At 38.2% G+C, this 288,358-nt stretch overlaps 5 protein-coding genes and 1 non-coding gene across 12 annotated transcripts; 5 read left to right on the top strand and 1 right to left on the bottom strand.

Moving 5' to 3' along the window:
• Positions 1–15,577: 15,577 nt before the first annotated feature.
• TRNAC-ACA (transfer RNA cysteine (anticodon ACA)) lies at positions 15,578–15,650 on the top strand. The gene has a single exon. It is a non-coding gene; the product is annotated as a tRNA-Cys (tRNA).
• A 60,199-nt stretch (positions 15,651–75,849) lies between these two features.
• ALB (albumin) lies at positions 75,850–95,162 on the top strand. The gene is made up of 15 exons (XM_065914419.1): positions 75,850–75,928; positions 76,639–76,696; positions 78,992–79,124; positions 80,346–80,554; positions 81,158–81,290; positions 82,178–82,275; positions 83,749–83,878; positions 84,834–85,048; positions 86,160–86,292; positions 88,327–88,424; positions 89,875–90,013; positions 90,619–90,842; positions 92,095–92,227; positions 92,844–92,911; positions 95,025–95,162. Exons 1-14 carry the CDS (start codon positions 75,850–75,852, stop codon positions 92,883–92,885), a joined length of 1,824 nt encoding a protein of 607 aa, XP_065770491.1. The 3' UTR covers positions 92,886–92,911; positions 95,025–95,162.
• Positions 95,163–102,437: 7,275 nt separating this feature from the next.
• On the top strand, positions 102,438–123,337 carry LOC136152826 (alpha-fetoprotein). The gene is made up of 15 exons (XM_065914264.1): positions 102,438–102,558; positions 103,039–103,090; positions 104,033–104,165; positions 106,126–106,337; positions 107,550–107,682; positions 109,231–109,328; positions 112,098–112,227; positions 114,060–114,277; positions 115,857–115,989; positions 116,519–116,616; positions 117,396–117,534; positions 119,527–119,750; positions 120,934–121,066; positions 122,587–122,641; positions 123,207–123,337. Exons 1-14 carry the CDS (start codon positions 102,474–102,476, stop codon positions 122,629–122,631), a joined length of 1,833 nt encoding a protein of 610 aa, XP_065770336.1. The 5' UTR covers positions 102,438–102,473; the 3' UTR covers positions 122,632–122,641; positions 123,207–123,337.
• An 11,189-nt stretch (positions 123,338–134,526) lies between these two features.
• AFM (afamin) lies at positions 134,527–159,543 on the top strand. 2 transcript variants are annotated; one of them, XM_065914082.1, is made up of 16 exons: positions 134,527–134,659; positions 137,628–137,676; positions 137,978–138,110; positions 138,852–139,063; positions 139,853–139,985; positions 140,629–140,726; positions 141,517–141,646; positions 143,502–143,716; positions 147,283–147,415; positions 149,402–149,499; positions 150,516–150,648; positions 151,704–151,927; positions 152,702–152,834; positions 153,479–153,540; positions 154,311–156,170; positions 157,273–159,543. In XM_065914082.1, the coding sequence occupies exons 1-14, from the start codon at positions 134,572–134,574 to the stop codon at positions 153,512–153,514; spliced, it is 1,815 nt and encodes a 604-aa protein (XP_065770154.1). In that variant the 5' UTR covers positions 134,527–134,571; the 3' UTR covers positions 153,515–153,540; positions 154,311–156,170; positions 157,273–159,543. The 2 variants fall into 2 exon arrangements, with proteins under 2 accessions (XP_065770154.1, XP_065770155.1); XM_065914083.1 differs by lacking the exon at positions 137,978–138,110 and having other exon boundaries at positions 134,580–134,659.
• An 81-nt stretch (positions 159,544–159,624) lies between these two features.
• Positions 159,625–201,466, top strand: LOC136152709 (alpha-fetoprotein-like). Its single transcript, XM_065914084.1, has 12 exons — positions 159,625–159,683; positions 161,674–161,885; positions 165,797–165,929; positions 169,147–169,244; positions 170,421–170,550; positions 177,608–177,822; positions 179,234–179,366; positions 181,164–181,261; positions 183,369–183,507; positions 184,819–185,045; positions 191,728–191,860; positions 200,695–201,466. Exons 2-12 carry the CDS (start codon positions 161,674–161,676, stop codon positions 200,737–200,739), a joined length of 1,563 nt encoding a protein of 520 aa, XP_065770156.1. The 5' UTR covers positions 159,625–159,683; the 3' UTR covers positions 200,740–201,466.
• A 2,979-nt stretch (positions 201,467–204,445) lies between these two features.
• RASSF6 (Ras association domain family member 6) lies at positions 204,446–269,422 on the bottom strand. 6 transcript variants are annotated; one of them, XM_065914085.1, is made up of 12 exons: positions 269,174–269,421; positions 260,504–260,609; positions 256,908–257,006; positions 230,950–231,028; positions 226,422–226,561; positions 219,849–219,946; positions 218,263–218,447; positions 214,390–214,491; positions 213,715–213,766; positions 207,926–208,044; positions 207,736–207,833; positions 204,446–207,638 (listed from the first exon to the last, which is right to left on the bottom strand). In XM_065914085.1, the coding sequence occupies exons 3-12, from the start codon at positions 256,964–256,966 to the stop codon at positions 207,563–207,565; spliced, it is 1,008 nt and encodes a 335-aa protein (XP_065770157.1). In that variant the 5' UTR covers positions 256,967–257,006; positions 260,504–260,609; positions 269,174–269,421; the 3' UTR covers positions 204,446–207,562. The 6 variants fall into 6 exon arrangements, with proteins under 6 accessions (XP_065770157.1, XP_065770159.1, XP_065770160.1 ...); XM_065914087.1 differs by having other exon boundaries at positions 269,298–269,412; XM_065914088.1 differs by lacking the exon at positions 260,504–260,609 and having other exon boundaries at positions 269,298–269,422.
• Positions 269,423–288,358: the final 18,936 nt, after the last annotated feature.

Genomic DNA, 288,358 nt, shown 5'->3' with positions numbered 1-288,358 from the left:
GAACTTCTTAGTTGCACCATGCATGTGGGATCTAGTTCCCTCACCAGGAGTTGAACGTGGGCCCTCTGCTTTGGGAGTTTGGAGTCTTAGCAACAGGGAAATCCAAGGATTCTTTTTTTGTTTATCATCCATGCTAGTTGGACACACCTGAGCACACAGTCAGGCTACCTCCCTTACCATTAGACATCTCATGGAGTTTGCCAAGAATGTAATAGGCAGGTCAAAGCAAATACAGGAAGGAATGCTTGCACCTTCACTGCTTTATTTCTCATTATAAATTAATAACTTGCTGTTCTAGTTTCATCATACATCAGTCTCTTTAAGGTTTCTTAGAATAAGCGAGACCCAATACTCAATCAGTTCTAGGACAGGAAACAAATTGGGTGTCTCAGTCTGTAAAAGGAGAAGAGAGTGAAGAATTTACCAAGGTAAGCGGCACCTTGTAGACATGACTGATCACCTGGCCTTCCACAGGGGACACCCTATTTCATTTTATAAAGTCTTTGAGCATTAGCACATTAAGATGATCATTATGAACCCATGAAGCAACAAGAAAATGTTTTGCTATAATTTTAAATAAAAAGTTAAAGCATAACATTTTGTCTATCACAAAAACAATAATTTAAAATAAAGATGAATATGGGCACAATAATAAGGGAACAAGGAAAAAGAAACAGACTGTGTTAGTGGGACATACCAATAATATATATTTCTTTCTACTGCCATTTTGTTTGTTTACTTTAGAAAAATCAGGAGAAAAATGAAGTTCTGCATTATATATGAGTGAGTGAGAGAGTGATGGTTGCTCAGTCATGTCTGACTCTTTGCAACCTCATGGACCATAGCCTGCCAGGCCTTTTGCTCACAGAATTCTCCAAGCAAAAATACAGGAGTGGGTTGCCATTTCCGTCTCCACATATAAAAGAATAAAGTGTAATAATTGTATTAGTAATATAAATATTAGCATATTTAATATTAGTTAAATGATAAAATGTATATTAAGAAACACTAATTTTAGAGGCATTTTCATTTCTAATTGACCTGTGAATCTGTTAAGGCTAATACATGGTAACAGAGAAAAACTGCATTCAAAATAAAGGTACAATAGACATATAACTATATATATCTCATATCAAAAAGAGTATTTTCTGGAGATGTGACTTTCCTCTTCTCAGACAAGCAAAAACATATTGAGCAATAAAACTCACTTTGTATTAAAGTCTTCATATTAAAGACTTTGAATAATCTCTGGTAAATTGCTTGATAACTAATCTACAAATATAAAATCTGGTTATATATGCTTGTAATTTCCTTTTTAGCAAGCAAGTCAGTTTGCTGGTTTACTTCATTCTTGGTTTCCCTTTTTCCCAAGTTATTAAAAAAACTTAAAAGAATTTTTTAATCTCCTAGTTTCTCATAGTTAAAGTTTATAAGAAGTACATCTTTTTATGGAGACACTCATTATTAAGATGCTTAATATAATTATTTCCATCTACATCCTTAGCAGTTAAAGATTTTTATAGAATGTCATAATCTATGACTTAAATATTAAGAGAATATTAAGTTAAAACACCCTGATGCTGGGAAAGATTGAAGGCAGGAGGAGAAGGGGAAAACAGAGGATGACATGGTTGGATGGCATCACTGACTCAGTGGACATGAGTTTGAGCGACCTCCAGGAGTTGGTGATGGACAGGGAAGCCTGGAATGCTGCAGTCCAGGGGTTGCAGAGTTGGACATGACTGAGCGACTGAACTGACTGAAATTAAATATTAAGTTTATTGTGGAAAGTTACCAATAATGGGCTGGTAGAACAAAATAGAGTCCAATGTGACCGTTATCCAAATATAGGTTTGAGATTTAAATTTTAACCTTATATATTTAAGTTATTTAATTAAATAGTAATCTGGTATAGGCAGAAGTATTATTACTCCAATTCTCTCCTCTGTGTTTTCTTTCTTTTAATCTTTTCATCATTGAGTCAGTTTAGTGTAAGTCTGCACCTCCTTCTACACTATGAAAATAGCAGCCACTTGTTGCTCATTCTCAGGGAGAAATATTCTTGAGAGGAACTCTGTTAATTCCTCCACATTCTGCTTTTCAGAGTTCAGCATCAAAGTTTCTTTTTATCCCCCGTCTTCCTTGACTGTCTACCACTGGCTGGTGTGAAAGCTGAAGAAGCCACTGGGTCTGAGTTAGTGACTTCTTACTATGTTCAGAGCAATTTCTCAGGAATAAAAGGAAACAAGGAATTGTAGGCTGTGATGTTAAAATAAGCTACATCAGTAAAAAAAAAAAAAAAGCCAGGAGAGAGTAGATTTTACTGAAAAAAGGGAATAAGTGGAGTTAATTATGTCTTTGGGTGCATCATATTTTTAGTCAGTCTTCAAAACTCGTTGAATTCATATAAATTGAAACATTTTTGGTTAGTCTCTATGTTTCTTATTCATGACAAGTATAAATGTGAATTTAAAGTATTTAAAAGTAATGATCTTGCATTTCATTCTGCAGTAACTCTTACCTCAGAGCTCCAGGATACATTTCTGGGCACAGATGTATACAGGATATGAAAGCATGATAAAGAGAGATAGACCAATTTCAAGAGGTTATAGAAGATACATAGGACATAACACTCTTAAATACAACAATTCTCTCCCAGCTCCATAGTCAAACACAGGTATGTTGCTCTTGGTATAGAAGGTGAGAGATGGAGTATTTTCTGCTGTATCAGTAAACAAAGATGTCGCAGTCGTCAGGGATTCCGAATGTGAATTTCTGAGCCCTAAGAGCACTCAGGAAGGAGAAGAGTACTTGCATCTGGCAGCTATTAGGCTGCAGTCACTCCTTATGGTGAGCACTGAAAAACTCACCAAAATATTAGCCTCAGACAGCTGAGATACCTATGAAAGGAATGATTTCAGTGAGCCTAGACTCTTGCACCTTCTCATGCAGAAGTGGTAGTTTAGTCACTAAGTTGTGTCCAACTCTTGTTACCCTGTGCACTATAGCCCGCCAGGCTCCTCTGTCCATGGGATTTTCCAGGCAAGAATACTAGAATGGGTTGCCATTTCCTTCTCCCGGGGATCTTCTCAATCCAGGGACTGAACCCAAGTCTCCTCACACTTGGCAGGTAGATGCTTTACCACTGAGCCACCTAGGAAGCCCTCCTAAACAGAAAAGTGCTAAATCCCTTAACTTGGGATAACCTGGTTTTCTTTAATTCACAAAAATATTTTTGACGTTCAGACTACTTACTCTTCGTTGCAAATTTCTGTATAACCTGACTCCTTCCCACCTTTGCTCCTTCCTCAGAGCTGTTCTCTCTAGGTTACTTGAGATGCTACCTCTTAGGTTTGAAGTCCTAAAAATTCCCACTTAATAAAACATAACTCTCAACTTTTAGGTTGTGTGTATTTTCCCAATTGACTAGGAAGGGAAAGACACCCATGAAAAATATAAATGTTATAAAATACAAATAAACATTACAGGAAGATTCAAGTTAAAAATATGGAGAAAGATTAATATACATAAAATACGTAAATTTGGATGCCAGTAGTTCTGTTAGGGGAAGCACACTGATTGAAACCGCCCACCCTGGCCAGGCACCATAGCAACCATTTGCATGAGTTGTTTTATGACAGCAGATCCTGATAAGGAATATGGAACTAATAAGCCACCACCAACACGAAGAGTTTGGGAAAGGTGGAAAGGAGACACAGCGTGTCCGTCCACTTCCCAGAATCCCTCTCGCTAGCATCCACCTTGGCTGAGTGATGCGTGCGCCACCAGGAAAGACTGAATTAGAACGACTGGCCAAAGACCACCTGGAAACTAATCCCATCACCATAAAACCTGAGACTTTGAGTCACGTGGCAGAGCAGTTCTCCTGGGTTCCCTGACCCTCCTGCTCTCCACCCGGGTGCCCTTTCCCAATAAAATCTCTTGCTTTGTCAGCACATGTGTCTCCTCGGATAATTCATTTCCGAGTGTTAGACAAGAACCCAGTTTTGGGCCTTGGAAAGGGTCCCCCTTCCTGCAACAGTTCCACTTATTATGTTGATTTTTTTTAAAAAGTATCTTGCAGTTGTAAAATTAAAAACCTTTTCCACTAAAAAAAATACAAATGCCTCCTCCATTGTCTCTAAACAATTTTAAAATGATACATGTTAAAATAGACCACATGTGTTAAGTTGGGCAATCTTGAGGTTATATTTCTCTGTGAAGTAGATTTATATTTATGTTAATGCAATCTTGAATTATATTAACTTAAAGCATCCATTCTATATTTTAGCTTTTTGTGAGACTGGGATCCACTGAAATATTCTAATTCTGGTCACATGATCACTATCTTATATTTCTTTCTATTTTTTCAATCCTATATTTCTGAGATTGAGTTTTGAAAGTCAGGGCAGAACTTTTTACTAATGACTGCTAAATTTTATCTCATTTCCTTCATTTATTTTAGGGAGTGAAGGTAATCATTTTGAATCTTGATTCTGCTATTGGTTATATTTTTTACTATTGGCAAGCTTTTTCTGAAAAAACTAGTGAAATATTTCAGTCTTTGTGAGCCTTGGGTCTTTTTTACATATAAGTCTTCTTTCATTAACAAACAAACTCTTTTAAATGTAAAGACTATTCTTAGCTCAAGGGCCATACAATGGCAGACCTTAGACCAGATTTGGCCCCCACGCTGTGGTTTGCTGACCCCTGATCAGCAGATTTAATTATCCATTGCTTTATAACAAATTATCCCCCAAAATTAGTGGCTTACAATATGGGAAAATATTATCTCAAAGTTTCTGTGGGTCTAGAATCCATGGCATAGTTTATCTGGTTGCCTTTGCCTGAAAGCCCCTTATCAAGTTATAATGAAGGTGTCTGGAGTGCAGCCTCACGTAAAGCCTCAGCTAAGAGAGGATGTATTTCTGAGCTCACTTGTGTGGTTGTTGGTAGAATTTAGTTCCTTGGGTCTGTTGGTCAGAAGTATCCCTCAGTTTCTAGTCATGGAAGCCTTTCCATGGGGCAGCTGGGATCAATCACAGTGAGTTAGCAAGAGAGAGGAAGCAAAAAGCATGCAAAATGGAGACCAGAGTCTCTTTATAACCTAATTTCAGAGGTGTCTCTTGTCACTTCTGCTATATTACATTCATTAGAAGTGAGTCATTAGGACCAGTTCACACACAAGAGGAGGGGATCACACAAACATGTGAATACCAGGAGACAGGAATAATTAGGGTCATCTTAGAGGCTGCCTGACATATCTATTCACCCAGAATTTTCTACAACTTAAAGAAAGCATGCTTTATTCATGAAGTTTCTGATGAAAATAAAGAAGTGTTCATGACAGAGCCTTGTGGCATGATTTTTTCCTCTCAGGGTGACTCTAGTCCACTAATACTACGAATATTGCTGGTGGCATACCTTTAAATTCTCAATGGTGGTATGATGTAACATTTTGTCATCATATTCCTGGATATCTCAGGAAACATTTTCGTCAAATATATTTTAAAAGTTACACTGTTTACGCATCATTGGATAGGTGAAATCAAGTTAAAATAAACGGCAGAAACTGCTTTGAAGAATAAAGTAAGTCATTGCAATATTACAGCTCAAGGATATCATAAAGGAAGGACCAGTTCCATCAGCCTTGCCTTCATGACAGGCAGTTTTAGAGATGATTGCATCTTATATGAGCCTCAGTTTTTTTAACCAACTAGTGAAGCTGCCTTTCCTCCACTTCCGTTTGTGCTCTCATAGAAAGATTTACATTTTTAAAATAAAATAGCCAACTGACCAAATTAGGGATGAATTATCTTTCATAAATATTTTTACAGTAAATCACAATTATAGTTTGATTCAGTGACCTTTTATAGTTAGAGAATACCTGTCACTAATACCTGCCATGGAGATAGCAACCATATACCAATGTTTCTATTTTAAGAACGAAGTATAACACTCTAACCAGAATTGACAATATAAAGTACCCCAGTTTTAAGTGCTATATCACTCAAACTTCATTTTCACTGACAGCCCAATAGTTTGCAACTCTTTCCCCATCAAGTAACATACTCATTGCTACTTGTTGGGTGTATGTTGTGAGCTAAATGCAGTGCTAAACAAGTTAATGTGGATTTTCTTATTAATTTTCTTAACAACTCTGGGAGGTAGGTACTACTATTATATGCATTTTCCAGAGACATTAAGCATCTTGCCTGTGGCATTTATCATTCAGTTAGTAAGTGATGAAGCCACATTTTAAAGTCCAGTAGCTTGAGTCCAGAGTACTTTCTCTGAAGGTAGAGGCACAAGCGTAACATTTGTTTATGTGAAAACTGCTAAGGAAATTTTTCTGAGGAAACGTGGTAATGATTTACTAGTTATTAATTATTTCTTTTAAGTTTGAAACCACTAGATGGCAACATTTTCAAAAGCTTTTCTTGCTTAAGGTGAAAAAGTAAATCAACTTCATTATCATTGAAAAAAATCAGCTTTATTGAAGTATAAATTGACAAATAAAATTGTAAGACATCTAAATTGTATGCCATGATGATTTTGTATACAAATACAATGTGAAAGGATTCTTCCCATTTAATTAACCTAGCCCTCACCACACATGCTGCTGCTGCTGCTAAGTCGCTTCAGTCGTGTCAGACTCTGTGCGACCCCATAGACGGCAGCCCACCAGGCTCCCCCGTCCCTGGGATTCTCCAGGCAAGAACACTGGAGTGGGTTGCCATTTCCTTCTCCAATGCATGAAAGTGAAAAGTGAAAGTGAAGTCGCTCAGTCACGTCCGACTCTTGGCGACCGCATGGACTGCAGCCCACCAGGCTCCTCCGTCCGTGGGATTTTCCAGGCAAGAGTACTGGAGTGGGTTGCCATTGCCTTCTCCGCTCACCACACATAATTATTTTTAATTTTTTGAGAATATTTCAGTTCTATTCCCTTAGCGAATTTCAATTATAGAATCCGATGTTATCAACTATATAATCATCATTTTTATATTAGATACTCAGGCTTTACTTTTCAGTCTTATAACTGAAACTCCATGCACGCATGTTATGTCACTCTAGTTGTGTCCTATGGACTGTAGGCTGCCAGGCTTCCCTGTCTATGGGATTCTCCAAGCAAGACGGCTTGCCATGACCTCCTCTGGGGATCTTCCTGACCCAGGGATCGAACCCACATCTCTTATGTCTCCTGCACCGGCAGGTGGGTTCCTTACCACTAGTGCCACCTGGGAATCCCCAGCTGAAAGTTTGTACCCTTTACCAACTTCTCTCCATTTGCCTTACCCCACCCAGCTCCTGGCAACCAATTTTCTGCTTTTTGTTTCTCTGAATTTGATTTTTTTTTTTTAAAGATTCCACATGCAAGTGATGCTATGCAGGTATTTATCTGTCTTTGTATATCTAACTTTTTATTTTTTTTGGTAATTAAAAATTTTTTAGATTTATTTATTTTAATTGGAGGCTAATTTCTTTACAATGTTGAAGTGGTTTTGCCATACATTGACATGAATCAGCCATGGGTGTACATGAACCCCACTGAACCCCTCTCCAATCTCCCGCCCCATCCCATCCCTCTGGGTCATCCCAGTGCACCAGCCCTAAGCACCCTGCCTCATGCATCAAACCTGGACTGGCGATCTGTTTCACATATGATAATATACATGTTTCAATGCTATTCTCTCAAATTATCCCACCCTCACCTTCTCCCACAGAATCCAAAAGACTGTTCTATACATCTGTATCTCTTTTGCTGTCTTGCATATAGGGTTATCATTACCATCTTTCTAAATTCCATATATATGCATTAGTATACTGTATTGGTGTTTATCTTTCTGGCTTACTTTACTCTGTATAATGGACTCCAGTTTCATCCACCTCATTAGAACTGGTTCAAATGTATTCTTTTTAATGGCTGAGTAATATTCCATTGTGTATATATACCATAGCTTTCTTATCCATTCGTCTGCTGATGGGCATCGAGGTTGCTTCCATGTCCTGGCTATTATAAACAGTGGTGGGATGAACATTGGGGTGCACGTGTCTCTTTCAGTTCTGGTTTCCTCAGTATGTATGCCCAGAAGTGGGATTGCTGGGTCGTATGGCAGTTCTATTTCCAGTTTTTTTTAAGGAATCTCCACACTGTTCTCCATAGTGGCTGTACTAGTTTGCATTCCCACCAACGGTGTAAGAGGGTTCCCTTTTCTCCACACCCTCTCCAGCATTTATTGTTTGTAGACTTTTTGATGGTGGCCATTCTGACTGGCGTGAGATGGTACCTCTTTGTGGTTTTCATTTGCATTTCTCTGATAATGAGTGATGTCGAGCATCTTTTCATGTGTTTGTTAGCCATCTGTATGTCTTCTTTGGAGAAATGTCTGTTTAGTTCTTTGGCCCATTTTTTGATTGGGTCATTTATTTTTCTGGAATTGAGCTACAGGAGTTGCTTGTATATTTTTGAGATTAATTCTTTGTTAATTGCTTCATTTGCCATTATTTTCTCCCATTCCTGCAAAAGCTTTTAAGTTTAATTAGGTCCCATTTGTTTATTTTTGCTTTTATTTCAATTACTCTGGGAGTTGGGTCACAGAGGATCCTGATGTGATTTATGTCGGAGAGTATTTTGCCTATGTTTTCCTCTAGGAGTTTTATAGTTTCTGGTCTTACGTTTAGATCTTTAGTCCATTTTGAGTTTATTTTTGTGCTTGGTGTTAGAAAGTGTTCTAGTTTCATTCTTTTACAAGGGTTGACCAGTTTTCCCAGCACCATATCTAACTTATCTCACTTAGCATAAGGCCTTTAAATCCTATGTTATCACAAGTGGCAGGATTTCCTTTCTCATGAGTGACTAATATTCCATTGTTACATACACATATATGCATATATTCTATATGTCTTACATTTTCTTTATCTGTTTATTCATTGACAGACACAGGTTGTTTCTGTATTCTGGCTAATTGCAAATAATGCTAAAGTGAACATGTGGGTGCAGGCATTACTTCAATATTCTGTCTTCATTTCTTTTAGATGTATACCCCAAAGTGGAATTGCTGAATTATATGATAGTTATTTTTAATCTTTTAAGGAGCTTCTATACTGTTTTCCACAGTGGCTGCACCAATTTACATTCCCACAGTGTACAAGGTTCTCTTTTCTCCATACCATCACCAATGCTTTTTAATCTCTTGATTTTTTGATGATAGCCTTTTTAACAGCTGTGAGATGGTATTTCACTGTGACTTTGATTTACATTTTTCTGATAATTAGAGATATTGAGCACCTTTTCCTATGCCTGTTGGCCATTTGTATGCCTTCTTTGGAATAATGTCTACTCAGTTCCTCTGCTTGCTTTTCAATTGGATTGTTTAGTTTTAAGCTATTAAGTTGTATGACTTTATATATATATTGGACATTAATGCTTTATCAGATATATGATTTGCAATTATTTTCTCTCACTCCATAGGTTGTCTTTTTATGTTGTTTGCTTCTTTTGCTGTGCAGAAGTTTTTTAGTTTAATATATCTCATTATTTTTGCTATCATTATCTTTCCTTTTGATGTCAAATCTAAAAAAAATTATTACCTTAAAGTCTCCACCAAAAAGCTATTAGAACTAACAATTGAATTCAGTTAAGTTGCAGGATACCAGATTAACATACAGAAATCTATTGCTTTTCTGCACACTAATAAATGACTTGTCAGAAAGAGAAAGCAAGAAAACAATTCCATGAACATGTACACACTGATATATTTTAAATGGATAACCAACAAGGACCTCCTGTATGGCACCAGTAACTCTGCTCACTGTTATGTGGCAGCCTGAACACGAGGAGAGTTTGAGGGAGAATGGATACATGTGTAAGTATGGCTGAGTCCCTTTGTTCTCCACTTGAAACTATCACAACATTGTTAATTGGCTGTATGCCAATATGAAATAAAAAGTTTTTAAAAAATCCCCTTTACAATTGCATCAAAAAGAATAAAATAGGAATAAATTTAATCAAGGGGGTAAAGGTTAAATTATAAAAACTATAAAACATTGATGAAGGAAATTGAAGATGAAGCAAAGAACTTGAAAGATATTCCATGTTCATGGATTAGAAGCATTAATATTGTTAAAGTGTCTGTACCACCCAAAGCAATCTACAGATTTAATGCATCAAGATACCCAAGACATTTTTCACAGAACTAAGACATAATCTTAAATTTTTATAGAACCACAGAAGATCTCAAATAACCAAAACAATCTTGAGAAAGAAAAATAGAGCTGGAGGTATCCTGCTCCCTGACTTCAGACTGTACTACAAAACCACAGTAATCAAAATAACATGGTACTGGCACAAAAACAGACACATAGATCAACAGAACAGAATAGAGAGCCCAGAAATAAACCCACACATGTATGGCCAATTAATCTATGACAAAGGAGACAAAAATATAAAATGGAGAAAGAACAGTGTCTTCAATAAGTGGTATTGGTGAAACTGGACAGCTACATGTAAAAGAGTGAAATTAAAGTATTTTCTTGCACCATATAAAAAAATAAACTCAAAATGAATTAAAGACCTGAATTTAAAACTGGAAGCCACAAAACTCCTGGAAGAAAGCATAGGCAGTATATGCTTTGACATAAGTCTTAGCAATATTTTTTGGATCTTTCTCTGCAGGCAAAGGAAATAAAAGCAAAAATAAAGAAATGGGACCTAATTAAACTTAAAGGCTTTTGCACAGTGAAGGATACTGTCATCAAAATGAAAAGACAATTTACCAAATGGGAGAAGATAATTGCAAATGATTTATCTGATAAGGGGTAAGGGGTTAATATACAAAATATATAAAGAGCTCAAACAGCTCAATATCAAATAAACAAATGATTCCATTTTAAAATGATCCAAAGATCTGATTAGACATTTTCCCAAAGATACATACAGATGGCCAACAGGTACATAAGAAGATGCTCAATGTCACCAATCATCAGAGAAATGCAAACCAAAACCACAATGAGATATTGCTTCACATCTGTCAGAATGGTATCATCAAAAAGATAATGAATAATAATTGTTGGCCAGGATGTTGAGAAAAGGGAACACTAGTGCCCTGTTGGTGGGAATGTAAGTTGTTATGAACCATTATGGAAAACTGTGTAGAGGTTCCTCAAAAAACTGAAAATAGAACTACCGTTTGATCCACAGTTCCACTCTTATGTACATATCCCAAGAAAAAGAAAACACTAATTAGAAAATATATATGTTCATAGCAACATTATTTATAATAGTCAAAATATGGATGTGATCTCAATATCCAACAACAGATGAATGGATAAAGAAGCTGTGGTTATATGACAATGTAATATTACTCAGCCATAAAAAATAATGAAATTTTGCCTTTGACAACAACATGAATGGACATGGAGAGTATTATGCCTAATGAAGTCATACAGAGAAAGACAAATACTGTATGCCTTCATTTATATGTAAAATCTAAAAAAGTACAACAATCAAATAAATATAAAATAAATAGAAACAGACTCATAGATACAGAGGACAAACTAGTGATTATAAGTGGTTACTTATAAGGATGGGGGAGGGACAAAATAGGGAAAGGGGATTAAAAGGTACAAACTAATAGGTATAAATTAAGTAAGATACAAAGATAATGTACAGCACAAGGAGTATAACCAATGTTTTATAATTTCAAATGAAGTATAATCTATAAAAATATTAAATCACTATGTTGTACACCTGAAACCAATGTAACATTGTAAATCAGCTATACTTCAATTAAAAAAAGAATGATGTAGGAGAGTAAGTTAGTAATAAAATTTTTGAAAGATTAAGATGCTACCATCTCTGCCAAGGTTAGAAAGCCACTGAATCAGAAAGTTACCTGCCAGTCAGTATACAGAAGCTTCTGTATTGCCAGTTCAAAAATTATATCACCTCTACTAATCTGGAAGTCATCTGCAGCCAGGACATCCTCTGCAGTCAGAACATCACTGCTTGTTACTGGCTCAGGAACCACAGTGAGTTTGTCACAACCCACCACAGCGTAATGGATGCCTTGCAACCTGCCTCCTTCCCCATTTGATTCACTTTCAAATTACAGTTTCACAGGAGTAAAATTGCATAGCAGAGCCCAAATCACATCTGGAATCTGATCCAGAGCAATTCTGGGAAATGCAATATGTTATATGACTCCTGCTGCACTAAGGAGGTGGAATAGTACTGAATGAGCCAATCCACATTGATATCTGTGTAAAATCTTCGCCATTCTTAGTTATCTTAAACAGATTTTTTTTTTAAACAGCTTTTATAAAATAGGCATGATATACTTCTTGAAGGTTTTGGAAAATATACCTGTACATTTTTGTCATGAAGAATCTTTTAAACCTACCAGTTAAATTTATTTTACGCATGAGAAAAGTGGTCAGTTCAGTTCAGTGGCTCAGTCGTGTCCATCTCTGTGACCCTGTGGATTGCAGCACACCAGGTTTCCCTATCCATCAGCAACTCCCAGAGCTTGCATCCATAGAGTCAGTGATGCTATCCAACCATCTCATCCTCTGTCATCCCCTTCTCTTCCTGCCATCAGTCTTTCCAAGCATCAGGGTCTTTTCCAATGAGTCAGTTCCTCATATCAGGTGGCCAAAGTATTGGTGTTTCAGCCTCAGTACCAGTCCTTCTAATGAATATTCAGGACTGATTTCCTTTAGGGTTGACAAGTTTGATCTCCTTACTGTCCAAGGGCTTCTCAAGAGTCTTCTCCAACACACAGTTTAAAAGCATCAATTCTTCAGCACTCAGCTTTCTTTATGGCCCAACTCTCACATCCATACATGACTACTGGAAAATCATAGATTTGACTATATGGACCTTTGTCAGTAAAGTAATGTCTCTGCTTTTTAATATATTGTCAGGGTTTGTCATAGCTTTTATTCCAAGGAGCAAGCAAGAAAAGGGGTAAGAGAAGTCATATTTGTGTTAATTTATAAATGAATAAAGTATCTGGAAGCTTTTATAAGTAATTGACAAGACTTAGGGTGCTTTTAGGAGAGATAGTGGGTAGTTGGAGAATATGGAGGTAGGAGAATTTTTATCATATAGATGTGGAGCATTTTGAGTTTAAAACCACATGAATGTACTATCTATTGAAATATAAAATATAAAAAGCCAAAAAGTATTGACAAAACTTATATTATTATTTTATAATTTTAAGGATTTCCTCTTGATTCATTCCTGATATGCTGTTTTGTGTCTTTTCCCTTTGATTGCTAAAAACTTGTGTATTTTAATTCAGTTTTTTCAGATAACTACTTTTCAGATTTTCTATTCTTTTTTTTTTTTTTTTTCTTTGCCATTTCTTCAGTTTCTGAGTGTAGTTTTATTATTTCCTTTCTGGAGTTAGTTTGTTAGGTTTTCTCTCCTCTGTTTCTAAATACTTTCCTAACATATTTAATTCTCCCCTTTCCCCTTCCCCATCCCCCATAAATGCAGTTAAGACTTTAAATTTACCTCTAGATGCACTCTAGGTACCCTACACATTCTATCTATAGTACTTTACATGTTTGTTTTTTAAACTGTCAAGGCCATTTTTGTTGTTCATTTTATCAAGTTGAAAAATTCTGCTTATGTAAGTTAATCTTTTAAATGCAGTAGACTCTAGAGATTATGGCATCTGATTTCTTTGTACCACATTATGAAATAAAACAATGGGTATATCCTTCTGATATGCAAATCAAGGAAATGAAATTAACACACTCATTTTGACACCTCAGTTAGACATTCCCAGGGAGGTTTCTCACTTAAAAATAATTTAAAAGCAAAAAACCTTTATGAAACCTAAACTACAACTGCGATTGTGTCATGAAATATCTTAGTCCACAATTTTTGTTTCTGAGGTCAAAGATGTGAAAGTTCAGAGTTTTGTCTTATTCCTAAATTTTTCTTTTTGCAGTTTTTTCCCCTTCTTTAGACTTGTCTATTTATCATTTATCTATTTTGCCTTCTTGTCTTTATTCATCCCATCAAAACCAGGGAAAATCAGAGAATCTACCACTGATGTTTATTTGCTGTCTGATAACATTTAATCTGAAGCTAATTTGAATTTCAGTCTCTACCAGTATTTAACTTCTGTTCTCCATCTGTGGGTTTTAAAAGTATCTACAAGAGGTGAGACTGTATCTAATGAGAGAGTCAATGGGATGCTTGAAATATCATAAAGCATAAAAATTGAAAGCCCTGAAAAGAAGCCTGAAGTTTTTCTTTTAGATAACCCAAAATGAAAGACAGATAAATTGACATCTGTATCCATCTCCCCTCAATCCTGTTCCTTTGAGGATACTGTTCAAGGTGGAACCCAGTCCTTAGAACTTCTGAAGATGCCAATTACTTGTGCCCCCCCACCCCTGTATGAGTTGGTTCCACCATCTGTCTCACCACAGGTGTGACTGTTAGAATATCAACTTCCCTCTGTCGCTTGCCTTCCTAAAGGAAATCAACCCTGAATATTCGTTGGAAGGGCTGATGCTAAAGCTGAAGCTCCAATACTTTGGCCACCTAAGGTGAAGAGCTGACTCATGGGAAAAGACCCTGATGCTGGGAAAGATTGAGGGCAGGAGGAGAAGGGGTTGACAGAGGATGAGGTGGTTAGATAAGCATCACTGACTCAATGGACGTGAATCTGAGCAAACTCTGGGAGATAGTGAAAGACAGGGAAGCCTGATGTGCTGCAGCCCATGGAGTTGCAGAGTCGGATATGACTTAGTGACTACTCTGTCCCTTGCTACCTTTCTGCCTTATCATCAGTGAGACTCTTCTTAAGCTCAGTCCTTGCCAATTTTTCTCCCTCTACAGATTTTTCTTTCTGGCACATTCACCTTTAGTACAATTCAATATGTGTGTTGATCACTTACTATGACAAAACACTCTGATAAGCACTGATTCTAATTATGTTTGTAATAAAACTTTTCTAATTTCTGGGAACATGTGTAAACATCATTCCTATTCTTAGATTTGTAGTTTCTGATAAAGGTGCACTGGAAAATCATTGCTTCATTACTACCTTTCCTACTCTTTTTGGCTACTTGTTGCTTTGTATTATAGCTATGTTTGTGTGTGACGTTTTTTTTTTTTTTTTACTGAATCAGATAAAATTTTCAAATACTGAAAGAATTTCTCTAATATTTTCATGCTACTTACAATGTAGTATGACATGATACACTTTTAAGTTTAATTGGCATCATCAATATTTTCTCCATAACTTTATTAAATCTGTCCTTAAATCAACAAATCAAGAGCTTATTTGTACTGTTTCCAAGAAATAGAAATAATTTCTCTTCTTCTATGTAGGTGCTCTGTTGGATATAAATTATACAACTTCGAATTCAGTTTAGTTCAGTCACTTAGTAGTGTCCTTCTTTTTGTGACCCCCATGGACTACAGCACACCAGGGTTCTCCGCCCATCACAACTCCCAGAGCTGGTTGAAAATAGTTACTCTGGGCATATTTTTTTTCTGTGTAAATTTATAGCTAAGTTGACCCACCCAACTATTTATTTTTCATTTAGGGCTTCCCTGGTAGCTCAGATGGTAAAGCACCTGCCTACAATGCGGGAGACCCAGGTTCGATCCCTGGGTCAGGAAGATCTCCTGGAGAAGGAAATGGCAACCCACTCCAGTATTCTTGCCTGGAAAATCCCATGGACTGAGGATCCTGGTAGGCTACAGTCCATGGGGTTGCAAAGAGTCGGACACGACTGAGTGACTTCACTTCACTTCATAGATTATTCATGTAAACACAAAGGTGAATTCTGCTATGGGGAGAGAGAGTGGACTGTTTACCAGAGATTTGACTCTAAATTAGTTATATAACTCTAAGGAAATCATTTTTCCTTTCTAGCCTCTGACTCTTCATCCACAGATGAGATTGAATGAGATGAAATAGATGGTCGCTAAGATTTCCTTCAGATTGTATGGTTCGTGGTGATGGTAGATTATTGTTCTTAATGTATTTGTTGCTTTTTCCAGTGAAACTTTGATAATTTCCAATACTGTAATGTCAGACTTAGTCATGTACCCAGAATTGCCCTTCCCTGTGGGAAGATTACACTTCCCTGCCTAGTGATATCAGGCATCTCCAGGCAACACAAATTGGCCAATGGGAAATGAGCAGAATCTGTGTGTACCATTTCTGATCAGAAGCTCTGAGTCATCCTAGGTTCTGCTCTCTCTCTTTTCCACCTACCACAACTATGACAAAGTTCCACATGGAGGTTGCTTCTTTGTCTGGATGGAGAAGGGAAGAGAATGTGGAGTAAACAGCTAACCCCCAGCTGACAAGTGCAATAACATCTTTGTTGCTATAAACCCTTGAGAGACTAAGATTTCTGTTAATGCAGCCTCGTCTAGCAAAAGATGATTAGTACATTCATCAACGATTGGTTATTAGTTCAAAATTAAAACTTGAAAGCAATGCCCTCCAATGAAAATTTAATTTAAAAATCATAAAGGTAACGTGTATATATACACATGCTGCACTGTGCTAAGTTGCTTCAGTCATGTCTGACTCTTTGTGACCACCTGGACCAGAGCCCACCAGGCCCCTCCGTTCACGTGATTCTCCAGGCAAGGATACAGGAGTGGGTTGCCGTTTCTTCCTCCAGAGGATCTTCTTGACCCAGGGATTGAACTTGCATCTCTTGCATCTCCTGCATTGGCAGGTGGACTATTTACCACTACCACCTGGGAAGCCCATATATGTATATACATATCTTAATATACATATATATATTCATCCCTGATCATCACTCTTCAATCTCCTCATCTGCCCCAATTCCACTCTTCCCTTCCCTTCCCTTCATGAGCCCTTCTTTCTTTCATAATTTATTCCTTTCATGTTATGTATGAAATACATATTCTATTATATACTATATATAAAGCAATTAAAAAATAACATAAGTATAGAACTGACATTAAAGAAATTGCCCTATATTTCTACTCAGAATATTCCTTGAAACTTCTGCCTTGAGTCCTTGAATGGCTCTTCCAGGTAAAAATGAAAGTTTTTAAAAGCAGTTCTTCATTATTAAGGTATTACATGTGTGTGTGCGTGTGTGCTTGTTTGACTCTTTGTGACCCCATGGACTATAGCCTGCCAGGCTCCTCTCTCCATGGAATTTTCCAGACTGAAGTGGGTTGCCATTTCTTTCTCCAGGGGATCTTCCCGACCCGGGGTTCAAATGCAAATCTCTTGCGTCTTCTGCATTGGCAGGTAGGTTCTTTACCAGCTGAGTCACTGGGAAAACATGCCTACTTTGCAGTTCATGATTTTACAACTATTAGTTCAAGAACAGGACTTCTCCTGAAGTATTGATAATACCATTTGTTGTCATTTAAGATTTATTAAAGAAGTTGAGTAATCTCCAAGCTGACCAATATGTTATTTGTTGCACAAGAATATTGACTAATTTTTCTCTTTGCTTCAATAGCAAAGAAAACCTGAAAGTAAGCTCTGAATGTCTATGCTAATAATTTACCAATATGACTTTGTATCTTCAATATCATCAAGGTAAGCTTTACAGCAGTTTCACTACTTTAAGTACTTTTTCTTTGTCCATTAACCCTCTTGTTTTTGAAACCAGTAATATCTTTAATACATTTCTGAAGGGCAACTACGTGAGGCTTTGTGCTCAGTCATGTCTGATTCTTTGCAGCCCTTTGGACTGTAGCCCACCAGGCTCCTCTGTCCATGGAATTTTCCAGGCAAGCATACTTGAATGGGTTGCTATCCTCCCCCAGGGGATCCTCCTAACCCAGGGACTGAACACACATCTCCCACATTGGCAGGCGGATTCTTTATCACTGAGTCGCCTGAGGAGCCCACCTGAGGCTGAGAGGCTTGCAGTTTTTCGCATTCACATCTGAATTATGACTTCTCTCAGAATCAGCACATGATTCTCTGCTTCTGTGTTCAAGGCAAAATATTCCTGAATAACCAGCATGTACAACTAGCATTTTTATCGTCTTATTGAGATACAATTCACATGCTATACAATTCACCTATCCAAAGAGTACAATTCGGGAATTCCCTGGCTATCCAGTGGTTATGACTTGGTACTTTCACTGCCCAGGCCTGTGCAGCATGTAAAAAAAATAGTGTACAATTTAAGGGCTCAATGTTTTCAGAATTATGCATTCATCACTGCAATCAATTATTTAGAATATTTCCTTACCTGAAACTGGTGCCCCCCCAACATCCTGCAGCTGTCACCCCTTAATCTCATCTCTCCCAGTCCTAGCAATATACTTTCTGTCTCTATCAGTTTGCCCATTCTTGTAATTCGTATAAATGGAATCATACAATATGTGGTACTTTGTGACTGTTTTTCCACTTAGCATGTTTTCAAGGTTCACCCATGTCATAGCATGTATCATTACTTCATTTCTTTTTATTACTGTATAATAGTCCAAAACTGCAATGTGAAGGCCTATTTATTCATGGCTATACCACATTTTATTTATACATTCATCAATTGATGCACATTTGGGTTTCCACTTTTTGGCTGTTATGCATATTGTTGCTGTGAATATTTATGTGTACTTTTTTGTATATAAATTTCCTGTAAGTATATACTTAGGAATGGAATGACTGAATCACATAGGAACTCCATGTTTAACCATTTAAGGAACTTCCAGACTGTTAGTGACAACACCATTTTACAGTCCTACCAGCAATGTACAAGGGTTCTAATTTCTCCACATTCTTGCTAACACCTATTATTGTCTTTTTCTTTTATTATAATCATCCTAGTTGGTGTGAAATAGTATCTCATTATTGTTTTTATATGCATTTTCTTGATGGCTAATGATTTTGAGCAGCTTTTCAAATGCTTATTCACCATTTGTATATATTTTTTAAAGAACTATCTATTCAGATCCTTTGCTTATTTTAGAATTGGATTATTTATCTTTTTTACTATGTTGTAGTTCCTTTTATATCCTAGTATCAGTCAGATATGGGATTTACAAACATTTTATCTCATTCTATAGGTTGACTTTTTACTTTCTTGAGGGTGTTTGTTGGAGAACAAAAGTTTTTAATTTGATAAAGTCTAATTTTTTTTTCTTTTATTGCTAGTGCTTTTAGTGTCATATTGAAGAAATCACTGCCTAATCCAAGTTCATGAAGATTAGGTGTATTTTCTTCTAAAAGTTTAATCGTTTTTACTCTCACATTTAGGTCTTTGTCATATCTTGGGCTAATTTTTGTATTTGGTATGTGATAAGGGTCCAACCTCATTGTTTGTATGTGGTTATCAGTCACAGTACTATTTGTTAATAAGATTATTCTTTCCCTATAAGTGGTCTTGGCACCTTACTTAAAATCTGTTGATCATGGATACATGGGTTCATTTCTGGACTCTCGATTTTTTACATTAATGTATATTTTACCCTTGTGCCAATGTTACATTGTCTTGATACTAAATTTTACGGTAAGTTTTGAATGATCATCTTACTTCCAAATTTATATTTATTTTGACATTTACACATAATTTGTTTATCTTGGGTTTTACTTAAGAGATATGGGCACTAGTAAATCCTTATAATTATTGCATTTTACATGTGCAGTCGTTCAGTTGTGTCTCACTTTTGTGTCCCCATGGACTGTAGCCCGCCAGGCTCCTCTGTCCATGAGAGTTTCCTGGCAAGAATACTGGAGTGAGTTGTCATATTCTCCTCCTGGGGATTTTCCTGGCCCAGGGATCAAACCCAAATCTCTGTCTCCTGCATTGCAGGCAGATTCTTTATTGCTGAGCCACCGGGAAAGTCTTTGCATTTTATATTTAAAGGCAATAAAGTATAGTGGTTATGGGCACAGTGAGAGTATATTAGTTTATACTTTAACTAAGAAAGCATCAACAAGCTCCCAGGTATTGGGAGCTCATTTTTCAACAAATATAAGGAAAAAGTGGAAACTCATTTTTCTCCAGAAGAGCAGAAAAGTAAAGCAAAACTGTCTGTGGAAAACTGTGGGGAGGAAGAGGCAATAAGAGTCTATCATGGTCATTCTCCAGGAATTTAAGACAATTTTTTCCTCTAATAATTCTTTTAAAATAGTTTAAATAGTTGGTCTGCCTGCAAAGGCTTGTAGCCTCTTCTGCAGACACCAAGGAATGTACTTTCAAACAACCTCTTGGAATCTCTTCTCAGAACTTATTATTGAGTGTGGGCCTCTGTCAGAGATCAGGGTAGATTTCTACCAAACTTATTTCAGCTCTTAGATTATAATTTCAGTTGTAATTTAAAACATAATTTTAAAAGACCTATGAAAACAAATACAGCAAATATCCAAAGGACATAGATTAAGGATATGGGGACCAGCATGTAGGGACCAATCTACTAAGTTCAGGCATTAGCAGCATTACTGTATTGAAAAGGTCTTGGGCTCTTTTTCTGTTATTTTTGGGAAAATATTTGTTAGCAACTTTCGTGGCCAAATTACTCCCGTGAGGAAGCTTCAGGGGCCTCATCTGCAAGTAGTTCATGAAAAGAAATCATGTTGGGGATTGTGAACAGTCAGCGATGCAACACGAGGTGGCGCTCTCATCCCAGGGAGTGCTATAGAGCAGTGCTCAGATAAAGGATACGCAGCTTCGGGAGAGCGTGGTAGGTCTGATTGACGTTGGAAAGTCTGAACAGACTGAACAGCTAACCGGGTACAGAGCCATCGCGGGGGTTGAGAAAGTACGCTGGTACAGTAGGACCGAAGGCAGAAGTAGTATAGCAACAACCTGAGAAAGATAATTAGTGTCTGGACCCTGCTTTCCAGTATGCTGATTAGTCACCTTTATTACTTATTGGGGGCTTCCCTGGTGGCTCTGGTGTTGGAGAAGACTCTTGAGAGTCCCTTGGACTGCAGAGAGATCAAACCAGTCCATCTCAAAGGAAATTAATCCTGAATATTCATTGGAAGGACTGATACTGAAGCTGACTCCAATACTTTGGCCACGTGATGTGAAGAGCTGACTCATTAGAAAAGACTCTGATGCTGGGAAAGATTGAGGGCAGGAGGAGAAGGCGATGACAGAGGACGAGATGGTTGGATGGCATCACTGATTCAATGGACATGAGTTTGGGCAAGCTCTGGGAGATGGTGATGGACAGGGAAGCCTGGTGTGCTGCAGTCCATGGGGTCACAAAGAGTCGGACACGACTGAGTGACTGAACAAAATCAAAACAACTGATGGCTCAGATGGTGAAGAATTAATCTGCTGCAATGCAGGAGACCTGGGTTCGATCCCTGGATCAAGAAGATCCGCTGGAGAAGGGAATGGATACCCACTCTAGTATTCTTGCCTAGAGGACCCCATTCCCCTGGTGGGCTACAGTCTACAGGATCACAAAGAGTCAGACACGACTGAGTGGCTAAGCATTTATTATCTCCAACACCGCAGTTAAAAAGCTTCAGTTCTTTGGCGTAAAGCCTTCTTCAATTGGTCCAACTCTCACATCCATACATGGCTACTGGAAAAGCCATAGCTTTGACTATATGGATATGAATGCAGAGTTCCAAAGAATAGCAAAGAGAGATAAGAAAGCCTTCCTAAGTGATCAACGCAAAGAAATAGAGGAAAACAATAGTATGGGAAAGACTAGAGATCTCTTGAAGAAAATTAGAGATACCAAGGGAGCATTTCATGCAAATGAAGTGAAAGTCACTCAGTCATGTCTGACTCTTTGTGACCCCATAGACTATATGGTCTATGGAATTCTCCAGGCTAGAATACTGGAGTGGGTGGTAGCCTTTCCCTTCTCCAGGGGATCTTCCCAACCCAGGGATCAAACCCAGGTCTCTCACATTGCAGGCAGATTCTTTACCAGCTGAGCCACAGGGAACCCCCATATATATATACATGCAATATATATATACTCTCACTGTCTCTTTCACTCTTTAATTGAATATAATTGATATACAATATTATGTTAGCATAAAGTATGCTTCATAAGATTTTGCATTCTCTTTTTCTCAATCAGTTATGTCAGAGGTTTGGAAATTTTGTTAAAATCATTAAAGAACCATGTTTTGTGTTTACTAAATTTCTCTGTTGCATCTTTCCTATTCCAACAACTTCTGCTTTTCTCCACATTACATATCAGACCTCCTTCAGCCTTCTAATTTCCTTTTGATGCTACCTTTGGCAGATTTTAACAGGGATTAGCTGACAAAAGAGAAGTACAATTTTCAGAATCTCAATCCCAGCTTTACAGAATACAGAAAGGAAGAATAGCTTTGGAGTTGAGAGGCAATTGTTTAAGAATCAACTAATATGATCCAAATGATATATTTTTGGAATTTAACTTATATTTTACAGTGGAGAAAAATAAAAAATATTATTCACCCCTCACAAAATATTATTCACGTCTCTTCCTTTCTTTCTTGTAGCTTTAGGCACAGGTAAAATAATGATTATACACAGAGGAATTGGAAAGGTTGTACTACTTATGTCTTAGTATATATTATATTCCTTTTTTTTGCTCAGATTTTATTATAGAAAGATAACTCACTGGATCCTTATTTAAAGTTAATTAATATTAAAAATGCAACTATGAATACATTTTATTAATGTGATATTGAACTGGAGTTTTCTTTCAAAACATGTAATATTTCAATCTTGTCACTATTCTTTATTTCTATTGTGTAATATTTTTATTTTATTTATTTATTTTTTAAAATTTATTTATTTTAGTTGGAGGCTAATTACTTTACAATATCGTAGTGGTTTTTATCATACATTGATATGAATCAGCCATGGGTTTACCTCTTGTGTAATATTTTTAAAGCTATGACTATAATTTTATAGTTGGCTATATTTTTATAGTTGACTATAAATTTTATAATTGAATTTGCTTTCTTTTTAAAAATTAATTAATTTATTTTAATTGGAGGATAATTACCTTACATGTTGTGATACATTATATTCTTGAAACACCACATTTGCTGCAAGATTTAGTGAAGCGCTGTTGAACTAAGAGCATGGTGTGTGCTAGGAGACAGATGCTTAAGTCAGATCTGGGTTTGAATTCTGGCTAACTCACTAACTGGGTCTATGGCCTTTGGTAAATTACCTAGCTCCTCTAAGCATCCATTTCCTCTTCTTGCTGTGAGGGTTAAGTGAAATAATACCTGTAAAAGTCAGTGTTTGGCACATTATAAGTGCTCAGAAAGGGCTAGCTTTTTATTGTAATTACACATATCCAACTATTATAGAATATGGACTATTTTCCCCATGATATAAAACACTATGGAATATTTTTTTCCCTTCATAGAAAACACAGCAGAAATGACTAACATCTGTTAATGCCCTGAAGTCCAAAGGTAGAAGAACTTAATGTTTAAAAGCTACCATGGCCATGGAGTGAACATTACGTGAAAAAACAAATATTTGGATGAACATCAAGGAAGCCACAGGTGGTTAAAATATTAGCTGGCTGACAAAATAATTCAAGTTGCTTAATGGTGTACAAAGGCAATGCAAAATACTCTTTCTAGATGTGTAGTATCTCTACTGTTAAGTTCTTCCTAAGGTATCTAAGAATTAGGGAAGTAAGATATTTTTATATCATATGTGTATGAATTATACTCACTTTGAGAGATTTTTTATTCCTAGAAGTCAAAGAAAAATACTTTTACAGTGTTAGTTTTTCTTTTATATGAATGCATTACTTGTAAATGTCTTGCCTTAAAATAAATTTATGCATTTCTTGCCTTATATAATTTATGGACCATTTAAAGTGCATTAGACACTTAAACAGTTATGTGCAAGTAGCAATTCTCTTGGGCCTTTGGCCCCTGTTGAGACTGGGTAGCTTTCTTTGCACAATATCTAAGTGGCCTGTATAATTAATTCAATTCTGTTCCACAAACATGATCTGAGCACCTGAAATAGGCCAAAGAGGTTTACAAAAGGACTGCTATCCATGAACCAAAAGGCTATGTGTGCATGTATTGATGGAAAAAGATAGCAGGGAACATGAATTTACACCATCATTAGGGGTTTCAATTTAGTAAAGGGGCAGACATGTGGGCAAACATAATTTACTAATAGTAATTAATGTAAAGGTTTTTGGTTAATTAAAGATAATGTTTCTGAAAATTCCATGTCTTTCTTTTGAGTACTCTGGTATTTTCCAACTAAATTTCTTCTTGTCACTTTATTATTGTTTCTCAGTTGCTAAGTCGTGTCCAACTCTTTGTGACCCCGTGGACTACAGCATGCCAAGCTTCCCTGTCTTTCATTATCTCCGGGAGTTTGCTCAAACTCATGTCCTCACTTTCTTGCTAAACCTGTTTTTTCCTCCCAAACTCTGATTTGCGTTAAGGTTGAGGAATTGAATTAGGCCTGTTTAATATTGTTGCTAATTAGATGCTTGCCACAATTATCATTTCAGTTGCCTTTGGATTGTGACTCATAACCAATTAGTTAAAGTGACATTAATGTACTCTAACTTTATCTGCCAACCAGCACTGTGATGTGAGAGAAGCTGATAACCTTCAGGTTTTACAGATGATAACTAGGATCAAATAGGTTAGAAAACCATCAAATTGCAGGGCAATTTAAAGCAACCCGGAGATTAGAACTCCGGCTCCCTGACTCTCTGTTCAGTCCCCTTTGTATATGCAACATAATTCTGCCACCATCTGAGTAATGTTACAGTCTTCCCCACATACCCCAAAGAGCAAATAAGAGATTTAAGTATTCTAGTGTTTGGTTTCTCTGTCAAAATATATTTGCGTCATTTATCTCTTGAAAATTTTCATGGAGTGTGTTTAATAGAAACATGACTGTTTTCACTTTGTTGTAAGAAGCCATCTGGAGCTCTTGGTATACACTGTGTAACTGGGTAAACATTGGAAATAATTTGTACTTTGGCAAGACACCATATAAAAGGAAAAAAACAAGAAATTTTAGTGAGAAAATCCTTTAGAATATATATATTTCTATTTTAAAAATAATATTCTTCTATGGAAGTGCTGTAACTACATTATAGAATATCTGGAAACTTCAATGGGAGAAGATTTCTGGTTCAGTTCTAGAAAGGTAATTACATCACTATTCTGCTTTCTAGTTTATATTCCTTCCTTCCATGTATCTACTTAAAACACATAATTATACTCACAGTACACATAAAATTTCCATTCTGACTTTCCTTAATGTCATAACATAATGTGCATTACACTTTCAAATGAGAACATATAAAAGGAAAAGTTTAAATTTTCAGATACTTCTGTTTAAATGTGAGTCAATTATAAATTGGTCACTGAAAAGATGATTAAATTTTAAACATGAAGGACTTTTAAGTGAAAGTTGTTAAACTAAAGTGAGAAAATAATTATAGAATTAGAGCTTACTATTAAAAATGAAATGAAACGTATTTTAATGTAAAGCACTTACTATAAAACACATGTCTTTTAATTTGGCGATTCTCTAATATGCTAGGAAAGTTTTTTCTTATGCATTTTCATGCTCAAACATTTTTTTCCTAGTTAGCCTAAGGCACTTAGCTTCTATTTTTTGAGTGTTGGTAGAATTTGGACTTATGGAAAGAATGTAAAGGGGAAGAAAAAATGACGCGGTATGTAGAATTCCTTTTAAAATAATTCAGAAGAAAAAAGTGAGTTGTAGGTTAAACAATACCAAAAATGTTGATAATTTTTGAATGTGGGTGATGCATACCTCTTACTATGTCCTGTACTATTGTGTAAGTTTGCAAATTTTAAATAATACATAAAAACAAAATAGAGTGGTTCAACTCTTTTCTGCCAAGAAAATTTTTTAAAATACATTTGAAATCTAGATTTGGTTGAGAAAGAAGAAAGTTTTCCAAGTTCTTAGTCCACATGAATATCAAGAACCATCTCTGAGGGGTTCTGATCATGGAGTTTCTTGCCAGCTTTGAAATGATACTGGCTTTAAGGATGATGGCTGCACCATGAGGTTTACTATTCTAGAGTGGAAAAGGGATTTGAAGAAGAAAAGCCTGAATCTGCCTGTTTAGTCCCCAGGAGACTGTGAGAATTAGATACCAAGAGAGCCATGAGATACACATATCCTTACCTCCCCTCTCCAGGCTGAAATCCTAGAGGGGAGATGTGTTAGGTCAATTGATGGCATTGCTGTTGTTGCTGCTCAGTTGCGAAGTCATGTCCGACTCTTAGGTCTGTTGAGGGCATGGGTGCATTTATTCTGGTGGGTGGGTGTTGAGAGCATTGGGGTTTTTGCTCCCTGGTCAGCTGGGTGCCCACCAGTCTGCAGGGAGACCCTGCTCCACATGGGGCAGCCGTAACAGAGTAAATGGGTGGAAGAGTGTGGCGAGGCCAAGACACGGTATGCTTCACACTCATAGTCCTCCCTCTCCGTAACTGTAGACCCTGAAGCAGACAGTGAGGTGTCCAGTGATGGGTTCCTGCTGACCACACCTCAGGGGCAGTGCACGCTTGCAGTCTATGTGCAGGCCTCTAACTTTACCCAAGGCCACAAGGGCACATGGACTTCTTTGTTCATATAGCTTGATGCCATTTAGGGGTAATGCTGGGGAGAGCACAACTTGAAAGAATAGCCACTTAATCAAAACAAAATGAACTGAGTTATGAAGCAGACTATTTAAAGTAGGAGGGATGAAAATATTGCTATGGACTGAATTGTGTCTCCTCCCAAAATTCATTTGTTGAATGAATTTCTCCCCCCAACTGTCACTGTGCTTGTATTTGCAGATGGGAAGTTTAGGAAGTGATGTGGTTTAGATGAGGTCATGAAGGAGGGATCCTCATAATTGAATTAGTACAGTTAGTACCTCTCTTTCCATGCCATTGAGAATACAGAGAGGAGATGACTGCCCGCAAGCCACAAAGAGAGCTCTCACCAGATCCTGATCATGTTGGAATACTGATCTAGGACTTCCAGCCCCCTGAACTGTGAGAAAACAGATTTACTTGCTTTAAGCCTCCCAATCTATGGTATTTTGTTATGGCAGCCTGGTCTGACTGATACAGATACTGTAATTCATCTGGTCATTTTAATTTGTTTTGGCCATGTGGCCTGTGGGATCTTAGTTCCCTGACCAGGGATTGAACGTGAGCCCCCGGCCATGGAGGCACAGAGTCCCAACCACTGAACCACCAGGGAAGTCCAGATACTGTAATTGAAAATTAAAAATTTACCCCTTTCCCCCAATGGGGAAAGAACTCGTAATTACTTATGGAAAACAAAAAGCTATATATATTTTTTATCATACATCTGAGTGTAGTGAGAAAAAATTTTAATGCCACTACAGTTGTAGACATATCTGGTCATTATTTCAAATTGTGTAAAATGGTTTACCAAACAAGTAAACTAGTCTCTAGGCTTTCCAGTTGGCGCTAGTGATAAAGAACCCACCTGCCAGAGACATTAATTCTTAGTTCTGTCCCTGGGTGGGCTCCAGTCCACAGGATCTCAAAGAGTTGGACATCACTGAAGTGGCTTAGCACACATGCAAGCTAGTCTCTTACCTAGCTTCTAAAGTTCCGTTTCGCCACACCAGAAATCATTGTGTGTGTCTGTTAGTTGCTCAGTCATGTCCGACTTTTCATAACCCCATGAACTGTAGCCTGCCAGGCTCCTCTGTCCATGAGATTTTCTAGGGAAGAATACTGGAGTGGGTTGCCATTCCCTTCTCCAGGGGATCTTCCTGACCCAGGGATCAAACCAGGATCTCCTGTATTGCAGGCAGATTCTTTACCATCTGAGCCAGAAATATTGTTTATGTGTAAATGTATATTTATATTTGTACATATTTTGTGAGAAACTGCCTCCTCTACCAGAACTCATTTAATAATAGACTCCCAGGTTTATCTGGGCAAGCCTAGAAAATGACTGCATTTCCATCCTTCCATGGGATTAGGTTTGTCCATGTGACTATATGCCAACAGGATGTGAGTAAAAGGTAAGGTGTACCTTTTCTGGGTATGTCTTTCAAAGGGATGACAGCTCTTCCACCGGTTTCTACTTGCTAGAGGAGGCAGAGCATGGTACAGTTGTTTTGAGTCCAGAGATGTGTGACATCGGATTAAGGATGGTTAATATGTCAGCCCCAGACTGCTTATATCTGGCTGTTACTTTAGGGAAATGATCTTTCTATTTTACTGAGGCCGCTGTACTTTATTTTTAATTGAAGGATAATCGATTAATAATGTTGTGTTGGTTTCTGCTATACAATAATGTGAATCAGCTATGGGTATACATATATTCCTTCCCTGTTGAGTCTCCCCTCCCCCTGTAATCCTATACCTCTAGGCCATCACAGAGTACCAAGCTGAGCTCTCTGTGCCATATAGCTGCTTCCCATTAGCTATCTGTTTCACACAAAATAGATGTCAGTGCTATTCTCTCAGTTCACCCCGCCCTCTCCTTCCGCCTGTGTCCTCAGGCTTGTTCTCCACATCTGCATCTCTGTTCCTGCACTGCAAATAGGTTCATTAGTACCATCCTTCTAGACTCCACATGAGCTCAGTTGCTCACTCATGTCTGACTCTTTGTGACCCTGTGGACTGCAGCACACCCGGCTTCCCTGTCCATCACCAACTCCCAGAGCCTACTCAAACCCATGTCCATCACTCAGTGATGCCATCCAACCATCTCATCCTCTGCTGTCCCCTTCCCCTCCCACCCTCAGTCTTTCCCAGCATCAGGGTCTTTTCCAATGAGTTGGTTCTTCGCATCAGGTGGCCAAAGTATTGGAGTTTCAGCTTCAGCATCAGTCCTTCCAATGAATATTTAGGACTGACTTCCTTTAGGATGGACTGGTCGGATCTCCTTGCAGTCCAAGGGACTCTCAAGAGTCTCCTCCAACACCACAGTTCAAAAGCATCAATCCTTCGGTGCTCAGCTTTCTTTATAGTCCAACTCTCACATCCATACATGACTACTGGAAAAATCATGTGTTAATATATTTGTTTTTCTCTTTCTGACCCACCTCACTCTCTATAACAGGCTCTAGGTTCATCCACTTCACTACAACTGACTCAAATTTATTCCTCTTTATAAGCCACGGTATTTCGAGGTCTTTCTGTTATAGAAGATTAATGTACTAAATAACATTATACAGGAAGACAAACAGAAGCAAACTAACACGTTTGTTTATTGTTTTATTTTTAAAAATTGTTAATGTGCTTTAAAAATATTTTTAGATCTTTATTCTTATTCTATGCAGTGTCTCCAGAAATCTCTACATATCTTTTATTCATTCAATCAGTGTTTACTGGGAGCCTATAATGTGCTACCTTCTTAAATGTCTGCTATGAGACGACATGGAGGCATGCTGGAGGTTAAGTCCCCAGAAACACTCTTCATTTGATGAGGCATAGAGCTACTGACAGTTCTGAATTGTGCTCCACTCAGGCCCTCAAGGGGTCTCCAGTGGGACTGAGCCCCAAGTGCCCACAGTAGTAACTTACCCATCAACACAGGCTTCACCACCTTTTCTCTTTTTCTTGTCTTACTTTCTGATTTCCTCACTCTGCCTTCAGGAATCAAACTATAAATCTGCAATAAGGAGAAAGACTGAAGAGAGGAAATTGTCAGTGAAGCAATGCAAGGAAATTTCTTAGACCTGAAGGACATTATAACTGACCCTCAAACAATACAGGTTTGAACTGCACAGGTCCACTAACATATGGATTTTTTCCATAGTAATGGTACGTGACCCATAGTGGATTGAATGTGCAGATGAAGAACCATGGTTATAAAGAGCCAACTGTAAAGTTATACATATATTTTTGCAGATCCAGAGTGGATTGAATGTGCAGATGAGGAACCATGGTTATAAACAGCTGACTGTAAAGTTATACACAGATTTTTGCAGAGGGTTGACACCCCTGTCTCCCTATTGTTCAAAGGTCATCTGTAATGACGGTTTTGAAAAGAGGGAATTATCATTCAGTGCAATGACTGAAAAAACTCATACCAGATACTTTATGAAATTCTAGAACACTGGTAATGAAGGTTCAAAAGATTCCATCAGGGATAGCTATTTAACTTCTGTAGCTCAACAAGAAATCAAAAAACATATGGGGTTCCTTGTTAAAAAAAAAAAAAACTATTAAGAATTTCAAGACTGCAGCAGTAGAGAATTAAATCAAGTGGATCCCTTTTGGGTGCACAACATGCATATATGAAGTGGCCAAGGATTCCAGCCCAAAAAAGTATCAGGAAATCAGAAAAAACACATCTCTCTTCCCCATCATTCTAAGCTGTGACTGTGATTCCTTCTTAACTCAGGATACAGACACAATCATAAGACAGCTACCTCATCTTTCCAACCCTCAAATTACCATCTTGTCTTTACCTGTTCTTAAGCTTTGCGTTCTCTTGTTCAGTAGCTGAACTATCCTAGCTTCTGTCTAAAGGCCTATTCTTCAATGCATGTACTGGATCCCATAGCATCTGGCCTATTCAAGGATTTTCTCCTTCATTTGGCTTCTCTCTCCTTCATCATTAGTTTTTGCCTTTCTTTGGCATCATTCCCATAGGAATATAAATATCACCGCCATCTTGAAGAAGTCTCATTTGGCCCAAGACTTCTTCCATTACAGCCTCATTCTCTACTCCGCTATATAGCAAAATCAGGGGAAAAAAGAGCTGTTTTTACTTACTCTTCCACTTTCACTTCTTAACTCCCACCCCAATTCTCTCTTCAGTCAGGCTGATAGCCACATGACTCCACTGGAATTACTATTGTCAAAGTCAATAACGACCTCCTCATCTTTTTATAACTGATGGTAAAATCTCAGGTCTCATTTCCTCAAAATTTCAAGGGATTTTGAGATATTTCCTTATTATTTCCTGAATATTTCCTTATCCTTAATGATTTTTATTTTTAAATTAGGACATTTCACTTGTCTAGTTTTCCTCCTAATTCACGGACCACTTCTCTTTCCTCTGCTGACTCCTCCCCAGAGCTCAGTCCTTGGTCATCTTCTTTTACTCTATCTAAGCAATTAGTTTTATCTCATGGTATAATTGCCATCTGGTATATGCCATATTTAAATCTTCAGCCTTGGCTTCTCCTTTGAGGTTTAAATTTATATATCCAAATGCCTACTTGAAATCTTCTTGGATGCCTATCAGGTAACCAAGATGTAATATATCCAAAATAGAACTCAATTCCTTTTCCAAAATCAACCTCAACAACTCAATAAAATGGACCAATGATTTATTCAGTAACTTTGGCCAAAACTTAGCAATTATCCTTGATTCATCTCTTGCCCTACATGCCACATCAAATTCATCAATCATTACATCATATTGGCTTAAATTCCAAATTATATCCTGAATTTGGTGATTTTCTCTCCACTTTTGCCACTGCTCTGTACTCTCCTTTAAATAATTGCTATATCCCCTAATAACTCTCCCTATGTTTTCTCACTAATATCTATTCTCCATATAATAACCAGAATATCATTCACAAAACCTTATAGTGTAAGAAATCTATTTATTACTTTCTTTTACAGATGAGAAAACTGTGTCTAAAGATGGTTAAAGCACTTAATAAATATTTGTTGAATTAATTATAGTGACTACTCAATAATTTTCATAATAGGGTCTTAGAATAAAATCTCCCCAGAATGTAGGATTTTAGAAGAAGAATTTTATATATATATTATGGTGACTCAGTGGTAAAGAATCCTCCTGACAATGCAGGAGACACGGGTTCAGTTCCTGGGTTTGGAAGATCCCCTGTAGGAAGAAATGGCAACCTATTCCAATATTCTTGCCTGGAGAATTCCATGGATAAAGCAGCCTGGTGGGCTACAGCCACGGAGTCACAAGAGTTGCACATGACTGAGTGACAAAACACACACCTTCACACAGAACTCATAATATGCCATTATTTGGTAGTCTGCCTGCAAAGTTGGAGACACAGGAAATGAGGGTTCGATCCATGGGCTGGGAATATCCTCTGGAGAAGGAAATGACAACTTACTCCAGTATTCTTGCCAGGAAAATCTCATGGACAGAGGAGCATGGTGGGCTATAGTCCATGGGGTCAAAAAGAGTTGGACATGACTGAAGCTACTGAGCATGCATGCATACAGAGAGTGGCTCAGATGGTAAAGAATCTGTCCACAGTGCAGGAGACCTGGGTTTGATTCCTGGGTTGGGAAGATACCCTGGAGAAGAGAATGGCAACCCACTCCAGTATTCTTGCCTGTTGAATTCCATGGAGAGAGGTACAGTCCACTGGGTCGCAAAGAACTGGACACGACTGAGCAACTTTTACTTTCATGCTATTATACAATTCTTATTGTGCAAGAGTAATACTAAGTTTGCTATATTATATAGGCAAATCGTACATTGCCTTTCCATTTCACTCAGGGTGAAAGTTGAAATCCCTTCAATGGCCAATAGGATGCTCTGTGATCTGCTGTCTTTACCTCTCTGACTTCTTCTAGTCTCTGTCCATTTGGTCACTCTATTTCAGATACACTGTCAATATTCTTCCCGTACATCAGGGATGCTCCTGTCTCAGAGCCTTTGCACTAGTTCTTCCCTTTGTCTTGAACATTCTTTATCCTCACACATACGTGGCACCTACCCTACCTCACTCAAGTGTTTGCTCAGCTATCACACTCTCAGTGAGGTCTACTCTGACTGTCTTATTTAAAATTGCAATCAATCATATGTTGCATGCACTCCGAGTCTACCTTTATTTGCTCTAATTTTAGTTTTTCTGTAATACCATGCACCCTTTAAAATATAATTTACTTATTTATTATGCTAATATTGTTTGTCTCCCTGTGCTAGAAGGTAAATTTTATGACAATAGGATTTTTAAAATTAATATGCAGCATTAATATTTGTTAAATGAATGAATGAATCAATGACAGTTGTGAAATAACCTGAGAAAGTTATTTCCTGTATGAAATATTTAGAATTTATATTTATAAAGCCCAGTTTATTAAGACTATATGTGAACATTTTCTCACTTATAGATAAGTGCCATGTATTTTTAAAAGGTAAAATATATTCTACCAAATTTGAAAAAGCATTAAAAGCTATTGAAAATAAGACTATTATTTATGACTGACTTACCACAACTAACCCTATATGAATAAAGTAAGTTTGTTTTGTCCATCTATGGGTATTAAAATCAAGTTCTTGAAGTCAAATTACTTCACAATGACTCATAATTTTTATGTTATCTCCTTACTTCAAGGTTGAAGTAACAATATTTGCAAAACTACTTTTCAACCTATATGTTTCTCAAATTTTCCTTTTTAACTATGCTATATGACTCTTTGAATTTTGCTAAGGCTAAAATGGTCTTACTTGGATAAGAAGGGAATTTTAAATTTGCCTTCAACCTGCGTTTTGTCATGGTTATTGACCTGGAATAGTTTTTTTCAAATGTCTCTAACACCAAGGTTGCAAGATTTCAAGAAAAATAGTTCCAAGTGTCTAAAGTGACGTCAGCAAGATGGCAAGATCGACTTTCCCATGGATATACAGAATATGCACACAGGTATAAATTATACATGACTAAAGAAGAGGTAAGAGAAGGAATTTCATAATCCCCTCCCCTTCACTCCAACCATCCAGAGCAGGCCTCCCGCAGATGTTCTAGAACCAGGAAGCTTCATGGAACCTGGAAGAGTTCCATGTTGTTCTATCATTGTCACTGGTCAAAACCAGCCACAAAAACAGTCAGTTCGCCATCATTTATCCAGTTTGGAGTGACATCCTCTGTACTTTGAAGCTCTGCTCAGCCCCCTTTCAGATAATTTTCTGCTTGACAGTGACCTTGACAGTGGCCTAGGACGCTTGTAATGCACACACTCCCTAAAGGTTGGAGGCTTTAGCCATCTTAAGGAGTAAGATAACTTGAAGTCAGATATTTTCATCCAAGAGGGACTAGAAGGAATCAGTTTGAAATTGCCTATCCAGCTTGAAGAGCAGCAGAACAGAGTGAAACGTCTATAAAATTTTATATACATGGATGTGTCCAGTTCTGAATGTTAGAAAAATACCAGTTGCAAAGTTTCAACCTTCCTAAGCATCGACATGTTCAGAAGCTCTAATATATGCATAGAGAAGATTTTTCTTAGATTTCTTTAAAAGTAAGATTCCCTAGTCATGGAAGTTAATATTTTGCTCTCTCTCTCTCTCTTTTTTGGCTGCACCATGCAGCATGAGGGATCTTAATTCCCCAAAAAGGAATTGAACCTGTGTCCCCTACAGAGGAAGCATGGAGTCTTAAACCACTGGACTGCCAGGGGGAGCCCCAGAAATTAATATTTTTGTTGTTTCCAAAGTTTCCAATTTGGATATAAAATCTTAAATAAAATGTGTTTATATATAATATACATTTTATTAATATGTATGATGTAAATAACACATATAGATATATATGTGTATACACACATACATAGTTTAAACACTACATATAACTAAAAGAAGTAAATAAAATTAAATATTTGCAGAATTTCTGAAGCACTCCAGTGTTCCCAGAAACATAACTTAAAAATCTCTGCTCTAGATACTGGTTGTTACAAGGATCAGTAAGAGATGGTGTGTGCTTGAGAGACCCTGATAATCTTAGAGGGCTATTCAATAAAGTGTACATTTAATATAGCTTGTTGTCTAGTTTCCAACTTGTATGAAAATGATTGCATTTGCAAAAGGTAAATTTTCTGTTTTCCTTAATTTCCTTAAGATCAATTCTATTATTCTTCAGTGCAAAATACTATGTGCAATGATCAAGAGTTAATTGGATTTTAAAGCTTTAAAGCTAGATATAACTTCTGAATTATGCTTCTGCAGTTTCTCATCCTCCTTAGCGACTATAGCCAATTGTGGCAACTATATAAGAAGTGATATGAAATATGTGATTTCTGATGTCATCTATACTTTCCTAGGATTATTATGATGGTGCAAGAAAACAAACCTAGACAGTGTATTAAAAAGCAGAGACATCGGAAGTGCACTCAGCAGTCCAGAGCATCTGTCTCTGGCTTCAACAGTGCTTGGACGGAACAGACCCAGGGATGCCACTTGCTCCAGGCTCCGACCACTCTCCAACCTTTTTTTCAGTCACAGCCTTCAGAATCAGCTACTCAGCTGTCCGTGATCACTGGGACCAGCCACCATTTTTTTAATCCTAACTCCTTATTACCGATCAGCCATGAGCTCCCAGATTCATAAGAATTATTCGCCTGAGTTGGAGACTGCCCTCCACCTCCTGGTCAACATGCATCTGCGGGTCTCTGACACCTACCTCTTTCTTTGCTTCTATTTCGTCCAGGACGATGTGGTTCTGGAGGATGTGGGCCACTTTCTGGAGGTACAGAAGCATCTCAAGATGAGTGGGGTAAAACCTAGGATGCTATGGAAGCTGCCACTCTCAAGGAGAAGAATCTGAACCAGACCCTTTAGGGTCTGCATCGACTGGGTTCTGCCTGCATAGATGCCCACATCTGTGACTTCCTGGAGAACCACTTCCAAATGAGATGAAACTCGTCAAGAAGATGGGTGACCACCTGACCCACCTCTGCAGGCTGGCTGGTCCCCGGGCTGGGTTAAGTGAACATCTTTTTGAAAAGCTCATCCTCAAGCATGACTGGAATCTAGTGGCCTTTGAGGAGCTCCCTTAACATCAGGGTTGCCTGAAGCCACTCTCTGCATCCGCTAGGCAGTTTTTTAACACTCTGGAGCCCTCTCTCAAGCCTTGGACCAAATGGAAACAATAAAACTTTTCTCAGCAAAAAAAAGAAAAAAAAAAGAAGAAGAAGTAGAGACATCATTTTGCCACCAAAGGTCCATATAGTCAAAGCCATGGTTTTTTCAGTAGTCATGTACAGATGCGGATGCGAGATCTGGATAATAAACAAGAGTGAGTGTGGAAAAGTTGATGCTTTCGAACTGTGGTGCTGGAGAAGACCCTTGAGAGGCCCTTGGACAGCAAGGAGATCAAACCAGTCAATTTTAAAGGAATCAACCCTGAATATTCATTGAAAAGACTGATGCTGAAGCTGAAGCTCCAATACTTGGGTCACTTGATGCAAAGAGCACACTCAATAGAAATGAGGGCTTCCTTTATAGCTTAGTTGGTAAAGACTCCGCCTGCAATGCAGGAGACCCTGGTTCGATTCCTGGGTCAGAAAGATCTGCTGGAGACAGGATAGGCTACCCACTCCAATATTCTTGGGCTTCCCTTGTGGCTCAGCTGGTAAAGAATCCACCTGCAATGCAGGAGACCTAGGTTCCATCCCTGGCTTGGGAAGATCACCTGGAGAAGGGAAAGGCTACCCACTCCAATATTCTAGCCTGAAGAAATCCATGTACAGTCCATGGGGCTGCAAAGAGTCTGGACACGACTGAATGACTTTCACTTTCACTTTCAGACACTGAGAAAGATTGAAGGCAAAAGGAGATGGGGGTGGTAGAAGATGAGATGGCTAGATAGCATCTCTGACTCCATGATTTGAGAAAACTCTGGGAGATAGTGGAGGACAAAGGAGCCTGGTGTGCTATAGTTCATCGGGTTGTAGAGTCAGACACAACTGTGTGACTGAACAATGAGGACAGCAAAATTTACCAGTACTAAGATTCATAAGACTACTTCATGCCTTAAATATTTGCTTGGTTTTAGTTTCAATTATTTTTGAATAAATAATGCACTAAGATGATTCACATTTTTACAAAGGCATAAACAAATATTTAGGTGGAAAGTATCCATTCCATAACTGTTCCATGGTCATCCAGCTCCAGCACCCCAGGACTCAACAAGTGTTACCATCTTATTACACATTCTTCCAGATTGTTTGAGTCAAGCCAGATCTTTTTTGCCATGACGAGTCAATACCTGTATGTCCGTCCTGACACACTACTTTTTAAAACTCCTGTTCTCGGCTGATTCATGTCAATGTATGACAAAAACCACTACAGTATTGTAAAGTAATTAGCCTCCAACTAATAAAATAAATGAAAAAAAAAAAAAAAAAGACTCCTGTTCTTATTTTATTATACTTTGTTATTTTCCTAAGAAATACACCTTAGAGATAATTTCATATGCATTTATAAGAATTTTTCTTTATTTGTATGGGGCATCATATTCCATTGAATTGATGCAGTATTACATTTAGATGTGGACGATCATATTTTAAAAATGTTATTGAAGTATAGTTAATTTACAATGCTGTTTTGATTTCTGCTCTACAACAAAGGGGCTTCCCTGGTAGCTCAGCTGGTAAAGCATCTGCCTTCAATGTGGGAGACCTGGGTTCAATTCCTGGGTTGGGCAGATCCCCTGGAGGAGGGCATGGCAACCTACTCCAGTATTCTTGCCTGGAGAATCCTCATGGACAGAGGAGTCTGGCCAGCTCAACAAAGTGATTCAGTTGTACACATCCATGTTCTTTCATATTCTTTTCCATGATGGTTTGCCACAGGATATTGAACATACTTTCTTGTGTTACACAATGGTACCTTGTTGCTTATTCATCCTGTGTATGATAGTTTGCATCTGCTAATCCCCAAACTCCTGATACATCTCTCTGCCACACCTTCTCTCCCTTGGCAACCACAACCCTGTTCTCTGTGTCTGTGAGCCTGTTTCTGTTTCATAAATATGTTCATTTGTGTTGTATTTTAGATTCCACATATAAGTGATATCACATAGTATTTGTCTTTCTCGTTCTGATTTTACTTAGTATGATAATCTCTGGGTCCATCCATGTTGCTGCAAATGGCATTATTTCCTTCTTTTTTATGGCTAAATAATATTCTGTTTCATACACACATGCACACACACACATATGATATCATACATCATCTTGGCTATTGTAAATAATGGTACTGTGGACATAGAGGTGCATGAATCTTTTCAATTGATAGTTTTGTCTGGATATATGTCCAGGAGTGGGGTTAATAGATCATATGATAGCTCTATTTTTAGTTTTTTAAAGAACCTCTATAAGCGTTCTCCGTAATGACTGCACCAATTTACATTTCCACCAATAATGATAATTATATGGTGTCATGTCTTATATTTAAGTCTTTAAACCATTTTGAATCTATTTTAGTGTGTGCTGTGAGGGAGTTTTCTAACTTCATTGATTTGCACGCAGCTGTACAACTTCCCCAAAACCACTTTCTGAAAAGACCATCCTTTCCCCATTGTATATTCTTGGCTCCTTCTTTGAAGATTAATTGGCCATAGGTGTGTGGGTTTATTTCTGAGCTCTCTATTCTGTTCCATTGACCCATGTGTCTGTTTTTGTGTCAACACCAAGCTGTTTTGATTATTGTGACTTTGTAGTATTGTCTGAAGTCTAGAAGAATTAACCCTCCTGCTCTCTTCTTTTTTCTCAGGATTTCTTTGGCAATTCTGGGTCTTTTATGATTTCTTATAAATTTTAGGATCATTTGTTCTAGTTCTGTGAAAAATGTCATGGACGCTTTGATAGAGATTACTTTAAATATGTAGATCGCTTTGGGTAGTATGGACATTTTAACAATATTAATTCTTCCAATCCAAGAGCATGGGATATCATTCCATTTTTTGAATCATCTTGTTTCCTTTATTATTGTCTTGTAGTTCTCAGCATATAAGCTTTTCACTTCCTTGGTGAGATTTATTCCTAAGTACTTTTCTTGATGTGATTTTAAAGGGGATGTTGTTTATATTCTGTTTCTGATATTTCATTGTTAGTGTGAAGAAATGCAACTGACTTCTGTAGATTAATCTTGCATTCTACTACCTTGTTGCATTCATTTATCAGTTTTAATAGTTATGAGTCTTTAGGTTTTTCTATATATAGCATCATGTCATCTGCATATAATAACAATTTTACCTGTGCAAATTTTGTCATTTGAAATTTTGGATTAAATCATTCTTAGTGTGGAATGATGTTGAAAGAATATGGTTTAGTAAGAGATATCCTACTACTCCACTGCTGATTTTAAACACATGAACAACTGAGACCTATTCCGCTAGAATGGTAGTGGGATCTCACATGTATTTCTTGGGTTCACATTTACCTGGTCGCTTCAGAATGGCAAATAATACTGCTTTTTCCCATTTATACTCTCTCCTACAAGGCCAGATATCTTCAAATCCCATTGAACATCAAATTTAGAAGTAAATAAAGGACTAGAGAGGGGAAATTCTCTCCATGCAAGTGAGAAGGCCCATGTCAGAAAAAAAAGGAAGTTAGTGACTCTTGTATCTTGTCTGAAAGTAAATGCCAAAGGTTTGTTTGGTGTTTTGGAGATATGGTGTTTTGTTGAGAGTGGTGAGAAAACATTGGAATAAGAACGGAAAATTGTAGAAGGGAGGGATGTTTGTCCTCTGTTAGTTTTTGTTGGGGGAGTGAGTTCTATCTTGGTAATGTGTGACTTCTAATCCTGATCTTAGTACTTCATGGCTGGGTCAACAAGCAAGCTCTCAGTAGGAGCGGTAAAATTTTGTGTAGAGCACGTAGTAGACAAACATGTGTGGGTGGGCTCTCTGGGATAAGACACAGTGTGAATGTTCTAGATTACTTTTCCATGTGACATTGAACTTAGTGATTAAACTATTGCCAAAGGGACTGTTACCCCCTGACATTTTGGGCCACTCTGCTAGCGACCTGTCCAGAGTACCATGTTCTTATCACAAGACAGACCAAGAAGGTCAGTGTGATGATCACTATTCAGCACCTCATTTCTTTTCTGATTTAGAGTTAACCTGAAGAAATGATTAAGATTTAGCTTTCCAAATCTGCTGAATATATGTGTTTAACTTTCACTGATCTGAAGTATTGTGTAGTCTTCTCAGTATTCCTGCATTTAACTTTCTTATTCCACAAGATTCTACAACATACTCTCTACACAGGGGAGAAAATGCTAAAATTCAACTGTATGCACATAACTATGATAAAGCTCTGTGGCACCATATTGGCTACACTTGGAAGCAAAGCAGAATTCACCAAATAGGGTGGGCCTACCTTGACTTCACACCCGTCAGCTTAGTGTCCTACCTCTCCTTCATTTGTGTAACATATGATTATAAATTAGTAAGACACAATGTGGTAGATCATATTAAAGAACTCTATCTCATCATGCAATTCTGTTAATTTCTGCATATTTGAGATGGGGTGGAGTTGTGGCTGCATTGGCTGATGGCTCAATGGCCACAGCAGCCCTTGTTTACTGATATTGCAGGTGACATTCCTTGTCCCCAATTCCTATGTATACCAAGCACAGGGTCCAGCACATTATTAGTTTGGATTTAATTTTTTAAGCAATAGAGAATCATTACAAACTTTTGAGCAAAAGGAGAGTAATGATTGCATGTGATATTCTAGGAAGATATTTGTGGAAGTAATATTCAGGTCCTACTTGTGGTTTGAAGTATGCCTATAATACATTAACTGCAATGAAACTGAGAGAGGGAGTAAATAGAAAGACTCAAAGAAGAAAGAACTAACTGATTTTGACTAACTCAATAGAAGGTAAAGAAGCCCTTGGTTAGATGATAAAAAAAAAAAGTATTGTAAGCAAATGAAAAAGAAAACAATTGGTTCAAGGAAATGAGGAACTAGAATAATGTGATTTTATGGAATCAATGTAAAAGAGGCCAGTCAAATGCCACTGACGGAGTCTTCTCTTATGCATGAAACATGTAGCAAATATTTTCCTACTACGGTTGAATACTCTTCTTGAGAGGCAATTCAGAGCTGTGGTAGAGGTGGAAAGCATTTGAGGAAACCAAGGGGAATGAGTTGTTTCATTTAGGTGTCATTATCAGGGAATTGCATATGGGAGAACCATGGCTATGACACACCTTTCTTTAAGTTGGATCTCACTACAAGATGTGCTGAAAATTCCTGTTAAGAACTGAACTCTACATTCACAGGCCTTACAGGGGTGGGCTTCGCAGGTGGCTCATTGCTAAAGAATTCACCTGCACACACAGGAGACACAGAAGACGCAGGTTCAACCCCTGGGTTGGGAAGATTCCCTGAAGTAGGAAATGGCAACCCACTCCATTATTCTTTCCTGGAAGATTCCATGGACAGAGAAGCCTGGCGGGCTACAGTCCGTGGGGTTGCAAACAGCAGGACATGACTGAGCGTACAGAGTGCAGTGGTGGGAGGCCTCACGACTTTGCATTCTTTTATCTTTCTGGGAATCATAGGGAAGCCTGCCTCTGCTCCTGTCCAGGTACCCAGGACTATCAGGACTCCTTCGCCAGAGGAGAAACGAGGCTTGCAGAGCTCCAGGCTTCCTGACGCTCCCTGATGAGCTTGATTATACTTATTTTTTTACAGTTGGGGAAATTACAAAATTGTAAGTGTTCCTAGACTTTAAAACAATCATTTTCTCATTATTTGTCATGATAAAAAAGGACATTCCTGAAGTTCTCTTTGCTCTCATGGATACCCACCAGTGTAACACAGGGTTAGAAAATCAACTGTCAACCAAGACCAGACAAGTAGGACACAAACATATGAATGAGGCTAGGTATAAGACGATTGGAGTGATGTTCCTGTAGTAAACTGGATAGGGTGTGCTCCACCCAATGGTATGCAAATTGACAGGCTTTTAAAAAGCTCATTGCTGCAGGATAAGCTATGTGAGTTTAAATGCATTTGAACAACGTGTTTTGAGAATGCTCCTATTAAACTGAGGTATAAAAGGAAGGGTCTGTCATTGAGTTTCTGTTCCTGTCACATGGGCTAGTCATACAACTTTGCCCTGTGTCAAATGGATGCATAGGTTGAACTTCAGATTTCTTATATTATCTTTGCTCATGACTGACTTAAAAGTTTGGAAAGTGAAAAAACAATAGGAGTACTTCACTGAATTGTCACTATGATCAGCCTTCATTGTAGAACTTAGACTGGGCAATTTTTGCATTGTTAGCAAGTACTTGAATGTATTCTAACCTCCACCCACTTCCAGCCTAGTCTGAAGCAGTAGAAAAATCTAGTCAAAAAGTAAATACCAATGTATTTAAAACCTTAATAAAAGAAAAATAAATGAATACTCTCAGAGTTAACACAGTTGTTTATTTTCTGTTTGATATTTTTATTCTGAGATGTAGTAATTAGATACAATAAAATTATTAGTATTCAGAACATTTTTGTCAATGTTTGTGGGAAATTATTTTCATTTATTTAATTAAATGGTTTAAACTTTCTTTGCTATTGAATTAAATGTAGATTTGGTTTACCAAGGGGCTCTACTTTTTTCAATAAAATATGCTAATGATATTTTCATGAAATTTAGCAGAAAAATAGAATTTAACTATCAGAAATTTGCTTATAAGCATCTCTGTATTTGAATAAAGATATTGTAAAGCAAAAATGAAGTTTTATCATATCTAGGATATCGGAATAAGACATTTTAATGTTAAGTCCAAATAGCTATAGTTTTAGATTATAAAGGATCATTCTCTTGAATAATGAAACAAAAAGGCAAAGTTTTTTTAAAATATAAGTATATAATATATAGATGAGAGAAAAGATGGAAAATTTGAGCAGTTTTACAACTTGGGGACTCTTCAATTTGGTTTGTACTATTCCATTCAATTCTTTATCAGGAAAATTTTCCATTTGTGGGGGACCACACTCATTAAACAGCATGTGTGTATGTCCAAGGGTTTGTTTAACTTAAAGAGATACAATATCTTCAAGTTTTCCAAACAAAATGATCAGTTCAAAGTTCTATGACCAGTGGCAAGTAAACTGAAGCAATCAGTGCAAGTCTGGTGATGCTCTGTTAAAATTTCAAAGGTTACCATGCGTGGGTTTTAGAATTTGTTTAGAGAAAAGCAGTGATAACCTTGACACTCTTTCAGTGCAGGCAAAAGTTTATTATTTTGGGGACCCCTCATACATATTTTAAAAATTAATGTTTATCTCGAGGTTCAGGTAATCATATTCCACTATATGTTCTTTGATTCTACAGATGGGTGACTATATTTTTTGCTTGCTTTTTCCCATACACCATGATTTTAGATTATTCTTTTTGGAGTTTGACTTTAATTGTTTATTAATAAATGTCAGGTGGCCTAATACAGTTGTTAGGGGTCTTCAGCATTCTCTGTGCAAACAACAGGATTAAGCTCACAACTCGATAGCTAAACTCAAATTTAGGCTTTTTCTTGTTTAGTCTCTTAGCTGCTGAAACAAAGGTATCTATTGTCAACTATAAATTGGCACTTGCCATCTAACTCTACAAGGATTAAATCATGAGCTGCTGAGATGCTGACCTTCAACATCCCCTGAAAGGAGTTTAAGGTGGATAGCAGAAATGAGGCATTCTCAGCTTGGCAGACGGTGGCGGGGGGACTGGTAGGACAGATCTTCAGATAGTTAGATATTTTTAGGAGCCAATATGAGCCCAATTCTTGTATCTCCTCAGACCTCAGTTCAGTTCAGTGCAGTCACTCAGTCGTGTTCGACTCTTTGCAACCCCGTGGACTGCAGCACGCCAGGGCTCCCTGTCCATCACCAACTCCCAGAGTTTATTCAAACTCATGTCCGTTGAGTTGGTGATGCCATCCAACCATCTCATCCTCTGTTGTCCCCTTTTCCTCCCACCTTCAATCTTTCCCAGCATCAGGGTCTTTTCAAATGAGTCAGTTCCTTGCATCAGGTGGTCAAAGTATTGGATTTTCAGCTTCAATATCAGTCCTTCCAATGAATATTCAGGACTAATCTCCTTTAGGATGGATTGGTTGGATCCCCTTGCAGTCCAAGAGACTCTCAAGAGTCTTCTCCAACACCACAGTTCAAAAACATCAATTCTTCAGCACTCAGCTTTCTTTATAGTCCAACTCTCACATCCATAGATGACTACTGGGAAAACCATAGCCTTGACTAAACAGATCTTTGTTGACAAAGTAATGTCTCTGCTTTTTAATATGCTGCCTATGTTGGTCACAACTTTTCTTCCAAGGAGCAAGCATCTTTTAATTTCATGGCTGCAGTTACCATTTGCAGTGACTTTGGAGCCCTCCAAAATAAATTCCCCCACTGTTTCCATTGTGTCCCTATCTGTTTGCCATGAAGTGATGGAACTGGATGCCATGATCTTACTTTTCTGAATGTTGAACTTTAAGCCAACTTTTTCACTCTCCTCTTTCACTTTCATCAAGAGGCTCTTTTGTTCTTCTTCACTTTCTGCCATAAGGGTGGTGTCATCTGCATATCTAAGGTTATTGATATTTCTCCTGGCAATCTTGATTCCAGTTTGTGCTTCCTCCAGCCTAGCGTTTCTCATGATGTACTCTGCATGTAAGTTAAATAAGCAGAGTGACAATATACAGCCTTGATATACTCCTTTCCCTGTTTGGAACCAGTCTGTTCCATGTCCAGTTTGAACTGTTGCTTCTTGACCTGCATACAGATTTCTCAGGAGGCAGGTCAGGAGGTCTGTATTCCTATCTCTTTCAGAGTTTTCCACAGTTTGTTGTGATCCACACAGTCAAAGGCTTTGGTATAGTCAATAAAGCAGAAATAGATGTTTTTCTGGAATTCTCTAGCTTTTTTGATGATCCAGCAGATGTTGGCAATTTGATCTCTGGTTCCTCTACCTTTTCTAAAACCAGCTTGAACATCTGGCAGTTCATGGTTCATATACTATTGAAGCCTTTCTTGGAGAATTTTGAGCATTACTTTGCTAGTGTGTGAGATGAGTGCAATTGTGTGGTAGTTTGAGTATTCTTTGGCATTGCCTTTCTTTGGGATTGGAATGAAAACTGACCTTTTCCAGTCCTGTGGCCACTGCTGAGTTTTCCAAATTTGCTGGCATATTGAGTGCAGCACTTTCACAGCATCATCTTTTAGGATTTGAAATAGCTCAACTGGAATTTCATCATCTCCACTAGCTTTGTTCATAGTGATGCTTCCTAAGGCCCACGTGACTTCACATTCCAGGATGTCTGGCTCTAGGTGAGTGATCACACCATTGTGATTATCTGGGTCTTGAAGATCTTTTTTGTACAGTTCTTCTGTGTGTTCTTGCCATCTCTTAATATCTTCTGCTTCTGTTAGGCCCATACCATTTCTGTCCTTTATTGTGCTCATCTTTGCATGGAATGTTCCCTTGGTATCTATAATATTCTTGAGGAGATCTCGTCTTTCCCATTCTATTGTTTTCCTCTATTTCTTTGCGCTGATCACTGAGGAAGGCTTTCTTATCTCTCCTTGCTATTCTTTGGAGCTTTGCATTCAAATGGGTTTATCTTTCATTTTCTCCTTTGCATTTCATTAGAAAAGCACTAAAATCCTTCATGGTAATGACTGTTCCCCATGGATAGCATAAAGCTTCATCAGAGTAGCAGAAACTTTCTGGAAAAATATGTGTTGATTGCATGGATTACCCTTTCACCTTAATCACATGTATATGATCTCCCCCACTTCCTCTTTGGAGCCGTTTCTCAGAGCTATCTGAAATGCTGTCTCCTGGGCTGCAATCCTCATTTTATGCCCCAAAAAACTTAACTCACAACTCTCACATTGTGCACTTTTTTAAGTCAACAGTATAAATCAAATATCTTGTTTTTAATTGAAGAGATCTTTTGTGCAATGCAACAATGACTGCTTTTTCAATGAGGCAATATAAACCATAATTGGTTGAGACTGAATTTCATGAAAACTCATTTAATAGATGCTTAGTATGCAAGCACATTAACTCAGTAAGTACCTCCTAAAGCTCATTTGGTCCTTCTTTCCTACTTTTATTGTGATTGGTTCTCAGTTTTCTTTTAAAGTTCCTAAAGGACAAACTTGCCTTTCTACCTTACAATGCATAACCAAACCACAATTGTTATTGTTATTTCCCATTTTCATTCTTTCACCTGCCCAAAAATACAGAATAAATCATGTTTTGTTGTTGTTGTTGTTGTAGTTTTGTTTCTTTTGGGTAAATGTTGCTTTCAAAATGTTTTATTTGACATATGTATCTTTTGGATATTTGGATAGTAATTGCTAAATCTTTCTATTCTTTAACTGATTATCTACTTCAGGTATTTTAAATGAGGACTAGGATAATGAAAAGCTGCTAGACCGCAACTTAGAAGAACTAGGTTTTATGTCCTGCTACTACTTACCCAAATTTTAACCTTGGTTGTGTTTGTCCTTTTCTCTGGACTATTTTAATTGTCCCTAAGAGTCATTGAAATAATTATGTTTAACATTACATGAGAAATTGTGTTGCATTGATATACAGCATTATTACAACCATCACAAAGTCCTGGAATAAAAGACCAGGGCCTGTTCAATTAAATTATGTGGATCATACTTCAAACAAAAATACATGCTTAGTTTAAGAAGTTATTTTTTTTTTAATTTGTGAGTAAATGGCAAGACTTAACGTATAACATATAAAATTAAATCATATTCAGTTATGTTTCCAACTAAAGGTAATATTGAATGGAATTAAGAGCAAATATCATTATAATGTTGGGTGGAACTTCAGGGTTATCATAATTTTTTTTTTCCCCAAGGATAGGCTACTTTGGACCATTGTTAAATTTGCAACATCAGCAGTTTCAAGTCACATATCCTTCCAAAACTCCTACACACATCTAGTCAATCCTGTCCCTTGACCTTAGTTAATGTGTAGGGAATCTGGAAAAGTTCTGCAAGTCTGAAATAGCCAGTGTAAAGAGCACTGATTCTGAAGCCAAACAGCATGGGTTTGCATCCTGTTTCCAATATTTACTAACTATGTACTCTGGAACGAGCTGAACAGCTTAACCTGATGCTTCACGTTCCTTATCTGTTAACTGGACATAATAATGATACCTGTCTTGCTTGTGAGGATTAAAAGTGTGCTTATGGGTAAAGTGATTAGAGCAAGGTTCATCATAAATGCTATTTCATGTTTGAGGGAGTAAACATTTATTTCCTCTGACTGATTCTATACAACCTTACTCTTAGGGATTTAGTTTTTAGACATGGAACAAAAAATCTGCACTTTATAGTGGCTTCAGAGGAATCCAAATTGGAGAAAAAACTTTATGAATCATCCAGCCCTGTCCTTTCATTTTATAGGTGAGAAAATTGAGAGACTCAACGAAGTTGAATTGCTTATCCAGTTCAGTTCAGTTCATTTCAGTCGCTCAGTCATGTCTAACTCTTTGCGACCCCATGGACTGCAGCATGCCAGGCCTCCCTGTCCATCACCAACTCCCAGAGTTTACCCAAACTCATGTCCATTGAGTCAGTGGTGCCATCCAACCATCTCATTCTCTGTTGCCCCTTCTCCTCCCGCCTTCAATCTTTCCCAGCATCAGGGTCTTTTCTAGTGAGTCAGTTCTTCACATCAGGTGGCCATAGTATTGGAGTTTCAGCTTCAACTTCAGTCCTTCCGATGAATATTCAGGACTGATCTCCTTTAGGATGGACTGTTTGGATCTCCTTGCAGTCCAAGGGACTTTCAAGAGTCTTCTCCAACATCACAGTTCAAAAGCATCAATTCTTCAGCACTCAGCTTTCTTTATAGTCCAACTCTCACATCCATACATGACCACTGGAAAAACCATAGCCTTGACTAGACCGACATTTGTTGGCAAAGTAATGTCTCTGCTTTTTAATATGCCGCCTAGGTTTGTCATAACTTTTCTTCCAAGGAGCAAGCATCTTTTAATTTCATGGCTGCGGTCATCACCTGCAGTGACTTTGGAGCCCCCCAAAATAAAGTCTGTCACTGTTTCCCCGTCTATTTGCCATGAAGTGATGGGACAGCATGCCATGATCTTAGTTTTCTGAATGTTGAGCTTTAAGCTAGTTTTTTCACTCTTCTCTTTCACTTTCATCAAGAGGCTCTTTAGTTCTTCACTTTCTGCCATAAGGGTGGTGTCATCTGCATATCTGAGGTTATTGATATTTCTCCCGGCAATCTTGATTCCAGCTTGTGCTTCTTCCAGCCAGCGTTTCTCATGATGTACTCTGCATGTAAGTTAAATAAGCAGAGTGACAATATACAGCCTTGATGTACTCCTTTTCCTATTTGGAACCAGTCTGTTGTTCATGCCCAGTTCTAACTGTTGCTTCCTGACCTGCATACAGGTTTCTCAAAAGGCAGGTCAGGTGGTCTGGTATGCCCATCTCTTTCAGAATTTTCCACAGTTTAAATTTCCACACTTTATTCTGACATGTACACACTGATATATTTATGTATTTATTTATTTTTGGATGTGCTGGACCTTCGTTTCTCCATGCGGGCTATCTCTAGTTGCAGAGAGTGGGGGCTACTCTCTTGTTGTGGTGCACAGGCTCTAGGCATGTGAGCTTCAGTAGTTGCAACATGCAGGCTTAGTAGTTGCTACTTGCTATCTCTAGGGCACGCGACTTCAGTAGTTACAGCACAGGGCCTCATTAGTTATGGCTCGCGGTCCCTAGAACATGCAGGCTCAGTAGGTGTGGTACAATTAATTTGTTGCTCCACAGCATGTGGACTCCTCCCAGACCAGGAATCGAACCTACGTCCCCTGTGTTGGCAAGGGGATTCTTATCTTCTGTGCCACCAGGGAAGTCCTTTTCTCCCTGAGATTTTGATTTATGTTAGTTCTTTGTTGGAGCCAATTAAGTCACTTGTTGACCTTGTTGACATAACAGTTTACTGTTATGTCGACTTAAAAAATAGTGCAACCTAAAAGTTGAGAGTTATGTTTTATTCAGTGGACAAATCTGATAACTCAAGCCTGAGACACAGCATTTCAGGTAACTCTGAGAGACTGCTCCAAAGCAGCAAGGGAGGAGCCAGGATGTATAGGAGTTTTTGCAACAAAGATCAGGTAGGTGGAACATCAAAAAATTACAGTTCATAAAAGAAACCCTGATATCCCAAGTTGAAGAATTTAGTGCTTTTCTATGTATAAGAAGATGCATGAGTCTGGGCTTACCATGATCGTTCCTTTGATGATGTACCTCAGCTGTCTGGGCCAGTATCCTGTCTTCTCAGGCAGGCTGCTGCTGGTGGCTGCAGCAGCTGACTGCTAGATGGGCTTGGGAGTGAACAGCCCTTTTGTCTCTCCCCTGAGTTCCCTCAGGGCTCACCATCTGGAGGCTGTAATATTAAAGACTTGATGACTGCAGCATCTTTTGTCTACTGATACGGCAGGCGATATTTTAATTCTCAGTTTTGTCTTGCTCCTAAATTCAATACCTATCTGTAATGATAGATCTTTAGAAATTGCAGATTAACATTCACAGTTTCTGTTAACTTTCAAGCAACTCTGAAGGTCCTTTGTATGTACAAGTTGATACTTGTGCTGAGACCTATGTTTTAAATGAGGATGTTGGGATGTTGAGTGAGTCACTCACTTATTCTCTCCTTCACCAAATAAATGAAATATTTGTTGTGCATTTACTGTAAGCCAGGCTGTCACCTAAAAGGTCTAGCCAGCCCCATGGATATTTCAGTATTGCTTTTTAGGTTTCTAGTTACTTTGTCTAGTAACTCATTACTGTGGTATTAACAAATTCAGAGTTAAGACAATTTTAAGGACCTATTGTATTCCCCAAATAGATGGGCAAACAGTGGAAACAGTGGCTGACTTTGTTTTTTGGGGGCCTCAAAATCACTAAGATGGTGATTGCAGCCATGAAATTAAAAGACACTCCTTGGAAGGAAAGTTATGGCCAAATTAGACAGCATATTAAAAAGCAGAGACATTACTTTGTCAACAATGGTCCATCTAGTCACGGCTATGGTTTGTCCAGTAGTCATGTATGGATGTGAGAGTTGGACTGTAAAGAAAGCTGAGGGCCGAAGAATTGATGCTTTTGAACTGTGGTGTTGGAGAAGACTCTTTAGAGTCCCTTGGACTGCAAGAAGATTCAACCAGTCCATCCTAAAGGAGATCAGTCCTAAATATTCATTGGAAGGACTGAAATTGAAGCTGAAACTGCAATACTTTGGCCACCTGATGCGAAGAGCTGACTTATTTGAAAAGACCCTGATGCTGGGAAAGATTGAAGGCAGGAGGAGAAGGGGACAACGGAGGATGAGATGGTTGGATGGCATCACTGAGTTAATGGACATGAGTTTGGGTAAATTCTAGGAGTTGGTGATGGACAGGGAGGCCTGGCGTGCTGTAGTCCATGGGGTCGCAAAGAGTCGGACATGACTGAGCGACTAAACTGACTGACTGACTGATTGTATGTTCTCTCATATATTTCAACCTTTAAAACGATATATAACATGGAAGGGTCATTGAGACTAGGTGGATGAATTAGGTCTGATATACTTTTCTACTTTGATTGATTCTCTAATTGGACCAATATCACATACTTCTTAGTTTATTTTTCCCAGTACCCAGAATGCCATCTTTGGTGATAATTTGAATCAAATAAAATTAAATTCATTTAAAATACATCCTGAATTCATTGACTCTATAATTTCTCTGTTGGTATAGCAAACTTGCAGTGGTATATGGAAGTTTACTATAAATGTAAAATTTGTTGCAATTTATTATAAAATTTCTATATTTTTTGAATTTTTCAGATTGGGACATCAGATACTACAATGATCTATGAATTTGATGTGTATGCAGAATTGATAGAATGTATGAGAAGTTATGTGTGACATCTTCAGTATTAAAATTAGCTGAGAAATTCTGATTACAATTGATATGTTCAGATAGATTTGTTGTTTGAAGTAGTGATACTTAGATATTTCTTTGACAAAAGTTGTCTATTAATTTTCAAGGAGTAGTCCATTTAAATTTCTATTCTGCATTCTTAGTAGTATAAATCTGCTGAATGGAAATAAAATACTAACTTCAAAATGGTCTTTAAATATCTTAGTTTCCTAATCTAAAATGAATATTTATTTTATTATTGTAGCATTTCTAAAATTAGAAAGCATCTTGCAAGTGATATGTGTTTTTCAAGCTGCGGTTTTCTTTTTTCCTTCTTCTCCTCTGAAAATTTAGTACTAGATTGTCAAATTACATCTATAACTGATATATTACTATGGATGAATAATGTAAATCAAGTGGAATATGAGAGGATAAGTTTTTGTTTTATTTCAATTTCGTGTAAGATCTGTAATTGAAAAATAAATTAGCTATTCCTATGCATTTTTCATATTGATGAAGTTTTCTAATTTCCCAAGATTTTTGTAAACTACAGAATTCTAGCAGTGTAATCGCCTCACTATAATCTCCACTCATACATTGATTTTATGAAAATGTGTTAAAAGCTACATGTTGAAAATATTTATTATTGACTATTCAACAGTTGTGTATTGGTAAAAAGGTATTTTGCTTATACCTTAGCATAATTCTTAGTATTCTGTAGGCACTCAGTAAAAGTTTGTGGAATGACTGACTAAATGCTTAGTATGTTTCAAAGTTAGCTAAAGAGTTATCTGAAAATTCTTACTATGGTATATGATTAAATTCTGTGAATAAACAGTAATATAAAACGGAAAGAAATGTAGCAAATCCAGGTTGTCAGATTGAATCATAAATCTGACTTTCATTGTTTAAAGAAAATAACTAATAGAAGCTATCGAAAAATTGTATTTGAACTCAAGTCTCCTGCATTGCAGTCAGATGCTTTCTTTACCTACTAAGATACAAGGGAAGCTTCTGAATATGTGCAAATATATGAAATATTGTGACTATATATTGAAAAAACATGTATTTAGAGATATTGATAATTTAATCAAGATGAAGGACATTTTGAATATGGCTCTTATATCCAGTTTCTTCTGAAAAATCTTTGTACTAGAACTTATCTTCATAAAGTTATATGATTTATAAATAGTAGCAAAAACAAGTCTGAATAATTAATCTACTTAATTAATCTCCAAACATTTTGTTTACTTCAGGAATAGTTTCAGCTCCTCTCAGAGCTTAAGTTTTAGAAGCCAACATTAAAGAGAACTCTTTCTCCATCCTTTTATAGCCCTCCTTCAAAGCATTTAGCATGGAACACCTTAACTACTTTTGACAAAAATCAACATTTTATGTAGAAAGGAGAATTTACTAGATCAAATGTTATCCCACCACGTAGGTACTGATATTTTATTTTAAGGAGTCAGACCATCTTCAGTTAGTGAGTATTTAGTAAATATTCAGTGACGGTAGTGTCAACAACTACCTCCCTCCCACCCCCCCAAATTTTGGGAATTTTCATGTAAAACAAGGGCATCCTGGGGAATTTATTTTTGGTCAGATTAAGACAAAAGGTAAGAATCCTTAGAGAAATGTCTCTCCTGTGATGTTTTGGAGAATGATAAAGTAAGACTTTTCAATAATGAGACAATTCATTAAAAAAATTTTAAGTGCTGAACACCAGAGGACACTTAAGAATAAGAGGTAGTAACTATTATCCTTGCATTTGTAGCTGTAAAACTGAGACAGAAATGTAATTCACTTCAAGGTCACAGCCTGTTAGTGGCAGAGTTCAAAACTGACTCTTAACTCCTGTTTTAACATTCATATCAGGGTCCTGCTCAGTGCCTGGCACTATTCTAGGCATGTAACATGTATATCTAAAATGAAATTTAAAAAATTGCTAGTGGTTTTTAAAATGTTTTCCCCTTAGGGATCCCAGATTAATCTTGGCTGCTTTTAACTATATTAAGACTTTGAAACAGGGGGAATGTTAAAGTTATTTACAAAGATTGTGTAGGTTAACCTTGCGCACATTTCCTGGAGTCATCTGGGCACATATCAGTAATAAAAAATAAGCTATATGTGAGTTGCTGGGTGCATTTTTTATCACTCTACACCTAAAGCATATCCTGTTTACTAAACATCTTGGACTCTTCATTCCCATTTGTTTGCCTTTTTTTTTTGGACACCATAATTTCCACATATACATGTACTTGTGTGTTTATAACATACAATAGCAATAATAAAAGATATAGTAATAATAGTCAACATTTATTGAATTCTTATGGCTTCCCAGGTGGTGCTAGTGGTAAAGAACCTGCCTGCCAATGCGGTTAGACATAAGAGATGTGGGTTTGATCCTTGGGTGGGGAAGATTCTCTGGAGGAGGGCACAGCAACCCACTCCAGTGTTCTTGCCTGGAGAATACGATGGACAGAAGAGTCTAGAGGGCTAAGGTCCATAGAGTCACAAAGAGTCAGACATGACTGAAGCAACTTAGCATGAGTTCTTGCTGTGTGTCTGGTACTTCTATGTACATTACATGTCAGTGAATCCTTTAAAACAAACTCATGTCCCCAATTTATAGTTGAGGAAATTGAGGCATAAAGAAGTAACCTGTCCAATGGCAAAAAGTAGTCAATGGTGGAGGGAAGATCACACCGAGACTGTCTGTGCACTGAGCTGCTTCTATCTGAACATGAGAGTGTTGTTATCACAGCTCTGGTTTCTTATTTTATACATTATGAGGTTTTGACAGCAGGTCAGAGGGAAAAAGAACTTCTACAAACAAACTAAGTCTAATGTCCCTGGAATCATATCGCTAATTTGTGTGTAGGATGGCACCCACTCCGCTGGCATAGGAAATGCCACCCACTCCAGTATTCTTGCCTGGAAAATTCCATGAAAGGAGGAACTTGGAGGGCCACAGTCCATGGGCTTGCAAAAGAGTCAGACACAACTGAGCATGCTCACATGCATGGCACCCGCAGCCATACTTTTAAGACTTGTCATACTGGGAGAAGTAAAGTGATGTCAGGTATTATAGAAAACTGATACTAGAATCTCTAGTTTTACTTCACCAGGTTGTCACTTACAAATGCCTCTTCACCGATGTGTTAAGGGGACTCTGCAGAACATGTGAGACATAACAAATAGTTTAAACTATCTCTCCAAATTAGATCACTCTTATGTTTTAAGTTAGTGCTTGTTTTATTCTATTTACCATTGGAGCTCTTCACAATTGCTCATTGTCACCACATTATAGAATGATGAGACGTTTATTAAATATCTACCAGGTAAGGTCTCCCTGATTGATAACACAAATGTTGGACTCAGCATTTCTTCTTCTCCCCAAAGCTAGGCTACTCCCTGGAGGTCATTTCTTGTGTGGACTTTCTGTAATTCATTTGCCCAGAGTATACTTTTCAATGGACATAGTTCACTCTTTGTTGATCAGAGTTGTAAAGTATTTGCTGTCTGCCTGGGTTTTGCAAATTATCTGTGGTAAAGGATTAAAGTGTAAACATCAGGTTATTGCCCTTCAACGTGATGTGGCCTGATGTTATAGTTTAAAAAAAATCTTTAGATGATTTCATTCTTTAGTATATTGAAAGATTTCTACAGGATGCTTTGTGGTACGCAAAAGAAATTAACTATGGTCAGAGGTGATTCTAAAGTCTAAAGGATGAGATATTTCTATATATTAAAATGTGAAACCAAACTTTGAATGAACAGAAGTGCTTTTTGCCTGTATCTTTATTTAGCCCTCATGGCTAAATGTCTTGTATCATAGATTTTTTGGCTTTTCTCTGCTTTTTAATTTGTAAAATCCATGGGAGAAATTTCTGTGCATAGTCATATTTTTGTGCATATCATAAAAGTCCCAAATTGATTATAATACAACATATATTCTCAAGAAAGATTTTGAATTAACTATTCATCCAAATTAAATGCAACTATAAATCTATCCATTATTTGCTCAAGAATATTTAAAGTGAGGGTCAAGATATATGGGTGTGGTTGCTAAGATAGGTATTGTATCATTAAATCAGAGAGTGTATGTGACTAAGCAATGAATTGTTCATAAGGATAATCAAGCAATATTACACAAAAATACCCTTTGCAACTTAGTGGGACTGCAAATAAGTAAAAGTAAAAATTTATTATCTTTTTTATCAAGGTAAATCTGGTTTTGATTGTCACACATATGTGTAGGTGCATGCTCAGTCATGTCCTCTCTTTGTGACCCAGTGGACTTGTAGCTCACCAGTCTCCTTCTGTCCATGGAATTTTCCAGGCAAGAATACTGGAGTGGGTTGCCATTTCCTTCTCCAGGAGATCTTCCTCACTCAGGGATTGAACTCATGTCTCCTGCCTCTCCTGCATTGCTAGGAGGATTCTTTACCACTGAGCCACCTGAAAAGTGTGTATAATCTATCAACAGTTACTTAGTGAATTCTCACCATATATTCAGCTCTATTAAGTACTGTTGGTTATACTTCTACCAGAGTGTCTAAGAGATATCTCACTTAACAAGGCCAAACAGATCTGTCAATTACCTTCCTTAAACCTGAATATCGTCTCCCACCTTCCTCTCCCCCATTTGTTCCCCAAGCCTTCCCCATCTCCATAAACAGCTCCAGAATTCTTTCAGTTCTTTAGGTCAAAACCTAAGAGTCATCACTGAGTCTTTTTTTCCCCCTCGCACCTAACATCCAACTTATCAGTAACAGCTGATAGCTCTACTCCCCAAATGTATTCAGAATCTGACCACTGATCTACACTACCATCATCACTCGCTGGGCTACTGTCAAGCCTGTTGTCTTCTCTACCTGCACACTTGCCCAACATGATGGGTTACATTCAGACAGTGATCTTGCTAAAGCTTAGGTTAGAGCTTGTCATGCTGCGGCTTAAGAATTGATCTGTGACTCTGGACGATCACCAGAAGAACGTTCAAGTTACTTACTGAGGTCAAGAGAGTCAGCTTCTTCCTTCTCCACACCTCATCTCCTACTTGCCCCTTGTTTTCTGTGCTATAGTCGTTCTGACCTCTTCGAGCCTTTTCACTGACTGTGTCTTTTACTTTGGGTGCCCTGTGCCCCAGCCCCAATCTCACCATGCCTGTCTCTTTGTCATCAGAGATATCTCAGCTGAGGTCACCTCCTCAGACAGGTCTTCTCTGACATCCTTTTATAAAGCTATAGCCCTTCACAAGTCACACTCTCTCAGTACCTGACTTTATTATCTTCAACTGATCAGTACGTAATATTAACGATTTATCTATTTACTTGTCTATTTGCTGTCTTTTCTACTGGAATGTAAGTTCCTTGAAGCCAAGGAAGGTATATTTATGTTTTGCTTAATGCTGAATCTCCAGCACCTAGAAGAGAGGCTGGATGTAGTATATATTATATGCTCAGATGCTCAGCGGTGTCCTACTCTTTTGAGTATGTGTATCCTATGTCCAGCCTCCATTCTAGGTGCTGGGGATTCAGCATTAAGCAAAACATACATATACATTCCTTGGTCTCAAGGAGCCTATATTCCAGTAGAAAAGACAGCAAATAAACAAGTAAATAGATAAATCGCTAATATGTACTGATAAGTTGGAGATAATAAAGTCAGTTACTGAGAGAGAGTGTGACTAGTGAAGGGCTATAGCTTTATGAAAGGATGTCAGAGAAGACCTGTTGGAGTAATAGGTCATCAAAACAAACTGTTGATCAGCTGGCTCTGTGTGTGTGTGCTGAGTTGCTTCAGTCGTGTCTGACTCTTTGCAACCCTGTGGACTGTAGCCTGCCAGGCTCCTCTGTCCATAGGATTCTCCAGGCAAGAATACTGGGGTGGATTGCCATGCCTTCCTCTGGGGGATCTTCCTGACCCAGGGATCAAACCCGCGCCTCTTATGTCTCCTGCATTGGCAGGCAGGTTCTCTATGGCTAGCACCATTTGGGAAGCATGATGAGCTGGTTACCTGGCCTTTATACTCTTTCTTGTAAAATAAAAGACGTGGAACCAATTATCTATAAGGACTTTTCTAGTCCTAAGATTTTGCTTTTGTCCCTTAAAACTGTATGGTCAGATCAGAATAATGAGGATAGGAAAATGATGGAACCCATATTCTAAGACCCAGATTAAGTCACACCTCGATCACCCTGCTCTGAGGAGCTCTCTATGGCTTTTCCCGTCTGGATAACTTCAGAGTGTCTCAAGGCCTGTTTGCAGGCCCCTAGCCCTATGCTGCTTTGTCTTCTTAGTTAAAGTGCTCTTGCCTGTGTGTCTATAGGTTCAATTTCATTTGAACACACTCAAAAGTAAGAGCCTGTGCTAGTCCCAGCCTGCTTTTCCTAAAATTCGTTGTGTCAATATGTGTCAGGCCCTGTTTACTCTTGACATGAGTTAACTAATTTAACCCTCATAATGATCCCATGAATTAACTTTATCCCTAGTTTGGAGGAGAGAAAAATCAAGGCAGAGAAAGCAGAAGTAACTTGCCTAATTCCATATAACCGATTGTGGGACTGACATTTAAACTTGGGAAATCTGTTCCCAAGTCTGTGCTCAACACGTGATACTGACCCATATAGTACCTAACAGAGACTCTAGAAATATGTGGGGAATATAAGAGACATTAGATATTCATTTGAATGAGCTGAATGAATAAAAAACAAAGAGAAAAATGTACAGTAGCAGTTCTATGTCGTGGCTATATGATCTTGTCCAGAAATTTCCCAAATAATTATTACCGAGAGGATGCACATTACCACAAATACCTTGTTTTTTTCTGGTTGCCACCTTGGATTTCCCTGGTGGCTCAGACGGTAAAGCGTCTCCCTACAATGCAGGAGACTCAGGTTCGACCCCTGGATTGGGAGCCTCTGGAGAAGGAAATGACAACCCAATCCAGTACTTTTGCCTGGAAAATGCCATGGACAGAGGAGCATGGTAGGCTACAGCCCATGGGGTTGCAAAGAGTCGGATATGACTGAGCAATTTTACTTTCAAGAGTTGAAGTGCAAATATCAATTATATCACCTTCACATGGCTTGTATTTTTATTTATCATTCCAGTCCACTCTGCTTCTGCTTAACCCAGCAGCTTTATATCTGAGCATCCATTTGTCTTCAAACAAATTCCACAGATGTCTTATCTAACCCACTGAGCTTGAAAGGCAATTGTTAGTAAAACTAAATTGAAAACAACCTCAAACCCAATCTTCCTAGGATGAGTAGGACTTTGTGTGGCTTAGAAGGACTTTGGCTTTTAGAATTATGGAAGAGTATCCTTTCTATAGGTCTTCTAGAAGTGGAAGAGCAGTGATTGAAAATATTTTAAGATAAAGATTTGTGTGCTTGCTTTTGGAATAGTAAAATAAAATAAAACAGTAGATTCCAGCTTTAATTTATTGCTGGATCACTGAAATTTGAAACATTTATGGATACTTTAGTGTTTGATCCCCAGTGTGGTTGCCACTGTGTGTTCTCCTGTTTATCTTGCACTGTCACCTCTACCAGTCATCTGTCTTGCTGCTGCAGCCTCTGGGATTCCTGCAGGAAAGGTAAAAAGCCAGGCCCCTATGACAGAGACTTGATTTTAGGAGAACAAAGAATAAAGCATAAAATGTGAAGGGTAGATCCTTATGGGAGCTTCTGCAGCTCAAACTGAAGGAAAAATATTTCTGCTGCCAATGCCAGTGTGTGTGGCTTTGCAAGTATAATGCAAGTTTTTAAGGACTCTCAGTGGAGGACAACTGCCCTGATTTTTTGAATGACATTACCAATTAACTCTACATATCTTTGTTCACAATCTTTGCTCTGTTGCTCAGTAACTGTTGACCTTGGGCTAGTTACGTAACCTCAGGTACTTTACCTCTGTTTCTTCAGTTGTAAAATAAAGATAATAACAGTGTTGCCCTTGTAAGGTTCTTCTGAGGAGCAAAGGAGCTAATCTGAGCACTGCTAGGAACAGGAGTTGGCACACAGTAGGCATTTTATAAATGTTTGTTAAATAAACTGCTGCATTTTCCTCCTGACACACCCAGCAGTGCTTCAGTATAGTTGAACTAGCTCTAACCTAGTGTAAAGGCACTTGAGATCTTAATATTTGAAATTTCATCATGAGTGAATGTAAAATTCCTATTATTATTATTTGCAGTATTGACAATAAACCCATGGACTTTCATGATGCTTTTATGGATATCAAAGTGTTTATAAACCCTAGACTAGAAACTGTTTGTTTACTTATTCATTCACCCAGCAAACATTGTGAGTGAATACTCATAAATACTACATGGAAGAATGTATGCAATTACTTGTATGTCTCTTAAATTTGCTAGAGATGGATATTTAATAACATTTCCTATTTCTCACACTACAATCATTTCATACATTTTAAAAAATAAATTTAATTAATGGGTTTAACAGTTCTTTACTAGGTGTCTGTTGATGGGTAGGGCTATGTTCTCTCCCTGTTGTTCTGGTGAATTTAAATGGCATTTATAGGCAGGAGGCATCATTACTTTACCAACAATTACTTTGCTGACTCTTTGTGACCCAATGGACTGCCACCAGGCTGCTCTGTCTATGGGGATTCTTCAGGCAAGGATACTGGAGTGAGCTGCCATGCCCTCCTCCAGAGGATTTTCCCAATCCAGGGATCGGACCCAGGTCTCCTGCATTGCAGGCAGATTCTTTACCAACTGAGCCACCAGGGAACAAATCTTTACACTTTGCAAAAAATGAAAATTTATTCAAACCATAAAATTCAAGAGGTAGATTAAGAACTAATAAAAGTAGTAGAAACTATTAGAAGACAGTGATAAGACTATAAGACTGGGGGAGAGAAGGTTCTGAGGTATGTTCTGAAGAGGAGGAAGATTTATGTAAATAGAAAGCAGAGGAAAGTCATCATGGTGGGAGACTGTATAATAGACAGATGCTTTGGTCTGGACATGAACTTGGTAGGCTGGATAAGATGAAGATGACCTTGCAGCCGCTTGCAGTCTTCTCACACATTACAGTGTTATATACTTCATAGAGTTGTGAAAAATGTCACACTGAATATTCCTGACTCAGTAGGGGAACTCATATGTGAAAGAGAAGTAAAAGATTATGCTACAGAGACCATTCCTTCATTTATTTATTTGTTCATTTACTCACCCAGTCAACAAATATTATTGCAAATCTGTTATATGCCAATCATGTGTTATTCCCTGAGGATATTGAAGGAATGGAGAAAGATAAAGCCTCTGTTTTCATGGATATTATAAACTAGTAAATCAAGTTTCTGAACATTTTGTATACCAAGGTAAGGAGCCAGGAATTTGTTAAAATGTAACAGGAAAACATTAAAATATTTCAAGGAAAATATGTCTTAGGATTAATTAGAATATATAAAGATGAGATATGAACATTAATTAAGAATTTATTATAATAACTCAGGCATTATTTGGTGAGAGCCTGAACCAGAGTTATGTCAGTATTTTGGGGTTAAGGATAAATGTGAGATTTAAAGAATGAATCAAAACTACTTAGGGACAGATTGGATACTTGAGGTTAAGGAGAAAGAGATATTAAAATTACTACAAGCTTATAAAAATGAGTGACATGGAGAATTAAGAATAATAAGTCAAACTGGAAAAAATTCAAATTTTTTGGAATTTATTGGAAAAAAATCAAATTAGTGTTGTGGTGGGAAGATGACAAATGAGTTTTGAACATACTCACATACTGAGCTTATGTAACGGGAGGAATAGATCTTCAAGTGTTTTGACAGTGACCATAGTAAGAAATACATTTTATACAATGAGATAATATACACATATAAAGCAAACATTTCACAAAGTGATATTTTCCCTTCAGTATGTAATGCACTCTGTTCCGTTCTGCTCACTTCATTTTTCTAAAAAATACTGGTCACTACATGAAATTTATTTTGTGATCCTTTATGAAAAACTGTTCTAAAGATAGCTGAAAATCAGGATCTTGTTGTAGTTGGTGCATTGTAGAGATTTTTGGCAATAAGGAGCAAGCTAATACTGATTTTGGATTGTGCCATCAGATGTTAGGAAATAATTTCAAGTTCACAGGGTACAGAAATTCTTCCTAGATGATCATGGTTACAGACAGATCCCAACAAGTTAGTTAGACATACCCCAGGATCTGGATAGCAAAGAATACTAAAAATAGCATACAATCTAACAATATTTTTTTTTGCTATAAATTGTTTCAGTTTTTAAAAAAAGGGTATCTGTATTAATGTTTGACTATACCAGATTTTTCCTAGAGAGTAAAGGAATGCTACTCACACCTTCTCTCCTCACACTTGCAGACACATCACATATTTGATATTTCCCAGGAATATGCTCTCAATTTTAAGGTGAAGTCAGAATGAACCAAAGAAGCAACCTCTGAATGGACTGCTTTAGGTTATTGTAACTATCAGTCTGGTGTGGTTAATGAAGACGCAGTAGTACCAGGGTAGTAAGCGGCCTTGAACAAATCTCTCTACAGATGGCTTTGTGTCACAGGGTGATAGAGTCATTGGAAAGATTTTCATATTTGAACTTTTCTAGCACCCTGTTTGTTTACTCCCCTAAACTGCATGCAAAAGATTATGAATGGGAATCAGTGGTGACTTGGGGCTTGGGTTTGGATAGGGCGTACAAAGAAGTGTCGGACATACAGCAACAGGCTGAGAATTGAGCAACACTCCAGGCAATGAATTTGGCTGCAGGGTCAATGGGATATATCATTGGGCCATTTATTGATATGTATCTGCACATGCCTAATGGCAAGAGTGACTCAGCTTTTTCAGTTGGCCAGAATTGAAGTCCACTGCTAATATGTTCACCTCCATTTTATCCTTCCAGCCAAACTGATTCCCAGGTTACATTCCAATGAGAAACAAAAAAATGTGGGAGGACATACGGTATCAATATCAGGTTGCTCATGGCTTCTTATCACATGAGTGCACATGATTCTCTGTCAGTCAAGCTAAACTGACAGTGAGTGAAAGTTTTGAATTGCTTCCATACCCTAGGCATGCACTGAATCTGGTATTAGTGAACATAATACATGGGGTATGCCTTGAAGGACCTTATTATACTGAGCATGTAGGATACAAATTGCAGCATTTTAATTGTAAGGAAACATTGATCTAACAATCTTAATGATAAAAAAAATTTTTTTAAAAGAGAGAGGGAGAGAACAAAATAAACTTCTGAACAACCAAATAGAGATTTCAAAGTTTATGCACCAAAGTTCAGATATTACAGGCTATTTACAAGTCAGTTAACCTCTGTCCTAGTGGGATAGCACCTGCAGGGTGAGAGTTGAGAACTATTGAACCACTGTCTCAGGTTCTTCACTTGGTTACCTATCTGAGATTCCACTCAGAAATTCACAGACAGAACAACAGTCATCTAAAATGCCTCTGTTTCTAAGAAGGTTATGTACAGTTTTGTGGAGAAAATAAAGTCCTGAGGGTTTTAGGACCATGTGTGTGTCAGTCACTCAGTGGTGTCTGACACCTTGCCACCCCATGGATCGTACCCTCCAGGCTCCTCCGTCCATGGGATTCTCCAGGCAAGAATACTGGAGTGGGTTGCCATTTCCTTCTCCAAGGGATCTTCCCAACCCAGGGATTGAACCTGGGTCTCCTGCATTGCAGGCAGATTCTTTACCATCTGAACCACCAGGGAAGCCATGGGGTTGAGGTAAAGAGAGACACAGATTTTACAGAGTTAATTTTAACACTCACCTGAACTTGCCCACAAGTTCACAGATGACAGTTTCGGAAAATCACAGATGACACTTTCAGAACTTGCCCGTTCTGAAGGGAGGCACCCAGAGGGGAGGCACACAGAATGGAGGTGGGATGCCACTGGGGGTGATGAGCCTAACAAACTGCAACACTGAAGTGCCTCTAAGACACTCATTTGAGGTGTGCAGAAGAAAATGCAAAGAAATAGAGAAAAACAATAGAATGGGAAAGACTAGAGACCTCTTCAAGAAAATTAGAGATACCATGGGAATACTTCATGCAAAGATGGGCACAATAAAGGACAGAAATGGTATACACCTAACAGAAGAAGAAGATATTAAGAAGAGATGGCAAGAATACACAGAAAAACTGTACAAAAAAGATCTTCATGACCCAGATAACCATGATGGTGTGATCACTCACCTAGAGCCAGACATCCTAGAATGTGAAGTCAAGTGGGCCTTAGGAAGCATCACTATGAACAAAGCTAGTGGAGGTGATGTTATTCCAGTTGAGCTATTTCAAATCCTGAAAGATGATGCTGTGAAAGTGCTGTACTCAATATGCCAGCAAATTTGGAAAACTCAGCAGTGGCCACAGGACTGGAAAAGGTCAGTTTTCATTCCAATCCCAAAGAAAGGCAATGCCAAAGAATGCTCAAAGTACTGTACAATTGCACTCATCTCACACACTAGTAAAGTAATGCTCAAAATTCTCCAAGAAAGGCTTCAATAGTACATGAACCATGAACTGCCAGATGTTCAAGCTGGTTTTAGAAAAGGTAGAGGAACCAGAGATCAAATTGCCAACATCTGCTGGATCATCAAAAAAGCTAGAGAAATCCAGAAAAACATCTATTTCTGCTTTATTGACTATACCAAAGCCTTTGACTGTGTGGATCACAACAAACTGTGGAAAACTCTGAAAGAGATAGGAATACAGACCTCCTGACCTGCCTCCTGAGAAATCTGTATGCAGGTCAAGAAGCAACAGTTAGAACTGGACATGGAACAACAGACTGGTTCCAAACAGGGAAAGGAGTACATCAAGGCTACATATTGTCACCCTGCTTATTTAACTTACATGCAGAGTACATCATGAGAAACGCTGGGCTGGATGAAGCACAAGCTGGAATCAAGATTGCCAGGAGAAATATCAATAACCTCAGATATGCAGATGACACCACCCTTATGGCAGAAAGTGAAGTGGAACTTAAGAGCCTCTTGATGAAAGTGAAAGAGGAGAGTGAAAATGTTGGCTTAAAACTCAACATTCAGAAAACTAAGCTCATGGCATCTGGCCCCATCACTTCATGGGAAATAGATGGGAAAACAATGGAAACAATGACAGACTTTATCTTTTTGGGCTCTAAAGTCACTGTAGATGGTGACTGCAGTCATGAAATTGAAAGATGCTTACTCCTTGGAAGAAAAGTTATGATCAACCTAGATAGCACATTAAAAAGCAGAGACATTACTTTGCCAACAAAGGTCTGTCTAGTCAAGGCTATGGTTTTTCCAGTGGTCATGTATGGATGTGAGAGTTGGACTATAAAGAAAGCTGAGTACTGAAGAATTGATGCTTTTGAACTGTGGTGTTGGAGAAGACTCTTTAGAGTCCCTTGGACTGCAAGGAGATCCAACCAGTCCATCTTTTTTTTTTTTTTCCTCATCTATTTTATTTTATTTTATTTTTTTTTTTATTTTTCAGTGGGTTTTGTCATACATTGATGTGAATCAGCCATAGAGTTACACGAATTCCCCATCCCGGTCTCCCATCCCACCTCCCTCTCCACCCGATTCCTCTGGATCTTCCCAGCCCAACAGGCCCGAGCACTTGACTCATGCCTCCCACCTGGGCTGGTGGTCTGTTTCACCACAGATAATATACATGCTGTTCTTTCGAAACATCCCACCCTCCCCTTCTCCCACAGTGTTCAAAAGTCTGTTCTGTACTTCTGCATCTCTTCTTCTGCCCTGTATATAGGGCCATCGTTACCATCTTTCCAAATTCCGCATGTATGCGTTAGTATACTGTAATGTTCTTTCCAACCAGTCCATCTTAAAGGAGACCAGTCCTAGGTGTTCATTGTTAGGACTGATGTTGATGCTGAAACTGCATTACTTTGGCCACCTGATGCAAAGAGCTGACTCATTTGAAAAGACTCTGATGTTCGGAAAGACTGAAGGCAAGAGGAGAGGGGGAGGACAGAGGATGAGGTGGTTGGATGCTATCACTGACTCAATGGAGATGAATTTGAGTAAACTCTGGGAGTTGATGATGGAAAAGGAGGCCTGGTGTGCTGCAGTCCATGGGGTCTTGAAGAGACACGACTGAGCGACTGAACTGAACTGAACTGAGGACATTGTAAAGGGAGAGAGGATTTATCATGAGCTTTTGTGAGAGGATGAAGAGGGAGTGAATGCCAGAAATAGACTTTTCTTTCTTTTCAATTTAGCCCCAGGTAATAAGTCTCTCTGTTCAGTGCACGCCCTCGTTTTTTATGAGTACTTCAACATTCTCAATTTCCCTAAAATATTCAATTCCAAGCCTTTAATTTTCACTAATCCCTTCCTTATAGAGAAAAGCCACAATCAGTGGAGTCCTGGTTAGTTGTTCTAAATGCTCATCAGTGAAAATCTTCTTTGATCCTCAACCCTCTTCCATTGCTCCCCTTCACATCCAAGTTTCTTGGAAGAGTTATCTATACTGTGTTATTTATTCCTCTCCTCCCATGTACTTTTCCAGCCACTACAGTCTGATATTTGGTGTCATCATTCCAATAAACAGCCTACATTAAGAACATTAGTAAAGCCCTTGCAATAGGTATAATTTCAATTTTTGTCTACCATCCCTATTAGTAACATTTGGAACTCTACCTAATCCAACATAAACATTCTCTTCCCTTACATTCCCTGGTATAACCGTGCCTTGACTTGTTTCCTCTTCTCTGGCCACCTGTTATTTGAGCTCTGCTCTTTCCACTCCACAATGGGCCCCTCCTTGTCTTATGTTACTCTCTTACCAGACTGTCTCAATCTTGCACTGCTTTGTGACTCAGAAATAGTATTCCAAGCTCAGGCCTTGCCTCTGACCTCTAAACGCTGTCTCACTTGACATCTCCTTTTTACAGTGTTCCTTTAATTTTTCAAATCTATTTAGGTATAGTTGATTTAAAATATTATACAAATTTCAGATGTACAGCATATTGATTCACAATTAAAAACTGTACTCCATTTATAGTCATTAGAGAAAATGAATTATTATCATCATGCTGTACAATACACTCTTATAGCTTATTTACTTTATACAAAGTAGTCTCTACCTCTCAATCCCCTATACCTATTTTGTCCCTCTTCTCTTTCTTCCTCCCAGTGGTAACCACTAATTTGTCCTCTATATCTCTCAGTCTGTTTCTTTTTTTGTTATATTCACTAAGTTGTTTTATTTTTTTAGATTTCACATATAAGTGGTAGTGTACAGTGTTTGTTTTTCTCTGTCCGCCTTATTTCACTAAGCATAATCCCCTCCAGGTCTGTCCATATTCTTGCAAATGGCAAACTTTCATTCTTTTTTATGACTGAGTAGTATTTTATTGTATAATATATACCATTCCTCTTTATCTTTTTTATCTTTATCCATTCTTTATCTTTATCCATATCTTTATCCATTCCTCTGTGGATGAACACTTAGGTTACTACCATATCTTGGCAATTGTAAATAATGTTACTATAAACATTGGGATGCATATATCTTTTCACATTATTGTTTTTTGGATATACACCCAAGGGTGGAATTGCTGGATTATATAATAATCCTACAGTTTTTTGAAGACTTACATACTGTTATTCACAGTGGTTGCATTAACAGTGCAGTCAACAATGTATAATTATTCCCTTTTCTCATTGTCAACATTTGTTTTCTTTGCGGTATTCTTGATGACAGTCTATTCTCCACTATGTATTCTTGACTCCTTTGTCATGATTAATTGACCATGAGTATATGGGTTTATTTCTGGGCTCTCTACTCAATTTCATTGACCTGTGTGTCTATTTTTTGTGCCAGTACCATGCTGTTTTGATTACCTTGGCTTGGTAGTATAGTCTGAAGTCATTAAGTATGATTCCTCCAGCTTTTCTCATCTTTCTTAAGATTGTTTTGGCTAGTCAGGGCCTTCTGTGGTTCCATACAAATTTTAAAATTATTTGTTCTAGTTTTTTGAAAAATGCCATGGATATTTTGATAATAATTGCATTTAATCTATAGATTTTCTGGAGTAGTGTGATCATTTCAGTAGTATTGATTTTTCTAATCAATGAACACAGTATATCTTTCCATCTGTTTATGTCATCATATATATCTTATAGTTTTCTGGACACAGGTCTTTTACCTTCTTAGCTTTATTCCTAGGTATTTTATTCTTTTTGATGCTATTGTAAATGTGATTGTTACTTTAATTTCTCTTTCTGATAGTTCACTGTTATTATATAGAAATGCAACAAATTTATGTATATTAATCTTGTATCCTGCAACTTTATCAAATTCATTGTTGAGCTCTAGTCATTTTTTGGTAGCATTCTAGGGATTTTCTATGTTTAGTATCATATTGTCTGCAAACTAACAGTTTCACATTTTCTTTTCTAATTTGGATTCCTTATATTTATTTGTCTTTGACATCTCTTCTTAGATGTCTCAGAGATATCTGAAATCAAACATGTCCAAATCATATTAATTATACTCCTACATAGCTCTGGTGTTTGTCCAATGCTCCTTAGACCTGTGAGTCATGCCACAATCATTGGATTATATAAGACAGAAATCTAGAAGTTATCATGACATCTCTACTTTTCTCACTACCCATTTTCAATCCATCCAGTCCTGCTAATTTTATCTCTGTGGAGTTTTGTGCTGGAGAGAACTAGCCTCTATCCTGTTCTGTGAAGGGACCTTACTTATCGACATGTGGACAAGGCATTCATCATCATTCATTCAGCTTTGTCTGTACCACTTCAAAAAACTGCCTCTTGGCCACTTCTCAGGCCTTGGAGTAAATACATCAGTGATGTGGTCTGTCCAGGGGAAGAGGTACTCATGTAAGAGGCTCTATGGCTCTCAGTGAGGTTCAGAGCTGTTTGGACAAGTAGTTTTAGGGTCAGGTACCTGAATCATGGTCTAGAAAAAGAGGAAGACATACCCTTGATTTTGTGAGCAGAGCATAGCTAGAAGCAGAACATAGCTGAGGCAGATTATCACTGGAAGAAGCAAGAGGAGGCCTTCTAAAGCATGGATTTTAGAGAAGATGATCTCTTGCTTGGGTCCAAGACCAGTACTGCTGCTAAATATCTCTTCAATTTGTCCATCTCTCTCCATTTCTATACCATTGATATAGGTCAAGATCTCACCATCTGGTGCTGGGACTATTGCATCAGTTCCAAGACTAGTCTTCCTAAAAATACTCTTGCCTTCTCTAATCTCTTCCCGAGACTTCACCCAGAGTAATTTCCTGAAGCATAAATCAAATTTTATCATTGGGCTAATAAAATCATTCAATGTCTCATTGCTTTTAAACTGAAAACCAAAAGTACAGCTGTATCTAAGATGACATGCAAACCATCTACTCATGTATCTTATCTCACATTGTATCTTATATCACACTTGTCTCACATCTTATCTTCCGTAACCCTTTATCTATCCTTTCTCAGTTTCTTTCATGCCCTTTCTTTTCTCAAGCATTTGCACATTCTGTACCCTGTGCCTAGAAGGTTATTTTCTTTCATCTTTTTAAATGCTCATTTAAAAAATTCTCAGTTTAAAAGTCATATCCCTGGAAATCCCTTTCAGACTTCCAGACTCACAATATTGTTAAATAACTATGACTTGGATCAAGAGCACTGTTTTATCACTAAATCTTTGGGAGGTCTTCTAATTTTGTCAATTATCTTAGATGAACTATTTCCCCATAGAGGCTCTGTAGCTTTCTACAAGGACAGTACATTTCTCTGGGGCTTATACTACTAAAATGACCAATCTCATCCTTAGCTTTGCCTGTAATTCAAATAATTGCAAGTTCTGGCTTTTCTTTTCTGACTGCCAGCCTGCTTTTTCACTTCTACAGGGAATATCATTATTTTCTAAATTGAATCCTCTTTGCTTTCTGCAAAGAGGATTTTTATGAAGCATTTAGAAATTACACATATTTATACCTTCTTTCCTTCCCTCAATCCTATACCTACTCATTCCATTTCTTCAGGCAAATTTCCTTCATAAGCAAACATGAACAGAAAGAATGCAAACTTGAAGCTTTGCAGTCTGTTCAGTTGCATAGTTACCTGAAAAGGCTAGAGTCCACACATCTTATTTACCGATAAGATTGCCCTTGGATTTAGAGCTTCTCTGATACTTCTTTATCAGCTCAAGAGTACTTTCTGTTCTACATACACAGTACTTTACAAAGTTGCATTGTAATTATCTTTCATGTACCTATTTTCCCTATTAAATTGTGGCTTTTAAGACCTAGGGAAGTCTTCAAGAACTTCAAAAGTCAGGGACTATATCTTATTAATCTTTTGTATCCTAGTAACCTAGGAAATGCTTGGCATTTAGTGAGCATTCAGTACATTCTGAGCATAAATGAAAGACTAGGTGGTGCTGCTTAAAATAATAAGTAATAAAATAAGTCTGAAACATTGTTATCAGAATTGTGCCCTGTCAGCAAGAACACTGGTGTTCCTAAGTAAATAATGGGTTTGTTGATGCTAGGACAATGTTTGCTTTTAGATACCATGATTTTCCATGTGTATTTTTTTTGCCAATCTTCTATGTGATAACAAAGAGAAGTTTGAACTCATCAATAACAGTATTTGCCTTCAAGACAGTAAATGCTGAGACACCAATTTATGTAATTTTAATCAATGAATGAATATCTAATATAAAATTACAATCGAAATAGTAATTGTATATATTTCATATAATAAGCTATTGGTTTTAAATATACTGAATATCTCACATCTGTAAATGAAGAGCCAAGGGAGTGCCATTGTCAACGTCATATGTTACTGAAATTACTTCTTTACGCCATTTGAATGTATATTTTTATTGAAATATATTATTATCAAATAACTATTTTTGCAAACAGAAACTCCGAACCTATAAATATTATTCTAACAGAAGAGTTTTGTTCTATTCTGTATCTATATAATGAAAAACCAATTTTGAACAATTCAGTGCTTATATGTGCAATAATTGTATTTAAAATCATTTAAAATATTTACATTAGTTTGTTAGAATTAGGCTAGAGAAGAATTTCTATTTAAAAAGAGAAAATTAGGCCAATTATTTATGTGATATATTTCTTAATAGCTACAATGTTTTTAAGTCAAATTATTTATTTCTTGATGTTAACCCATACACAGATGGTTAAAAAGCTGACAAGAATTTCAAGACTGAAATTTCATGGCTCAGTTGGGTGGCATGCCAGAGAAGTTTCAGCTAAAGTCCAGCCCTACAATATTGCAAAACATCTGCTAAATTTTAAGCTTTAGAAGACAACAAGGAGAAAAAAAATTTTTATCTTCTAATAAAAACTTCCTAAATTGATCCACTGACCTTTTAATTTAGGAATATTTCAGCTACACAACCTTTGTGGTTTTACAGGAGGTTAAAAATAGTTCCATTTTGTAACTTTAATCTCCTTTTTAAGTATTGTCTCTTGAATTACTTTTGAAAAAAGTACAGAATATGGAGAGAGTGAGCACTGTTAAACTCTCAGCAGTGTATTAATTTCTGTTTGATTTCAATCTGTAGCTACTATTGTGAGAGAGGAGTTACTAGCATCAACCTCAATTTCTATATCTGTAGACTATTTGTTGCTAACTTATATGAAGAATGGATACATATGGATTTCAGGCATTAGCTATGTTTTTCTTGGTTTGGAAAAATGATGAAAAGATATGGGAAGATATGTCATTTTATAATCTAGACAAGCTAAATGATCTTTTCATTTCTTAAAAATGTTAACCTGAACTGATCTCACATGACCTCAGCTTACAGTGGCTTGAAGCAGGATTTTGGTTCCTCGGCCAGAGATTGAAGTCAGGCTGTGGCAAGCGAGAGTGCTGAATCCTAGCCGCTGGACCACCAGGACCAGTGGCCAGTGACAAGACCTGACCTGTCAGCTTTGCAGAATTGAATTCCTACAAACAGATGGAATGTAGTGAAACAAGTGAGGTGTTTATTTGGAGGGAGAGTGTACATGTGAATAGTGGAATATGAGTGGATTGGAGAGTGTCATACCCTTGGGAGTTTGAATCACATATCTGGGGCATTTCTTCTGGTTTCCTTTGGCCAATCATCTTGCTTTGCTTGGTTCTGAGTCTGTATTTGGTATATGTTAGCATCCTTTAATGTGTGCACTACATCACTTCGCCAAGATGGATTCTAGCAAAGAGGCCTATGGGTGGGTTGACATCACTTACTATGAAGTGATGGCCTCTCCATTTTGACCTCTGAGGAGCCTTTCTGTGCATCTATAGTTGGGAAGATTTCCTTGACCTCGAGAATGAGAAATATGTGGTCTCTCATCTGGGCAGGGTCCAGCTTCTCTCTTGCTCCTGCTATTATCTTCATCTTAGGAGTTATCGGTCCACAGGGAGCAAACTTCAGATGCTCAGCCTGGAGCCATCTAGAGAACTAGATAGAAAGTAATGTCTGAGGAGCCCCTGGGCAGCTTAGCAATGGACCAGTTCTCAGCTTTGTATCTCAATTCCCTAACTTGTTATATTCATTTTGTCAGGCCCTTTTCTCAGGCTATGACTCTTTCTTTCTTTCATATTTATTTATTCATTTTATCTTTCAGCTGTTCTTGGTCTTCATTGCTGCACAGGCTTTTCTCTCCTTGGTGGTGAGTGGGGGCTGCTCTCATTGTGGTGTGCAGGCCTCCACTGTGGTGGCTTCTCTTGGGCACCAGGGGCTGTAGAGCACCCAGGCTTCAGTCCTTGTTGGCTCATGGGCTGTAGAGCTCAGCCTCTGGAGTTGTGGTGCAGGTGGGATCTCCCCGGGTCAGGGATCGTACCTGTATCTCCTGCATTGGCAGGCAGATTCTTCACCACTGAGCCCCACGATGACTCTTTCACTGACTATATGGAATAACAGAAGGTTCAAGCTAGAAGGGTCCTTAACAATGAGTTAATCCAACTTAACCCCTATGGCATAAAGATATAAACAGATTTGTGTGTTCAAGCTTGGAGCTAGAAATGGACACTAACATGAATTAAACTGCATAGATAGTAAAGAGTTGAGGAACTTGAAGTAAAAACAATTAGGAAATCTGAAAGAAGGTATACTGAATTCTAGAGGCCCAAAGTAACATGAGGATAGGGAGACAAGGGACCCTCCTCCCATGGGAGCTTTGGAGAGAGAAGGTCTTGGGAGCTGGGACAAGCCAGCAATTGTGATCTAGTGTGGGTTTTATAACGTAAATTTTCTTTTCTTTATTCCCTACAAAATTTTCAGCAAAGAATTTTCTTACTAATCAAGTGTTTATGGAGAGAGATGAGGGGACAATTGAAATTTGGATTATATTACAACTTTTTGTTTGTACTCGAAATGCCTATATAAGTTCATGCAATCTGGGCAATTTATTTTCTTACTTTTTAATGGGAAATGTATCTTCACAAGTGAATAAGTTAAATTGCTTACCATGTTTCAGTTAGTTAGTTTGATGCTTAATGATCTTTCACTTTTCTACCCTTCTGTATTTTTTTGGAAAGCAGTCCAGGGCCTTCATGATGTAGGATCTACCCCACCTATCCATACATACAGACATCCAAGTCCACAGTATAGTAGGAATCATTCTAAGAAAAGATTTTCCTATTCTTAAATTTCTCTTCAAATAGATCCAAATTTCCCTTGTTTTGGAATGACTTTGAGTTAAGAGTTTCTAGAAAGTCTCTATTTAAATACTGAGGCTATTATCAGATATTGTTGTTGCATTTTAATGCACATGTTTCACTTTTTTTCTGAGAGAAGGCAACCAAGAGGTAGTAATCTATTACAAAAGGAAACAGCATAAGGGTTGGACCCAGAAAATGAACAGATGAAAGGAAACCTGGTTTGGATGACTTTGATGAGAAGCTTCAGGAATCCTGAGCTTAGTAGGAAGGTGTAAGTTTAAGGTTATGGTTAGCATGACAAACAAGTGGGGGACTGGTCTCAAGAGAGATGTCATTTGTTTCAAAACTGCTTTTTCTATCGTGTCGAAGTGAATGCAAAAACAAACAACAAAAGGGAAAAAAGGCTCAGGTTTAATTCCCCGTTATATTTCAAGTAAGGTATTTTTTCTCTTCTAAATGATCAGTACGTTATTAATATTTCCATATGAAGTAATCTTCTTTCTTTTTAAAAAAATTTAATTAATCCGTTTTTGGCTGCGCTGGGTCTTCCTTGCTGCACAGGCTTTTCTCTAGGTGTGGAGAGTCGGGCTACTCTCTAGTTGGAGCTTCGCATTGCAGTGGCTTCTCTTGTTGCAGCATAGACTCCAGGGTGCACGGGCTTCAGTAGTTGCGGCTCGTGCCTCCAGGGCCTTGTTGCTTTTGGGCGGGCTTTGTCTAGTTGCGGTGAGCAGGGGCTATTCTTCATTGCTGTGTGTGGGTTTCTTATTGCAGTGGCTTCCCTTGTTGCAGAGCCTGTGGGCTCAGTAATTGTGGCTGGTGGGCTCTAAAGCACCAGCTCAGTAGTTGTCATGCATGGGCTTGGTTGCTCGGCTAAATATGGGATCTTCCTGGACCAGGCGTCAAACCTGTGTCCTCTCCATTGGCAGATGGATTCTTATCCTCTGTCCTAGCAGGGAAGTCCAGAAGTCATCTTGACCACTCTCTCTTTAAACTTCTTCCTTAAAAATGGGAAAGCATTGAAAAATTATTGGAGCTAGTTTCCATATTGGAGTTAGTTTAAGCCATATTTATAACTCTTGGTTTAAATATTTGCATTTACTCCCATGCCAGATTCCTTTGATGATTAACTAAATATGAGTTTAAAAGCTTTGAAGAAGAGAATTTTTAGAAATAACCAACAAATATGTAGTTTTATTCCTCTCAGTTTAGAATGTACCTGCAGAATTAATCAAAGAAAACTATAGGTATCCTTATTTTGTGAATTGTTGCTTATTAATTAAGATTGATTAAGATAAATTTTAAGCAGATAATGTTGAAAATTAAATATTTAAATTTCTCATACATCTGCGAATTGTTCAAAAGGGTATACCCATGGAAAATGCATTATTGATACTATAAGGAAAGATTCAGGTGTTTTCAGTTTTTATTTGAAAACTATGAGATTTTCATTAAATATAAGAATATCAATTTTAAGTTTCCAGAATCATAATGAATTTAATTTTTTTTGTTTTCTATATTACCATTATATTTCAATATAGTATTACAGTGCAAAGTAGGTGAAGAAACTAATATTCTTTTCATTTTTTAAACAAAAAATATGCACAAAGTATATGTGTGAATGACAAAGGACTGATTTTGGGAATTAGTAACACAATTATGTCCAATGATAAGGACTGTGTATTTGATCAAATCTTCCCAGAAGATGCATTTTAAGGAAAAGGCCAGGGTTTAATACCACCTTCAAATAAAATATGCCATAATTTACCCCAATGGGCATTATATTTTTATTTAGAAAATTATCCTAGTTTCCTTCTTCCTTTTACAATATACATTTTCAGACTTTATTTATTTATTTATTTTCAGACTTTAAAGAAATGTTTTTCTCCAGTGGAAATAATTCCATAGGCAGATATTAATTTATTTCTGTTCAGTTATGGCCAGAAAGACATGTTTGGCTCCATTCGTCAGAACTCCCTTAAGCCATTAAAAAAAAACCTTTTATTAGCTCTAGCTAGCCAGCTATCATCTATATGTATATTATCCATCTCTGTCATGTATCTAAATATCTATCACTTGTTTTTCTGTTATCTCCTCTTCGGTGCTTGATTACTTAATCAGTTTCCTGAAAATAAAATAAGATCATAGAAAGTGTATTTCTTGCATCATATGACTGAACAGGAAAAATAATGCTTCTCTTAAGTATTTACTAGTCTCTGTGCTTATATGTGCCATAGGGCAACATGACTGACAGTTTTGATTGACTCAGTTATTTAATTAAGTGAAATATCTGGATTGATAATAATTGGAGCTAGAGAAAGTAGTATCAGAGAAAGTCAATTTTCCTACTGGTTGAAATCCATAGTTCTTCATCTTTAGAGCAAAAGGGCAGAGAAAATAAATTTTCAGAGGTAGAGATCAAATCTTGGGTGGGGAGAATAAGCAAGGAACTTGGAAAAAATATTTTTGAAAAATTATCTTTGTTTTGCTTTGTTTTTAGACCCCAAATTAAATTTATTCTGAAATTTAAAGTAACATTAAAGAGAAGCATGTGACTTTTTATTAAAAGAGAGAGAGGAAAAAAAGTGTGAAATAGGGATGGAAAGGATACAATGCCTGGTAAAGAAGATCTAGGATTCTTATAACCACTAAAGGCGTAATCAGGCTCAGCTTGTGTTGTGTATATTGTGATGGCTCCAGCCGCTGTGTCCATTTTCTTCCCCATGTCTGTTTAATGGAAAGCTTCATGGGCAATACCCACATTTCCTCTAAGTACTTTGCCCCAGGGACTGAATCACACATGGGCCAGAGTTGAGATGAAAATGTATATCCATTTTAGTTGTTATTGTTGCTATGGCTTTTTCTTAATTTGGAACCAAGACATCAGCTTTTTCAGACAGAACAGTTTCAGAAGAATGAAAAGACATTGGATCACTCAAGTGTGTGTGTGTGTGTACATTTTTCATTATTTGTTAGTTAAAGTATACTTTGAATTAGTAATAATACAATTAAGAGCTTAACTTTTAAAAATTACTTTATTTTTTAATTGAAGGATAATTGCTTTACAGAATTATGTTGTTTTCTGTCAAACATCAACATGAATCAGCCATAGGTGGCTCAGAGATTAACTCTTTTAATATATCTTATTTCCAAGCTAAGTTATTGGTTTGGTCAAATTTTGAAAATATTGAAAACTAAAATGTTCAAATAGTAAATCACAGATAGAGAACATGGTAGTGGCACAAATCATTTAAACTCTTATGTAAAATTTGATAAGGTGTTTTACACAACTACTGAATTGACAAAGTCTTGTGGAAAAACAAATTCCAGATGGCAAACATATGCAAGGGATTCAGTCAAACAATTTTTTTGGCAAGGATGCTATGAATTTTGTAATCACTTAGGAACCAATGAAATACAAAGATGAGTCTAGTTAATAATCTACAATTATTGGCTAAAGAAGTATATTAGTACTGATTCCCTCTATTCATACTATCTTTTCTATCAATCCCACAAAACTTTGGCACAATGAAGTGGGTGACTTTTCTTTCCCTTCTCCTTCTCTTCAGCTCTGCTTATTCCAGGGGTGTGTTTCGTCGAGATACACGTAAGAATTCTATTTTTCAGTTGTTCAACTTTTCTTTCCCAGACAAAAATGTTTCAGTAAACCTTGAATCTTTAATGAAGAAAGTTTTCCTTTAGCATTTATTTTTAGGCTGTAACTATATTTTGTATTTGTGAACCCTTAGGAAGATACCTTATCCTTATATTTCTAACATCCTAGGTGAAAAAAATAGTGAGAATTGTTTAGTAACTGTAATTTCCTATTGTACATGAAGGAATTTCTGCAGAGTGACTTAAACTTCACAAAATATAGTCGAAGATAGAATTTAAAAATCCAAGTTTCCAAAGGCCTATTTGTGGTACTTTAATTTATACAAAAAACACAAAACTTGTGATTTTAACCTTATAAATAGAACTTGTATTTATATTTTTCATTTCGAACTATCCTCTCAGTTAATAGATACTGCAAGAGCATTAGGTCTTATCCAAGTTTGAATATAAAGCTATAAATATGTAATGACTTCAATGATTTTTCAAGTAGTATCACTGGTGATTAAATAACTCTTCTGCTTAAATGCAGAAGAAATATTTCATCATCATCTTAAGATTTTCTGTAGGGAATCAGAGCTCAATATCTTGGAGCAAATGAATATCCAAGTCAAATGGAGAGAAACATAAAAAATAATATTGTAACCAGTTGTTTCTTCAGAATTTAAAGCAAATCTTTGTTTTTCCTCCCATTTCCCCCTCCAGACAAGAGTGAGATTGCTCATCGGTTTAAAGATTTGGGAGAAGACCATTTCCAAGGCCTGTAAGTTAAAATATTGAAGAGCTAAATTTAATGTTTCTAATAGTGTTGGTTACAATTTTGAAGTCCGTGTAGTCCCATCATCAAAGATTGTAGAACAGTACTCTCCGATAGGATTTTCTGCATCAATGGCAATAGTCTATATCAGTGTTGACCAATATAGTTGCCATTGGCCACTGTGGTTATTGAGGACTTTAAATATGGCAATTGCAACTGAGAATCAAAAATATAAATAGACAAAACCCACTGAAAAATAAAAAAAAAAAAAAAAGAAAAATTTTCCAAATACCCACACCAAAAAAATATATATATAAACAGTATTTAATTTTAATTTTTTTTAATATATATTGTCACTTGTGGCTAATGAAAACTGTTTGGACAGTGTAGATCTGGAACTCTCATATAAGCTACATGGTAGAAAACATTTTGCTATGTGACTCCTTTCACAACTTGTTTGCTAAATTCTTTACCCAGCAAATATTTCTGTGACTTTTTGAGACAATTTGAATATTTTTTAATCTAGTAAAAGGTGAGGAAATAGCTCATATTTCAAAGTCTGTCTCATCCTATTGCCTGATTAAATAAGATATTTGTGTATGTATGTATGCTTTTTGTTTTTTGTTTTAAATAGTTGAAGGACCTGTGTAATGCCCTGGTTAACAATAGGTCTATTTAGAATACATTTTGCTTGCTTGCTCACATAGATGATGTGATAGTATGCCTATACTGACCTGCACACACATATATTTAAACATGTTGGAAATATACATCTTTTTTGATTAGAAAGCCACATATACCTGGTTAGGCCTCAGATCACATCTGGCGTCAATAGGATCTCTGAATAATCGTGAGAAAGGTGTGTAAAATATATAACATATACAGACACACTATTTGTTTTCTAACATAGCACCCTCAGTTCAGTTCAGTTCAGTCACTCAGTCGTGTCTGACTCTTTGTGACCCCATGAATCGCAGCACGTTAGGCCTCCCTGTCCATCACCAACACCCAGAGTTCAAACTCATGTCCATCGAGTAGGTGATGCCATCCAGCCATCTCATTCTCTGTCGTCCCCTTCTCCTCCTGCCTCTCATCCCTCCCAATATCAGGGTCTTTTCCAATGAGTCAACTCTTCGCATGAGGTGGCCAAAGTACTGGAGTTTCAGCTTCAGCATCAGTCGTTCCAATGAACACCCAGGACTGATCTCCTTTAGGATGGACTGGTTGGATTTCCTTGCAGTCCAAGGGACTCTCAAGAGTCTTCTCCAACACCATAGTTCAAAAGCATCAATTTTTAGCCCTCAGCTTTCTTTATAGTCCAACTCTCACATCCATACATGACCACTGGAAAAACCATAGACTTGACTAGACGGACCTTTGTTGACAAAGTAATGTCTCTGCTTTTTAATATGCTGTCTAGGTTGGTCATAAATTTCCTTCCAAGGAGTAAGCGTCTTTTAATTTCATGGCTGCAATCACCATCTGCAGTGATTTTGGAGCCCCCCAAAATAAAGTCAGCCACTGTTTCCATTGTCTTCCCATCTATTTCCCATGAAGTGATGGGGCCAGATGCCATGATCTTAGTTTTCTGAATGTTGAGCTTTAAGCCAACTTTTTCACTCTCCTCTTTCACTTTCATCAAGAGGCTTTTTAGTTCCTCTTCACTTTCTGCCATAAGGGTGGTGTCATCTGCATATCTGAAGTTATTGATATTTCTCCCAGCAATCTTGATTCCAGCTTGTGCTTCTTCCAGCCCAGCATTTCTAATGATGTACTCTGCATATAAGTTAAATAAGCTGGGTGACAATATACAGCCTTGACATACTCCTTTTCCTATTTGGAACCAGTCTGTTGTTCATGTCCAGTTCTAACTGTTGTTTCCTGACCTGCATACAGATTTCTCAAGAGGCAGGTCTGGTGGTCTGGTATTACCATCTCTTTCAGAATTTTCCACAGTTTATTGTGATCCACACAGCCAAAGGCTTTGGCATAGTCAATAAAGCAAAAATAGATATTTTTCTGGAACTCTCTTGCTTTTTCGATGATCCACAGGATGTTTGCATTTTGATCTCTGGTTCCTCTGCCTTTTCTAAAACCAACTTGAACATCTGAAAGTTCTCGGTTCACGTATTGCTGAAGCCTGGCTTGGAGAATTTTGAGCATTACTTTACTAGAGTGTGAGATGAGTGCAATTGTGTGGTAGTTTGAGTATTCTTTGTCATTGCCTTTCTTTGGCACTGGAACCTAGGGTATATTAAAATTTTTTTATTATACTACACTTTTTTGTGTTCTTTATTTCAGGGTACTGATTGCCTTTTCTCAGTATCTCCAGCAGTGTCCATTTGATGAACATATAAAATTAGTGAAGGAATTAACTGATTTTGCAAAAGAATGTGTTGCTGACGAGTCACATGCAGGTTGTGAAAAGTCACTTGTAAGTATATTCTGATTTTGAATAGTATTTCTTCTTCTGTAACATAATCTTAAATGTTTAAAAAGAAAAATATCTCATTTTAGTTTTCTCAATTATTATCAAAGACTGTACTTGTAAGCAAAACTCAAAAGTGATAGAATTTCTTTGATGATAGAGATGTTCTAGTTTACTCACAGTTTTAAAAAAACGTTTCTTTACTGAAACCACACGCAAAAGTCATAGTGTTTTTGGAAATTTTTTATTTTTAGAAGTTTCATTTTTTAAATTTACAGTTTAATTTCTTTTCATAGGCACTAATAGTGATAGGATAGTTTTTACCTTGTTATCTAGGTAAAAACAACAGTATGGCTATGTATTCCTTGTTTTAGGGATATTCATATTTTTACATACAATAAAAAATCAGGACTTTGAACTTGTGATATTTTCAGATAGATCCTTAATGCAAAGATAAGTCTGTATTTCTCTTACCACTTTATATATACCTTTCTTGGGACAAGGCAATTTTTTGTTTATCACAGAAAACTTCCTCCTTTTGTTTTTCTGTATATGTACTTCTGCCTCAAGGCAGAATCAGTTCTTTAACTACCCACAATAATATTACTCTAAATATGAATTTTTAAAAATATATTTTAGAAGAAATTAATAAATTTTGTCTTGAGTCTATTTCCCATGAAGTTATAATTACCTTCATAATCAAAATTAATTGATACAGAAAAGATTCACTTAATGGACTGTGCATTGAGGCAAATATTTCTAGAACAAAAAATTATATTCTAATACAGTAGCAACTAATATATAGTAGATTGTGTTACTCCTCAGTTTCGAATGGTTTCTACTAAAAATTTGGACCTCTCGAAAAGGAGTAAATCAAATGAGAAACTATCTGAACACTGTCCTCCCTAATGTGAATTCATTGCTACTTAGAGGATAATTTCCCTTGAGTTTTTATTATAATGATTTCTCTCCTGGCCTTTAGCCTCAGGTGGAAACAGGAGTTCTGTTCATTCCTTAAAGGCATTCTTTTTGCCCTTCTGTTTTATCCACTTTAAGTAAAAGTGTGACACTTAATTCTTATGGTAATCACCCATAGATGGTCAAATCAAGGGAAACTCTCTAAATCTGAGGGGGGAAAAAAGTGGATTTTTATATGACATACATGCTAACCAAGGTTTACCAAGATATTAATTTCTTGTACTATTCTTTGGGCTCTCTCCCATGTAGCACACTCTCTTTGGAGATGAACTGTGTAAAGTCGCATCCCTTCGTGAAACCTATGGTGACATGGCCGACTGCTGTGAGAAGCAAGAGCCCGAAAGAAATGAATGCTTCCTGAAACACAAAGATGACAACCCAGACCTCCCCAAGTTGAAGCCAGACCCCAACACTTTGTGTACCGAGTTTAAGGCAGATGAAAAGAAGTTCTGGGGAAAGTAAATAATCTGATTTTTTAAAACTTCAAAATTAAAAATCATGAAATAAGTCAAGACTCACTATAACAATCACTATTATGGAAATTATTATCATCATTAAGACTTGAAGCTTTTATCCTAATGACAATTTTCAAAGAAATATCGTTATTTATTATGTAATAAGTAATTTATGTAGCAAATAACATACTACAATATTCTGCATGATGAAAAAGTTGATCAAAGATCTTTTGTAGAACAGGATATGATCTGTATGAAAATAATTGAAGTTGACAGTTGACATGTATTAAGATATTATAAAGATATATGTATATACTTAGCATTCTCAGAATTTACTTCAAATTAGTCATAACATATCACTGAAATTAAACTATTTTATGCATGCGTGTATATTTATATGTATATATATGTATGAGTTTAGCCTTTTCACTGACTTAAAGAATGACAAAGGCAAGTTCATCATTTGCAAATTGAGCTTAATTGGCTAATTAGAAGTCTTTGAATTTTGAAGGCTCTGGGGAGAAGGTAGATTACAAATGTTCCGGCCATGCATTTGTTCCTGCTATAGAAAAGTGGCTGTTTTTTTTTTTTTGTTTAAAAATTTAGATACCTATACGAAGTTGCCAGAAGACATCCCTACTTTTATGCACCAGAACTCCTTTACTATGCTAATAAATATAATGGAGTTTTACAAGAATGCTGCCAAGCTGATGATAAACCTGCCTGCCTCCTACCAAAGGTATTCTTCAGAAAGAATAGAAGAACCAATTCATAATCAAACCTCAGTTTGGGGACATCTTATGGCTAAATTTAGGAAACTGAAGCCTCCAGTAGAAACTTCTTTACATGGTTTAATCTCCTCCCACTTTCCCCCAAACAAAGATCTTTTCACCTTTTTTGAAGGGCTACGTCTTTTTCACTAAGGGCTATGTCTTTTCACCTTTTTTGAAAAGCTATATCTTCCACTTTCCTTCTTCTAATAAGATTTACAAAGTGGATCTGGTAGAGGGAGCCACTGTGTATGTGTCTAAATATCCTGCCTCTTTCTGTAGTGCTAGTTGCTATAGTGAAATGCAGAAACTCATTTTTCAAATTGCACAGTAAGAGGACATCATTTTTGTTTTTCTTTTCATGAGACTTTTTTTTTTTTTTTAATTGGGGGAGTAGAATTCAAAGTGGGGGAGAATTTAACTGCATCTAGAAGCCTAGGTTTATTGATTCATCCCATAAATATTTACACTGCATTCTCTTTTCTAGGGAGTTTATTGATGTCATGGGAGTTGTGGAGGAAGGATTAAAATGCATTACGTGCAAAATTAAGAAGTCAGCAAAGTTCTATTCCCTTGGATATTTGTGTACACTGTTCTACTTTTCCTTTTCATTCCCTTTTCCCTGACAATACCTCCACGCTGGTTCTTAACCACCTGGAGTTTCCACTATGACCAGACTGACTTTTCTTCTTTCTATAGAACAAAATACTCACTTGCCAATAATGAATACTTGGGAATAGAGGTTTAAATTTTCTCTTTAAGATTTAATTTGGCATAGTCTCATCTGAGCTCAAGAAGTGGTAGTCTGCACATAAATTTTCTTTTCTAATGTTCCTCAAATTATTTCTTTTTGCAGATTGAAACTATGAGAGAAAAAGTACTGGGTTCATCTGCCAGACAGAGATTCAGGTGTGCCAGTATTCAAAAATTCGGAGAAAGAGCTTTAAAAGCATGGTATGTTGATTTAGTTTGCATCTTTTTCATGATGTAAATGATGGTTCAGTTGACAAAATTGTACATCATATGTCATTTTACACAGTGCTTTCACATTCATCCTTTTGGTTGTCTGAAAGGTAGACATTTGACAGAGATGAAAACCAGAGCATCACAGACAATTTGTCATTATTTTTAACCTTTTTTTCCCTAAGTAGTCAGAGAATTTAGAGGACAACTTTTTTGTTCTTCCAGGACAGGTGTTTAAACTCCCATGTTTTTTTAATGATTGCGATCTTAGTATAATAATCCACTGTTTTTATAGATCTATAGTCAGGGTCTTTTATCTAATTTTATCTCTCCTCCATCCCTCCAACCGATTATCTGAAGGTGTCTGCTTGTCTTTTTATGTTCTGATAACTAATTTCAGTCATCAAAGTTTCTTCTCGTTTTCTGGTAGCACCAGTTCTGCTCTTAATCTCTTGTTTTTGCCCGGGCCTCTGTTTTGATATTATTAGCTAGCTCTAGAAGCATCCTTCAATATTTGAAACAAGGATCCCTTTTGCAACCCGTGCCATCCCACCACCAATCCCTTACTTTCTAGTCAATAATAAATCAACATTGGGCAGAAAATCAATTGAAAACAGACATTTTGGAAACGCTCAAGAAACTGTCACTTGAACTATCTTGCCTGTCATCCCTACCATCAACAAAATCACTAAACAAAACAACCCTAACATCACATGATACATAGTTAAACAGGGTATGATTGGTTTTGGGGAGGAAGTGTCTTTTATCTGATTTCAATGACTCTGAAATGATTTGAGAAAGCTGTGGATATTAGGTTTTACATCTTATCAATGAGTTTAGAGATTATGCTGAATCAATTTCTTGGTAAAAGTTTGCTGAATCAAAACTCTTTAATTTTTGTAGAAGCTAACAAAATTTGTTTTCTCAGAGACTTTTAGAAGTCAGGAAGAATGTGCTTTGCTTAATAAGTTAAAAAAGGGGTAGCTGGAATTTGTATGGCATTTCTCAGTTCATAAAATGCTTTCATAAAGATTATCTCATTTAATCCTCACAACAATGCTTTGACTTAGCGTGTTGTTGTGACTCTGTGGGGACTGAAGCTCACAGAGGCTAAGTAACTGGCTTAGGGTCACACGATTATTAAGCTATGAAGCCAGATCTGGAAGTCATTCCTGGGCTCTAAACCTGGGGCCTCTCAGCATGTTGCCTTTTTTAGAATCCCTCTTTGATTTCTGTTTTTATGAATTGCTGGACTTTTAACCTCCATATGTGCTGCCCTCAGGAAACATTTTGCTCTAACATTTGGTTCAGAATTAGCATTAAAATAAGAGCTAATGTATCTTACAAATTATTTCTGTATGCTATTTGAGCCTAAATTTTCTAGTTATATGTAGTACTTTCCTAGTGCTTTCACGTAAAATGTTGCCTGTTAATAATATTTTGATGGGCGAATTTTCTTTTTAGGGCAGTAGCTCGCCTGAGCCAGAAATTTCCCAAGGCTGACTTTGCCGAGGTTACCAAGATAGTGACAGATCTCACAAAAGTCCACAAAGAATGCTGTCATGGGGACCTTCTTGAATGTGCAGATGACAGGGTAAGGAATCCTCAGTATGCTTTATGGTAACACACTTGCTTAACTTGGTAGAATCAGTTTGTTTAGCATCAGAACAACTGAGAGTGGTTTGAGATTGATTTCTCTGATCGGTCTACTCAATCCTGCCCGTTTTCCGTCCTTCTGCCCTCCCTCCCTCTTTCTTTCTCTCTGATATCTTATTCACTAAATGACCTAATAAACTCATTTATAATTTATAATCCCTTTCATTCAAATTCTGAGATCAAATTGCTAAAGCTGAAGTAGGACAGTCACAAAGGTAGATCTCTAAGAGGACTTTTGAGGAGGTGGGAGGAGTTGGAGAAAGGCTGGAACCTTAAGAGAGCTTTGGAAATCATGCAATTTTCCCCTGTATGTTCTCTCTTAATTAACTCCCTATGTTAAAAAATACAAATATTTGGAACGACATCTTTTTCTCTCAAACTGACAAAATGCAAGAATCCTAAGCTCGCAGGACACTTTCTGAAAACGTTAAGGCAGATATTTTACATGTATAAGTGGGGTCTGTGACCATGATCTTGACTAAATTTTCAAAAATCTCTAGCGCTTTATTCGGTTATTTGGTTTCAAGATGCCTGCACTTAATTTAAGGGGATATTTGGAAAGACCCTATTGAGTTTTAATTTAAAAATTTAAGTGTTTAAAAATAAATAAGTAAAATAAAAACTTAAGTGTTTTAAAAGTAGGAATATAAAGTTAATAAATAACTGACATGAGCCTCTATTAAGACTAGTTTTTTCCAATCATGTTTTAGTAGTTAGTTTTATCTGTGCCTCTAGGCTTAGCAGCAACAGACTGAAAATGTTCACAGAAGGCATGCTGGTATAAGTGTGGTCTTAGAACACAATGAATGTGTTCTGTCAACATAGTAGAAGTCTGGGGAGGAAGCACAGGAATGTCAATTTACACTGAACATTTTTCACCAACTTGCTTGTAGGCAGATCTTGCCAAGTACATATGTGATAATCAAGATACACTCTCTAGTAAACTGAAGGAATGCTGTGATAAGCCTCTGTTGGAAAAATCCCACTGCATTGCTGAGATAGAAAGAGATGCTGTACCTGAAAACCTGCCCCCAATAACTGCTGACTTTGCTGAAGATAAGGAGGTTTGCAAAAACTATCAGGAAGCAAAAGATGTCTTCCTGGGCACGTAAGTGGATAAGAAATGATTCTTTCATAGTTTTATATGATCTTGGAATTTAGGAAATTATTCTGGGCTTTTCTTTGGAATTGCTACAATTTTCATGTTGCCTGCAATGTTTTTTATTCTTTCCTCTCCCAGCCTTTAAGCTTTTTTTGGAAAAATTGACTTTAAAAATTGTCATAAAATAATACATGCTTATGGCAGATGCTCTATCAATAGAGTACAATGGAATAATAAAAATTTACTTTTACTCCCATTCCTGACTCCTTAGGAATATTTCTGGAAATACATATAGAAATATTTTGCTTACATTTAAATTATATATATTATTCATTCATGCATTCATTCAAAGTGTATTTCTAGGACTTATATATGTGTGAATATATGTAATACATCTTTATGTCTCTAAATCTGTCTATCTATCTATCTATCTATCTGATGCCAGCAAAGAACTTAAAGTATGGAATCTGTCACCAGGTGCTTTAAGATGAAAATGAGTCAGGTTTGGTTGAAAAGACCAGAGTCCAGTAGCATGCAAGGCAGCATACAATTAAATGACAAAATCAATGATCATATAAAATCAGTAAGTGTGCTGATAAACTTTAAATTTTTATTGCTCAATTATAGTATCCTGTGCACTAAATCTTCCATAAAATTACATACCCATAAAGAATTTATTCATACAGAGAAGAGAAAAATTGAGAATATATCTCTAGTTATCTATCAGAACATTTTTGAAGTGTAGTCCACATCAGACAAGATGTACCTAATAGTAACAAGTGTCATTCATTAAACAATACGTGCCCAACAGCATGTGTTTTGCATAGATTACATCGTGTATTTCTCACAGTTCACCTTCTGAGACATACTGTTATCATCCCCATTCCATAGAGGAGGAAACCAAGGCTCAATAATTGTAATAAGTCACCTAAGGAGATATAATAAAACAAGTGGTGGAGTCAGGATTTGATAGCTGAACCTTCAAGCCCTTAGTCCTTAACTGCACAGGGTTCAGTCCAATTCAGACCTTTAGGATATGATTTACATTTGTGGTTAATTATGTGGTTTTTCTTGCTCATTTGTCCAACAAAATCTATTTTATTGTCATCTTAATTAGGTTTTTGTATGAGTATTCAAGAAGGCATCCTGAGTACGCTGTCTCAGTGCTATTGAGAGTTGCTAAGGAATATGAAGCCACACTGGAGGACTGCTGTGCCAAAGCTGACCCACATGCATGCTATGCCACAGTGGTAAGTTTCTGGAAGGAAAATATGTAGCTCTTTGATTGATGGTTCCAATAACAGGAAAGAAAAGTGATGCCGGATTGTCATATTGTGCAATGTAGATCTCTCCTTAAGACGATTTCAGTTCTGTGCCTGTAAACATTATAGGAATAATAACCTTCAATGAAAAAGAAAGGTCAAAGAGAGCACTCTCTTAATTTTACAAAATCTTGACCATGCATTTTTTTCCTTTTTAGACTCCTGAGAACAAAATAAGGTAAACTTAGATGTTAATTAAAAGGAATTTAACTTAGATATAAAGAAGGTTAACCTGTTTTCAAGTTTTATTAAATAATCAAGAATTAATATCTTAGGGAAGATGGTGAAATCTATTGATGTAGAATATTTTCAAATCTCTTTTGAAACAGTTTAGGAATGGTTTTAAAAGAAATTGAATAAGGGGAAGAAATCTGCTTCAAGAATTTTTAGCATATTTAGCTATGCTAAGATAAGATTTTAGCATATTGGAAGAGACCCTGATGCTGGGAAAGACTGAGGGCAAAGGGGGGAGGGGGTGACAGAAGATGAGGTGGTTGGATGGCATCATTGACTCAGTGAACATGAGTTTGAGCAACCTCTGGGAGATAGTGAAGGACAGGGAAGCCTGGTGTGCTGCAGTCCACGGGGTTGCAAAGAGTCAGAGATGACTGAGCGACTAAACAACAGCAACAGCAAATATTTAGCAAATAGCTCGTATTTGAGATATTTAGCACTCCTAGTACATGGAGTTGGAGAAGGCAATGGCACCCCACTCCAGTACTCTCGCCTGGAAAATCCCATGGACAGAGGAGCCTGATAGGCTGTAGTCTATGGGGTCACTGAGTCAGACATGACTAAGCGCTTAACTTTCACTTTTCCTTTCATGCATTGAAGAAGGAAATGGCAACCCACTCCAGTGTTCTTGCCTGGAGAATCCCAGGGACGGGGAAGCCTGATGGGCTGCCGTCTATGGGGTCGCACAGAGTTGGACACAGCTGAGGCGACTTAGCAGCAGCAGCAGCAGCAGTACATAGAGTGGTTTTCAAATTTAAGAATCAGAGGTTTTCAAATTTAAGAATTTTTTCCTCAATCTAGAAACTGGCTATATGCCAAGTGCCACACAAGAACTGCAGAGGAGGCAATGGCAACCCACTCCAGTACTCTTGCCTGGAAAATCCCATGGATGGAGGAACCTGGTAGGCTACAGTCCATGGGGTCGCCTAAGAGTCGGACGTGACTGAGCGACTTCACTTTCACTTTTCACTTTCATGCACTGGAGAAGGAAATGGCAGCCCACTCCAGTGTCCTTGCCTGGAGAATCCCAGGGACGGGGAAGCCTGATGGGCTGCCGTCTATGGGGTCGCACAGAGTCGGACACGACTGAAGTGACTTAACAGCACACAAGAATTGATGACCAAGACAAAATCTCTTACCTCAGAGAGCTCGGGATCCAACTGCAGAGATGGCTGAATAATGATGAGTATTTATAATTACGTGGTGGTTTGATGCCTTAGTTGCTAAATCATGTCCGACTCTTGCAACCCTATGGACTGTAGTCCACCAAGCTCCTCTGTTCATAGGATTTTCCAGGCAAGAATACTGGAGTGAATTGCTATTTCCTTCTCCAGGGGATCTTCCTGATCCAGGGATTGAACCCAGGTCTCCAGCACTGCAGGCAAATTCTTTATTGACTGAGTACCAGGGAAGCCCGTAGCCACCATTTATTAGGTTTTTACCATATCCCAGACTCTGTTTTAATTTCATGAGCTCAGGAGGTTTACAGAGCAATTCTCTGGCTTAAACACTAGGAGTTGCACTCCAGAGTTTGAATGTTCTTAATCACTCATACAGTCTTACCAAATAAGCAGTTTGGACATATAATAGGTTTGACATCAAAAAGCTATTATATGCATGACTTTGGGCAGAGAAGAGGAAGGATCTCATTCTACCTAGAAGGATGAAAAACGACCTGCATCTCTTCCTAATATAGAATGTTGTAAGCACAATTCTTTTCTTTTTCAGTTTGACAAACTTAACCATCTTGTGGATGAGCCTCAGAATTTAATCAAACAAAACTGTGACCTATTCGAAAAAGTTGGAGAGTATGGATTCCAAAATGCGTAAGTATATTTGCTTATTGGCTAATTTTTCCTGTTCATTTAGTAAATATTTAAGATGATATTCCATAAAGCATCTATCATAGAACTTTTAGTTTTGAAAGTAAAGTCTTATTTCTAATCATTCTCCATCAAGAAAGACCAGAGAAAATGAGATAAAATAGTTGATGGGGTGAAGAGCCTATATTTGAGTGCAGTTTAAAAAATTGGGCTCAAATCTTGGAGGAAAAATATCAAATATTGGGTTATAGGAACTGAGGATGCTGTTTGACAATTAAGAAATAGTTTATGAGTGAACAAAATACAAACAATGCTTTACAGAGCAGAAAATAAGTCTTCAGTGGCTGTAGCTCAATAAGGTGATAGACTAATGTTCTGATTAAATAGAGTCTTATCTGTGGAAGTTAAGATAGGAAGGGGCACACCATTTAGTTGATATTTATTTTTCAACTTACACCTGTTACCACTGTCTCATCCCTTGAGTAGCTTATGGTCATACACTGACTTTCAATAGTGATTAGCATTCTTCAGTCAGTCAGTCAGTCAGTTGTTCAGTTGTGTCTGACTCTTTGCGACCCCATGAATCGCAGCACTCCAGGCCTACCTGTCCATCACCAACTCCCGGAGTTAACTCAAACTCATGCCCATCGAGTTGGTGATGCCATCCAGCCATCTCATCCTCTGTCGTCTCCTTCTCCTCCCCTCAATCCCTCCCAGCATCAGGGTCTTTTCCGATGAGTCAACTCTTCGCATGAGATGGCCAAAGTATTGGAGTTTCAGCTTCAGCATCAGTCCTTCCAATGAACACCCAGGACTGATCTCCTTTAGGATGGACTGGCTGGATCTCCTTGCAGTCCAAGGGACTCTCAAGAGTCTTCTCCAACACCACAGTTCAAAAGCATCAATTTTTCGGCACTTAGCTTTCTTCACAGTCCGACTCTCACATCCATACATGACCTCGCATTCTTAGTAAGTGATTATTACATGCTAGATACCATGTCAGGCTGATTGCATGCTTTGTTTCTTTTCATGTAGTCCTTGCACCATCCTTTTTGAGACAGGTGTATTTCCTTCTGTTTTATAGGTGAGAAAAATTCATCCATATCTTTCAAATTTAGGACAGTACTGATGTGTATTAAGCTCTTAGTAGGTTTTATTGAAAGAAAGAAGCAATTATAAAGTATTTTCATGTCACTGAATTATAATAAAGTAAGCCACTTTCCTAAGATTGTATAGCACAGGTGGAATCCAAAGCTAGGTTACTTATTGGCTCAGGACAAGGTCTTCACCCACATTATTCCGCCCATGTGAAGATGAAGACAATTTATGAATGGAATAGGTCTTCCCTGGAAACCTTCTTGGTGGATTTTGGCTAAGTGTTCTCTGCTTGACCTCATGTGTTAGAAAAAGAGTTTCTTGTCTGACTGAAAACACATGGATTATGTTGTTACAGGCTCATAGTTCGTTACACCAAGAAAGTACCCCAAGTGTCAACTCCAACTCTCGTGGAGGTCTCAAGAAGCCTAGGAAGAGTGGGCACCAAATGTTGTACAAAGCCTGAATCAGAAAGAATGTCCTGTACTGAAGACTATGTGAGTCTTTTAGAATAGAACTGTCAATAGGGACGAAGTTTTGCCTTTAAATGTTGACAAAACTTTCGGAAGCAAGTGAAAGTGCTGGCTTTTACTTGTGCATGTATGTGTGTGTGTGTGTGTGTGTTGTGTATCTGGTAGTAGCAACCAGGATTTGGTTGCCTGTATTATCTTGACCATCAGAGGATTTAAGTAAGATTCCAAAAGTGATAAATTGTTTTGAAAAAATGTCATGAATTTTTAATGTTCCATCCCGGCATTTTCTAAATTTTTATTTACTTTTTTGGTTTTTTTTTCTTTAATGGATCAGTATAAGACTATTTCTTCCCTACTCCAAAACATATCTCAGGACTCATCTTAAATTATGTACTCAATTATTTTCTCAAATACATTATTCCTAAAATGTAGACATATTTAGCTGAGAAGATTTTTCAAAGTCCCTTTTTACCTGTGGTTTTAAAGTAAATCGTTGCCTCAAATCAACCTTGGATTCAATGCTGTGAGTTAGAAGATAGCATCTGTTTCGGTCCAGGGGAAGGGAGGAGTTCGTGGAAAACCTTTCATTAATGCTTTCTTTGAGCTTCTGTGTTCATGCCTGTTTTTAGCTGAGCTTGGTCCTGAACCGGTTGTGCGTGTTGCATGAGAAGACACCAGTGAGCGAAAAAGTCACCAAATGCTGCACGGAGTCGCTGGTGAACAGACGACCATGTTTCTCTGCTCTGACACTTGACGAAACATATGTACCCAAAGCCTTTGATGAGAAATTGTTCACCTTCCATGCAGACATATGCACCGTTACCGATGCGGAGAAACAAATCAAGAAACAAACGTGAGGAGTATTTCACTACTCTTTGTGTTGGGAGTCTTGATAGTGAGAACTGTAAAGGAGCAGCTTTCTCTGAAATAGTGATTATGCACCTGAAATACAAAAGTATTGACCATGTTAAGCAGATAAAAGTGTCAAGAATAAAATGGATAGCCTTTTGTTTTCTTAGCAAAAGAAAAAAAAAAAAACCTCACCATCTTGCCACAGACCATTCAGAATAATGGATAAAAGCTGCAGCAGAATTATATCTTAGGCTAGTCCAGTAGAATAAGCTGAACAATTAACTGATGCAATTTTGTAGATAGCAAATTAGTCAGTAGAAATTATATGAGAATTTAATTCTGGGCATGAATAGTTATTTTCAGTTTGTTCTGTATCAACTTCCCCTTAAGATCTAACTTTGAGAATGGAACTTGGATTAAAAACATTGGGCATTTCAAGTTCAGAGGCTTGATTCCCTTGATTCTTTACTGTGGTCACAAGGGGTTATAATTGCAAGAAATTTAGCAGCATGCAGTTGCTATTACCTCTGGTGGCTTCTGATCATGGATCTAGACTTTAAAGAAATATTGTAAAACCTACTATGCTCATATGACTCTTTCTCTAGCACTACTGTCTCTGCAGATGTCAAAGAAAGAGAACCACCAGCTCCCTTGAATTGGATAGTTTCATTTCCTATGACTTCTATATTATTAGGGCTTCCCTGGTGGTTCAGGAGTTAAAAACTCTGCCTGCAATGCAGGAGACCTGGGTTCAATCCCTGGGTCAGGATTGTTATTAACTTTGAATGGGGCGAATTGCAAAATACCAAGAGAAAGATTCTCAGATCAGAAACTTTTAAAATGGAGTCCAGGATAAGTACATTTTTAAGAATTATTTTTAGCTCTGAAATTTATACAATTCCATATGGCATAACTCCCCAAATCAGATAACATATGCATGCAATGACATCATCCTTTCCAGTGATTTACTGAAGAACCATTTGTTGAGATATATTGACACTACAAATGTTGAGCAATTTACATTGATTACTTAATTTGATCCTTCCACCCACCCTGTGAAGGTGGATTTTATTCTCATTATGCAAGTGAGAATACTGAAGCTTATAATGGTACGCCTGGGCCTCGAATCCAGAGCTGTCTGGCTCTGAGACTTAGAATATTAAGCAGCATCGCTCCCATTCTTACCGTCTCCATTTTCCTTCAGTGAGTGCATTTCTTTCTGGTTTTTGTTGTTTGTTTTTATTCAAATGCAGTGCGCTTGTTGAGCTGTTGAAACACAAGCCCAAGGCCACGGATGAACAACTGAAGACCGTTATGGAGAATTTCGTGGCTTTTGTAGACAAGTGCTGTGCAGCTGTTGACAAAGATGCCTGCTTTGCTGTGGAGGTACTGGTGTTGTCTTCACTTTAATATGTCTAATTTCCTTTGCTGTTGCATTTGGTCAAGCCAGGGGTTAGTCTTTTAAGTACCCGAAAGAGATTATGTGTGTGTGGAACAGGAATCTTATTCTTCATACAATTGTCTTACCAAATGACTGAAATATTTTTTTTTTAATTTCTTGCTGCACTGTAGTTGTGTTTTAATATTTGTTCTGTGTCCAAAGTTGTCTGTTTATGAATTTAGACAGAAATATTTCTAAAGCCTGAAATCTTTTGGTAGAGACATCATCAAACCAAAACTTAATTTAGTTTAACATTTTCTTGAGAATGGCAATTTGTGATTTGGTTGAATTTGAATAGTTGATTTTACAGGTTACAGGGGAAATTTCTATTTAAATGTGTGAGTCATTTAATATTTCCCCCGAGGACTTGACAATATTTTATTCCTTTGGGGGCATATCAGGGAGCCTCCTTCTGGAGAGTCTAGTACTGAACTGTTATTAAAGGATGTGATGTATGAAAAATTACTTTGTAATCACCAATGGCTGTATAAATGTTACTTTTAAAAAATCCTAACAGTGATGCTAATATTTCTCCCATATCTGTCATTTCTTTGTATTTAGGGTCCAAAACTTGTTGCTTCAACTCAAACATCCTTAGCCTAAACATGACACAACCACAAGCATCTCAGGTAACTATACTTTTCTCTAGTTAATCACTCAGTCGTGTCCGACTCTTTGCGACCCCGTGGACTGTGGTCCACGAGGTTTCTCTGTCCATGGGGATTCTCCAGGCAAGGATACTGGAGTGGGTTGCCATGCCCTCCTCCAGGAACTATACGTTAGATTTTTTTAAACAAGTAATTATATAGGGCTTCCCTGGTGGCTCAGGGGTGAAGAATTTGCCTGCCAATGCAGAAAACGTGGGTTCAGTCTCTGATCCAGGGAGATCCCCCGTGCTGCGGAAACTAAGCCCGTGCACCACAGCTATTGAGCCTGTTCTCTAAAGCCTGGGAGCCGCAACTACCGGAGCCTGTGCACCCGAGAGCCTGTGCTCCAGTGCAAGAGAAGCCACGGCAATGAGGGGCCTGCAGGTTGCAACTAGAGAGCTGCCCCGCCTCTCTGCTGGGGTAAAGCCTGAGCGGCAGAGACCCAGCACAGCCAAACATAAATAAGTAAATGGAATTATTAAAAAAAAAAAGTAATTAATATGCAGGCATGCATGCTAAGTCACTTTAGTTGTGTCTGACTCTTTGCGACCCTATGGACTGAAGCCCATCAGACTCCTCTGTCCGAGGGATTCTCCGGGCAAGAATACTGGAGTGGGTTGCTGTTTCCTCCTGCAGGGAATCTTCCCGGGCCAGGGATTGGATCAGCGTCTGTTTATGTCTTCTGTATTGGCAGGAGGATTCTTTACCCCTAGTACTACCTGGGAAGCCCCTAGTTATTCAAATAGCAAAGATCAACTGATTAATGCCAGCCACTATTCTAAACTCATTATATATATATATATAATATATATATACACTTTAATTCTCAAAATAGTTGCCTGAGTTATATAATATATAATATTATATATTAGTAATATAACAGTTATTCCCATTTTGCAGATGAGAAAAGAAAAGTATAGATCAAGGCATAGGTTAAGTAATTTACCCAAAGACCATCCAATCAGTGAGGTGGAGCCAAAATTAAAAATCCACACCAGAGCTTGAGAATTAACCACTATCTTGTTCTTCCCTAATATGACACGGAAGACAGAGTCATTCTACTAAGTACTGGCTCAGCAGTGGGACCCTGTGGGTAACAGGCTGAATTGTATGAAAGTGCATTTTCATGTGCACAAAAACAGTTGCATATCAATGATTTCACATGGCTCAACCAAATAGCTCAAAAGCAAATTCATTTCATTGGCAAATATGAGAGGTCTACCTTGTGTGAACTTCTACTACAAGTAAATAATTTGCTATGAAGTTTCCAGTGTGTCAAGATGCTAAGTCTTAAGAGAATTTCTCTTATGACAAAAAGGCTCACTATAAAACTCGTATGTTTGAACATAAATGTGTTTAACCCATTTTAGTATGGTGGGGGAAGTTAAAAAATAGAATGGAACTTCATTTATGAAACAGGTTGCTCAACTGTTCTTTAGCATGAATTATTTTTATATTTTTCAAACTGACTGTGATGTTTATCTTGTTTTAACTTGTTCTTTGCCTATATGCTAATACCTATATTTTGTGCATTCAGGACAGGAAATAGCTTCATATCTTTGCAAATGGGGGCATTTCAAAATGTGATTTGTTTCAGTCCTAAATGGCAAGATTTTCTTCCTAGAGGTCTAACTTTGAGAAGGCAACTTTTTTGTTTGTAATTAACTTAGGTAAGAAGTAGGTGTCAGGTATTCCCTGGTGATCCAATACTTATGACTCCACAATTCCACTGCAGGGGACACAGGTTCGATCCCTGGTTAGGGAACTAAGATCACGCAAGCTGTGATGCATGGTGTGGCCAAAAAAGAGTAGTTGTTAAGTAAATGACTCTGGGAATTAATGATGAAAAGCTGATGTTACAATGTTCAACCCTGATGACATCATGACGAAGAGAGAGCTTTACAAACCTTATTGCTCTGTCCTTTCCCCTTGCCTAGCAGAAGAATTCAACTGCTATGAGTCTAGGACAGGCTTGAATTGTTTTCATTGGTGGAAATAGAAAGACAATCTAAGCAATCTGGTGTTCATTTGAATATATTTGAAAAAGCATATGCCATTTTGTAAATAGTAATTATATTTATCTTCTGTTTTTCAGCCTACCCTGAGAGTAAGAGGAAAAAAAGAGAAATGAAAACTCAGAACTTATCCATCTGTTTTTCTTTTCTGTTGGTGTTAAACCAACACCCTTTCTAAAGAACATAAATTTCTTTAAATATTTTGCTTCTTTTGTTTGTGCTGCAATTAATAAAAAATGAAAAGAATCTAACATAACTGTCCATGACTGTTATTTTTCAAAGATGTATTGCCATCTGAGAATTGTGTAGGTGTGTAAAAGTCCCACTGTTCTCTCTTCCCCATTTCAGTGCAGGACTTCTAGTTCCTTATGGGTTAATTACGTAAAAGAAGCATTAATACTGTTCTGAGTTGTGGATTATAAGCATTCAAAGTAATATTTTAATATTATGATAATTCTGGATAAAAGAATAGGAACTGTGGTATAGGTAAGGCATATAAAGCATGGCTTTTGCCTATATACTAGGGCTGAATAATAAATGTGGAGACCAAGAAGATAGAGATGATTGTAAGGATACAATAAGTCCCCTTGTATCTGCAGGGTATAGATCCCATGACTCCCAGTGGATGACTTAACTGCAGATATATCTTATATATACTAATATTTCTTATATATACTAGGTTTTTTCTTGTACTTACATACTTATAAGAAAGATCAATTTATAAATTAGGCACAGTAGGGGATTAACAGTAATAAGAAAAATTATTACAATATACTGTAATGTGGTCTTACCCTCTCAAAGTACTTTATTGTACTACTTTTATGCCTTTTCCATCTGTGGCCACAACTTTTGCACTTCGAGATGTGACAGCAAACCCAGCATGAATTTCTTTTTCCTTCTCAATTTCACAGATGAAAGATATATCCCTAACATAGATCTTAACACCCTCAGCATACGATTGTTTTTCTTACCTTGAGAACTTTTACCTTTTCACTTTCAGGAATCATTAATGGCTTTTCTTTGATGGATCCCAATTGTCAGCATCACTACTCTTGCACTGTAGGGTGATAGTTAAGCAAAATAAGAGTGACTTGAACTCAAGCACTGTGACCCCAGGATAGTTGACCTGATAACTGAGAGGGTTACTAGATGTGACGGGTGGGATATGCTGGACAAGGAGATAATTCATGTCTGGGGCAGGATGGCATGAGACCCTGTCATGATACTGGGAGCAGTGTACAATTTAAAACATATGATTATTTATTTCTGGAATTTTCCATTTAATATTTTTGGACCATAGTTGATCTGAGTAACTGAAACCTCAGAAAGTGAAGCCATGGATGAGGGACTAGGGTAATTAACTGAATTAGAAAAGGAAAAACCTGATCCTGTAGAAATTTAATGACAGTTTAGGAAGACAATGCAAGAAGTGTGTAAGAAGTTTAACAAGTGTGGAGAAGCATTTTTGGAAGAGAAGATAGGAAGTCTATACAAAAGTCAAGTAGTAAATGAGATATATTGGATTGAGGAAGTGCAAGAGTTAGAAGGTGAAATTTTCTGGTAAAAAATTAAGATGTTATACACAGTACTGAACCTTCATTCATTGACTTAGTCAGTTGATTTCTGGACCCTAGGAACTAGTTCCTTAAAAAATCTGGCCTTAAGACTCTCAAGAGAAGTGAATTTAGGAGCAGCATTAAGTGGGGCCCCAGGGGGTGTTGTAAGTGACAGAGAGAAGTCCATCCTGTTTGGATGGGCTGAACCTTCACCCCCTTCAGGTGGAATAACGTGGCACTTTTTTCCCAGATGTGCAGAAAACCACTTGTTGAAATACACACTTTCCGTACAACACATACTTTAAATTACAAACACTGATGCGGTTATAAAAATAACGGCAAAAAAACAAACAAAAAAAATGGCAAAAAAAAAAAAAAAATTAATGGCACAGCACGCTTTATTTTCTTTAACCAGTAAAGTGAGCCCCATGTTGCTGAGAGGAAGACCACGTGCCTGCAGGCCCTGCTCTGGGTGTCAGGACTCGGGAAGGGCCAGGATCCTCTCCTCCTCAGAGAGGAAGGCTTGGGTCTGGACACTGGGGGCAGCTCTGTGGCCTTCCTGAGTCGGGCTGGTGTCAGAGAAGACCGCCACAGCCGAGTGAGATGGTGCACAAAGCGAGTGCGAGCCTGGCCAGGGGACCCCTGGTGACCGACCCCGCGTTCCCACCTGGGGCCGGGGCCCCCAGGAGCACCAGGGTGGGACTCCCCTGAGCCTGAGGTCGGGGACAAGAGGTTGGTGGCGAGGTGGGGCCAGGCTGGGGTATGGCAGAGAACACCCTGTAGCGTCAAGTCTGTCCTGATGGGGGACAGCGTAGGCGGCCAGCAGCTGAAAAGCTGTAGGGGACGAGATGGAGCCTGGGAGGGGACATTCTGGAAATGGTCTCGGGCCCTGCTGGCTTCCTTGGTGCCAAGCTGGTGGGAGGGGGGGCAGAGACTCTGCCCTCAGCTTCAGTGCCCCGCCACTGGGGTGGAAGCAGGGTCCTGAGGGCGACCGTCCTTGTCAGCAGCAGGTCCTACTCAACACAGACGGCCCTCAGCATCTCTCATGCCCCCTCTCCACAGCCACAGGACCCTGGACAAATCTCACCCTTTGCCAGAGGGAAGGAAAGCAGGACCTTGGATGGAATCATAATCTGAAATGCCACATAGTCGAGTATTAGGAGTCACAGACATCTTCCAGGGATGAAGGGGACACCAATAAGGCAGATGAACACCCCGAAGTTTCTAATAGGGTTGGCCCATGTCACTGGGCTGAGAACGAGGCACTAGAGCAGAAGTTAAAAGGGAGCAGACTGCTGAGGTAGTGCTAGAGGCTGGCAGGAAGAATATGTGCCCAGACTAAGAATGCCTCTGCTATCGGAAAGATGTTCCCTTGGTTTCTTTTTTAAATTGCAACAAGGAAAAACATGTGGAACACCACAACCATATTCAGAGATTCACTCCACCGCTTCTTCCCAGTGCTGAGGGATCGGCTCTTCTACCATAGAACAGTCCTGGAAAAGAGAGCTGGGTTCCCTCACTTTGTGATGGGGTGGACAACAGACGCATGGCTTGAGGCAAAACTGATTCAGTGCAAGAACCATCATGAGGTATTGAGGATGGGAATGCAGAGGTGCTCTGGCCCATTTATTACCTTTCTCATGAGAGAAATTATGAGTCCACAGCACAATCCACTCACAAATGTCTTACTTCCTACAGAGTACTGGAGGGCACATATACTTTTCTTCTTTTTCAGGAACATCAAAAGCAAAGGCACAGTTCTCTAAAGAGAATCTGTTTAGAGAGAGGTAGTCTGTGTTCTGGGGTGCAGTGTGATTGGCTTAAGAACAATAGACAATAATTCTACTTTTATCCTATGCATGTCTTATGAGAAGAATGCATATTTACACGTGTGTGTCTGTGTGTATGTGTGTATATCTTAGTTTGAACTGCCATAACAAAATACCATAAACTAGGTGGCTTGAACCGCAGAAATTTATTCTCTTATAATTCTGACTGCTGGAAATTCCAAGATAGATATCTAACAGGCTTCAGTTTCAGGTGAGCGCTCACTAGTTGCCTTGCAGACGGTCACCTTCTCACTGCATGCTCACAAGCGGGAGAGAGAAATAGAGAAACAAATAGAATCAGATAGGGAGGGAGGGAGGGACCATAAACGCAAGAGCGCCCTCTGGTGTCATTTCTTATAAGGACACTAAACCCTCTCACTAGTGACCTCATCTAAACCTAATTAGTTGCCAAAGGCCGGGTCTCCAAATACTACCACAGTGGTGGGTTAGGGCGTCAACACATGAGCTTTGAGACGATAGAAAACTTCAGTCTACTAGAGTGCGTGAAACCTGTGGACCATGCAGGGGATTTTTCTGAAGCTCCTAAGACAATGAGCCATCACTCCACTTTGCTAAGGACAGGGAGTGTGCCGCAGTCAGGCTGATGATGGCATAAGGTCAGAGAGCCCCTTTGTCATTTCTCATATTCTGCCTTGGCTACAGCATCTGGGAAGAGATGGGTCATAAGCATTTCATCATCAGAGAAAGTATATGTCATCACAAAAGAGCTCCAGACTTATCAGCTTCCTCACCGGGATCTTTGGCACTGTCCTCTTCCCAAATCTGAGCCAGGGCCTCTGGACCCTGACCATCAGAGAACATATGAATGTAAACATTTCAGGAATGCTGTCTGGTTGAAAGGGTATGAGAGATGTGCCATTCATTTATGTCAAATGAGTGAGTGACTACAGTTAGTGCATAAACCCTGACTACGGATATCTGATTCCATGGCCCTCAGTTTCTACACGTGAAGATCTGCTTTGTGCCAGGCATTGTGCCAGGCATTGCAGGAGTTGTGAAGATGAGTCTTTGAATCCAAGAAGCCCACTCTTTAGGAAGAACTTTGTAAGCTTGCAAATGCCTGTGATGTAAGGTCAAATGAGAAGTACCAAGAGAAAACAACCTAAAAGGTGTTACAGGCTGCCCAAAGAGAGCGCATTCTTCTCTCCTTAGGGGGAAGATTATTTGATATACATTCATGGAAGGTTATTTGATACAGACCTTGTAAGTGTGTGTGTGCTAAATTGCTTCAGTCATGTCCAACTCTTTGCGACCCCATGGACTGAAGCCCACCAGGCTCCTCTGTCCATGAGGATTCTCCAGGCAAGAATATTGGAGTGGGTTGCCATGCCCTCCTCCAGGGGATCTTCCCAACTCAGTACTCGAACCCAGGTCTCTTACTTCTTCTGCATTGGCAAAGGGGTTCTTTACAACTAGCGCCACCTGAGAAGCCCAATACAGACCTTAAAGAAGAATAAATTTTTTTTAGAAGCATCAGTGAGGAAGAGGAAGAGAGGTTAAGCTCCCCCCTCAACTTTCAAATAACTAACCAGTCAAATCAACAAAGAGCAAAATAGAGCCCAGAAGGAGTAAGTAGCCAGTGTCATCTGAATAGAAGGCATTTTCTAGCAACCTCATGTACAGCTTAACTACTTTGAAGAAAAATGCTTCTAATATTTAACACTAATTATAATGTGAATCAATGGTGATAATTATTTTAAAAAATATCTGTTAGGTATACGACACTTTAAATACATTATTCCTTCTATACACAAAATAGTTTGAGGGGAAAATTATCATTTTCATTATATATGTGTGAAAATTAAGAATCAGAGGGATTAAATTATTTGCCCAAAGTCATATGGCTAATAAATGTTACAGCCAAGATCAGCATCTGCCTGATACAAAAGTCCAGTTTACCATCCTATGCTGTTTTGGGGCAATACTATAGATTTATTAAAAAGCAAATAGAGTCAAAATTAGAGCAATGGAAATATTTGACATGAACTGTGTACTTTGGATGACACTTTGAGCAATGACGCATATACATCAAAGGTTGTTTGCAGTTAGCAGAAAAACTGTGGTCCACAGCTCTTCTTTATGGCTTGTCTTTTAAAATTAGGTGTTCCTCAGGGTACCTCTTTACACCACAATCTGTCTTTTTCATCCCATCACATGGTTATGATAACCATCTATAAGCCGATGATTACTATTCAACTGCCCATCAACTCCTCTAGCATAAATCTTACTTCAAACTGGCAAACCAGGGTGTTCTGCTTAATAATTACTCTAAGTTAAGGTGGCACTAGTGCTAAAAATCCTGTCTGCTAATGCAGGAGACATAAAGAGATGTGGGTTCAATCCCTGGGTTGGGAAGATCGCCTGGAGGAGGGCATGGCAACCCACTCCAGTGTTCTTGCCTGGAGAATCCCATGGACAGAGGAGCCTGGGGAGCTGCAGTCCATGGGGTCACAAAGACTGAAACGGCTTAGCATGGCAACAGGCATAAACCGGAGTGAACTGGTCTCTCTGTCTTAACTTCAGTAGATGCAAAACTGAACGCACGTTCCTGAGTCAGTCCTTCTGATGTTAGCTCATTCATATCACCTGCTTTCATCCACAACAGTATTTCTAATTAGCACTACTCTCATCCAGGACACTTCTTGGGCTGAATTATTGTAAAAGTTTTCTAAGGGATCTCCCTATCACAATCTTGTCTCCTTTTGTAACAAAGAGACTGTTTCAAAACACAACTGTGATTTTTATTAGATCTCTTTTGCAGACTCTGTTATCTTGGGATGAGGTGCAAACTTGACTTAAAATGTCTTTGAGATGTGGTCCTGCTCACTTTGCCAGAAAGTCCCTTTATAGAGTATGTTCCCCCATCTTTTAACTTCGTATTCCATTGCAATTGCATTTCTTCCAGTTCCTTAAATATGCTGTGCTGGCCCTCACTTGCGGGCCTTTTCACTGCTTTCAACATTTGCCTGACTTCCTAACGGGTCTCCCAGTGTTACCTCCCTTTCTTTGGCTCACCTCCGGTTTTTTTACTGGTCCCTACTAAGAGATTGCTTTCTCCAGGGAGCCTTCCCTGATGCTCTCCAAACATGTCAGAGGTTTCTCTTCTCTTCTCATTCCGCTTACCACTGCATCCATTCTACTGTGTGGACTTCCCTGGGTTGGGAAGATCCCCTGGAGGAGGGCATGGCAAGCCTCTCCAGTATTCTTGCCTGGAGAATCCCCATGGACAGAGGAGCCTGGTGGGTTGCAGTCCATGGGGTCGCAAAAAGTTGGACACGACTGAGTGATGTAGCACAGTACATTGCACGATGTTGTGACTGCTGATGATAACTCTCTGTCTCTCCCGTTAGATGATAAATTCAGCGCGAACAGGGGTGATACATGTTACTTGTTGCTAATTATTCCCACCAAAGAACAGTGCCTGGTATGCCCACTTCATCTTTTTGTTGAATGAATAAATAAAACTCCCATCTATTAAGTGCCACTCTGTGCAAGGCTCTTTTCTTAGCTGTTTATGCTCCATAGTTTATTTAATCATGAAAGAATTCTATCAGTCTCCTTATATTGTAGATGATGAAAATAAAGCCCAGAAAAGTTAAACAACTTGTCCAAAGTTTTGTAGCTAAGTGGCAGGGCAAAAATTCAAACCTGGTCCCCAAGCCCTCCTGTTGAACCATGACATTGTACTGTCCTTCTGATTATAAGGCAGTAATGAATTTGTGCATTTAGTTGAATTACATACAAAGTCTGATGCCATTTTATCTATGGCCCTGTTAACCTCTGTTGTGCAATTTAGGGAAAAGTCACATTCTTGAATGCCTGTAGTTTGAGAAGAATATTTGTTATATTTGCAAAATGGGATGAGTTTGCAAGTTTCATCCCCCCCTCCCCTTTTTCCACCCAAAGAAGGTCTGTGTCCTTGAACATAAAACGCAAATAATCCTTGTGCTGTTAATTATTAGCAAGTCATCCTATTTGGAATGTAAGGAAATAAAGTAACCGATATACTGGCAACAGATTACTAGTTAACAGGCCTTGCTAGAGAAGACTATAAAAGAATTTCAGTTCAGTTTTCAATATTCTGCCCCAATCATCACCACTGAGGACGAAATAACTAGCAAGCATGAAGTGGGTGGTAGCATTCTTTTTACTTTTTCTACTAAATTTTAGTGATTCCAGAACAATGCATAAAAATGCATATGGAATAGGTAAGATATTTTGTGTTTTTCTTTTGTCTTTTTTCTACATGAAAATTCTTAAATCTGTATTTATTCAGTTGCTTTGAATTATTTATCATATTGCTCCACATAGAGGATACATATTTCATTGGTGAATAGCTTAAAATGAATGATAAATTTATATCTTTATAAGAATACAAGAGTTTTACAAAATCATGGCAGTGTTTAATATTATCTGTGACTAGTTCAATAAGTGTTAAAACATTGGAAGATATAAAATCTGAATTTTAGTGTTAAGTCTACTATAAATTATTCTGCTTAACTTTATTTCTAAGTTTCTTTGTTTTCCCAAGTACAAAATTAAGATATTTGGATAGATGATTCCTAATGTTTTCTCAGTTGTAAAATTGTATAATTTTAACTGAGACACAAACATTGTATCTAGCAATGATGCCTTTCCTGACTGCAGTTGAAAACACCATTTCTCATGAAATTTATCTTGCTTTCCAGATTCCATATTGGATTCTTCCCCATGTTCTTCAGGGACAAATTTAGTTAGCCTGTAAGTTTTGCTTGTATAAATGCACTTTAAATATGTACATCAATGAAAATTTAATTTAGATAATTGAATAAAATTGGATAGCTCTATGAGTTTTTAAAATGTTTTAGACAATGTTAGGAAAATTATTTATGTTGAATATCAAATTAATATTGAAGAGGTTAAACAGTTGACCCATGCCTTAGATGTTAACCTCAACCTCTAGATTCCTTGTAAATCTATAAGACAAACAGAATCAGATTTTAGAACTTGAAGAATAATGTCTGATTCATGGTAACTCTACACGAATTCAAGAATTTTTCTCATCAGTACCAATAGGAAGATGGTACCATATTTTCTAACCTGAATACTGCTTAATCCTAGTAACAAATAGTAGAAGGTAAAATGTTCTATTTTTGGTTATTTGTAGAGGGTATGTTCTCTTGAATGCTGTCTTTCTGTTCCACACTTCTGAAATTTCTAATAATGATTTTAAAGGCATGTGTTACAGATATTGATTGTACACCAAAACCTGTGATAGTAATGCTTTGGGTTAATCCATGATCAGACCTTGATAACCCTGGGAGTAGACTCAGGCATAGGTCTACTGACTAATTCTCTGCTTAAAAAAAAACAACAACAACAACAATGAAAAACTACAAAGAATATAGATACCTTCAAGTATGGAGACATTGTGGTGGGTGGATGACCACAAAAGGAGGAACCATTCTTAGGGGAAATCCACTGATTTTCTTTGTTAACAGATATATATGTATTCATGGGGGAAAGGGACAAGAAGAAGATGGACATTTCTTCTGGATGGCTAAAGTAAACATATAGTTTTAGCAAAAGTCATCCCTTAAGCAGATTACAATATAGCAGACAGCAAAGAAACCAAAAACTAACCTTGAGAAAAAGAATGATATAAGTCTGTTTCTTAAGCATTCATATATATTTTTGTTTCAGAGCTACCATATTTTTTGCCCAGTCTGTTCAAGGAGCCACTTACGAGGAAGTAAGTCAAATGGTGAAAGATGTATTGACTGTAATAGAGAAATCCACTGGCAGTGAGCAACCTGATGGGTGTTTAGAAAACCAGGTGAGTGGATAGCAATAATTAAAAAAAAATTATTGTGATATTTGACTAAAACTCAGCATGCAGAAGAGAAGATGCAGGGACTGCTTAAGAAATAAATACACTGAATTATTTGAAAACCTGTTGTTTGAGAGGAGGTTTAATTCTGATTCGCTGGAGAGAGCAGAGGAGAAAATAATGGATGTCTGTTGTAAAGAGATGCTATAAGCCTGGGGACTAAGAACTAAGGTCCTGAAATCAGAGTATCTGGGTGACTGTGGGCATATTACTAGACTTCTTTGAGTTTAGTTTCTTTATCTATAAAATGAGTGATAATAATAGCTTCCATTTCTGGATTGTCATGGAGATTGATATGATGAGTAGTAGGAGTTCATTTTTATTAAGCAAACAGTGTGACAGCCATTCTTCTTGGGAATGTTATGTACCTATTGATAGTCAAAATATTTTGTGACGTGGAGCATAGCTTTGACGAATCAGAATGAATGTTCAGTGAGCCAAGAGATTTTGGGTAGGCCTAGTTGGCACAGTATCAGCTTTGCTTGCAAATTCTAATTTATTAAATATTTGCCATAGTCCTAGAGAGCAGATGGAAGTCTTCCAGTTGGGGAAGCTGAAGCACAGGGAGGTTAGATAATTTTCTTAAAGGCAACTAACAACCAGGATTTAACATCCTCAATGGCTTCATTATATTAGACTCGACACTATAGCAAATGTGAGGAGCATAGTACAGATTAGGGTTGCCGGATTCAAAAAATAAACAACAACAAAAAAATAGGAAGCCCTCTTAAAATTGAATTTCAGATTAACAGTGACTACTTTTTTAGAATAGGATACCCTAATGTAGAAGATCAATAAATGACAGTTAGTATTGGTTATTATTATCTCAATATAGAAAATAACTAAGAACTTTAAAATCATTAGAACTACCAATTATGAAACAAAATGCCCAGAGAATCCTGTCATGATGGAGCTAATGAAGTAGCCAAAAGATGATGCATCTACATTATTATAAAGGAGGTACCCTTTTAAAAATATAAAGTATTTATAACTCTGAAATTGATGACTTAATAAAAGTCCCTTATTAGCATCTCTATTTTTGACTTGACCTGATAGTCTAAAAATGTATGTAAAATAAGCAAAATGCATTTTATATCACAACTTTACATCCAATGAGATAACCAAGGTGATGTTACAGAATAGTGATTTATCATTGTAAACCTAAAGACATACTTTTTATGTAAACTGGGAATTGAAAGTCTTAGTTAAGATTTCCAGGATTCTCTAAATATTAGTAGTTTTAAAAGCTAAATAAAAAGTTTCCCAAAGTGAATGAAACACACATAATTTTCAGAGGCATTCATCAGGCTATTGGTGTCATCACCTGATTTTGGTAAAATTAAGGCAACAAAGAAGGATTTTAAACATTTAAAATGTACATTTTAAAACTTTTTTTTTTTTTTGTTACACTGTGGGACTTGTGGGACCTTAATTACCCAACCAGAGATCAAACCCTGCCCACAGCAGTGAAAGCGCTGAGTCCTAAAGTACTGGACTGCCAGGGAATTCCCTAAAACATTTTAGCTAAATGTATAATTAGACCCATTAAAAGTATTTGAGGCTATTCTTATTCCATTTCAAATTATTTTGATTTTTGTCTGAAAATAATCTCCAACTTTTCGATCAGTGTCTTATCACAAGAATATCAGATGAAGTATCTATGCCCTCCTTTTAAGATAAAATAATTTTGTCATGTATATTACTCAAGGTTGGCAACTAAATTCCATTTCCCAAACACATCAAAGAAAACTATCCCTTCAGGATGAAACTAACTATATTGGAATTTGTAGAGGGGAGTTATTTTCTGCATCCACAGTTCTGATTCTAGATATTAGAAAGCTTTTCATGTATTTTGCAGCATTTTTAGGTAAAGTTAGTTGTCTTTCATTACAAATAAATCTTCTAGGTATCTGTCTTTCTGGAAGAAATTTGCCGTGAAAAGGAAATTCCTGAAAAGTATGGGCTTTCAGACTGCTGCGGCCGAACTGGAGAGGAAAGACATGACTGTTTCCTAGCGCACAAAAAGGCCATTCCAGCTTCCATTCTGCCCTTCCCAGTTCCAGAACCCGTCACGAGTTGTAAATCGTACAAGGAAAATAGAGAGCGGTTCATAAACAGGTAAGATCCCAGAAAGAGGGCAGTGCCAAGCAGAATCGAGAAATGCTGCAATTTGTGAAGGTAGTCTAGTGCATGGAGAAAAAAAAAATGTTTTGTGTGGCATCTTCTGAACTCTTGCCCTGTGAAATTAAGTGAGCAATATTAAATGTAACTTTGTCTCCACAATAGGTAAATAGATAGGTGTAGACCACACAGGAGACCCACCAGCTGTTGGTCTCTTAGACACACCTTGTTTATCCTAATTTTAGCCTGCCCAAGAATAGTATTTAGCTTGTCCAATTTTTCTATGGCACACATGACTCCTTCTCGAGCCAAACATTTGGTATTTTGTGTTCATCAAATTGCTTGGAAAAAAAAAAATAGCCATCTAGGAATGTTTAAGATACGTAAGCACGTCTAGCATTTATTGAGCACTTAGTATGTTTTAGGCACGTGTGTGCTTGGCACATATGATCATATTGATGCTTACAAACAGCCCATCAATTCTCCATGTCCTCTTCCTCTGGATTTCTTTCCTTCATCTTGTTTTGCAGATGAGGAGACTGAAGCTTAGACAATTCAGGTAATTGAATGAGGGCATACAACTAGTACATTCCCAAGAGGGCATTTGAGGCCAGGTTCTCTGTTGGGAAAGTCTGTGTCTAATGCTTGGTCACTTCTATCTTCCCTGGTAGTGCCTGATCCAGAGAAATAGAGAACCTGCCTTAGAATCTCTCTGCTACAGTGATTGCCAGTGTGAATCATCCCATTTTGCACTGAGAAGAAAAAATACTTTACTTTTCTGCTTTATTTAGTGAAAGTCTGGCCTTTCTGACTCTGGAAACATGTCTGAGTAGACTTCTTGAAAAGGCTACTTTAATAAGAATCACAGCCAGTGATTCTGCCTAGTTTGTCCTCGTAATAGAGTGTAGGATTGGCGGTCAGATTTTTCTTTTTCCTGGAGGATCTTTATTTATTTTTATTGGAGGATAATTGCTTTATAATATTATGGTGGTCTCTGCTGTACATCAATGCATAGCAGTCATAATTTTATATGTATATATACATATATATATATCCTTCCCCTGGAGGATCTTTACTGAGGAAAATTTTGACAGCAAGTGGAAAAAATGATGATTTTCCTAATTTTTAAACAATTCCAGAGTCCAGTCCCAAGCCATAGCAGCCCTATTTTAATGTGTTTGTAAATCTGACTACTCCTTTTCATTTCAGATACATTTATGAGATAGCAAGAAGACACCCCGTCCTGTATGCACCTACAATTCTTTCTTTGGCTACTCAATACGATAAAATTATTCCACATTGCTGCAAAGCTGAAAATGCCACTGAATGCTTTGAAACAAAGGTATTATATTTGTAGGGATATCTGGACCAATAACTTCAATCTGATTATGACTGACTAAAGCCAAAAAAAAAGTCAAAAATAGAAATATGCTCTGTGTATAGAGTATCATTTTCAGAATAGGATATATTTCAGTAGTCTGCTATTCTTTGGGCTAAAAACCTGAGTTTGCTGGTTTTTTTTTTTTAATTCATTCTTTTATCCATCCATTCATTCAGACAATGATTATTTTATTATTAAGGAAGTAAGTTTGGTGGGATAAAGACAGAGGTAGAAGTGATAACATAAATGAAAGAGAGGAGTAGAAGGTATAAGAAGATGGGGCAGGAGCAAGAGGAGAAAAAGATCAGGAAAAGAGGGCAAAAAGTGAAAGAGAAGTATGATAAATGCTTTTATTTCTTTTAAACCTTAGAATAAATTTGAAGTGGAAGTGTCACTGTCATTTAACAAACAATGAAATTTAAATTTAGAGGTGTGAATGATTCTTAGGTTTGGAGAGCTAGAATAACGTCCACAATTCATTACTTGTTGCTTAAAGTCACCAGCTCGATGGACGTGAGTTTGAGCAAGCTCTGGGAGCTGGTGATGGACAGGGAAGCCTGTCGTGCTGCAGTCCATGGAGTCACAAAGAGTCAGACATGACTGAGGGACCGAACTGAACTGAATTGAAAGTCCTATAATAAAAATTTCCTAAGAACAGTGACTATTCCTAGAATGTTTGGCTGTGATGCAATCTCACTTTTTGTGACTGAGCAGCCACTTAAGAAATGATCAGAATTAAAAAAAAACAAAAAATATGATCGGCGATCTAAAATTAAAAACCTGTTAGAACTCAGGACAGGCACTTGAATGCGCTTTTAACAACATTTAAGGCTGTTTTGATGAATGCATTGTGAAAATCATTCTTAATGAATTCTTTATTGAATGTCTAAAACATAATATAATACACAAGGTATTCTTGCCACTGGATAGTCTTCAATAAAAGTTTAATTGCAAAAAAAAAAGAAAAAAAGAAATGATCAGGCTTCAATCTGTTCAAAATTACAGTTGTTTATTCATTCTCAAGTATGAAAATTGCAGTGTTTTTGTTTCAAGTTGTTTTTAATAAATCTGTCTGGCATAGATGTATACAAACCCATCTAAAGGAAAAAATCATGAATAAAGTTTTGTGAGAATATATGACATTTATAATTGTTAGGAAAAAGTTTTTGTAGAGTTTCATGTTTTATCTGTGGGTTTTCCTGTTGGCTGGCTCAGGAATAAAGAATCTGTCTGCTAATGAAGGAGACCTGGGTTTCATCCTTGGGTTGGGAAGATCCCCTAGAGAAGGAAATGGTAACCCACTCCAGTATTCTTGCCTGGGAAATTCCATGGACAGACGAGCCTGACAAGCTACAGTCCATGTGGTCACAGAATCAGACATGACTTAGTAACTAAACAACAACAATAAATACTTTAGCTGTATCTGTTGTTTTTCTAATTATTAGAGTCTAACAGGGAAAATGCATCCTTTCTTAACGCCTTGGTTTTTTTTTTTTTTTTCCTATCTAGGTAACATCCATTACAAAAGAATTAAGAGAAAGCAGTTTGTTAAATCAACATACATGTGCAGTAATGGGAAAATTTGGACCCCGGACCTTCCGAGCCATGTAAGTTTGAGCTCTGTCTGGAAGATATCTGCAAAACTTCCATTTTGTAATTTGAGTCCACCTTTTATTACTGTTGTAGAGAATGAAGTTTCCATTGATGAGAGCTACTGTGGGCTTCCCTTGTAGCTCAGCTGGTAAAGAACCTGTCTGCAATGTGGGAGATGTGGGTTCAATCCCTGAGTTGAGTAGATCCCCTGGAAAAGGACAAGGATACCCACTCCAGTGTTCTGGCCTGGAGAAGTCCATGGACTGTATAGTCCATGTGGTCACAGAGTTGGACATGACTGAGCGACTTTCACTTTCACTTTTCACTGTGATTAGAATCATGAAATCTTAGGAATGGCGGGGAACAGATCAGCCTGCTATTTAAAACTTTCTAAAGTTTAGATGAGATAATGCTTAGAGAAGGCTTTAGAGATTTATGCTACTTACCTGTTCTTCTAGATACTCAAGTTCTGGACTTCAACTTATTTATGCCTCATAATTATAATTATTTTCCTGCATTCTCTACAAAGTAGATTAGCCTTCTCTAAGTATCATTTAAAATTTCTGACTTAACAAAAACTTTTTTATATTAATTCTGCTTCCTACTCTGCTATAAAATGTCAATTGTTGTTCTTCATAAAATATCCACTTGAAGCAATAATATGAGAATCTACTGTCCAGAGGAAAACAAAATTGTCATTTCTGAAGAACTGGCATGTATTTTCCTAACTGATGAAAGCATATGTTTATAACTCACTGAAGTCTGTTTTCTTGTCCCAGCTGCTAAAAAACCTCAGAGGCAAACTGGGAGTTTTCCAATTGACTTATACTTAGCATATTTGCTCTCTCTCTCTTTCCTTGATTGTATGTATGTATGATCTGTGTATCTATCTATCTATCTAATCTATCACCTATGTATCTAGTTTATCTCATTTATCTATTTTTTATTGTTAGAATGAGAGGAATATTAAAAAAACAAAACCAAACAACTGAATCAAGTAGTTCAACCTCTTCATTTTCAGACATGAGTAACCCGAAGTCCAGTCAGATTAAAGCAGTTTACCCAAGACCACATTACTGGTCATCAGAACCAAGTTTTTCTAGACCCTTGTCATGATTTATTTCCATCACATCTGCTTGTCTGCTATGTCAGTAATCTCTAATCATCTGAATCCTGACAACTGAGACTTTGAGGTCAAATATGGGAATTAGAATTATCAGTGATTTAGAGCTGGACTAGCCAGTGTGGCAATGACTAGCCCTAGGAAGCTCCCGAGCACTTGAAATGTGGCTAGTGTAAATGAGGAATTGTGCTCTAAGTGTAAAGCCAGATTTCAAAGACTTGGTGTGAAAAAGAAAATGTGCGATACCTCAGTAATAGGCTTAATGTTATAAACAACAAGGACCCACTGTATAACAGGAAACTATATCCAATATCTTGTAATAACCTGTAATGGAAAAGAATCTGGAAAAGAATATGTATATATATAAAACATATAAAAACGAGTCACTCTGCACTTAGTACACCTGAAACTAACACATCGTAAATTAGCTATATTTCAATAAAAAGTAGTTAAAAATAACTTTTAACCTTGATTGAAATATTATTTTTTATATATTGTGCTAAAAAACATATTACTACAGCAAATTTAACCTGTTCCTTTTGACTTTTTAGTATGGTTGCTAGGAAATTTTAAATTATATAACTGGTTCAAAGTATCCTTCAGTTTTAAACTGAAGCATTTCTAGTATAGAAAAACATCTGGCCTGCTAATTGAAGAGTACCCAGTACATGCATGTAAAGTATATTTGTTTGCTTCTTTGTTAAATGACACATTTAAAAATACTGTACTTGGTAAAAACATAAAGTTTTAAGTCATGGATTTAGTTCCAAGACTGATTGATTCTTCTTGGAGGAGGTCAGAATATGCTTTAACTACCCTCCAACTCTATTAGAAACTTAAAGATTAATTCATGACCTACTTTATTTAAATTTACCTTAGGAAAACAATGTAAGTTAACAAATTATTCTTTAAAATCCAGAACCAAAAATAGAATAAAAACCAAAGGAAAAAAGATATTATTATAATGACATTATTTATCATTTGATATCCATAAGTGATTAAAGTTAAATATTCTCAATTAAAAAAGAAACTCTGTTGACTAGTAGCAGAAACAAGTGCTGTGGTCTCAACTAGACAGCTCTTAAAATTTACATAAAATATGCAGGAGGAATAAGAACTTTTATTTCTGACTTCCTTTGTGGGTCATACTATGTGTCTTGGCATGATGAGACATCTGAGTGTTTATTGGCTTTGCTTTCTTGTTGCTGTTGATTCGCACATATGCACCCTCCCCACATTCTTAGGAGTGGTTTTATTTTTCTCCCAAGTAAAAAAATGATTACTGTTCTCAAAGAATTTTCCATTTCTTAATTATTTATCCTTTTCAGTTTTTTTTCCACCTTTTCAAAAGAAGGATCTGAAATACTCAGCATCAGGGTCCAACAACAAAGAGATAAATATTGTTGCAAATCACAAAAAAGGTTTTAGGAAAAAATAAATTAGTTCCATACCATTTGTAGAGCTAGATCACAGTTTATAGAGTCACTGCCTTGAAAGAGTGGGGTAGAATTGATAAGATGTGTTAACTCTTCCCCTTTTCTTTATAAACAGGAACATTTTGGCCTTTTCTCCTTGGAGTGCAATTAGATGAATACTCTATGTATGTTATTTCATCTTGATAGATAGCCATGATTGATTTCTAATTCTTTTTTTCCCTTAGAACTGTTACTAAAGTGAGTCAAAAGTTTCCCAAAGCTAATTTTACTGAAATCCAGAAGCTGGTCATGGATGTGGCCCACATACATGAGGAATGCTGCAAAGGAAACGTGCTGGAGTGTCTGCAGGACGGGGTGAAGAGTCTTGCCTCCTATAAAAAAGATATTTCAACTCTCTTTCCTTTTTCTTGCTCTCACTCTAAATGGGAGAAGCCTGTTCTGAGTTGGTCATAGACGTGGTAGCTAGCTGACAGTGAACAACCGTCTTTGCTGACTTTGTTTTTTACTTCAAGCATAGGCTCCTCTTGTTAGACCATTCATTTTTACTTTGAAAGGAGACGATAAACTCTTGGGAGCCCTCCACATAGAATTGGGGGAGGGGGCAGACTCTTTACTGTTAATTTATTTGTTTTCCATCCATTTGTAGTTTCAATTGACAGTATATATCGAATACTTTCTATGTACTAGCCACTGTTGGGGTCACCTATTAGGAAGACATGAGCTGACTTCAAGGAATTTACTGTCTGATAGGATAGATAATACGTGTGACCTCATTGAGGTTAGGCACTATCTTTGGTTGGCTGTTATTTCTTTAGACCACCAGCACAATGCCTGGCACATGGAAGGCACTCTACATTATATTCATAGAGCTATTACATGAATACAACAAAATAATATAAGAAACAGAAAAACAACACTAAATACTGTTCTACACAGTAAAAAATCTAGCCATCAAGGGGAGGTGTGAATAAAGGGCTGTAAGGTATTTAAAAACCAATTAAAAATAAATACACCCAAAACAGAACCCTTAAGCATGCCATAGTCAGCTGAGCTTTAAGCAGTGGGGCATTGATCTATTTTGCACTACCCTTGGCTTCTTAGATGTTGTGCAATTGGCCTGTCTATCTCCAAATTTCTCCATCTCTGGTTCCCTGTGATACACCTTCTTCAAGGAGGCTTAAAATCATTGTTCCTAGATATTTAGATGGTTTGAAACCAGGGCTGGAACGTGGTTTCCAGAAGGTTGAAAGTGAGGGTAAAATGCTCATTTCAACCAGTTCAATGGCAATTCGTCTGGGATAGACTTGGAAGTCAGCAGGAAGCCAAGGCTGCTGGGGAGAGCTGAGGGTGACTCTCTGAGCCCAGGCAGAGAATCTTGGTGCCAGGAGTTGGGGAAGTGAACTGGGGGTGCTGCCTCCAAGGCAGATTTTCCTGTCTCATTTATTTTTCCTTTTAGAAGCACTTACCTTCTTATTAAGAATGGTAATAAGAACAATTTTCTCTTTGTATCACTTTTAGCTGACAATTTTACCAAGTGGTGTGGTCATTTCCTAAAGTTTAGTTTTTTCAGTTTTTGGAGTGCATAACCATCCTTTTCCTTTAAGGTGGAAAAAATAATTTAAGTATGGTATATTAGTTGGATTTTAACAGCTGAATAATGGGTTCTAGTTGTTCCTGATAAGAATGCACAGAATTTTCAGGACTTTGAGAGGGACATGTAAGCTCAGCTTCTTTTTTGGTCACTTACATGCCCTCAACATTTCATTGTCTATAGACTGCCCTCTGGAGGTCATAATGGATTACTGCAGATTGTTTTGCTAAAAAATGAATCTTTTGCTCTCCACGATAAGCCATCAATAACAAATGTTTAGTAACCTATTTCAATACTAATAGAAAGATATGCATTAACATGTATGTCATTCATTTTGAGGCATACATTTGTCTTTTGTTTTTAAAAACTTGCTGTGAGGGTAAAGTAGATTTTAGCTGACATGTATGAAAAGAAGAATTGAACAAACAAGGTTAGGTGGAAAGACGTGAAGACAGACAGAATAGAGAGCACTACCATAAAAGGGGAGACAAGGCAAACGTCTTTTTCCTTCCTTCTTTCCTTCCTGGGATTGGCCTTAAGATCCTGAATTAAAGAATAAAATTTTTAAAACTTAGACTTTGTTTTTCTATTGCAGGAAAGAGTTATGTCCTACATATGTTCTCAACAAGATATTCTGTCAAGACAAATAGCAGAGTGCTGCAAGCTGCCCACCACACTTGAACTCGGTCAGTGCATAATTCATGCAGAAAATGATGACAAACCTGAAGGCTTATCTCCAAATGTAAATAGGTTTTTAGCAGAGAGAGATTTCAACCAACTTTCTTCAAGGGAGAAAGACCTCTCCATGGCAAGGTAACACACTCTGTAAATGTTATGTTCACACAAATAAGAATTATGATGTGACTGACAGCTTTGTGGTGTTGAAATGGCTTCTGAACTCAGTATGTGAGGATAATGCCAGAAGGTTCTAAGCCAAAATATAGTTAGGCAGATAACAAGGGAATAAAGAATGGGATCTCTTATACTGATGAGACTGGCATTCTTGCTGTTGCTCACTGGCTTGCTTATGAGGATGCATTTTGTTTTGTATCAATTTATCTGGAAAGAGAAGCATTATCATCCTTGTATGGATTGCTCATATAAAGATCACTGTTGGTTTTCCAAATAGGTTATAGATATTTTTATAATAAGAAGGGCTCATAATTAAGAATGTGCTTTTTCATGTGCATGTTTTAAAAACTTTTCCCTCAAGTATAACTTAATAGATAGTGGTAGATAGAAGGGCATTTATTGTAACAGTTTATTTGCTATTTATTGAATATCTGTTTTATTTTTTTAAGGAAATAAAAATGCATTTAGAGATGTTTGCAGAATGGCACTAATAACTGTAATTTACAGGATATGTTCTCATTCTATTTGCCTTTAAGGGGAACGAGCAGCTAAGTTAGTACATTTTCCTTTATTGTACACTGTGTATCAGTGGACACTATTAGAGAATTGTGCATCTCTTAAGACATTATACTTAATGATCTCCAAAGGTCTTTCTAAAAACAGTCTGCTTTTAATGTGGTAATGAAAATAATGATATGATTTTCTTTTTAATAATTCCAGAGGATATTACTTTATTGTTGCCTTAAAATTAGACAGGCACACATTGTTTGCACCGCTAAATTAAATTATGCAAACAAGAACAAAGTCTAGATTTCAGAAACTCAGGGACAATATTATTGGAGGTAGAACTAATATGACCTATTTCTACAATCTGGGAATACAGTCAGTAAATTCAAGAATTCTCTTTAAATTTACCCATCATACATTCTGAAGCTGTTCATTTAATAGAAGCAGTTCTTCAACTGAAAAGGTTTTTCACAGTAGAAATTTTCTCAGCCAAGAATGATCTTTCCTCAAACATTCTGTGTGGCTTCCTTCGACTAGGTTTTTCTTTTGAAAGAGCTGCTCAAAGAGACTTTTCTTGACCACACACTCTAAATTGTCACCCTTTTCCCTCTTCCTTTATTTCTCTTCATTGATTTAGCAATACTTAAATTAGATGACCTATTTCTTATTTGTTTCTGTCTCCCTATAATGCGTGCTTTTGAGAGGCCAAGCATTTTGTCTTATACATTATTGAAACCTTCCTGCTTAAAGAAAATGCTTGCACAGAGATGGCAGTGGAAAAATATTTGTTGGATGGATACATTTAAAGTCCATAAGTGAAAAGCCAAAGCGAAGGATGCAAAAGAAAGCAAAATACCATTTTAGACCAATTTGAGGGGTCATAATTTTCATCAATAGTTTTGCCATGCATATAGTTGAAATCATCTTTGACTTCTAGGTTTAGTTACTTCAATGTTAACTTCTGCATGTTGCATAGCAGAGGAATAATTTGTCTCTAAATTCCAATAACTTGTTTTTTCCACACATATTTCAGATTTACATATGAATATTCAAGAAGACACACTAAGCTTGCTGTTCCAATAATTCTAAGAGTTGCTAAAGGATATCAGGAATTACTGGAGAAGTGTTCCCGGTCTGAAAACCCTTCTGAATGTCAGGACAAAGGGGTAAATTGCTCTAGTTTTTTAAGGAAAATCTGAAAAACTAGATTGATATCATGTATTGAAAGTGCTGTTTGTTTGAAAATACCTAGTTACTAATGAGTTGTTAGGTGGTTATATCTATTAAATAGCTATCTAGCTAGTGATTAACTGGTAGTCAACAACTTTTGACTTATTTTAGAAATACAAATAAATGTTTTAACCTAAAGTTCTTTTATACACAGAATAAAAATAATATTCCTTTTGAGTAGTTCCAGAAAGGCAAGAATTTTGTATAGAAAGAATTGTAATTTTTTTACCCAAGGATTGAGTTCTGTCATACAGTAACTTGTGGTTCACAGTTTTAAACTTAAATCCCTAAAGTCCATTTGCTTTAATTCTCATAATTCATGTTTAATATTTAAAAAAATCCTTAAAAAGTGATTTCTATAAGATTACTATCATAATAGAATAAGATATTATTTGGCCAAATTTCACATAGAAAGTTGCATATACAGACTGAAAAAAATGTGTGTAATAATGCTTGTATTTTCAGGAAGAAGAATTGGAGAAATATATCCAGGAGAGCCAAGCCCTGGCAAAGCGAAGCTGTGGTCTCTTTCAGAAATTAGGAGAATATTACTTACAAAATGCGTATGCTTTGTTTAAGCAATATTTTAAGTGATGTATGGGAAGATCCCCTGGAGAAGGGAATGGCAGCCCGTTACAGTATTCTTGCCTGGAGAATCCCATGGACAGAGGAGTCGGGTGGGCTACAGGGCGTAGGGTATAGGGTCAGACTCGGACATGACTGAGTGACTAACACGTGAGTGATTTAAAATCATTAACTGATGAAGGAAAGGATACATCTAAATTAACCACCCGTGGCTATGCTAATTCCATCACCTAGTTGGACCTATGTGCTCAGTTGCTCAGTCGTGTCCGAGTTTTTGCGACCCCGTGGGAGTAGCCCTCCAGGTTCCACTGTCCACCACCCAGTTTCCCGTTCCCGCAGGCGGCCTTCCCCAGGCCCCTCTCTTAAGGAACAACAGCCGGCCTGTAAAGATGGCCTCCAAAAGTCTGGCTTTGGGTTGCCCAAACCATGCAGATTTTTGCAGTAAAGATACCCCTTCTGTCATGAAGTTAAAACACCAAAAAATCAAAGTTCATTTCAAGGACACTTTTGAGGGTGGGAATAGAGTCAGCCTGCTGCCCAGTGTTAATTTTCCCACTGGGATCTGCTGGTGTAACAGGGGTGTAGGGAGTGAGTGTCAGAGTGAATGCGTCCCCAGTACTGGTCTAGGCACCATGTGGATGAAATAAATGAGCTGAATTCATGCCTTCTGATGCCAGAAGAGGGTCTTTGAGAAGGTGTGGGGGTCCAGAAACAAGTGAAGGACTCAGCAAGATTTGGTGGGGAATGCTTCTTTCAGGTTTCTTGTTGCTTACACAAAGAAGGCTCCTCAGCTGACCTCACCTGAGCTGATGGCCTTGACCAGGAAAATGGCAAACGCAGGAGCCATTTGTTGCCATCTCAGTGAGGACAAACAACTGGCCTGTGGCGAGGGAGTGGTGAGTGTTTTGTTTGGTCCTATCCTGTTTCCGCTCTGTTGGACTCGAAATAGCCTTTATGGTTCCCATTCGGGGGAAATGGTTAAGAGCCAACGTGGAGATAGCTTTCCTGGACTTGCTTGATTAGTTGCCGTTGAAGGGGTGTAAGGACTCAGCTCTGAATGGTTGGCATGTGGGCAGGCTTCCTGTCCTTCTAGAATGGCAGTGAGTCAATTCAACAATGTCTGAGCAAGCTTTATGAACAGGGATGACAGAAAGACAGACACATCACTAGATTCTCATGATTTCACCAAATACCTAATGTTGAAAAAGCTTCAGATTTGACAGATTCAGAGTCTCTATTTTATTTTTAGCCGTATCTATGTTTTTGTCTCTTGTAGTTTAATTTTTGTGATGATGATATTAGGGACAATTTATCCCCGTTAACTAGGTACAGGGTATAGAAAAGGGTACTCCCACGATCTGAATATTAAAATGACTTTCCAGTTGGTAAGGCCAATAACCTTTACTTTTTAACACCACTGGTGTCATACATATGTTTACAGGTTTAATTTTTCCATTATTTTTTCACTTAAAGTCACAATTGTGAATAAAACTGTGTATTTTTTTTTTTTTTTCCATTTTTCCTCTTTTGTATGATGAGGAGTTAATTGCTAGTAAGTCTTCATGTCCTGGAATTTTTTGTCAAAGGTTAGAAGTAAAAAGAACGTTTTCTGTAATTAAGCATTGTCATCTTTGTCATTTATGGAATCCCACATGTTAGGAGGGTGCAGGGACAAGGGTGGTAGAATGCTTCAGGGGTATAGTTTCTGGGGGCCTTCTGCCTACATTCCTGTCCCATCTCACGACTTGTTTGTCTTGTCACACTGGGGAAGCTGGTCATCTCACTAAGCTTGAGAATTTTCATCTGACATCTGAGAACAGAAGCTGTGCCCTCATTCAATGGCTGACTTAAATGAGATAATCAGTATGATTCGCTCAGCACTAGCGTGATACATAGTATGCATACAAAATATGTTGGCCCTTATTACAAGTTATTATTAGGTGTTTAAGAAATATCTCTGGGGATTTCCCTGGTGGTCCAGAGGTTAAGTCCTCACCTTCCAATGCAGGGGGTGTGGGTTCGATCCCTGGTTGAGGAGCTAAGATTCCACATACTTCACAGTCAAAAAATCAAAACATAAAACAAAAATAACATTATCACAAAAGATTCAATTCAATAAGAATTTTAAAATTGGTCCATATAAAAACTTTTTTGAAATGAAAAAAGGTATCTCTGAAGTGTGGAAGGTAGGTGAATTCTACAAGAAGAAAGCCTTAAGGACACACACACACAAAGGCCTTATTTCTTTTCAGTTAGGACTATGAGCTTCCCTTGTGGCTCAGCTGGTAAAGAATCCGCCTGCAATGCGGGAGACCTGAGTTCAATCCTGGGTTGGGAAGATCTCCTGGAGAAGGAAAAGGCTACCCACTCCAGTATTCTAGCCTAGAGAATTCCACGGACTGTATAGTCGATGGGGTCACAAAGAGTCGGACACGACTGAGCGACCAACACTTGTGTATTGACTATGTGAAGACGTTAGGTTTTGCTATTCTTACCTTCAGAAAGTGATTCTCTGAATCCCAAAAGGAAAATAGAAAGTTCAACCAAATAGACATGGAAAATGTAAGCCATGTAATGATTTCCTGGGTCAGAGCAGAGACTTTTCCCCTGCGGACGTATGTATGTAACCGAAAATGTGTTTTCAATAGCTGACACAAATAGCTGAAGGGGCTGTCTTCCATATCACCTGTGGAACATTGGTAACTAAAAGCTGAAGTTTATCCCAAGCAAGTGGGTACATAGGTAAATGTGGCAGCACGTGCGCGGATACCGGCAACACGCCTTCCTGTAATGTTACTGGGCATTAAACATGACTGCAAGGATTTTCCTGAGCCAGTTCTCTGGTTAACGCTCCGTCTCTTGGCTTTCTCCCCTCACCCCCCAACCAGGCTGACCTTATCATAGGACACTTGTGCATCAGACATGAGGAGAACCCCATAAACTCTGGAGTCGGCCAGTGCTGCACCTCTTCATACTCCAACAGGAGGCCGTGTTTCAGCAGCTTGCTGGTGGATGAGACATACGTGCCTCCGCCATTCTCCGATGACAAGTTCATCTTCCATAAGGATCTCTGCCAAGTTCAGGGCGTAGCACTGCAGACAATGAAGCAACAGTAAGAACTGGTTATTTGCTACTGTGCAGAAGACTACAGCTCTAAATAGAGGTGGAGATTTCTACCTCACGCTCCCAACACTCTTGGGCTCCACCAGGAGATCATTATTACTCCAAAGCACTTAAAGTGACTTTCAAAATAGTCTTGTCCCAGGGTCTTCATAGCCTTTAGACTGGAAAAATTCACTGGGGGCAGATGTTCCTGTTTGTAAAAACGAGTCTCCATTTTAACTATCGTTGTGATGCGTTTTGGGATTGAGAAAAAGGGGGCAATCTGTTTAGGGTTAATTAGAATCTAGCTTTATAGGAAGTCTTGGGTACTTGCAACACAAGCACTGAAAAAGCGCCTTTGCATTTTTTCCACACTATTTACTCCTTGAAGAAAATAGCCATACTATTTGATTCAACCGTGAAGTATGGGTGTTAAAAAACGGAACGCACATTTCAGTTCATCGTGGGACACATTCTGTAATGATGATAGTAATGCAAAGTGGAATTCATTTCTCCAAATTTCCATGCATTTTAATACTCCCATGCTTTGTAAAAGGTCTCCCTTCATTTTGGAAAACCTGTTCTTCCCTTTTTTCTGTCACAATCTGAGGCATGTAAGAATGCTGCCTCCTCTGGCAAGCCTCTCCCATTTCTTCAGTTAATGTTAATTCCAACATGAATATATTACTAAATGTGGAGGTGTTGTTCAGTGACCCAGTTGTGTCTGACTCTTTGCGACCCTCTGGATTTCAGCACTCCATGTGTAGTACAGGCACTTAGGATGGACAGTGTTCAGGTAGGAGTGTGATAATTGTGAATGGCAGGGGTTTGGAAGTTGGAGCCTTTGAGTGTAGATAAGACAGATTTTAGAAGAGAGAACCAATCAGAAAGAATATTTTAGGCAAGTAAGAAGACTGTATTTCACTACATACAAGCATGGTGGAACTATGAAGTAGTGTTTCATCTATAATCTGCACAAATCCAGATCAGTGGAACATTTAGCGTGGTTCTAGCCTCAGTCTTTCGATTAAATATTAGGCAAAAATATATGTGGTAAGTCTGGCGATAATTGATGGAATGAGGATATAGAGCGAGGACTGCTGGGACTCTGAAAGTTCTCTACTAGGAAGTTTTTAGAAAAATACCATCACAAAGCAGACTTCTCTTATATACTGTTGTGTTTTGAAACATAGGTTTCTCATTAACCTTGTGAAGCAGAAGCCACAGATAACAGAGGAACAACTTGAGGCTGTCGTTGCGGATTTCTCCGGCCTCCTGGAAAAGTGTTGCCAAAGCCAAGAGCAGGAAGTCTGCTTTACAGAGGAGGTAGGTGCAGCTCATGTTTGTTCTCAAACACTTGGTATGGAATTTTCTTTTGTTTTTTTTTTAATTTTCTGTAATGAAAAATTAAAAGACTATCTCTCTATAATTTTAAAATAATGCCAGTAATATTTAATTTAGAAACAGATCAAAAGACTATAGTGTTTAAAAATAGTCATAGTTTTCTTGCTAAATATTAGGTAGAAGTGCAATTTGGAATGTATAATGAGAGTTAGTCATTTTGATTTATTTCCTACTGGAGAAAACTGTAGAGTGAATATATGATTAACTGATGATAATTTAGATGGCTTCTGGCCTAAAATTTATCAATTCAGCAAATGGATGAAAAGGATTTAGTTGCAAATTAATTGGGCAAACAGGATATTGGGGGAATATTTATAGAAAGTATATTGAACTCATTTAGGAGCAAGCCTCTGAATATTAACAGAGTAGTAATTAAGGATTATCTTAATATAATTATTTAGCAATTTTAGCTGGATTTACAAATTGGTTACACTTTGTAAGCCTCAAATTTGTATTACTAAATACATCTCAATATAGGATCACTATTTTTAAAAAGATATTCTATATTTCAGCCTTTTGCTCTTTTATTTGACTTGTCTTATAATATAGTTTAGATGCTTTGCTTTTGATAATATTTAGAAATGTTGAGTTTTTTAATAAATAATATAATTATGTGTGTTTCAATGTGTGTACTTATTAGGATGTGTTTGTGTTTTTGGTAGAAGTGGGTGGGACAGATAGTAAAATCAGATAAAACTAGATAAAATAGATTTTATGTAAACTATTTATGATAAATATGATACAAAAAGATTAATGTCCTTTGTTCTGAGAAGACATTAATTTACAGGTAGAGAACATTAACAAATAGTAGCATAACGGTATTTTCTCTGCAAACCTTTCGATTTCTGTGACTGATTTTTAGAGAAAGGAGAGAGGATGAGGCTTGGTAAGAATCTGGAGTTTGGTATAGGAAATACAATATCTACTGTTGGTCAGAGTGGAGGATTTTTTCCACCTCTGGCTTCTGTTGTCCCAGTTTGTTGATTTCAGAGTTGCATATCTTTATTTTAACCCATTTAATCTATAAACCTGTGAATTTACCCCTAGCTAGTAGAGAGTTAACTGTGTTGTGACTAGCACAGTCATCTACTTTTTAATCTGATGAGTTTTATTGATTGAGTTTACTTTTATTTTTTCATTTTTTATTAGTAGTTGATGTACAGTGTTCTATAAGTTACAGGTAAACAGTATGGTGATTCACATTTTTTTTAAAGGTTCTACTCCATTTATAGTATTGGCTATACTCCCCAGGTTGTACAATACATCATTGTAGCTTAGTGTATACCTAATACTTCTTATTCCCCTCCTTCCTTATCTCCCCTACCCCTTTCCTCTCCCCACTCACTGGTAACCGCTAGTTTGTTCTCTATATCTGTGAATCTGCATCTTTTTTGTTATAGTCACTAGTTTGTTGATGATTCTTTTTTATTTTTAATTTGCAGGGTCCTGCACTGATTTCAAAAACTCGTGCTGCTTTGGGAGTCTAAATTACTTCAGGTAACAAAAAATTCAGAGAAGGCTAACTATAATGTTGATTCCCCCCAAATATTGATCCATAGTGAAATGCATCCTAAGAGCTAGCATTATCAGTTCAGTCTCTCAGTTGTGTCCGACTCTTTGCAACCCCACAGACTGCAGCACGCCAGGCCTCCCTGTCCATCACTAACTCTCAGAGTTTACTCAAACTCATCTCCATTGAGTCGGTGATGCCATCCAACCATCTCATCCTCTGTCATCCCCTTCTCCTCCTGCCTTTAATCTTTCCCAGTATCAGGGAAATTCAGTTAAAAAAAATTTTAGAACTCTGGAGCACAATAATTTTCAAAATGTTAAACTGGTGATTTGAATAACTCAAAATTCTTTTAGGTTTTTTCACAGACTTCAGAGAATGCCATCAGGAGTACTTCCTATCAGTATATCTGATACAGATCTGATATATGTGTATATATACATATACACATATATATACACACACACACCCCTTTTATGCAAAATAATAAAACCAGTTACTGCACCTATTAATTTAATTAATATTTATATAATATTTTTATTCTTGTTACAGGAGGAAGAGAAGAAAACAAGTCTTTATTTTTGTTTGGTGTGAATTTTTCCCTTTAATTCTAACTGATTTATGCTTTTTGTGAATTAAAGAAATGATGAGGACTTTTATGTGAGATTTCCCTATCACAGAAATAAAATACCTTCAAATCGTTCCTTTTTCCTAGCCTGCTTATTTATGAAAACATGCTGACAATTTCTTTAAATCGCTTTGTATACCATTATCTGAAGCAGATTCTGGTCACAAAGCACTGAGTATTGGTCTCTGAAGGAGATTAAAGCTACTCAGGGATGGATTTATGACACTGAAGACTAAATTATACAATGAACTAAAAAATGTTCCCAAGTAAAGCACTATTTGGTGCTTCCAGGGCATACTGTTAATTAAATATCACTTAAGTATTCTAATTTAACATCTACTTTTACTTAATCTTGTTCAGTTCTCTACTCATAGACCTTTTAAAACATAATGTATACTGTAGTTATTTTGGTTGACAGTAATTAACACTGTCACCAGTTATTATTATTTCTTTTTATTCTTCAAGTATTTGTTGAACACTCACTGTGTCTCAGGTCCTGTTCTGGGTGCAGTCACCATCCTGAAGTTTCTCAAGAAAAGAAGGAAGCAACTACTAGCAATGTAACAAGATTATGGCCATTATTGAGGCAGCAACATATTGTTGAGAGAATGAAAGTAGGTGAGACCAGTTGTGACTATGGAAAGTCACACTGGCAGAAACAAACATTTAAGTGTCTCAGATGAATGCGTAAAGAAGAAGGCAAATACATGAAAAAGGAAAACATGAACTATGACGAACCATGATGAATGAATGTATAGACATGGAAGGTCAAACAAGACATGCATACTATATAGGACTGAGTGGATTCTCATGGGTTTTACTGCAAAGGGTTTGAACAAAGTCTTATGGGCACCAGAGGATGAACATAATATTTAAGCAGAGTAATTAGTTTTTAAGGAGATATCTCATAAGATATGGAAGATGGGGAGTTTGGTTCAGTTCAGTTGCTCAGTCGTGTCCGACTTGTTGTGACCCCATGGACTGCAGCACGCCAGGCCTCCCTGTCCATCACCAACTCCTAGAGTTTACTCAAACTCATATCCATTGAGTTGGTGATGCCATCCAACCACCTCATCCTCTGTCATCCCCTTCTCCTCTCGTCTTCAATCTTTCCCAGCATCAGGGTCTTTTTAAATGAGTCAGTTTTTCACATCAGGTGGCCAAAGTATTGGAGTTTCAGCTTCAGCATCAGTTCTTCCAATGAACACTCAGGACTGATCTCCTTTAGGATGGACTGGCTGCATCTCCTTGAAGTCCAAGGGACTCTCAAGAGTCTTCTCCAACACCACAGTTCAAAAGCATCAATTCATCGGCACTCAGCTTTCTTTATAATCCATCTCTCACATCCATACATGACTACTGGAAAAACCATAAACTTGACTAGATGCACCTTTATTGGCAAAGTAATGTCTCTGCTTTTAATATGCTGTCTAGGTTGGTCATAACTTTGCTTCCAAGGAGTAAATGTCTTTTTATTTCATGACTGCAGTCACCACCTGCAGTGATTTTGGAGTCCCCCAAAATAAAGTCTGCCACTGTTGCCACTGTTTCCCCATCTATTTTCCCATGAAGTGATGAGACCAGATGCCATGATCTTAGTTTTCTGAATGTTGAGCTTTAAGCCAATTTTTTCACTCTCCTCTTTTACTTTCATCAAGAGGCTCTTTAGTTCTTCACTTTCTGCCCTAAGGGTGGTGTCATCTGCATACCTGAGGTTACTGATATTTTTCCCAGCAATCTTGATTCCAGCTTATGCTTCATCCAGCCCAGTATATGGGGAGTGGAGCCAGGGAAAAGCGTAGCAGGGGGCAAGGTCAGTAAGCGGTGACAAAAAGATCAGCCCATGAGTAGGGAGGTTGTTAATTGTATTAGATTTGAATAGAAATCTAAAAGGTGTGTTTGTGTTTTGGCCTCTGCTGCTGGAGAAAACATTTGCTCAGAGCAATAAAATGAGCTTTTGGTTCTAACTCAGTTGCTTTGTTCTTCATACTTTTCTTTCAATTCTGTTGCAATATCTGTGGACTTTGCTTGATTTTGGTGTAATTCTAAAAGGTATTAACTTAAAGATCACAGTAAGATAAAGTAGAATTCAGCATAAAAGCATTTAACGGGAAAATAATTTTTTATTGTTAAGAGGAAAGTTTGAGTAAGATTAAACTGTTTGGAAAACATATGAGCCAAATGATATTTCATGGACATATATAAAGAAAAATTTTTTTGAAGCATTAGGACTAATTGACATAAATACAACAAAAAATTGGAGATTTTAGAATAGTTCTACCTCTTAGAAAAAAGAAAGTTAAGCAAACAATAAAGACACTAGGTAGGAACTTTTCTAGTCAAAGCTACCAATGGCTTCCATGGTGTAAAATCAGTTACCTGATTTCTCTTGTGAGAATTTGACACAATAGATCACTGCCTTTTCCTTGAAACATTTTTCTTGTTGGCTTATGAATTCTCCTCCAATTTTATTGACTGAATCTCCTCAATATTTTTCACTACATTTTCTGCAATTCTTTGACCTCTAAATGTTGCAGTGTCCCAGAGCTGCTCTTCCCAAACATAAAATTACTCTCTGAGTGCTAAGTCATTTCATTGACTCTTTGCAACCCTATGGACTGTAGCCCACCAGGCTCCTCTGTCCATGGCATTCTCCAGGCAAGAATACTGAAGTGGTAATCTCATATAGACTTGGTACATTCATATCATCTAAATATTGACAACACATATTTATATCTCCAGCCTGGATTTCTTTCCCCTTAATTTCCAGGCTATTGTGTCAGCTTCCTCCCTAACATCTCCATGTTGGTAATGCGAAGACAATCCAGACTTAGCACAATTTAAATTGAACTCCCAAATCTATGTCTCACTCTGTCTTATCTATCTTTCTGGTTACTCAAGCCAGAAACCTTAGAGTCATCTATAATTTCACTTTTCTGCATCAGTCCTACAATCAATCTATGAACAAAACCTGATGACTCTACCATCGATGTACACCCAAAATTTGACTTTTTCCCAATACCACCAGTACAAGCCACTGTCCTACCACAGAGGGATCATTGTCACAGCTTAATTGCTTTCCTTACAAGGTACTCTTGCCTCATTGCCAGCTCAACGTAGTAATTGTAGTGATCTTTAACTGAAGTACAGTATGCCACTTTTTCGCTTAAAATTCCTAGTAGCAGGACTTCTCTGGGGTCCAGTGGTTAAGACTTTGCCCTCCAGTGCAGGAGGTGAAGTTTCGGTCCCTGGTCAGGGAGCTAAAATTCCACATGCCTCAGGGCCAAAAAGCAAAGACATAAAACAGAAGCAGTTTTGCAAGAAATTCCATAAAGACTTAAAAAAAATCTTTAAAGACATCAAAAAATCTTTAAAAAAAAAATCTCTAAGTAGCTTTCCATCTCACTCAGATTAAAGTCTCTGTAATGATTCTGCATGATAATAGCACTCTGCTCTTTTCTCTTTCTTCTTTTCCACTGAGTCTCTTTGCTCAGGTATGGTGGCCTCCTGGATGTTCTTCAAGTTACCAATTAATTTCCAATTAACTTGCCACTGTGATTCTTTTTGTTTGGAAACTGTGCCCTCAGATGTGTGGAAGGCAAACTCCATCCCCTCCTCAGGCTTCTACATTGTCATCTGCTGGATAAGTCTTCCTCGGCTGTCCTATTTTAAATCAGACTCCTATCCTTATTCTCCACACAAATTATCACCCTCTCATATACAGTAGATTTTATTTATTTTCTGTCTACCCCCACCAGTGTAAACTCCATGAGGATAGGGCTTTTTCTCTGCTTTATTCACTTCTATTATTCTCAATGTAAGAATAGTGCCTGGAACATAATAGGCATTAGGTCACATTGATGGGTACACATGCATGATGAGTACACATGAGTACACATGCACAGAATTTCTTTGTGTGATTAGGGCTATAGTTTTTTAATTGACCTTGTATTGACACTTGGATAATTTCTAACCCTTTGCTAATGCAAATAATGCCACAGAGAAGAACCTAATGCTTTAGTTGTTTAATCATATTGGTAGCATATTTTTAGCATGTGTGTACTTAGTAGCTCACTTCTGTTCAACTTTGCGATCCCATGGACTGGGGCCCACCAGGCTCCTCTGTCCCTGGGGATTCTCCAGGCAAGGATCTGGGAGTGAGTTGCCATGTACTCCTCTAGGGGATCTTCCCAACCCAGGGATCAAATCCAGGTCTCCCACGTTGCAAGTGAATTCTTTACTGTCTGAGCCACCAGGAAAGCCCATTTTATTTTTATTTTTGTACCTGTTAAAATTTTGTTTCTAACAAATTTCTAAATTTCAAAGGATAAATACATACATTTTTGCTGTTGTTTAGTCGACAAGTCGTGTCTGGGTCTTTTGTGACACCAAGAACTGTACCCTGCCATGCTCCTCCGTCCCTGGGATTTTCCCAGGCAAGAATACTTGAATGGGTTGCCATTTTCTCCCCCAGGGATCTTCCCAAACTGGGGATTGAACCTGTGTGTCCTGTATTAGCTAGCGGATTCTTTACCACTCAATCACATGGGAAGTACATATTTTTTTAGATATTGCCAAATTCTCTACAGGCATTGCACCACCATTTTGCATTCACAGAAGCTCTGGATAAGATGACCTATTTCTCCACTGTTTTATCCTCAAAGTATGTTGTCAAACTTTTAGATTTTTGCCAATCAGATAGGTGAGGAATGGTGCTATGGTGTTGCTAGATGTTCATTTTTCCTATTATGAGCATCTTTTTTATTTTTTTAAATTTTATTTTATTAGTTGGAGGCCAATTACTTCACAACATTTCAGTGGGTTTTGTCATACATTGACACGAATCAGCCATAGAGTTACACGTACTCCCCATCCCGATCCCCCCTCCCTCCTCCCTCTCCACCCAACTCCTCTGGGTCCTCCCAGTGCACCAGGCCCGAGCACTCGTCTCATGCATCTCACATGGGCTAGTGATCTGTTTCACCATAGATAATATACATGCTATTCTTTTGAAACATCCCACCCTCACCTTCTCCCACAGAGTTCAAAAGTCTGTTCTGTACTTCTGTGTCTCTTTTTCTGTTTTGCATATAGGGTTATTATTACCATCTTTCTAAATTCCATATATATGTGTTAGTATGCTGTAATGTTCTTTGTCTTTCTGGCTTACTTCACTCTGTATAATGGGCTCCAGTTTCATCCATCTCATTAGAACTGATTCAAATGAATTCTTTTTAATGGCTGAGTAATATTCCATTGTGTGTATGTACCACAGCTTCCTTATCCATTCATCTGCTGATGGGCATCTAGGCTGCTTCCATGTCCTGGCTATAATAAACAGTGCTGCGATGAACATTGGGGTGCACGTGTCTCTTTCAGATCTGGTTTCCTCGGTGTGTATGCCCAGAAGTGGTATTGCTGGGTCATATGGCAGCTCTATTTCCAGTTTTTTAAAGAAATCTCCACACTGTTTTCCACAGTGGCTGTACTAGTTTGCATTCCCACCAACAGTGTAAGAGGGTTCCCTTTTCTCCACACCCTCTCCAGCATTTATTGCTTGTAGACTTTTGGATAGCAGCCATCCTGACTGGCATGTAATGGTACCTCATTGTGGTTTTGATTTGCATTTCTCCAGTAATGAGTGATGTTGAGCATCTTTTCATGTGTTTGTTAGCCATCTGTATGTCTTCTTTGGAGAAATGTCTGTTTAGTTCTTTGTCCCATTTTTTGATTGGGTCATTTCTTTTTCTGGAATTGAGCTTCAGGAGTTGCTTGTATATTTTTGAGATTAATCCTTTGTCTGTTTCTTCATTTGCTATTATTTTCTCCCAATCTGAGGGCTGTCTTTTCACCTTACTTATAGTTTCCTTTGTAGTGCAGAAGCTTTTAAGTTTCATTAGGTCCCATTTGTTTAGTTTTGCTTTTATTTCCAATATTCTGGGAGGTGGGTCATAGAGGATCCTGCTGAGATTTATGTCAGAGAGTGTTTTGCCTATGTTCTCTTCTAGGAGTTTTATAGTTTCTGGTCTTACATTTAGATCTTTAATCCATTTTGAGTTTATTTTTGTGTATGGTGTTAGAAAGTGTTCTAGTTTCATTCTTTTACGAGTGGTTGACCAGTTTTCCCAGCACCACTTGTTAAAGAGGTTGTCTTTTTTCCATTGTGTATCCTTGCCTCCTTTGTCAAAGATAAGGTGTCCATAGGTTCATGCATTTATCTCTGGGCTTTCTATTCTGTTCCATTGATCTATATTTCTGTCTTTGTGCCAGTACCATACTGTCTTGATGACTGTGGCTTTGTAGTAGAGTCTGAAGTCAGGCAGGTTGATTCCTCCAGTTCCATTCTTCTTTCTCAAGATTACTTTGGCTATTCGAGGTTTTTTGTGTTTCCATACAAATTGTGAAATTATTTGTTCTAGTTCTGTGAAAAATACCGTTGGTAGCTTGATAGGGATTGCATTGAATCTATAGATTGCTTTGGGTAGAATAGCCATTTTGACAATATTGATTCTTCCATCCATGAACACGGTATGTTTCTCCATCTGTTTGTGTCCTCTTTGATTTCTTTCATCAGTGTTTTATAGTTTTCTATGTACATGTCTTTTGTTTCTTTAGGTAGATATACTCCTAAGTATTTTATTCTTTTTGTTGCAATGGTGAATGGTATTGTTTCCTTAATTTCTCTTTCTGTTTTTTCATTGTTAGTATATAGGAATGCAAGGGATTTCTGTGTGTTAATTTTATATCCTGCAACTTTACTATATTCGTTGATTAGCTCTAGTAATTTTCTGGAAGAGTCTTTAGGGTTTTCTATGTAGAGGATCATGTCATCTGCAAACAGCGAGAGTTTCACTTCTTCTTTTCCTATCTGGATTCCTTTTACTTCTTTTTCTGCTCTGATTGCTGTGGCCAAAACTTCCAACACTATGTTGAATAGTAGTGGTGAGAGTGGGCATCCTTGTCTTGTTCCTGCTTTCAGGGGAAATGCTTTCAATTTTTCACCATTGAGGGTGATGCTTGTCATATATAGCTTTTATTATGTTGAGGTATGTTCCCTCTATTCCTGCTTTCTGGAGAGTTTTAATCATAAATGAGTGTTGAATTTTGTCAAAGGCTTTCTCTGAATCTATTGAGATAATCATATGGTTTTTATCTTTCAATTTGTTAATGTGGTGTATTACATTGATTGACTTGCGGATATTAAAGAATCCTTGCATTCCTGGGATAAAGCCCACTTGGTCATGGTGTATGATTTTTTTAATATGTTGTTGGATTCTGTTTTCTAAAATTTTGTTAAGGATTTTTGCATCTATGTTCATCAGTGATATTGGCCTGTAGTTTTCTTTTTTTGTGGCATCTTTGTCTGGTTTTGGAATTAGGGTGATGGTGGCCTCATAGAATGAGTTTGGAAGTTTACCTTCTTCTGCAATTTTCTGGAAGAGTTTGAGTAAGAGGTGTTAGCTCTTCTCTAAATTTTTGGTAGAATTCAGCTGTGAAGCCATCTGGTCCTGGGCTTTTGTTTCCTGGAAGATTTTTTATTACAGTTTCGATTTCCTTGCTTGTGATGGTTCTGTTAAGATCTTCTATTTCTTCCTGGTTCAGTTTTGGAAAGTTATACTTTTCTAAGAATTTGTCCATTTCATCCAAGTTGTCCATTTTATTGGCATAGAGCTGCTGGTAGTAGTCTCTTATGATCCTTTGTATTTCAGTGTTGTCTGTTGTGATCTCACCCTTTTCATTTCTTATTTTGTTAATTTGGTTCTTCTCTCTTTGTTTCTTAATGAGTCTTGCTAATGGTTTGTCAATTTTGTTTATTTTTTCAAAAAACCAGCTTTTAGCTTTGTTGATTTTATGAGCATCTTTTTTAGATTAAAGATCCTTTTAAATGTTTTTTCTTTTTGCATACCATCTGCTTATATCATCTTGCTATTTTTCTATCAGATTGTTGGTATTTTTTTCTTTCCTATTTCAGGGTCTTTTGTATATTGATAGATTGTAGTTATCTTTTCTCAGTTTCTCCTCTGCATTTGTGACTTTCTGTATAATATTTTTCCATATACAGTCTTAAAAACTTTTTGGGGGTAGTTGAATTTATTACTGCCTCTGAATTTTGTATCATAGGACAATTGTCTCCAGTGCACTTGTGTTTCTTCTAGTACATTTATTCTCCCCACTCCCTTTTAACATTTAGATCTGTGATCTATTTGGAATTTTCCTAGTGCATGGATAGGCATTTGAACCTAATCTTAAAATTTTAATTGTATGTATCATTCTCTTGATTGCCAATAATACACTGTTTTAATTATTATGCTAGTTTAGACTGTTTTATTATCTATTAGTGTTACTTTGCTCAGCCATTAGAAAGAATGAAATAATGCCATTTGCAGCAACATGGATGCAACTAGAGATTATCATACCAAGTGAAGTAAGTCAGAAAGAGAAAGACAACTACCATATGATCTCACTTATACATGGAATCTAAAAACAAAACCAACCAACCAACTACACAGCTTAAGCTCATAGACACAGAGAACAGATTGGTGGTTGCTGGGTGGCAAGCAGAGATGCACAAACCAAATGAACAGGAGGGTAAAAAACATAGTGACTATAGTTAATAATATTTTATTGCATATTTGAAAGTTTCTAAGAGTAAGTCTTACAAGTCCTCAATATAAAAAGAAAAAATTGTAACTATATATGCTTATGAGTGCTAACTTGACTTACTGTGGTCAGCATTTTGTAATGTAGACAAATAATGAATTGTGTTGTATACCTGAAACTAATACAGTGCTATATGTCAATTATACTTCGATAAAAATAAATAAATTTTAAAATTGTGAAAAAAGTAGCCCAGCATTTTTTCTCCTTAGAGTTTTTATACTACTTGGTCATCACTCAGTCAGCGGGTAAATGCTCCAGCTTCCCAGTCTCTGGCCGAGACAATTCTAGGAAATCATCTTCCACTCCTCAGACAGGGTTACACCCAGCTGCCTACATGGTTACTCTTCTCATTAACATCTCCTTTATTAGTTTTTTTCACTTCTTGGTCTCACTTCCTCATCTGTGCCTCCTTCAATAGTCTTCAAAATAAATGACAGGTCTTTGAAGGTCTGCTTTTGGAAAACCTAAATTAAGAAAAAGTCATTTTTAGATTTTGACTTAGAGGTAACCACTGAGACCTGAGTTTGCTCTCTACATGTGTGTGGTGGTAAAGAAAGAGAGAAGGAAGTGGTGCCTTCCAATTGAACTTTCTGAATGTAGCTTTCTAGCTTGTTCTCCAGATTATTGCCCTATAGCCTATATCGCTCTTTAGCCTCAGAGCTTCTAGGGAAGGTTGTTCTTATCTTCCGTATTTGGAGATCAGCTTCCTTCTTATTTATTTTCTCTATCAACTAGATCCCATCTGTGCTAGTTTCTGAGATTTTCTCAAGATTTTGACTATTGTGCTGGCTACCTCCCTCTTTTTTCCCCAGTATCCTTATGTATAGATATGTGTCTATATAGCTAAAGCCAGACTTCTTAGGCATGTTTATCTGAGTAAGTTTCAAAGTTTATTTATTGTTAACAAGGGAGTTAGCAGTTAGATAATTCCAGGCACATTCAAAATGACCAGGAAGAAAATTGGCTTAAATACATTAAGTTTTTAAACTCAGCATAGAGTGCTCTTTTATTTCATACAGTCACTAGAAAAATCTCATTCCTGTCAGTGATAGGGGGATTAAACTTGTGAACTAGATGGACTGGAGCCATCTTCACATAAGCACCAGGCATGAACCAGTAATCAGAAGTCATAAGTAACATAACTGAGAAGAAAATGAAAGCAAGTTGATGTAATAGCTGAATAGTTGAAATGACAAAAGGCTGTTTAGAGGTCAGCATGATCAGTGACATTTACTGGTTGCAATCAAAGATGCTGACCAAGCCAGTTGCAGAAACCTCAGTCTCTCTCTATCTCTCTCCCTCTCCCTTTTACTTTATTTACCTCTGTCTCTTTCTCTCCCCACTTCTCTTTCTCTATACTACTGTTTACTTATCCATCTGTAAAGATGTCTTTTTCCTTGGTAATTAATAAGTAATCTATGGAGTTATAGTTTAAAATTGTAAATGTGCCTTGGTCCAATAATTTCTCACCAGTAACTTTAGCATCCATTCATGAAACCGATTTAGATCAGTTGCTACTGTGAGAGTTACAAATGATTATTTACATTTATTAGTTGATCTTCTTAAAAAGAAAAGAGCTTTTGCTCCCTCTCCTTTTATTTTAATTTTGTATTGGTATGGATTCATGGAATTAAAAAAAATTAATGTGTTATAATGCATTCCTTTCATTACTTTATTGTCAAATTGTCCCACTGATTTCTATCTTCTTTAGACATGTCCCCATTCGTTTTTGAAAATTTCCTTAGTTTTAGAAGTCCAGGATTCTTACAGGGGAGAAGAGTGTTTAAAATCTTTGTGGAGGCACAAAGTGGGCTCCAAGGGCCCCAAAGAGCTTCCTGGTAGCTCTTGTTTTTGTGTCCTTTTAGTGGCCATAACTAAGAAACAGATTTCTTCTTTTATATCACGTACTAAAAATATTTCCTTATTTAGGATCATGATCTTAGTATAGGTTCCCAGAACTTGAGTGACTGGTTGAAATAACACAAACATCTTTTTTATAAAATTTAAAATTTATGTATTTTTAAATGTAAAGATAATTGCTTTACAGAATTTTGTTGGTTTCTGTCAGACATCAACATGAAAACACAAACGTCTTTAAGGCTATTAATTCTTATAATAAACTCGTTTAGAAACTTTGATTTTGTGCGTACTTGTTTTGCTATATGTTTACTAGAATAACATCTTATTTTTCCCCTAATTTTATCAAGTATATAAAATTATTTATTGTAAATTCAACTCCTTTTGATTATCAGAGAAGTTTAGCATCTTTTTAGTTATGCTTCCTCTTTGGTGAATTATTTATTCTTGTCCTTTCTCTTTTAGCATTTGCAATAGTTCAAGATTTTTTTTTTTTTTGGTTGTCTGTTTGACTAGGTATTGTGCATACTTAACCTGTGGACTTCTTTTTCTAACTCAATAGATTTTTCCAGTAAAACACTGAGAGAATTTTTTTCCTGGTTAATAATTAGCAAAAAATTCTGCAGAGTGATCAAATAAAAATCAAATATGAGGTATATGAGAAATAGGTTAAGCAAGTTACTTTTTTACTAATAGTGTCAAAGAATAATATAAAAACTTGATCTTCCTCATTCATGTTACTTTTCTTTTGTGAATGTGATTTCTTAAAAAATGAAACAGTTAAAACTTACAGGCTTTGTTATTTTCTTTTTCTTTTTGACTGAATCCCTAACCTTGCCCACACAGCCTCAAGATGTAGGTAAGAAATTTACTTGTCTATCCCCTAAGGAATGACTAAGTCTGGCTAACTTCTATTTTTTAACTTTGGTCTCTTTCAGTTTAAATTTTCACTTGCTTTTTTTCTCCCTCTCCCTAGTTTACATATACTGATCAGATACCCTGATCTAACCTTGCCAGATATTGTATTTTGGATCATATTACCTTATCTACTGACAGAGACAATTATCACACCCAGCAATCGGTCACCAGCATAATGGTAATATAAGAAGTGTTGCTGGGAGATATAATTTGGATTTGAAAGTATTAATGTTTCTTGCAAATATGTGTAGTGTACGGAAACAGTGGAACATTAGACATGAGTTGAGATTTTATTGGAACTTTGGCCGTTCGTTGTATTTCCTAACTATGTGGTAAACACCTTAAGGGTATGCAGACCCTGCTTTCCAACTGTACACACTTGGGGAATTTTTAAATCCCTGCAAGCCTGTACATTTCCTCAAGGCTTGCTGAAGCAGTGTTAGCCTGGAGGAAAGTGTGACTTTTATATTTCTTCTACTCAAAGAGGGAACATTATGAACTTCATCTGTTTGGAGGTGTTTTCTTGTAATCCCTCTGCCCTGAAAGACCATCTTTTTGCAGTTCACCAAGGTGCTATAAGTGTTTCCACGCCCTGAGGTTGTGGATGATGTCTTAATTTGGTACCCGCTCCAGTGCCTGCTGGGGCTTCCCTTGTAGTTCAGTCGGTAAAGAATCTGCCTGCAATGCAGGAGACCTGGGTTTGATTCTTGGGTCGGGAAGATCCCCTGGAGAAGGAAATGGCAACCCACTCCAGTATTCTTGCCAGGAGAATCCCCATGGACAGCGGAGCCTGGCAGGCTACAGTCTATGGTGTCACAAGAGTTGGACACGACTGAGCAACTCAACCACCACCACCACCACAGTGCCTGCTAGTGACCCCAGACACAGGGCTTAAAGAAGGATAGTCATTTTTGAGTTTTCCTTCTCCTTTGCCCCTTGTAAAAACTTGTTTTAAAAAAAGTTCAGTTGATTTTTGACTCCGATATTTTTTTGCATCCACGTTTTCCTTTGCACTTCTGTTACTCCTACCAAAATTCATGTTCAGCTGATTTCTCAACAGGACAGTTGCAAAAGTCTCCTAATAAACTTCTTGATTTCTCCTTCTTCATCCATTCATTCTTACATTTATTGGACAAATAGTTCTTGTTACTTTCTATTTGTTAGGTACTGTGGGAGATCCCAGAACATCAGACATACCATTACCTGGCTGGTATTTCTTAGTTTAGAGAAATGATGATATTACTATTCTATATAAACATTTTTAGTGATTCTTCATGGTTTCCAGTTGAGGCCCAAACTCCTCAGCTTTATATGAAAGGCATGCTTAATCTGGATCCAGGTTCTTCCTGTCTCTGGTTCCATTAAGTTTCTTTATGACTCACTTTCTCATCAAAGTGGGAGATTAATTGATTAATTGATGTTCCCCAAACATCCCAGGATTTCTTACCTTTGTGCTTTTACTCACATCATTCTCTCCACACAGAAAGATGAGCTTCCTTACTTCTCAGTTAGCTGAAACCTTGGACATTTTTTAGACTCAACTTACATACCCCTCTTCCTATAATCCTTTTCTGGTTCCTCACCCAGAAACCATAAGCATTCCTGTTATGTATGGTTGCTGCTCAGTTGCTCAGTCATATCTGACTCTTTGCGACCCCATGGACTGCAGCACGCCAGGCTTTCCTGTCCTTCACCATCTGCTGGAGCTTGCTCAAACTCATGTCCATTGAGTCAATGATGCCATCCAACCATCTGGTTCTCTGTCGTCCCCTTCTCCTCCTGCCCTCAATCTTTCCCAGCATCAGGGACTTTTCTAATGAGTTGGCTCTTCTCATCAAGTGACCAAAGTCTTGGAGCTTCAGCTTCAGCATCAGTCCTTCCAATGAATATTCAGGATTGATTTCCTTTAGGATTGATTAGTTTAATCTCCTTGCAATCCAAGGGACTCACAAAAGTCTTCTTCAATACCACAGTTCAGAAGCATCAATTCTTCGATGCTCAGCCTTCTTTATGGTCCAACTCTCACATCCATCCATGACTACTGGAAAACCCACAGCTTTGACTATACGGACCTTTGTCAGCAAAGTAACGTCTATGCTTTTTAATATGCTGTCTAGTACCCACTTTAATGTAGAATATCATATACATTCTATACTGGATTACAGTCATGTTCATGAGTCACCTGCACTATGAGAGTATTTAGGAACCAAAATACCCAAAAACATTTAGGGGAGATGTTTTAGTTATCATTGATTGCCTCATAGTAACCAGTGCAGTACTTTGAAAAAGTAGATTCCATGAAAATATCCTGTAAGAACTAATATAAATGTGTTCTGATAAGTATGTGCTTATTGGAAAGGAACCAGTGGTGTTAGACTAGTTCAGAGATCACCTAAATATCTGTGTCTGACTAGCAGCATAATTTACGCTACCGTCAGCATGCCTGGCATCTCTTGCTGGGCCAACTGTAGCATTATATCACTTAACAGTGAAACTTCATACTACTTTCCTAGTTATACCTGTTATCTAGCATGGAAAAGGTGCTGTGTTTGACATTTGTGGCTGGGGAGCCATCAATAGTAAATCTATACCTGTTATCTAGCATGGAAAAAGTGCTGTGTTTGACATTTGTGGCTGGGGAGCCATCAATAGTAAATCTAAAGTTTGCTGAGTCTGAAATTAATTCAAGCCAATTCACTTAATGAATATTTTTAAGCACATAATCAACTGTGATTAAAATGTAATATTTGGCTCATATGATGTTTCTTCTTCATATTAAATATGCTATTTTTTTCTATTTCATTTTTATTTTACATTTTTAAAATGTGTTACATGTAGTAATTTATTGGTAAAATATTAAAATACCATATTACCATTACCACATAATAACTTAAATATCTTTGTTTCAGATGATGTCAGAATCACCCAGAAATTTATAGAGGATAACGTTGGATATGTGTGAGTTCCTCTAAACTTGTTTTGATGATGCTGGTGTTTATTATAAGTTTATCTGACATCTTCCAGAATTATTAATGCTAATATATTAATTAAATAATACCATATTAAAAAGTGAATACAGTATTAAAGAAAAATTCAGATGAGGCAATTGAATTGTCAAGAAGTTATAAAACTTAAGAGACTTCACATTTTGATAATTTTCTAAGGTTAGTCAGCAAGTGGGTGTTCCTGTGAGATTTTGGTTGGACATAACTGGAAATTCTGCAGGTCGTCATTGTGTACTCTGTGTGGACTGTTACAGCACCATCATTGCATTTGCTCAATATATTCAGGAGGCATCCTTTGAAGAAGTAGAAATGTTGGTAAAAGCCATGACAGAATACAGGGATAAATGCGTGGCTGACAGGACACTCCCAGAGTGTTCAAAATTAGCTGTAAGTAAATTGTTTGCGTTTCTTAAACAAACAAGCTTATTTGTCAACACTGAGGGAATTTTTGGCCTGAAAATATAGAGAGATGCTCTATGCTCTTGTTGTTACTTTGCCTGACTTCGGTATTTAGGATAAGGCACTTTCTTAGGAGAGATGCAGTTCTGTGTACTGATGCCCAGGAGGACTTGGCTATGAGTTTGCAGTCTATGCCATAAGTACACAGGCAGGAAGACTAAACGAATAGCCTGGCAAAGTGCACGGAAGTAAAGTTACTTTCTTTACCTGCCTCTCAATATGTACTCTCTGTTACATATTATATATGTATTACATATATGTTACACATTACATATACTCTCTTTTCTTGGCATCCTCGCAATAGAGTAACCATCTGCATCTCTAGAAAGCTATTACTAAACATTACCACTAAATACTTTACCAACTTATTACACTCTGACACTGTTACCTTGTGAGAGAAGGAAAAAAGTCACTATGTAATGGAGATGTAGGCAGAAGAGAGATAGGAAGAGGTTAAGGGGACTCAGGATAGGATAGAGAGAGTTTCCCAAAGTGTAGGATGGTTGTCAAGGCTGTGGGTAGAGATGCTCTGCTGGTAATATTGGGAACATCCTGGAATCTCTTTCTCAAAGAGTGACACTCACCACTCACTATCTCCATTGTGTCATCTCAGAAGCCTCAGAAATGTTGCAATGAGTTAAATGTGTCTTTTCCTTTTCTGTTGTCCAGAATGAGGTCTTACTGGAAAATATATGTGCCATGGAGGGACTGCCACAAAAGTATAACTTTTCACACTGCTGCCGTAAGGGTGACTTTGAAAGAAGACTCTGTTTCTTCCATAATAAGAAAGCTGATATAGGATTTTTGCCTCCTCTCCCTACCCTGGATCCTGAAGAGAAATGCCAGACTTACAAAAATAACAGGGAATCTTTTCTGAATAAGTAAGTTTAATTTTAGTAGAAAAAGCATCTAATTGAAGATAATTCTTCAATTCTTAGGCTAAATTCAATATCTATTCCGAAGGAACATAGCTGGGTTTACAGATCAATTAGTTTATTCAACCTGCATTTGTGTGTCAGATTCTGTGGTCATTGTTGAGAAGATGAACAAGATATGAAACCTGCTTTCAAGATCCTTTCAATAATGATGCATATTTTCTAATGGGATAAGCCCCAGAACCCAAGTGTGTGCAAGGTACAAAATCACTGCTGGAGGAAATATATTCCCTTTCAAAAGGGAAGGTGCAGCTTTTACCAAAGATAAACATTAAGTCAATGGATGTTTAGCAGTGCAATAGTTGCAGAAGCAGAGACTTTTTCTGGAAACCTTAAACCACGAAGTTTTCTTTTAACATGTAAGTGATTACGATCTCTGGATCTCAGATGGAGTCTGTATAGGTAGCTGTTCTTTCATGACAAGGAGAGCTGCGGACCATCTGGCGTTATGGGGAAGAAAAGAGAACAGCCAGGGCCTTGCATTCATGATTAGAATTGCAATCATCATTCTTACTTGGGAATTGGGAACTTGATTGGTGTGACATTTTTGGAGACTCAGTAATGTTGCCTTCCTTTGAAGCCTCAGTAATGGGAAATCCTTCTTTCTCTCACCTTCACTTTCGCAACTTGATCTTGTCCTTTTAAATCTTATCTTTCCCTTCCCTTGCCTATGATTCCTTCACTTCTTTCCTGTTTTTCCCCCTTCCCTTCTTCCTTCCTTTTTTTCTTTTGAAGTTATGTCTATGAAGTTTCCAGAAGGAACCCCTTCGTTTTTGCTCCTACACTTCTAACTGTTGCTGCTCGTTTTGAGGAGATGACTAAAACATGCTGTGAAGAGCAAGAAAAAGCTAACTGCTTTCGAACAAAGGTGGTGGGCATTCCATTTATTCCATTTACTATTATATACATTCATTCCACTTAGCAAAGGTAGGTATTAACGCTTATTAAAAGGACAGGGAGTCACCCGAAATTGTAGCTCTTTACTTAAATTATAGCAAAAGAGTTTTTTTTTACCACTTATCAGCCGTTCTCTTGTCACTTTCACTGTTTTTTCAACCCATTCACCACCTGCTAACTGATCTAAATTTCTTATTACTTGAGACCTTTGAAAAATTGCCCATATCTAGGGTCTCTCTTCTGGTTTTGTTTTCCTTGTAAATTGGAAGGAAACACTAGTGAGTAACTAACCAGGGTAAACATGACATTTTATCTTCTATCTTGGACAAGTCCTTAACCATATAAGTGAATCATCCTGGTAGAGAGGGACAAGCTTACTGCACATGGCACTTCCCAACAAGTGTAATCTGGTCATCAGGAAGACTAGCTCTGCCTTCGTAATGTGCCACACATTTCTATTTATTTTGCTATACACATTTCCTGAGATAAAAAACCCCATAGGTTTTCTATTTCTGAGGAAACATTGGGATTGTTTGGTTGACATGTGGTTAGGAAATAAGAGAATAGTGGGATTTTTCCACTCGCTTCAACAACATTTTCTCTTTATCCTTCAGGCAGAACCTTTCATATACTATTTAAAAGCATTGTCTTCTTATCAAAAAAATGCCTGTGGGGCACTTATGAAATTTGGACCACAAATCTTACAATTTATGTGAGTTTTATAATCTATCTTTTGTTTCTATTTGTATTTTTTTTTTTTTGGTCTGTGTTCCATTTTTGTTAAATCATTGATGACTTATTATTTATACTCTTCTTAGATCCTTAGGGGTTTTGAGGTGGGGATTAATCTGCTTGGATTGCTCAGAACCAGGACGTTAGATCAGGATGAGAGAAGCCCTGAAAGGTGGAGAGATCCCACGGAGAAAGAGGGTTACTTCTGAGTTAGTTTTTGGTTATTTGGGAATCTGAATGGGTCTGGGAGTTCCCAGAGTTTTAAAACCTCCAGGTGCTTTAGACATGACTTATCCATCCATCTTTGACTCTAATAACTAGGAAACTACCTTCTAGGGACACATTTTATTTCACATCTTACTTAGACAAACAGCAAGGGTACTAGTGCAATGTTTTGTGAGAAATTCTGAGATTTCAAACAGATCAGTGAAAAAGGTTGCTGTGATGAATTATCTATGGCTGCCATGGACTCACAAGAAGAAATGGTGGTCCTTAAAAAATGTGTTTTGCTATAACAATTGTAGAAGAGGGCATATCTTTCAGGCCTTTTTCTCCCCCTGGTCCTGAACTAGGACTCAACATATCAACCTAGGATTTTCAAAATGATCATGTGGGCCAAGTAATGTTTAAACAGTTATTTGGTAAAGCCATTGGTGAAAAAACAAGGATACCAATGCTTACTGCACCTACCTATACTGTATTAGCAAAGAACTTCCTTTTGTCTATTTGCTGTTCAAGTTGTTTTAGTGGTTTATCAATTCTGTTTCCAGAAACATTGCTGTACTTAGTCAAAAATTCCCCAAGATTGAATTTAAGCAACTTACCTCCCTTCTAGAAGATGTTTCTTCCAAATATGATGGATGCTGTGAAGGGGATGTTGTGCAGTGCATCCGTGGCAGGGTAAATATCCTATAAAACCAAGCAAAAATAGTGATTTCGGGGTGGCTATTTTTTATTCTGAAGTTGCCTGAATGTGTGACTACTCACTACAATAAAATCATAATGTTAATAAATTGTTTGGGAATAACAGATAGCACTACTGTGTATAAAACAGATAAACAACAAGGACCTCCTGTTTGGTGCAGGGGGCTACATTTAATATCTTGTAATAGCTTCTAATGGAAATGGAAAAGAATCTGAAAAAATATAGTCCCTTACATATATGTTCAGTTATATATATATATGTCTGTGTATATATATATGATGGAAACTAACACACATTGTAAAACACCTATACTTCAGTAAAAATCAATTGTTAAATAATAACATGAACCAAATAAAATAAAAAATAAAGTACTAACAAATAAGACCAAATAAAGCGTTGGAGTTTTAAAAGAATGAGATTGTTTTTAGATTACTTCATTGATTCTATTTTATGTGACTAAGTACACAGGACATAATCCCCAGGAATTTAGAATTTGTGAACATTCATTCAGCCAGACTAAAGTTTTCTTTAATATTGCAAATACTCTTTTAGAGATATTAGAAATTAACAGTAAAACTCAGAAAATGACTGGTGATCTTTATGTTTTCAAGAGTTGCTTTCTCTGAGTTTCTTCAGGATACTTAGGAACAGTCTTTTCAAATAAATGAATATGTACATTTAAAATAACTTTTATTGTAGTCTTTAAAGTGATTCTTTAAGGACATATACTGGTAAATGTAATAGTGACCTAGTTGAAGTTGTTCATGCATACAAAGGTAACACAATTTCATTAAAAATAATCCTGACTTCTTAGTTAAAATTAGGTTTTTTAAGTGATTTTTAAATTAGTCTTACTGTTTTAAATTCAAAATAAAACATCATGGTCATTAGATAACTTGAATTTTGTAGTATGAAGATATATATATTTTATTTCCAGTAATGGACTTTAGATGTCCCCAAGAATTATTTTGTCCTTAACTTTATTGCAATGAAAAGCAATCTCACTCACTGTTTATTTGTGTATTATTTGGTCATTTATAGGGATGTTGGTTTTATAATATTGAATAAAAGGTACTGAATTAGGATATAATTAAAGAGTTTTCTGTGAAGTTTGGAGCCGAGACTAAGGGATCATATTATATTTTCAATATCCTTTTTTTGGATAGCTTTATGTAGAAATAAGAGCAATTGAATGGTATACTTCATTCAAAATAGAAATGAAATTTTAGACAGTAAGAGATGTGTTGCCCTGAATAATGATGGCCTAAGGTGAGATGTATATTTGTCTGCAAAGATGGACTCCCTGGTTCTATGTGGTTTGATGGAAACATGGTACAAATCTCCATTCCATTTTTCATCTCAACCTAGAGCTCCATCTCATTCCTCACCTTCAGTGTTCCCCAGAAGAAGATTCCAGGTAGGAGAACAGCTTGAGCAGAGTCCGAGTGTCTAGAATAGTCCAGCACTTTGATGAAACTCAGTGTAGTTCATGTGAAGTGGAACAGAGAGTAGGAGAAATGTCCAGCCTCATTCTGAAGAGTCTAGAGGAAGAAGCAGGGGTTAGACCACTTTTAAAAATATTCCAGCTAATATGTAATAAATTTATGAGTCTATTTTTTGTAATTATATCATCTAAAATCCTAAGAAATCAAGCTTGCATTAAAAAATGAAAGTTCACTGTATTAAATCAATACAAAATTTAATTAGCTATCAAATTAGTTGATGAAACAATTCTAGATGCTATACATAAGTGCATTCCATTTACGAAGGAGAATCTAGCCCTGAAGAACTTATGAAAATAAAGTCATTTCTCATTCTTATTTGATACAGAGCAAGGTTATGAGTCATATTTGTTCAAAACAAGATTCCATCTCCAGCAAAATCAAAGACTGCTGTGAAAAGAAAATACCAGAACGTGGAGAGTGTATCATTTACTCCAATAAAGATGATAGACCAAACGACTTATCTTTAAGAGAAGCAAAATTTATTGAAAGTGACAATGTGTGTGAGAAACGAGATGCTGACCAAGCGAACTTCATGGCTGAGTAACATACCTCTATATTGACATTTATAAGGCAAACAGAAACTTATGACTTGATCTATTTTGGCTAACTTGGGTGGAAGACATAGGAACCATTTAAATCATTGGGTATATCACATAATTTTTAAAAATCATGGTTTTAGGTTGGAATCTTTTTACATTATTTTAGAAATTGCAACTGCGCTATGACAGTGATGGCTAACATTTATTGAGTACTTGATATGTGCCAGACAGTGGGCTAAGTACAGATTATCTATTTTAATTCTCACAGCAGTCATGTAAAATAAGTGTGATTTCTCCCAATTTTCAGATGAGCAAAGTGAGGTAGAGAGAAGTTAAGTAGTTTGTTTAAGGTTCACAGTTAAAACATGGCAGACTAAGGATATGACCAAGGAGGTCTGACATAAAAATTTGCAGGCTTATCTGCCACTTGCCTGTGGCAGAAGGCTCTCCCCTGCCTTCTCCCCCAACTCCCACCACTGTTTAGCTGACTTGGAAGCAAAAGGACTAGATTTGAATCTTGGTAGAATCATCGGGACAAGTTAATCTGTCTGTATTTTAGGAATTGTATGTAAAATTCATATGAGAATATTTAGTCATTCAAAATTTGTCAGTAATAACTCTGGGTTGACCTAAAAGTTCATTCGGATTTTTTTCTGTAAGATGTTATAGAAAAACTCAAATGAACTTTTTGGCCAACTCAATATAATCCAGGGGCTTTACCAAGTAAAACAGGGTTTTTGCCTCCAATAAGCTTTCATCAACAGAAGTGTGATGTGGAAAGAGGGCAAGAAACACTCTTTAATTTCTGAAAGCACTAGACCATAGGCAATATGGGAATAGAAGAGGAAGTCCTTGGGGACTCTGAAAAGTCTTGATGGGGAGGAGGTACTTGAAGAAATGCTGATAATCTGGATAGAAGGGGTAGAACACTGATAGAAGTGTGAAACTGCATGGTGTGTATGTGGTTGTGCTAGGGTTTCTGCAGTGAGAGAAGCAGGTAGGGAGAGGCACATGGGTCAGATCATCCAGATATGCTAAGTAACAAGATGCCACCGAAGGGTTTTCATTGAAGAATAAGGAAGGACAAAATCACTTTTGTCTTTTAGAAACTTCATCTGGAATGAATCCCAGTTTGGGGCTTAGGTGGTTGGTAAGTAGTTTTCAGACTCAATGAGATGGGAAGTATGGGGGAAGGTTTGTGGGAAAGAGAAACTCTTTGTATCTGACCACACTGATTTCCCAGGTGGCACTAGTGGTAAAGAACTTGCCTGCCAATGCAGGAGGTGTAAGAGATGAGGGTTCGATCCCTGGGCCGGGTAGATCCCCTGGAGGAGGGCTTGGCAACCCACTCCAGTATTCTTGCTTGGAGAATCCCATGGACAGAGGAGCCTGGCGGGCTACAGTCCACTGGATTGCAAAGAGTCGAACACTACTGAAGCAACTTAACACACACACATTGACTTTGAGTTGCCTGTGAGGTAATGCAGTGGAAATATCATAGGATGATTTTATATATGAACCTGGAATTCTGGAAGGATGTCTGGATTGAAGAACCAGGTTATTGAATACTTACGCAAATTTTCAGTGCTTCTCATCCGTCAATGAATTTAATTTTCAAAACAAACTTCTGTGGTTAGAATGTTTTTTTAAATAATCATTTTATAGGCAAGGAAACTGCAGTACAGAGGTTAACTAACTTGCTCCAAAGTCACACAACTAATATGTGGTGGAGCGAGGGGTCAGATTCAACCAGTGTGGCTCCAGATTCCTGTTCTTATAACCACTGAGTTCTATTGCTTCTCATGAATCATGGATGCTCAGTCAAATTAAACTAAATCATTGATGCAGTGCATTTCACTTGTATCTGACATAGACTTGCTAAATGGAAGCAGTTTTCTTCCTTATCCTCATACTCATCATCTCCATCATCATCACCATGACAACTAAGATAGGGTGGGAAGCATGGGGAGAAATGATAGAGCAGCAATGAGCATGCTGAACCAGAAACAGTTTAAGGTGCAGTTTTTCTGGATGCCAATATTTGATGCAAGACCTCAGGGGATCTGCCACGCTAGGGGTTTTCTTCCAGGGGTTTTTGTTCACAATATTTTGGTGGTGAGATTTTAGGTGCAATTTTATTTCTGAGGAAAAGTTCATGACTTTTATGAAATATTAAGGGGAGCCCTTGATTCTCTGAAGTTAGACACCACTGCTTTAGAATATGAGACTATATCTCACAACTGGGACTGAGAAGGTAAATGGAGAAGAGGAGAGATGTCAGAAAAGCCAAGATTAATCAAGAGAAAAAGGCTACAAGATGAAAAGAGATGACAAAAGTCCCTTGGACTTGAAAAACTTTTGTGACATATGATTCTCACAAAACACAGATCATTTTTACTTAATTTGAAAGAATAAGGATGATATTTCTATGAAGAAAATTGTAAATAGCACAGGATAGTTAAAGAAAACAGCTCTCTTGAGAAAAGAGTTGGCTTGGTTTAAAAAGAATGAAGTAAAAAAAAAGTAAAAAATAAAAAAATAAGAATGAAGTAGGCGTCCTCTGGGACCGAGGTTCAAATTTTACAAAGTGAAAGTGTTAGTTGTTCGGTTGTGTCTGGCTCTTCCTGACCTATGGACTGTAGCCTGCCAGGCTTCTCTGTCCATGGCTCCAGGCAAGAATACTGGAGTGGGTAGCCATTCCCTTCTCCAGGGGATCTTCCTGACCCAGGGCTTGAACCCAGGTCTACCTGCATTGCAGGCGGACTCTACTGTCTGAGCCGCCAGGGAAGCCAAGAGCCAGGTGCTTTACTGGGCTGAGACAGTTTCCTCAGCTGTGAACTACTACTTATCTTGAGGGCTAAGTGAAGTTAAATGCGACAGTGTTTTATAAAGGCTAGGAAGCCAATCTTTGTCTCCTATGCCCAAAGCTTGATCCAATGCCTCGCACCTACTAAGGGCTTAATAAGTGTTAGCCTCTTCCTCTCTCTTTCCCACTTTATCCTCTAATCACACCCACCTGTACCCTTTTAATGCCTCACTAAGGCCATGGAAACAACTGCCAATGATTTGGACCTGCAGGGGTGATTACTCCTATAACTGACAAGTGACAGGATGAAGTAATGGGCAAAGTCTGCTCCACAATCTCTCCCCAGGTGCACCAGGAGTGAGGATAAGCCATATTCCCCAAATCTCAAGATGGAGGTTGAATGCATTTTCCAACAGAATTATACTCAATATGTACTTCCTAAAGTATTGGTAGCATGATCTACTATTACTGATGCTTTATGGATAAAATTATTTTAACAATGAACGATAAACACCTCTAACCATTCTATCCCTCCAAGTAAAAAACATTGCTATTTTAAAACATAATATGGAGGAAAATCTTTGCAACATGGTCTCTTTTGTCAAAATGTCCTCTTAAGTCACTCCTTCACCAGAGAAAGATGAAACAGGATTTGAAGGCAGACTCAGTAATCAAAGGTCTCCCCAGAGTAAAAGATAGCAGGATTTGGGGTTTTGCTCTTTCTTGAAGTTCTAATGTACAAAATATTTTACACATCACAGGTTTCTTTATGAGTACTCAAGGAGACATCCAGAACTGTCCACACCAGAGCTGTTGAGAATTGCTAAAGTGTATGAGGACCTCTTGAAAGAGTGTTGTAACATGGAAAACCCTCCTGGGTGTTACCGTCATGCGGTAGGTCCATTCTACAGGCTCAGAGAATTAAACAAACCAAGCAACAAACACTTAAAAACTCTCAAAGTTTTATCTGGTTCAGAGGGTAGAAAATGTGACTGACCAATCTGAGTCTATCTAAAATTCAGTGTAAGCTGATCCCTGGGAAGACCAACATCATCCCTTTGGGTTACACATAATGTTTAGAACTACGAATCCTGTGTGTTGAGGCAAAAAACTCTTCTGATTAAATATTTATATTTTTATTTATGTGCTCTTGTGTTTTCTTGAGCCATCTTGGATTTTTTATGATTATAAAAATAATAAATAATTATTAAGATGATTAAGAAATTACTAAAAGTTATAAAGGGAAAAGTAAAAACTTTCTGATTCTGTCAATAAATAGCTTTAATTAACATTTTTTTCATCTTTTCTATGCATATATGAATCTATTTATATGTATGTTTAAAAGATTGGGATAATGTTTTCTGAAGAAATTTTTGGATTTGTTTTTACTTATTGCCATAAAAAACATTTCACATTATTAAACAGACTTAAAAAAAATTCACTTTATTTTACATGATGGTATTCCATCATAATAATATATCTAAATGCTCTCCTACTGTATCTTTGACATTTTGGACATTTATTTGCTTTTTAAAAATTTTATAAGTGACCCTAAGTATCTTATTTCATTCATCTCTATTAATAGTTATGACTATTTTCTTGAGAGATTATCAGAAGGAAAATTACTACATCAAAGTATATAGACTAAAATAAAAAAATAATTGATACAAATTACTAAGTTGCTATCTAGAAAGTTATTACCAGAATATAGTCCAACATAGTGTTGAAAATGTTCGTTTCAACCCACCTTCACCAACACTACACATGAAAATTAACTTTGCTAAATAGTGACTGTGTTTTAAGAATTTAGTTGATTTTTGTTATATTGGAATATAGTTGATTAAAAATGTGATAGTTCCAGGCGAATAGCAAAGTGATCCAATTAAACATTTAAGAATATATTTTATAATGGAGCTAAGCTTTTCCTGTATGATTTTAGCTACTGTATTTATAATTTCCTGTGAACAGTTTGTTCACATCTTTTACTGATTTTCCTGTTGAAATTAGTGTGTTTTTAATATCAGTTCATATGCATTTTTGTGTATTACAGAAATTAATTATTTGACATTTTTTATTTGCTTCTCCTTCATTCGATATGTGTTGCTTTGCTTTACTTAAAAAATTACCCCCACTTGCCAAAAATGCCTGTTTTTATCCATTCATATTTGAGCAAGAAATAAGAAGACTTGAGTTTCATCCAGCTTTGCCACTGTCCCTAATGAGGAGGTCTGTTCCTGATCCTTAAATAGTGCTAGAAAATTCTTTTTATTATATGAACATACAATTCATCCTACAGCATTCCATCACTGGTGTGTAGTTTTCTCCCTGGTGGCCACTTAGTTGGTGTCCAACTTTACGCTTTGTGAGAGTTTGTCAAATGTTTGAAGACAATTATTGGAGGTTTTAAATTCCAATTCTAAATGATTAAAAAGATGGTATAAAAAAGATATATGTGATTAAAAGTGTTCTGTAGCAATACTTGCCTATTGGGTAATTCTAGGCAAGTCACTTGACTTCGCAGGACCAGATGACTTCTCTGGCCCCTTTAAAGGGAAAATCTATATGATCATTGTCAACATCAGATTTGAATTCCACTTTGTAGACTTTAAAGCTCTATAAAATATACGACGTAGTGACGATGAAAATTTAAACTGCATTTTGGCAAACACCATATCTGTGTGTCTAACTATAATTAAAAAGATTCAAATACTAACCTACATATATAGAAAACTACCCTCAACTTAGTGACTAATTTATGATAATTACAATTTGAAAATACTATGTAAGTATAAAAAAGAAATTAGACAAGTCAACATGAATGTTATGATTAAATTTATGATTAGATAAAATTTTCAAAAGCATGATTGTTCTTATTTTCAGGAAAATAGATTCAATGAAACAACAGAGAAAAGCCTCAAGATAGTACAACGAGAATGTGAACATTTTCAGAATTTGGGGAAGGATGACTTGAAATACCAGTAAGTTGTCTGAACAAGCAGGTTAACCCTTGTGACCAGGATAAAATAAAGATGACCACAAAGTGTCAAAAATTTAGCTCAGCCCTTTTGTGATGAATTCATAAATTCTGGGAAAGGATAATATCACAAGAGTTAAGAATTCACATCGAGCTGTCATTTTAAAACTTTATCAGAAATCAAGCTAGAAATGGAAGAAATACAGGATTTTGGACAAATTGATTATCTAATGCTTTAGTTTTGGTTAGACTTATCTTTTTTACTCTCAACCCAGAATTGCTGGATTTTGCCCCATTTCAGGCATGGGGAATGGAATGCAGCAAACTTCAGGTTGTTATATTTTCCCAAGGAAAAGATGCTCTTCCCAAGATTTAAGCCCATCTTATGGAGTTTAAAGAAATAATTCGGATTTTCTTAACACTTTAATGTTTGTTTATTCATGAATAATATGAAGGTTTTTTTGGAATTTTAAAAATTAATTACCATGCTAATGTATTGTACATTGAAACCAAACATCTTCAAAACAAAACATAATTTTAAAAATATGTCTTCACTATTTCCGCAGTTGGGTTGTTATCTGGGAACTCAGCCCATGAAAGATCTTTGTTTCTTGCTTCCTTCATCTCAGATTATCCTTTTCCAACATGTATTTATTAAATTTTCCCTTTGAAATGTTTATTTACAATGCAAGGGATTTCAAGTAGGATTTTACATACTAGCTAGCCAAGATACTTGCTGCCAAGGCACTCTTATCATCACAGATGACACACGATGGGCAAATCTGATAGTTTCTGAATTGTCATGAAATTAGAAGGAAGCCCATATACAGAGATCTATAGGAGGCAGGATGCAGGAAAATGGGGGGTGAAGAGACTGATCTCTACCATTTTATGAGAGAGCTGAGGTTCACGTTGCCCTTCCATTGGTTGTCCTTAGCCTTGCAGAGGTGGGGTTTCAGATGACTAAGCAAGGGAAGATGGGCTTCTGCTTTTGTTCAGAACAGACATATGCTCTTTCAGCTACCTCATCAATCTCACAAAGCTAGCCCCCCAGCTCTCCACTGAAGAACTGACCTTTCTTGGCAAGGAAATGGTGATAGCTTTGACCACCTGCTGTACCCTGAGCGAAGAGTTCGCCTGTGTTGATAATTTGGTAAGCCTGACTGTTCCTAAAAAGAAAAAAAAGGATACCTGCACTCATTGATTTATAAGTGATTGTCTGTCTTCCTCTCTTCACATTGTTATGCAAGGAATGTCAAGTTTTATTTTTAGCTCTCTGTGTCAAAATCTTGAGGAACTAAAGAGAATGTCTTGAATAGTTGCTTGGGGGTCTCCAGATCATCTTTCTTACTTTTTTTTTTTTTTGACTGCACTGATGCTTTGTTGCTGCATGTGAGCTTTCTCTACTTGCAGCAAGTGGGGGCCACTCTGCGATTGTGGTGTATGGGCTTCTCATTGTGGTGGTTATATTGTTGCAGAGCAGGGTTTATAAAGCATAGGCTTCAGTTGGGGTGCATGGGCTTAGTTGCCCTGCAGCATGTGGGATCTTAGTTCCCGGACCAGGGATCAAACCCGTGTCCTGTGCATTGGCAAGCAGACTCTTAAGCACTGGACCAACAGCCAAGTCCCATTTCTTCTTATTTATACTAGAAGTAATTTGTTAGAGTGAATGACTTGGAATCATAGTATTGTTTCAGGATAACAGAGAAAACTTCATCATTTTAAGTAACACTATAAATCCTCCTTCTTGTCCCACCAGGTCAGTAAGAGAAATGCTGCTTCTAGTCTAGTTTGGGTTGGGCATGTCTCTTTAGGTCTGGGGTGGCCCGTATGTGGGGGACATCCCAGGAGGGGACTAAATCTAAGGGTCAATGTGTCCTGCTGATGCTCTCAGTTAGCTGTTTGCAGCTCTCAGCTCAAAGTCACAAATTTGTATATATATTAAGCTTAATCTACAATAATTTAAATTATTATGGTTTTTTTAAATTCAAAAATTATTTGACTTTTTAATAATTAATTTTAATTCAAAAATTATTTGAATTTTTCTTATAATGCCATTTAGTACTTCAGCCTCTAATTTTTTTTTTTTTTGCACATAGTGTCATGTTATGATTGCAGAGGCTTTTCTAAGTTGACAGTGATATTAGAACAAACTAACAGTTCATCTAATCGTATTTCAAAACTCCATTGCAACTTTCATTGGTACAGGTGGATTTAGTCCTTGGAGAGTTATGTGGGATAAATGAAAATCGAAATATCAATCCTGCTGTGGACCACTGTTGTAAAACAAATTTTGCCTTCAGAAGGTCCTGCTTTGAGAGCTTGGAAGCTGATAAAACATATGTACCTCCATCTACCTCTCAAGGGTTATTTACCTTTCATGCAGACTTGTGTCAGGCTCATAACGAGGAACTCCAGAGGAAAAAAGACAGGTACCAACCTTCTCTTCCGGTCATCATTTTCTTCAGGCAGAAGACACATCACGTTTTATTGAGAAGGTTTATTGTAATGGATGTGTGATCTTGATGTTATAATCCTGTTCCTTCTGTCAAACTGTCCAGTCTATTCAGTTATAAAACGTAGTCTTTCTGGAGACTTGGAATGTCCAGATTGTGATTTGGAAACATGAGTGAGGGTGGCCATAAAAAGGCTCATAGGACGTTCATAATGAATCAAATTTTCTTGAGAGAATGTCATAGATGCTTGCTCCGAGAATCTCTCTTAATGTTTGAAAATATGAGAGGCCCAAAGGGGATAGGAATTTTGCTTTTGTTTTCTCAGGTAATGCTATAAATGCCAAAGAATCAGATTTTTTTTGGGGGTGTTGGCAGTGTCTGTATCAAGTGAAGTGAAAACAGAATTCAGTTACTGAGGAAGAGAGAATGCTTTGAAATGAATTTTCTAGAAACATCAAAAGTCACATATTCTACAATATTGTGCACAGTGAAGACTTACTATATGTTCCCACATTTTATATACAATTTCGTCCATTATTGCATAAGCCTCCAAAGAATGTTATCATGGAATCCATCCCATGTGTTTAGCAGAAAGGTTTCAGGACCTCCTTTCAAAAGTAGAATATTTTAACTTTTTACATTCACCTAAATGGAGGTTTCAAAGATACAATTCTGTAACAAGACTTTTGGAGAAGTGGGATTCCAGAAAGAAACTGTTAATTGATTCTGTTTGACATCATTGGGTCACAGGTTTCTTGTCAACTTAGTGAAACTGAAGCCTGAACTTGCAGGGGAGGAACTGTGGTCATTGCTGGCGGATTTCACGAATGTGGTGGAGAAGTGCTGCAAAGCCCAGGAGCCTGAGGCCTGCTTCAAGGAGGAGGTATTCCCAGCTCTTTTCTCTGGAATTCAACTGGTATTCCCAGCCAAACAAAGAAAATGGAACTCCCCACAGGACTCTGCTTCCTCCTTGCGATGCTTCCCTCCAAGTCCATCCATATTGTTGCAAATGGCAAAATTTCATTCCTTTTTATGTCTGAGTAATATTCCATTATGCATACATACCACATCCTCTTTATCCATTCATCTGTTGATGGACATTTAAGGTTTCTTCCGTATTTTGACAATTGTAAATAATGCTACTATGAACATTAGTCTACATGTATCTTTTCATTAAAAATTTTATTTATTTATTTATTTGGCTGCACTGGGTCTTAGTTGTGGCATGTGGGACCTACTTCCCTGACCAAGGATTGAACCCAGGCCCCCTGAATTGGAAGTGCAGAGTTTTAGTCACTGGACCACCAGGGAAGTCCCTGGGCTGCATGTATCTTTTCAAATTAGTGTTTTTTCTTCTTTTTTTTGATATATATCTCTGGGTCATAAGGCAGCTCTATTTTTAGTGTTTGGAAACCCTTGTACACTGTTGGTGGGAATGTAAATTGGTGCAGCCACTGTGGGAAAACAGTATGGAGGTTTCTCAAAAATTTTCCTCTATTTTTTTATTTCTATTTTTTTCTCTCTCAGAGTTCAAAATTGGCAGCCAAAAGTCAGGCTGCTTGAAAGACATCAAGTAAAACCCACCTAAGGTAATGCCTTCTATCTCAATCAAAGGCTAAATGTGTTGGTACTTCTTTGGTCGTTTTTGCTTTTCCCCTCTCATGCTTCACTGTCGATTTCTAGTTCATCCCCTAGGCCTTGCACTAACATTTCTGGCTTATCACCCTGGCCTTGCACTAACAGACCCCAGCACTGGTCCTGTAATGTGTCTCCGGGTGTCAGTCACTCTCGATGGCTGGGATGGCACGACTGTGTTTGTGCTAGCACCGTCTTACTGTCCCAGCAGTTTTCTGAATATAAAGACATCCACTCTTCTGCCTCCCTGCTACTGCACTCAGATGTCTGGACCAGAAAAGAAAGGCAAAGAAGATATTAATATGAAGGTTCACAGGGGAAGGAGGGGGCTGGGATGGGCAAACAGGCCTCAGTAACTTGTTCTAAGAGACTTACTGCAGGATTTACATAAAAGAAAAGTGATGTGCTTGTAATTTCAAAGAGGTATATAAAGGATCCCTTTTCCCCTGCAGTTTCTGAAAGACTTATGCACAGACTTTAGGAACAAAAGGTTGAGTAGATATAGCATGATGTTCAATGTCGGGAAAGAGAGACCTCGACACTGCCCCTGCCTCCCCGCCACCTGGTCAGAGGGCAGGTTTGGATCTACAAAAGGCAAAACCTAGTTACCACTAAGAGCTTTTTATGGCTTTCTAGCCCATGTATATGGTATATCTAGCCGTGTGCATGGCTTTCTATCATTTCATATTCCCTTGCTGCACAAGATACTGTTTTTTCTTTCCAGGTTTCTCAGAAAAGAGAGGAAGACCAACTTACCTACTTCCTAGCTGTCCTGTGGTGAATTTCATTTTCTGAAAAGAACACAGATTCTTCTGTACCTGTTGTCCAAGATAATGTTATTGCAGCAAGCAATAAACAGCAACATTATAAAGTTATTTCTCAAAGACTAATGTCATGTGTCAACTTGTTAACAAAATGAAACAATCGAGTCATTCATTCCATCAGCATCATTGGTTCATTGACTAAATTTACTTTTTTTTATAAAAATATTTTTTACTTTTTTCTTTTTTAATTAATTTTTATTGGAGCATAGTTGCTTTACAATGTTGTGTTAATTTCTACTGTACAGCAAAATGAATAAATCTATGACTTTATGGGAGACAGGACTCTGAAATAGCACTTCTGTGGACAGAATATGCACAGATTCTGTTCTTGTTGATACTGGGGAGAAAATGGGATGTTGTGGGCTGGTAGCATGCCTCCACCTCCTCCTCCTCCTACTATTACTAGCTGAGATTGAATGTTTTCATTGTAAAAACATTGTGTGGGTACTTATGATGTATTATCTCATTTAATCCTAACAACTTTATGAAGTAAACATTTTTTATTCCTGTTTTACAGACAGGGAAACTGAGGTTTGGGGAAATAAATGAATTTGTTCAATGTCATATAATTAGTAATTGGTAGAACCAAAAGCTTAAATTTGAACCCTCTAATTCCAGAACAATATTCTTAGCCAATGTATACATTACCTCCTAGGTAAGGCTGTGTCATGGGTGCCCTATAAAATCTGTTATTCAGAGAGGGGGGAGAGGGCCAGGGCATCAGCTGAAGTGGCTTTTTTCTCCCTCTATTCCACATCAAAACTGCTGCTATTTTGGAACTGTAAGTGATTGACAGTGACATCTAAAGAAGGAATGGTAGGAACTGGGAAGCCAGGAAGTGAAGGTTGGTTGTGGGCCCATGACTTGATGATCCTGGCTGTTCTCTAAACTCTTAAGGCTTTTTAGTGTTTCAGTGTCTGAAATAAAAGATGATGACCATCTAAGATATAATACATAAAAATATTGAGTTCTTTTGGTTTAACATTTCGAGCACAGTATTTGGGATTCTTATTCATTTGTTCAACAAATATTATTATTAGACCCTACTGTGTGTTAGACATTGTACAATATAATTCAATATAATGCAAATATAACCAAATATAAGCCAATTAGGCATCGTTCTTATGTCTACTGGGCAGGGGAGAAGACAGTAAGCAATCGCATACGATGTCATAGGTGTAGGATGGAAAAGGGGCCTTGCTGTGGGAACTTGTGGCAACAGCATTCCATCCAAGCTGAGATTGCAGGTGGGAGGGGATTGGAAGGGAGTCATATTCCTACTACTATTAACTTACTGTATGGCTTCAGACACAAGTTGCCTACAATCTAAGACCTCCAATCCTTGGTGTAGGATGGAAGAATAATCACTCCGTCACAAAAGCTTTAAAAAGATGTAATAAATTACTATATAAAGTATCCAAATACAATGGCCAGCAGACAGTAGGTGTTTAATTCATGACGTTAATTTTTCTTTTCTATCATTTTTCCAAATGCTCTTGTTTATTGTCAAGGATGACAAGGAAGAAAATTTTACTGAAATAATGAATGATAAGTTTAGCAAACAGAAGTGAAACAGTGCAGTTTGCTAATTCAATTTTGCACCTGATAGTGGATTCTCCTATGTGTCCAGTGCTGTGCTAGGAGACACAGATATGAAACCAAAGACCCAGGGACCTCTGCCATCACAAGACTCTATAATCATAGGGGAAACTGCCATACAACTCTCTCTACTGATGTGCCAAAGAACACAGTGATAAAAGGCAGGTAACCAGTGTGATGGAAAGAAAGGAGGGAGAGAACTGGGTTTTTCAAAAGTCTTGTTTTGCCTGGAAAGAGAGGATTTGGAACAAAAACAAGTCATACTGACTCTGTATGGCTCAGACAGAGCTCATGCCAATGACTAGAACATAACAGGACTCAGTTGATGCAGGAAGACTTCTAGTGCTAGAGATGTTTGTAAATGTCATCAGTCTCATGGTGCCAAGACTGCACATGCATGAGCAGTCACTACCCAGGTTTTTGGCAGGATCTAGGGATCCAGCCTTGGTTTTTCTAAGGTTCCTTCAAACTTTATTTCTATGACTTGGACAAGAATTAGGCTTGTGGTAAACATACTTATTAAAAATCATCATTGTGTCTTATACTTGCACACCTTCCATTTTTTTTTTATCTTAAAGATCAGTGTGGAGATCTTCTTCTCTTAGAGAACAAATTCTGTGTCATCTTTTGATTTCTATCACAAAACCCATTCCTTAGCCTTTGCTTAAATAATCCCCACAACCTGTCTTTCCTCTGATCTAAAATTCCACTATCAGTCACTAATAAAGAATTAACTCCTTCTATGTTTTAAAGAATCTCTTACTGTGAGAGAAGGATGCCCATGAGAAGTTAATTTTGTCCAAAAATAATTTTTATTTAAAAAGAGGAACTAGTTTAGCACACATAGAACAGTTTTTTTTTAAAGTGCCATCTCCAATCAGTTAATGGTGGCTGTCCTGTGGCATGGTGCTGTGAATGATTCTAAGGCCTAGCCATAGAGAAAGAGTAATGTCTACAATGGGTGACAGTCTGAAAGCAGTCATCCAAAGCGTTTGTCATTGCTAGAGTAATAGGTCTGTTTCTGGTAGCCCCAGGAAGTTTAGAGTATGGTCTCAAGGGAGTCACTCTAAGGATGCAAGACAACAAGAGATGTTGAGCATTAGGACTGTTGAGAGAACCCTGGAAAGCCTATGGAAACCTGGCAAGACAGTCATCCATATTCTTTACCATAAGCTAATGTGTCCCAAATCTAAGTAATGACAGATTTGTTGTTTTTCAGGCAAATGTATCTCTCTCACTTATGATATTTTTTTTTTTGCCTAGGAAACCAGAAATGAGATTATGTGGGTAGCAAAATCAAGCAATGGACTTCCAGCCTTGAAGATTATCTTATCCAAACCCCCCATTTATAAATGAGGAAACTGAGGACAGGAATGGTTAAAGTAGTAACCAGTGGTCTCCCATTTCTAGAACTTTGGGGCTTTAAGTTTAACTTAAACTTCTAAGTTAATTCATAGTCACCAGTGTCCTACCCTAGACTAAAGAACTGGATTATAGGCAAAGCAGAAAGCAGCTGGGAGATGTTGATATCTCAACTTTTACTACTAGCTCTTGGATGGTGTGAGCTCTGACATCAGAAAGATCAAGAATTTCTACCTGTGAGTCCATGAGCAAATTATATGAGCTTGAGTCTTCACTTGTTATTCAAGAAATAAGAATACTGCTACCTAAATATAGTCACATAAAGTGCTAGACTTGCAGCGAACACTCAGCAAATTCGGTTACATTCTCATGGGTTTGCTTCCCAAATCTGTGCTCCCCACACTCTCTAGGGACCTAAAAATGTGTCCAACACTGGAACTAGGGTCGTCATCATTTATCTGAATCTGGCATTGTATGTGTTTACTTAATCTCCTGCCATTTTAGAACTTTGTACATGTCAACAGACATTTCTAGGAAATCAGGTATTTACCAAGAGCATCTATTGATTACTTTATTTCAAGTCCTATGTGATGTAATCTTGAAAAAACAAGTAGACTGACATGACTCATTTTAAAGTCCAGTATTCATTAATGAATGCTATCTATCAGAAATATTTCTTCATTATCATGAATTTCTTCAATTTTTTCAGGGTTATAGTGGCCTGGGGGAAATATTCACCAGAAGTTTAATTATTAATAGTAATTACTTGGAAAGAATATAAAAGGATTATTCAATTCTCTCAAATGATAGAACACCTTCTATAAAGTTTATCTGAAATAATGAAGACTGTTAGATCCATATCTTTTCTTATTTTCTTCAGCTACATTAGATGTCAGACTCTTCAGAGAAGTTTACTAGATGCAGGTAGGGAATTCTGTTTATAACCTATACATCCTTGTGCCAGGAGGTGAAACGTCATGACAAAATTTCATAGATAGAAAAAGAGAACTAATGTATTGGGGAAACACAAGCAGGAAACACACACGGGGAAACACACACATCTTCCAGTCTAGATGACAGAATGATACATTTCGAACTTGTATTTAAAATTGGATAAATTATTTTAGATTTATATAAATATATTTAGATTGAGTGTTTATAGACTAATATCATGAGCTACATTATTCAGTACCTACTATGTGCCAGGCACTGTGCGCATTGCTTCACACATAGGCTTTCATTTAATCCTAACCATTATCCAGTGTAGTAAAAGTGATTAACATTTGATTGATAAGGACACAAAAATTCTGAGTGCTTAAGTTACTTTCTCAAGGTCATATTCAGTTTCAGAGCTAGAAACTGAACTCAGAATAACTGTCTCCAAAGCCTTTCCCTGTTAATATTGCTAATGATACGATTTCTTTATTAAATAGATAGTGGCTAAACTCTTTAGACTTAGCGACTGAACAATAGCAAACTCTTTAGAAGCTATTGGTGTAAGAAGGAAGACATATTTTCAATAGAAAGCATGTGTATGTGCACATGGTGAGTGAGAGTGATGGAGATGTTGAGTAAATCCTAGATGTATGAAATACTGTCTTTGCCACATTAAGACTAGCAAAGTACTAATGTTTATATTGTTGTTCCTAATGCCAGCATTTAATTTTCTTAGTGTTCTTTGAGTGTGCTAGTAACTTCTAATAAGAGTTATTTAATTAAAAAGTCAAGTTTAGTTAACTCAGAAGTGTCAATACAGATATGCGTAACATTTGTTGGCCAATGACAGAGAAGAATATATATTTGACAGATTTCAACTACATGATGTTTTGGACTAGAAATAAATCATTTAGAGAATACAGGTTAAATACAAGAAATGTTCTCAGTTGGTCAATCATGTCCAACTCTTTGTGGCTCCATGGACTGAAGCCCGCCAGGATCCTTTGCTCATGGGATTCTCCAGGCAAGAATACCAGAGTGGGTTGCCATGCCCTCCTCCAGGGGATCTTCCCAGCTCAGGGATTGAACCATGTCTCTTACATCTCCTGAATTGCAGGCAGATTCTTCACCACCAGAGACACCTGGGAAGCCCAAATACAAGAAAATACATATTCTTATAAAATGTATCCTGATTTATGATGTAAATAAAAACAGATCTGGAAATTTATGAGTGAATAAATATAGATTTGAATTGTAAAAAGAGGATTTCAACTTGGAAAATTTCCTCTTTTGCAAATAAAAATCTCACTTTCTTTTTTTCCAGCCACGCAGCAAACAAATGGCCAGAATTATCTAGAGGAGAACTTAAGAGCTGTGTGAGTTTTATTATCAGAAATTTTATTTGAAATTTACACTCGTATTATTTTGTAGGGGAGTAGGGCAGTGATATAACAAGACTGATGGAGGAAAAGTGTTTGATTGGCTTCAACATTCACACAAGTGTTTTGTTTCAGCACTAGCATTATGGTTGCACAGTTTCTTCAGAAACTGACTTATGAAGAAGTACAAATCATAGTTCAAGAGTTGCTAGATCTTGCAGAAAACTGCAAGAGCCTCAAGTCACATGAATTACCTTCAGAATCCTGTCACCAGTTGGTAGGTGAATCATGTTCTGCCTTTTTCTATTGGAAAAAAAAAAAAAAACTAAATTGCAAACAAAAGATGTTGCTGTGGGATGGGTTGATTGAATAATCAAGCAAGCAATTTTAACGCAAAATATGTACATGAGTCACACTCAAGATATAATCTTTGCAGGTTTATGAACCTACAGTTTATTAAGTTCATGTCTAAGAGATCACATTCTGAGAACCAAAGGCTTGAGAGAATGATTTATACCCTAGAACATCAGCTTGTTCATCTAAGTTGATTTCTCTTTCTCTGTCACTAGACTACTATTGTCTGACAGCTCATATGAAGATTCTTGGGAAATTAAAATACTTATTTACAAAAGTGTCTAAGAGAACATGAAAAAGAAGAAGAAAGTGAATATTATTATAGGTTTTTTTACCCACTTAGTAGAAAATCTTGAAAATTACTATTGTCTTTTATAAAGTGTGCATCTTGTGATTATAAAAATTCTTTTTTGTTAAACTCTTCATTGAATTTGTTGAAATATTGCTTTTGTTGTTTATGTTCTGGTGTTTTGGCTGGGAGGTATATGGGGTCTTCACTCCCTGTCCAGGAATCAAACCCGTACCCCATGCATTAGAAGGTGAAGTTTTAACCACTGGTCTACCAGAGAAATCTCAGAAAAATCATTGATAAGCATATCAACATTATTCTTATAATCTACATATTTTGGGATCAATTATCCTCATATCAACAATTTAAATACAAATAGTTTTCTTCTTTATTTATAGCTTTTTCCCACTCTATCTTCTTGGGCTAAAACCTATCTATTTTTGATTAGAATCTAAGTTGTCATAGGAAAGGGCTTCCCAGGCAGTGTTTGCTAGTAGTGAAAGAAACGGCTGCCAATGCACCAGACGTGAGCTCGACCCCTGAGTCGGGAAGATTCCCTGGAGGAGGGCATGGCAACCCACTCCAGTATTCTTGCCTGGAGAATCCCATGGAAGGAGGAGCCTGGAGGGCCACAGCCCAAGGGTTGGCAGGGTCGGACATGACTGAAGCAACTTAGCAGGGCTTGCAAGCAGTCATAGAAAAGTCATTAGCTTTATTAGAAACACACTTTACATGAAATACTTCTGCGCTTATTGTACAGTGAGTTCTTATTTCCACTTCAAGAGATGACCTTTTTCTGACTTTATCCCCTAAATGTGGAATGTCACTTGAAGTTTACAGCATCCCACACATTTACTGCCATCCAAAGGCATTTGAAAACTGAATCATTACAATTCTGTTAGAATATTTGACACTGAACACACATTGCCTTAGAGCTCAATTTTTAAAATAAGTCCCCATGGAAACCAACTAAAAACCATCATGAAACAAGGAAAGCAAGCCATCACATAGTTCTTGGTGGATAATTCTTATTAAAAATACCTTGATTTCTTTAGGTCCTGGCCATTTTGGCTTATGCTTATTTTAACACCTCTCAGCTGTATGAAAATGAAACACTTATATAAGTAGGGAGAGAATGATAAATTCTATTTGGCCAATGTCTAGCACATGAGACTTAACAATCTTTTAAAAGACTTTTGCTCAAAAGAGCTATGTCCAAGGACTACTGGATATGGAGTATAAGATTATACATTCAGTTGCCTTTTCTTTATAATTCTTGAACTTTTCTATGGTTAGGAATGTGGATCATCATGCCTTCCCTCCTGTTATTATTTCCTTCTACAGATGGCTACCTTCCTAGAGCATATTTGCAATAACCAAGGAATGGCTGACAAATGTGTATTTTCTGACTGTTGCAATATAAATAAGACAGCAAGACATAAGTGTTTCCTATTACACAAAAAGGATGATACAGGTTACACTGAAATATTCCAGATTTCAAATCCTGAGCAGATCTGTGAGATGGGCAAAGAGAATCAAGTGCCAGTGAAAGACAGGTAAGTCACCTTTCCTTGCCAGGTCTTTGAAAAAGAGTATTTTCTAATTTTGAAGACAGATTTTTGAGATAAAGCCTCTAAGTACACAATGCTTTATCATAAAAAAATAAAGTCAAAATTTGATCTACAATTTATTTTTTTCCTTCAGAATGACAACATGGTCTTAGCGAACCCTGGAGGACATGAAAATGTCTGTGTCATGAAATGCTAAAAATGACTAGGATCTGTAAAGACGCTTCTCCTTAAAGGTTAGATTGATCAGACCAGTAGCAAATGATGCTGAAAACTACAATCTAGTAGGCAAAGCATAAAAGGCAGAGTATCGGGAATAGAGCACAGGTAACAGCTTAGGCAAGGGCCAGTACTTGGGAGGTTCACCAAGGTATAACAGGAGGGATATCTGATAGGCATAGAATCTATCATTGGGAACCTAGGAATAAACAATAATGGTAGATTGGACAGAGATCAGTTTTCTACTCAAAAACTCTGATTCGATAATTCCCGCCTACAGTGGATCGCATTATAGCCCATGGGTAGGTGTGCTCATATTTTGGTTTCTTAGTTATCATAGACGTCTATCTTTAGAGACTTCTAAGCAAGTAGCTGGGTTTCAGAGGCAGGAAACCAATCCAGAGAGAGACAAAAATGACAGAAATGCAAAGCTTCAGTGCTCAAGGAATGCAGTTCTGGTCATTTGGTCAAGACAGACAGACACCAGGAATAAGGGAAGGATCTGAGTGCTGGATATAGTGCAAGAAGCTTGGTGCTGATTCTGTCATTCATAATTTCAGATTTTAGGCATTAAACTCTACACCAGAAATGAATGAACAGACCTGGAGACTTGATGCTGAACAATGTAAACACCTTTAATTCAACCATCCAGAAACCTCCCAGGAGTTACTGAGCCTTCAAGAAGAACTTAAGTGGCCCAGTCACTTAGGGTGAAAGGACCAAGGGACAGTGGGTTGGGCAGGTTCTAACTTGTCTGACATGAGGAGCAACCAAGTGAGAAAATAAAATATGAGCTTGGCTACCTATTTAGTAGCCATTCTAGGTGAGGGTTATAAAATCAGGTTTGGGTTGAACATTCAGAGATTATAAAACCTAACTAACACTCAGGTAGTGAATCTAATCTCTTCTTGAACATTTACAATTAAATCAGTTACTGTTTAGTCAATAAGTTGTGTCTGGCTCTTTGAGACACCATGGACTGTAGCCCTCTAGGCTCCTCTGTCCATGGGATTTTCCAGGCAAGACTACTGGAGTGAGTTGCCATTTTCTTCTCCAAAGTCAGTATTGAGGAGTTATTTTATATGCTAATTTAACTTAAGTGCATACAGCTATACATATTCAGGGGAAAATAATTTTCTGATTACTTGCTTCATACTATAAGCCAACAACTTTATTTAATTCTCAACCAAAGAAACAGTAACTTATATCAAAGCTGGAGGAAAAGTCAGCTATTTTGGTCTTGTCAAAAGATAGTATGTTATACATGTATACTTTCTTGTACATTTGGATTATCTAAGGAGTTTTCAAAAACAGTTTTGATCATGGTAAAATTTTATTGCATATCTTAGTTTAGTACCCAACTTCCAACCAAGTGTGACTCTGTGTTACTTTACAATAGGATCTTCTATTATATTTTTAAATTGCTCTGATTATTAGGAAGTTTTTTCCTTGTATGAAGTTCAATTTTGCCTTTGGAGATTTGAAATTAGATTGGCTTGTACTGAAAATTCTTGAAAGGAACTAAGCTACTGCAGCACAAAAATGAAGTCTTAGTTTAGCTTAGTACCCAATAGAGAGCAAAGATGCTGAATGACTTCATTGAGATTTCCTATTGGCCAAGAATTTTGCCTTTTCTTGGGTGGCAGTTATATCTTAATAATATGAATTCTGCTTTTTTTTTCTTCCCCCTACAAATTAGGCTTAAGAAACCTTGCTGAAATGAAACAAGTCTGTTGATTAAACTTTCAAGAGTAAGCAGGTTGAGTCTGGGGTGAAGGTTGAGGGGAGGACCCCATTTTCTCTCCTTTCACTTAAGTTGTTGTTTAGTCGCTAAGTTGAGAATGACTCTTTTGTGACTCCATGGGCTGAACCTCACCAGGCTCCTCTGTCCATGGGATTTCCCAGACAAGAATTTTGGAGTGGGTAGCCATTCCCCTCTCTAGGGGATCTTCCTGACCCAGCGATCAAACACACATCCCCTACACTGTAGGCAGATTCTTTATCACTGAGCCACCTGGGAAGCCCCTTTGATTATACTATCCCAGAAGATAATTAAAGCCTGACTATACTTTCATTTTGGCTTTTGTCTTCATTGGATGCTCTGGCACTTGGCCTCTCAGCCTTTTCCAGCTCAGCTCAGCTCCTGACAACTTTCCTGTAAGAAGTAACTCAGAAATGAAAGATGCTTCTATATTGGAGCTATACCACCTGGAGCATGTGTTTCAAAGGTTACTTCGAAAAAGAAAGAGAACAGAGAACTGTGCAAAGTAATTAACAGCCAAGCCTAGAAGTGGTATATGGCATGTTTATTCATATTTCATTGATTAGAACTCAGTTACATGTTCCCACCTAACTGCAAGGGAGGCTTGAAAAGAAACTTTCCTGTGATTATAAGAGAAAATGGATTTGTTTGAGCCTTAAGCCAGTTTTTGTCTGCGATGTCAACCTTCATTGGGTATTTGTGTATGGGAGGAGGGATGGGGAGTAAGTAATTTGAGCAAATTTTGTGGAATAGTGTGAGGAGATATGATGATAAGTAGAAGACAGGCCTGGTGCCCAGGCTCCATAGTGAGTGTAAAGAATGAATTTGAGAGGGACTTCCCTGGTGGTCTGGGGTTTCCAGGTGGTGCTAGAGGTAAAGAACCTGCCTGCCAATGCAGGAGATTTAAGAGACATGGGTTCTGTTCCTGGGTCAGGAAGATTCCCTGGAGAAGGGCATGACAACCCACTCCAGTGTTCTTGCCTGGAGAATCCCATGGACAGAGGAGCCTGGAGGACTACAGTGCATAGGGATGCAGAGTCAAACATGACTGAGGTGGCTTAGCAAGCATACAAGCACCACGTGGTGATTAAGACTCTGAACTCCCAATGCAGTGGGCATTGGTTCAATTCCTGTTGGGGAACTGAGATCCCACATTCTACAAAATGTGACCTAAAAAGTGTAAAAAAAGAGAAAAGAATGAATTTGAGAAGCAAATTAATACTCAGATCTAGTCATAAACCCAATATTGAGTGGAGGACAATGGAATAAATTTTTGTAGTCTAGAAAGAACTTACAGATGATCTTGAAAGATTCCTTTTTAATGGCTGAGTAATATTCCATTGTATATATGTACCACAGTTTTCTTATCCATTCGTCTGCTGATGGGCATCTAGGTTGCTTCCATGTCCTGGCTATTATCAATGTACGGCAAAAACCACTACAATATTGTAAAGTAATTAGCCTCCAACTAATATAAATAAATGAAAAAAATAAAAATAAATTAAAAAAAAGATTCCTCTTCATCTACCAATAACTTCTAAATTTAGTTCCCCTTTACCAGCTGTGCTATCCTCCATTTACAATCAGTTTAGACTATTGAACTTTCTACTTTTACTACTTATATAAAAATGAACACTTTTAATTAGTGACTTCCTTTACTCACTGGCCTAGAAGATACAGTGGATTACTTCTTGGACACTGTCTAACCTCACATTGACCTGTCTATTGTGAACCTTTGATACACTTAAGTGTAATGGTATCCCATTTCTGTTACCATGAAATTCTAGAAGTTTCAGGTCAATAAAACTAAATGAATCATAGGTTCTTAAGAAACAGTGTCAGAACATGTTCTTGAATTCCAAATTATATCATTCCATAATAATTCCATTATTATGACTTTGCATTTGTCAAATTATAGGTACATTTATGAAACTTCTAGGAAGCATCCATTCTTGTACGGACCCACTATTTTAACCATGTCTGTTTGCTATGAAACAGCTGTTCAGTCATGTTGCCGAGAAGAAAATAAGACTGAATGCTTCCAGACAAAGGTAAACTATTTATATGTCAACTGTTATTTAGGATCTTGTTACGCTAAGTGTGGACTGTGGACCGGCAGCATATGTATCACCTTGCAGCTTGTTAGAGATGCAGAATGAAGCTCTTCTCCAGACCTGCTGAATAAGACATCATTTTAACAAGATACTCAGGCCATTCATATAGTCCTCAAAATTTGAGAAGCATGACCCAGCACAAATATCACTTCATAATATATATTTAATACTTCAATTATTATTTCTGCATAGCAAAACACCGCAAAATTTAGTGACTCAAAAACAATAACAATTATTTTATTATTTCTTATGGTTTCAGTGGGTCAGGAATTCAGGCAGGGTTTATCTGTATGGTTCTGGATCCTGATTTTTCGTGTGGTGCAGTCAGACAGTGGTTGGATCTGGGGCTCTGAAGGGCTGAAGCACCTAGGGGCTGGTTCATCTCTCTTCTCATATTACCTCAGGGTCTCTCCCCGTGGTCTCACTGACTTGGCTGCTTTGGGCTTCCTCACAGCGTGGCAGCCCGAGGACAGCTGGACTGCTGACATGTGGCCAGTCTCAAGAATGATTATTCTTATGGATAAAGCAGAAGTCCTGTGGCCTTTTATGACCAAGCCTCAAAAGTTACCTTTGTTATACTCTATTGGCTGAAATACCACAAAACTTTGAAGGGGAAAGTAAATATACTGTAACAAAAACTCACTGTAAGAAAAACATGAGATAGAAGACTTTACTGTAGTTAACCCTGGAAAATACCATTAGCCACACATTTAATTTTAACCATGTGGCCTATTCTCCTTCATTGAATAGGCGTAAATCAGTGATTAGTTCCATGATAAAAGTACTTTTTAATGTATGCTCATTAAAGGTTCTGGATACCAACATAAAATAACTGTCTTTAGAAGGCACACCAGATGGATTTTCCGAAGGTCACGCTGAAATGAATAGTAGTTTGATAATCATTTTGATGAATTCCTCCAGGCTACATGCAGTACCACCATTTTCTTGCTGTTTTCTTTGATCTTTTCAGTGAGAATTTCTCTCATTTTCCTCTCAATCACTATTTCTCTATTCCTTTAACTATGTTTCTTATATTGAGCTCCTCATCTTCTACCTTGTGTAAGAAATTAAATAATGTATCTAGAGTCTCTGGCATATACTAAGCATGAAATAATCGTAGTTATCGTTAAAGCTACACACGTGCACACACACACACACACACACACACACGTATATTTCTTACCTCTCTTCCATTCTTCCCCTAGTTAACTCCAGTTTCTTCAGAAGCAATTTCTGAATCCCTAAGCAGGACAGTTATTTTTTTTTCTCTTTTTGGTTTCATATTATTAAAAACAACAAAAACAAGTGATTGTGTAGACTTATGTTTCATTACCAGGCATTTGGAAGAATGAACTTTTTCATGACTGTTAGTTTTTTCAGCTAATTTGTTGCAAAGTTTTCTTAATTTTAACCCTTTTCAGAGGAAATTTTTCCTTGATGTATAATATGCCCCTATAATTAAAGAAAATTTTATTGGTGTATAGTTGATTTATAATGTTATGTTACTTTCTGCTATATAACAAAGTTAGTTATACATATACATAGACCCACTCTTTTTTAGATTCTACCCCCATAAAAGTCTTTGCACGGTATTGAGTAGAGTTCCCTGTGCTATACACTAGGTACTTATTAGTTACCTAGTTTATATATAGCAGTGTGTATATATCAGCCCCAATCTCCCAATCAACATATCCCTCCCTTCTACTTTCCCTGTTGGTAGTCATGTTTGTTTTCCATATCTCTGACTCTATTTCTGTTTTATAAATAAGTTCATTTGTACCACTAATTCAGATTACACATATAAGCAATGTCATATATTTGTTTTTCTCTGTCTGACTTCACTTTGTACAATAATCTCTAGGTCCAGCTATGTGTCCCTATATGTTAAGCATAAGCTGGTGCTTTTGAATTAGCTAAGTTCTTTTCTCCTCTCCCTCGCGCTATGATGGTTACAGTCTTGCTTGCCTCCAGAATGTCTGTTCCCAGGAGTTCTTAATCCTTACCCAGAGAAGACTGCATAGTCAATCATGTGAGAGTGGTATCAGTGATCACAGAATGTGCTTTATGAGTAAGCCTTCACAGACTCTGTTGCGAAGAAGAGAATAATCTTATTTGTATTTGGTTTCAAATAAGTGCAACACAACAAACTAAGAATAAAATAATAATTATATTTATAATTAATTATAAACATAAATATCATAGGACCAGATTTATGATTTGAATATTGCCTCTGTATATGTTTTTTAATTTGTTCTTTAAAAAATCATTGTAAGGTATTGTTACCCAAAGTAAATTTAATATATGGTCAATATAATGTTTTAAGACAATATATAGAGCTATTCTGAAATTTTAAAATGCTACTTATCACCACACAGAGATACTAATTTTGGTATATTTACTTTTATTCATTTTTTTTATTCACAGGCTTTTATTTTGTACATTGTTGTGACTGAATTGAATATATAGTTTTGAACAGAGACTTAAACATATGTACTTTACATTAAAAGTGTACATCTTTTCAAAAACAATGTGCCTTTATTCACTTAGGCATCTCTATTCTTTTGAGACATTTTGTGTCCAAAATTTTGCTACCATAGCAAGGCATACAGATTCTTCTTTTTGAATAATTATATTTTTATTTATTCAGAGACATTTATTTGGAATAGAGTTTCAGAAGTCAAAATTCTGAGTTAAAGAATATGAAGATTTGGGGGGACTCCATTAATTTTTATTGCAAAACTAGAGCATATATTATAGACATTTAAAGACATGTTTAAGGTGACAGGGCTAGTAACTTGAATAAAACCAAAATACAACTGCAAGACATTATTGAAATTTATTCTATCAGCTCTCTGGATTCTTGTTTGTTCACTGTCTTGTTCTCATTTATACATCAAATATCTAAGTTAAGGGACAAACAATCTCTGGAGAAGTGATTGCTATTTTGTAAAAAACAGACAAACCCAAAAAACAACAAAAAAAAACCAGAACCTTCACCAAATTATGCTTTTATGTTTGGTCTCAGAGGTAAGACAATAAAGACTTTCTAATTTTGAGAAGATACATGATTTTTTTTTCTCTTCTTTACTAACCATGCGGTGAACTTTTTCAGTTATTACCATAGTTCTTTGACGAGTCATTTTTCTAATTGCAGCTGGAACCCATCAGAAAGTACGTTAGAGAAATATCTTTGAGGCATCACCATTTATGTGAAATTGGGATTAAATTCAACCGCAAAGTAGCAACAGCCATGTAAGTTACCTACTTAGATTTGTGGACTTTGCTGCTTTGGATCACCCTCTGATTGCACTCATTGAAAAATCTTCTATCTTCTGTTCACTAATGTCTCTCAGCACGAACCTGGTTCTTTTCTCTACAGATGTGCTACTCGGCTATTCAGCAGGGCAGCCTGGGCTATGCTTCACATTGCACAGTCCTCATCTCCACTCAACTGTTTCCTGTCTTGATACCTTCCAGCAGCTCAAAATTTTAAGGCTCTTCTCCAGTGTACAAAAGATTCTCTATATTCAGATTCATACCCTTAGTTGTTCTGTATGGTTAAGGCTGAAGGACGAAAGGTATTTTCCCCTTGGAAGATAAGAAAGATTTTGGCTCTAATGTCACAAAAACCAAAAAAAATTGAGTGGTGTTTTTGGGGTGGGGATAGAGGAGTGTGGCGTGGGAGGAGAATTTGATGTCACTCGTGTCTCTTTCTTGGCCCAGATTTTGTTTCTGTTTACCCCTGAATACATGCATCTTCCTTCTATCACCTTCTTACCCATTTAAGGATAATACTGCATTGCCTGGAAGCTCAGTTCTTATAAGGCAAGCCTATTTTTCATGGTTCAGTGGTAAAGATTCCCACCGCCAAGCAGGGGACGAGGTTCGATCTCTGGTTCATGAAGGAATGGGAACCCTCTCCAGTATTCTTGCCTGGGAAATCCCATGGACAGAGGAGCCTGGCAGGCTACAGTCCATGGGGTCACAAAAGAATAGGACGTAACTTAGTGACTAAAGAACAAAAGAACAAAAAAAGTTTCAGGGATGTTGTTCAGTTGTCAACAAAGAGGGGCAAGGGAGAACCAATCCTTTTATAATTAATGCCTTTATGGAAAAGAATTTTATTTGGAAATAGGTCAGATAAATTCCCAAAGTATTTGTCCAAGAAACTCAACTTCTTTAAGCAATAAACTGAATAATGACAATGACCATACTTACACGATTATGAACTGAATAATTTTCATTTTGTGACTTAGATTTTTGGATGGCTCTGGGTTATATCACTGAAGAAATAGAAAACATAATATGCAACTATCTTCATCCTACATTTGCAAATGTACTTCTATTCTTTTGATTACTCATTGAACTAGAACTAATATTAGAAAGAATTGAATCCCCAAATTTAAAAACGCAGTTTTCTCTCCCCAGGGAATTGGCTCTGTTGACTAAAAAGCAACCTAAAGCTAATTTTTCTGAAATTACCAAGCTGGCCACCGATATTAAAAATTTGCATCAAATCTGTTGTGAAGGAAATGCAGTAGTGTGTGTACTTGGCAGGGTAAGATTTTCTATTTTCTTAAAACTCATCTCAACTTTAAAAATATTTGTATTTCTTAAATAAATATAATACATATTTATAAATATAATATAATAAATATTGTATATAATTAATCTAAAAGGGTAATTATTACTTCTTAATATTACCAGTAGAATGATGTCGCCTCTCTTTCTCTTCTCATGCAATATTTTTTTCTTTCTTTCTTTCCCTCCCTCCCTCATACTCCCTTCTTCCCTTTTCCTCCTTCCTCAATCTGTCTTTCTTTACTTTATTATTTTACTCTTAAATTTTTAGAGTTGACTGCTAATTTCCTCCCATATTGTGAATGTATTTCATATATCTTTGAATCTCTAGCAAGTCCTATAATGGCAGACTATACCTGAGGCCAAATCAGCCTGGAGGGAAGAAGAAACCACCAAAACAAAGATATGGCAACAAGGAGGACTGGGGCATGGGCAACATAGAATTTATCTGCCCCAGGTGTAAATGTAAAGTTTCAAAACCCCAGAGAAAGAAAATATTGTAGCTGTTAAAAACCCATAACAGTTCAGTAAATTACAATCATATACAAGTCATGTTCATTCTGCAAGTTTGAAAACTAATAGTTTTCATCACAATTAAAAAATAAAGCAGAAGCAAAGTAAGACATGATTTCAGAGAGAAATCCTCTGGAGGAGGGCATGGCAACCCACTCCAGTATTCTTGATTGGAAAATTCCATGGACAGAAGAGCCTGGTGGGCTATAGTCAATGGGGTCGCAGAGAGTCTGACTCAGCTGAATTGACTGAGTATGCAGGCACAGAACACTTTAAGGGATGTGGGTAACAACTGGAGTTAAAATAGAAAAATCATTGACTAGAACACGCAATAAAATTCCTAGAATTCTAAGTCCTCAAATATTTACTTTGCCAGAACAGAGAGTTGGGGTAAGGTTGTAGCTTTTCCTTGGCAGCTATTGCAGTTGGCCATTGCTTGCTGAGGTCAGTGCCATGTTCATCTTGACCAGCTGTAACGGCGTGGCTGCCACTGTGAATTCCATCCTGGAGATAGGCAATGTGAAGTTGTTCCTTGGACTAGTTTCTGTATGGCAAGAATCTCAACTGGTACTGGGAGGAATACTGTCCTGCATGCTTAGAAGTCCTGCTGGCTCTTCAGGACAGGCTCTCAGACTTCTGTCTGCATGAAGATTATGTGAATGTGGGGGGAAATTATGGGGAACTTTGAAGCCTATCCATTGTTGTTAAAACAAGACAAATTTGCTTAAGTCCTTTAACACATAAATAATACCTATTCCAAATTGGTAACTCTAGGACAGCTTCCATTATAGTCTATATTATGACAGACATGGGATTCCCTTATAGCTCCATCAGTAAAGAATCTGCCTGCAATGCAGGAGACCTGAGTTCAATTCCTGGGTCAGAAAGATCCCCTGGAGAAGGAAACGGGTTCCTTCTCCCAGTCTAGTATTCTTGCCTGGGAAATCCCATGGACCGAGGAGCCTGGTGGGCTACAGTTAATAGGGTCACAAGAGTCAGACATGACTTAGTGACTAAACCACTGAAACCACATGCTAGAACAATCTCCAGTTATTTAATAGTATTGGCTAGTATTCTAACCAATATAAAATAACTATGGGTGCTTCTGGCATTCCTGCCGTATTCCAGACTGTAAAGGTAACAGGTTTAGAGTTATTGGCTTCACAAAGATATTGTTTACATGTAATTTTTCATCCTTTTTTAGAGGTCATTTTGCTTTGTTTTAATTAGGGTGGATTCTGAACATTAGTAAATATTCTTTTATCTCCTAAAGATGATCATTTGCTTTATATTGTTTGACTTATCCATTGGTGAATTATCTTAAAAGATTTATTAATTTTTGCTCATCTTTACATTGCTCAAGTCAATCTCATTTTACTCTATCTCTAGCCTTTCTCTCTCTCTCTCTGCCTTTTTCTATGTATATTATACATACATACGTTGAATTTTTGCATTTATGTTTAGATGTGAACTGGATCTGGAACTGTCTTTTTTGACACATACTTTATCAGGTTTTGGTATCTGGTTATGCTCACTTCTAAGAAATGGATTAGAATTATTTTCCTTTTGAATTCTCTGAAACAAATACTACTGTAACCTATATATTTTGTGAGGGTTTGTCTGTGAAACTGGAACAGGGATGGAGATATAACCTGGTGTGACAGCTTCTCCATTTCCTTTGTTATGGACTCATTCAAATGTTTTCTCAGCTAATCTTCATTATTCATGAATTCTGTCCTTGTGAATTCACCTACAGGCCAAAATTTTTTTGTAACCCCGAAATCAATACTCACAGCACTCTGTGGTCATTCCCAGAAACTTGCGCATGTTCAAAGCAGTGGAAATTTAAGTTGTCTGATGCCCATGGTTCCAACTGCAAAAGAACAAGGCGATGGTCCTTGCTTTCCCACTGTAGCTCTCGTGCTGTAAAAAATGTCCATTTAATGCCATATTTTCTGCATTTCTGCATTTTTTGTTGATGATTTAGCTATTTAAAATGGCCCTGCATATAACTCTGAAGAATTGCCCAGAGTTTCTAAGCATAAGAAGCTGTGTTGTGCCTTGAAGAAAGACTGTACATTTTAGATAAGCTTTGTTCATGCATGTGTAACAGTGTTAGTGTCTGTGAGTTCAATGTGAATAAATCGTCAATACTCAAGAGTCTCCCTTATTTCCTGCTTTGATTCCTAAGGTTTCAGTAAACCATAGTCAACTTCCATTTGAAAATAGTAAACAGAAAAATCCAGAAATAAACAATTCCTAAGATTTAAACTGGGCACCATTCTGATCAGCAAGATGAAATCTTGTGCCATCTTGTTCCGTCTCGTCTGGGAGATGAATCATCTCTTTGTCTAGCGTTTCCTGTGGATTAGTCACTTAGTCATATAGGTCACCAGATTGGCTGCCCTGGGATCAGGGTGCTTAGATTCAAGTCACACATTGATTTCAGTACATAAGTGTAATGATGCTGGCCAAACAGAAACTGTAAAGTGCATCCTTTAGGTGGAAAGGTGAAAGTTCTCCTTAATAGGGAAAGAAAAAAATCATATGCTGAGGTCACCAAGATCTAATCTTGGTAAGAACAAATCTTTTTATCTGTGAAATTGTGAGGAAGGAAAAATAAATTCGTGTTAGTTTTGTTGTCACACCTCAAACTGCCAAAGTTTTGGCTACAGTGCATGATAAGTGCTTAGTTAGTTAAGATGGAAAAGGCATTAAAATTGCACAGTTAGGTATTTTGAGAGAGAGAGACCACATTCACATAACTTTTATTGCATCATATTGCTACAATTTTATTATGTTACTTTTGTTCATCTCTCACTGTGCCTAATTTATAAATTAAACTTTATCATATGTATGCATGTACAGAAAAAAATATAGGTTTGGTACTATCTGCAGTTTCAGGCATCCACTAGGGAATCTTGGAATGTCTCCCCTGCAGTAAACAAGGGTGGCGGACTACTGTATATTAAATAAGGAGTTTTTAAACAGAAACATACACAAAACAAGGGTTATCTCTTGATTTGTTGACGAACATGTGGCCAGAGACTTGTAGAAACTTTATCCTCTATTTCCTCTAGGGCAGATGATTCAATATTCACGAATTCAATGTTTATAACTACTGTGAATAATGAGACTCAACTATCCTTATTTTCGTCAGGGCTTGAAACATATGTTTTCCTTTAAAACTTCCCCTTCACTAGTATTTTCTCATTTAGAAATAGAGTTCTGCCTGACATTATTATTATTGGATAATTAAAAACATTGATTATGTAACTATACCTCCTTATCCCTCATGTATATATATTTTCTCCTTTAATTAATCAGCTTTGCAAAAGGACCATTTAATTTATTATTCTTTTCCAAGATAGTGTTTTGGAAAATGGAGTAAGACGACTCCAGTCTTACAAATAGGTGGAGCTTGATCAGAAGTGATTTAAATCATTTCTTTTGTTGCTGTTTTTCAGTCGCTAAGTCGTGTCCAACTCTTAGCAACCCCATGGACTGCAGCAGGGCAGGCTCCTCTGTTCTTCGTCAGCTGCTGGAGTCTGTTGAGTCTGTTGATGTCTGTTGAGTCAGTGATGCCATCTAACTATCTCAGCCTCTGCTGTCCCCTTCTTCTTTTGCCTTCACTCTTTCACAGCATCAGGGGCTTTACCAGTGCATCTTTTTCAAAGCCATTTCTCGGCCTGGCCTATAAAATCTCCTGGCCAAAACACTCCCAACCTGAGGGCAATGTTAGAATCTACAGGTGGATGAGGTCAGAACCTTTGCCAGCCTTGTTGCCAGAACTACTGCCCACAGGCCTGATGCCTCCCCTTTCAACAAGACTGTATTGGAACAGATTTGATCCTAGTAAGCCACTGAGGCAGGCTTATCTCCTAACTAATGTAGACATTCTCCCTATTGATATCAACCTGACCCCATAATGCAGCTTCCACTTAACCACTCCCAGATCTAGACTTTTGACACATTCTCCTTCTCTCCTGATCCCTTAATCTTCATCTCAACTAAAGATTCCCAGTAAGTTCAAAATATCCTATATATCATTTCCCAAGTATGTCATGGTCGTCACCCTCTAAGACTCTTTATAGACCAACATGGATAATTCTAGTATGCTTTTTTCTCTCCATTTGTTTCCAACTAACTTACATTTGTCATTCAAGACTGAAATCATTCAAGATCTGTACTCTGATCTTATCCAGTTGGGATTGCAATCTCTCTTTTCTCATCCAAAGTATAATATACATATTTCTCTAACAATTTATTTTATAATGTATTATTTTGTTATTTAATTATTTAAACTCTCCAACTAGACCTGTGACTTCCTTAAGTGTAGAGATTAGTTTGTTCATATATACATGTACTAATTTGTGTGTGTGTGTGTGTTCAGTTCAGTTCAGTCACTTAGTTGTGTTTGACTGTTTGTGACCCCATGGACTGCAGCACGCCAGGCCTCCCTGTCTATCACCAACCCCTGGAGCCTACTCAAACTCATGTCCACTGTGTCGGTGATGCCATCCAACCATCTCATCCTCTGTCATCTCATTCTCCTCCCACCTTCAATCATTCCCAGGATCAGGGTCTTTTCTAATGACTTGGTTCTTCGCATTAGGTGGCCAAAGTATTTCAGCTCCAACATCAGTCCTTCCAATGAATATTCAGGACTGATTTCCTTTAGGATGGACTGGTTGGATCTCCTTGCAGTCCAAGGGACTCTCAAGAGTCTTCTCCAACACCACAGTTCAAAAGCATCAGTTCTTCGGTGCTCAGCTTTCTTTATAGTCCAACTCTCACATCCATACACGATTATTGGAAAATCCATAGCCTTGATTAGATGGACCTTTGTTGGTAAAGTAATGTCTCTGCTTTTTAATATGCTATCTAGGTTGGTCATAGCATTTCTTCCAATGAGCAAGCATCTTCTACTTTCATGGCTGCAGTCACCATCTGCAGTGATTTGGAGCCCCCCAAAATAAAGTCTGTCACTGTTTCCACTGTTTCCCCATCTATTTGCTAAGAAGTGATGGACTAAATGCCACAATCTTAATTTTCTGAATGTTGAGTTTTAAGCCAGCTTTTTCACTCTTCTCTTTCACTTTCATCAAGAGGCTCTTTAGTTCTTCACTTTCTGCTATAAGGGGGGGTGTCATCTGCATATGTGAGGTTATTGATATTTCTCCTGGCAATCTTGATTCCAGCTTGTGCTTCATCCAGCCCAGCATTTCTCATGATGTACTCTGCATATAAGTTAAATAAGCAGGGTGACAATATACAGCCTTGACGTACTCCTTTTTCTATTTGGAACCAGTCTGTTGTTCCATGTCCAGTTCTAACTGTTGTTTCTTGACCTGCATACAGATTTCTCAGGAGGCAGGTCAGGTGGTCTGGTATTCCCATCTCTTGAAGAATTTTCCACAGTTTGTTGTGATCCACACAGTCAAAGGTTTTGGCATAGTCAATAGGGCAAAAAGTAGGTGTTTTTCTGGAACTCTCTTGCTTTTTTGACGATCGCATGGATGTTGGCAATTTGATCTCTGGTTCCTCTGCCTTTTTAAAATCCAGCTTGAACATCTGGAAGTTCACGGTTCATGTACTGTTGAAGCCTGGCTTGGAGAATTTTGAGCATTACTTTGCTAACATGTGATATGAGTGTAACTGTGCAGTAGCTTGAGCATTCTTTGGCATTGCCTTTCTTTGCGATTGGAATGAAAACTGACCTTATCCAGGCCTGTGGCCACTGCTGAGTTTTCCAGATTTGTTGGCATATTGAGTGCAGCACTTTCATAACATCATCTTTTAGGATTTGAAATAGCTCAACTGGAATTCCATCACCTCCACTAGCTTTGTTCGTAGTGATGCTTCCTAAGGCCCACTTGACTTCTCATTCCAGGATGTCTGACTCTAGGTGAGTGATCACATCCTCGTGGTTATCTGGGTCATGAAGATCTTTTTTGTATAGTTCTTCTGTGTATTCTTGCCATCAGGAAGATTCCCTGGAGAAGGGAATGTCTACCCCTCTCCAGTATTCTTGCCTGGAGAATTCCATGAACAGCGGAGCCTGGTGACCTACTGTCCATGGGATGGCAAAGAGTTGGGCATAGCTGAGCAACTCACACTTTCACTTCTACTTTTAACATACAAGTAAATATGTAAGTGTAATAGTAATATCATGGTAATGTATATAGTAACTGACAGAGACAAAATGTTTTCTCAACTGGGATCCTAAAACAATAACAATAACAAGTGATAAAACTCTCTATTTGTATTTTGTTGGGCTAAACTTGAAAACAGTAATATAGTCCATCTTCGTTTAAGTTCTTTGAGAGCTGTGACCCTTGAGTAAGGTCAAGTAGGGAAGTTTTCTTATTAGAAAGAGTCAGTATAACTGGCCTTTCTGATCTTTCAGTTTGCAATAAAAAAGCAATATGAGGCCAAGTTTTTCTCTGCTTTTCTCAATAAAAATAAATATGTTCAGAATGAAGTCATCAAGAATAACTGCTTCCCTTTCTGTTTTATAGAGTCAGCTTATGAACTACATCTGCTCTAAACAGGCTATTCTATCTAGCAAATTCACTCCATGCTGTGAACTGCCAGAACCATTCCGAGGAGAATGCATTATCAACTCGGAAAACGATGACAAACCTGATCTCTCACCCCTGCCCCTTCGCAGGTTTACAGAAGATCAGTCTGTATGCAAACAATTCACTGACAAGCAAGATTTCTTCCTACAAGAGTAATAAGACTTTTTGTAAAACCTTAATAAAGGGCTATTGTATTTATGGATTCTTTGGTAGAAGTTGCAAACTTGAAGGATGGCAGAGGCTAGTCAATGATATCAGTCAATGGTTAAATGGTCAAGAGGATATGTTCTGTGTAGTCCAAGGTGGCAGCTACTATTTGGCTCTAGCTACTTGTGGCCATGTGGGAATGTAGGCTTTGGGTGGTTGGATCAACTTTTTGGAGGGGAGTTGAAGGTCTCTTGAGTTCTAAATGTTGACAACCAATATAGGAATTTTTAAGAGTGTCAAGCGTGTGCAAGCTTTGCTCTGAGAGACTTAGAGTCATGTTCAAGTAAGGGCCTCAGATTAGTATGGCCAGCTCTTCTGATTATTTTAATACCTACTATCAAAGATATTACATAGCATTTCAAGATAAAAGAGATGGAGTACTAACATCTCTGGTGCTCATGCAGAAGTACTATTTATTTGGGTCATAAAGCAAACTGATTTCAAGATGAAATATTAAGATAGTATTACTTTGTCATTGAAATATTTCCAAAGTCACTGTGTAAAGTATTATTTGGAGCAACTAAATTCTAACAAAGCATAAAAATTTGAGTTTTCTTCAAAGTTTTCTGTTGAGTGACTTTAGCGATATTTCTGCAATTACATTTGACATTGGCTTATAAAAGTAAATGTCACTATCTGAACTCACTTTCCCTAGACTTGCATTTGGTCCTGAAAAAGTGGATAGGCACAACTTAGTGAAAATCACATTAGTCTGTGAGTTGGGAGACCTGATTTACAGTCTAATTCTGTCATGCATCTGCTCTGAGATGCAGTTCAAGCCATTTAACTTCCCCAGGCTTATATGTTCCAACTGTAAACTGAGGCAGTTAGATAAGGTCCCTCCTTAAGGCACTTCAAAGATCCCTTCTGCAATTCTATGATTCCTTTAGAAGTATTCTAGAGTCAAAATTTCTCTTTCTTGTAACCCAGAAGAATGTATAGATTATGAACAAGGGGAAGATGGTGATTTAGGACTTATAAAAGGTGTAATATTTATAAAATCTAGCCTCAAAGGTCATTAGGAAAAATGTTCTCATCTACACACTTGAAATGAATTTCTAGCAACAGTAAGGAGAGATCCTGAGCCAAGAACTGAAGTTTATCAGAATATTTTAGGTTCAAGTTTGAGTCTGCCACTCACTGTTGTGTGACTTTGGAAAAATCATGTAATTTTATTGATTTGGTTTCCTTATCTCAAAACATAGCCAGAAAAACCTCCCTCCCAGTCACCCAAGATTTTCAAATACCTTAAAGTCAGTTAAAATATTGAATAAATCGCATAGATGGCTTTTGAAAGAAAAATATGACTTCAGAAACTTAACTGTTTACTCTCTAATTTGCTTCATGTGGAAACAGGTTTCTTTATGAATACGCAAGAAGACACCCAGAGTTGGCAGTTCCAGTCATTTTAAGAGTGGATGCAGTATATCAAAATTTACTGGGAAGATGCTGTAAATTAGAAAATCCTCTGGAATGCTATAGCCATGGGGTAAATTCCTTTTTTAAAAACCTATTTCTCATATTTGTGGTGTGATTACAAATAGAGAAAAGTCCAGTGCTGTTAGTAGTACCATGCTTTTATTAGATAATTATGCATGTTCTGATTGCAAGCATTACACAAAAACTATGATTTCTGTCTAAACCAAAGGTCACATCATTACACAGCAGCAACTCTCTGCATGAGTCACTGCCTTATAAATTCTGTGTTTTATGAAACATTCTCTGTGCAGTTTTCTCTTTTAAGTTTGCTTGGCCTGGTAGCAGGTAGCATGAAAGCATAGCCCATTAGGGTGAGGGAAGGTTGAACATTTCCACCAAGCAGGCCTGGACACTGTCCCTATTTCAAGCCGGAAACCATACTGTTTGCAGGCAGCGGCTCCTGTTGTGCAGTTGACATGAAAAAGCAGGTGACCTTACAAATCTCTGACCACCGGTTACTAGGAGCCAGGAGGTTCTGGCTTTTGTTATGCTAATGAGTGGCTTGTGCATTGACAGAGTGGTGGGGATAGAGGGCGAAGGCATTTCTTGTTCTGAGTCCAAGCAGGTACATCTGGCATCTTCCTGTCCCTGGAGAGAAAGCTAAATGAAGGTGATTTAGTCTTCTGAGGTTTAACCTCAGTGGTCCCCAACCTTTTGGCACCAGGGACCCATTTCATGGAAGACAGTTTTTCTATGAACCGGGGTGGTGGGGAGGTGGGGGGAGATGGTTAGGATGAGTCAAGCACATTACATTTATTGTGCACTTTATTTCTGTTATTATGACATCAGCTCCACCTCAGATCATCAGGCATTGGATCCTAAAAGATCTGGTTAACACCTTTTCAGTGCATCACCTGTAGATTTCACAATCACCCTTATTATGATAATAGCCCCTTATGGGAGGATGGGTGTTTAGAGTTTACGAAGTAGCTTTACAACCACTGTCCTATTTTATTCTCACGGCAGCTTGGTAAGATAGGTAATGGCAGAATTACTAGCTATATTTTATAGATGAAAGTATTGGGTTTCAGAGGTTCAGGTGACTAGTCCAGTGCCACTCAGGCAAGAAGGGTTGAATCCAGACAAACAGCTTGCAAATTCGGTAAAATTTTTACTATTGAACACTGCTGATTAAAATCAGGTAGACTGGGTCTGATTACTTAAGATGATAATCAGTGTTCCTAACAAAGAGCTAAGTCTGCAAGGTCAGTTGTATCTTCCCACTGGGATTTTATTTGCACTGTTCAAGAAATTTTTCAATTTGTATTTAGCTCTGAGAATTCCATGTGATTTCCTTCAATGTGTATTTGTGGAATGCTTCACATCTGGTACGTGTTTTTATTAAACCTTACTTCTTAATATGTATCTATATTTCTATATCTACATCCATATCCCCATATCTGTACTGTTTATATAAAAATGCTGTGTTATTAAAAGTAACCAATATATACACACATATTCTGATCATTGAACTTTGGTCTATAAATTACTTTTAAGGACCTCTTTCTGGCTTGATGAATGACTAGCTTCATACTTGTAAAATATGCCATTTAAACCCACAAATGAGTTCATATCAGAGGAAACTAAATATCAGTCTGGTTGTCCCACTTTTTTCCTCCACAAAGTACATAGCCATTCCTGTTATAGCAAAATGTGTTTTCTCAACATTTCCAAACTCACTGAGTAAATAAAACCCTGGGTTTAGTAAAACAGTTACATTAAACTATTACAGAAGATGATTTTGCAATCTAACCTCAAGATATATTGTCGCAACAATAGGCAAACACTGATTATCTTTATTTTTCAGGAAGGGATGTTTCAAAGAGTGGTTCATGAAAGCCATGAGCGTGTGAAAAATCAGTGTGATGTACGTGAGAAATTAGGAGATAGTAACTTTCACAACAGGTATGCTCCTAAGATGTTGTCCAGATTCTGTAGTTTTTGTTAACTTTTGCTGCTAAGAGTTGCTAAGAATCTATATTCAACCTTAAAACCTCAGAGGCCAGGGAAAAAATCAGTTCCAAATTAACCCAGCTATCCTTATCTTGATAAGATACTTGACTACATAACTTTGTGTGCTTTTGCTTTGCTTTTTGGTCCAGTTTCCAGATTCTAATCAATGCCCAGAGGTTAGGGAGCCAGCAGCCCTGACCCCTTCTGCAATCTCATAGGAGCCTCTACCTTTCACCTGTACATTTAGCTTGGGGCTTTGCCTGCAATTTGGAGTCAAGGCTGCAACAGAGATCTGATACAGGGTTGCTTTGTCAGTTTCAAGTCAGGTCACCATAGCACTATAGTATTTTCACCATCAAGAGTGGAAATAAATGGATACCGTAGTTATTAGTCAGGGAGTGCACAAAAAAACTCTGTGGGCAGAGAGCCTGGCAAATCCCATTTATGTCAAAGATTGTGTGCATGTGGGCTCAGTCGCTTCAATTGTGTCCAACTCTTTGTGACCCTACGAACCGTAGCCCACCAGGCTCCTCTTTTCATGGGATTTTCCAGGCAAGAATACTGGAATTGTTTGCTATGTTCTTCTCCAGGGAATCTTCCCAACCCAGGCATTGAACCCAAGTCTGTCTGGGTCTCCTGCATTGCAGGCAGATTCTTTACCCACTGAGACACTTGGGATGCCCATGTTAAAGATTAAGATATATATATATAAAGGCCAATTTTCAGTAATGTTTAAGATGTTACTAGTATAGTCTACTTAGAAGCAGAGTGCTGGGGAAAAATTCGGTTTGATATAGTGTTCATAATACTGAACTTAAATGACTGGAATAATGGAACCAGAGAAACTATTCTCATTTCAGACAGAATATTTGTTTTTATTTTCTTTTAACTGTTGTGTTTGTTAATGTCTAATTTAAGGATTAGACCCATGGCTCTCAAACTTCAGAGTGCATCAAAACTACCTGGAAAAAAAAAAAAAACTACCTGGAGGATTTGTTGAAACACAGCTCTCCTCTAGAGTTTCAGAGTCAGTAAATCTGGGATGGTGCATGAGAATATGTATTAATATTTCTAACAAGTACCCAAGGATACTGATACTGCCAATCCAGGGGTTGGATTTAAGAAGCAGCTACATTATTTCCCTAACTCCATTATAATATAAATGCAATAAATGATTCTGATATTCTGTTGTCCAGTTCTGTAGTCTTTCCCATTCAAATTTTTCCCTGTATTCCTTAGTTCCCACCACCATTCTCCTCGTTCAGGCCACCAGCCTCTCTCACTTGAATTACTGGCATGGCTTTTCCTTCCCTGTCTCTGCCTCTTGCCACCACCAGTAATGATCTTAAAAGCATTGTAAAGCTGCTTCTATAGTTAAGCTTTCTTCTTTCCCCTCTTTTCAATTTCCAATCCCCCCGATTAAGAAAAACAAAACCTCACTCAGTGACTTTCTAAATGCTCCACCCTTACTTTCACTCTCCTTCACCTGGGTCATTTTTAGTTATTGGCAGGATCTCAGCTCACGTGTCATTTCCTCTGGGAGGCCTACCTGACCTCCCTGGGGTGGAATTAGATGCCATTCTATGTATATCTATAGCATTCTGTGTTCCTCTCATCACCCCGAGTGTACTCTTTTATCTTCCCAACTAGGGCATGAGCCCAGGAGAGCAGGAAATGTTTCCTGATCGCTGCTGTAGCTTCTGTTCCTACACATCACAAACAACCAATACATGCCTTAAAGACCTGTGCATATATTTATTTCAGGAGCTGTTTACTCTGAGTCTGATTTTGCAGTCACCCACATTAGCTATCATAGCATCCTTGATCCTATGTAGAAAAAACTGGATCAGCATGGAGCAATGTGTGATGTGGAATGAGAATTCTAGGTCTACTGAAGAAGCTATTGGACCACTGAAATAGGATCTAAAAGAATAGACTTAAGCCCAGTTTAATAACTTGCTCATCCCAGACAAATATCAGATGATGACAAACACTTTGTAGAATTCTTCATTTGAGGCACAGAGTCATCTCCAGGAATAAGAAGACATTACTCTTTCAGGCTCATAGTCCTTTATACGAAGAAAGCCCCACAGCTCTCTGCTCAGGAGTTGATTGTTCTCACGAAGAACATGGCAGCTGCTGCCAGCAAGTGCTGCCCGCTGGATCAAGAGCCACAGTTTGTCTGCATGGAGGACTCGGTAAGCACACCCTTGACCTCACATTTGCCTGTCGTGGGAAGTTCTCAACTCCAGGCCCCAGCATCAATCTCATGTCGGCGGACACATCTGTGAGTTGTCACTGGACCCTAATAATTCTGTCCTTGGGAGAATTTCTTTCTGGTCAATTCATGCCAATAGTCTTTGATTGACAGCAAGGGTAAGACACTCACTTTGCAGAAACTGGGGATGTCAGATTCATCAGACCTTTGCCTGGATCATATCTCAAGATCTACTCCTTGGATTTTCAAGTCAACAAAAGTGATTTTGCTGATTTCAGACTAACTCATCCTAATAAAAAATGTAGTAAAAAACCAGCCAGTTGTCCTCTGTGAATCTCCTTTACTCTCACACGATTATCGTACTCACAACACTTCCAGCACCAGATGTGTGAGTATTTTTTCTGATAAAATATAATTGTTTTGGTTGCAGATTTAAAATTTTTATTATCCAGCTCTGTCTTCCTTTTATTTTAAATTTTTATTAACAATCATGCCTTCCTTAGGGAACTCGTGGTTTATATTCCTAAATCCTTGCTTTTAAGTGATGTTTTTGGTTACTGTGAAAACGGATAAACTCGTAAATTGAATGCTGGTACTCCATGGTTTCAGCCACTTCGTCCTCACATACATAAGTGACAGGGCATTTGTGTGGTCATACTCAGAGGGGCCTAGAGCAGGCTTGCAGCCAGCATTAGAGTAAGCATCAGACACCACAATGGGAGCAAGGCAAGGTGACTGTTCTAGAAGGAGACAAGAAAATGAAAGAGGTAACCGAAAGAAAATTCAGGGATTCCTTTTGCCACTCATTTATTCATTTTTTCCAATAATTCAACAAATGTTTATACAGGATTTGCCATATACCAAGTTTGATGGTGGTTACCAATGCCCAGTTATGAAACATAGAAACACATTGGATTTGAGCTTTTTAAGTAAGAAATCCAACCATCAGTCTTATATCTGGATCAAATTAGCAGTTGTGTTGACCAGAGGCTTGATTTTAACTTGATACAGCGTAAAGAACTTCTGCCTCAAGCCAACACTTGTCTGTAAACTGGGCTGGGAAGGAATTTGGGAAGTGGGGTTCAAGGGAACTCACCTTGAGGATAATAGGAAGGCGGAGGTCAAGGCTGAGAACTAGGCTTCACCTGACACTCTTGCTCTTTCTCAGATGATAAAACTCAGTCTGAGTTTAGCAAAAAGTAGAATTTGAGAATAGTTTTCTATGGATAAAAAAAGTAATCCTAATGACCACAAAACTTATTGCTCTTATTTTAATTCTTTTCTGGGGCAGGCAAAGTTAATTCTTGGAGCTTTATGCAGAAGGCACGAGACGGAGCCCATCAATGCCGCTGTGGGTCACTGCTGTGATGACGCGTATGCCTTCAGAAAGCCTTGTTTTGATGACCTGCAAGTCGATGGAACTTACATTTCTCCACCATTATCCTGTGACCAAGTCATCAACCTTAAAGAAGACTTGTGCAAAGCTCAAGAGGAGGAATTACAGACTGAAAAACAAAAGTAAGGGTCTTTTTGTACACACAGCAACAGCAATGACAAAGACACAATTAATTGAAATCACTCCACCTCCTGACATTGGGCAGGTTCCCCTTTAAAGCCCACCCTCCCTTCCCACCCTCCTCACGTGCCCCGCATCTTGTCCTCAGGAGAAAGGAGACTGGTCCTCATAGTTCTTTCTTCCTCAAGATCAACAGAAGTGCTAGCTTATTTCTAATTAAGTTATTTACTCTAAGACTTGCTCTTGCAGGGTCTAAATATTATTAGTCCGAGAATATCGTCTTTCCAAGCAAGGCCAAGGTTTTGTTGCCTTGAGAATAAGCATATTATCGTGGTCAACAAGCACAAGGCTGTCACTTGTTCTATCACAGTATTTAAAATTCATAAACCGACTGACACTTGAAGTCCTTTCTTAGCTCCCAAAAGGAACTGATCACAAACTAGTCTTTAAACCTTTTCGGTAAGCATCCAATGATCATTGTAACACTTTGCTAACCATTCCTTTTTTAGCCCAGGCTAATGTGAACATATAATACTTTACTTTTAGAGTTCAAGATTTACTTTCCCTTGAGGAAATTTTCTGGTACAAATAGGCATCCTTTATGTATGTTATCTCACCAATCCTGACCACAGATTTAGGAGGTAGATAATATCGTTATCCCATTTTAATTGTGAGGGAATTGAGGCTAAGAGGGCAAGAAGAACTGGTATGAGATCATGCAGTAGGTAAATAAGTTGCTGAACTGGAATTTGTACCCAGCTTATTTGGCTCAGAGCACGTGTGCTTAACAGCCAACATGTAGCTGTCAGCGTGCCCTCGTCAAAGGGTTATAATGCTGGATATAATTTTTAAAACTTGAAACTCTTCATGTAAAGGCTAGATAATAAAAAGTGTGAAATACTAGGAAGCATCCCTGTTCTGGTGAATTCATGGTGTTTTCTGTACGGAGAAAGTAATAACATAGAGACTGATAGTGTAGAGATTTTTAGAGTATTCTGGAAAAATATATACTGGGAATTAAGAGCGAGGCTGGAAAAAGCCCTCCATTTTCTGGGAAGTGGTAGGGGCTCTCTCCTATATAGTTCTGGCTGATTGCCAAAGCATAAGTTCATATAGACATGGAGAAAAAAAAAAAAAAAAATTGAAGGGATTCCTGGAAGGAAAAGACAAAATTCAGCACGATAATAAAGAGAAGGCAGAAATGAAGTCATGCGATAAGATAGAGAAAATAGAAAGAGAATGCTGGTTCAAGAGAAAAGAATTTAAAATCCAGTGAAGAAACATGCAGGGTTGAAGGGTTAAGACTTAAGATAGGAGGGTTAGACTTAAGATAGTTAAGATTAGAGTGTGCTTCAAATGAAAGGATGGATAGATGTAATGAAAATAAAAGATCAATATCATTGAAATGAAGAACCGGAAACAATTTGGTGTTGAGGATTAAAAATAGGATCTAAGATTTCAAAAGGTAAATTGAAAAATTGAAAACTAAAGGAATATATAGAATTAGGGGAATTTTTATTTTTATTTTTTGGAGAATTTTTAAATAGCAGTCAGGTTGAGAGGTAGAGATGGGGAGGTGGAGGTGGGAGGGAGTGGAGAGGAGATAAATTCACTGCAAGCAGATCACGAGTATGTGACAAATTATGGGGGGCTTGGCGCCTAGCTTCCGAATGTCACAGAGTCTCCAGCTGTAGAAAAGGCAGCCTTTATATCCGGAGTGTCAAGGAAAGGTAACACGATGCTGATATCTTTGCTCTAAATCTCATTCCCAGACTTGCATTCTCATAGTAGGAGCCTTTCCCCCCACTTACCTATCCTGGATCAGTGAGCGTTTCTTCCTGTTTAGATAAGCTGCTTCTGTCTTCTCTGGAAGCTCAGTGTTCCCTCCACTGGTGCCTCTGGGGAAGTGCACGCAGAAGCCCGCTGACCCAGCAGGATTGAGGAGAGACCAAAGTTCAGGTGTCTGAGGTCTAGGTGAGCGAGAGGAGAGAAATTCTGGGGATTGAGACTTGAGGGCTTGGGAGGAGCCAGGCTAGGAAGACACCTGGAATCCCCAAAGCGTGTGAGGAAAGAGAAGAAGAATACCTATGAGGGAGCCTTCCTACCTCCTCTGTCTTCTCTATTATTGCTAAATCTACAGCTAAAATCCTCAGGGAAATTATAAAGATGCTCATCCATTATTTACTGAATGAGTAAAAGGGTAGAGAGGTAAGAAGTTGTGACAATGTACCAGTTATTTTGGGAATCAGGGAGAAGGGAGACAACGGTTAGAAACAACCAGTAATTTGAAACAGACTTTGCAAGTCCTGCTATTACTATAATTATTCATTATCTTTGCCATCATTTGCTGAAATAATTAATATAATTACTCATATTATCTTTGCCATTATGTACTGCTTGCCTCCAGTACGTCAGTTACTGTACTCTGTCTTAACATAGTATAATTTTTGGTCTTCACAAAAACCTTGCAAAGTATTGTTTGTTGTCGTTCAGTCACTAAGTCATGTCTGATTCTCTCCGACTCCATGGACTGTAGCTTGCCAGGCTCCTCTGTCCATGGGATTTCCCAGGCAAGAATACTAGAGTGGATTCCATTTCATTTTCCTGGAGATCTTCCCAGACCAGGTATTGAACCCACATCTCCTGCACTGGCAGGCGAATGCTATAGGTGTTCAAATTCTCTTTTTGTAGATGAGGGTCAGGGAGGCCAAGTATCTTACCCATCATCAGGCTCACTAGTGAGTGGAGGACCTAACTTGAGGCGAAGTTAAGTTTGACTGCAAAGTTTGTGCCCTTCTCATGACATTGGAAGGAAAGAGAAGTCCAGATTTTGCATGAACTTGCAACAAACCCTCTGCCCCTCCTATTATGACTTTGGCTACTTGCAGTTCCGAATTCATAGAAGCCCCAGTAAGTGCTAGGAAAAAGGGTAGTCTCATTATGTAGGTACACGTGGTGGTTAGTTTTTATAGCCTGGGACTGGAGCTATCCTGTTCTTTTATAGGTTGGTCAGTGAATTTCAGCATCATGAGCAATACTGAATCTGTGGGAAAATATATTCTGAGACAGAATTCACCAAAATTCCAATGGGAAATAGCCTACATTTCTCACTTTGAATAATCAGTGTGTTAAAAACTGATAATTATTATTCAAAGATAGTATCAACTGTTTTGACTATGCATCATATATAGCCGCACAGACTTGAATGATACAGAGAAACAGGCAGTGTTTCCTCTCAAGTGGGATCAAGTTTAGGTCTAATGGGAAAGTTGAAAATGTGCATCCACCAACTATACTTTAATAAAAAATAATTTAGAAAAAGATCAAATATGTGCAGAACAGTTGGATAGGAAAAGAAATGCTTATACCATTGTATTTCTTTGTAAAACTTTGATATATTTTATTTTTAAAGTAATACGTAATCACTGCAGAAAATTTAGAAAATACAGAAAAGAGAAGAAAATCATATTACTTTTATTCCAACACTGCAGAAATACCCATAATAAATATATATACAGTGTAGGAGTATAGAATGTCATATATGTATACGAGTGCACACTCCCACAGTTGCCCTCTATCCATCCATCTATGGTTTGTTTGTTTTTTTCCATTTATTTTTATTAGTTGGAGGCTAATTACTTTACAATATTGTAGTGGGTTTTGTCATACATTGACATGAATCGGCCATCTATGGTTTGAATGCTTAATAATGCAAGCTTTGCACTTGCAAATAATATGCAAATAATGCAAATAATGCAAGCTCGTGCTACTACCTGCTTGCACAGAACTTCAGTTCCAGCAATTATCTCTGAGTCCTCAGGGGAGCGCTTAGGAAACTCCTGTCGCCTCACTCCCTGAATTCTCCAGGCATGATCCTTGGCACCACTCCCGTGCCGCTGGGATCAACCATGCCCTCCAGGTACTGCTGTCTCCTGTTGAGCCGCAGACTGCATCCCTTTCAAAGGATGACAAAACTACTTTATGTTTTGTTGTTCAGAGAAAAAATAATACCTTCCCCGGACCCCAGGATTGTACTTGTTTAGTCTGGGTTGTGTCAGGGCTGCTTTTGTCTCAATGGTATGCAGGACTCTAGTGAAAGTACTCACCCAGCCCCCTTTCAGAGCGTTATCCTGATTCCACATAACTCAGAACTGAGTCTAATGGAGGCCCAGCTGGGCAACCGCTGGATTGCTCCTGCCTTCCCCTGCCCAACCTTTCTCAGTGGGCGGAAGTCTGTGAACCTGACTTCTTGTCTCCGGACAGGTTCTCATAAGTAGGTCTCAATCCTCAGCACTTTCCGAGAGAGACGCTCACTGCACTGGCTTGTTATATTTGCCCAGAACTATGCTATTCCCAAGGAGTTGAAACTACTCCTACCAATTCAAAGTGGAGATGACACAGAGCCTTATTTTAAGGTGACAGAGGGCATTACATGAGGTAGCATTTATAAATTATCAGCACATTGTCTGAAACCTAGCAAATATCAATACACTCAAAAGATGTTGGCTGTTTCACTGTTTTTTTTTTTTAATGTAGTTAAAAAATATAATGTACATGTTAGTCTTCAAAACAGCCATTTTAATGGTTTTTTAATATTCTAGTGTGTGGGTACAATGGTGACTCAGCAATAAAGAATCTGCCTGCAATTCAGGAGAGGTGAGCTTGATCCCAGAATCGGGAAGATCCCCTGGAGAAGGAAATGGCAACCCACTCCAGTATACTTGGCTGGGAAATCCCATGGACAGAGGAGCCTGGTGGTCTACAGTCCATGGGGTCGCAAAAGAATCGGGTATGACTTAGTGACTAAACGACAACAATACATGGGTACAATTATGAATTTATTCCCTGTTGCTGGGCATGAAAATTGTTTTTAATTTCTAAGTGTCATTAATTGTGACAAAGAATATTTTTGTACATATGTCTTTGTCCCCTCTTCTGATTTTTTTTCTAGATTCCCAGGACTTAGAATTAATTAACATGGAGTTAAATAATTAACATGGAGTTAATTAGAATCTCCTAGTCCTTTGACTGTGTTTTGCTGGTGACCAGAGGATACAGTGATTGCATGCTTCTTAAGCCCACCTCATATTGTATTAATAATAGTTTCTGTAAAGAAACTTGGCTTGCGCTTCCTTATTCTTTTCAGCTTTTCCCGTGGTCCACCTTTGTCCATTATCAAGGCGGGGCTAAGGTGGAGGTGGGAGAGGGTGGAGCTGAAATGGGAAGATCAGAGGCTTGTTCAGAGTTAAGCTAAGTGTCTGTCTGATTGTTTAGATGGGATCAGCGTTCTACGGCCATCTGGCCAGGGCTGTTTTTGTGGGTCCAGGGGGCACCACTTGGATGAGCCAAGCCTGGGAGCTGCAGAGGGCCACTTTGGCCTCTCCACTGTTCCCGACTTCACTCCTGCTTCCCGCCTGGGCTGCAGCTTGCTTTGCCCAGTGCCAGTGCCGGTGCCACATCCACACTGGAGACTTCACTGTGGACGACTGCCAGGCAGCAAAGGCTTGGTGGCATCTCAGTCCCGGAGTCAGGCGACTCAGAGTCACCTTGCTTGGGGCCCGCTGCCTGCGCTGAGGCCTCAGGGAGAAGAAGAGGAGGTGTCACTGGGCTGCACAGTGAGACTGATGCGGTGCACACCTGCCCTTCTACTGGCTGGTCCTTCTGCACCATCATCTCTAGCTGATGGCAACTGGCCCAGACTGTGTCTGCCAGCCACCCAGGGCAGCCCAGCCTTGAGGTGGGGCGGGGCTGGAGTTCTCTGTCTTGTGATAGAAGACTTGTATAATATCCTCAATTCTGCCTCTTGGTAGAAGAAGCCTAAAATATTAATATTTGTTGGATCCCTGGTTTAGAGTATCATAGAAATAGCTACTTGAAGCTTTGAGATATCTTTTTATTATACCTATTCAAGCACAAATAAGGCCACTAGGTGTTTTCAATTTGAATTTGAAAATGAAGACCAAGCAAAGGTTTTTTTTGGGGGGGTAAGCAATAAAATATGGATTAAGGTACATTTTCCCTACCCTTCACACTTGTTTTCTTTGTAGTTAAATCTTTCTTGATCAGAAAAAAAAGACAACATATTTTATTAAATAGACAGACACCAAGTTATAATTTTGAATATTCAAAGTGATTGAATCACTGACATTTATATGGTTGTTGGGAAGCTATTCGGTAAGAGACATCTGAGTTGACTGTCAAACTACTAAAGTTTCAAATTTATATATTGTCTTTATCATTAATAACATATAAAGGGTCCTCAACATCCAGGTGTGTTATATTTGCAATATTTATTCGGAAGTTAGTTTTTTAGGATAGATGTTGTTCACAAGAAAATACTATAGGAAAAGCTAATGTATTGTATAACCTATTTTCTACCCGATGTAATAAAAATAGAAAAAAGTATTTGTCCTAGTAATAATTACTTAAAGATAATTAAATTTACTATAATAGGTATATTGATGAGATGTGCTTGAATAAAAATGTCGAATAAACATGAAGATGGAGATAGACATTGTGAAAACTGTGAGAACATCAGGTCATTTTCAGAGCCTTTAAACTTGAGAGTGAGAGCTACGCAAAGGCGAGGGTGGCGTGCAGCTTTCAATAAGTAAGGTGGGTTTGCAAGCTGGCCTTCTAGAACTCAATGAGTGCTTATTTTTTTGCAACTTATTTCTTTTTCAGACTCCTCAGCAACCTTGTGAAGCAGAAACCGTATGCAGCAGAGATGCAGTTCCAATCAATTATTGTGGATTTTGCTCACCTGGTGGAGATGTGCTGCCAAGCAGAGAAAAGTGAAATGTGTTTCCAAGAAGAGGTATCCCTGTTTCTTTGTTTATTCTCTTAGCACTCTTAGGGGTTATTAAGTTTTAAAAAAATTCTCTGTTCTAGTCATGAATGGATTGGGAGAAAATAACAGTCTCAGTGGATTGGTATAACTAAGTATTTTGGTTGAGGGTATACTACTATTTATGTTCATTTGCAGAAACTAGGTGTGTTAGATGTGAAAAGAGATAAACAGAAAGTCATTGACCTCAGATGAACTGAGATGTTTTAGATTGGGGGTGGGTGGAAGAAGGATGAGCAAGACTCTGGTCATTGTAGAGAAAAGGTGCCCATGGAAATACAGAGAAATTTTAAACAAATAACAGTTTAAAGGCCTGTCTGGGCAAGCTGTAGCTTTGTTTGAGAAATTTCTGGAGGCACAATCAGAAAGAGTCACTAAAGGTAGTTTGGGCCTTAACTAGGAAACCAGGTAAAAAGGATTATATTTTATCAGTGGCAGATCATTAGAAAAGGGGGTTGAAGAATAGAAAAAGAAACTGCGATCAGAAAAAAGTGTCTCTGTGCATATCCACTAAACTGACTTCCCAGTGACTGTTTCTATCAGTCTAATTATATACAGTTAACAAACAAATGACTTTTCATAAGATGGTAAAGTTGTGTGACTTAAATTTCTAAGAATATCATGGTGATACTACTATCACTCTGAGGCACAGAAAATTCATGTAAATTCATGGAGGAGACCTGGGATGGCCACTCTCCTGTAGATATGACATGAGAAACAGAAATTTGGTTGTAGTAGGTTATAGTATCTGAGTAGAAGACTCCAAGTATATGGTTAAAAAAATATATAATAAAGCAGCCTTAACAGTCCAAACAGGTTGGGGCTAGTTAGGGCTGGGGTTTAGCAATGTCCTAGGGAAACATTTTCACAGGTAACAATTTTCACAAATGCCTTAATTACCTTCAGTGGCTCTTTTCTGGGCTTCCCTCATAGTTCAGTTGGTAAAGAATCCGGTTAGCTCTTTCTACTTTTTCAACTAAACTGTACATGTGCTTATGTTAAAAGTCACATATCTTTAGTCCAAGCCAAAGAATTGGTGCTTTTGAATTGTGGTGTGGTGAAGACTCTCGAGGCTCCCTTGGTCTGCCATGAGACCAAATCAGTCAATCCTAAAGGAAATCAATCCTGAATATTCACTGGAAGGACTGATGCTGAAGCTGAAGCTCCTTTACTTTGGCCACATTATGCAAAGAGCTGACTCACTGGAAAAGACTTTGATGCTGGGAAAGATTGAAGGCAAAAGGAGAAGATGGAGGCAGAGTATGAGATGGTCAGATAGCATCACTGATTCAATGGACATGAATTCTGAGCAAAATCTGGGAGATAGTGAAGGGCAGGGAAGCCTAGTATGCTGCAGGCCATGGTGTCGCAAAGAGTCAAGACACCACTTAGTGACTGAACTATTGCCATAATCTGAGGCTCAGTTGGTAAAAAAAAAACAAAAAAACACCCGCCTCCAATGTGTAAGACCTGGGTTCAATCCCTGGGTTGGGAAGATCTCCTGGAGAAGGGAAAGACTACCCACTCCAGTGTTCTGGCCTGGAGAATTCCATGGACTGTATAGTCCACGGGATCACAAAGAGCTGGACACGACTGAGAGCCTTTGACTTTCACTTTCATAGCCTTGTCAAAAAGGTAGTCAAACTTCCGCCCTCTGGCTCACTTAGCTTCACTCCCTGTTCATGTAAACAAGCTTGTGTGGGCACGCAGCCCTGCCCATTTATTTACGTGTTGTCTGCAGCTGCTTTTCACAACAGCAGAATTGAACTGAGTAGTTGTGACAGAGACTGAATGAACTGCAGATTTCCAAATGTTCTCTGGCTGTTCACAATAACAACTTTGCTGACTGCCAGACTAGCTGATACACAAAATGAAAGCAGTCACAAATGTCCATTTTTTCATTGTAAAGCCCTTTTACTTTTTGTAAAGTATTTAGAAAATACATCTCTACCTGAGTAACAACAGTAATAATAATAGCAACTATTATAGTTATTATTGTATATCTTATTATTATATATATTATAGTTAATAATATTGTGATATCTTTGTATGGGGAAGAAGGTGGTCAAAAATTACAAACTTACGATCAGTTACGAGAAAAACAAATGCCAGGGATGTGATTTGCAACATGATAAATATAATCAACACTTGTTCTTGTTGATCAGTCTCTGAATCCTGTCTGACTCTTTGCAACCCCACGACCTGCAGCACGCCAGGCTTCCGTTGTCCTTCACGATCTCCCAGAATTTGCTCAAATTCATGTCCATTGAGTCAGTGATGCTACCTAACCATTGCGTCCTCTGTCACCCCCTTCTCTTTATGCCTTCAGTCTTTTCCAGCATCGGGGTCTTTTCCAATGAGTCAACTCATAGACACTTTTTTCAGAAAGGCCTGTACTTAAGAAGTCCCTAGAGAATTTTCTTGACATGTTCTTGTTCTTGAACAGGAATACTTCTTGCTGGAACTATTTTACCAACAGCATGATAGGAAGATTTCTGTGTGCTTTTTCCTACACTTTTTGTCAAACAGCAATCTTCAACTTAATGGTTCAAAAGCCCAAATTTCCTCCCTTCCCTCTCTGCTTTAGGATTTCTCCACAAATTAAAGAAGCAAATAAGAGTTATCTGAAGAATATATCATATTAACTATCATTTGCTAGATTAACTTCTTCAGATAAAAACTGGTTATTATCTGTAATTATGCATCATCTATAAAGCTTCATGATGTTTATCTCCTTATAATTATTCCAAGGCAGTGATTCTGGAATATTTGTGTGCATCAGAGTTGCTAGGAGGGCTCGTTAAAACAAAATCAGTGCTTTCTACTCACAGGACTTCTGATCAATAGATCAATAGATCTGGGGTGGAGTCTGACAAGTTCCCAGGAGCTGCTGATGCTACTGGTTTGGAGAACACTCTAGGAACCACTTTAGGGTGAAAGTAGATAATCATAAACTAGTCCCCTGTCCCCTTCCAATATTTTCATATATCTAACTTCTAGCGAGAAGTTGGAACCAAGGACAGTAACAAAAATAATGAAGCAATTGAAAAGTAACCTATTTGTGAAAAAAAAGTGAAAGAATTTGGGGACATTAAATAAAAAAGGTAAGACTGGAATATTAAAAAATAACCTTATGTTATACGAATCAGTTCAGTTCAGTTCAGTCGCTCAGTGATGTCTGACTCTTTGCGACCCCATGAATCGCAGCACACTAGGTCTCCCTGTCCATCACCAACTCTCGGAGTCTACCCAAACTCATGTCCATCAAGTCGGTGATGCCATCCAGCCATCTCATCCTCTGTTGTCCCCTTCTCCTCCTGCCCCCAATCCCTCCCAGCATCAGGGTCTTTTCCAATGAGTCAACTCTTTGCATGAGGTGGCCGAAGTATTGGAGTTTCAGCTTCAGCATCAGTCGTTCCAATGAACACCCAGGACTGATCTCCTTTAGGATGGGCTGGTTGGATCTCCTTGCAGTCCAGGGGACTCTCAAGAGTCTTCTCCAACACCACAGTTCAAAAGCATCAATTCTTCTGCGCTCAGCTTTCTTCACAGTCCAACTCTCATATCCATACATGACCACTGGAAAAACCATAGCCTTGACTAGATGGACCTTTGTTGGCAGAGTAATGTCTCTGGTTTTTAATATGCTATCTAGGTTTGGTCATAACTTTCCTTCCAAGGAGTAAATATCTTTTAATTTCATGGCTGCAATCACCATCTGCAGTGATTTTGGAGCCCCCAAAATAAAGTCTGACACTGTTTCCACTGTTTCCCCATCTATTTCCCATGAAGTGGTGGGACCAGATGCCATGATCTTAGTTTTCTGAATGTTGAGTTTTAAGCCAACTTATTCACTCTCCTCTTTCACTGTCATCAAGAGGCTTTTTAGTTCTTCTTCACTTGCTGCCATAAGGGTGGTGTCATCTGCATATCTGAGGTTATTGGTATTTCTCCCGGCAATCTTGATTCCAGCTTGTGCTTCATTCAGTCCAGTGTTTCTCATGATGTACTCTGCATATAAGTTAAATAAGCGGGGTGACAATATATAGCCTTGACATACTCCTTTTCCTATTTGGAACCAGGCTGTTGTTCCATTTCTGGTTCTAACTGTTGCTTCCTGACCTGCATATAGGTTTCTCAAGAATCAGGTCAGGTGGTCTGGTAGACTTAGCCAAAAGTATAGGACTATATAATTAAAATAGCTTGGAATCTTATCAGCAAGAATTTGTGTGTCTCTTTGGGTGTCTCCGTTTGTGGAAGAGGCCTTGGTTTGACTGGAGTGCAAAGGAATAATTCCTAGTGGCTTTGGGAGTCTCCAAAGTCCCGGAAGTGAAGTCTGTGTGTGCTCTGTTGTGTCTGGTTCTTTGTGACCCCATGGACTGTAGCCACCAGGCTTCTCCATCCATGGGCTTTTCCAGGGAAGAGTACTGGAGTGGGTTGCTGTGCCCTCCTCCAGTGGATCTTCTCAACCCAGGGATGGAATGCGAATCTCCTGTGTCTCCTCCATTGGCAGGTGGATTCTTCACCACTGTGCCGCTTGTGAAGCCTTAGAAGTGATGAGGCTTAGCCAATTAGCAGTCTGTAGATTTTCCAGTTAGACTAACTGCTCCGGGGACCTACAGGCATTTTCTTTGTTTTCTTTTCTGAGATTTGAATAGTCAATTATGTGAACCTGTTCTGCCTGCTGAAAGAGAAAGTGGGCAGGCTTGAAGACTGCCTTTCTAGCTAGGACTGGTGGGAGGATAAAACATTTTTAGACAAGATGGAAGACATTCTGAGAAGTAAACCAGAATGCAGGAAAATTCTAAGGAGAAAAAAGTGAGCCGAAGTTAATGTTGGAGTGTCGATAAGAATGAAACAAAAAGAAGGAATGAAATAAGAAACCCAGCCATACAAGGTGAATTTGGATCTTCCAAAGAAAAGGAATCTCATATTTCATGAGGTAATAATGTGAATTGCAGACAGCAGCAGTTTTAAGAAGAAAACTACTCAGGTCAGTGGGGGATGATAATTTTAGCCTGAGATAATTATCTGTCAGCCAACAGAATATAACATAGAAGAAAGTTAACAAGAATTAGCAGAAATTTGGGCAGATTGAAATGATGGTTTGAAAATAATACATGAAATTTAATAATAAAAAAAACAATATTCTGCTTTTAGTTGTGACTCAATACAAGTTTATGTAAAAGACTTGCTGTTTTAAGTAGCCTATGCTTAAAATTTGATGGGTCTACTATTAAAGCTACTGCAATCCTGGGATGCATTTCTGGAGAAAAAGCAAGGATCAGAGTAAGCAATGTGAAATCTCTATTATATGGATCAAGTCATCCTGGGATACTGTATTTAGCTTCTTTTGATACATTAGGCAGTTTTTGAAAATTACATAAGTAATACATGAACACGAGTAGGGCAAAAGTTCAGACAGAAAAGCAGGGTACATTTACCGTTCCCAAAAGATAACAATTTAAATCTTTACTTTTAGTACTCCTAGTGGTTAGCGTTATTACTTTAGTAGCTTCTTAAAATATTGATATCACTTAAAGAATGTAATGTGTTTATGCTGACTTCAACAATACCACTAGTAGACTTTCAATATATTTTTAAGTATTTTTCTTTTATTGATTATATTTTCTTCCTTGGTCCTTACACTTCAGTCATCATATAGTGATTTTTCACAATATATTTGATGTCTAAATTTCCTTTGATTTCTTTGCCAGCTTTTCTTTTTAAAGCTATGCCATTATTTCCACATGCTCTAGTTTTGTTAATCCTGCTTTGTAAATGTAAGGTGTATGCATGCTAAGTTACTTTAGTTGTGTCTGATCTTTGTGACTCCATGGACTATAGCCTGCCTGGCTCCTCTATCCATGGGATTCTCCAAGCAGGAATACTGGAGTGGGTTGCCATGCCCTTCTCCCAAGTGTAAGGGATATACACTTTGTCAATAGGTTGATGCTAAAAGCTGGAAACCAATAAATAGTATATTCAATAGTGCATTTAACTTTAATGTTTTTTACAGCCATACAATGAATGGGTTGACCAAAAGTTCAATGGTTTATCCTATATGGCTTAAAAAATACCAAGATTAAATGGAGGTTTTTTTTTTTCTTACTGTCAACTGCAGAAAATATGCCACATTTGCTTAGTTTTACATATTTGGACTATGATTTCCTCGTATATCTTTCTTTCTTGAGAGGTTCTAATTACCTTTCTTTTTCCATGTTGACAAGCAAAGTATCTGCTTTCATCACACCACTAAGTTGTAGCAGTTCTTAACCACACAGTTTTTGTAATAGAATATTCTATCATCTTAAAACTGTATTTGAAAAGCCCTCTGGCTTAATCTTTCAGTTTGGACCTAGTTATTTCTAGAACTGACTATCCATGGAAAATGTCTTCCCAGTGTAACTTAGGGTAAAATGGACTATTTCTAAAATTCCATTTTGTAAATTTTTGTTGGATTATTTTCAGTTTTTCTGGTCTAAATTCTAAAGTGTGTATGTATTTATGTATGTTTTTAGGATGGACATCCAGGAGAAAAACTTTTGGGGTCCTTATGTGTTTAAATCATTATTTTATCCATATATTTACACAGTTTTGTTTTTTAGCTTGTATGTTAGTTTGAATTCTTTAGCTATAAATAATAGGGTCAGTAAAAAATAGTATATTGAAAAGATAGTAGTGACTTCTGGAATCTTTAGAAAGCTTTAAAAAATGGATTGAGCAGTAGGTAAAAACCAAAGTATCTCAGAAATCAATGACTTTCTGGTCTTTTACTGCTGGAATATCTCTTCACGTTGCTATTCTGAGCTCCTATTTCTGCATTTTGAGATGTTGATTAATATCATATCAATAACTTTGTTTTTCAGAACTTTGTCAATAGCTCTTCCTTTGATGGTGGATTTTTCAATAGGCTTTATTCTTTCTGGTATATTGCTACTATTATTGAATTGGGATTTCAAAAGAGATGAAAGGATGTTGGAAAATTGTTATATTCTGGTATATCTAGAATGTAGAGAATCTTGAAAAGCATGTCATAGGATGTGGAGAAATAGACTAGCAATATTTATTTCAAAGTTCAGATGAATGATAGGTTAGCAGTCTCCTGTATGGACAACATACCCACTGGGAGAAAAATGTTTGCAAACAATGCTACTGACAAGGGATTAACTCCCAAGATATACAAACGGCTCATTCAGCTTCATATCAAAAGACCAAACAACCCAATCGAAAAATGAGCAGAAGACCTAAATAGCTATTTCTCCAAAGAAGACATACAGATGGCTAGCTGGCACATGAAAGGATGCTCAATATTGCTAATTATGAGAGAAATGTAAATCAAAGCTACAGTGAGGTGTCATCTCACACCACTCAGAATGGCCCTCATTAAAAAGTCTATGAATAAATGCTGGAGAGAGAACAAAGGAGCCCTCCCTCACAATTGGTGGGAAAGTAAGTTGGTGCAGCCACTATGAAAATAGTATGGAGGTTCCTTTAAAAAATTAAAAATAGATCTTCCATGACCCACAACCCCACTCCTGGGCGTGTATCCAGAAAAAATGAACTCTAATTTTTCAAAGACACATGCACCGCAGTTCATAGCAGCACTGTACAATAGCCAGGACACGGAAGCAACATAAATGCCCACTAACAGATGAATGGATAAAGGATATAACACACACACACACACACACACACACACACACACACACCCACAATGGAATCTTACTCAGTCATAAAAAGAGTGAAGTGATGCCATTTGCAGCAACACGGATGGACTAGAAATTATCATTCGAGGTGAAGTAAGTCAGACGGAGAAAGACAAATCGTGTACTCACTTCTATGTGAAGTCTAAAAAATGATATAACTGAATGTATTTCCTAAAGAGAAAGAGACTCACAGACACAGAAAACAAACTTAATGATTGCCGGAGGGAAGAGTAGGGGGTGGAAGGAGATAAACTAGGAGTTCCGGATTAATATATACATAGTACTGTGTATGAAATAGATAAACAAGGACCTATGTATAGCACAGAGAACTATATTCAGTGTATTGTAATAACTTATAATGGAAAAGAATATTAAGACGAATAAATAGGAGAACTTCTCTGGTGGTTCAGTGACTAAGACTGCACTCCCAATGCAGGGGGCCTGGTTTCAATCTCTGGTCAGGGAACTGGACCCCACACGCATGGGGATGGAGAATTTGCATGCTGCAATGAAGATCAAAGATCCTGTGTGCTCCAATTAAGATCTGGCAAGCCAAATAAATAAATAAATATTTTAAAAAGATACATGTGTATGTATACACACACACACATGATCCCCTGGAGAAGAAAATGGCAATCTGCTCCAGTATTCTTGCCTGGAGAATTCCATGGGCAGAGGAGACTGGTAAGGTGCAGTCTATGGGGTTGCCAAGAGTTGGACACAACTCAGCGACTGAGTACATATGCAATATGGGATTACCCTAGCGCTGTTTTAAAATGCAGTGGGACGCGGATGATGATTGTTCATTTTTACTCTGCAGCAGAAGAGTGCCATACTTTAGTGAGAAGGAAGCAAATTTTTATTTATGCCATATCTGGGGTCTTGAACATAGGTGTCATTGCAGTGAATTAAGTCCTTAAGCTAAGGGACTAGGTCTATGAGCAATTCTATTCTAAGACCTTGAGAGGTGGGCATATTAGAACATTTCTCATGCAACAGGGAAATCTTAAAAGATTTTCTATTTGGGGATCAGAGCTGTTTAGCTGTTTTCTCTTTCTCACAAATGTGCTTATTTCCTTTTTTTTTTTTTTTTAGGGGTCCAAACTGATCGAAAAGTGCCAGCTTCTTTTGGGAGGCTAAATGATTCCAGAAAATGTCATCATAGGGTCTTTGTTGAGAACTGAATTTTGTTTTTCATGAATAATGAAATGCATGCTTAATACTCAGAATAAAAATCAATAGTGTCAGTTTTCATCTACTCACAATGCTACCCAAGAAGGCTAGCCAATCTACACTAAATCTCTAGTTTCTTACTCAGCAGAGAAATCTGTTTATTGCAACTCTTGTGCAAACTCCTTTCTTCTCCTAAACTTTCTACTTCTCAGAAGCAGCAATGGAAATATGAACTCAAGGGCGGGGAGAGGGGTTGTGTGGCTTTCAAAGGTCTCAGGTGGATATAATGGGCAGCCACATGCCACATCAAGCTGGGACCTGGCTGCTGGGTTCCTGGAATAAAAAAGATCCAAAGTGCCACTTAGGGTTTCTCTCCATACCACTACTGAAAATGATTATTGATGAGCTGAATGAAATGGTTTTGTAAGAAAGTTGCTTTTGTAACAGTATTCTCGTTCATCTTTACCCTAGATATGTGATGCTGACATTGTCACCAAGGAATCCCAATATATTCGTATTAACTTGAACTTTCACTGATGATGTGTATCAGCAGGTTTTTCCCCCAGAACTCCTGGGAGAAAGACATAAGGAACTTATTCTTTGGGCTTAGTTTTCCAGATTGTTTTTTGTGTAATGAAGTAAAAAAAAAAAAAAAGCAGTGATTTTTTGGTGCTTAGTAAATAAATGATTTTGATTACAGAAAATATTTAATGCTCTTTTCAGTGCTCTACACTTGATTTCGGTTTTTCCTCATTCCAGTAATTTCAATGTGTTCATATATATATTAGTAAATTAAATCCAAAAAACACCAAAGTATCTATTATATTATTGCAAGGAATGATATGAATATGATATGACCAGATCACTAATGAATTTAAACAAGATATAATCACATGAGGAATTGTAATAATGGGCAGATTTCACATTTCCAGTGTCACAAGAGCTAACTGATAAGGTAGAACCCAGGGGTTTGAGATCACACATTACCCCAGAGACCAGGAAAGTTCATGGAATGAGTGACCCTGGCCAGTGACTAGAAAATGCACGTGGTGGGTTTTAAGACAAGAGTAAAGTAGTAAGACTCAGTGAAAGCCTAGTTACAATGCTGGGTGGGAACAGTTGTAGCTTAGTTACAACAATGAAAAGTATTAGTAGATTAGTCATATCCAGCTCTTTGTGACCCCATGGACTGTAGCCTGCCAGGCTCCTCCATCCGTGGAATTCTCCAGGCAGAATACTGGGGTACTCATTTCCTTCTCCAGGGGTTCTTCCTGACCCCGGAATTGTACCACGGTCTCCCACATTGCAGGTCGATTCTTTACTGTCTGAGGCACCAGGGAAGCCTAGTTATAACAATAGCTAGTATTTATCATACACTTCTTACATGCAAAGTGTCAGCCTTTAAATATATTATTCCTGTAACTTCTACAACTGTATAATGAAGTAGGTACTATTATTTCTTTATTACAAATGGAGACAGACAGACTGCCATTTGAAGGTGTGTAGTTTAGGGTGAAGCCATATACTCTTGTGGTTAATAGTGCGGATTCTGGAACCATAGAATCAAGGATTCTGGAGCCTTGGTCTTCTACTAAAGAGTTTAGCAAACCTCCTAACCTCTCCATGACTTACTTTCCTCATCTTTACAGTTGGATTTAAAGGTTAATTTCCTCTTGGAAGTGTAATGAAGGTTAAATGAGCTGAACTATGGAAGGCACTTAAACTAGCGCTTTACAAAGGCTAAGTGAGGTTAGTCTGAACAACATGAAACTGTTGCCTTTGTAGGCCAAATATGGACAGTTTCACATGTCAGGTTAGCTATTATTTAGAAGACAAATGGATGCTGTTGAAGGGTTTTGCCCTCTTGAATTGCCTCCTATTCCTTTCTTTGCTTTCACTTGTAGATATCTCAATATAACAGATACATCTGCCATCTTTTCCACCTCATCAACTGCCTTGCAAATGTAGTTCTTTCTCCTTCAGCGCTTGAAGCCATGTGGAACAACCCTAAACAAAATTCCTTAGTAACACTGCCTAACTGTATATTTCATACTGCCAGGAGATAATAAAATACACCACCATATTAGAGAAGAACCATTTGAAAAGTTTCTATGTATTTTTAGCTACTAGATCAGATTTGTGAAAAAGGAAGCATACTTACAGGGGATTTTATAAAAATATTTTAGACAATTTATTCACTCATTCTTTTATTCATTCATTAATTTATTCAGTTCTTTGATTGATTGAGCACATCTTATACAAAAGACACAATATTAAATACAGCAAACTATACAAAGATGAATGTGACAGGACCTCTACCATTAATCAGTTTAACATTATCTAGAACTGAATTTGAACTAATATGTAACTGGTAGTGAAATATTTGGACCATTTAAAAGAAAGATGAATAGTTCTGTTACAAAAGCTTATATTCTTGTATGACAGAAAGATGTCTTTGAAATGAACAGATTTTCATCTCAGAAATTGTATCAGTTATCTATTGTTACGTAACAACTTATCCTAAAATGTAGCAGGATATTACAACAAACATTTTGCATCTCATACATTTTCTGAGGATCAAGAATCCAGGAGTGGTTTAGCTGGTGTTTTCTTTTTTGTTTTGGCTCAAGTCTCTCCTGAGGTTGTAGGCAAGCTCTTAGACAGGGCTGCAGTCATCTGAAGGCTCGACTGGGGTGAGTGGATGGCCCACTCACACGGCTGTGGACTGTGGGGGGGGACGCCTAAATTCCTTGCTGGCTTTTGGCAGAAAGACTCGGTTCCTGTCATATAGGCCTTTCCCCAGGACTTCTCTGGATGTGGCAGTTGGCACCCCCAGAGCAAGCAATCCAAGAGAAGAAGCAAGGAGGACACCGAAGTGACTTTTATGACCCAGTCTCCCCGAGGGACAGCTGGCACTGTGCTCTCCTCTGCTCCTTAAAAGTGAGTCACTAAGTCCATCCCATTGGCAAGGTGAGGAGGATTGGATGCAGTCTCTTGAAAGGCAGAGTATCAAAGCCTTCACAGACATATTCAAAGCTACCACTGCAGTGATGTTAATGTCTCACTTGAATAGCTTATTTGCTTTTTGTTGCATCTAGTAGAACTCTGTGATTGCATGCACCTGCTACTTTTTGTTGGTAACTTTTTAATCATACATTTTCTATTTCCTGGTTTAAAAAGTAATACATGTTCATTATAAATTATTTAATAAGATAAACAAATATGAAAAATATGAATCACCCATACCTTATTCTACAAACCAGATACAACCACATTTAACATGCTTTTGGTTTGTAGTATATATACTACATACATACATGTATATATACAATAATAGTATATTTTCATATAAAAACATCTATATTATCTTATAGATAGCACACTTTTGGATATTTGTATCTATATTCTTATCTTAACATAAGGAGAATTTACTCTTATAATTAAAATTTATTAGAAAATAATTCTAAGAGCTGCATTACATTCTATGGGTAAATGTTTTTCCTTCTTTAATCTTTTTTTCTATTTTTGAACATTAGGCTATTTACTTCCTTTTATCACAATAAATAATAGTCATCTTTACATAGTGTCTTTGTACATCTGATTGTTTTCGTATAAGTAATTTTACTTAAACATAAGTATAGTATAAGTAAGTATACGTAAGTATAAGTAAGTAAGTAATTTTACCCTATAAGTAAAATCATAGAGTGAACTTACTACTAAATTTGCTCTCAAAGAAAGTTATATTTATTTATTTCTCTTTTGTTGTTTAGTCGCTAAGTCACGTCTGACTCTTTTTATGACCCCATGGACATATGACATATGGACATATGAGCCCACCAGGTTCCTCTGTTCATGGAATTTTCCAGGCAAGAATATTGGAGTGGGTTGCTGTTTCCTTCTCCAGGGGATCTTCCCAACCCAAAGATCAAACCCAGGTGTCCTGCATTAGCAGGCAGATTTTTTGCCACTGAGCTAGTAGTCTAAGTACCGAGTACAGTACATCTTACTGTAATTTGTTGAGTATTTAATATTACCATTTTTCATCTTTTTAATAGACCAATTTCACTTTCTTTGCATTTTGTTGACATACCAGTTATTTTATTGCCTCTCTGTTACAAATTCACTTTTTGTTGTTGGCTCTGTGAAACTGGACGTGGAAACCATTATTTATTTTCAGGCTAGGCTTTACTGGGGCCCCAGCTGCCGCAGGAGAGAGCATGGAAATACGCTTCCTTTGCAGCCTACACGATATCATGCTTCGCCAGTAGAGGGCGCTGGAGAAGCACTGTAGGAGGAAGCAGGTCTTTGCTGATTCGTAGGGGCTGACATGCCAGGTTCCCGGGAAGCTGACTTTCTTCCTCCGGGGCTCCTCCCAGAATGGTTTCTTCAGCGCTAGTTGCCTGTGGGTGCAGCTTACTTTTAGCATTTGCTCCCGCAACCCCTTCTGTGGCTGTTGATTTGGTTTGCGGTGGCACAGCCTGGAGCCCCTGACAGTCCTGGGCTCGAACGCAGATCATGACTCTCCACACCTTCTCACCTTGGTGCTCGCTCCCAGAGAGTGCTCTGTGGGGCTGACGGCCTAGGAAGCCACTTGCCCCATCTCTGTCCCATGCAGCCTCAAAGATGCCACAGCCCGCGGCATGCATAGAGATGTACTAGGTTCCTGCGGAGACGGTTCCCGCAGCTCACAGTCCCAGCAGCACTGGCGGCAGCGCCCCTGGCTTCATCGGGGTGCCCACCCCTCGGCCTCAGGCTACCTGGGCCCCAGACTCTGTCTCCTGCAGCCCTCCAGACGCTGACACTGTGTGATCTGGCCTTGTGCCCACAGAGAAGCCCCTGCGCTCACTTGCCCACTGGCTACACTCCAGAGGGTTGCTCCTGCTTATCCTATGGCTGAGTCCTGGGAGCAGAGCACGTTTCCTCTATGCCATGGGCTGCAGCCACACCTTCTTCAGTGCATTTCAGCTCCTTCCTCCAAGCTTCTCCTTAGCTGGGTATTCTTCCTCAGACTTCGGTACCCTCTAGAGTTCCCTTTCCATTTTTATAGTTACTCTCTTATTATCACAGTTAAATAGTTCTTTATATGAAATTATACCCCCATTTAAATGACTGTGTGGTTTCTGTTTCCTCATTAGACACAGACTAATACCACAGATCACTATTAAAATACAACTTTTCCCACACACTTAGTAGCTATTTGCATTTTCTCTTCTGCAATTTTACTTTTCAAACCATGTGTCTTACTTGTTATTATTTTTTTTTCCATTTTGTAGACTTTCAAGATATTAAAGATGGATCTTTTGTCATGTTTATGGCAGGTACTTGAGACTACTTTAAATAAGTATACTGAGATTTAACCACTACATTTGCTTTATTTTAGTGAGTTGAGACTTTCTTATTAACTCATAGATAAAAGGATAAAGATGCAAGCCACTATCTTATTTAATAAAGGAGATTTCCTAGGACTGAAAAGTTCATAGCACAGTTTTACTTTTGTCCAGTTTGGGATTTGGTGACACTGGGATGTAATACCTTTGTCTTAAACATGTTTCATATTTTGATAACTGATCTTCCAACTGGGTTTACTACACTCAACTTTATCCTATAGTATGTGTAATACAATCAATTTAATCCAATGCTTATTCAGTTTAGTTCAGTCACTCAGTTGTGTCTGACTCCTTGTGACCCCATGGACTGCAGCATGCCAGGCCTCCCTGTCCATCACCAACTCCTGGAGTTTACTCAAATTCATGTCCATTGAGTCGGTGAGTCCATTGAGTCCCATGCTTATGAGGAATGCAAATAGAAATAGAATGGAAAAAAGCTGCATAAATCTCTGTTTTAATACAGAGTTCATAAGTAAAATCACAGGTGATACTTGTGGCATTCTCAATGCTTTTTCAGACTGGTGAAGTGGACTTGAAGGACCCTGAGCCCTGTCTTGTAGAATGAGTTATTCTGGAGAAAAAGATCAGAGCTCCAGATTTCCTGCCCAACTTCAGATCCCACAGCTTCGCATTATCTTCTGTATTCATTCAGCAACAAATGGTTATCATGGGTCAAGTCTTAGCCTAGCTGATGAAATATCTTAAATCTCTATGATATGTTTGCTTGGAAAAATAAAGAAAATTAGTTCAATTGACTTAAGAAAAATCTTAAGAACACTTTTGAAATTCATCAGTAGAACAGAGGGGGGATAAAAGAAGGGCTCAGGTTGAGAGAATTATGATTTGGATTTCTTAACAGAGTCCATAATGTTTTCTGTCCCAAAGGACAGGTAGCTCTGATGTTATAGATAGCTCGAAGGACTGAAAGAGACTCCTAAGTTTTATGAAAACGCTAGAGTTTAAGGAACTGTGAAATACCATCACCATCAGATTTCTTGGTGGGATAATAATGTGCTGATATTTTATTTCAAGAGCTGGAAGCTATTACTTCTGAATCATTTCTGAGAGCTAGTTGATGACAGTTCTCTTGACAGTTGAAGTTAAATATGCTTAAGCTACATGCTATCTGAAGATACCACACTGAGTGTTTTACTCTAAAACCTATTTGGAATACATAGTATCCAAACTTATTTTATTTTACTGAAACTAAATTCAAGTTTCTTTCAGTCCAACTGTGAATCCTACCTAACCTCTTCACTTCAGAGACATGCCTTACATTCAATTTCCTATAGATTCAAGTTCACATAGTTTTTTTTTAAATGCAAGTATAGAATTTATGCACTGAAATAGTACTGAAACCTTCTAATTTTGTTGAAGTGTCTTAGCAATAGTGACCTGTACTGCTAAACTGTTGTCTCTGTTTTTATTACCCGTTTATTTCGAAGATATTTCAATATGATTGCCTTTTCTGCACTGAATCTGAAAATAAGGAAAAAAGAGTATTAACCATTGGACACATTTTGTGCATTAAACCTACTAAAGAACCAAGCACCCAGTGTGCAAGCTCTTGACTTACTTTGCTATTGTTCTTTGAATCTCTCTTTTCTCTTCTTCATTTAATCTTTGAAGGATGGATTCCAGGAGAGAAAAATGAAAGTTAATATACTGAGCCACCTGAAAGAAAAAACAAAAAGATAAGAGCGTTTGTGTGAGAGGTACTGGGTCAGGAGAGCTCAAAGACAGATTCAGGGCAATGGCATCCATACATCACTGCTAATTTCTTCTGCATCTTTATCCATGAGGAAAATGCGAGCATTCGTTTTGGACGGTCCCTGTAGGAGTCTATGCAGCAGCGGAATGTCTGTCTTATTTAGCCGTTTCTGCTCTGCAAATGAAAATAAGAATCAACTATAGTCAGGAGGCCATCCTAGAGAAAAAAAGGAACATAATTTGTCCATTCATTTTGCTTCTTCTACTTACTTTGTAAAACCTATAAAGAACAGGAGTTGTTTTACTCACTCAAAAAAGCAAGTTGAAATTAAAAACTTTAAATGAATTAAAAATAGACTGTTTCTTGCTGTCCTTTGGGATTTGACTTTCTATCTGAGAATTCTAACCTTGCCTTTGGTTTGGATGTTCAGACAAATCTGCCATCCCATTTATGCCTTTGCAAAAACTAAAAACATTCATTTAATAAATATTTATTGATCTTTCCTAGTTCCATTAATGTAATTTTATCCTTCTAGCAGCTCAGATCCAAAACTTTGTAATTATCTTCAACTCTCCATTTCCTGCTCATGCCACATCCAATCTTTGGATTTTCTTTAAAAATATATTCTGAATAGTTATTTATATTAGGATTATTTTTTTTATTATTTCATACATCTATGGGCTTCATCCATTCAGCCATAATAATGACAAGAGAAAGAAAATAACTTCCAATTTGGTATATTCCCAGAACTTCAAATTTCCAAAAGTTATAAACACTTCTACCACAAAATATTTCTAATTTTTTGCCTAAGTAGTCTCACATCTGTGACTTCATTTTTATCAGAATGAAGCATGAACAGGACACAGTACCTTTATAATCATTTTCTTTCCTCCTTCCTTCCTCAAATAATTTTTGAGTTCTTACTATATACCAGGCCTTGTTCTCTGTGCTGGGAACACTACAGAAGAAAGCAGAGTAAAATCACTTCTCTCATGGCCCTTACACTCATGGAGAGGATGGTGATAAGAAAGATACAGCAATAAAACCTATCATATATAGTGATAAGTATTCAGGGGGGAAATTACTCAAGGAAGGGGGTAGAAAGTGTGCATGTGTGCAAATATGTTTATGCAAGGGAAAAGTTTTAAATTATTGATAGAATGGCTGAGGAAGGCCTCACTGAAGATGCAATATTTGAGCAAAGACCTGAAGGAGATGAGACAGGAATCGTGAAGCTATTTAGGGGAAGTGTGTGTCAAAAGATAAATAAGTAAATTGAGCGCCCATGAAGTCAGTGCATGCCTAAAGATGTCGAAGAACAGCTAGGGAACAAGGTGGCCAGTATGGAGATGAGGAGAGGGCTGTTAAATGATGAAGAGAAGGGGTAATGGGACCAGCACAAAGATTCTGACTTTACTGTGAGAAGGGAGACCACTGGAAGGTCTGAGAAGAGGTGTGACACAGTCTGATTTACATGGTTAAAGAGTTGTCTGCTCTGGTTGAAATAGACTGATGGGAAAAAGGTAGACCAATTAGTCCCCTCTCTGCTATCACGTGTTTCTTTGGGCTTTTAAAAGTTCCAAGGGTCAGAACTGTTCTCATCCCCTGGACTGGACTTCTCCGGGAAAAAAGTACAAGACAGGGTCCAGAACTTAGAAGCCCAGCTTCCCCACAACTGGTGATATGATTCATTACCATGTCCACAGAGTCAGTGTTTGCTGCTTTAATTCCTCTGTGACTTCTGAAGCAATGGGGAACCTTGATAATTCAGCTCTTCTTATTTGCCCACCAGAACCCTCCTTTTTAAAAAGTTAATTAATTTATTTTAATTGAAGGCAGTATTTTAGTGGTTTTTGCCATTCATGGACATGAATCAGCCCGGGTGTACATGTGTCCCCATCCCGACCGCCCCCCCTCCTCCCTCCCCATCCCATCCCTCTGGGTCTTCTCAGTGCACTGGCCCTGAGTGCCTTATTTCATGCATCAGACTTGGACTGGTCATCTGTTTCACATATGGCAATATGCATGTTTCAATGCTATTCTCTCAAGTCATCCCACCCTCTCCTTCTCCCAGAGTCCAAAAGTCTGTTCTTTATATCTGTGTCTCCTTTGTTGTCTTGCATATAGGGTCATCATTACCATCTTTTAAAATTCCATATATATGTGTTAATATATTGTATTAGTGTTTTTATTTCTGACTTACTTCATTCTGGATAATAGACTCCAGGTTCATCCACCTCATTAGAACCGATTCAAATGCATTCTTTCTAACAGCTGAGTAATATTCCATGGTGTATATGTACCACAACTATCTTATCCATTCATCTGCTGATGAACATCTAGGTTGCTTCCATGTCCTGGCTACTGTAAATAGTGCTGCGATGAATATTAGGGTACACACTTCTCTTTCAAGTCTGGCATCTTCACTGTGTATGCCCAGCAGTGGGATTGCTGGGTTGTGTGGCAGAACGCTCTTTTGAACTTTACATCTTAAGTTAGCTTGGGTTTGCATCCTCAATTTGTTTTATGCTTGATAATATAAAGCAATGTTTCTTACTTCATGGTCACCTGGGATAATTATCAGAAATATGTATTCCCAGACTGTCCTTAGATCTGGAGGGGCTTGAGAATTTGTATTTTTAAATGAACTCTCCAGGTCATTCTGAAGTGTGCCACAATTTGAGAAACACTGTTATAGATCATGGGCTTAATGGATAAAAGGTTTTAAAAATACACTAATCTATTTTCCACATTACTAGCCAAACAGGCACTCTCTGCTCCATTCTTTTCCCTAAAAAGGTCTTAGTTATGATTACCTTCAGTTCTGAATTTCATGTATAAGAAATGTGATTTTCACGGGTAAAATGTAAAGAACTATAGTTTTATAGTAAAAATAGCCTTCTTTTTTCCGATTTTAAAATAACACACATGTTGTGAGAGGGGAAAGGAGGTTATGTAGGTCAAAGGGTACAAATTTTCAGTTATTAGAGGAACAAATTCCGAGGATCTAATGTACACTTGAAAGTTGCTGAGAGTAGATCTTAAGCATTCTTAGTCCAAGAAAAAAAAAAGTCAACTCTGTGAGCTCATAGATATGTTGATTATCGTGATCATGGCAATCAGTCCAGTGTACATGTATGTCAAATCATGTTGTACACTTTAAATATATTCAATTATATTTGTCAATCATCCCAATTATTTATCAATAAAGTTAAAAACCCTTATACATTGTTGGGTTATGTAATTGTAATTATGAGGAAAAGCACAAAGCAGAAAGTGAAAATTCCCCAGAACCCCAGAACTTTGAGATAAGCAGCGTTTCACTTTGAGAGGACACTCTTCCATATGTCTCTTTAGGTACACACACAGACAATACACAAGAGGGGTCATATCACACTTGCTATTTTTATTGTACACATATTTTAAAATCAAAGTTTATTTTTGCTTTTTTTCTTTTATGCTTTTTCTCCCTTCCATTATCTTTTCTGTATCTCCAATCCCCTAACCAAGCAATCAATATTAATGGCTTAGTATTTATCTTTCCATACCTTTCTCCCTAATCATATACTCATATAAACCACATATTTAAATAGGGACTTATACTTCTTTTTAAAAAATGAAATCATACTCTATACTTTTATAGGCATGTTGCATATTTAATAAATATGTATTGTAGAGTTCCCTCCATCCAACTAGTACAGATCTAACTCATTTCATTTAATAGCTGCATATTAATCATGTATTAAATCATTCTTCTATGATGGGTAACTTTGCCTTTAGCTTTCTATCATTATAAACAACCTTGCATATAAATCTGTAGGTAATAGCTCTTTGATTTTTGTGAAACAGATTCTCACCAGTGGATTTGCTGGGCTAAGGAATATGTATATTGTAGATTTTTAATAAATATTGTCAAAATGAGTTCCAAGAAAGCAGGAGTCAGATCTTCTCCAGAACTGCATGAACATTCTCTTTTACTCTTATCCATGCCAGCCAGTAGGTAGAAACAGATAAAAGATAATATGGCATTGTGGGTTGAATATGCATGTCCTTGACCTTCGCATTTCCTTTAATACGTGCATTCCCTTAAGTTTTAGACTTTCCTAAAAATATTTACAGGTTATTTTGTTATTCTCTGAACTGCTTTATCATACTTCTTTTTATTTTTATTGGATTGGTTGCCTTTTCATTATCACTTTGCAAGAACTTTTTGATACTGTAGGTATTAATCTTTCATCTGATAGTCTTCATAATCTTTTATTTGTATCTTTTACATTTTATACAGTCCAGTATTTTTATCTTGTAGTTTTCTCCTAAACAACCAGAATGAACACACACACACACACTCAGAACTTTCAAAAATGTATATATATATATATTTCTTATATTTAAGCTTTCAATTTATAAAACTAATTTTGTATATGTTTGGATATCCAATTTCCACTTTCTTATAGTTGTTCTGGATCAAAATGTATTATTTTATTTATTCAATTTCTGACTCAAGCAATCGGACACTTAAATTACAACATGAGCCATTTCTATAATTTAACTTCAAATTTTTTCAGTTTTAATGATGGCCATTCTGGCTGGTGTGAGGTGATATCTCCTTGTAGTTTTGATTTGCATTTGTTTAATAATTAACGATGTTGAACATCTTTTCATGTGCCTGTTGGTTGTCTGTATGTCTTCTTTGGAGGAATGTCTGTTTAGGTCCTCGGCCCACTTTTTGAGTGGGCTGTTTGTTTCGATGCTGTTAAGTATCATGAACTGTTTGTAATTTTTGGAGGCTAATTCCATTTCATTCACATCATTTGCAAACATTTTTTCCCAGTCAGTGGGCTATAGTTTTGTTTTGTTTATTGCTTCCTTTGCTGTGAAAAAGCTTTTGAGTTTCAGTAGGTCCCATTTTTTATTTTTCTTTTTATTTCCAATGTTCCAGGAGACAGATTGAAAAAAGTTTTGTTGCGATTTATGTCAGAGAGTGTTCTGCCTACGTTTTCCTCTAGGAGTTTTATAGTATGCAATCTTACATTTAGGTCTTAAATCCATCTTGAGCTTATTTTTGTATATGGAGTTAAAGAATGATCTGACTTTTTTTCTTTTTTTTACATCTAACTATCCCATTTTCCCAGCACCATTTGTTGAAGACACTGTCTCCAACATTGTGTAGTTGCCTCCTTTGTCATAGATTAATTGACGATAGGTGGAAGGGTTTATTTCTGGGTTTTCTATTTTAAGGCTTTCAAAAGTTTCATTTCAATATTGCCTTAGGGTTTCTCTAATCCATCTTTTACTCTTTGCTCCTCGAGCCCCACACATACTCTCTCTGCAAGGTCCTGATGCTAACTTTTACCCCCACCACATGGTTCTGCACATTCTTCTCTACTGAGGAAGAGGGAACTCTCCCACAATGTGTCAGACACTCTGCTAAGAGGTAACGATGAGACATGGAGTAATGGTATGCAATGATGACTCTAGTAAAAGCGAGAATGATAAGGGAAAGTGAAAAAGAAAGGAATACAAAGATCAACAACCGAAATGCCTACAATTCCTGGGAATCTTCCACCTGTTCTCCAGGGCTCTTTGATCACCATTCAGATAGTTTAATGCCTGGCCAACAAGCAAAGTCTTCTGTGTTATAAGCACTTCTAGGATCCCTTATTCTTAGGTTGTCTTCCTGCGAAACTGTGGAGAATGAATAATCTAAAACACTCCACCTCTCTTCTTTCTCCCTTCCCTCTTTCCCTTTCTTCCACAGAAAGAGGTAAACTGCTTTTCTGCCTTATTAATGGGCAGAAACCAACAACACATCGCAGTCATGTAAGAATAACCAAGTTTTCTTACCTCCTGTTGCAAAAATAAGGTAAAGTGCAAAATCCTGGGCACTATTTTCAATCTGTCAATGGAAAAGAATGAATAGACATGAATTCTTTGTTAGTGTTTTCTAAGCCAACCAGACCCAGATTAGGTATCTGTTCCTTCACTTTAATTTTTCACTTTCAGATATAAAATCTTCTCTGCTCCCCGGGGATAAGGTAATTTCTCAGTGCAGTTACTAAAAGATGTTATATAGCTGTTTTTTGGTATCTGTTGTGGATACCAAAATCCATGTATACTCTAGTCCCTCTGTTGACCTTTTGTACTCTTGGATCTGCATTCCTGGATTCAACCAACCATGTACTGTAAACAGTAATATATGCATTGAAAAAAAATCCATGTGTATGAATATGTATGGCTGAGTCCCTTTGCTCTTTACCTGAAACTATAACAACATTGTTAATTGGCTATATCCCAATACAAAATAAAAAGTTAACAAAAAAAAATCCATATTTAAATAGACCCATGGGATTCAAACAGGTGTTTTTCAAGGGTCAACTATACATAGGAAAGAATTTTTTGGAACTGAATATTTAATTTAGATATACATGTTTATGTGTCTTTTTCAGAAAAATCCATTTATGTGTTTACAATTAAATTATACACAAGATATTTATAGTTCAGTTCACTGATAAAGATTACCTTAAATTTTTGGAGAATTTGCTTTATTACTTCTTCAGTTCTCATATTACTATTTACTCTGACCTTAGTTTCTGATCCAAAAGCTGGAGTGAAAATTGATGTCTAGAAGAAAAAAAAAAGATTGTTGTAATTTCAAGGACATATATGACAAACTAACAAGAGTCTGTCTCTTAAATCTGGCCTTTGCACAAAAAAATCCAAGATCATGAGTCTAAAATTTTGCTTTCTTATTTTTGCTTTCTTTGTTTTGGTTGCTGAGTACTATGTATGGCTTTAAGCAGCTTTATATTGTTTCTAGAGTAAGTCAGGTAAAACATCGTTTGAGAATGCTTGAAATATTTTCATTCGATAATCATACCATTCTTTACTGTAATTTAAGGTTTCAAAATTCCCTCCTGTTAGAGAGTAATTGTTCTAAATTGTTTTCATTTGAACCATATGAAATCATTCCTTTCCAGTTGGTCATAAACAGTCCAATGCTGGCAATTTCATGAGATTCAGCTTATATCTCAGCTGAGGATTTGGGTAAAAGTCCTGCTAATTGAATATTTAGAACAATGTTTCCCACAAGTTGCTTTAATCAATAGTCGGCCCTTTAGATGAAATTTGGTAAACAGCTGCCATGATCCAATTAGTCTGACACATCCCTCTTGGTAATTAGTAATGCACCATAAAAATTATAAGAAACATATAACCATAAGTTTTTTACTCATAATTTTATTCCTATTTTAAAATAAAATCCTGAGATGAAAAAATTAAATGGAAAATTCCAGAAATAATTCACACATTTTAAATTGTATGCCTTTCTTTTTTTTTTTTTTAGTTTTTTTTTCCTTTTTGATATGGATCACTTTTAAAGTCTTTATTGACTTTGCTACAGTATTATTTCTGTTTTATGATTTTTCTATTTTTGCCACAGGCATGTGGGATCTTAGCTCCTTGACTAGGGATCGAACTCACACCCCCTGCATTGGGAGGCAAAGTCTTAAAGGAAAGTCCCTATGTGGCATTCGGAAAATGTGCTGAAAGTGTTAGTTGCTCAGTAGTGTCCAACTCTGCAATTCCATGGACTGTAGCCCACCAGGGTCCTCCGTCCATGTGATTCTCCAGGCAAGAATACTAGAGTGGGTTGCTGTTCCCTCTCTAGGGGATCTTCCTGACCCAGGGATTAAACCCAGATCTCCTGCATTTCAGGCAGATTCTCTACCATCTGAGCCACCAGGGGAGCCATTCTGAGTAGCATGATAAAATCTTGCACCATCCTACCCCACCCTGCTCAAGATCCCCACCCACTGACAATGTCTGCTTCTGACATCTATCAACTCCATCACAGCCTGATGGTCCAGGATCACCTGAAGCAGATGACCCTCCATCTGATGTACTGTCAGAAGGTCATTAGTCGCCTAATGCTGCATCACAATGCCTACGTCATTTACCTCACTTTATCTTATCACATCATAGGCATTTTATCATCTCCTGCCCTTATAAAGTTGAATACAGCGTTATAAGATATTTTGAGAGGGAGGAAAAGACCACATCCACATAACATTTTTACAGTATATTATTATAATTATTCTACTTTATTGTTAGATATTGTTGTTAATCTCTTATTTTACCTAATTTATAAGCTAAACTTTATCATAGGTAAATATGTATAGGAAAAAACATAGTATATATAGAATTCAGTACTATCCTTGGTTTCAGGCATCCACTGGGGGTCTTGGAAGTATTTCCTTGGGACTATGTATCACAATCTAAGCCTCTAATAAGTGTGTTATTCAATATTGGCATTATCAAGAGCTTTCACGATATAAAAACATATCTTACAACTATTTCAACTTAAATCCCTAGATGCCCATCATTGCGTACCCATTGATAGGGTGCTTTGGGTTTTGGGGTTTCATTTTCTGCTAGTTAATATACTGTAGTGAATGACATTTGTATGAAATATCTTTAGTTTCACTTGATCTCTTTCAATCAACAGCAATGACACTAATGAAAACTGAGTTCTTCCTTTGTGCAGACACTATGCTAAGTGCTAAATTCACCTCAATCCACTTAATCCCATGAACAGCCTTATAAAGAAGGAAGGATGAAAGCTAGGAAGATTGAGATTTTTTATTTGCTCAGCAAGAATTTGCAATCAAGTCATCAAACTGCAAAGACCAAGAATTTTAATTATGATGCTGTGCTGCCAACCTAGTGCCAATTGCATTCTTAGTACTGCAGACCAATCTGGAAGCTGCTCGTTTAGAAATACGTGGCTTTCACAGCCTTTCTTAACACAAACCACCCTACATGTGCTGATGACATCCAGCGTAATTCTGAAGAGAAGAAACCAGGACTATCGGTAGTTGCATATCTGTAGGGGACTGTCAATACTATGTTTTGGCCAGGAAGGAAATTCTTGAGACAGAAAAATGTCTAATTTGAACCAAAAATTCACAAGGGAGATTTCTCCCCACCAGTCTCCAAAGGGACATATGGATATCCTTCCAAGGGAGGAAGAAGGAAAAAGGTAGAAAGCCCTCTAGGGAAAAAGCTTATGATGAATGAATTAATATTTTGTATGAAAGAGCTTAAAATGGTGCCTCACATAGAGTGGTTTTTTTTTTTGTAATAAAGTTTTATTAAAGTATAAAAGAGATTAGAGAAAGCTTCTGACAGAGACATCAGAAGGGGGTAGAAACAGTACCCCCATAGAGTGGTTTTAAAGTATTTATTAAATGAATGGATGAATGATCATTAAAACACATGACATAAAAAATTTGAGTTCTAGGAAAAAAATGATCTATTTCCTACCTTCGGCCAAGTTAAATGTCTTATAAATATTACAGAAAGGCACATATAAGTTCAACACATATTAAGTGAAAAAATCAGAATATAAATTACATAAACTTTAATTGCACTTGTGTAAAAAGTGATATGTATATATGTGTAAGACCTAGAATTAGAAATTTAACTGATCAGAATAAACAGGGTTATAGTTGACTTAATCCTTTTATTTCAGATTTAATGTTTGAATATACTTTAAACCATATCTTTTGTAGCACTTACATGATTCTAATGACATTTATGGATGTATTGGTTTCTTTGTCCAAGCGCTAAGCTCCATGCTGACAAAGGCACCAGCTGAGCCATCTGTATATTTCCAGTGTGAATCATGGGGTCTGCCACTTAGGGTTCACCAATCATGCTGGTTAAGAACTTGGGTTCTGGCATCAGACAAAGCTGGATTTGAGTTCAGAGTTGGTACTTAAAAGCAGTGTGACCTGTGATAAATTGTGTAACCTCTGTGAATTTCTGTGAATCTGAGGTGATCAAAGCAGTCAATCAATCCTGAAATCACCCTGAATATTCATTGGAAGGGCTGATGTTGAAGCTCCAACACTTTGCCCACCTGATGCGAAGAACTGACTCATTGGAAAAGACCTTGATGCTGGGAAAGATTGCAGGCAGGAGGAGAAGGGGACAACAGAGGATGAGATGGTTGGATGGCATCACTGACTCAATGGACACGAATTTGAGCAAAGTGTGGGAGATGGTGAGGGACAGGGAAACCTGGCGTGCTGCAGTCCAGGGGGTCACAAAGAGTTGGACATGACTGGGTGATTGAACAGCAGCTGTGAGCCTCAGTTAACTCACATGTAAAATAGGGAAAATAATAGTATCTGCTTCATATGATTATGTTTTAGTGAGTAATGAGATAATCCAGCAAAACAATTTCATGCCAAATAAACAGAGAGTACCCAGTAAAAATAGCAGTAGTATATCTGATAGTATTATAAGTTTGAATTGTAAATTCAATACAGTGATATTGTTAGCACAATAGACAGCATTCTTTTAAATGACATTAATGGAATTGTAACTCACTTCATGGTTATAAAAGTGTCCATTAATAGAGGCCCTATGCTTCTGTCTGTCTTTTCTGTCCATCATCGGAGGCTTCATCCTTTTCCTCACCAGGGTTGCTTCACTCATAGTTCTGTAGAGGAATGGGGATTCAGGCTCTTTGTTTGCATGAGGCTTCAGAGTGCTACTGTGATAAGATAAATAGTCTGGGAAGAATAAAGGTTATAAACCCATATAATTTAGCTGCTCATCTCATTGCATCATGGATGGATTAGTATTAATAAGTAATTATGTGGCTAAGTAATGGACTAAAACTCTTTTAAACAGAAAATAGCAATGATCTTGTTTAAGAATACGGCCATCTGGTGACACTTGTGTTCCATTTTACCTTGGAGTTTTAATTTAATTGTAGTTAGAGTATAAGCAAGTGATGTTTCATCTTTCTCTAGCACTGGTGCTAAATGCAAATAGATTTTTATTGTATCTTTGGTGGCAAGATATTGGGATTCCCCTGTGTTGAAATGAGTGTTGTCAATGGATTAATTATTAATATAAGGACCATCAAATAAAAGATGCCAAAAGGCCATAAGACAAAAATAAGGGAGTCCTGGAAGGAGAATCATGTTTGTTATAGGATATGAGTTGTTAAAGGACAGTAGAGGGGATGAATTGAGAATGCTTTGAAAAAAATTAGTTACACATTGGAAGTTGCTGGTAGCTTCATGAAGATAATGCCAGCATGATACCCTTGTTCAATCTGAAATCAGCCTGCTAATATCACCATTCCAGAAATGTGAACCCCACTCCAGCCTCAGTCATCAGCTCCTCCTTGGATCTCTATATACCATATAAAAATGAAAATCCATGTAAAATACAAGATATCATGCCTGTCTCAGTAAATGACAGAAAATTAACAGTATTTTATCATCATTGTTATGATTACTGATGTCACAGTTCATAGGAGCTGGCATTTTCCATTGGTTTGTCAAATTTGATATGAACTCACTTGATGTTTAAGTAGATTTCTCTCTCTTTTTTTAAACTTGTTATTTTATGTTGGAATATAGCCAATTAACAATGTTGTGATAGTTTCAGGTACATAGCAGAGCAACTCAGCCATATAAATGCTTAAAACAACCCTATCAAATATAGGAAACCCAGCATATCTGCCTCTGAGAAGCCATGTCATATTAAGTATTAACTAAAATGTTTAGCTTCTCAAAAGATGTAGAATTCAACCTGAAGGGTTTGGTCTTAACATAAACAACTACTGAGTGTTATAAATGATCCTAATCCTTGGGGGGAAATATTGAACAATTTTATGTATGAAAAGCTTTATTCAAACCATTAGTTCTCTCTAATCTAATAAAGCTAAGTAACTGAATACAATTAAAAAAATGCTTTTATATAACAAAGTAAGGTTCTTAAACATTATATGAGCACTGTAGTGACTTAAGTTGGTATGCTCCTAAGATACATTTTTAAAATATAAAATAAGAGTTTAATAAGTAATGGTATATAAAATGTTATATTTCAGAGAAACATTTAGGATTCATGCATTATAGTATTGAAAAAAGTCTCCTCATTAATAAGAGTTTGATACTGACCTTCCTGGGAACCTGTTCCTCCAGACACTGGAATCTGATCCCTGTCCAAGTCACTAATGCGATAAAGATCATCAAATTCTCCCCAGCGTGTCATTCCCCTGAAAAGTAATAAATTGTGTAAGTGATATCAATTCTATTTATCAAAGGGCCTATGATGGTTTCCAGATTTACAGTATTAATATAGTACCATGGGCCTCTGTGGGTAGACATACCAGCCTAAATTATGACAACTTTTATATTAGTAAAATTATATCTACACCAGAGTAGTCAACATGCATTTTAATTAACTCTTGTACTGATTTTTAGCATGTGTTTCAGTACGTTAGTTACATACTGAAACAAAAATTTATATAGATTCTGTAAAATGTACAGAATGTGTAGAAACCAACAAAATCCATTCTTATACAGATACCTCACTATGCTTTTCAGTCAGTTTAGATACAAAAGTGTTTATTCTAACTTGCATTGAGCTCCTATTGTATTCAAAGCATTTTAAGGTAAAGTGATTCCAGTATAATAAGATATAAAACCTATCTTTTAAGATCCTTGAGCACTACAAAGAATGCAATTTATAAAGCAGGAAAATCTCTGGGAAAGATTCCTTTTCTGGGACATCATGTTTTATAAAGTGTACTATTAATTTTCAATGCATTCTAATGCCCAGAATAAATAAAACTGGGCAACTACTTATCTTTACCAGTTGGACCAAGGCTCACTTTTTATTTTCTTTCTGATTTTAATTAAGTTGCTTATTTTCTCTGTGTATTAATGTTCTCACCTGTAAAATGGGGATGAACATAGAGTGAGGTGGGATAGGATTGTTGAGAAGGATTAAATGAGTTAATTTATGTAAAATCCTTGAAAAAGTACCCAACACACAGTAAGCTCTCAATATGTGTTAAAAAAACAACCGTGGTCATCTTCTTCTTCATTGTCATCCTCATCACAGTCCCCATCATCTATATCTATTTCATGATGGATCTGCAGCCATTAGGGATCCAAGGTATTCCTAGACCTCTCTAGGTTAATAGATAACTATCATATCTGGGACTAGTCTTAGCTCTTACTAAGAGTCTCTTCCAATGTCTGTTTTCCTTATGGCCAAAAAATATTCACCCGTAGGGAGTTCGTGACATTAATTCTACCCAAACGTCACTGGTAGCAACAACACCACAAAGTGCTTATTCATACAAATGGTGGTAAATACGAATAAACATGATCCTTTTCTTCTTTGACCCTTGAATTCCTTTGAAGTCTTTTTACAACTTCTATATCATTTGAGTCTCACAATAATAGCCTTGTGATATAGATAAGATAATCCTAATAAACAGGTTTATTAATTTTCCATTAAGCTCTACCATCCAGGATATAACCAGTCAAAACAAATGTCCCAGAAGTCCAACAACTTTACTTAGTAACTTTAACTCAAAGGAGAACAATTCCGGCCCTGACTCAGACCCTAGTTATTCTTCCTTTTACTTTTTAAAAACTGAAGTATAGTTGATTTACTATACTTGTTTTAAGTGTACAGCAAAGTGGTTAAGATATATGTATGCATATGTATATATATTTCTTTCTCAGATTCTTTTCCATTATAGGTTGTTAGATGATATGAATATGCTATATGGGAGCATATGTGCTATATGGTAGGTCCTTGTTTATCTATTTTATATACAATAGTGTGTATCTGTTAATCCCAAACTCCTAATTTATCCCTCCCTGCACTATTCCATTTGGTAGCCATAAGTCTGTTTCTGTTCTGTGAATAAGTTCACTTGCATCATTTTTAAGATTCCACATGTAAATGATATTTGTGATATTTGCCTTTGACTTCATGCAGTGTTATATTCTTCAAGTCCATCCATGTTCCTGTAAGTGAAATTATTTCATTCTTTTTATGGCTGAATAATATTCCATTGTATGTATAAATATGCTATATCATCTTTATTCATTCATTCGTCAGTGGACATTTAGGTTGCTTCCAGGTCTTGGCTATTGTAAATAGTGTTGCTCTGAACACTGGGGTGCATGCATCTTTTCAAACTATTGTTTTCATCTTTTCCAGATATATGCTCAGAAGTGGGATTGCATGAGCATATGGAGGCTCTATTTTTAGTTTTTTAAGGAACCTCCATACTGTTCTCCATGGTGGCTGTACCAATCTACATTCCCACCAGCAGTATAGGAGGGTTCCCTTTTCTAGTTATTCTTTTGATAGACAAAATTATCAATGTATACAAGATTAACTTAAAAAGGCAGATGTGATTATCATAGAAACAGTGTTGAAAGTCAAAGTGTTAGTCTCTTGGTTGTGTCTGCCTCTTTGAGACCCTGTGGACAGTAGCCTGCCAGGCTCCTCTGCCCATGGAATTCTCCAGGCGAGAATACTGGAGTAGGTTAATCATGGGAAAAAAAAAGAAAAACAACAGAATAACAGTGAAAATAGAAACTAAAAAGTCAAAGCAACCCAATGCTGTCTCCCATGGGGGAAGACGAGAGAGCCCAAGCATACCAGACCAGTGATGTGCTATAAATTCTTGGTAGTCCCGCCCAACTTGACACCTGTCCTCATCCTCTCTCAGCTCAGTGATGTCACACAAATACAGAGGAACAAACATGGCTTAATATAGCCAGTATTTGGCCCCTTTTCTTCCTTACCATCTTAGCAAAAACAAGCGCCTCCACCCCCAAATTACCACCCCCCAGCCTACCCCTTTCCAGCTCCAGACTATGTAATTGGAAGTGTCTCCACATACAGTTGTGCACTTGACTAAGCTTGAATGCAGTGACCCAAAGTTTTCTAAAGAAAACTGGTGGAAATTTATGTAACATCAAATAGCTTAAGTTGCCCAAGCATGGGCATGTCAGCCTTGTTCTGACCAAGTTTCAGGATAAATACCATTAGCAAATTTAAACTGTGGGGCAGTATTCTAATGAGCTGCAAAATAAAAAGGAGGTCAAAATTTGACATTCAAATTGAAGGTGGTCACTTCTCTACCCACATAGTAAGAAAGGAAAAACATATTGATGTTATTCAAATGGACATCTGTCCAGTTTCTGCTCTTTATGCCATTCTGCCATGACTTGTCCAAAGCATGTCAAAGCAGACTTTGGGAAGACATTGAAAACAGAACGGGAAACTCGTGCCAGCAAACATAACCTCAGCAAGGTTGTTTTTACAAAAAATTTCCAAAACAAAATACTTGGACCAGTTATGAGATATCAAAGTACTGCCCACAGAAGTGTTTCCATAAAGGATCACAAGTGGTCACAGCTCAAACTGATTTGTTTTTAAACTGTTACCACTCCCATTAAGCTGGTTCAGGGTGACTCATTTCAAAGATAATGTAAGCAAAATAGCTTGATTCCCTCCAAAGGTGAGTTGAAAGAAAAGATTATAGCCCTTCCTGCAGCTGAGTACACAACGTCCACATCTTTTGTACCACATCCAACCACTGGAGATATTAAGTCTGTGAACCTGAGAGAACAGAGGTGTAATTCTGCCTGCAGAAGCCCAGTATGAGAAAGGGAGCAATAAAAATTCTTAGGGAGTGAGTAGTGACAGTCCATTTCCTTATACAATTTCACTCAAGGCTCAAAATTTAAATAATACCACCTAAAGGAGGGCAACCAGAGTGGGGGTGTCTAGAACTGAACTGAAACAAAGTATAATACTTTAGGGGCTTCCCAGGTGGCGCTAGTGGTAAAGAACCTGCCTGCAAATGCAAGAGACTTAAGAGACACAGGTTCAATGCCCGGGTCAGGAAGATTCCCTGGAGGAGGGCATGGCAACCCACTTCAGTATTCTTGCCTGGAGAATCCCATGGACAGAGGAGCCTCGTGGGCTATGGTCCATAGGGTCACAAAGAGTTGGACACAACTGAGTGACTTAGCATTCATGCACACATAATACTTTAGGTGGGACTGTATCTCACTAGGGAACAAGAGGTCAAGGAACAGTTATTCCAAATTGTGCTACACCTTCCGGCTAACTGTTCAGCTGGTTCCCACAAAGGCTTCTTGGATAATTAATCACAATTGAATCAATTGAATCTAATCTTGCTCTTTTGTGGGAGAGGAGTGCGGTCATTTTCTGACGATTTTTACTCACCAGGAAAATCTGATATCCTGCAAATATGCACTTCAAATATTCTCCCAATAAGTCTCATTACTGTGGTAAAGAGCAAGCAAAGTTTTCAAGGGTAGTCTATCTCAACTTGAAACAAAGAGAGAGAGATTTTTTTTTTCTGGTCATGCCACACAGCATATGGGATCTTAGTTCCCCAGCCAGGGATTGAACCCATGCCCCCTGCATTGGAAGTGCAGAGTCTTAACCACCAGACTGCCAGGGAAGTCCCTAAAGGAGATAATTTATCTTTGGTTCACAGCATTATTCTGATAAAAAATGAAAAAGGCAAATGGATTTTATGGAAGGCAACTCATGAGAATATTAATTTATAATCTTCCATAGAATATGGAAAGGCATTAATATACCTTGTCTACTTGGGTTCTTGAAACTCATCCTCAAGTTCAGAGTTTCTAGGAATAAGTGTTTTGAATTTTAATTTGGAAAATTAAAAAATATATCTTGGGATACATATTCAAAATCATGAGAGCTTAATGTGATAATTTAGGTAGCTTACTGCATTTCCTTGACATCTCCCCATAATGTCTCATACTAATTAGGTTTTCATGATTTGACTAATTAAAATGCATCGAAAGGAGCTGACTACTCAGAGAACTTTGCAATGAGTCCTTAGGCAATATGAAGAATGATAGCTAATTTTGCCAAATTCATATCTTGTATAGTTTCCTAAAAGTAGGACCCAGGGTAATTTCTACTTTTAAATGATGTTCCTAGTCATTTAGAACCACCAGCCCAGCAATCACTTAGTACCTGAAGGTGAGGGATATAGGATTTCATCAGATTGCCTAAGTCTGTGGTTTCCCTTCTGCCATTTCATAAGTGCTGGACTTTTTGTCCTTTGATCGCTTGGGTGGGACACTAATCAGAAGTGGTAAATGGAGAGAAAGTTCACACAGCAGGGCAGAGGTATTTAACCACCAGGATTCTGAGGGTTTCATTCACTACTATATTTTGAGTCCCGTCTTTGTGCTGGCTCACTGCTGAGCATGGGGATAAGGATGAGTAAGGCATGCTCCTTATCCATGAGGAGCTCATAGACTAGAGGGGTAGGCAGGTATATGAAAATTCAATTAACAGCGTGCTCTGAAAATGACACAGAAAAGTTGTCAGCGCACCTACTACAGACCGAAGGGTCAGAAAAGGCTTTCTGGAGAAAATGTTACTGACCTGAATCTTAAAAGACTGGTGGAAGAGTCTAGCAAGTGGATATCGAGAAGCAGGTAGGCTCCTAAGCAGAGTCAGGGAAGTAAGAAACTACATGATACGTGTAGGCAATTACAGAATGCTCAGAATTACGGGAGCATAACATTGGAGAAAGGTCGGCAAGGTGTGCAACTTGGTGCAACCTCTGCAATAGTGAGACTTCCGTGTTTCTCCAAAGGAAAAGGAGGGCTTCCCTGACAGTGCTATGGGTATCACCTTGGTTATGGCCAAAGGTCAGATTGAGGAAAAGGTCCTCGCTGCTCTCTCCATCCTCTGTCCTGCTGGAACTCCAGCTCATCCAGTTATATTGAAGTGTGGATGAAGAGAAGGATTGATATCTCCAAGAACACATAAAAGAAAGATGCATTAGAAAGCCAACGATTGAAAATGAAGGCAAAAAGGGAGGGAGAGAAGATGAAAACAAGATTTATATGTGTGTTAGTTGGTCAGTCGTATCCAACTCTTTGCGACCCCAAAGACTGTAGCCTGCCAGGCTCCTCTGACATGATATTCTCCAGGCAAGAATACTGGAGTGGGTTGCCATTCCCTTCTCCAGGAGATCTTCCAAACCCAGGGATAGAACTTGGGTCCCCTGTATTGCAGGCAAATTCTTTACTGTCTGAGTTACCAGGGAAGCCTAAACATTGTAAAGGATAATGAAAATATCTATCAACTCTCCTTATGTCTTCACGGTACAGTCACATAAACCTGCGCAGGGAAATGTTCCGTGCATGGATTGTACTTCACCTGTCCTTTGTCCTGACCCTGTTTAACAGGACACAGCAATCAGATGGAACATAAGTCTCCTTTCCAGAAAGCAGGAAAAGCCCTTTGTTCCATGAAAAGGAGAAATTTAAATTTCATCCTCCTTTTTTGCTGATAAGCACAGGGATAATGAAATCTTGCCTGTATCGCTTATCTATTCTAGTGAAAGAATGAAGGCTCCCAGAAGAGAAGAACTGCAGCAGAGAGGTCAAGGGCACAGACTCTGGTGCCCACAGACCTGGGGTCCAGTCCAGCTCTGCTGGATGGTAACTGGGTATCTTGCACAAACCACGTAACCTCTCAGAGCCCTGGTTTCTGAACACCTACTTTCTAGAGTTGCTGGGGGATTAAATAAGATTGGACATAAGCTTTAGAGCTTTCATCTTCAAGAGTGTGCACAAGGAAGATAATTATGAAGATCATTTTCTAAGGAAGTAAAACCATAAAAGCTAGCTCACCTTTTGGAAAAAGCTTCTGGTGACTCCAGCACACCGAAAGAAGGGATTTGTTTCTCATCTTGTATTTTCAGTTGGATAGGCCGTTTTACTCCCCAGAAAATGTCCAACATTCCTTCAACAATTAGGTTACCATCTTCAGTCTAGGGAAGAAGCCGACCATCTCAAACATTGCTTTTGTATTATTTATAGAAGGTGAATGTTTTAACTGAAGGTGTAGAAATTAAGTCTGTAAGACATCCCAACAGCTAAAAAAAATTCCCAGGTGGGATTATTTGGCTTTTAAATTTGTCTACAAAACAATCCTATTTCTGAAACATTCTTTTATTTTTAAAAACAGTGACAACCAGCAAAGTAAGTCTGATGGTAACGACATGCCCACCAGGGGGCACAGTAGGCTAAAATGTTTCCTGAACTCTTGATTCTTCAATTAAGTGGAAGTTTAATTCTCTAATTCTATTTAACTTAAAATTAAAGCAAAATTAAAAGCCGCACTACGGTAGAAATGAGAACAGCATTGATCAGTTTAGCGGTTGTTTTCTGATTTCTGAAGAGGAAAAATTTAGCTCACGTACTTACGCAGAAAAAGTGAAATAATGTATGTAAAAAGGTGTAAAATGCTTAACATGATATTTTTGAAAAAATCAATAGCACTTAATCCCTTTTAAGTTGGAAATATAACAAAAGAAGGAAATTCCATGCAAACAAAGAAAAACTAGTAAACAGGATTGAACACTGACTCATTCTCTGAAGGTAAATATTAATAGCTAAGCACATTCACATAGAATGTGTTTTCTAATCCATTTCTCTCCTGTATATGCAAAAGTCTTTTATTAAAGTAGAGTTATATTATTATAAAAATTTGAAAAATAGAAAGAATATTTCATCTATTCAGTAACTAGTATAACATCCAATAGCTACTTGTTATTATGAAAAATCAATTATTAAAAAACAATAAATGATTCAATTCCTATTTGAATGTGTAGTGAAGCCTCCAGACTGTAGAATCACATAGTCCTATGTTTAAACTGCAGCTCTGCTACTTCCTAGCCGTATGATTTTGGACAAAAAGTTAAACACCTTTAAACCTGGGCTGTTTCTTCTGAAGAATTAAATCATAACAGTCCCTGAACCACAGGGGCTGATATTTAAAGTGCTTAGTAAATGTTGTTGCTTATTATTTCTTTGGCTGATCAACCTACTTTGGAGTCACTCCTGAAACAAGAGTTTTGCTCTTTTTCCCACTTTTGGGTCCACATTTCAGACTATTGTGAGGTCAGGTACTTATCAGTTCTTAATGTGCTATGTGCTATGCTTAGTTGCTCAGTTCTGTCCGACTCCTTGAGACCCCATGGACTGCAGCCCACCAGACTCCTCTGTCCATGGAGATTCTCCAGGCAAGAAGACTGGAGTGGGTTGCTATGCCCTCCTCCAAGGGAATGAACCAGGGATCAAATTCAGGTCTTCCCGAATTGCAGGCAGATTCTTTACCTCTGAGCCACCAGGGAAGCCCCAGTTCTTAATAACCAAACACAATTTGCTCTATGAAATGACAGTACATAATGCAGGGCCTACACGCTAGTTATTGATGTATGACATCTTTCCTTGGCCTAATTATACTTCCATGAGTCCCTTATATCAAAAACTCATAGAATAACTGATCTTCTGAGGTTATCTCATTTTTGCTTTCAAGAAGAAATACTCCAACTATAATCAGACAATGAGGTTTTCTCATATGAGGAATATGAGAATATTTTTTAATTTCAGAAAACATCTCTTTTGAAATTAACTACATAAATTATCCCTGAAGGTTTGGTTACACTTCTGTAGTCTCATTGCCTCAATCGTTAGGCCTTTCCTCATGTAGATCTACACCTATATCCTTGGTGACCTCAATGATCTTTACATGCCATCTTTAAACTGGTAGCTCCCAATTTTAGATCTCCAACCCAAACCTTAACCTTTCCCCTAAACTTCAGTTTTCAAACTTGACATCAAATTTAATATGATCCTAGTTAACTTTTGAAATTTCTCTCCTAAACATTTTCCTTTCCCAGCCTTCCCCATCTTGTTAAATACCACTCCCATTCTTCCACTTGCTCAGGTCAACATTGTTACAGTCACCATTAATCTTGCTTTCATTCTGAACATCTCCAAATTCAATACATTAGCCAGTCTGATTAGCTTGACCTTAAAAATATATCCCCGATATGGCTATGCTCACCATGTGGGCTACCACAATTCCGGTCTATGCCATTGCCACTGTTTGCCAGATTATTGCAATAGTGTCTCTGTGGTCTACCTCGTTCTTCTCTTGTCCCTCTGTGTATTCCTACTAGCTAGAAAGACCCTTTCAAAATGAATCTTTAGATCATATCTCAACACCTCAGGGGCTTCTCACCTCACTTCAAGCACAAGCTGAAGTCTTCATAGTGATCTACAAGACCCCACATGCTCTAGCACCCTCTCCGTCTCAGTTCTTTCTCTAGTTTCCTTATCCTCTACCAGTCCATTCTCACGAGGTCCCTGGAGCACTGGCTTCCCTGCTGTTCCTCAGTTATACCAGCCATGGTCAGGACCTTGATTCAGACTGCTGTCTGTACCCAGAATGCAATTCCCACAGACTTCTGCAAGGTTAGCACCCTGACATCTTCCAGCCTTTGGTCAAATGTTCTTCTTTATCCATCCTCTTAGATTCCTGAGCCCTCTTCCCTGATTTGCTATCCTCCACAGCCTGTTCACCTTCTAATGCACAATTTACTTTTTTGTTTCTTTTCTATCTACTAAAATGTAAGGAGAATGAATGCAGGACATTCTCTCATTTATTCATTGTTGTTTCTAGTTTTTAGAACAGTGTCTGCTGTGTTGTAAACAATAAACAGTCATTGCATTAATTAATCAGAGATTAAGAAAGCTAATATTATTCCATGCACTGCCCCTCTGAACCGTGTCCATCACTACAACTAAATCAGAGACCTGGAAAATTCTGGATTTTAATTTTATTGTCAGCAAGTAAAGATGAAAAGATTAAGTAGTCTGATATTCTCAGTATATACTTTAAATCATGCAGTTTAAAAAATTATGTAAGACACAAGACTTTATAAAAAACAAATGACTTTTGTAAGTTGAGCACCATTTCACAGAACAGAAAAGGCATACCTCAATTCATATGCTTGTCACATCAAAATTCAAAATTTTCCTAAAGGAAGCATGGAAACTATTGAATTACAATCCAAAATAATTTCCTTAAAGTTTTGATCTTTTCCTAAAGTTTGTATTTTTACAGTTATGCATTTTACTGATCTAAGATATAGGACAATATTGAAATAATTTTAAATGAGGCTATTTCGAAAACTTAGGCCCATTTCTTTATAAAAGGATTAGCTACTTCCTGCTTCTGTAGAAAATTACATTTGGGAGGGGAATTGAAATGTCTGATCAAACTAAATCACTTAGGCTCACTAGTAAATGACAAAGAGGCTTATAAATTTCCTTCTGTCCCAAATGCCAAGGATGGCATAAAATCAATGCTATACCATCACATCTGAAGATCTAAACATAGGTAGACAGTTCTAATGTACCCTAGGACCAGGAAGATATTGTAAAAATGTGAAGTGAGTTCTATTAGGATACGAGACTGAGTGGGGAGACCTGTAGAAAATAACGTATTAAAGAAAATCTAAGGTCACTTGGTACAGTAGCCTAACAGTTGCACCCTTAAACATGCTTGCTAGATTCAGGACTTTGCTGAATTATTTGTAAGATAGAGTTCTAGTGGAATTGCTGTTCGAAAGATATTCATACTCTATTTTTAAAGTAGAAAGCAAATATGTCATTAAAGTTACTTTAAATGTTTGCCCGTTCCAAAAAATAATTAGAAATTTACAGATGTTTCAGGACTAGGATTTTCAGTATAACTAGGATTTTCAGTCTATAACTAAAATTATTCACCTGTTTTTCCCAGACCATTTGTATTATGGACTCCAACTTATCCTGACTTCTCTGTACTTTTATGGATTTTTTTTTTTTTTTCTGTGAATCAATCTTTGATGGCTCAGCTGGTAAAGAATCTACCTGCAATGCACGAGACCCAGGTTCGATCCTTGGGTCAGGAATACCCTCTGGAGAAGAAAATGTCTTACGCACTCCAGTATTCCTGCCTGGAGAATTCCATGGACAGGGGAGCCTGGTGGGCTACAGTCCATGGGGTCACAAAACAGCATGACTGAATGACCAACACGCACATACATATGCCAGAAACCTCCCTGGGTGCTGGCTGGCAATATAGCAGATGCAGCCCACCCTCAGAAAACTTGTAGTTTTGGGGTTTCCCGGGTAGCTCAGCTGATAAAGAATCTGCCTGCAATGCAGAGACCCCAGTTCAATTCCTGGGTCAGGAAGATGCCCTGGAGAAGGATAGGTTACCCACTCCAGTATTCTGGCCTGGAGAATTCCATGGACTATTGTTACAAAGAGTTGAACTGAGCGACTTTCACTTTCAAACTGTATTGCATTTCTTTGATGAGCTTACCTGTCCATATAAAATATGCAGATTTTTCTGGTTCCTATAAAAGATGTTATAGGTCTTCAGTAAAGAATTAAGTTGTTCCCTGAAAAATAAATTACATTCACTTACAGTCAATCTTAGACTCTTTAATGGTAAAAGGCAATAATGATGCTTTCAATTCATAAAGGTATGAAATAGAATGTAATGGTTCAATGGAATCTTTACTATTCTGTCATTTTAATGAAAGTCATTGAAAGCTGAAACCGTCTTAGGATATCACCAAATGTTGAAGGTGTTAATTCATAAACGAATAATCAAAGTAAAACAAACAAAATCTGACCTTTAGATGGTTATTTTCCCTTGGTAAAGATATGTATTAATAATTTCCGAGTTGAATTTGATTTTTTAGAAGTTCTTCAAAATTTTCTGTAATGAAGAAATGACTGGCTGCAAAAGTTTGAATTGAAAATAAAATCTAAAGCAGTGGTTCCCAACCTATTTAAGTCACAGTATCCTTTGAAACCCTGATGAAAGCTTTGGCTTCCCTATGTGGGGGAAGAAAACCTATATATAGACACATAGTTTTGCATGTACAATGTGTGCTAATTTATGTGCTGTTTTGAAAAATTTTCTTGATAAACAAGGAAGGAGTCGTTCTCCACATGGTTTAAGCATAGATTCTCTTTATCTGACAGTAACAAACTGATATTTAAAAATATTCTTTGTCTAAAATTCTAGAGTAAAAGAGAATTCCCTGGCAGTCCAGTGGTTAGGACTCCAGGCTTTCACTGCTGAGGGCTCAGGTTCGATACCTGGTTGGGGAACTAAGATGCCACAAGCCATATGACTCAGGCAAAGAAAAAACAATTCTGGAGTATATGAAAATGAAAGTGAAGTCGCTCAGTCGTGTCTGACTCTTTACGACCCCATGGATAGTAGCATGCACCAGGCTCCTCTGTCCATGGGATTTTCTAGGCAAGAGTACTGGAGTGGGTTGCCATTTCTACACCAATATATTTATATTGGTAGGTAGGATAGTATAGTAGGTAAGATTTGAGATGACTTTATTTTTTTTTTTCTACTCTCATCTCTGTTGTCAAGTTCTTCCAGTTTCTTTTTTTTTTTTAAGTTTCGAGTTAGTTTTATTTTGACAGCTAGCAACTAAAAAAAAAATATTTTTATAAGAGAAAAATAAATACATATCCAAAGGATGGAAAATAACTCCAGACAAAGCAGTGAGGAGAGTATTCTGTAGCAGGAGGCAGCCAGAAAGGAGATTTTGTTTCACATTTCCCTTTCTGTTTTGCAACAATTTCATCAGCTTCAGTTCATCAACTAGTATGTGCCTGGCCTTGTGCTACCCACTGGGGTGGGGCGGGGTGGGCACAGCCCTGTTTCAGGAGCTGGCGTTGCTCCCAAGCATCTCACCTTTGTGGCAGTTGGGCTCTGGCAGTGGGAACACTGGCTCCTGCCACACCTCCATCCTTCCCTTTGGGCCACCATGGCTCAAGATGCTCGTCTCATCCACCTCCCCCTCTGGCCTCTGTCCCCCCCGTTGGTTTAAGCTACCTTCTCTCACCTGGATTATGGCAGCAATCTCTTAAAAGCCTCCCTGTATTTGCTGTCTATTCTCAACAGCAGGAGTAATTTTAATGTAAACCCAAAAACCTCTCTCCTTTGCTCAGAACTTTTCAATATTTTTCATTATGACAATAAAAGTCAATGTCCTTCCAACAACTTCAAAGACCAGCTTTGATCTGGTTCATGTTACACCTTCCACCTCCTTTCTGCTTCTCTCTTCTTCACTTACTGCGCTCTAGCTGCTGGCCTCTTTGATATTCCTTGAGTATTCCCGGCACATTCTCACCCCAGGGCCTTTGTACCTGCTGAACCTTTATCAAGAATGACCTCCAGCCTGCTATCACACTGTCCTTCATTCATTTTCTTCAACTATTTCCTCCAAAGTCACCTTCTCAAAGAGTCCTTCTTTATAACCAAATCTGAAAATTTGCCTTCTCCCAACATTCATATCTTGCTTTCCTCCTTACTTCTGCACCTTGCTCACCATCTAACCTTGTATATATTCTACATATTTATCTAACATTCTGTCTCCTCCACTAGACTGTAGCTCCAAGAGAATAAGCATGCTTTTATATTTTGTTCATGATATATTTCATGTGCCTGGAAGAGAGTGTGGCAAATAGTAAGAACTCAACAAACAATGGTTGAATGAAATGATCAGAAAAAAATATTATTCAGAAAATAAAGCTAAATATATCAAAGGGTGAAAAGTTCTTTTATATCATCAGTTTTAGGGGAGAGATAGCTCATGATATTAAATTTTCAGGTATAGTAATTGCTAAAATCCCTTTGATCTTTAACATCTGTCTCCCTCCCATAAGAATCCTGGCTCTGTGAGGGCAGGGATTTCGGTCTGTTTTATTCATTGCTGTCTTCCCAGTGATTTGAGCATAGCCTTGCTAATGGTAGGCTCTTCTGAATACTGACTGACAGAATTCATTGTATATTGATTTTTATGTTTGAGATCATGTAAACATACTTTCCACTTGACTTTTCTCACTTGTAATTTTTAAGGTACCTATTTTCAAGGATCCGTATACTCCACACAAACACCACAAAAATTTTTCTGCAGAATTACTTTATGCTACTGTACCATTTCCCAACTGGCTTACCTTAGAATTCTAGTGTTGACGAATATTTCTGTTTTAAATATCACTGAGCACACAAGGGATTTTATTTCATTGAAGTCATTGCTGTGGGATAGTTCCTAAAAACTAACATACTGGTAAAAGGCATGAACACTTTTATAGCTTTCATTGTGGTGCCAGGGTGACATATGGAAATTTCCAGTTCACTTGGGATGCAAATCCTGATATGCTAAGCTGTGAGAATTGTAATACAAGCAAATGAACTTTTACATAATCTTATTCCCTCAGCTTCTGCTTCTGATAAAAACTGCATGATAAGGAATAGTACACGTATCCTCCAAAGTATTTACCTCAGGACCATGTTTAGTTAGAAAGATTATTCTCTGGGAGCAAGCTCTTTGGAAAATGTTTCTATATCTGAAAAGAACCAGACTAAATCTTTCTCCACAGAAATAAGTCTCCATATGACCCAACGAGTCAGCAAACTGGTTCCCAGGACACCAGTTTTTATAAATAAATTTTATTGGCATATAGCCACACTAATTTGTACGCTAATTGTCTGTAGCTGCTCTCCTTCTATAATTGCAGAGCTGAGTGATTGTGACACAAACCATATGGTCCACAAAGCCTAAAGTACATATTATCTGACCCTTTACTGAGGTATTTGGTCAATTTATAAACTGTGTGTAACACAAGGTAACTGAAGACCACAGATATATTACATATTTTCCTCACCACAGGCAGGATCTTTCTGACACCACAATGGCACTTTGAAGGATTTTGGCATGCAGAAGAAGGGAAGAGTTTGGTAGAATAGTGTTGGAATAAAATTGGATAAGTTAATGGTGCAATAAAGTGAGGAATTAGAAAATTCAGAAGTTAGGTGAACAGCTATAGTAACAGTGAATGCATTCCAAATATTAAAACCTCATCATGTTTTTATTGTGTGGACCTTACCCAAGGAACTTTTAAAGATGATTAGCTTATGCATCTGATGAAACAATGGACCTAATACAATACTGGGAACACAATATACCCTACAACATTCTAATTCAACTTTTTTTGGGCAACCAGGCCACAAGGAACTGAAGAAATTATTGTCAAATTAATCATTGCTTATCTGATGAATGGTTCAAATTTTGTCCTCTAAGAGAAGACCTGTCCTAACGATCATTTATTCATACACTTGCTGTGTGAACACAATAAAGAGGTCTGACTCTGAGGAGGAGTGAGAGCGTCAAGGAATTGGTGCTGCCTGTTTTGCACTTTGGAGACAAAGGAATAAGCAAGAAGAGTGTGAGGAGCTTACCAGACAGAGAAAGTATTAACAGGGACCTTCTAGATCTTTCCATAGCTTTTGTGGAGCAAGCTCAAAAAGTTGATTTTGAGAACAGGACATTTAGGATAAGTTATGGTAAGTGATGAAAAAGCAGGTAAGAAGCTTGTGAACTTTTTAAAGAAGTTCAGAATTCACCCTGCAGGGAATGGGCAGTTACTGGAGTTTTCAGGTAGAGAAAAATATAATGCTCCTAAGGGCCACCAGGGAACTTATGGCAGATGGGGTAGATTAACTAGACTTTCGCTCAGTCATGTCCAGCTTTTTGCAACCCCATGGACTATAGTCTACCAGGCTCCTCTGTGCATGGGATTTCCCAGGCAAGAATACTGGAGTGGGTGGCCATATCCTTCTCCAAGGGACCTTTCCGACCCAGGAATGGAATCCACATCTCCTGTGTCTTCTGCATTATGAGCAGATTCTTTATCCACTGAGCCATCCAGATTTCAGGGTAAAAAACATGAAGGCAGCAAGATGAGTGGAACCACTGCAAAGGCATTGGGGTGAAGGGTCAAGGCTAAGTTCTATAGAAAGGTGATCAAATGTACCTTGTATACAGAAGACTCTGAAGTTTAGAACAGACCTAAAAACGGTATAGGAATTATTTGGTTTAAGAAATCCAAAGACAATCACTAAAGTGTTATCTAAGCAGTCCCTACCCAGGAAAGGGGACACTGATTTAATATATATGGTGACTTGTCAATAGCAGTTGCAACACATTGTTTAGGATTTAACTTAAATGTTACCTATGTACCTCAAGGCCATGGTTTTTTCCAGTAGTCATGTATGGATGTGAGAGTTGGACTATGAAGAAAGCTGAGCGCCAAAGAATTGATGCTTTTCAACTGTGGTGTTGGAGAACTCTTGAGAGTCCCTTGGAGTGCAAGGAGATCCAACCAGTCCATCCTAAAGGAGATCAGTCCTGGGTGTTCACTGGAAGGACTGATGTTGAAGCTGAAACTCCAATACTTTGGCCACCTGATGCAAAGAGCTGACTCATTGGAAAAGACCCTGATGCTGGGAAAGATTGAAGGCAGGAGGAGAAGGGGATGACAGAGGATGAGATGTTTGGATGGCATCACCGACTTGACGGACATGGGTTTGGGTGGACTCCAGGAGTTGGTGATGGACAGGGAGGCCTGGTGTGCTGCGATTCATGGGGCTCCAAAGAGTCGGACACGACTGAGCGACTGAACTGAACTGAACTGATGGATCTCCCTACCTCATAAAAAAAAGGGAAAAAATAATTTATGTACCTTTTCCTCTCAGCCCCAAAGAATTCTCCACCCAGCCTAGACTGGCTATTTAACAACTGTTCGGTTGTCTTAACAAAACTATTAAATGGGTGATAAGAAATGGATCCCCTATCCAGTCTTCTCAGCTTACAAATTGTCACATCTAGAAGGCATAGGGACACCCAAGAAGTTGACAATGTACCAACAACCTATATACTTTTTGTGGTGGTGGTATAGTCGCTAAGTCGTGTCCGACTCTTTTGTGACCCCATGGACTGTAGCTCCTCTGTGCATGGGTTTTCTCAAGCAGGAATACTAGAGTGGGTTGCCATTTCCTCCTCCAGGGGAATCTTCCCAAACTAGGGATCAAACACATGCCTCCTGCACTGGCAGGGAGATTCTTTACCGCTGAGTCTCCAGGGAAGCCCATTACTTTATGTGCGATGTATAGATTGATTTCCTAAGAAAGCTTGGTTTTTCAAACATGGAATACTGTATCATAATGTAGCACAAGGATTAAAAAAAAAAACAAACCACACTCCTACACAGTATATAACATGAATAGTGTTTTTACAAAACTAAGGAATAACAAGCCTCCATATAAACTGGACTTCTAACTAAATGAACACATAGACTCATAAGCTTCCCTAGCACGGAAGCTGGTACTGTGCATGAGAGTGCAGAGAGAGGACCCTGTTGGATGCAGACGGACACCCTGAGTTAGTCATTAAGGCTTCCGGATAAGTGCTCACCAGGGAGAGATGGAAATGATAGGGGGAATGATGGAGAGATGGATAGGGGAAATGATGCCAGGGCTCCTGTCCTTTTAAAGGTCCCTGTTCCTTTAAGGCTCCTGGCTCAGTTTTAATGAGTAATAGTGGGTCCAGAGCTGACTGTAAAATGCTTAGGTGTACTTTGCCCTTTGTGGTCTGAATGGCATCTGCGCAGCAGATGGGAATTACCCACATTCTGACGTTTGTCATGAATAATGAACTGAGCAAGAAAGGAGTTCCTCAATCTTATCACGCTATTTGGTTGGCCAGAAGAATCACTTTGTATTTAATTTTATAAACTGTAATAAATATTGACACTGGACAGCATGATGGGTGGAAGTGAGTTGTGCCCTCCATCCATAGACAGAATGCAAGTCAAATTTTAGTTGTGAATTCTCTCTCTTTTTAGTAATGATTTGCAGCATAGCTAAGTGGATCTCCAACCCTCTTCCTGGAAATCAAAAAACCCCATCTCATTCTTTACTAAGGGATTCCTATAATTTGAACAAAGGCAAACCAGAAATACACTTGTATGCAGTAAGTGATGTGAGTGAAGTCGCTCAGTCGTGTCCGACTCTATGCAACCCCATGGACTGCAGCCTCCCAGGCTCCTCCGTCCATGGGATTTTCCAGGCAAGAGTACTGGAGTGGGTTGCCATTTCCTTCTCCATTGTATGCGGTAGCCCAACACAAACTTCAGAGCCTGCCACATGACACAAAATAAACTTCAGTGGAAAAAACAATCCCATGTAGTCACCAAAGGCATATTTGCTGTGCTTCGTTAGTTTGTGTTATTTCTGCCTTTTGGAGACTTGCTGAAAAATATTCAGGATCCCGGCCAGGCAGCCACAGAACAACACAGACAACAGCACTGGAAATGGCATCCTGCCTTATGTGTTGCCATGTTTAAGAGCCGGAACCTAGAACATTCGAAACAGCGTCTTCAAAGAGATGAAAAATTAAAGCAGAATCAAAATGCTAACTTGTTCTCTTACAGATTTAGTCACCCCCTTCCACCAAATTTTGTTCATAATGTTATATTTCAGCAATGAGGTTAACAATTTAATCAGTTTCAAAAAACTGAATGTAAAACTTAATTCATAGTGATTTTCATAAACAACATAATGAACATGTAAAATAGCAAATTGATCATCTTCTGGGAATTAAGGTTGGGATTTCTTTTTTTTTTTTTTTTATGTGTTGTAGTTCTATATGCTTTCCAAACTCCATATAGTAAGTGCATAAAACAGTCGATGTTTTCATAATTTCACTTCCGTAAAAATGTAATATAGAGTCCTGTATGTTTTTGGAAAGGTGAACCAGGAAATATGAGGACAAAAGAACAAGTAAAGCCTTATCATTACACTCTTTGCCAAGACAAACAAACCACCATTCCATAGTCCTGACATCTGCAAGAAGTAGCAAGATTCTCTTAACTTCCTTTATCCTTCATTACCGTCAGCTCGAATCCTGGAATTAAAATTGCAAACTCCTTCAGTTCTTCCTCAATAAGCAGCCTGGCTCCAGTTCTTTTTGCCTTTGGCCTCATCTCCTGGCTCAGAAGATGAGGAAAAAAAGCTGCTTTTCAACCTTTGCTTAGAGACTTTCCTCAGTTCTCAAAGTAGGCTATTCATTTCCATTGCAAATGAAAGGATTGGGTTCCATCATTTGAATACTGAGAGGCTGGGGAGAGGAAGCTATCTCCAGTGAAGTAAAAATGCAAAACCAAAATGATCAGGAAGCCCCAAATCAAACTCTCCTGACTTCCTTTGAAGCGCTGCCCTTTCTGCCACCCCTCACAGCTCTGCTCAAGTATCATTAATTACTGCCAGTGGTTGGGAGAATGGTGACTGTGGCTTGTCTTGTTCTTCCTGGCAGTTCTGTCTTAAGGCTAACTCTATTATCAGTGCTGACAACTGATAATAAAAAGGACCTGGGGGCTTCTTGCAATCCATTAGTCACCTAATCAATAAGGTAATATAACCAGACGGATCTCACCTCTGGGGCTTCCCCTGTGGCTCGGCGGCCTGCACTGCAGGAGCCCCAGGAGACTCAGGTTCAATCCCTGGGTCGGGAAGATTCCCCTGAAGGAGGACATGGCAACCCACTCCAGTATTCTTGCCTGGAGAATCCCATGGACAGAGGAGCCTGGTGGGCTCCAGTCTGTGGGGTCACAAAGAGTCAGGCCCAACTGAAGTGACTGAGCACTCAGTCTGGTTGGTTTTTTTAGCCATTTGGTGACTTTTGGGGGTATTCACCATCTCAAAATTACCCCTGTAACAGTGTCCCTGGAGTCAGCTTCTCTCAGGTCCTTAACTCCTCCTAGAAATCAGTTGAGAAGAGAAGGACTAAAGATTAAGGTATAATTTCACAATTTTAAAAAGAAATTTGATGTGACTGATGGCTAGTGAGTTGGCAGAAAACAAAAGCACCGCAAATGTTGAAAACCCCACTGCTAAAGAGAGGGGCTGGGACTGCTCAGAACAATGTCACTAGAGGCTGATGTGACACAGAAGAGAGGATTCAAAGGGAGCGGCAAAGAAGGGCAGTATCATTCATCAAAACACTTGTGCTTCTGAGGAAGACAGGAAAGTGTTTTAGAGGTGACATCTGATTCTGAAGAGAATCTCTTTATAAGTTAGGCATCCCTGATGATTCAGACAGTAAAGAGTCTGTCTGTAATGCAGGAGACCTGGGTTCTATCCCTGGGTCAGGAAGATCCCCTGGAGAAGGGAATGGCTACCCACTCCAGTATTCTTGCCTCGAGAATCCCATGAAAAGAGCAACCTATCGGGCTACGGTCCCTGGGGATAGCAAAGAGTCGGACACGACTGAGTGAACTAGCACACACCTTTGTAAGTATTTGATATTTTAACACATTAGCTTGTTCTCTAACAACCTCAGATAAAGGAAGACACATATCTGCTCCCTTTCTTTCTATGGTCTGGCTTCTGAAGAAGCTTCTGAAAAAAACTAAAAAAAAGAAAAAAATTTGTTGTCTATTATTCCAGTTGGTGGCTGTAATGAACTGCTTCTGTGTCAGACCTCGGTTTCTGTTATCACATGCAGCTGACTTCCTAGGGGCAGCCTGAGCAATATGCACAGGAAAAAGGGAAGTCTTTGCTCTGCTGTTGCTGCTGCTAAGTCACTTCAGTCGTGTCCGACTCTATGTGACCCCATAGATGGCAGCCCACCAGGCTCCTGTCCCTGGGATTCTCTAGGCAAGAACACTGGAGTGGGTTGCCATTTCCTTCTCTAATGCATGAAAGTGAAAAGTGAAGTGAAGTCACTCAGTCGTGTCCGACTCTTCTCAACCCCATGGACTGTAGCCTACCAGGCTCCTCCGTCCATGGGATTTTACAGGCAAGAGTACTGGAATGGGTTGCCATTTCCTTCTTCAAGTCTTTGCTCTATCATCTCCCTTTCTGGCCTGAGACACAGAGAAGTATGGTCTCTAACTCCTTGCCCTGACAAAATTTATAAATCACTACTGATTTTTAGATTTCTATTCTAATCCAAAGCAGGGACTTGAAACTACCTCTCCTTTGATGAAATTGTCTGTTTCTTGTTATAGCCAATTATTTAGGAGAGAACAAAGAAACATTTAGTGCTCAGGAAAATACTGTTTGTAAACTACATCCAGAAAAATTGTGTACCCTTGAACGTGTGGATAACATGAGAGGCAGTGGTGTATGTACTCTGTTAGAGAAATGGTTCTAAAATCGAAGCTAGCATCAGAGTTGCCTGGAGGACTTGTTGGAACAGAACATGAGTGGCACCTCCAGAGTTTCAGTCTGGGGTGTATCCTGAGAATTTGCACTTCTAACATGCTCCCAGGTGATTCTGATGCTGCTAATCCAGAGACCATACTTTGAGATCCATTCTTTTAGAACTCAGGGTGCTGGAAGGGGAAGGGTGGCAGACGGCAGGTTGAAATAGGTGGTCATTCCGACTGAAACTAAGATAGTTACATATAATCAGACCACTCCACTACCTTTTTTTAGCCACACCACACAGCGGACTTCCTAGGTGGCTCGGTGGTAAAGAATCTATCTGAAAATGCAGGAGATGTGGTTTCAATCCCTGGGTTGGGAAGATCGCTGGAGAAGGAAATGGCAACCCACTCCAGTATTTTTGCTTGGAGAATTCCACAGACAGAGGAACCTGGTGGGTTACAGTCCATGGGGTTACAGAAGAGTCAGACACGACTTAGTGATTAAAAAACAGTTAGTTCCCCAACCAGGGATTGGACACATATTCCCTGCATTAAGTGCAGTCTTAAGCACTGGACCGCCCCGGAAGTCCCACCACTAACACTTCCGCCCCTGCTCCTCTATTACTGAGATAAGAAGACGGAGGACACCATCCCCACAGACATTCTCTGGGAGGAGGTTTGCTTTAGTTTCCTATGGCTGTTGAAACAAACTACTGTAAACTTAGCAGCTTTAAACAACATAGATGTATATCTGACAGCTCCACAGGTCAAAAGCTGGTCTCACTGGCTATAACAAAGGTATCTGCAGGGCTGTGTTTCTTCTGAAGGCCCTCGGGGTGGAGAATGCATCCCCTGACTTTCTGCAGTTTCCACAGCCTGCCTACATTCGTTGTCTTTCGGCTCTTTTTCCATTCATCTTCAAAGCCAGCAGGGTCACACAGTCCTTCCTACTCCACCACACTGACACAGAATCTTCTCACATAGCTCTTCTCTCCTCCCACAGTGAAGGATTGGAGCTTTCTAGGTGGCACTATTGGCTCAGAATCCACCTGCCAATGCAGGAGACTTGGGTTTGATCCCTGGGTCGGGAAGATCCTCTGGAGGAAGGCATGGCAACCCACTCCAGTGTTCTTGCCTGGAGAATCCCCATGGACAGAGGAGCCTGGAGGGCTACAGTTCATGGGGTCTCAAAGTGTCAGACACGACTGAAGTGACTTAGCACACAGCTGCTTCTGCTGCTGCTGCTGCCGGTACATGACCCCCTAGACGGCAGCCCACCAGGCTTCCCCATCCCTGGGATTCTCCAGGCAAGAACACTGGAGTGGGTTGCCATTTCCTTCTCCAATGCATGAAAATGAAAAGTGAAAGTGAAGTCGCTCAGTCGTGTCTGACTCTTAGCGACCCCGTGGACTGCAGCCTACCAGGCTCCTCTGTCCCTGGGATTTTCCAGGCAAGAGTACTGGAGAGGGGTGCCATTGCCTTCTCCGTTAGCACACAGCATATGATTACATTGAGCCCATCTGGATAATCCCCCAAATTTAAGGTCAATTGATTAGCTGCCATTGACAGCTAGGGTTGCCATTCCATCGGCAACCTTAATTCCCTTTTGCAATGTAATGGAAAGCATTCAGGGGTTTAAGGGATTAAGGAGTAGACATCTTTGGGAGGCCATTATTCTAGCTATCACAAGACTTAAAGGTAACTCTGTCTATCCAAATATTGTCTGAACAGTTGAGAGGCCTCTTGTTAGAAATCACAATCTGTATTTCAACCAAGATCCCCAGGAAAGTCTGCATGCACATTAAAACGGAAAGAAGCCCTGATGTAGATAATCACTCTACCACTCGGTATGAAACAGTGTTTGAGGGTACCATCCATCAAGCCAAGGGGCTTCCCCAGTGGCTCCGATGGTGAAGAATTTGCCTGCAACTCAGGAGACCCAGGTTTGATTCCTGGGTTGGGAAGATCCCCTGGAGAAGGGAATGGCAACCCATTCCAGTATTCTTGCCTGGAGAATTCCACAGACAGAGGAGCCTGGCCAGCTACAGTCCATGGGGTTGCAAAGAGTCAGGCACAACTGAGTGACTAACACATACACACACACGTCAAACAAAAATACTTAAGTTCTAATTTAGTTCCTTGAGACTGATACTCCCATACTCACTCATCATCAACACACGTTTATTGGAGGATTACTATGTAACAGACAAAATAATAGGTGCTAGGAAGACTGCATTATTTAAACTGATGGGGCCAGTGATGGGAGTTACTTTCTGGAGAAGAAAGATTTAAAAGAGAACAAATAAAGAAATACACTGATTTTACATATGGGTAAGAGGTATAGAAATAATAAAATATCATCCTGTGATGCACCACCTGAAAGACGGCATTTTAGAAAAGGTGATCAGAAGGCCTGAAATACTAAACTGACACCCGAATAGTAGAAAGAAGCCAGCCATGTGAAAAGTCAAGGAGAGGGTACAAAGCAAGAGGGTACAAAGCCATATCCCGTGTGCAGGACTAAACTTGGCATATTTGAAGGAGACAAACAAAGGGATAGTGGCCGAAGATGAGGTTGTAAAGGTTCTTCAGGCCAGGCTGCGTGGGGCCTTAGAGACTCCTTATGACAGGGAGTCTGTGATAGGAAACTTTGAAGGGTTCAAGCAGGATGCTGTGACTTCTCTGTAAAGAGACGTTCTGGCTGCTGGGAGAATGGCTTGCAGGCCCCGGAAATGGTAGCTGGCAGCCTGATTAGGAGGCTGTTGTAGTTGTCCTGGCAGGAGATAGTGATCGCTTGGACTGGATGGTGAGAGGTGCTGGATATTGGATGTGGAGCTGACGGGACTTGCTGTGGGGCTGGATGTAGCGATGAGGGAATGAAACAGTGAGGTTGGTATCTGGCTTCTGTTCAGATCTTGCTTCTCATTTTTCCATGATTTAAACTTTCAAGTCTTTCTAATACATGCCCCATCGATTTTTTTTTTTTTAAGAGCCAGTTAAAAAGTAAACACAAGTGTGCCACACAATACCTGTTGCAGTTGCAGTCAGCAGTTGCAGGCTGACCGTATAAGGACACCCTTTGTGTATGAACAGCAGGGGAATTTTGTACTTATTGGGCTTCCCAGGTTGCTCAGTGGTAAAGAATCTGCCTTCCAATGCGGGAGATGCAGGTTTGATCCCTGGGTTGGGAAGATCCCCTGGAGGAGGAAATGGCAACCCACTCCAGAATTCTTATCTGAAATATCCCATGGACAGGGGAGCCTGGCAGACCATAGTCCATGGGGTCGCAAAGAGCTGGACATGACTGATCACACACACAACGATCACTACCTTGACTTCACAGTCTATGTCCCTGTTCCCTCGAGATGGGGAAATAATCTATCTATTTAGCTAATGAAGACTTTCAGTTGTTTTTACTGATGTGTCTTTCAGCCACTTGGGTCATCAGGACTGTCACTAGAGTGTCTGAAACACAGCAAGTGGTCAGTGATCCTTGGGGCCACCTACGTGAGCATGGACTAGAGACCGAGACAGGATTCTCCTGAGCCACAGGCTCTGACGGCTCTTCGATAATGCCACCACGACTAGGACCACAGATTCTCGTTATATTGGAAAAAAAATATATATATATTAAGCAACCTCCTTGCTTCTATTCTGGGCATCTTCCATCTACTCCCACATTCTATCCAGATTATGTAGAACACACGTAAGCGAATCATCTGCTCTGCCGAACACCCTTAAATATCTCTCCACTGCTCTTGTTATAAAAACCTCAAATCCTCATCACAGCAGGTGAAGTCCTACTTGGGTCTCTCTTCCTCTTTAGCCTCTTTGGCAGAGATGATTTTCCCTGGGTTCTGCACCTCAACCACTCTGGGAACTCTGACTTGCTGGGACTCTATGCTCTCTCTGGGCTTGAGGATATTGGGCTGGCCTCCTGTATCAGGAATGGTCTCCCACTGACTTCCTTAAACTTGCTAGCTTGATCCTCCTTCACATCTCTAGCCTTCCCTGTTTACACTAGATCCTTATTCTCTCGGAGTATAAGGGTTCTTTGGCTTCTGAATCAGGCTTCTAGAGCTGTGGTTCTCACTGTGATTCTGAGAGCAGTAACATCTGTACCACCCGGGCACTTGCCATATGTGCAAATGCTCATGCGTGTGTGCTTAGCCATCTGTGACTCTTGGCGACCCCATGGACTATAACCCGTCAGGCTCCTCTGTCCGTGGGATTTTCCAGGCAAGAATACTGAAGCGGGTTGTCATTACCTCCTCCAGGGGATCTTCCTGACCCAGGGATCGAACCTATGTCTCCTGCATCTCCTGCATTGGCAGGTAGATTCTTAACCCCTGAGACACTCCAGACCGCCTGAATTAGGGACTCTGGGAATGAGGCCCAGCAATCTTTATTTTACCAAGCTCTCCAGTAACTCTGATGAAGGTCAAAAGTTGGAGATTTGTGGCTTCAGACTCCAACTTCCATGAAAGCAGGGCTCTGGTCTTTTTCATTCTGAATTGCTACCCCAGCTTCTAAGCTTCTACTACAGCATCTGGTTCATGGTGTGGTCTTAGTAATTATTTGCTTAGGGAATAAAATATGGAAAACTGAATCCTGACCAGCTTTTAAAGAGGGACAGTTTTTTACATTAATTAACTAATTAATTAATTTTTGGCTGCGCTGGGTCTTTGTTGCTGCTCACAGGCTTTTCTCCAGTTGCGGAGAGTGGGGGCTACTCCCTAGTCGCAGTGCACAGGCTTCTCATTGTGGAGGCCTCTCTTGTAGAGCAGGGGCCCTAGGGCACTTGGGCTTCAGCAGCGGCTGCAGCTCTGGGGGCCTTTTCTCTAGTTGCAGTATGGGGGCTTTTCATTGTATGTGCGCTCAGGAGTTGTGGCTCTTGGGCTGCAGAATGCAGCCTCAGAAGTCGTGGCATGTGGGAACTTCCTGGACAAGGGATCAAACTGGTGTCCTGTGCATTGCAAGGCAGATTCTTTACCACTGGACAACTGGGGAAACCCTAGAGAGGAATGATCTTTTTCCAGCACAGCTCACATGATCAGAGATTCAAGTCAACTCTGTGTCATCTATTTTTAGAGTCTTTGAATTCTGACTTCATCAGACTGTCTATTGAAGCATAGTCAGTGTGTACTGGGCAGACAGATCTTGCTTTTTAATGGGCCAAAGTGATCAAATAGTAAAATGTGGAGTAGATAAATGTTATTGCGAATAACAATTGTCTTGGTATGCTCAATGACTGTTAACAATATATACTCATTGAAAAATATCTGGTATAAAGCTGAATGACCATTTCCACATGTCTGGGAATGACATTATTGACCTTTTTGTGAAACTGTGATATCCAATTTCTCTTAATAAAAATGTATTTTTACTAGGCCACCAAACATGAATAATGGAAAATTTTTACATAAAATTAAAAAAAAATAAAACTCCCACACAGAAAAAATATTCTTTAGTTTTAAAGGAAATGGTCCTACCTATGTTTCAAACTTTTTTCTTGGCTCCTTTTAAAACCCTCACTCCTATAAAAATGTGTCAGAGAGGGCTCTCCTCTGCTTTCTTAAAGACAAAAGTCCAACTGTGCCTACTCTTTAACAGTGAGCGCAGGGCACGCTGGGGCTCGCAGTGTTTGTTCCAGTTCCTTTGATCCAGAGAAAACTCTGGCCACGAGACCTGGGCAAACATGGCCCTCTGACTCTGCTGGCCAGGTAGGAGGCAGCCTCAGCAACACCGGTCCTTTGTGCTGAAACTGATCAGAGGCGTAGGTGGCTGGTTCCTTTGTTTCAGCAAACAGTGCCGACCAACACCCTTGGAAAAAGAAACTCTGAAATGATGTACTTTCTGCTAAAATTTATTACATCATGCTAATTAAAGTTAGTTGGTAAGGACAGGAATGCACACGTGCCTTGTGACTGCTTTTGGAAGAGTTGCAGCCTGCAAGGGTTTGATTAGGCTCCTAGGTAGGAGGGGAAAAAATCCAGCAAGTTCTGAGGGTAAAATCTGATCTATATCCTAAAACTGGAATTGAACATCTTTTTTAAAATTGAGGATAGGCATTTACTCACCCCTAAAATGCCCAGATTTCAGCCTAGGACCTGAAGTGAAAGCACTTTGAAAGCAACCATATGGAACCACTTTTTTTTTTTTTTTTTAAACGACTCAGTTCACTTAGAATATTTACCAGGCAAAACAACAGAGCAGCGATGACCCCAGGCAAGGAAATACCAACTGGAACCTTAGTTACTTGAGCATGAAGTTAACTTCTGCCAACGCCCTTCACTCAGGGAAGTTTCCAAACTCAGAGAATTCTTATCCATTACTAAGACGTAAATGTTATATTGCTTACTGTGCTATTAAATCAAGACCTCCTATTTCACAGATCATATATAGTTCTCATGAAATCTGCTGAAAGCAAGATTTTCATTAAGGACTTTTTTTTTTCTATTAGTCTTCATCATTTTCATGTATTTCTCTGCATGAAAATAAACATCCCTTAATAAGTTGGTGATCCCTGCCTTGTTTGCCAGAACAATGCCTGTTGCAGAGTGGGAGCTGAATAACTACTTAAGTGAATAAATGAATGGAGGTGTTTGTCAGGTCGATGAATAGTTGGATGTTGTAGGTAATCAGGCGTATCACTATAATTTCTGGTGACTATTTTGTAAAGATTTTCCTGAATTCCAGAAGTTTATTTCAGGTGGCCAGAAATTCTCAAATTTAATCCTTTCCTCTTCTAAGCAGTAGTTTCTAGACTTTAGTACTGCATCAAAGTCACCTGATTAACACTGGGGTGGACCACAGCATTTGCACTGTTAACAAATATCTTAATCAGGAGGCAGGTAGCCCATGACTACATTTTTTTTTTCCATGACTACATTTTAAGAAACACTATTTTCTGGTCTGGCATTTGTGTAAAGGCCTGTTACTTTACCATCTAGAATGCCAATAATACATGGATACAAGGGCCTGAAAGGGACTCTAGCCTATAGAAGATAAACTGCAAGTTTCTAATTTAGTCAGTTTCAAATGCGATGCAAAATAAGGGTCACTAGAAATCCAGACACTTCTTCAGAAATATCCGCCCCCAAATATGTGGTTTCGTTGTGACATATTTCATCATGACCTGTGCTTAGTCGCTCAGTCGTGTCCGACTTTTTGCAACCCCCTGGATTGTCGCTCACCAGGCTCCTCTGTCCACGGAATTTTCCAGGGCAATAATACGGGAGCAGGTTGCCACTCCCCACTCCAGGGGGTCTTCCTGACCCAGAGATGAAACCTGAGTCTCTTGTGTCTCCTGCATTACCTGGTGGATTCTTTACCACTCAGCCACATAAGAAGGCCATACTTGGTTATAGGCCAATTATAAAATGGGAGTGGATGTAAGTTCTCAAATACAGTTAGTTTTCTTTTTCTCTTATATTCCTAATTATTAGAATGTATTTATAAAAGTATTTCCAGAGATTAAAAAAAATTACAAAATGCTGACTTTAAGGCTACTTTTGTGGGAAAGTGATTGCTCCATTCTGGCTGAGGGCTACGGCTGTGCTGTTCAAAATAATTACTCATGGACTGCTTTTATGAGTTTGACCAACTCCCAAGTATCATCTGTGGTCACTTAATATTTTTCTAGTTGACTTTTTTTTACATATTTACTCAACAGTCATGTATTATTTATTGAATTCATATTTTCAAAATTATATATGAAGGACCACCCTTTCCTCTTAAATTTTCAGTCTTATTTGAAGAATAAAATTTAAAAATTTAATACATTATAAAGTGAGAGTGTTCTGAAAGCATGTGCTTCAGGACAGGTATTTTTTATTTTTAGAACTCTGTGGTTGAGAGTGACTGACACCCAACTAAGTTGCTTAGTTGATTCTTCCTTTAAGTAAGCTTTTATTTGTCCTGAGAAATAATGTTTGTGGAATCAAAGACATCATGTGCTAATTATATTTTTCTAATATTTTCCATAAGTGTTTAAATAAAAACCAATTATGTATGTTTAACCTAAAATCATCTCATGTATCAAAGTCATCTAGGTATCTCACCTTGGGAAAGAGGATGCAAAAGACACTAGGTCTTACCTTCAAAGGGTTTACATTCTACCTTGGGAAACCAAGCATCTATTATGAGACAAGCCAGGAAGCCTTAAACTGTTGGTGGAAGAGAAGGCTCATCAAGCATTTCTAGAAAGCTAATCTGTAACAATAATATTAGATTTACTTGTATACTTTGATTCAGTAATTCTATTTCTTTGTGAACTAGTCCTAGTGTATTCAAAATATTGGAGCCATCTTGAGGGTCAAAATTAAAGGAATGATTATATTATGACATTATATGCTGTTGAGTGATTTAATGTCATTAAAATCATCTTCAGGAAGATTATTTTAATTTTATGGGGAGGTGTGTATGCCAGGTGTGTAAAACAAGATACAGTATAATCTCAACTGTATAAAATAGAATCCTTAGCAGATGAGGAACATGACAAAATTAAACTACTTTTGTTTTTGAGTAGTAAAATTATGGATAATTTTTACCCTTTCAGTCTATGTTTCTATATTTTCTCAGTTTATGAAATAAATATATAAAAACAATAATTTATAAATAATCAGACTTCCATAATCAGGAGCAATTAATGGGCTAATTAAAGTCTTAATGCAGTTCAGGGAGGATTTCATGAAAAAAGTAAGGAACTGAGACTGGGAAACTAAAATATTATAAAGGAACCAAAAGTTGACCTGGTGACCACCAGGGTAAGGAATAGGTGTTAATTTCAGTAAAATTCTTGATACTCATGCTGTGATTAGACAGATGAATAAAAGGAACATGATGTCCAGGAGGAGAAGTTATCATTAAGATACAAATGAGATTGACATCCATCAGTTTAAAACAGAATAAAGAGTTTCATGAAGGTGGAAGGAAGCTGTTCTAGAGAAACAGATGATTCAAGGCTGAGAATAAAGAGAAACACATGTGTGCAAATAGGAGGACTGGGAAGAACAGGGCTGCCCCGGCAGAGCAGACATGAGTTAGGGAGGGCACTTGGGGCTTCTCTGTGACATTTGTCTTGAGGTTTTGTAGAGGAAGAGAGGTCCTAGCTCAAAGAGATGACAGTGAATGCAGAAGGGGACTTTGGATTGCTATTTGGGTTGGGTGGTGCCTGTTTAGAGAGTATTTTAATCTTATGACAAGGGTTCTGGGCTTCCCTAGTGACTCAGCGGTGAAGTATCCACCTGCAATGCAGGAGATGTGGGTTCGATCCCTGGGTCAGGAAGATCCCCTGGAGAAGGAAATGGCAACCCATCCTAGTATTCTTGCCTGGGAAATTCCGTGGACAGAGGAGCCTGGTGGGCTACAGTTCATGGGGTCGCAAAAGAGTCAGATGAGTTAGCAACTAAACAACAAGGGTAAATCTAATGCTGTGAGTGAGAAAGGACCTTGCTTCCTTGGGAATTCAGGAGTTGAAGAGCATATGTATAGCTGAAGAAAATGAAAAGAAAATTATTGTAGTTTCAGACTGAGAGGTGGCCCCAGGTGTGGTTTAGTAATGCCCTGACTTGATTTGATGCTTTTGAATTATGGTGTTGGAGAAGACTCATGAGAGTCCCTTGGACTGCAAGGAGATCCAACCAATCCATCCTAAAGGAGATCAGTCCTGGGTGTTCATTGGAAGGACTGATGCTGAAGCTGAAACTCCAGTACTTTGGCCACCTCGTGGGAAGAGTTGACTCATTGGAAAAGACCCTGATGCTGGGAGGGATTGGAGGCAGGAGGAGAAGGGGGCGACAGAGGATGAGATGGTTGGATGGCATCACCGACTCGATGGGCATGAGTTTGAGTCAACTCCGGGAGTTGGTGATGGACAGGGGGGCCTGGTGTGCTGCGATTCATGGGGTCGCAAAGAGTCGGACACAACTGAGCGACTGAACTGAACTGAACTGAACTGACTTGGTTGGGGGGTAAGAATCAGGATTTCACAGAGTAAGCTGAGTTAGGCAGGGTTGAATAACAGGAAGATACATACATGGGTTTGTACATTCTTCTCTTATGCTGTGTAACGTTTCTTCTTGAAACTTCTCTCCTGGTGTGGTAAATGTGTTTTCCTGGTTCATTAAACTCATGCTGCATGGAAGGCATTTATGCACAAAGAAACAGCGGTGTAGACCAGGGCTATGTCTTTGGAGACACCTTTGTTGCTTCTGTAATTTTGGGGGGAAGAGGCACATGTTATAGGGGGGCTTTCTTGGGGCTGTCAGGGGCTCTTACCCTGTTCTGCCCACCCTCTTCTTCCCTTTTATTCACAGCATCTCTCATCTTCTCCATCATCTCTCTGTCTTGAATCTCATTTGCTTCCTGCTTCTCCTGCAGATCACTCACATCCTTTTATCACCCTTTTCTCTCCCCAAACTATTATCTTTCAGGTACTTTTAACAATGTCCATCTTACTTCTCTCTAAGATCTTTCTGTCTCTCTCACCTTTGGTTTTATACAGATGTTACCTTCTCTCAGTTTCATTATCAGTCATCTGCACTTATTTTAAAGATTAATTTGTCTTCCATTTCAATTTCCCATTTCCTCAACTTCCTTCTTGTGTCTCCATCAAAATGTCAGCTACGTTGACATCCCAAAGTGGTGCTTTATATACATATCCACTATATCACTGTTCCTCCTCTCCATCCTGTGCCCACGTTCCTTCTGCCCACTTTTCATCCCACGCCTTGCCTTCTTGTTTTCTACTTTTCCTACTTCATTTTGCTCTTTTCTACTCTTGGACCTTGAATCTTCTCTGTTCATACTTATTCCCTTGGTGATATTAGTAATTCTCAAAAGTAACATGTTTAGGACTGAACTCCTGATCTTCTACCCCAAACGTGGTCCTCTTGTAGTCTTTATAATGTCAGAAAGTGTTCACTCCATCCTTCTAGACCCAATCCTTGGTATCATCCTTAATTATTCTCATACCCTACATCTAATCCTTCAGGATTTTCTGTTGCCCTTCCCTTCAAAATATACCTAGAATCTGACTGTTTTCTTCCCCCTATCTCTGCCACTGTCACCTTGGTCCAAGCCACCGTCATCTCTACTCTGGACTTCAAGTTTCTCAATAGTTTCTCTGCTCCTATTCTAGTCTCTTCTTTGGCCTGTCCTCAACAGAGCAACCAGACTGATCCAGAAACTCATGTACTCAATATTCTTCAATGGTTTCTCATCTTTTAAGTGGGAAAGACAAAGTCTCAATGGCCTATGAGACCCTACATATTCTGGCCCCATTGTATCTCTGACCTCACCTTCCACTAATGTCTTCCTATTTCACTTTCCACACTGGCTTCCTCCACTCTTACAGGCATGTAACTGCCTCATGGCTATGAACTTAGCATCCCCTTTCCTGGAAGCCTCCCAGCTAGATACCAACACAGCTTATTCACTCACCTCCTTCAGGCTTTTCTCCCGAGGCTACCTCCTCCATGAGGCCTTTCCTGGCCATCGTATATGAAATCATAACTCACTGATCTCCACCCCCAGTGATCATTACTCCATTTCCAGCTTTATTTTTATTCTTCATACCTTTCAGCATCTCATAGTGCTTGTTGTTTAATACTTATCCTACATACTGTTTCCCTTTTTTAGGAGGCAGCCCCATGAGGGTAGGGGCTTCCCAGGTGGTGCAAGCAGTAAAAAACCTTCCTGACACTGCAATCACAGAAAGCTAACCAATCTGATCACATGGACCACAGCCTTGTCTAACGCAATGAAACTATGAGCCATGCTGTGTAGGGCCACCCAAGATGGACGGGTCATGGCAGAGAGTTCTGACAAAACATGGCCCACTGGAGAAGGGGATGGCAGACCACTTCAGTATTCTTGCCTTGAGAACCCCATGAACAGTATGAAAAGGCAAAAAGATAGGACACAGAAAGATGAACTCCCCAAGTTCACTCGGTACGTGCCCAATATGCTACTGGAGATCAGCGGAGAAATAACTCCAGAAAGAATGAACAGGTGGAGGCAAAGCAAAAACAACACCCAGTTGTGGACTAGTGAGGGAAGAAAAGTCCAATGCTATAAAGAGCAATATTGCATAGGAACCTGGAATATTAGGTCCATGAATCAAGGCAAATTGGAAGTGGTCAAACAGGAGATGGCAAGAGTGAATATCGACATTTTAGGAATCAGTGAACTAAAATGGACTGGAATGGGTGAATTTAACTGAGATGGCCATTATATCTACTACTGTGGGCAAGAATGCTTTAGAAGAAATAGAGTAGCCATCATAGTCAACAAAGGAGTCCGAAATGCAGTACTTGGATGCAATCTCAAAAACGACAGGATGATCTCTGTTCATTTTCAAGGCAAACAATTCAATATCACAGTAATCCAAGTCTATATCCCAACCAGTAATGCTGAAGAAGTTGAAGTTCAACAGTTCTATGAAGACCCACAAGACCTTCTAGAACTAACACCCAAGAAAGATGTCTTTTTCATTACAGGGGACTGGAATGCAAAAGTAGGAAGTCAAGAAACACCTGGAGTAACAGGCAAATTTGACCTTGGAGTACAGAATGAAGCAGGGCAAAGGCTAACAGAGTTTTACCAAGAGAATGCACTCATCATAGCAAACACCCTCTTCTAACAACATAAGAGAAGACTCTACACATGGACATCACCAGATGGTTGACAGCAAAATCAGATTGATTATATTCTTTGCAGCCAAAGATGGAGAAGCTCTATACAGTCAGCAAAAACAAGACCAGGAGCTGACTATGGCTCAGATCATGAACTCATTGCCAAATTCAGACTGAAATTGAAGAAAGTAGGGAAAAACACTAGACCATTCAGGTATGACCAAACAAATCCGTTATGATTATACAGTGGAAGTGAGAAATAGATTCAAGGGATTAGATCTGATAGACAGAGTACCTGAAGAACTATGGAGGGAGATTTGTGACATTGTACAGGAGGCAGGGATCAAGACCACCCCCAAGAAAAAGAAATGCAAAAAGGCAAAATGGTTGTCTGAAGAAGCCTTACAAATAGCTATGAAAAGAAGAGAAGCTAAAGGCAAAGGAGAAAAGGAAAGATATACCCATTTGAATACAGAGTTCCAAAGAATATCAAGGAGAGATAAGAAAGTCGTGCTCAGTAATCAGTGCAAAGAAGCAGAGGAAAACAATAGATGGGAAAGACTAGAGATCTCTTCAAGAAAGTAAGAGATACCAAGGGAATATTGATGCGAAGATGGGCTCAATAGTGGACAGAAATGGTATGGACCTAACAGAAGCCGAAGATATTAAGAAGAGGTGGCAAGAATACACAGAAGAAGTATACAAAACAGATCTTCATGACCCAGATAATCACGATGGTGTGATCACTCACCTAGAGCCAGACATCCTGGAATGTGAAGTAATGTGGGACTTAGGAAGCATTACTATGGACAAAGCTAGTGGAGGTGATAGAATTCCAGTTGAGCTATTTCAAATCCTAAAAGATAGTGCTGTGAAAGTGCTGCACTCAATTATGCCAACAAATTTGGAAAACTCAGCAGTGGCCACAGGACTGGGAAAAGTCAATATTCATTCCAATCCCAAAGAAAGGCAATGCCAGGGAATGCTCAAACTACCGCACAATTGCACTCATCTCACACGCTAATCAAGTAATGCTCAAAATTCTCCAAGCCAGGCTTCAACAGTATGTGAACCATGAACTTGTAGATGTTCAAGCTGGATTTAGAAAAGGCAGAGGAATCAGAGATCAAATTGCCAACATACATTGGATCATAGAAAAAGCAAGAGAGTTCCAGAAAAAACATTTATTTCTGCTTTACTGACTATGCCAAAGCCTTTGACTGTGTGGATCACAACAAACTGTGGAAAATTCTTAAAGAGATACCCAACCACCTGACCTGCCTCCTGAGAAATCTCTATGCAGGTCAGGAAGCAATAGTTATAATCGGACATGGAACAACAGACTGGTTCCAAATAGGGAAAGGAGTACATCAAGGCTATATGTTGTCACCTTGCTTATTTAACTTATATGCAGAGTACATCATGAGAAACGCTGGGCTGGAAGAAGCACAAGCTGGAATCAAGACTGCCGGAGAAATATCAATAACCTCAGATATGCAGATGACACCACCCTTATGGCAGAAAGCAAAGAAGAACTAGAGAGCCTCTTGATGAAAGTCAAAGAGGAGAGTGAAAAAGTAGGTTTAAAGCTCAACATTCAGAAAACGAAGATCATGGCATCTGGTTCCATCACTTCATGGCAAATAGATGGGGAAACAGTGGAAACAGTGAGAGACTATTTTCTTGGCCTCCAAAATCACTGCAGGTAGTAACTGCAGCTGTGAAATTAAAGACCCTTGTTCCTTGGAAGAAAAGCTATGACCAACCTAGACAGCATTAATGTGCTAAGACATTAATAAAAGCAGAGATTTTACTTTTCCAACAAAGGTCCATCTAGTCAAAGCTATGGTTTTTCCAGTAGTCATGTATGGATGCGAGAGTTGTACTGTAAAGAAAGCTGAGCACCAAAGAATTGATGCTTTTGAACTGTGGTGTTGGGGAAGACTCTTGAGAGTCCCTTGGACTGCAAGGAGATCTAACCAGTCCATCCTAAAAGAAATCAGTCCTGAATATTCATTGGAAGGACTGTTGCTGAAGCTGAAACTCCAATACTTTGGCCACCCGATGCAAAGAACTGACTCATTGGAAAGGACCCTGATACTGGGAAAGATTGAAGGCAGGAGGAGAAGAGGATGACAGAAGATGAGATGGTTGGATGGCATCACCGCCTTAATGGACATGAATTTGAGTAAACTCCAGAGTTGATGATGGACAGGGAGGCCTGGCGTGCTGCAGTCCATGGGGTCAAAAAGAGTCGGACATGACTGAGCAATGGAACTGACTGACTGATTGACTAGCTGACACTGCAGGAGATGCAGGTTTGACTGCTGGGTCGGGAAGATTCCCTGGAGGAGGAATAGCAACCCACTCCAGTATTCTTGCCTGGTGAGTCCTGTGGATGGAGGAGCTTGGTGGGCTACAGTCCATGGGGTCGCAAAGAGTTGGAGATGACTGAGTGACTTAGCATGCCCATGAGGGTAAGGGTTTGTTTCATTCACTCCTGAACTCTCAGGGCCCACAAGAGTACCTGTCCACAGGGAACAGTTAACTACTATCTGAGGAATGAATGAGTGAATTCTCTACCTTCTGCGTTCTGCCTTCTTCCCATTTCACACATTTCTTGCTCATCCTCCACCTGTGGCTTTGATTCCATTTTGAGCATATCTGTTCTCTTTGCTTACCCATTGTGCAGTCCTGCACCATCTATACTACTTGATCATTTATTTCTTTGGCTTTGTTTCTCTTCCCTGTAATACATGAGTCATGTTTCAGGGCCACCTTTTTTTTTTTCCTTACCTTTGTGTCTTTCTCTTATTCAGCTTCTGCTTTAGCTCAGCCAGGTTCATTTTTATCTTTACTCTTCAAGTTTTCAAATCCCTGCTCTATTATACCTACACTAACATGATATACACTATTTGCTATGTATAAGAAAATAACTATAGCTACTGGTCGTCTATTACATAACCTAACATCCAGAGAGAAACAGTAAAAAATGAAGTGTGTCCTGAAGAGCAAGGAAGGGAAGGACAGGACAGGACAGGAAAGTCTGGTTCAGGCCTGTGGGCTAATTGTTTGATACATCATTTCTGATGAGTCTTAGATCTTTTACTGAATGCTGCTCCTGAGAACTGTGCCAACTATTAACATAGAAATTTAGCTTTTGGTGAAATTAGACCGCTACTTATGAAATAGAGTGATTGTTCCATGATAGGCTATGGCTTGGCAGTCTTACTTAATTTGTTATTCAAGGTCTCAACTGATGATTCGTATCACTGATCTTGTGGATCATATGTCATGCTTTTTTATTGATATACATTTAGACTTTATTATAATTCTTGTGGAAAACCAAATTTAGACACTGTTTATCTCATATGTTCTGAAATATTTTACAAAGGCCTCACATAATTTTTATAATATATTTCACTGGCTTCTTTTTATAGGAAAATGAGAATAGTTAGAAAATGTAATGATGTCATTTTCCAGTTTTTTTCAATACAGCTGAAGTTTTCAAATGATGGTTAGAATGACATAATCCATAATAAACATAAGGTATAACCCACAAATGACTGATGACCAAAATAATATATAAGGTATATAGCTGTAGGTGTATAGTTACCCAGTAATGAATGTCCTTTCATTGATAAAGATCCAAGAGGAGGACTGGTGAGCCATCATAATCTTCTTCTGCCCCTTTCTGAGATCATCTGGGGCTACCCTAAAACATTTAGAATAGTATTAATGGTATGTTCCTGGGTACATTCATAAATTAGTCTCTAGCTTACACTGAAATTGTTTGTTGTGTCCCTAGTGTGTAAAAATATTCTGGGGGCAGTTTTTAAGTAGTGTTTTGTGTATGTGGGCATGAAGGTTAGATTGGAGAGGGAAGTAAAGAGACTTTTTACCATGTGCCTGCTTTGAATCTCACACTCTGTATGTGAGCATTTGATAGGTAGTATCTCACTTACTCCTCAGGCCTTCCTAGCAAGGTAGGGGCATTATTATCTCCATTTCAGACAGTAAGTAGTGGAACAAATCATTTGAAGCAAGGTCTGAATATGTTTGTTTCCTATTTTTCTTTTTCACCAATATTGTTTTTGAAGTTTGCAAAAAGGTTATATGGATTAAATAGTTGATTTTCTACAAATTTGTCCATTTTAAGATTTTTTTCAAAGCTCTCTTTTTCCTACATCTAAGGGAATTAATGTTCAGGATAAGTAAAATGTTCTCCAAAATCTTCAATTTTAAGAAAATAAACTTAGAGTTCAGAGTTTTAACTACAACTCACTTTGAGTGGGTATTAAATAGCATCCTGTAAACCCACTTTTCACAGAATAATTGTTTTGGAAACAAGTGATAACATGTTTTTTCTGTCCCTTCCATTCCTCTCCACCACCTCCATATAAGCTTTAAGATATTTAGGTGTTTCATTCCATTCTTATTACTCACTATGTGCTTTTGAGAGAAAAAACCATTTTTATCCTCTTTTGATAACCATTTCTTATTTTAAGTTGAAAATTATATTCTTCATTTACTTTATGGAAAATATTAGTAAAGGAAGTGAAGTGAAGTGAAAGTCGCTCAGTCATGTCTGACTCTTTGTGACCCCACAGACCATACAGTCCATGGAATTCTCCAGGTCAGAATACTGGAGTGGGTAGCCTTTCCCTTCTCCAGGGGATCTTCCCAGCCCAGGGATCAAACCCAGGTCTCCCACACTGCAGGAGGATTCTTTACCAGCTGAGCCACCAGAGTAACTGGTGAAGGAAGAGGAACATATAATTTTATTTTGACCCACTAAAGATGATAAGGAGGGCTCACGAGGAAACAGTACATGAGTCAAAAACACTTAGCTTGACATACAGATTTCCCCTTGGAGATCAATTTGAGAAACTGTGTGACAGAGAAATGGGAAGAGAGAAAGGTGGAACAGGGGGCTGGACATCAAAGGGCCATACAAACGACAATGTGGGCCCATGGTAAATGCTAATGATTTGCAAATGTGTAAGTGAGATCCTGGATCAACCTTGTGCTGACAGTCACTTTCCAGTTGATGGCTGTACTTAGCTATGCTCCCAGTAATGAATGTACCCACCACTATGTCTAAATTTGGCATAACTCCCATTGTCAGGAACCCTACTCTGAATTTTTAGTAGTTGATTTGGAATACATGAGAAGAATCTTCTTCATTTTTTCAATTTATCCACAGTTCTGATGCTACCAGGTCTCAGTGGTTTAAAAGCCATCCTCCTGCTCCATCTCTTCATAAATGCACAGATGGGCTCAGGGTGTTTGAAGCAGCTGTTTCCTGATACAGAGCTTATGCTTTGTTGAGAAGTATAAAAAGGGGGAAGAAAAAAAGAGAAGCTCCTTGAGGATTTCTGCCTGGTTGAAATAATATTTCAGAAGTCTTCTTGGTTTCAGATTTTGTAGTAAAATTTCCAAATATTTTTGAAAAAAAATCAAATATCTTGTTGTTATATTTTAAAGTAAAATTTCTAGAGACTTGTGAAAACATCGATCTAGTTTTAAAGTTCTGTTTATATAGCAGCCAAGTGTTATTTTCTTTAAAAAGATATTAAATTCCCAAAGGCTTATCTGATCCAAAAAGAGGCATTTTGCAATCACTGAAATTTGGGGGGCAACCTAAGAATACAAGCTAGTTAAAGTAGAGAAGAAATTCTAGAGCAACATCTGGAGGTCTGCAAACTGAAAACTATGAAGCTATGAAAACTACATAAATGGAAAAACTACAAAAACTGGCCCAAGGCAGAGAAGGGTCAGTTAGTTTGGTAAGTCTGTTTTTGGAGTATTTCTAGAAAGAATTCTCTTTGATATGATTGTGCAAGAGAACATATTCCTTTCATTCCAGCAATTGAATTCAAACTGACTGAAACCTGTCCCATTCCACAAACACAGTTTCAAGTTGCCAGGCAGCCAAAATCAAGCTCTGACCCGTGGGGTTAGTTAAGTGTGACATGACATCCTTCAAATTTCCTTCAGGCTCTGGAAACTGTGGTCAGATATGAATAATAACCTCCTTTATGTCTTCATATAAATGGCATTAGGGTGTGACCAGAGATTTTGTGTAATATTTTCTGCTGCTGCTGCTGCTAAATCGCTTCAGTCGTGTCCGACTCTGCAACCCCATAGACGGCAGCCCACCAGGCTCCCCCATCCCTGGGATTCTCCAGGCAAGAACACTGGAGTGGGTTGCCATTTCCTTCTCCAATATAATATTTTCTAGTCATTCCCTTTTGCAGAAATTGAATATTTAATTACCATGGCTTCAAGGCTACAGAATCATAGGGGCTATAGCCAGAATAAAAAAGCTGGAGAGAAAAATTCCACTTTTTTCTTAAATTTTAAAAAAGAAGGGGAGGTGATTCTAAAGTAGGTCATTCTGGCTGGGGTAAAGTGTGTGGAAGACATTTCATGTTTTCTTTTTCCAAGAGAATAGCTTCCCTGGTGGCTCAGATGGTAAAGAATCCACCTGCAATGCAGGAGACCCGGGTTCAAACCCAGGGTCGGGAAGATCCCCTGGAGAAGGGAATGGCAACCCACTCCAGTATTCTTGCCTGGAGAATTCCATGGACAGAGGAGCCTGGTGGGCTGCAGTCCATGGAGTCACAAAGAGTTGGACACCACTGAGCAACTAACACACACACTACAGTCAAAAACAAAAAAAAGGAAAAGAAGAAAAGAGATTTCATAGAGTCCATCCCTGATGCATATTTTCCCTTAGAACACATTGTTACTTTGAAATTATATAACCTATTGGAAAGCTATGAGCATGTCCCACCAGGCATATTATAATGGTCTTTAAGCTGAATGCTTGACTAGTTTCCCTTTATGCTTTTGCCATTTTGATCATCACATCATCTTGCTATCAGATATTCCTGAGATCTCATTCTTTGCAAATACAGCTCAGGTCCCATAACCTGACTTTCAGGTTTTCTGTATTTCCACCAAAACCTACCTTTCCAAACTCAACACTGAAACTTTCTTTAACACCAGGCTTTGTAGTCTAACAGAGTCATGTGTCATCAAGTCTCTTCTCACCATTCCCCTTTCCCTCATCTCTGCAGATTCAGATCTCTACTTCCTTCTTGTCCTGCTCAGAAGGAACCATATCAGTCTCCCCATGGCCTGTTTTCTACACTGCAGTGATGTCACTCTCTGCTTCCCACTGGTATTGCCATGATGGTTTTATACCTTATCTCATTTTCTAATCGTGTCCTCCTGTGACTGGTGCTCCTCTAGTTGGAAACATCACCCTCTTTCATAGCACATCATTGGAAGGAGGTTTCATGGAGGACTCCTGCTGAAAGAGACAGAACCTTAGCCAACCTGGCAAATTAACTGTGTAGGTCAGAAGCTACAAGGGCATTTTAGGCTGTCTTGGGACAGAAACACAGCATGCTCCATGAGCCCAACAAATCCCAGTTAGTCAGTCACAAAATTTGGTCTGGGTTGATTAGTTGTATAGACTTTGCTCTTGCTTCTAAAACCTGAGTTTTGCCCCTAGATTTTGTCATTATATCATCCACAAAAAGAGTAGTTGGGGCTTCCTAGTGAGATTCCACCCCCCCCCCCCCAAAATTGCCACCCCTCCCAGTAGTCAAACACTACCTTCTCCTTCCTGGATCCAAATTATTTACCATTATTGAGAATGTATTCTTTCACTTCTATACTTTTACTTCTCCTGTAGCTCTTCTTTCACATTCCATGGCCCTGTATCTTGCCAAGTGGTTCATTTTCTCTGCCTTTCGGTAGCAATTGACAATGTTGGTTGTTCCCTCCTTTTGAAACACTGTTTTTGGAGACTTTGGGGCAAAGCAGCAACCACCACAACCTTACTTTAGTTCCTGGCTCTCCCACATGTCTCAGTTATTTAGTCTCCTCTGCTGGCTCCTCCCTTATATGATCACAAAACGCTGGCTTGTTCTAATAGCCTGTTCTTGACCACCCTCTCTTCCAGGTAACCTAATCCAGCTCTGGCCCAGCCTCTCTGCCGACTCCAGACTTATGCTACTACCTAAATTAATCTCTAGTTGGATAGCCATCCAAGGTATCTCAAGGCCAACATGGCCAAGCCAGAACCACTGACTTTCTCCCACACTCCGGAATTCCCTCCTCCACAATTCTTTCCCACCCACCCTAAGGGCACCAAAACTACAAGTTTTACGTTTTCCTCTTCATAACCAGATTCCAATCCAAAAGTAAGTCCTATTGGTACCTCCAACTGGTAACTCAATAGCTCCCACTTCCAGGGCAACCACTCTGAGCCAACCCACCACCATCTTCCTCCTGGATTATTGCATCAGCCTTCAGACTGGTTTCCCTGAACCCACATCATGACCCATATTCCATTCTCCACATGGCATCCAGGATGATAATTTTCAAGAGCAAATCAGATCTTGTCATTTCATGATTAAAACCTTATAAAGACTTCCAAGAATGAGCTAGAGTAAAATAGAACCTCCTTATGATGACGCCCAAGGTCCTGTCAATCAATTCAGTATTCATTCTGTTTATTACTTCTCTCGTTGATTACATTTCATCTACACTGGCCTTCTTTCTGGTTTTTAATCATTCCCTTAGCTCATTCCTGCCTCAGGGATTTGAACTTGCTACTCTTCCTCCTTGGAGTTCTTTACCTCAGACTTTCCCATCATGCTGGTCTCTGTCAGAGACTTTCCCTAAGTAACTCTCAGTCATTATCATATTATTCAGATCATTGTGCCAATAGTCTGTCCTCAGCCATCCTCTCTTTTCTATTTATACCTTCTTCCAGGTAATCCAATTATCATATTTTCATCTAGGTAATGCATCAGTATCTGAAAGGATTTTATTGAGTTACATTGACTGTCTTTAGATAATTTAGATAATATTTATTGAGTGACTGACTAAATGTCAAGCTCTACCTGTGATCCAAAGGACTGACCTTGACCTCATAGTTAATATGGTATTTTAGGTAGGACTGGAAGTGGGCAATATTCTGAACTGAAGTACAAAGGCAAATTGACAATGATGGGCTGAAGAATCATTGCAATGGCTTCCTGGTTGGTCCCCACTCTTTGTATTCATAAAAACATTAGGTAAAGTATCATTAAAGATAGCAAACAATTGCGATGTAATTATATTGTCACTCATGACCTATGCTGAAGCAAATTGTAGCTAGCTACAGAAGACGTAATTAAATTTCAAAACAAACAAAGAGGAATTCAAAAGTCCTTTCATTATCCTGACCTTAGAAAGGACAGTTGAAAGAAATTTGTGAAAGAAGATGAAAACGGGGTAACATTTTTCTTGATAAGCATTATAAGCTAATTGAATAGGAAATAATATTGACTGAATCCAAAAGTTGGCTAAGCAAAATACTCAAACAATTGAAACACTTGAAAGGTAAAAAGGTGATTTGGTAAAAGTCCCAGCTTATTATTAATTACTAAAGTGAGAAATAGATCTATGAATTCAAACAGTTTCCCCTTTCCATTCCCATTAGCCATGATATATTGTAAATTAAAATCTGGTAGTGCCCTTGTGAATATCCTCTAAATTACAAAGATTTGGTAGTTTTAAGGGTCTGAGCTAGTTTCCTCAAAAGACTTAAGAGGATAACCAGAGATTATGATTAAATCAGCAGAAAGATTTATGAAAAAAAAATTACAGGTCTAGAAGCCTAAGGGTCTTACTTTGAATGCTCACAATTATTTTGGTAGAACTTAAACTATGACTTTGGACTTTCCTTGTGGCTCAGACAGTAAAGGATCTCCCTGCAGTGAAGGAGACCTGGGTTCCAACACTGGGTTGGGAATATCCCCTGGAGGAGGGCATGACAACCCACTCTAGTATTCTTGCCTGGAGAATCCCCATGGGCAGAGTAGTCTGGTGTGCTGCAGTCCATGGGGTCGAAAAGAGCTGGATACAACTGCACGACAAGCACAAACTATGACTTGAGGAGGAAGGTAGTTAAAAATCTAAGTGTTTTACTGGGAGAGATAATCTTACAGGATGGGAGCATCCTGGGGCCAGAGCTTATTGACTTTGACTGTGTAGGAAATAAGATCACTTATTCAATGTTTGGCTATCTATTTTAAAATTTTGTCCACATAGAGTACAGCTCAATATAGAATTAAATAGGCAAGTAATTAAATCTTGGAGAAATAAACAGTCCTGGAAGTACTAGGTCGGTCAAGGCTAAAGTAGACCTTGGAGGCACACAGGGAAGAGAGAAGATCAGGAAGATAGAATCAGTCTGAGCAGGCAGTCGGGATGAGAACCCTGAGAAAGCAGGATAAGTCAGCACCCGTATATGGGCAATGCTGAGGATGGGAAGCATCCGAGAACATCTGAAGTGGTTTACCTCTTCCCGCTCTCCATCCTGCATAGATGTCGACTTGCCTGGACTGGCCAGTTACCAGAATGAGGCCAAAGGATGTGAGGTGAAGCCCAAATAAAACTCAAAAGGACCAGTCATTTAAAGTACCTTCCCAGGTTCAAGCATGGACTAATTAAATGGTTACTTGTTTAAAAGTGGGAAACTTGGTTCGCTCCTCTGTATATCAACAAATATTTCATGAGTTCCTTCTCTGGGCCTGCTATCACGCTAAGCCCGGAAGCATGGCCTATATTTGTATCTATATCTGCAGCCCTTGATTCCTGAGGCCATTGGGTGCAGGAAATGTCAGAGCAGTCATAATTTTACAATGAGCTAGAAAAATACATGTGTTAACTCCCTGGGTCCTCCGGCCAAAGAGAATTTCTCCTTTGAACTTTCACAGCAAAACATCTGAGTCTTTCTAATTACTTTCGCTTTCTCTCCCTAATCATATTTTATTTTACCTAATTTCCTTTAGAACAGGATGATAGCTTATTTTAATTTTTGACTCCTAGAGTGAATGTATATATGCAAGTATGTAGAGAAAACATACATTAATATAAAGCAATGAAGATCTCTATGTTCAGTATGTGATGTGCGTGCTCAGTCGCTAAGTTGTATCAGACTCTTTACAACCCCATGGACTGTAGCCTGCCAGGTTTCTCTGTCCATGGGACTTCCCAGGCAAGAATACTGGAGTGTGTTGCCATTCCCTTCTCCAGGGGAATCTTCCTGACCCAGGGACCGAACTTGCGTCTCTAGCATTGCAGGTGGATACTTTACCATTGAGCCACCTGAGAAGTCATTCAGATTATGGAGAGATGTACTAGAATATTAACAGTAAAACTAAAAGCTGTGAAATTATGAATGATAATTATTTCCTTTTTGATTTCATATATATTTTCTAAATCATATATGAGAAGCATATCTTACATAACACACACCATATTCATGCCTGCATGCTTAGTAGTGTCCAGCTCTTTGCGACCCCATGGACTGTAGCCTCCCAGGCTGCTCTGTTCATGGAATTTTCCAGGCAAGAATACTGGAGCTGGTTGCCATTTTTTACTCCAGAACACACATTATAAAAATTGCTAAAAAAAAAAAAAAAAAAAAAAAGACTAGAGAGTTTCACATTAGAATAGGAAGTGTGTATTTCAGTTATGAAGTAAAATTATATTAAAGGCTGTACGCATGGAGGATTTTGTTTTAAACATTATTTTTGCCTGAAGAAACAATGGAAAGTTACAAATACGTATTTAGCTCTAAAATAAAGCTGTTTTCTCTAAGCTCTGATCTGGAACCTTATGTACAGAAGAGCAGAGCCATATACAATTGTATCACTTCAAAGAAACCAAACATCTGTAATTCTGTTATCCTATTCTTAGAAAACAGAAAAAAGTCAAGAAAAATATGGGTTCTGGGAAATACTTGGCACCATATTTTTTCTAAGGAATGTGCTTCATTTGCAGTGATGGTAAAAGTTCAGTATTAGACTATAAATATTATCACTTTATCAGGTGATACTGATTGCAGTTAGGGAATGTTTGTTTAGAGATACAAGTAAAAATGTGTTATAGTCTTTAAGACAGGACTAAACAGAATGTGGATCAAGCAGCCAGATTTTTATGTGACTATCCCGTCACCCTCAGTCCCAGTGGAATCTAATTTGAAGTGCCAAGCCATTAGTATGTGAGTGCACATTTACACGGCGCTAACCCTGGGTGCTCCACTCTCCCCAGAGTGCCCTCGGGGAGGTGAGCAAAGCAGGAGCAGTAGGAGAGGCGGACTAGTTTGAAGCCACTTCAGGATTTAAAGTACCTTGCCACCGCTTAGTCTGGGAGGGAGCTACTCAGGCTGGCGACAACATCTTCTGGAATCGCTGCCATGACCCAGCTCCAGATTCTCTGCTTCATCTAGGTTTCCAAGAGGAAATTCTAAGGTTGACTTTACAGGGACCATGGCTCATTTTTCCTGCTCATTATTTGGTTGCAAAAGAATGATCCCTTTCTCCTCTTGAGCTCCGTTTACTAGACTCTGGGAGGATGATGGAGATGTCCTTCAACCATCTCCGCTATTAAGAGAACACCCTCATCCCTTAAGAAGGAGACCCCTTCATGCTCAGCTACTGAAGGCAGTAGTACTGGTTCATTCGGTTCTTGAGATGATGTTATGAAATGATGAAATCACTATACCTGATTGTCTTTAAAAGACTAAGTTTTGCCACAGATCCCAATCTTCTCTAAGTCCAGACTTCAGTGAAAAGGAGAGCATGCAAAAGAAGTTCTTTTGCAGAGGTTGTACTTTCAATTGACCTTTACTTGTTTTTAAAAATCTAAACTTTTATATAAAGCCCATGTATCTAACAATCTTAAATTCCCTATCTGCCTTGCGATCAAAGAATCTGCATAAGTAAATTGACAGCATTAGATTTCTATTTCAATGAAAAGTATAGGATACCTCTTATTTAAAACAAGTATCAAATATGAAACCTTAAATTACATGCTACATATGTATTACACACATGTTATATTATTTTAAATGTAATCAGAAAAGTTAATTTGTTTTAATCACTGCTGGTTATTTCTCTCTTCTGATTGACCAAAACATTTAATAGTTTATCACAAAATTTTATAGGCATTAGAAATAGTACAATTACATTTATATACTAAAATAAACTTCAGGAAGATTTATACCTGTTTATGTGGCTAAATAAATTAATCTCAAATATGGTTAATAGATTTGTTTTAGTTGGGCCTACTGTTTGTTATTTAGATATATGTTTATTATGAAATAAAAAGTCAAATGACTTGTTTAAATTCTAAAAATATTTATTTAGCATAAAGGCATATTTCTTTTTTGAAAAATGTTTAGTGAACACTGGTACTATAACTTTTTCTAAATAGATTGCATTATTTTGCAAGTTTTTAGTTAAACTACACTAAATGCAATCACACCTCAGATGACAGTAATGTGGTATAGTTCAGTTTAGTTAGATTTAGAATTCTATTTCCAATTGTTCAGTCAATATCCAATTATAAGGGGGAGGAGTGGAAGGCAATCATATAAAAGTATCAAAAGGTAAAACTTGCAATTATAAGATAAGTTTAGTACTAGGATGTAATATGCAACATGATAAATTTAATCAATGCTGATAGGGCTTCCCTGGTGGCTTAGTGGTAAAGAATCCACCTGCTAATGCAGAAGGTACAGGTTTGATCCCTGATCCAGGAAGATTCCACACTCCTCTGAGCAAATAAGCCCACAACTATTGAGCCTGTGCTCTAGAACCCGGGATTGCAACAAGACAAGCTACCACAATGAGAAGAGAAAAGCCCACATAGCAATAAAGACCCATCAGAGCCACAAATAAAATAAATAAGCATGTTGTATACGAAAGTGAAAGTCATTCAGTCGTGTCCAACTCTTTGCCAACTATAGAGACCATGGAATTCTCTAGGCCAGGATACTGGAGTGGGTAGCATTTCCCTTCTCCAGGGGATCTTCCCTACCCAGAAATCGAACTGAGGTCTCCTGCATTGTAGGCATTCTTTACCAACTGAGCTATACGAAAGTTGTTAAAAGAGTAAATCTTAAGAGTTCTCATCACAAGTAAAAAGTTTCCTTCTATTTCTTTAATTTTATATCTATGCGAGATGATGGAGCATTTCATGAATATGTAAGTTAAATTACTGTGTTGTACAACTTATACAGTGCTAAATGTCAATTATATCTCAATAAAACTGGATAAAAAGTTACTTTCCTCTCTCAAGAAAAAAAAAATACAGCGAAGATTTTCAACTCTGCAATTTGAGGGCAGAATTCATTAAAACAATGATAATACTAACCTAAGATCAATTGCAAAATATTTAAATGTTTTATATTAATAAAGCAAAGATAAAATGTCATCAATAGAATTACTTTGTTAGTCACATCTACTAAGTTTATTCCTACCTCAAAGTTATCCACATTAATAAACCTATCACAAAATTATTAATAACAAAAGTGCCCTTTAAATAAAAATTCGTAAAGTAAATTCACTTCCTTGTAATTAAAGTTTAGGTGGTAAAGACCAACAAAACATAGGCATCAATTTTTTATGTTTCATGTTTCCTGTCTATACACAAATAAAAGTCTGTGTCACTTTACTGTGAACAATACAATATGTGGTACAATATAAGAATATGGAGTATATGGTCTAATTTTATCAATGTTATTCAGGGGCAGTCTCTTTTATAAATAAACCTCAAAATTGATGGGTTCTACAACAGAGGATTGAGTGTTTCTCTCTTCTTAAAAATTATAGTTTCTAATATTGTTAGTCACTCAGTCACGTCTGACTTTTTGCAATCCCATGAACTGTATAGCCCACGAGCTTCCTCTGTCCATGGAATTCTCCAGGCAAGAATACTGGAGTAGTGGCCATTCCCTTCTCCAGTCAGAAATAACAGATTAACAGAAGTATGACTTCTTCAAAATAAAAATGACTGAGCATAGCAAAAAGTTTGAACTGGCCACCACAACCTCTATTTGAAAAGTGGCAAGAAGCCAGATAACTTCATTGTTTCTCAGAGGTAATGCTTTGCCTACTTGCCATCTGCTCACCTATCCTGGACTCACTCACTGGAAAGCAGTTCAGCTCCAGTACCCTTATACTGTCTGGTCTCACCAGCTCAGCTCACACTGCTTGAATGGACACTTTGGCAGAGCTGTTAATTTCTTAATGCTAATTATTTATAGCTATTTTTGAAGGCTTGCCTAGTGTTTAATTCCCACCAAAGCCCTATTGGAACATCCTCTTATGATGCCTATTTTATAGATGATGAACTGAGGCTTGGCTAGGTTAAGTCATTTGCTAAGTAAGGGACAAGCCAGTAAGAGACAAAGGCAAGATTTGAACCTAAAGCTCTCCTGCTTCAGAATTGGATCCTTAACTCATGAACTCCTATTTAATTATGATTATTCTTTCAAAGGTTGGTGCAGTCCTAAATTGTATCAGAAATCGTTTTTAACTTTTTTTTTTTTTTTTGGTAGGAGAGAAGTCTCTTTTGATTTGTGGAAAACAATAAAACTTTAGCTGAACCCTCAATTAAAAAGACCTCTGAGTCCGCTGGTTGAATGCGACGTTGCAAATCTAAGGACACTCAGAGGAAGCAGTAAGTCCTGCAAGAATCTAGTATCTTTTCCTGGCAAAAATCACAATTCCAGGTAAAGACTATGAGCTCACTCCCTCTTAAAAAGCGAGGGGAGACTGGCGGCCACACTTAGCTTCAAGCCCTTCCCTGTCCCCGGCCCCGTCTCCCTCCCATGCTTCCCTTGATCAGGAAGGGGTGTTCTGTAAATATCAAAAGGAAAAGTATGTCCGGGTTTCAGGGTTCTGATACACGCACACCTTCAAAAACCTGGCTGCTTACGGATTTTGCTTTCTAACAACTTGCCCTTGACTGGACCTCAGGGAGTGGATTAGAGCGCTTTTTTCACCCCCTACTCCCATTTTTCACCTGCTACGGTGTGCATAGGAGGAGACTTTTCCCCTTCGTGGTGGAGCCGAACCTGCCCCGGAGAGTTTGTTCCCGCGCTCAGCCGCAAACTCTGATCATCGCCGGAGAGGCAGCGCTCGCTCACCGGTCCCGGAGGTGGAGGCGAGGTCGGAGCCAGGCGCGGGAGCGGGGCGGCGGGGCCCCTCTGCGCCCGGCAGGGCCCTTCCGACGACCATCCAGCCCAAGAGGCTGCGGCCGATTGCTCCCTGCCGCCGCCGCGGGGAAGGGTTAGGGGGGAGCCCCTCCCCGCGCCTCAGTGCATGTTGGGAGTGTTGACTTTCTCCCCAGCAGCTGACCGGGACACGCCCCTGTGTCCCGCCGCACACCTTGAGGACAGGTGACTTGACAAGTGAACTGGTTGAGCCTTTACCCTCTGAATTGGACGCGTTCTAGTTACTCTCCTCTCTGGTCTGCAGAGAAACAGTCTTTAAGAGATGACACCGACGAGGACGGAATGCCATCATTCATGTCTTTCTTTCTTTCTTTTTTTTTTTAATTTGCCTTTTAATTAGAAATGTCTGAAATATAACCCCTTGTTTTTATTGCCACTTCCTTTCGGAACAGACACCTAATCACACGGAGCAGTGGTTCCCACACTTCCTAGGGAACCAGAGACGCTTCTGTATCTTGCTAGACTCCTCGGGTCTCAGCATCTTCCAGACTTTGATCTAGTAGGTGTGGGGCAGGTGGCAGGTATTTTTAAAATCAGCTTCACAGAAGAACATATGAATTTGAAAACTACTGTAGTAAACGCATACAGGAGGAAAGGAGTAGTAATTTAGTCACTAACTAGAGAATTCTCTTTTTAAGCTGCTTTCCATCAATACCTCCGATTTTAAAAAGGACACAAGTCTAATTATCTAGACTTATTAGGGTGATGATTTCACAATATATGCAAATACTGAATCACTATTTTATACACTTGAAGCGAATATAATAATATGTCAGTTATATCTCAAAAAGAAAGGAATGGATAAAGGAACCTCAGTTAAAAAGGGGAGTGGCTCAGTGATAAAGAATTCCCCTGTCAATGCAGAAGTGACTTTGATCTCTGATTCCAGAAGATCCAATATGCTGGGGAATATTAAGCCTCTGCACCATAACCATGGAGCCTGTGCTGAAGCGCCTGGGAGCCACAGCTACTGATCCTCTTTGTCACAAAGTCCTGAAGCCCAGGAGCCCTAGGGCCCGTGCTCCACGATGAGAGAAGCCATCACAATAAAAAGCCTGCGCAGTGCAACTGGAGAGTCGCCTCCGCTCCCTGCAAATAGAGAAAGCCCTCGCATCAAGGAAGACCCCGTGGACTGCAGCCCGCCAAGTTCCTCTGGCCATGGGATTTTCCTGGCACAAATACTGAACTGGGTTGCCATTTCCTTCTCCAGGGGATCTTATCAACCCAGGGATCGAGCCCAGGTCTCCCACATTGCAGGCAGACAGACTCCTTACCATCTGAGCCACCAGGGAAGTAATGCAGACCCAGCACAGCCGAAATTATAAAATTTTAAATAAATATATAAAATTATTTAAAAAAAAGAGTTCCCTCTTTGAAAACTGCCAAATACCAAAACTTTTTATATTTATTTAAATTAATAAAATCAGACTCCTCCTCCCCCCCCCAAAAGGTACCAAAGACTTAGAGACACTCATAGTAAATGCTCTGGAAATAATGCTTGCATTTACATATCCACAAATGTACTTTTTGATATCATTGATACTTTATTTGTTTCCCATGTAAAGCACTTTGATGATAGGGGGGAAAAAAGGTTATTTTACAAGTATAAACCTCAGAGACCTCCAAAGGAATTGAAAATAATTCCTACAATGAGTTCAAAGGCAGAGTTGATTTCTGGTTTCCTATATATGCAAATGTCAATTTAACTGAGCATTACTCTGATTTGCAGGTTACAAGTTTGATATAACATCAATACTTCAAGGATTCTCTATGTTCAAAAGATCAGACAGTTTATCTAGTTAACTTTTGGTGTGTGGAGACTGGGGATGATCAGACTGGCCTTTGTTTGGCTAGTTTAACAAGCTGCACAGAATCAGGCGTGTGGGCTTACTGGATCACAATGAAAGCTTCTACAACTTCATATTTGAGGACAGTGTGACCTGGTGTTACCTGTGGGTCTTGGTTTGATGGCCATGCTGGCTCTACAAACCCTCTTGTGTGATTGACTGCTGGTATGGGCTGACCTTTGAATGACGACTAACAGGAACTGCAGGGTCCACAGATCCTAGGCTCCAGAATATCTTTGTCCAAATCCATGCTGCACTCCTATTGTCTACGTTTGTTTATTATCAGTATCAGAGAAACCTTGTTTTGTCTTTTCATCTGCAACCATCCTTGAAAACTTTGCTCCAATGACTGATTTCAACTGGTTTCCTTATGCTAGTTTCAGTGATTCTTTTTGTTTTGGAGTACTTAACCTTTTATAAATACAAAATTTTTATTCTATAATATAAAAATTCATGATTTCACTTATGCAATGTGAAAAATTTGAAAAGCACAGACATGTAGAAGAAAAAAAAATCACTTACAATTCCATCTCTGAAATATAGTTACCAAGAACAATTTAGTAAATGTCACTTTTGATATACTTTCTCTATGGATATTTGCCAAAATGCTATTAAACTTGACTTATTGTTTTATAGTCTGCTTTTACTACATTGAACATATTATAAACAATTTATCACATGTCAGGTTTTTTTTTTCCTGCAATGTGATTTTTAACTAGCTGCCCTATATTACACCATATGATATACCATTATTTATTTAATCAGATCTCTATTGTGAGAAATTTATGTTAGTATAAATAATGCTGTAGAAAATGTTTGTATGTAGTTACACACAACCATGATTATACCTTTTAGACATTTCAAAAAATGAAGCTGCCAAATGAAAGGTAATGTACATTTTTGAAGAATTTCTCTCAAGTGTCAGTTTTATACTCCCAAACTAACTTTTGGATTTTTTCTTATTTTTTAAACATTTACCAATTTGAACTTCACAGTTTGTGCTAGTGGTAAAGAACCCACCTGCCAACACAGGAGACTTAAGAGATGCAGGTTCGATCCTTGGACTGGAAAGATTCCCCTGGAGAAGGGCATGGGAACCCACTCCAGTATTCTTACCTGGAGAATTGCATGGACAGAGAAGCCTGGAAGGCTACAGTCCATAGGGTCGCAAAGAGTTAGACACAACTGAAGTAAGTTAACACAGTACATAAAAGTGAAAGGTTTAAAGAAATTCATATCCTATTTTAGCTATGTACGTTATTGATAACCTGTAAGATTGAACCCATTTTTAGACTGACCCTGTATATGGCTATATTTCCCAGTACTGTTTGCATTTTTATGGTAGATTTTTAACTTACAAAAGTTTAAAATTTTAAACAGTCAATCTATTAATATTTTCCTTTAGGGCTTACACTTCAGTGTTAAAAGGGGCTTCCCAGGTGGTCCAGTGGTAAAGAATCCTCCTACCAATGCAGGAGATGCAAGAGATGGAGGTTCCATCCCTGGGTTGGGAAGATGAGTAAGAAATGGCAACACACTCCAGTATTCTTGCCTGGAAAATTCCATGGACAGAGGAGTCTGGCAGGTTCAGCCCATAGGGCCGCAATCGGACATGATTGATCGTCTGAGTACACAATCTGTGTTAAAAAGCTTTCCCATCCTTAAAGTATGTATATATATATATTTCCTTCTAGTTTATTTAGATATTGTTTATTAAATTTAACATTTCAACCCATCTGGATTTTATGATGTTAACAATTGTGATATTTAAATCTAAATTCATTTTTTAAACTATTAGCTATTAACCAAGTAGCATTTAGTAAGTAGTTATAGATTATAAACTTCAGAAGGGGAAGAGCTACGTCTTATGATCAATTTTATCCCTGAATCCTAGCATAGTGACTAGCAGTTTCGTGGTTACTCAGGTCAAAGTTTTGTTTATTTATTCACTTATTTACTTATTGATATATTTAATTGGGTCAATTTACAATATTATATTAATTTCAGTTATACAACATGGTGATTAAAATTTTTATAGATTATACTCTATCTAAATTTTGTAGATTATACTCTATCTAAAGTTATTATAAAATATTGGCTATATTCCCTGTGCTGTATAATACATCCTGTAGCTTATTTATTTTATAGGTAATAGTTTGTACCTCTTAATCCCTCACCTACATCCTGTCCTCTACCCACCAGTAACCACTAGTTTCTTCTCTGTATCCATCAGTCTATTTCTTTAGGCCAAATGTTTAATAGTCACTCGAGTCTTTTCTTTCTGTCCTTCCCCTCCCAGCAAGTCCTGAAGTTATATCTTAGTCTCTGCATCTCCCCTACCCCTTAGATTAGGCAGCAGATTAGATTCTTGCTCAGATACTACACATGATCTCCTAAGTGAGGCAGAGAGCTGTCTCCACTCTTGTTCCACAGTAGTCCATTCTCCACCTATAGCCAGTGTAATCTTCTAGAAACAAAAGACAGAACAAAAACAGTCCTGTCTCATCTCCTTGCTGAAAACTTTCCTGCTGGTTGTCCCCTAAATCTGGAATAAAATCTAGGTCTGAGCTTCTTCCTATGACCTCCAAGGTCCACATGACCTTGCTCTTCCCTATGCCTTTGAACTTGTAATTCTCTGCTCCCTTAGTACTGACTCTTTCTTGCTGTCTCAGTTTGATTTTTGTTCCCAGAACAGACTAAGCTAGTTCCTGCATCATTGCCTTTGCACTTGGTATTGTCTCTGCCAAGAAAGCTCTGCCCTTGTCATGGCTTCTTTCTTTGCATTTTTTTTTTTCTCTCAAATGTTGCTTCTCAGAGAGGCTTCCCATGACCACTCTGTTTAAATAAATCTTTCAGTCTTTCTCTATAAGAGTCACCTGCTTTGTTGCATTAGTGGAAATCATCACTATCTGGATGAATTTTATTTTCTGTTTATTATTGAATGTGTATTTATTGCTTTGGATCACCTGTTTATTTTATATCTCCCCTCATTAAGATATAAGCTCATAGAGAATAGGGACCTTGACTTCTAGATCCACTGTTCTATCCTCAGTGTCTACAACAATGCCAGGGCCATGACAAAAGCTTAAGAAACAATATGTTAGCAAATATGGAAAATTCAGCAGTGGTCACGGGACTGGAAAAGGCAGTTTCATTCTAATCCCAAAGAAGGGCAATGCCAAAGATTGTTCCAATTACCATAGAATCGTGCTCTCTTTACATGGCAGTAAACTTATGCTTAAAATCCTTCAAGCTAGCCTTCAGCAGTACATGAACTGAGAACTTTCAGATGTATAAGGTGGGGTTAGAAAAGGCAGAAGAACCAGAGATCAAATTGCCAACAGCCATTGGATCATAAAGAAAGCAAGGGAATTCCTGAAAAAACATCTATTTCTGCCTCATTGCCTATACTAAAGCTATGACCAAACTAGACAGCATATTAAAAACAGAGACATTACTTTGCCAACAAAGTTCTGTCTACTCAAAGCTATGGTTTCTCCAGTAGTCAGGTATAGATGTGAGAGATGGACTATAAAGAAAGCTGAGTGCCAAAGAATTGATGCTTTTGAACTGTGATGTTGGAGAACACTCTTGAGAATCCCTTGGACTGCAAGGAGATCCAACCAGTCCATCCTGAAGGAAATCAATCCTGAATATTCATTGCAAGGACTGATGTTGAAGCTGAAATTCCAATACTTTGGCCACCTGATACGAAGAGCTGACTCATTGGAAAAGACCTTGATGTTGGGAAAGGTTGAGGGCAGGAGGAGAAGGGGAAGACAGAGGATGAGATGGATGGCATTATTGACTCGATGGACATGAGTTTGAGCAAGCTCTGGGAGTTGGTGATGGACAGGGAGGCCTGACATGATGCAGTCCATGGATGGGGTCACAAAGAGTTGGACGTGACTGAGCGACTGAACTGAACTGAAAGCCTTTGACTGTGTGGATCATAACAAATTGTGGAAAATTCTTAGAGAGATGGAATACCAGACCACCTTACTTGTCTCCTGAGAATCCCGTGTGCGGATCAAGAAGTAAGAGTTAGAACCAGAACTGGAACAATGGACTGGTTCCAAATTGGGAAAGGGGTATGACAAGGATGTATATTGTCACCCTGCTGATTTAATTTATATACAGAGTACATCATGCGAAATGCTGGTCTGGATGAAGCACAATCTGGAATCAAGATTGCTGGGAGAAATATCAACATCCTCAGATATGCCGATGATACCACTCTAATGGTAGAAAGTGAAGAGGAACTAAAGAGCCTCTTGATGAAAGTGAAAGTGGAGAGTGAAAAGCTGGCTTGAGCTGAAAGTTAAAAAAATGAAAATCATGGCATCTGGTCTCATCACTTCATGGAGAATAGAAGGGGAAAAAGTGGAAGCAGTGATAGATTTTATTTTCTTGGGCTCCAAATCACTGTGGATGATTTGGAGTTACCATGGAGTTACCATTTGCAGTTACCATGAAATTAAAAGAGGCTTGCTCCTTGGGAGGAAAGCTATGACAAAAAAGCTCAGAGACATTGCTTTGCAGACAAAGGTCTGTAATAGTCATAGTTATGGTTTTTCCAGTAGTCATGTATGGACATGGGAGTTGGACCATAAAGAAGGCTGAACACTGAAAAATTGATGCTGTCAATCTGTGGTGTCGGAGGGGACTCTTGAGAGTCCTTTGGACCCCAAGGAGATAAAACCAGTCAATCCTAAAGAAAATCAACCTTGAATATTCATAGCACTGATGCTGAAGCTTCAATACTTTGACCACCTGATGTGAAGAGTCGACTCATTGGAAAGACTCTGATGCTGGGAAAGATGGAAGGTCAAAGGAGAAAGCAGCGGCAGAGGATGAGGTGGTTGTATAGCATCACCAACTCAATGACATGAATTTGAGCAAACTTTGGGAGACAGTGAAGAACAGGGGAGCCTGGCATGCTGTAGTCCATGGGACTGCAAAGAGTCTGACATGACTTAGCGACTGAAAAATAACAATAAATATGAGTTGAGTAAATAAATATAGGTCATAGTTTTTCCTGATTTGAAGTGATACTTTTCTCCCAGGCCAGCAGATTGTTGTTCAGTTGTTCAACGTCCAACTCTGTGACCCCATGGACTGCAGCATGCCAGGCTTCCCTGACCTTCACCATCTCCCGGAGCTTGCTCAAATGCATGTCCACTGAGTCATGATGCCATCCATAATAGCAATTAGTGACTTTTCTGATCTAGGGGATAAAGGATCCTGAAACTATGTATTTTTCTTGTTTGATGCTTTCTTTTAGGGCATTGGTTTGTTCCTGCCTCTTTTAATCCCTTGGAAGGGCTTTCTTACATTGGTTCTGGCATTGCCCTTAAGACTTTGCTTTGGTCAGTGGGCCAGTTCCCAGTGATAAAAGCAGAGGCTTGAAGATGTGTCGTGCACTGGGACATACCCTCTTATTGCTCTTGGAGTCCTGAATAACCATATGAACAAGTCTGGGCCAGCCTGTAGGATGATGCGAGACCCTTGACCTGCTCTGTTCCTTTGTTACCCCAGCTGACAGTCTAAAAACAGAGCCATTAAGTGAACCTGAAGTTGACTGAAGACCCATAATGAAGTCCAACTGAGAACAGCAGAACTACCTAGCTGAGCCCGGCCCAAATTACCAGCCCACAGAACTATGTGCTATATTAATAGCTATTGTGTTAAGCCACTAAGTTTTGGGGTGGTATGTTTTAGAGCATAGACTGACATATCTGGTGTGGTTTTCTCACATACATGCACAAATGAACACATACATACATGCACATGTGTATACAATAGTGTATTAACAGTTGGAAAGTGAGAGAAATACTAGGATCACAATGTGTTCTTAATATAATTCTGCTGCCAGGATGCAATCACCCATAGAAATAGAACAGAAAGGGATCAAGAAAGAGATGTGGGTATAATTAAATTGGGTCATTTCTATATCTCACTTAAACACTCCTGAAAGATATTTAGAGATGATTGCAACTGAAAGAAAGTAGGAAGAAAACAACAAATTGCTTGATTTTAACACTGTGAGCCAGTTGCTATGGGCCACTCATACCAGTCTGTTTCATAGCCTTATACCTTGTTAGGTTTCTGAGGCTGCACTGGAAGCTAAGGTTATGCACTAAATGAAATTTAAAAAAGGAAGTAGGTTAGCTCCAAACAAGGAAGGGATTCCCAATAAAAACCTAGCTAGCAATTGCCTTAATAAGGAAGCCACAAGTCACCATGTTGTCACAAGACAACATGAAAAATTACTTTTCCAATATGTAAAGCTTAAAATAAATATACTTTACATTTGGCAATTTTGCTGTAGAGATCTTAATAATTTACAATTATAATATTAATTCTTAGGGGAAAATCCCAACATTTATCTTGAACTTGAAGAATAAACCATCATTTCCTGTTTAGATTAAGAAACATTTGTTTTCTTTTTATGAAAACAAAGACTTTAAAATATATTGAAAAAATAAGATGAGGGAGAAGAAATTCCCTTCTAAAATCCCCCTAAAGCTTTAATTAAGTCAATGCTGTTGTTGATGTACAGGTCATTTTAAAACTTATATATAGTTGTTTAATTTTTAAAAAGTCTCACCTTTTTGTAGTTGCTGTATGTTTTGTACTTATATTGACTTTTGAATCAGACTGCAGTTTGTCCTAATCATGAGAATAATTGCCACACAACTGCTTTTACAATTTGAACAGTGAAAAACATTATATTAATTGAGAAGTAATGAAATTTAAGTTCCATTCCTAGTGCATTTGCTTTCTCCTCTGATAGACAGTTTTTGTTGTCAATAGGGACTGTTTTCAAGCAGTGTAATGGCCAGTGGAAGGCATTCACCTTAGTCAGATTTTGAAAAATTACCAGGATGTAAGATCAATCTGGATGGGACATCTATCACCCATTGATCCCAAGGTTTGATTTAACTGATCTGGCTGGCTAGGCAGCGTCACTTTCCTCCCTCACACCTCCATGAATGTCCTTCCTGCACTGCATGCTCCTCTAGGTCAAAGAGGATGACCTTCCCCTACATAGGTGGACTATTCTTTGGTCAAGGGTAAATGAGTTGCTGTGCTTCCCTGCTGGAATTACACAATAAGCTCTCAAGGTTCACTTGCAGGAGAAAGTAAGGTAGTCACACTTTCAGGACCCCAGACACAACTGAATGAGGCACTGCATGTAGCAGTTTGTCTTTCTTTTTTCTAAATGTATTTACTTTCAATCAAAGTATTGTGTTGATTTCTACCAAACGCAGTCTGTACTTCTTTTCAAAAAACAGAAAAGCAAAAAGAAAAACTATTTTGTATCAGGCAGGTGCCGAGATGGTCTTACAAAGTTAAATAAGACAATCTCTGCCCTCAAGGAACTAAAATCTTCAACATTGAGATGGACTCCATTCAATCGTCTCTGACACAGAAGAGAAAAGATTTCAAAGCACACATACTTTCAAAATTCAGTGACAGAAAGAAACGAAGGGCATAAAGGTGTTTGATAGATTTTAAGAAGTAAAAGGCACAGTGGTTTTTTTTTTTTTTTTTTTGTAACAAGTATATTCTTTATTTAAAAGCTTTTATACAACTTTTAAAGGTTACCTTCCATTTATAGTTATTTCAAAATATTGACTACAGTCCCTGTGTTGTACGCTACAACCTTGACCCACTGGTTTGTACCTCCCATTCTCCACCCCTGTGTTTCCCCTCTTTCTACTAGTGGCCACTAGTTTGTTCTCTATATTGATTGTTTCTATATAGAGAAACATTCTCTATATGCAATGGCTTCATTTTTTAATATTCACTAGTTTGTTGTATTTTTTAGATTCCACATATGAATGATATCACACAGTGTTTGTCTTTTTCGATCTGATGTATTTCACTTAGCATAATGCCCTCCGAGTCCATCCATGTTATTGCAAATGGCAAAATTTTATTCCATTTTATGGCTAATATTCTATCATGTATATATACCACACTTTTCTTTATCATTTAATCTGTTGATAGATATTTAAGGTTTCTTCCATATCTTGGTAATTTAAATGATGTTTCAATTAATATGAAGATTGAAGTGCATATATTTTTTCAAGATTTTGTAATTTTTTTTTTGTATATATACCTAGGAGTGGAATTGCTGGATCTTATGGTAGTTCTGGGTAAAGAATCCCACGGACAGAGGAGCCTGGTGGGCTTAGGGTCACAAAGAGGTGGACATGACTGAAGTCACTTAACAGCCATGCGTGCATGGTAGTTCTGGGCTTTCCAGGTGGCTCAGTGGGTAAAGAATCCACCTGCAATGCAAGAGATATGGATTTGATCCCTGGGTCAGGGAAGATCCCCTGGAGAAGGACATGGCAACCCACTCCAGTGTTCATACCTGGAGAATCCCATGGACAGAGGACCCGAAGACGATAGTCCATAGGGCTGCAAAGAGTTGGACATGACTTAAGTGACTGAGCATGCACACATGGGAGTTCTATTTTTAGCTTTTTGAGAAACCTCTGTACTATAATCCACAGTGGATCCACCAAATTATATTCCCAGCAACAATGTACAAGTGTTTCCTTTTCTCCACATCCTCACCAACATGGACTGAAAGAATTAACATTGCTAAAATGCTAAGGAAATCAACGGATTCAATAAAATCTCTATCAAAATACCAATGACATTTTCCTCAGAACTAGAAAAATTAATTTTTAAATTATATGGAAAAACAAAATATCCCAAATAACAAAAGCAATTTTGAGGTGTAAGAACAGAGCTGGAGTAGTCCCTGACTTCAGTTCAGTTCAGTTCTGTTCAGCCTCTCAGTCGTGTCCAACTCTTTGCGACCCTATGAACTGCAGCACGCCAGGCCTCCCTGTCCATCACCAACTGCCAGAGTTTACCCAATCTCATGTCCATAGAGTCGATAATGCCATCCAGCCATCTCATCCTCTGTCATCCCCTTCTCCTCCTGCCCCCAATCCTTCCCAGCAACAGGGTCTTTTTCAATGAGTCAGCTCTTCGCATGAGGTAGCCAAAGTACTGGAATTTCTGCTTCAACATTGGTCCTTCCAATGAACACGCAGGACTGATCTCCTTGAGGATGGACTGGTTGGAACTCTTTGCAGTCCAAGGGTCTCTCAAGAGTCTTCTCCAACACCACAGTTCAAAAGCATCAATTCTTTGGTACTCAGCTTTCTTTATAGTCCAACTCTCACATCCATACAAGACTACTGGAAAATCCATAGCCTTGACTAGACGGACCTTTGTTGACAAAGTAATGTCTCTGCTTTTTAATACACTGTCTAGGTTGGTCATAACTTTCCTTCCAAGGAGTAAGCGTCTTCTAATTTCATGGCTGCAATCACCATCTGCAGTGATTCTGGAGCCCCCCAAAATAAAGTCTGACACTGTTTCCACTGTTTCCCCGTCTATCTTCCATGAAGTGATGTGACCGGATGTCATGATCTTAGATTTCTGAATGTTGAGCTTTAAGCCAACTTTTTCACTCTCCTCTTTCACTTTCAGCAAGAGGCTCTCTAGTTCCTCTTCACTTTCTGCCACATGGGTGGTGTCATCTGCATATCTGAGGTTATTGATATTTCTCCCAGCAATCTTGATTCCAGCTTGTGCTTCTTCCAACCCAGCGTTTCTCATGACGTACTCTGCATATAAGTTAAATAAACAGGGTGACAATATACAGCCTTGACGTACTCCTTTTCCTATTTGGAACCAGTCTGTTGTTCCATGTCCAGTTCTAACTGTTGCTTCCTGACCTGCATACAGGTTTCTCAAGAGACAGGTCAGGTGGTCTGGTATTCCCATCTCTTGAAGAATTTTCCACAGTTTATTGTGATCCACACAGTCAAAGGCTTTGGCATAGTCAATAAAGCAGAAATATTTTTCTGGAACTCTCTTGCTTTTTTGATGATCCGGCAGATATTGGCAATTTGATCTCTGGTTCCTCTGCCTTTTCTAAAATCAACTTGAACATCTGGAAGTTCATGGTTTACATATTGCTGAAGCCTGGCTTGGAGAATTTTGAGCATTACTTTACTAGTGTGTGAGATGAGTGCAATTGTGTGGTAGTTTGAGCCTTCTTTGGCATTGCCTTTCTTTGGGATTGGAATGAAAACTGACCATTTCCAGTCCTGTGGCCACTGCTGAGCTTTCCAAATTTGCTGGCATATTGAATGCAGCACTTTCACAGCATCATCTATCAGGATTTGAAATAGCTCAGCTGGGATTCCAGTATGCTGAACAGTACTGCTTTTGAAAACTGATAATTGTTTACAAAAAATAAAGAAACTCAATAGAATGTGAGATTATATTTCTAAATATGACATTTAGCAATTTGTAGTCATAAATGGGAGGTGGTAACAAAGTGCAAGTTTATTTTTTTTTTGTTAGTTTTTCATTTAAAATATGTCATACATAATGACTGACTTTAAAATGTTAGGAATTTTTAACTACTGTTTTTCTTAGAAGGTTCACAATTGCTTTCTGTCCCACCCTTAGTAACTCCAGCTGCTGTGTCATACATTCTAAGCTTCCCTGGTGGCTCAGTGGTAAAGAATCCTTTTGCCAATGTAGGAGATGCAGGTTTACTTCCTGGGTGGGGAAGATCCCCTGGAGAAGGAAATGGCAACCCACTCCAGTATTTTTGCCTGGGAAATCTCATGGACAGAGGAACCTGGTGGGGTTACAGTCCATGGGGTCACAGAAGAGTTGGATCAACTTAGCGACTAAACAACAACAATTCTGTCATACACGCTAAGCATAGATGCTTTTGCAATTTCAGAAAATAGGATACAGTTGAGTTATGTTTGTTCCAGCCACAACATGCAGCTGGTGGAGCAAATCCTGTTCACGTTAAAGGATCCTTCTTGGGGTAAATTCTTGTGACTTAACATAAATCAGTATATTGACAGAATTGGGTTAAACACTTGAGTAACGTTATTATGAACTTTCTATGTGAAAGTGAAAGTTGTTCAGTTGTGTCTGACTCTTTGTGACCCCATGGAATTCTCCAGGAATTCTCCATGGAATTCTCCAGGCCAGAATGCTGGAGTGAGTAGCCTTTTGCTTCTCCAGCTAATCTTCCCAACCTAGGAATCGTACCAGGGTCTCCTGCAGGTGGATTCTTTACCAACTGAGCTATCAGGGTCTGCTTATTAGTTAGAATAAATGTTGATCTGGAATTAATATTAGTATGTCTGAATCTTTGTCATTTAGGCTGTGTATTTCTTTTCTAACTTCCACAGCTTCATATTCTTTTGCTTTTGACATCTGATAGTCTATAGTTTTGTTGCTTTATTTTCTGTTGGTCTAACAAACCCAGAAATCTAAAGGACTAGTTAAATAAATTTTATTGAGATATAATTTATACATTATACAAAAATGCATCCATTTTAAGTGTACAGTTTTCAGTTTTGATGAATGCACGCACCCTGTAACCACCACTGCAATCGAGACAGAGAATATTTCCATCGCCCACACATTTCTCTCCTGCCTCTTATAGCCCCTCACTCCTACTCACAGACAGGTATAGATCTGCTCCTTACAACTCAGACAATTTTGCTTGTTTTGAAATGGCATCTGTACAGTCACCACAGTGAGCTTAGCTTGGACATTTACGTGGAATGGCTGCTGGTTCTGATGAAGATTTATCTTATTTAACAAATGCTTATGGAGCTCCTATCAGGCCTCAGACATTTCCCACCAACACTCTTATCTTTGCAGGTGAAGACAGTGACAATGCAGATAATTTCATAGCTATATGGATTTCATAGGTGAAGTTTATGTTACTTTTCATATGCAATGTGAAAGTTAAGGGAAGGGAATATTCTGAGTACATTTCTTTAACTTCCAGTTTGGACAATTGGATTTTTTTATTATGTATTGAGTTTTATTGAGTATAGTTGATATATAATAATCTGCACATAGTTAAAACATGCAATTTAATAAGTTTTGATATATGTATACCACTATGGAGTCATCATCATGCTCAAGATAATGACCATGTCTATCACCCTCAGAAGTATCCTCTGGTTTGTTTGTAATCCTGCCCCCCATTCTGTCCACGTGAGAATCCTGATTGTTCTACATATTCACCAACACTTGGCAAGGTTAGTCTTATTAAATTTAGCCTTTCAGTTAGATATATAGTGGCATCTCATTGTGGTTTTAATTTTCATTGCCCTAATAATCCTGAAGTGAGGAACTGACTTATTGGAAAAGACCCTGATCCTGGGAAAGACTGAAGGCAGGAGGAGAAGGGGATGACAGAGGATGAGATGGTTGGATGGCATCACCAACTTGATAGACTAGAGTTTGAACAAGCTCCAGGGGTTGGTGATGCACAGAGAAACCTGGCGTACTGCAGTCCATGGGTTTGCAAAGAGTGACAGACTGAGTGACATGACTGAGTGATAGAACTGAGCTGAACAGGAGAGGGCAAAAATCTCAAAAGTGATGCTTCCAGTACTGAAGTTATATTTTATGTCTGAAGGATGGAGTTACAACAGGAAAAATGAGAGTAGACTGTGGCTAATGAAAAAAGTTAGAAGGAAACTTAGTTTGAAGTTTCACTTTTTCCAATGTGACTCAAGTATCATTTTAATTCTTTCGAAAAGCACAAACGTATATGCCTATATGTGTGTGTGTGTGTGTGTGTGTGTGTGTGTGTGTGTGTGTGTGTGTGTATCTACACTTACAAGTGACAGACAAGACAGCTTGAATTGTCTGGAACAAGGAAAGATTAAGAAGAGTGGTGCAAACCAAAGCCACAGATTCTTAGATATACAGATGGAGAGGTAACCACAAAAGACAGGTAGAAAGGATGGGGTGTCTCCAAGAATTCAAAAGTTGAAAGACTTTGCAATGTCATTCAGCCCAAGGCCGATGTTTTGCAATTGTGGTCGTGCCGTTGTTTGCCAGGATCCTTTTCCTTGGCAATCTTGTTAGGTCATTAATTTAGGGTTGATTTCTTTTATTAAAATATAAAGAGTACACTGGAAGGCGGTACACAAGGACAGAACTATATTTGACTCTTAGCTTTGCCAATTTGGGCAAACTAATTAGTGCTATCTATGTTACTGAACTCCTATCATGACCCTGGGACTGCACCAGTTTCTGATGATGATGGTGAGCAAAGCACCTGTAATTCCTGCTCTTTTGGACTTCAGAGTATCAGGTGGGACACAGACATTATTTTAAAATGACAGCAAAGTGCATAATTACAAACTTAGACAAGTTCTAAACTGTACTATGATTTGAAGGGGATTGGGAGAAGAGTGTGATAGTCAGAAGGGACAGCATGTACAAAAAGTTCTGGGGCAGGAGGGAACAGGGAAAATTAAAAGACTGAGAAACCAAAGGTCTCTGGAGTCAAGACAGTCAAGGAGAATGCAGAAGCCTCAGTCTCCTTGTCTGTTAACTGGAGCTATTACTATGGAGGGTTGTCTTATAGATTAGTGAGAACATATGATACTGGCCCATCAACAGTGGCTACTAGTTAGATGCTGGCTACAATGATCATTACATAATTACTGCAAAAGGAAGATACTTCTTGAATCACGTAAGTCAAATCAACCATGCCTTTAACATTCTGGGCTTTCCAGGTGGCCCAGTGGTAAAGAATCCACCTGCCACTGTGGGGTGGGTGGGGGCTTCCCAAGTGGCGATAGTGGTAAACAACCTCCCTGCCAAAGAAGGAGACATAAGAGATGCAGTTTTGATCCCTGGATTGGGAAGATCCTCTGGAGGAGGAAATGGCAATCCACTCCAGTATTCTTGCCTGGAAAGTCCCATGGACAGAGGAGCCTGCTTGGCTACACTCCTTGGGGTCGAAAAAGAGTCAGACATGGCTGAACGTGATGATGGGCCACCAGCAGACAATTGCATGTCAGTCCCTGGGTTACCAAGCAGACCTGTAGTTTAGGGAGAAGGTGGGGTGTTTTCTTGTGGTCTTGGGCTATGTAAGATGCCTGTCAGTGAGAAGAGGAATATCAGAAAGGCAAAGTTGAGAGGAAGGAGGGAAGAGGTCAAAGAAGCTCCATGTCCTAAATATTTTTCCCAAACAAGTCTTGAAATGTGACATTCCATTCCCTTAATCTGTCCCATTCTATGCCACAGGCAAAGGTTCCAGTCTTCCACCGTGTTCCTGCAAGCACATTCTGAATTAGGAAACCCCATCACAGAATAATCTCATTAACAGTATCAGTGGAACCAAATTGTAGAATTAGGTAGACTCACCCAACCAGTGCCTTTTAAAAGGACCCCAGGATGACAGCCCCTGTGGCCCAGGGCCTGTAACACCAGTAGGATCCAAATCCTGTCTCCACTCTTGACTTCTCCACGCCCTGGTTTCCTTATCTGGGGGATGGTGATAATGAAGAAAATAGTTATATCTACCTCACAGGATTATTGCGAGGGTTGAATGAGCAAGCAGAGTGAATGTGCAAAGCCTTTAGAATAGTTCCTAGCACAGAGTGTGCAGATGTGTAAGTTTTAACTATTATTTTAATGCCTGAAGAAGTTGCCAATTTTGCTCCTCCCCATTCCAACATAGACACAAAGTGAAATTGAAAGTGTTAATTACTCAGTCATGTCCGACTCTTTGAGACCCGCCAGGCTCCTCTGTCCATGGGATTGTCCAGACAAGAGTACTGGAGTGGCTTGCCATGTCCTTCTTCATGGGATCTTCCTGACTCAGGGATCGAACCCAGCTCTTCCTCATTGCAGGCAGATTCTTTACCATCTGAGCCATCAGCAAAACAAACATAGACAGAAGCATAGACACATGCATACCTATATACCAGCTTCTTTGGTGGCTCAGGGGTAAAGAATCCACCTGCCAATCTCGGAGACAAGGGTTCAATCCCCAGGTCAGGAAGACCTCCTGGAGAAGAAAATGGCAACCCATTCTAGTATTCTTGCCTGAGAAATCCCATGGACAGAGTAGCCTGGTGGGCTACAGTCCTAGGCTCACAAAAGAGTTGGACAGGACTTAGCGACTAAACCACCACCAGCACCATACGGTTAAAAAGGCTTTGATTTTAATGAGTTTTCAAATACTGTAGCTATTAAGGTCAATAGCCAAAGGGAAGAATGTTTTCATTTCTACAGTATCCTTCTAGGGACTAGTATTGTTTCTTAAGGGTCATGAGGGAAAAATAAGTGAGGGAGGGTTATTTAGGGGCAGCTCCTCCTTCTTTAAATTTCATGTGTGTCCAGCAGTCCGCAACAGTCTTATACCTCCCAGTCCCGTGATGCTCGGCCCAGCAAAACTAAAGCCTGGGGAAAAGGTAAAGAGAGAGACAGCAGGGGTGGGAGCAGAGAACCCATCGCTTCATTCTGGGTACAGTTTAGTTTCCTGCATTCAGACCAATGTCCTGTGGTCACCTTTGCTTGTAGAAGGCTGAGCTGTCATAGGCTGAGACTCATGTATTTCTAGGCCTCCAGTGATCAAGCAGGGTTAACTAATCCATCCACCCCACTCTAAATCCACATCAGTTGTCATCAGAAGCAGGAGGCTGGCATTCATATGTTTAGGCTCCTATTGGTACATCTTCCTGGAACCTGAACCTCAGAGACTCACATTTCTGTTGCAATTTTATAGCCAGAGGGTACACTCGTTCCTGCCAACCTCTCACTTTGAGTCTGGTTTCTTTGCCATTCTTTATAAGGTTGGAGAACTTGAGTCTGCAGACACCCATGCTCAGTGATATTCAGGCTGTACTTCCAGGACACACATTACCAATTTTGCTTTCCACACAAGTTACTTGGAGAAGGAAATGGCAACCCACTGTAGTATTCTTACCTAGAGAATCCCATGGACAGAGGAGCCTGGTGGGCTACTGTCCATGGGGTCGCACAGAGTCAGACATAGCTGAAGAGCCTTAGCATGCATGCATACATTGGAGAAGGACATGGCCACCCACTCCAGTGTTCTTGCCTGGAGAATCCCAGGGACAGAGGAGCCTGGTGGGCTGCCATCTGTGGGGTCTCACAGAGTCAGACACGGCTGGAGCGACTTAGCAGCAGCAGCATGATACTACCTGACCTATGTGGAGCTTGCTAACACTGTAGACTTCAACACATTTTCTTTTCTGCCACTGAAATCTGCTGTATTCCTGACCCTCTTTGTGCTCATTATTTGTCTTAACCCAGAAACTTCAGTCATGGGAGACGTGGACACTCGTGAGGGTGAGCTGTGGGTCAGTCTGCGGTGAATATAACCCCATGGTTCACTGTAATTTATTCTCTACTGACACAGCAGCAGAATTCAGTCCTGACAAAATCCCATCTCAGGGCTTCTAGATTTCTCTAGGGATTGCAACCGAGTCCTCCATTTTCTTCTCCATGACCTCCATCTATAACCATCCAAGGTCACCCCTGTTCCACTGCTGCTGGGTTGCTTTGGAAGAGACTGAAGCTTGAGGGTTTCATCCTGAGGTTTCCAACTTCATCACTGTGGAGGCTCCAAAGTGGTGCATGTGTCAGCAGATGCACAAGATATTTCCTGCTCTCAGCCACACTGACACAGGCCCTGTTCATGTCCAAGGCCTCAGAAAATCCCCCCTGTGAAGCTGGCCCTTCAGCTGCCACCACCACACCTCTACTTCATGGCCTCAGTCACAACTCTAAGGAACAAAGGGGAGACTTCTGGTTTCTGTCTAGGATTAACGAGCTTGGGACCAGATGCCATGGTCTTAGTTTTCTGAATGTTGAGCTTTAAGCCAACTTTTTCACTCTCCTCTTTCACTTTCATCAAGAGGCTCTTTAGTTCTTCTTCACTTTCTGCCATAAGGGTGGTGTCATCTGCATATCTGAGATTATTGGTATTTCTTCCGGCAATCTTGATTCCAGCTTGTGCTTCCTCCAGCCCAGCGTTTCTCATGATGTACTCTGCATATAAGTTAAATAAACAGGGTGACAATATACAGCCTTGACGTACTCCTTTTCCTATTTGGAACCAGTCTGTTGTTCCATGTCCAGTTCTAACTGTTGCTTCCTGGCCAGCATATAGGTTTCTCAAGAAGCAGGTCAGGTGGTCTGGTATTCCCATCTCTTGAAGAATTTTCCACAGTTTATTGTGATCCACACAGTCAAAGTCTTTGGCATAGTCAA

Source organism: Muntiacus reevesi, chromosome 22 (genome assembly GCF_963930625.1).
Source record: "Muntiacus reevesi chromosome 22, mMunRee1.1, whole genome shotgun sequence".
In the NCBI taxonomy this organism is placed as follows: Eukaryota; Metazoa; Chordata; class Mammalia; order Artiodactyla; family Cervidae; genus Muntiacus; species Muntiacus reevesi.
The sequence above is the reverse complement of the archived record's forward strand: the minus strand, read 5'-3'. Positions and strand labels throughout refer to the sequence as shown.

Excerpts from the sequence above, each read along its gene's own strand:
- ALB (XM_065914419.1), top strand. The coding sequence starts at position 75,850 with ATGAAGTGGGTGACTTTTCTTTCCCTTCTCCTTCTCTTCAGCTCTGCT. Across the intron at positions 85,049-86,159 it reads AAAGATGTCTTCCTGGGCAC|GTTTTTGTATGAGTATTCAA; the intron begins GTAAGTGGATAA and ends CATCTTAATTAG. Across the intron at positions 90,843-92,094 it reads AAACAAATCAAGAAACAAAC|TGCGCTTGTTGAGCTGTTGA; the intron begins GTGAGGAGTATT and ends ATTCAAATGCAG.
- LOC136152826 (XM_065914264.1), top strand. The coding sequence starts at position 102,474 with ATGAAGTGGGTGGTAGCATTCTTTTTACTTTTTCTACTAAATTTTAGT. Across the intron at positions 107,683-109,230 it reads CTGAATGCTTTGAAACAAAG|GTAACATCCATTACAAAAGA; the intron begins GTATTATATTTG and ends TTTCCTATCTAG. Across the intron at positions 112,228-114,059 it reads TGGAGTGTCTGCAGGACGGG|GAAAGAGTTATGTCCTACAT; the intron begins GTGAAGAGTCTT and ends TTTCTATTGCAG.
- AFM (XM_065914082.1), top strand. The coding sequence starts at position 134,572 with ATGAAACAGTTAAAACTTACAGGCTTTGTTATTTTCTTTTTCTTTTTG. Across the intron at positions 147,416-149,401 it reads CTGGGTGTTACCGTCATGCG|GAAAATAGATTCAATGAAAC; the intron begins GTAGGTCCATTC and ends TCTTATTTTCAG. Across the intron at positions 150,649-151,703 it reads TCGCCTGTGTTGATAATTTG|GTGGATTTAGTCCTTGGAGA; the intron begins GTAAGCCTGACT and ends TCATTGGTACAG.
- LOC136152709 (XM_065914084.1), top strand. The coding sequence starts at position 161,674 with ATGGCTACCTTCCTAGAGCATATTTGCAATAACCAAGGAATGGCTGAC. Across the intron at positions 170,551-177,607 it reads TAGTGTGTGTACTTGGCAGG|AGTCAGCTTATGAACTACAT; the intron begins GTAAGATTTTCT and ends TCTGTTTTATAG. Across the intron at positions 191,861-200,694 it reads AAATGTGTTTCCAAGAAGAG|GGGTCCAAACTGATCGAAAA; the intron begins GTATCCCTGTTT and ends TTTTTTTTTTAG.
- RASSF6 (XM_065914088.1), bottom strand. The coding sequence starts at position 256,966 with ATGATGGCTCACCAGTCCTCCTCTTGGATCTTTATCAATGAAAGGACA. Across the intron at positions 214,492-218,262 it reads GACACTTTTATAACCATGAA|ACATCAATTTTCACTCCAGC; the intron begins GTGAGTTACAAT and ends TTTTTCTTCTAG. Across the intron at positions 207,834-207,925 it reads CAGAAGAAATTAGCAGTGAT|GTGGCTCAGTATATTAACTT; the intron begins GTATGGATGCCA and ends TTTTTCTTTCAG.